This window comes from Emydura macquarii, unplaced genomic scaffold, assembly GCF_026122565.2.
Source record: "Emydura macquarii macquarii isolate MOO-44397 ecotype Brisbane River unplaced genomic scaffold, CSIRO-AGI_Emac_v2 contig_1119, whole genome shotgun sequence".
Classification (NCBI taxonomy): Eukaryota; Metazoa; Chordata; order Testudines; family Chelidae; genus Emydura; species Emydura macquarii.
This window is the reverse complement of record NW_027131256.1, coordinates 11,941,872-12,230,229: the sequence shown is the minus strand read 5'-3', so window position 1 is coordinate 12,230,229 and position 288,358 is coordinate 11,941,872. Positions and strand designations below refer to the sequence as shown.

The 288,358-nt window shown below is 40.8% G+C and overlaps 1 long non-coding RNA gene across 1 annotated transcript; it reads right to left on the bottom strand.

Annotated features, from left to right (window-relative positions):
* Positions 1 to 79,801: 79,801 nt before the first annotated feature.
* On the bottom strand, positions 79,802 to 188,917 carry LOC137151883 (uncharacterized). Its single transcript, XR_010919390.1, has 3 exons — positions 188,828 to 188,917; positions 128,663 to 128,743; positions 79,802 to 79,998 (listed from the first exon to the last, which is right to left on the bottom strand). It is a non-coding gene; the product is annotated as an uncharacterized lncRNA (long non-coding RNA).
* Positions 188,918 to 288,358: the final 99,441 nt, after the last annotated feature.

Below are 288,358 nucleotides of genomic sequence, written 5' to 3'. Positions count from 1 at the left end.
AAGTCCTCTTCTCTTTTATTCTCCCTTTCAATCTTTTGCAACCCATCCTGGATTCTCCTGGGGCTCTTATCTCCATTGGCTCATCCACTCTTGTATAGGACTAGCTGCTTTTCTCCTCTTTCTTGCCCTCCCACTTTCAATTACCATTTGCTGTGCCCCTTCTTCATTTTCCAACACCAAAAACTTTTTCCTGAGCTCTGTTTCTCCTTCACTAGCCCGTATTGTCCTCGGCTTGGTTCTCATAGTCACATACTTCCACGGGCCACTTTCCTCACCCAGCATTCTCCCTTCAGAGTTCTTTAGTTCTGCTTCCATCTGCAAGTCTGGGCTTTTCCCTTCAGCCTCCTCATGCCTTTGCTCCATCATCTGCACGAATCCTCTTCTAAACTCAACCAGAGTTTCCACCTGCAACTCCAAGCCCCAGATCTTCTCTTCCACCAGCTCTATCAGGTGGCACTTCATACAAACAAAGCTCTTTTGTGTCACTCCATCCTAGATCATGTACATCCCGCAGCTCCCACATCCAGTCATCTTCAATGTCTCTTCCACAGCTTGGGTCACTACCACTGCTGCCTCTGTATCTGGTACAGCTTCCTCACCTATATCTTGTGAGTGAGAGAAAAAAAACCAAAACACACACACACACACCCCCAAACCCAATAGTCTCACTCAAACATCTCTCAAACTTTGAGAGAGTGCAGAATGAAATCTGAGCATCTCACAATCTCTGGGCAAAGCTGTCTTCTAGAGGTACAACACACACCAGAACAATGCGTGAGGGCTGTGGGCAAGAGGGAGTGTATATAAAGTGGCTCTGTGCCATCTTTGCATTCTCCTGGTTCCAAGCTGTTTGAGAGCTGGTGTGATCCCTCCATGTAATGTAGATAGCCCTGGTCTTACCTGGTCCTGGTTGCCTAAGGGTAGCAGTGTCCCCCAAAATCCCTGCAATGCGCACTCTGAACGTGCCCCTCCCTCTCATAGCCCCATGTCACCTCTCTGCTGGGACTTGTAGAGCACCCTACTGCAGCAGCGTAATGCAGTGCCCATGCTGAGAGAATTCTCCCCCAGCCAGCCAGATGCCTTTATGCTGACACTGCAGCATACAGAGGCCAGGCTGGGGAGGAGAATCCCTCCTTCCCATTTCATCTGAACTTCTTGGATCTGTAAAAACTGGGCTCAGACTCTCATGAGAACAGGCTTTCCAGTGAGACTTCTGGTCCTTGGTGATATCTGTTGGGCCAAGTATGCAGTGAGAACAGCCTTTTTCAAACATTTTTTGACACTTCTGTTTCCAGTCCTGCCCAGAGCCAGGAGATACAGGGGCAACTGAAAGTAACAAATAACAAGGGGAAAATAATTACCATTGTCAAAGCATCAGATGAGGTGCTGAGCAGGTAGATTCCTATTGTCTGAAAGCTGTTCAGCCATCCCTGCTTCTCAGATGCTGCTGCCAAGCCTTCAGACAAAAAAGGTCCCTGGCTCCTTGGGCCAGGCTGAAATACCAGGGTTCTGTTTACTGCTCCTATCCTACTGCAGCATAGCAAACTGCTTTGTGCTGAACTGAAATATGTCATCTCTATCACTGTCCTGGGAAGGGCATGTCACAAGTTTGCCCTTCCTCTTATTTAATAGAAAATGTTCATCCACTCTTCCCCTGAATCCTTCCACACACCATAGGATTGAGAGCATAAAGACGGCTCCATAGCTAGGAGAGCAGGTCAGTTTGGGGCAGATGAAGTGGAGATGTTGTGTTTTTCACTCCTTACACAGTAAAAACAGTATGACCAAACCACACCGTTATAGTTGCATCCTAAGTAACTGGGGTTCCTATATATCTATATATATTACATAAAACCACTCAAAGCCTAGCCACAAACAAACTACTGGTGGCCTCTAAAAACACAAAACATAGTGATCTCCAGTAGAGGGTTCACAAACAAATTAAATGGGATTCTATCCTATTCCTACAGACCTAAATCTTTGACCTCATATTCAGAGGGTCTCATTGAAAGAACTGGCACAGAGGGCCCACATTAGCTTGCATCAGCTTTGTTCACTGGTAAGATAGGGGGACATGTTGTCTCTCATTAAAATCTTAAACCCTCACAAAAATTTCTGAAAATTCCTGGCTCTGTATCTAGAAATTTACAAAGCCATAGTTAACAGTTTTTTCTCACTCTAGTGGCTGAATTTTAGGTGCATGTTTTGCATTAGATTGCCTCTAAACTTAAAACGTGCACATAGATGATGGATTTTGAATCAATTTTCACCAATTTAAATAGTTTTGAAATAGTATGTCACAAAACACAAGTGGTATTATTTGCTGTAATTTAATCTAACTTCAGAATATGGCCAAGAACACATCATCCAAAGTTTTGACCCATAAACAGAAAATTGGCAGTTCAATAAAAACACTTGCAAAGTATTCAGTTAAACTAATTTATTTTTATGTTTTATTATAGCTTACTCTACAGGAATGTATAACTTGATGACACATGCACACACAGATAAAGTTAAAAATATTTTCATTTTCTATTGTCCATGAAAAATAACTGGTAAAAATATCCTTTTTCAAACTACAAGATTAAAAGAAATGTAGTGCTAAAATCAAGATAAAAGCAAACAAAACTAGGATCTGAACATTACCAAACTTTGGAGAACTTTGGATCCATATCTGAATTTTACAAGTTGGTCCTTTAGTGCAAACCTGATTCAACACTACAATTATGCAAACAAACAAAACCCAAATTGAAAAGAAACTTGATGTGTGGCTTTTGTGAAAAAAATCAGAATCTTGTCCATCATCATAGATTTTGAGAAAATGTAGAATGACTATGATTTAAATTAAAAACCATGAGAAAAGTAGAGGCTGAGCTGAGTTTCACATTGAGTTTCGTAGGTTGCTCGAGTCCAAAATGAACGTGAAACTTGGTGAAGGTAATAAACCCAGGCAAATCAAAAAACAAATAAACAAAGTTTGCATGAAGCCTTTCAGTTTTAGACAAAAAAACCTCAAGAGAGACTCCAGCAATTGTAGTATAGGGAAAAGTGCCTATTTGTTATTCGAGCCAGGTGGGAATTTTCTAAGAAAACATTTTTTCTTTGGAAAAAGCCAATTTGCCAAAACTGAAACTGTCCCTGGGAAAGGGTTGGTTTTAACAAATCTACCAATTTTAAAAGAATTTAAAACTGTTGAAACAGGACATCAAAATATTTTGGAAAGAAAAATGTTTGGGTTTTGGTTCAAAATGACATTTTGTTTAAAAATTAAATTAATTTATGCTAAAAAAAAAAGGTAAACATTTAAAAGGTCAAAATCTAAATGATATATTTTGAAATCATCAATATGAAACATTTGAAACAATATGAAACTGACCTCAGCCCCCTGAATTATCAGTTCATGGACATTTTTGAGATTTGAACTTTTTGTCGCATTTTGTGACAGGAAAGATGATTGATAGCTCAAAAAAAACTCCTGCCCAACTCTACTTCTTGTTCTCCTTCCCTTCACTTCTTTCTTCAAACTGTACGTGCCTTGGAGTGGGAACTTTTCTTCCTGAGTGTTTCAAAAGGATCAAACACATAGTACGTGATGTCATAAATGAATGGTGATAATAAGGGTGGAGAAAGGGAAAAGCAGATATCCCAGAAGCACCCATAAACCATTGTACTGTACATCTGGTGCTCCTTTGAGGCATCATGGGATACACTGAATATGGGATTGAAGAAGGAGAAAAGCCAAGTAATGCAATAGGGGCAGGGCCCTCACCTGCCTGTAATTAAGTGATGGGTGCAGCTGAGGACAGGAGATACAGTGGAGTCATCTGAAGCTCCCCAGTCCTGGGGCCAGTTTTCCACCTCCTCCGCATCATTTAGAGCAGCTTTGGAACTTCACTAAATTGTGTCAGCTTGTAACAATCCCTTGTACACTAGCCAGGGATAGCTACAGCACTCCACACTGTGGCTGTGCCCCTCTGGCTCCCAACCTTGGGAGGAGATTCAGAGAGAGAGAGTGGTGTAGCACCACTATAGCCAGCTCTCAACCAGCTAAGGATACCCCCTCCCCATTCCAGGAGACTCCTCAGCTGCCCAATTAAGGCAGCTTTAAGTGTGTCTTTTGCTGCCAGCACAACATAAAGAGGATTTAGTAGGTGCAAGCACAAGGCCAATTATGTCAAGCCTCCCGAAAGGCCCAATCTGATCTCTTTTGCTCATGCTTTCATATATCCCAGAGCTCTCTACTACAGCTCCTTGGCTGTATTCTACATTCTATACTCTGCCCAGTTCAGATTAAAAATTAGTGACCATATACTGGATTCTAGATGTGGTTTGATTCCTCCATATTGGGACAGACCCAATAAACTCATGGGAAAACATCCTTTTTCACTTATATTGGGGTCCTCAGGGAGCACCAAAGAACATGTAGGGAAAGCACAGAACTGGAGGAAGTCAGATGCTGTCCACAAACCAAGCAATTTCTGCACAGTTATTCTTTGAAAAATAAGACTGAGTGTACAGTCGGTGATTTTCATAGGAGTGTTGACATTAAAATGTGCAAACGCTTGTTTGCTTTAATTGGTGTAATATAAATGAGCATATCCCAGTGCTCAGCAATGTAACATATTGGCACATTTGTCTTTTGTGCATTACAGATTGTCAGAATCTGCACAAGAACTGTGAGTAAATCAATATTCATCTGAGTTTTGTTTTTTTTAAAGCATGTAATCCAAAGGATTGGGTGATTCAGGAGATTGGTAACTTGCATGTCCTGGTCACTTTTCCATCCTGGACAAAAGCTGTTGCCATATGAGCAGTAGATGGTCTCAGCCTAGTTCTTAATGGAATAGCATCCACTCATAGGTTCAGATAGGGTAAGAAGGATGGTCTAGTGGATAAAACACTAGACTGGGACTCAGGAGACCAGGGTCTGACTTTTTGCGAAACCACAAACTTTCTTTGTAGCCTTGTCAAGTCACTTTATCTACCCCTTGCTTCAGTCTCCCATTTGTAAACTGAAGGTAATACTTGACAGGGGTGTTGAGGCACTCAGACTATGCCAAAGAGGGCCGTAGAAAGATAAACACACAGTGATGTTAAATACCAGGAGTGAGAGTGGTTAGCACCATCGGGTATATCTACACTGCAGCTAAGAGTGAGTCTCCCAGCCCAGACAGACAGACTCACACTACTGGAGTTCAAGCTAGCACACTAAAAACACCTGCATGGATGTTGTGTCTCTGGGGGAGACTCAGGCTAGCCAGTTGAGTTCAGAGCCGGGGTTAGGTGGGCTCAGAAGCCCAAGCCGCAATATTCACACTGCTGTTTTTAGTGTGTAGCTCACACCCAGCTAGCATGAGTCTATTGACCTAGGCTGCAGTTTAGACATACCCATCATGTAAAACTGACCGCTATTGCATTGCTACTTGAAATTCCATGTCAGTTACCAAAAAAAAAAAAAGGTGTGGGGGGGAACAGAACATAATAATATAGATGAAAGGACAGTACCAAAAGTACAATCTATTATAAGAAATTACTTATGAATAATTGCAAGAAAGTAAGAGCTAAGAAAAGAATAACCATTAGATAGGAAGCCCAAAGAGGTGTAACGTCTTTTCTCGATTAAGGACAATGAGTGCATCAATTGCCATTTAAAAGGTCCTGTAGTGAAGCATGGGATTTATTTATTACAAAAGAATGAGACAAATCACTGAAGTAAAGGAAGAAAACAGAATTGTCCTCCCATAGTTGTGAGGAGTGTAAGCAGACTGTTTTCTCCTCCTGCACCTCCAAAGAGGACAACAAAGACAACTGTTTATAGAATTAGTGATGTATTTGACGGGAACCAAAATGCCAAGCCCCTCCTGTTTATTAATCTTAATAAACAAATTACTGCCTGTAACAGCTGTGAGGCCCCAACATAAAAATTATCTTCAGTAGGACCTGGTTATCTGCAATTCCTTTGTCAAAAACTCCCTATTATCCATAAGTGGGTTATGCCCCCAGTACACATCTCTGGTATTGAAAAATCACCCATTTATTCAAAAGCCCAATTAGCCTAACAAATTGTCACTGTATTCAGAGAAATGGTATTCTATAGAAATGATACATTAAGACTTCTAAACTAAAGAAGCTGTCACACCTACTGTCACAAATAGGCTATTCACTGTAAGTTAACAATGATACAAAACCAAACCATCACAGTCGGATGCAAATTAGAAATGAGCAAATTAATTTAGACACTCAAGTCAGAACAGACCCAAACTTTTCACCAGACACATAAGACTTTAAGATTTGGTTTATATTTTAAAATTTCCACAACCCTTTGCACTTTTACTTTGCTTGAAATCCTATGTGAAAAAGTAACATTCTTGCTGAATTTCAGCTCAGCCAACTCCACAAAGCACAGGAAATGTCAAAAAAATGTCTGTTCGTGGGAGATTTCTCACATAATATTTTTGGCTGCTATGGAGTAGCTGCCTTGCATTTCAGAGAGTAGCTGTTATGGTTGGTCCCTGAGGTGGCCTTAATTACCAAAAGTCTATTTAAATATCAACAAAGTTAGAAAGAGAAAAAACAAACAAATATACTGCAAGCTTATAAAATAACAATGACCCTTAGACATTCTGTGATAGAGTATACAAACCCCATACTGAAGAGCATGGAGTTAAGGAATAGCTCTGGGCCCAGGTAGCCCATGCCCACACATACCTGTAAAGTCTGCACAATCTGGAGGCAGAGCAGTTGAGAGTAGGGCAGTGTAAGGGATCAGATGGCTTCTCTGAGGGGGAAGCACTGCCCAGGAACTCATTGCCTGGGACCTGACAACACAGACCTGTGCTAACCCACAAAGGAGAGGCAGATGACAGAGTGGAGGTGAGAGACTTGATTGGAGTAGTCTACTCTTGGAAGCTGAAGGAGAACAGGGTAGGAAGTGGTCTGGGGTGGGCAGCATCTTACAACCCCAACATGTTGGGTGTAGCTGCCCACCATTGGGGCCCTGGACCAGAGATCAGCGGAGGAGGCAGGCCCAGGCTCCCCTGCTCACTCCAAGAGGACAATACAACAAGAACCTTCGCCTAGAGTAAGGGGCCAGCTAGAAAAGACTTTGACTGTACAAGGGCTCAGCCCCCAAAACCTCTCTGCTAAAGGGGAGGACTGGAAACCTTTGAGGCAGGAGCGCTGAAGGACAGGGCTGTGCTTCAATGGGAGACGACCTGCCAACAGCTGTCTGACCATTAGGCAGCATTGTTGGCAGTCATGCAACTTGTACACACTCACATAAGGCAAAGCCGAAACAAAAAGGTCTTCCATTTCAATAGCTCATTCAATCAGAAGGAATATTAGCTACTACCGGATGGCTCATACTCCTGATAAAAAAGCAACTGTAATTGAATATATCATGTGCATGCACAATATCGGGTAGGACACCGTTCTTTTTTTCTGATCTTTTGCTCATTCTAGTTTGCCACCAAAGAAGCTATAGTTTGGATTCAGCAAGTTGATGAGCTCTCTGGCCTCAGTCCAGCAAAGTACTTAAGCACATCTTTAATTTTAAGCATGTAAGTAGTCAAATTAGTCAATTGCTGCTGACAGTATCTAGCATACATACCAGCCTACATTGTGTCTTCAAATAGTATAGGAAAAGCCCTATAGGAATAGCACGTACAATTTTCAAAAGTGCCTAAGTCCCATTGAATTTTAATATGACTTACGCACCTAACTCTCTTAGACCAAGAGGGTTGTATAGAAATCACTACATAATTTAATAGTGCATGAGGTCTTTTCCATCGTTTTTTTTAACTGTGCTGTAGAATTCTATAACAGGAATATAATTTTCCATTAAATTATAAAGCATTGTTAAAAATAACGTTGGAAAAGGTTTATTTCTCTGTAAAATCATATAGCATGTTTCCACAGGTGGTTGTAGTGATGGTGATGGGTAAAACAACAGCACCATCACAGCAGAAGATCCTTGGATGAGATCCTGTGCTGTGCCTCTAAGAGGTGCAGTAAAGAACATGCAGTCTAACGGGAGGCAGGGATGGTTTAATGACTAAAGAGACCCTGGGCATAATTTACACAGCCCTGGTGGCCTTTTTATGTTATGGCAGTCTCTCCAGGCTGCCCTGTGGGTTGAAGCTCTGCCCAGAAGCTCTATAGGGTTGCATGCTTTGGCTCCATCCCTGCCTTCCTTTCCAATCCCTAGCCCCACCCCTGGTACATCCCTACAACAGGGCTTGTAAGGGGATCCGAGAAGGACAATCTTACGGCCTTCTACCATACCGCCTGCTCTGGGGAATCCTTCTGTGCCCAGATGGAAGGCTTTTAGTACTCCTTTATGCTGCTCAGAGAGTAAAGTTGGGAGGGGAGGATTTCATCCCTTATGCCAGAGACAAGCACAATTGCTTTGGGAGGTGCAGGGGAATGTTTGCAGGGGAACCCCAGCTACACTCTTCTACAGGGTGTTGAGTATTCTCATAACCATGGTGTACTGGCCATTGCAGGGGAGAGGGAGACCAGACTATGGCTATCTGGGGAGGCTACTGCTGCTGTTAGTAAGAGCCTGAAGCAGTCCTTGAATTTCCTTAGTGCCACGAGTATGACTGTGTCTAGTCACTATGCAGGGGCACAAAGAGGGAAGGAGAGAAAAAGGCTTCTCGTACCCTCTTGTCCATATCCTGACACAGGGCTTGTCTACACTTACAGAACTGCACCAACGCAGTTGTGGTGCTGTAGCACTTACTGAAGACACTACCTACACCAATGGCAGAGCATCTCCCATCAGCCCACAAGGCAGTAGCTATCTCGATGGGAGAAGCCCTCCCACTGACATAGCGCTGTCTACACCAGGGGGTAGGTTGGTATAACGGTGTTGCTCAGGGAGTGTGGATTTTCCACATCCCTGAGCAACGTAGTTATACCAATATAAGTTTCTAATGTAGACCAAACCAGAATCATCCAATCTGGCCCTCTGTGTACCCACTAACTAGACAACGACCATCAGAGGTAGGTTTCACTGGCCTTTCCTGATTGTGTCTGGAATTTACCAAGACTCATACGCCCAATATAACCTAATACATTATGTTATCTGGTTCTGTACCATGGCTTGTCGAAACAGCACCACTAGCACTAACTTTGCTATTTCCACACACGTACGTTTGTGGGAGGGAGCAGTAATGCCTCCAAAGCCACCTAAATGGGCAAGTCATAGGGCTCAAGGAGGTGCCCCGTACTCATTCTCCTCATTAGAGATCTTGAACGAAACCCTGAAGTCACTTGAACTGGCGGGTCAGCAGCATTCTAATGTGCCTGTGTCAGCTGTGCCATAGTCATAACAATGATTACACAACTGCTGTTTCTGTGGTAGCGGCATAGATTTTACAGTAACCAGCTTTGAATGCCTCTGCTGTGGCAATGATTAAATACAGAAGAAACCATCTCTGACCTGATCCAAAGCCACTGAAGTCAATGGAAGTCAGACTGTTAGGGTGCTGTTGCTGCTGATTCAAGTACTCCCATAAAGTGAGAGCCGGAGAGGCTTTGCCTCATTGGAGAGTTAGACAACAGTGTTTGTTCTTGCCAGTACTCTCTTCCATTACTACTTTGTCCAGATCAACCATACACAGTCTCCTGTGCCTTTTTTTGAAAGCTGTCCAGTAAGAAAAGGAAAACCAGGCCAACCCTGCAAGCTTCTCCAGATACAGACAAAATAATATTCCTTTCCCCACCTCTCCACTTGCCCCAAAACAAAAGGAAGCTAAACAACAAATCAATCTTTACTTCAAGCAAAATAACACCCACAAAATAATGCAAACAAAAAATGAATATTATATGCGATTTCTGGTCCTGGAAAATATCACAGCAGGAAGAATTTATCTTTGACCTTCATACCTACTCTCTGCTGAGAAATATACAGTCTTCATCACTGGATAAAAAATGCCTTTCATTTAGGACAAAGAAGAGAGAACATGAATCAGCAAAACATGGATTTTTTTTACTTTTAAAAATTACGGTGGCTATGGATGCTGACTATAACAATTTTATTTTGATTTCTAGGGGGATGATCAATCCCTCTCTTGGTGACAAGAACGGTTATTCAAAACTCTTCATTGAATGAGTCATTAACACATTAGCAAGTGTCGCATGTGCAGTAATCAGATGTTTGAAATATTCATGATGAAATGCAAAACTATTATCACAATTCTGCATTTCGTTCAAGCTTGAAAATGGGCTCATTTCTGTGGGGAAAAAAGTCACTGCATGATGCATGTTTTGAAAAGAACCATGTGGACATGTGTCTTAAACCATAAACATGAGGCATGGATGGGTGGCAGTCAACATTTCATATGTTAATATGGCTGTTGTTACATAAATCAACATTTGGGGTGAGAGTGAAGGAGGGTGAAATTGCATGAAGAGAAACAAAATTTTTTTGCATGAAATCCAATTCGGTAAAATTTTAGACTTTAGCACAGCTGTGCAACCCTCAAAACATTCAGCTTTGGATGCTGTTCAGATATGCATTCACAACTTTTGAAAGGCCATAACAAATCCCAAACCATACAACTCATCTTATGCAGCCCAGCACACTGGAAAGGTCAAAGAAGTGAGTTAAAGTCAGATAAGTAACAGTGAAGTGAATTCAGTTCTAGTTGAACAAAGGAATTGCTTATCACCAAGACCTATAAAGATACACAAAAAGAGCATTGTTTTTACCTTTAGAATGCACCGTTGGCAAAAGATTTCTTGGAGGAGGACACACTCAGACATCCTTCATGCAAGTATCCTTCTCGCATACACTCACCACTCAAGCTAATCATTGAATTACACTATCGAGTATCGCTGGTTGAATATTGCTGGGGAGGAGGGATTTCTGTGGAAAAAATAGATTTTTTATTCAAAAACTGAAAAATTTCAGCCAAAAAACTGTAAGTTTTCTTTCTTTTCTGAAAACCAAGTTTGTACTTTTTGGTTAAAGTTTTGTTTGCTTGTTTTGGGGTTTTTTAAGCAGATCTCTGGTTTATAGGACATAATACAATGTATGTTTATTTGGCTTGGTGGGTTTTCCGCACTGTCCAAAATTCCAAAAATGGCTGTCACACTCAACTGACTACTGCCATTTAAATGAACAACATAAGTCACAAGCTCACTGAGAAAGGGAAAAGAGCTATTCAGTAAGTGATATTTATCACCCTGCTGGAGTAAGACACAGTCCCCACCATGCTCTTTTGGTGGGTGGGATGAGTATATCAAATATTTAACCAATAATAGCACAGTTAATCTGTAACATGCTTGGGCAACGGCATGCTGGGAGAAAAGGCCAAGCACTGACAAACAGGCCAAGAAGGCTGGAAAGGAGACAGAGTATCATCACACAAAAAAAGTCTGAATATATCTTGGATGATTTTTAATCCACCATGTCAACATTTTCAGTCATTTAGTCTTTCAATTTGGCACAATTTGTGCTTTGCAATTATTACTTGGGGACATCACTGGATTAGACTTTTTGCAATCAGAAATCAATTTTAGAGGAAATTATTGTTTTCAAACCAATTACAGTGTGCTTTATTGCTCTGATTTTTTAAAAACTCCATTGTAAAAGACAATGGGCCATTTACTTCCCATTTTTGGTGATTACTGAATTTTTTCATTTACCATGAAAGTTACATTGACGCAGTTCAGTGTGATATCACATACCATTTGGTAGCAATGTGACCTCTCTGGCAGTTTTCTTAAAACTGCAGTTGTGTAATCTATGGCTTTGTGAAAGCCAAGTTGTGAAACTTCACAACTAGATCTTGCTTTGCCCATAAACAAAAGGTCATCTATTTGCATCCCAAATCTTCCTGGGTAACAAGGAGCTGGGGATATTCCTGCTAGGTTGACATTAAAGTTTTTATCTGATGGTCAATTAGGAATAGAATAGAAACTCACATTACTCTGCAAGATAAAGTAGAGATTCTAAATTGTTAAGTGCTGGTTTCAACCTTAAATGTTACCTGACCTATCTTTTCACCCAAGGCAGAGACATCAGTTTGTACAATAATAATCCTTCCTGCTAAAAGAAAGTTGAGTAGCACTTAACAACAATTGGTCATAAATCTGTGCTAAATTGCAATGGAATTTCTTTAGAATTGCAAATTATAGCCATATTAATACCAACTGAGTTCTTGATGAACAATAAATGCCAAAGAATTTTTAAAAAATGATTAGCCATCTTTTGTAAAGTGTTGCCATTTACAGCATGCAAATTTCCTGCCTTGCAGATCAGATATAAATTAGAACACTAGGAAGCTGGCTCATATCAATAGACTCAGACAGTACTAATTATACACCTGGCATTCCATAATCATGCTTAATTTATAAAACTCCTTTAATGCAATATGGCTGAACCTTGTAAAGCAAATTTAGTTGGCAATAAAAGATTTCTTTGCCTTTGTCTTTTCACTTTGATGTGGGGCAGGATGAATCATGAAATATGAATAAAGAAATGATCAAAGCTCTCAGTCACTAACACAAGATGATTTGTTGCTATCATAGTATTGAAATGCTCATGCAGAAACTTGCACAACCTATCTGAAATTAAATATGAGTGAACTGGTTTGGGAAAAAGAGGAACCTGCAGCTAGAACCAAAGTGAAGATGACTCTTTTAAGTCTGAAAAACGTTAGATAAGTGCCTCTTCCCAACTTAGTCTCTCTCTCTCATCTATAACTAGACTCCTCATTATTATCCCAATCCACTTTGGGGTCTTGGTAGGTTTATCAATTTCTGCATGAGTAACTGGTGTCTTTAGATCTCATGAGTTCTGTGGCCTCCCTCCTACAAGGGAAAACCCTACAGGAAAATGGAGTGGAACAGAGCATTTGCGCAAAAGAAAAAGTGCCATGTTGAGATGCCAGTTCCTCAACTAATATAATCAAAAATACTACAGGTCCTACTGGGGATCAGAAAGATGAGTCTGGGGAGCATTGTGTTGATAGGTGTCTCAGGCCCAGCAAGGGAAAATCCTTGGTCACTTTTACGTTATTAAACAGTTAGATGCCCTCTGAGGTTTCACGTCTAGGTATTGCTGGCTTACTCCACTTGTATTTTATTAAAGATACAGACTTGCCCAGTTTTGTCAAGACACCTTTCAGGATCAGGGTGATGCAGGCCAAGTTGTGTCAGGATGGATCTCACAGTGCTAGGACATGATGCAGGTGGCAATCATGATGGGAAAGCTTACTCCTTTCAGCCCATGTGTCCTCACCCACTCTCACTAAGTGCCTCCTAGATGAGATCAATCCAAGAAGAGGCAGCAGCCTCATCTATTAACATTGACCAATCAAAACTCATGTTGATGATTTCAACTATGAACATCCCATTTCTAGAACCACTGAGCTTATTGTTATCCACCTATGACTTTACCAGGAACCTTGAAGACCCCTTTAGCACAGTTCTTTTAACTTAAACAATCCAGTTTGTACCAATCTGTTTGTTTCCAACTTTTTCTGACTTTTATAAACAATTGTATGTAACAGACTGAGTTGGGTTTTTTAAAAAAACCACCCTGGATAACTTTGAGTATTGGCCTCTGTACAACAGGAGCTTTTAGCTAGGGAAGAGGAGATGTCAGTCAGAAGGAAGGAATGTGCTAGAGAAAGGAATACAGGGGCGGCATCTGGCTGGATTGAGAAAAGAGAAGAAGAAGAAGAAAGGGAAAAATATCTCCCAAACTTTGGTTAAGCATCAACACTTTTTGGTGCATAACTGAATTAAATTTGATATTGCAGTGGATGTTTAGACATTCAGTGGTCAGAATTGTTTCACTGTTCTCCTTATCCTCTCTCCCATGTCTTTGTTTTATCCACCTATTCTCTTATCATGTACATTGGCTGTACACTCACTGGGGGCAGCGAGTTGTGTTGTAATAACCGGGCCAACCAATTTACTGTAATTGTGATCTTAACTCTAAAAAAACCCATAAAAATTAAAATGTCACAATAACTTATAACAACAAACGTTGGTGGAAAAAAAGTACAAAAAACCCCTAAATTAGTCCAGCCAAAAAAGCCTATGATACAATTCAAGAACTATGTTAAAATCATGCCTGGTAAGCAGGAAAAGTGCAAAACCAAAAATCAGTGAACCAAAATTTGTGAGTTGAAAACTGGGCCTACTTGGTAGACAAAATAATAAGGGGATGGGCTAGTCCGCCCACTCCTCCTTTTTGGAGTCCTTAAAGAAAGAGTCTTTGGGGAAAAATTGGCTACTAGAGCAAGCTTTGCCATCTTTACCTCCCCACCATCTTCTGGGAGCCAGGGCCTTCATTGTTCTGATCCTGCAAGATGTCCTAACCAGACCACCCCAAAGAGAGAGGGACCTAAATGACATCACCACCTCCAGCAGCTGAAACCCAACCATCACCTGGGATATATGATCAGTCTTCCTCCTCTCCCCACATGTTCTTTTCCTTCCCAACCTTATTTCTTCTCTTTCTCATCCCTCCTCTTTTTTTGCTTCTGTCTAATGACAGGCTGACTGACAGTCCTGCCAGGACTGAATATTTTGCCATACTTCTGTAAGGCTGTGAACAAAGAAGCAATTAAAAGTAATGCCCTAAACAGTGCTGGTATAAGTTTTCCAGGTCTCAAAATGGCTGATCACACCCTATGCTGTGTCCAGCATTAAGTTTGCAAGTGAAAGTAACACAAGACACAAAAGCTGTATTTTCTATTTTTGTTGTTTTTTTCTCTCCCCTTTTGTATATATTTGTCTTCTTTTGTCTTCTAGGAAACAGGATCAGACTTCAACAACAGTACTAACAGTTCCAACACATTTCTCTTTTCCCTGAAAGGACAGTTATGATCATTTTAAATACCATCTCGAAAGAGGCTGTCAAACAAGCAATTTTTTCCTCAAAAAAGTTCTGTGCAGCCAAAGAGGAAAAAAAGTTGTTAAAATAAAAACTTTAATTAATACTTTACATTTCAAATGCTTTGTTTTTCTTCTTTTCTGTATCTTTAATACAAATGTTATTTAAAATAAAATAAAATAAAAAAAAGTGTTTGGCATAGTACTAAACAATCTGAAGTCTCAGTATACCAAACCCCAGACCTTGTTTAAAACTATTTTATGTTAAACAGTAACGAAGGTATGTTAGCACTTTTAACCTATATATTCGATCTAAATTAATACAACAGAGCTGAGAACAACAAGGCCCCGATTCCTCATTGGAGCTTCTAGTCACTACTATAAACAAATCATCAACCATTTCACATTGGAGATTCACCAGCACTGTCCCAGATGTGTTTTTAAAAGAGAGCTTTTTGGGAATAGCAAGTATAGCTTCCAAACTGTTAGACGCCGTATCAAAGCATTGGAATGTGCAATAGACAAACTGTTAACCAACTTCTGCCAATTACTGTGCATGTGTAAGGATCCCACTGAAGTCAATGAGAAAAACAAATGAGCATCAGAAGGCCCCAATTGGCATTATAGCCTTTGGTCAAAGAAGAAATAAAATCATCAGAAAAGGAAGTTCAGCAAGCTAGCTGACAGACAGCTAATCCTTATAACATCAGGATCAAATAATTTGTGTGTCTTCCCCTTCACCTCTATCACTTGCACAAGTTAGTCTGTTTGGGCAGCAGTGGTAGAGGAATGGAGCATTGGGCAGCCAGTGCTGTATTTTAATGAAGTGACTGCACTATAGTCATTAAAAAAAATAGCACTGCAGAATCACTGGTTTTTTGCTACTCAGAGTGACATGTTAAGTGCCATAAATAGAGGGAATAAAAAAGGGCATTTTAAGAGACTCCTTCTATAGTGATGGTGGAAGAACATCAATAGTGGATGTCTTTCTAAGATATTCTCTAGCTGAATCAGCAGACATGGTCTTGATGTAGTGATTACTGGGAGAGATTCTATGGGCTATGTTATGCAGGAAGTCAAACTAGGTGATCATAATAGTCCCTTCTGGTCTTAAAATCTACGAAATAACACAGAAATTAATGTTATTGTTCCATTAAATTTCTGTATAGAAACAATTCTGTTCAAGGCCCAGTTCTGCCAGCCACTGTGCACCCTCCATTGCCAATGATTTCAACATGAGTTGAGGAGACTCTGCAAGATTAGGTCTTGAAGAGTTGCACCCTACTAACAGCAAAACAAAAATAAATACTTTGCTTGCTCTTGCACAGCAGAATCAATAAAGTGATTCACCCAGGCATACATAAACTTGTTTTGTGAATTATGCATTACACATCTCCAAATTAGTTCTTCAGTATCTATTTATCACATTAATGAATTGGCATGACAATGCAACTTTATTTTTACTATCTTGTCTTTTTCTTCTTTATGTCAAAATTAAAATATCATCAATAGTTTTGTATTAAAAGTATAAAATTTATATAAATGAAGATAATTACTTTTTTTTTTTTTTTTATGAAAACAAAGTGAATTTATTAGAAATGGATAATAAAGAAGCTTGGTTGCTAATAGTTAGGCCAAGTATAGCATATCTGATCATCAGTAATGAACTTCTTGCAAGCTTAATTTATTTTGTATAGGGAAAATTGAGAAAGCTAGACAACTGAAGGAAAGTTGTCTTTTTTTCCCCTGATTAATGCTTTAATTGGAAAACTTTATAATATGTGGGCTCAACAACTACAATGATCAAAGGTTTTATAGTCCAAAACCCTGCTTCACGATGAGCAGCACGTTTCTTGTTAGTTGTCGGTTTTGCTCTGCAACAGGAAAACACAGTTTGTTATGCTTTCATCTAAGCTATTTATATGTAGTGAGAGACCTAATGGACTGATTCAGAGCGAACGTATGTGTTCTTCCACCTACTGCTAGGGAAAAGATTGTCCCTCCTATTTATTTTTTAAAAAGCTTTCTAAACATTATTAAAATCTGGAATGTAGAAACAGAAGCTAGAATAAAAGTTGTCAAATTTTCACAAGTAATTTATAATTTACTTAATTTTACTTCAAAGCTAGGCTTACAGGCAGTGTGAGGGGGCAGAAATCTGTCTGGTGTTCTCCCTGCACAATTGTATGGGGAAGTGCTAGAAAAATGTAAATCCATTCATGTGAAAGGGTTGTGCAAACTATGACAGTTAGCAAGTTCCTCATTTCTACCTCCCCTTATTGATGTGGTTCTAGTCCACCACCTGCAGCAGTAGTGATGCTTCAGAGCAGGATTTGTTTTTATCCTCACCCAATACCACTGCTCTTTTAACAAGAGGAGTAGGGAAAGCAGATGTTAAAGCAAGTCAAGCACTCTCTAGTTGCTTTGAAGGGGAACAATGTGTTTGGAGCTGCTACATACTTCTACGGGATGGGGAGAATGTGGGAGCACAGCGACCCTTGGGCTGCTGCTTCCTTAAGAGTAGCGGAGAGGGAGTGAGAAAAAAGATGCCCTAGTAACAGGCGGAGAAGCTGGGAAGCCAGGGGTCTCCTGTGAGTCCTGTAGAATAATGGGGGATGAGCAGGGGTAGCAAAAACAGAGGAGTCCTGAAAAGACATGGAGGAATGTCACAGAAGGATTGGTTTGTGAGGAAAAGAAATGATTGACTAACTGGGGGAGAAATGATTTTGGGAAAGGACTAACTTGTTAATTAGGAAGTAGAATTAATTGTTTGAGTGGGGAGAATAAAATGATTTCTTGGAGTAATAGAACTAACTTGACTGGAGGGGAGAATTAATTGGTTTGAGTTAGTGGTCTAATAATCAGCTTGAAAATGACTACTCATTCTGGAACAATAGGTTTAAATCCCAGCAGGACAGAGTCATTTTTTCACCACTCCAAGGTACATAAATTCAATACAACACAGTTTACTCTGAGGTTGGGGGAATAGGTTCTTAAACAGTTAAATATAATAAAAAATAGTAAAAAAAAGATTAGAGATTGGGTTCAAAGCAAAACCCTCAAAAATGAAAAAAAAAATTCTTTAGGGATTGAGGAAGCAGCATCTAAATGTGATTCAGAATTTGGCAGCTGGGCCCTTGCTGCTATAACATGCTGTGCCAAACTCCCTCCCACCACTCAAAAGCCTGATGTGCCCCAGGTCCAAATTCTGTAGCTCAAGTTAAGCAAAACATTACAAAGCCCTTCAAAGCAGCACCATTGAAAAGGAGGAGGAGGCATCCGGCACAGCATGGGGATGGTGACCATGAGAAAACACAGCTCTGAAAAATGAAGTCTGTAGAAGTTTCTGTAGGTGGCTCACTGAGTTCCTGTGAAATGACTAATGTTGCTGAGATTTCGTTGTGTAACTAATGATGTTAGGGCACCTACAACCTTGGATAGTCATCTTTTTATATTTTTAAATCTAAATAAATAACTGTGCAGATTCCCCTCCCTTCCTCTGCCTCCCCCCAAAAAAAACCCTAGGAGGAAAATGTTAGGATAGATGTTCAGAGACAGAGTGCACCGCACCATAGGGGATACTATAACAAAACCTAAGGCATGATGGTGGAAACCCAGGCTTGGTCTATACTTACCCCAGCGATTTGGCAGTAGTTGATGGAAGTTACGCAAACTATGCAGAAAACTTGCGTAACTCCCATCGACTGCTGTGCTTCTCTTCCGTCTTCACTGCACTGCACCAAGGGGAACCGCGTTCCCATCAACGCAGCACTACGCCAGTTGGGGGGTGGATTAATAGCATCAGTGAAGACCCGCTCAGTCGATCCAGACAAGTCGATGATCTGACGGCGACAACTTTGCTGCCATCAGTGTAGACATAGCCCCAGTCTATGGGTGGTGTAGGTGACAACATACATACAAGGATGAGGGTCCAAGGAGTGGAGGTCTCCAATATATGGACAAATATTGAAGTTCTTATCAACCTGATGAGGGACCTCCACATCTGGACCATTATCCTGTTGTTTCTAGAAGGGCTAGAGTAGGGCACTTTCTTCTGCGAAGATTCCTGTTTTGGCAGAGCCTGGTGGTCCATGACACCTCATGTGTATCTTGTTCTTAGCAGTCTGTCTTTAGTAATCGTAGGCAGCAGACATGTATCTTTGGTTTTGAATTAGTTAACTTTCTTTTTATTTGTTCTGTATACAATGTAAAGTTGAGTGATTTTGTAATTGGAGTCTTGTCCTTTTTTTGTAACATTAATGAATGCACTTTCAGATCTGGAACTGCTAAGAGTGTTTTGAATGAATAAAACAAGTTTCAGAAGAAAAACAGGTAAGCAGCCCTAAGGAAGAAGTGACAAGTAATATTAACACTGCATGCTTTTTTCATCAAGAAATTGCTAAAATTCAACTAAAACTGGAAAAAAAATGTATTCACATATAGTTTAATAAAAAAGTTATTTGACTGCACAGGGAAGAAATAACAAATTAACGTTTAGCTTGGAGATGAGGTAAAATGCAATACCATGAAAAAGCAAATAAAATTCTGTCTTGACGTACAGTTTTATATCTCTCACCTAAAAGTCTATGAGATGAGTGTCGATGGTAATTATGAACTTAATCCTCTAAAGCCAAGAATTTGGGATTTCCTGATGTGACACACCATGCAAGAACCAAGAGATTAACAGTGGAAATGACTGAAATGGTAATAAAAGATTTTTTCTTTTTCTGCTAGTAGGTAATATGACCTGATAATTATGTATAAAAATTCAACGGGGTATTCAATAGCAACATTTCCTTCCTACCTACCAAATATGTGTTCATACCAAACTTGTCAATAGGAAAGGTATTATAGTGACTTTAATGTATTGTAGTCAGAGCACCAAGATATAGTATCAGATATAATACTCTGAAAGAGTTGTCAGACGGTGGGCAGAGAGGGGAGTAGTGAGGGGACAGAAAATGGTTAGGTGGTGGGATGGTTCTATATGGTGAAAAACATGATTAGCTTAATGTAATCAGACACAAACATTCCAGGTTAAGGGAGGATGAGGCCTTAGGACAATATAAATTAATTATTACACATTTCTACTTAGTGCCAAAGATATTCATGGCGTTTACACTGAGAATAAAGACACCAGCTCTGCCCGAAAGAGCCTATTGCCTTCCTACAGCAGAGCAGATATTCTACAACTGCAGTGTGTGGACCAATAGTGGTCCACTGAACTTATCTTGGTTAGCTCACAGCTGGCTCACCTCCTTGTATCCAGCCAGTAGAAACAGAATTATAAGGGGGGGGGAAGATGCAATGAAGAACAAAAGTAGACAGTGTTATTTTCCTTTTTCCCTGAAAAGGAAAAGATATCGTATATTAGATAGCTAAAATACATAAATACTGTTCCAGTATTACTTGTCCATGTAAACAATTGCCACAGTTGTCATAAGAAAGGTGTGGGATTGTGAATGAGGGGAAAGGAAAAGACGTTTTGCAGGATCCTGAAGTGGAGGGTTGTCCATGAGACAACCTCTGTATTAAACTATGGTCCATACTATGAGAAATTATGAGAACAGAGCAGTGTAATGCAGACTTAGCCCTGGTCTACACTTACCTGGAAATTCGGCGGCAGTTGATGGGAGTTACGTAAGCTACGCAGAGTAGCTTGTGTAACTCCCATCGACTGCTGTGCTTCCCTTCTGCGCACCGCCTTCACTGCACTGAGCTGAAGGGAACCTTGAAGGGGTGGATTTACTGTGTTGACTTCCTGATCAATTGAGCAGGTCTACACAGACCGCTCAATCAATCCAGAAAGATCGATCTGACGGCAGCAACTTTGCCACTGTCAGTATAGACATACCCTTAGTGTAGGTGAGAATCAGGCCCTAAATGTCTTACCAAAAAGGTATATTTAAGCTTGGTTCGTGCTAGCAGGAAGCTAGCATTTTTTCTGACAGGAATAAACCATGTTCTACACCTTTTTGCAAAAATGTACTTTATAGACTTTCTATATAATCTCTTAGCCTTCTACTGCTAAGAAACAACCTTAACTATGGTTCTTGCTGACATAGTTTCACCTACTGTGAAAAATAGGTCCCTATGGAATCTTAGGGGTCAGACCATGTTTGAGGGGACAGTTATTGTTAACCCATTTTATTGCTATTCTTCACTTCAGCCTGTGTGGGTGTCTAACAAGGAATTTACTTTGAAGTGCTCCCACTCCATCCAAATATTTGCACTTCAGAAGGAGGATATTAAATACGCTGGGCTGTACAGGAGGTGATGTATCATGCAAATGAAACAATATTTTACTTGCTTAAATAAATACTATTATTAGTTACCACTGGTGTGAAAGCTCAGCGCTATGGTCTGATGAGACTTTTTGTTATCTAGTGCTGATGAAAATAAGAAGGGCTCAGAAGGATTATGATTTTTTTTGTTTTATTGATTTTTCTCTAGAAATAAACAAAAAGGTTTTCAACAATATGGGTCCTTGTAAATAAATGGAGTCCTTGCTAAGGGGAAGTAAAATAACGGGGATTTTTTTCCTTGCTGTTTATTTAAATGCAAAAAAGCTTTTCTTGACCGAAATAGTTTCACCTGCTTTCTCATCTGCACAAATTATGTAGATTTTGCAGCAAAATTTTTTGTACTAAGTAAAAACAAAATTCATGTGTTGTCAAGATCAGAGCAAAAATCTATTTGTCAATTCCATCTTCCAGCTGTGTAGTCACAGACTGAATCCTAGTCACCTGATTGGCTGACCTCATACAACAGGGATGGCTTGGTGAAAAGCATAGACGCATACTGGAATACACCTTATGCTTAGCCAGCTAAAGTAGTACTGGGAGGTGATCTGGGTGTTCTTGTTGTGGGCCTTCAAGCGGAAGGGATGATAATGAGTATTTAACAGTTTATTTTATTTATTTAAACGTTTCCTCCCTCTTCCCCATTTATTTGCATGGCAAAATCACAGTTATAAGATTGGGGAAGAGGCTTTGGGATACTGGTTATGCATTACTGTGATTGTTAAGTTGAATGGTCACCAAATGGAAGAAAAAGCAGGTTCCAGAGAAGAAAAGATATCCCTACCATCCCTTCTAATGGTATCAAAACAGTAAGCCTGGAAAAGAGCCTCATTCAAAGCCCACTGAAGTTCATGGAAGTCTTTCCATGTTTGCATGCCAATGATTTCCAGATCATATTTGTTCAGGTACATGTGAAAATGATAGATTGCTAGAGGTCATCCTGTCAATTTCACTATAGAATCTGGAAGTCAAATTAGGGTCTTACTGGCTTGTGCAATAAAGCTTTTGTAGGCCAAATTCCACTTTCAGTTACCCAATGCAGCTTTATTGTTTTCAAAACCTGCCCTGAACAATACCCAATATTCATCTAACTTATGTCATTATGATGATGATGATGATGATGTAATTCTAATGAACTCAGTAGAATTAGTACTAATTTACACGCCAATGCAGAGTAGTTTTTTCCACTTGTAAATCGAGCACATTTGAAAATCCTTGTCTTGCAAACATGGAATCTCTGGATGTCAAAGTCACTCTTCAGAGCAGAACCCCACTTTGAGAGACCTATCAAAATCAAAATGTTGAGTTGCCAGTGATCAGATAATTGTAAAGTGTATGTTCCTGTAATTAAATATAGATATATTTCTATTGATGGCAGAGGGAATGAAATATCTGGATCCGTAATGTAATTTTGTTATGCAAAGTCGTTTATGTAGTATTCACTTCACTTGAGAAATGCACAAAATAATTTAAAAGAAACCTTATCATCCAAGATATAATATCACAGAATCATAGAAATGTAGGGCTGGAAGGGACCTTGAGAGGTCATCAAAGCCAGCCCCTTGCATCATGGCAGAACCAAGTAAATCTAGATCACCTGACAGATGTTTGTCCAACCTGTTTTTTAAAATCTCCACTACTGAAGACTCAACAACCTCTTTTGGAAGCTGATTCCATAGGTTAACTATCTTGATAGTTAGAAACTTTGTCCTAATATCTTACCTAAATCTTCCTTGCTGAAGATTAAATCCATTACTTCTCGTCCTACCTTCAGTAGCAAATGGAGAACAATTGATCACAACCCTCTTCATATCAGCCCTTCAGACAATGAGACTCAGACTCAGGCCTGTGAGCTGCAAGTTGCTCTTTAATGTGTCTCCTGCCGCTTGTTGCAGCACATGATATTAAAACAGTGTGTGATTTAATTATTAACCAGTTTAAGTTATTAACCAATCAGGATGCTTTTACTATGTTATTAACCAATTGTAGTTGATAAAATAATAAACATTTTGCTGTCAGAATGTATAATGAACTAAATATTTTCTCTGTCATGCTGTTTAACTAGGAATATATACTATTATGTGTATATATATATATATATATATATATATATATATATATATAAATAGTAAATGAAACAATGAATTCATACTATTGTGGCTCATTTAGGGAATGTTGATCACTAATTTGGCTCCTGGACCATTGAGGTCCGAGTATCACGGCCTCAACATATTTGAAGACTATCTCTCCTCAGGCCACCCCTCAATATATTTTTCTCAAAACAAAATATGTTCATTTTTTTATCCTTTCCTCATAGGTTAGGTTTTCAAAACCTTTTATCATTTTAGTTGCTCTCCTCTGGACTCTCTTCAATTTGTCCACATCTTTTCTAAAGTACGACGCCCAGAATTGGATATAATACTCCAGCTGAGGCATCACCAGTGCTGAAAGGAGTGGGACAAATCATCCAAAAGGAATCCTACAAAAAGTGGAAACATGGGCAAATTACTAGAGGAGGAGTACAAAAGAATAGCACAAGCATATAGGAAAAAATCCAAAAGGCTAAGGCACAAAATGAATTACATCTAGCAAGGAACATAAAAGGCAATAAGAGGAGGTTCTTTAAATACCTTAGGTGCAAGAAAAGAAGAAGGAAAGCATAGGTTCTCTACTTATTGGGAAAGGACAAATAATAACTGATGACATCAAGAAAGCTGAGGTGTTTAATGATTATTTTCTTCCTTCAGTCTTCACCAAAAAGGTTAATGGTGACCCGATACTCAACACAATTAATATTAACAACAAGGGAGAAGAATCCCAAGCCAAATTAAAGAAAGAACAGGTTAAAGTATATTTAGATAAGTTAGATGTTTTCAAGTTGGCAGGGCCTAATGAAATTCATCCTAGAGTACTTCAGGAACTAGCTGAAGCAATTTTGGAAATGTTAACTATTACTTTTGGGAACTCCTGGAAGATGAGTGAGGTCCCAGAAGATAGGAGAAGGACAAACATAGTATCTATCTTTAAAAAGGGAACAAAGAGGACCCAGGGAATTATAGACCTCTCAGCCTAACTTCGATACCTGGAAAGATACTGGAACAAATCATTAAACAATACATTTTTAAGCACCTGGAGGATAATAGGGTATATGGAATAGGCAGCAAGGATTTGTCAGGAACAAATCATGCCAGATCAACCTAGTTTCCTTTTTTCTACAGAGTTACTGGCCTAGTCAATAGGGGGGAAGCAGTAGATGTGATATATATTGATTTTTGTAAGACTTTTGACACAGTTCCACATGACATTCTCATGAGCAAACTAGGAAAATGTGGTCTAGATGAAATTACTATAAAGTGGCGACACAATTTATTGAAAAACCATGCTCAAAAAGTAGTTACCAATGGTTCACTGTCAAACTGGGAAGTGTATCTAGTTGGGTCCCTTAGGGGTCAGTCCTGGATCCAGTAATATTTTCATTAATTAAATGTAACTACTTTTCATTAATAGCTTGGACAATGGAATGCAGAGTATACTTATGAAATGTGCAGATGACACCAAGCTGAGAGGGGCTGTAAGTACTTTGGAAGACAGGATTCGAATTCAAAGTGATTTGACAAATTGGAGAATTGGGCTGAATTCAACAAGATGAAATTCAATAAAAACAAATCAAACTGCTATACTTAGGAAGGAAAAATGAAATGCACAGCTACAAAATGGAGAAAAGTGGTGAGGTAGTAGTACTGCTGAAAGGGATCTGAGGTTTTATAGTGGATCACAAATTGAATATGAGTCAACAATGTGATACAACTGCAAAAAAAGCTAATATTCTGATTAACGTTAGAGGAGGAACATTAGAGAAGTATTAACAGGAGAATTGTATGTAAGACACAAGAGGTAATTGTCTAGCTCTACTTAGCACTGGTGAGGCCTCAGCTGGAATAGTCTCTAATTCTGGGCTCCACCCTTTACAAAAGATATGGACAAATTGGAGAGAGTCCAGAGGAGAGCAACTAAAATGATAAAAGGTTTAGAAAACCTGACCTGTGAGGAAAGTTTAAAAAAACTGAGCATGTTTTGTTTTCAGAAAAGACAACTGACAATGCAAACAGATGACAATCTTCATATATGTTAAGTGCTGTTATAAAGAGGACTGTGATCAATTGGTCTCCATTTTCCACTAAAGGTAGGACAAGTAGTAATGAGCATAACTTGCTGAAAGGGAGATTTAGGTAAGATATTAGGGAAACCTTTCTGACTGTAAGAGTAGTTAAATTCTGTAGTAGGCTTCTAAGGGAGGTTGTGGAATCCCTATCATTGGAGGTTTTTAAAAACAGCTTGGACAAACACAGGTCATGGATGGTCTAGGTTTTCTTGGTCCTGCCTCAGCACAGGGGGCTGGCCCTGATGACTTCTCAAGGTCCTTTCCAACCCTACATTTCTATGATTCTATATTTCCCGATAGCGCCCCCTAGTCTGCAAACAGGTCAAGGAAACCACTTAGAACTTAAAATGATAACCTGTAATTTTAACACAGTTTTCAATACACCACACAATGATTCAGGATGCCTGTTTTCGTTCCCAATTTGGGACACTAGAAAGCTTGATTTTCAGAGGATGGGATCCCAGAACCATCTAAAAGTCTGGTGCCTTTAAATTGTCTCAGATTGGACAACCAAAATATTTGAAGCCTCTAAACTCACTAGTCACTTTTGAAAATACTGGCCACAAGTCTATTGATTTTCAATGGGGCTTGTGCTCCTAAATCAGTAAGGTCCTTTTAAAAATCCCACTCCCAATCCCTTTGGTAGTAATACTTAAATGCATAAAACTAAGGATGAGATGTTTAACAGAATCTAAGTTATAGTTGGATGACAACTTCTCTTATCCCTTTTAATAATCTCAGCCATAGTGACTGATTATGCTGATACTAATGAACATTTTTGTTTTATAGGAGCTTTTGGACACCTGGATGAGCCAGCAGACAATTGGTCCTTTAGTTTGGGGGTATTCTAACATTGTCTATAAGTAGGTAATAAGCGTCCAGCATTTTGACTTATTTTCTTCTCACTGCTTTCATTTAATGGAAAGCTGCTAAAACTTTATATATGTCCAATGGGCAATATTTCCCCCAATATGGCCAAACAGTAAAACTTGACTTTGTTACTTTTGTGAAGTCCTCATACATTAGAAGAGATCATTTGTTTGTTCAAAACCTTCATTCAATTCCACATCACCCTCAACCTCCTCCTAAATCTCATTTGTAATAAATGGAACCAACCATTTGAGCAAGCTAAGGACAGAAGACTACCTAGCTAGATTTTATAGTATAACAATGGTGCCATTATATTTATGCATCCCATACTGTACTATGCTCCCAAATGTTCTTGTTTTCTGTGGGATAGCAACACTGTTTATTCACAAATATTTTAGTAATTTTTATAAAGGCAATAGGTAGAAAATTGCCACCAAAGATCTATATGCACAGCTAAAAAGAAAGCAACATTTACGTCCTCAGCAAATTCCTGAAAATGTGTACTTTAGTTCAGTGGAGAGAGTGTAATTTTTTTTTTCAATCACAAAATGCAAAATTTCATGGGAATCAGATTTGCAAATATTCATTTTAAAGGTTTGGTTTTACAGTTCAAACACTTGTGAAGCAGTCATTGGTGAGTTTATAGATTCATTCCAAGGCCAAAAGAGACCATTGTGATCATCTAGACTGACCAGAGAACTTCTCCAAAAAAACTTATAGAGCGGATCTTTTGGAAAAACATCTAATGATGATTTTAAAATTGTCTGTGATGGAGAATCCACCAGGACCATTGGTGAAGTGGTCCAATGATTAATTACCCTTACTGTTAAAAATGGCTGCCTTACTTCCAGTTTGAATTTGTCTAACTTCAACTTCCAGCTTCATGTTATTCCTTTCTCTGCTAGATTGAAAAACCTATTATCAAATATCTGTTCCCCATGAAGGTACTTATAGGCAGTCTATCAAGTCACCCCTTTACCTTCTCTTTGTTAAGTTAAATAGATTAAGCTCCTTGAGTCTATCACTATAAGACATGTTTCTAAGCCTTTAATCATTCTTGTGGCTCTTCTCTGAACCCTCTCCAATTTTTCAACATCCTTCTTGAATTGTGGGCACCTGTACTGGCACACTATTTCAGCCATAGTATCACCAGTGCCAAATACAGATGTAAAATAACCTCTCTGCCCCTATTTGAGATTCCCCTGTTTATGCATCCAAGGATTCCATAAGTTCTTTTGGCCACAGCATCACACTGGAAGCTCATGGTCAGCTGATTATCCACCATGACCCCTGAAATCTTTTCAGAGTCACTGCTGCATAGGAAAGTCCCTCCACTCTGCGAATATGGCTCATATTCTTTGTTCCTAGATGTACACATTTACATTTAGTCATATTAAAATGTATGTTGTTTGCTTGAGTCCAGTTTATCAAGCAATCCAGATTGCTCTCTATCTGTGATATGTCCTCTTTGTTATTTACCACTCCCCCAATTTTTATGTCATCTGCAAACTTTAACAGTGATGATTTTGGTGGTTGTTTTTTTCCCATTCAGGTCATTGGAAAAAATTGTTAAATAGCAGAGGACCAAGAAACAATCCCTGCAGAACACAACTGGAAACTCCCCCACTGGATTATGATTGCCTGTTTACAATTACATTTTGAGATCTATCAGACAGCCAGTTTTTAATCAATTTAATGTGTGCCATGTTAATTTTATATCTTTCTAGTTTTTTAATCAAAATATCATGTGGTACCAAGTCAAACACCACATAGAAGTCTAAGTATATTATGTCAACACTATTACCTTTATCAACCAAATTCATAATCTCATGAAAAAGCATCAAGTTAGTTTGACAGGATCTATCTTCCATAAACCTATACAGAGTTGCATTAATTATGCTACCTTCCTTTAATACCTTATTCTCCCTCTGAAGCAGAAAGTATGACTTTCTTCCTCAGTTGTGGCATTCTAACTTTTGGGCATCTAGGAAAGTGTTCTTAAATGATTCCCAATTATGATTTACATTTTTCTGATTAAATTAATCTTCCTAGATGATTTATCTCAATTGTTTTCAGCTTTGTGAAATTGGCCATATTAAAACACCAAGTGTGTATGTGTGAGATACAGATTACTGGTCTGGACTTTTCTCTGCTTGCACATTATAAGTGTCATCAAGACATGATCACATGTACCTAAGCTACCATTGATTTTTAGTTGCATGGTCAGTATCTCTTTATCTGTCAAGACAAGGTCTAATAAATTCCCCCAGGTTGGTTGCAACACTTTTTGAGTTAGGAAATTGTCGTCTATTATGTTGAGAAATTCCAAGGATGTTTTAGTTCTGGCAGCATGAGACCTCCATCATATGTCACCCAGATTGAATCCCTCATTATCACACCATTTCCCCCCCTGCACATTATAGACAGATGCCTAAGGAGCCAGTCATCCTGTTCCCTAGTGTGATTTGGTGGTCTGTAGCAGACACCAACTAATAGCCCATCTTGTGCTTTATCTGTTAAGACATTGATCCATAACCATTCAGGATCATTTTCTTCCAAATTATCAGTGACTCAGAAACAGGTAATACCATTTTTGACACAGAGTGCCACTCCCTCTCCCCTTTTTCGCACTCAATCCTTCTTAAATATGTTATAACCATTGATTTTAAACATTCAAGTCACAGGAATCTTCCACCAAGCTTCAGGAATACCAACTAGGTCAAATTTATTTCATAAAATGAGCAATTCCAATTCCTCTTTTTTGTTATCCAAGCTCCTATCAGTCATTTATAGGAAATTCAAAAATTTCTTCTCTTCATATCCTGTGGTTCCTTGATTAATTTTGTTCTCAATATCTTGATTTTGTGCTGAGTTCTCACATCTTCCCTAATTTTCCCCTCCCCTTTTGTTACTAGTTGAACGTCCCCAAATATTTTAGCCAGCCTGCCCCTGAGAAGACTGGTCCCCCTTCTTCTGAGGTGGAGACCATCCAAATATACAGCCCCCCTTTTCCCATGAAAGGTGGATTAGTGTTCCAGAAAACCCAAACCCTTTACCCTACACTACTCACCTAGCTAGCGGTTCATTTCCAGAATCTTCTACCTTCTGTCTTCCTTCAACTGTGGGACAGGAAGGACCTCAGAGATTGCTTGGACATTCTTCTTCAGCCTGCTTCTGAATTCCCTGAGGTCATGTGCTATCTGCGAGGTATCCTACCACCCAGTGTCATTAGTGCCTATATGAACCATCACCAATGGAACTTTGTTTGTCAGCTTCCAAACTTATCCAGTCTTAGAGTAATGTCTGGGGCCTTGGCTCCAGGAAGGCAGCCCTCTCTCCTGTTGTCTGTCTATCCCTTGTAGAATGTCCTTGCAGTTCTTCTGAATATTGAGTCTCCAACAATAATTATCTGTCTTCCTTTGGATGGCAGGAGAGCTCTTTGCAGGCAAGATTGATTTTCCTACAGGTTGGGCCTACCTGCCATCCACATGCATGTCCTGTACAACTCTCCCTTCCCTTGGATATGCTGGATCTTAAGAGGTATCTTTCAAAGTTTCCACATTGAGGAGCTGGTATTGACTTGAAACTCCTCTTACTCCTTGTCCTGTTGGCCACAACCTACCTATCCTCCCTATCTTCATCTATCTCCAGCCATTTGGAATGGCGCGATGACCTCCTGCCTATGGTGATTACAAATCGCCAATCCTCCTCTCTGACCTTCCTTTTTCTCTGATTTCTTGGTGGCCAGCTCCATTCTTCCTTGAACCTGGGGTACTGGCATTTCCTGAACTTGGAACTCTAGGAACTCCTCAGCTTCTCTGATTCTCAGTAGCATCTCTACTTGCTTCTCCAAGCCAAGAATGTTTTCCTCCAGCACAGCCACCAACTTACAGTTCATGCACATTAAATTCCTTCTGTCTTCAGGCAAGAAAGAGAACATGGCATATCCCTTGCAGGTTACCACCACCAAATTCCTCTGAAAAATAGCATACTTTTAATCTAATTAGAAGTAAAAGGATGCTAAGAGAAGAAGCAGGAATAGAAATTTAACTAAAAACTCCCTTGGGAGATTCAGAAACAGTCGCTGGGAAATTCTAGCTATTAAAAGTTCTAAATAGAACAATGAATGGGGCCAATTTATTTATTTATTTATTTATTTTGTTCTCTTACCAAATAGGGTATTCAAAGTCAGTCTGTATCAACTCTCAGTGAAAAAGTGCTGGATAGACTCCTTTATTTTAAACGTAGAAGCACTTCAGCTCTTGACAGCGGGACAGAAAATGAGAGAGAGTGTGTTTGTATGTGTGTTTTCAAAAATCACTTTGTTTGCCAGACTCAACAGCCTTAAACAGTTTAAGCAAAACTACAGTCTAACACATGCTGTGCACTTGCAAAAGTTAAATCTACCAACCAGGCATTGTTTTCCCCTTCTTTCCATGAAAACAGAACAGGGGTTGAACGTGAGGAAACAAACTCAGTCTCCACAAAAGTCACAAAACAAAGTTAGCCAAATGAATCTTTCATTCCTTGGCTTGTGAAAGGAACTGTAAAGCTTGTGTTTTCTTGGTTCCACCCTAACTTTGTTATGTGCTGCAGTTCTGCAGTGATGTTTGGGGAAAAGAGGTGCTAATGTATATTATATCAACCAAGTAGAATTCATCAGCAATGGAAAAACAGAATCTCATATTAGAACACTCTCTCTCTCTCTCACACACACACACTTACTTTTACTCCTGATTCACTCTAAAAAAGGAGAAGGAAGAAAAATAGATAAATAAATAAGTCAACCCTGCATCAGACAGCAGTTTTCCACAGGCCCTTCCTTGGCCACACACTATTTTAGGAGAGCTACTTGAAAAACACAGGGAATGGTTACTAGGGAAACCAGAAACTATGGTAACTCCAGAGCAGCCTTTCTTGTCCCAGGGAAGGAAGGGGGGGGGGGGAGAAAGCCATTAATGCAATATCCCTTTATCTCTGCATTCAGCTGGAGGTCCTGTCTTCCTCCCTTCTTCAGAGAACAGCTGCAGCAGTACTTTTGACTCCTGTCCCTTTCTCCTTCTAGAAAATCATAATTCATGAAAGATCCTTCTAAGACAGCGGGTCTCAAACTTTTTAAATAGATCCTCCGCGTGGACTTTTGGCTAACAACCATGCCTCCCCTTTCCCCGAAGCGCCCCCCCCCTTTCAGAAAAAAACCCAGGGCCTACAGCGTGGGAAGTAGGGAAGGCAGCAGTGGCAGCGGGGAGCAGCGAGCACTGGCAGCAACACAGGAAGCAAGGAGTGGGGGCAGCAGCTCAGGGAGCGTGCCTGGCAGCAGCAGGGGGCTGCTGCAGGAGGTGGGCAGCAGTGGCGGCTGCTTCCATCTCCAGGGAATGTGGAGCTGGACCGGCTCTGTCCCCTGCTCCATGCCCCCCCATGATCCATCTCGCACCCCCCCCCCCCCCGCACTTTGAGAACCGCTGTTCTAAGATACAGAAATGGGATTGGAGCATTACAAACAGTAAATAGGGCCCAGAATTGAGTCCACTCTACTGTGTGTGATTTGCAAGTTTCAGATCCACCAAGGTATCGGTAATAAAACACATGATTAAGCATCCTGTGAATGTTGCAGCATCAGTGTGAGACTTGATGCAGGAGGATCATAGCCAGTACTAGCATGAGGATGAGATTCAGTGTTGTATTAGGTTTTTTCCATCCTCTCCTAAGATCCTATTCACACTGAACAAGATTTCCAACTCTTTGGCTACATTAACCCACGAGTGTGCGCACTAATCCATGAGACAATGTGGGGAGAAGCTTCATTTTTCACTCTGGAAAATAGTTGTAGCTTTTGTTTGAAGCTGCTGGCTCTGCCATGCACATATGTATGTGCGTTTGAAATTACTGTGCTTGCATGGTTTAAAGGAGACAAACACTAAATAACATTGCCTTTGAGAAACAGGTGAGACCAGCCATCAGAGCTAAGCTAAATCAAAACAGAGAAAATAACTTTTTATTTCACTGTAATATTAAACAACCACCAGAATCAGTGGTAGAAACTGGAGGAGAATGCCCCCAGGATCTTATTAATAAGTGGCCTCACCAAAAATGCACCTCTCAATTTTCTATGTTTACTGCTTTAGAAAAGAAAACCCAGAGCGTTATATTGTTACTGAAGTTACTCTTGGATGCATCCGTTAAAACAATACTTTCAAAAGTTAGACAAATCTGAAAATTAATATCCTCGAAGGGTACTTTGGTTTCTGTAAGAGTAACAAGCAGCACTGCTAGAAATGTAAGTGCATTTTCTCATGATGGCAATAGCAAAATCTTCCACAGATGTTTCAGATTCATTTGGAATAACTGATGCCTCAGTGCAGTCTCTACTTGTGCAAAAAAGTGATACAATGGGTTTGTACACGTCACCCGTGCAGTGAATGAAATGTATGAAAGGGACCAGCACAAAGATTATGCACCTTTATTCTGAGGACTGAGGTGGGACATCAGTGGTAGATAGGTCTCATACAAGGCCCTCTGCACAGGGATGGATTTTATTCACAGGGGTTCATGCACAGAAAGGACACAATTAAGTGTGTGCAGAGTAAGCTACACCAGCCAAACGAAAGGGGTCACCTTCTGAAAATCAGGCCTGTCATTTTAACAACATAATGGGGGAGGCCCAACGCTACGCTTCTACAAAAGAGGCATATCACTGAGTTTACACATCTAGAGAGACACATGTCAGAGATCTTCAGTGACAGAAAAAAAAATCCCTTTAATGGTTTGTCTCTGAGTGACTCAAAAATAAAACAGCCCCTGGGATGTCTGGACCCAGAGTTTTGGTTGAGCCCATTACAAAGAGGGGACAGATTCTGACCCAACTGCCCTTGATCCCTGCAAAAGAAAGACAGACTAACACAGGAAATAACTCAGCTATGTCCATTGCCTGCACATGCACCGGCTACTCTTCAGATACTCAACTCGTAACTCCTCCAGGCCAGCCTCCTCTTTTCCTTCTTGATGGGTTTTGAGAGTAATGAAGCCCATTTACTCTGGATCATGAGGTTAGTCCACAAATAAGACAACCATCTGCCTTGCCTCAGCCCATCAAAGCTGGTGAGGGAAGCATTCCCGCCTAGGACCCTCCGCTAGACTCTGCGGTCCTCCTTGGAACCCACCAGACACAGCTAGAATCTGGACTGGAACACAAACTTAGTTCCTGGGGAGAAGCAGCTAGCTCCCTAGTCCAGCACTGATGACCCAGTTGGACCATGGTTGTTTTGTCAAGGGGAGAAAGGGAGGTATGCTGCTGCTGACTAGAAGAGGGCTCTCCAACTGACCTCAAAATGCCTTTATACTCCATCACACCATATACAGAAGAAAGCTTATTATGAAATCCCCAACCCTCCTTATTGCACCTCTAAGAAGAAAAGGATAAGAAGTCAGTAAAAAATACTACTTTTCAGTTTTAAAGGGTTCGATGGTCTAATCGACAGTCTTAAAGTCTGCTAAGTCTTCATATTGCTCTTTCTCTGAAAGTGAATCTATAAAAAAGCAAAATTTAGGTCAGATGGACAGAAGAGCTCCTCACAGAGATGAAATAAAGCTGATTTGTTGAATCCATATCTTTGGAAAATCTGTTCCTCTATTAAGTCTTGAGAAAAAAAAAGTGCCCAGTTTTATAAATCCTGTTAGAAGATAAACCTATCTAAAGCTGCTGCTTGTCATCCTTCTCTGCCTCCAGTGCTACAGCAGCATTTTTTCCTAGTGTTTCAGGTAATTTACATCACCTTAATAATTACCTTGTTGACTTCACATAGAAATGCACATGCCATACGTGGCATCGGGAGGGAATTCTTCCCAGGTCAGATTGTAAGTGACCTTGATGGGCAGTGGGCGGATGGTGTTTTGCCTTCCTCTGCAACATGGGGTACAGGTAGCTTGCCAGGATCATTTGGGTATCTCTCATTTAATCCTTTCACTGCCATTGCAGTGGCCTCTGACACCAGTGCACCTCAGTCCCTCCAATTCTCTGCCTGTGGCACATAATAATTTAGTCTCCCAAGAGCCGTAATACTTTGGTCTAATTTCAGTTTTTGGGTTTCGAATGTGGGTGCTGGGAGGTGTTGGTCACCTGAGACATACAGAAGGTCAGATATGATGATCTGGTGGGCCCTTTTGGCCTTAAACTCCATGACTTTATAGGCATGTCTACACAGTCCGTCATCTTGAGTCTCCCAGATCAGGTCAACCAGCTTGGGCTTGTGGGACTCATGCAATCACTCTAAAAATAGCTGTGCAGACAGCTCTTCTGAAATTGTGACCTGGGCTTTAAAGCCCACCCCTGTAGGCTTCAGAGCCCAAGTTGCAACTTCAAAGAGGTGTCTACACAACTACTTTTAGAGTTTTAGGGTGAGCCCAAGTCTGTTGACCTGGTGTGGGAGGTTCACTTCACAGGCTGTGTAGGCATACCCTATATGTTCTGCGACTTACCCATGTGCACTTTAACTGACAGTAAAAATTGTTTGGCTATAGATCCACACACTTTTTCTTGATGCAGAAATGTATGGAAACCAACTTGCTTTTTAGGGGTCATGTGCAACAAATCTTATGCATGACAACCTGGAAATGCAAATGCAGGATTATAAACAAGACCTTGTGTATGCAACAAACTGAACTAAAAACCATGTGCACTCAAGTGCAGAACACCCAAAATTTGATGGTAGCTTAATTTAAATTAAAAAGTATAGGTTCTCAATGAATTAAATATGAAATTGAATAATACAACCACTACAGTGATCTCTGTGCTATTTATTTTGATATTAAGTCCAATTTATTTTATGCTGACTCCACTTTTTTAGTTTTCGATTTGTCAGAGATTTTTGCATTGAAAACGTATAATTTCACTGACATTCTCAAGGGGAAGTTGGAGGTTTGGGCAGCTGGGTAGGGAATAGCTGTGGCATTTGGAACTGGGGAGACATTTGAGACTGTGGGATAAGTACACCTCCTGGATCTTCCTGCTAAAATGATCAGCAGTGAATATGAAATTTACATATTCATTGGTATTAATCCTATGTATTATCATAGCACCTAGGACCCTAGGTTATGAAACAAGCACAGAACAAAAAGATGATACCTGTCCCAAAGAGTTTACAACCTAAGTATAAGACAAGAGAGTACAAATGGATGTAGACAGATGCGGGAATACAACGGAACAGTGTAGCAATACCAGTCATAATAGGCAGTGGTCTCTGCACACCAACAGCAACTGCTGTGGACTTCACGGCAGAGGAGAGTTTTCAGAAGAGATTTAAGGAAAACAGTGAAGTGGTTTGAGGATGTTTTCAGGGTGCTCCTCCCAAGCGTGTGGGGAAGCATGAAAGAAAACATGAAGGGGCTTATTTGAAAATTGAAAAAGTGAGCAATCGTAAGGGCTAGATTTTTTTTTTTTTTTAATGAAAGCTTGGATTCTGGATCACAAGTATGTGATAAATTCCATAGCTATGGAAACACAGAATGCTTGGGGCATTAGTCAGGATCCATGCAAAGTTTATAACATTTAGCCAAGAGACAAATGAAGTCTTATATCCTCTAGCTGCACCTTTGCCCAAAACAACACTGTGTTAAGCAAACCTATCTCTAAAGATAAATAAAATGGTAGTCATGTAAGTCATGTATCCACATAAGTGACTATGGACTTAGAGATAATTCCATGTTCTGGTTTTCTGATGAACACATTGAGTGTGGAGGCAGTGAAACAATGAATCTTTTAAAATAGACATACAAACCAAGGAAACAAAGATCTCTCACCTAATTTGATTCTGATTTAACTTAAGGCCCAATCCTATGAGGTACTGAGCATCTTATGAGAGGTGCCAATGGCTCTCAGTTCCCAATGACTTCAGTGGGAGTTGTGAGTGCTTTGCGTTTGGCATGTCTCAGAGGATACTCAGTCCCTTGCAGAATCAGCCCCTTACAGTGTGAAAAGCCAAAGAATTCCAAGAGATGCTGTTGTGTTGAGGCCTATAGTCTAAAACATTTAAAAATGATGCTACATTTGTAAAAGTTTTAAGGAGCCAAAGTTGGTAGAAGTGATACAAGATCATCTTTGTCTGTAGATAGGTTATATAAAGTTGTTGGTTAAAAAGAAATGCAAGTTGTATTAAAAGGCATTGATTGTATTTACTGAGTTTTAAGCAAAAATGTAATAATAAGATCTCCAGTTGGCTCAGGATGCACAAAAAATTCTCTGAAATGGAAATAACTGCCTAAACTTGGGGATAGAAAACTTTTTTACTAATCAAGTTGAAGGGACCCAGTGACTGTTGTCCAAGTCCATTCTGGACATTTCAGAGAGAGAGAAGCGCTAGGGCAACCTTAGAATTTTATAGGCTATGGGAGTAATGGAGAGCTTCATCCAGAAGACACCACCTGTGAACTATAAGGGGATTCTCTATTATATCTAGGCTAAAAAGATCAATAAGGATGTCAAGGCTGTTACTACTTGATCAGCTAACACTAGCTCCATTGCCGAATCATAAGCAACCTCTGTAAGGTTTATTATTCCTGTTTATTCCCTCCCTCACATGTCACTTCATCCCTGATCTGTATTCTCTCTTCTTCAGCCCAACAGCCTACCATGCTTCCCCAGGTGCCGAAATACTGTGTTTTGCCCTCAGCAACTTCTGTGATGCAGTTACATGTTGACAGTACAAAAATCTTTGGCATATACCAAACTGAAAAAAAGAGAACAGTGCAAAATAAATAGAATTTAACAACAAAATAAAGAACAGAGCCGCAAATGTTAGGGAATTTCAAATTTAATTTTTTAAAACCCAATATGTTTTAATGTCAAGGAAACTGCTACAGAATTCCCAGTCTGCTGCAGAATCCAGGAGCCTAGCTGCAGAATCATGGGTAAGCAAGTTGTGGAGTACACGGAGGCTTGCATACCGTAAAGGCAATATGAAGGGAAACTTCTCCTGCCCCTGCTACTCTTAAATGTGCAGAAATTCTCCATGTGTGTTATTCTCCAGACCCGTTAATCTTGCATCTTCCATATTCTGTTAGGAGCAGGTCTTGATCCTGTGGAAAGTTTCCTGGTAAGAGATCTGGTGTAGTTCCATAATACATGGGGAGTGAATGCAGAACATGGGAGGATGCAGCATGGGTGTGTAACCATCACTGCCGTCTTAGCGTGAACACTGGGGAGTGAACAGGGGCCACCCCCAGAGCTTAAAAACCATAAGATGCCACTGCCTGACCTAAAGAGCCTTCAGATTCATAGCCTCTGCAGATCAGGCACCAAATGGGACCTGTAACAGAGGTTTACATGTGCACAAAGCTCTTTTCTATGGAGGCTCCCATGCAGCAGTGTGAATGAGCTGACAAGTGAATGTCTGAGGATGAGATGGGCCATAAGATTCACTACTTCACCGATCCTCTGCTTCTCTACCCCCCAGAGGAGGTTAACAAGCATTGTGTAGAGATAGTCAAGCCTGACAGACCTAGGTAATAAGGTTTCCCAGCACATCTGCCCAGTTTCCATGACATGAAATTTTTGGCTAAAAAAATTAATAGAAGAAGGGAAATGTTTTGCATTTTGACAATTAAAAAAACAACAACAAAACCCTATACATCTTACTGTATTTCAGATTCAAACTCTTTGAATCAGCATCTCTGAAAAGCCTTGAAGAAGTCAGAATACACCAATATCACCACTTCTAGGCACAAGATGTTCAGCCAGGCAGCGATGTGCTCATTCTGCCTACAAGAGCGGCACTGTGTTTGGCTTTGCTGAACGCTGGGTGCCTGGGTGTGGTGAGGCATTTAGGGGCATTTCGAAGAATGGATGACTCTGCTAAAGCTTTGAATCTTTTAAACACAGCGCAAACAAGGAAGCAACAGTAATATTGATGCAGCTGCCCGAACAATGGACCGGAGTTACCACTGCCAATACAGTTTCCCCTCTGGAGGCAGGTGGAGGAAGAACTGCATTGGAAGTAATTAGTTTTGCAATGGAAAACAAATCAATTGCAAAAGCAAATTTTCAATCTTCTGTCTAAAACAATAACAGGTAGTATAAAATTGATTTTGATTTCAGGTTTTATTAGTCTCTGGCCAGGTGGGATTATTCTTTTTCAGAAGGTGACAATCTTAAATGAGTAAGAAAATTCCTAGTTCCCTGCCCCACATCCTTTAGAGGTACATTTTCAAGGTACTATGCTTGTATTTAACCATCTAACTCCCAGTGACTGTGGCCCCGAAGTCAAGGAAAAATTAAGCAGTATATTGAGTGCATCCCAATTTAGGACAGAATATATTTATTTTTAGATTTAAGTATTAACTGAAAAGATACATATCCAAGCCTCTTGGTGCCTTAGCACACCACTAACAATATAGTTATATCTCAGCAGCATTAAAGGATTAAGTCAGTAGGAGCACCAACAGCCAGCCACCTACAAAAACTCCTTTCTACCCCAACATCATCTAGGAAGCATACACTCCCCCTTCAAAAACCCAGCTGAACGGATGTCTTTGCCCAGAATTCAGATTCAGAATTCAGCTGAAGTGACTGAGAGGGTGGAAGGGTCTGTATAATCAATTACCAGCCTTTAGATCCATCCCATACTTTTCCTCATTTTATTAAATCTTCCAAACTATTATTATAGTTAAACATTAATGTTAAACATTAACTTTAAGCACATGCTTCGGTGGGATTTATGCATGTTTCCAAATGTGGTCCTGAAGAGATGCTTTCCTGGATCAGGACCTTAGTGAGTGCCATGCACCTGCATCTCTGAAAACCAATCCATTAGTAATGGTGCAACAATATTTTGGAACATTTAATAAGATGAGGAAAGAATTGAGTGGATCAAAAGATAGATTACGCAGATCCTTCCACCCCCTACGTCGTGATTCAAATCTCACATAGGATTTTAATGATCTCAGTCCAGTTCTCATGGGATAAGTGTCCATGCAACGCAATTGTATTAACTGGAAGTCTGTTTGGCATTTGAGTTGAGAGGCCCAGGCCTGACTCAGATCAGGACGTGAAGGCAAACTATATTAAAATGTATTTTGTTTACCTTTTAAAATTAAGTAACACAAAGAGGCGAACATCAGAAATACTCTCAAACCCAGAATAATTATGAGTTCAATAAGCCATTCAGTTGTTGTGAGAAAATATTAAAATGACTTTCCAGAATATAAAGTCAGAGTATTATAAGTACTACTGTTCTTCATCAAAGAGTGAATGGGCAAAGCGCATTTGAGGGGGTTAATAATGTTGATTTACAGTTGTTTTAATTGTATTGAGACGTTACCTCCACGGATCAGAAAAGGATAACAGAGCACAAAAGCCTACAAAGAAACATCAGTATTAAAGAAATAATAATAATAAAGATAATAAAATAAAGGAAGAATGAGACAGTAACTATACAGTAGAATGGAAATACTTCATCAAACTCTCCAGTAGGCAAGTACAATATGATGTAGTCTATCATTAAATGCAAATTATGAACTATCCTTAAAGATCCCTTCAAGATAACATTAATACTTATTTACAGGGTAATGCAGGGAAGATTGCTGCCTGTGCATTAATAGTTCCTCAAAGAGGATTTCATCATTCCGGGATGCAAATAGGCAGCACCCTTTCTCTAACATTAAAATTCTCTCTTTCACTCTCACTCTCACACACACACAGCATTAAAAATACTACAGAAGGCAAAAAAAAGAAACTCTCTCAAGTTCTTAGATCCTTTGATGCTAGTACACTGTATGTAAACTGGTGGAGTTCCCACCCAAAGAACAGAGACTACACACTTACTGAAGAGTCAAAAAGTCACCCCGCCTGGCATATGGTTTTACAGAAAAGCAGGCAGTTCCAAAATAATGCCAGTCTAAACCTCTCTCTCAGCCTAAACCTTCTCCCCAGGCTCTGTGGTACATGGCATTCCTTCCTTTGTGATCTGTCCTTCCAGACCTTCTCTTTGCCATGATGCCCATCTCTCTTACATTCCTAGAACCTGCTGAGTCATACCTGCTCCAATAAGTCAACAGCAATTAAGCTGCAACTCCTTGAAAGATTCTTCTAGCTCCAGCTAACAAAGTGAGGTAGCATATCAATCCTGCCTCTTTGTGATAGTATTGCTCAAAGGCACATGGACCTATTTTTAAATGGATTGCCCAGTGGATTGCCTCAGCTCCTTCTGCCCTGTCTGTTTATTTTGATTTATCAGCATCTATTATCATACGCTAGGCATTTCCCAGTTTTAAAAACAGATATTTGGTGCAATACTTGTAAAATATATAGAAAGTATATATATTATATATATAATGCCCCTTACAATAAAACTCACATAAACATAGTATATCCCAACCTATCACTTTGGGTCATTCTCCTCCCAAATAGGTGAGAGAACACATGGACTCGGAAATGTGGATCCAGAAGGTTTATAAATAAGGCTATGGTTGACCTATAGAGAACTTTCAGGGAGAACATACTGCTAACAGCTTGTTCTCTTTTAAACCAAAGCAGTTCTGCTGATTGCCACAGTGGCAGTACAGTAGCAGAGAGGCAATATCTCCTGTAACAAGGACTTGTAACGTAAGACCAGTGCCTTGAATACTACCGTCAAAGAACCACATGTAGTCACCAGGTGATAAAACTCAAGATAAAACATGGTGCAGTGTAAGAACTGGAGTTCAGCTAGGTTCAAAATTTCAGTGCTACAGGAAATTCCAACACATCAAAATTTGATTTTTTCCAAAACTGGAAGAAATTTCAACATTTTTCACATAACAGAAATTCCCAAAATAATTCATTCAGAAATGTCAAAATGGTTCTATTCAGTTTATTAAACTGATCCAACATGCGAGTCAGTAATATACTAAATTGCATTTTCCTCTTAGTGACATATTGCTTCGTGGGAGTTGTAATTCAGGAGCCTGGTGTCCCCACTTTTCCCTGTAGGCAAGATTCTCTAGCTGGGCTACATCTCCCATAATGCTCCCAAGAATTATGAGACTCCCATGATGCACCACACAGCTCAGTCAGAAGGCAAGCCAAATTACATTATGGGAGATGTAGTTGTTCACAGAACCCACCCATAAGAGAGAAGGGAGACCCAAAGTACAACTCCCATAAAGCACTGCACTGAAAGTGAAATGCAATCTAAAGTTTTGATGAATTGATTTGGACCTAAATGTTTTGGACCAGTTCAAAAAACAAAATATTTCAATTTGGTTTGAACTAATCCAAACTGAAATATTGTCTTTCAGTTGTCCCAATGGAAAATTCTGACTCCTTCTGTGCCAATGATAGTAGCCTTGCCTGCTCACTTCTCCCATTGGGGTCTCAACATTTCCTGCAATGTAGCCCCTATGCATGGAATGCTTTCCCTGAAACCATCTTCAAGACCACTACTCTCTCCACTTTCAAATCTCGTCTCAAGACCCATTTCCTTTTGTAATACCTTTAAGAAAGCACAGGATAAGGAGCAGTTGGATATAATTGAGGTACTTTTTATCATTAAAATTATATAAAAATTGCATATATTTTGATTGGATCCCCTCTCATTGATCCTTAGCATGTTACTTACCTTCATGGATTGTGAGCTATTACCATACTTTCCTCAGAACTTGTACAGTGCCTAGTACGTATGGACCCACATGCTATTGTAGTAGAAACAGTAAACAACAACAACTTGGATGACTTTTTTGACTCCTGAGGAACTTTAGACAAAGAAATATTTTCAGAAAATGTAAGTGGGAAAATGGGAACAACATCCAGCTTACACTGGAATTGTTCTTTCAGTCCTTACTATGGAATCATTGTAGCAACTCATTAATAAAACAATTGTTTCTCTTTAAATTTGCCTACAACATGGAAATATGGATCAAGTTTGAAAGGGCTTTTATCAAGCCATTAAAAATTAACTGCTTTTTTATAGATTAGGCAATTTGTAATATGAATATCTTTGCAGTTTATTTTAAAAACCTTATGTGAACGCATTCCTTTTCCACTGGTCAACAGGGAGCTTCAATGAAGTAAGATACAATTTAAATAGGTTATTATTACTTCCTATATCAATATTTTAAAGTAAGATACTTTAATGTCATGCCAATGAATTCAAAAAATGAAGAGGCTTCAGGCCGTCAATTCCAATGAATGTTTTGAAATAAAGCTGAGTTGAGGAAGCACCCTAAATGGAACAAAACAGAGCTCCATATTAGTCAGCATGATTACCCAGACCTGTCCCAGACCCTCCAAATAGCTTTCTGCAAAGACTTTTTCACAAGGCAAAGCAAAAGGCAGGCTATACTCAAACAGAGGCAAATATTCAGTGTTGTTGTAGCAGTGTCAGTCCCAGGGTATTAGAGAGACAAGGTGAGTGAGGTAATATCTTTTATTGGACCAACGTCTGTTTGTTTCTCTCACCAACAGAAGTTGGTCCAATAAAAGATATTACCTCACCCACTTTGTCTCTCTAATGGCAAATATGACAGTTTTGATCCAATGCTATTTCAGTCAGATATTATAATATTTACATCAAATTACATATAATATCTTTGCCCCTTTACCAAGAGGTAGCAGATAGGCTCCCATTAAAGGAGAAGTCAGTGACACAGAGTTTGGTATATTCTTAATGGTACCTACTGCACCAGGCCTGTAACAGAGGTGGTCAAAAATAGCAAGCAGTCAAGTCCCTCTTTCAAGGATCTCAGCCCATTCAACAAAGTCCAGTTCCCAGAGAACAACTCAAGAATTGACTCTAGTTAGAGAGATTAAAGCAGACAGCAAACTCCCTTGTATTTGTGACAACTCCCTCAAAGAAACTGTATTAGAAAAATACCACCATAGAATTTCTCCCAAGACTAAAAACTTTCTCACATGATAAGAAAAAAGTCTTACAAGTTCATGTGTAACAGTGCTTTTTGGTGACCTCTGCCATAAAAATATTATCAGTACCAAATACAGCATCTATGGAACACATTATAGTTCAGAATCAGTCTATGAAATCTTGAATTACCATTATAGTCTTATCCACTTGATCATTTAAAAGACTAATTTTGGAAAACAGGAAGGGGCAACTCCTGCTTGCCTAGGTCCCATGACTGCCAGCAAGAACAGTCATGTGGCTCAGTTATGCAGGATTTGGCAAGAACTCTTTCATTATCCTTCCCCAAATTTGTAGCTGTTTCAAATAATGTAGCTGAAAATTGGGGCATTAAATAGTCGAAGCTTTATAAGCCTTGAAACTGTCATTAAAAGATATAAAACAAAGAGTAGACTGAAGACTAGCTAGAAATTAAATTAACAACAGCCTCAAACTGGAATCTGGGATCTGAATCCTCTGGAAATTTGGGGAACAAGGAACACATGTCTACTTTTAGGATATTAAACAGCTTTCCACCTGAAATCAATGGGACTTTGGTTTCTCAGCCTTGACTCAGGTAGTTTATCAGTTGTCTTTGTACAGGGATTGTCTAAACACTCTTTCCTCAAAGGCAGCAACTCGATTTGCAGTATTGCAAGCGGAGAGCAGATTCATTATAGGGAAATTATAAAGTGCTCCCTGTTCCAATTTTCCTTTGTTGCTATCCTGCACACACATGATTTGCTATGCTACAGCTGGATATTTCTTGCAATCTAGTTTAGTCCACAGTTCTAACAGAATTGAGAAACACCTGGGAATAAGTTGTGTACGTGTATGATCAGCAGATCTTAGCAGAAGAATGGCTCTGATTATTTGTTTTCTTGGCTCAGCGTTGGAGAGCTGGGATGGCTGGCACGGTGCTCATGTCTTCTGAACAGAAAAAGACTGGAGGAGCTATCAGTGGTGGGTATTTTTGCCTTCCCCAAACATTTGTTTGAAAAAAGTGCATCTATTCCTTAACTGAATCACCTAAACCAAGCCTTTATTCTGTATTTCTTTTCAAAATATTTTTAAAATGTAGATTTTCACTGTGGTTTAGCATATTTACCTACACGGAGAGAAGTGTACAAGGAATATAAAACTATGTTTCGAATTTCAGAGGGTAAAAGTGATTTTGCAGCTAGCTGGGTCATTTTGCAGCTTCTGGTTTTATTCATAATTCAGCAGCAGGAGAGAGCACTGGCTTCAAAACATGGGTTACCCTCTACATGACTTTCTGGTTAAGCAGCAACTTCCCTCGTTCCCTTTTTATCTGTGGCCAGATTAACACATCATTGGGCCCTAGGCAAACCTACACTTCTGGGCCCTACCTTGTTGGAGAAGGAAGCAGTTTCTTTACCCAGTGCCCTCCACTCTCCTTGGCTCTGTTGGGAATGGCAAAATAAGTCTCAGCTATGCATGAGGACTATCTCTGCCCATTCTTCCGCTGGTGTGGATCTGTGCACAAACAGAAAGAAGTTCACTTACTTGAGTGGCGTTGCAACCCGTGTGCCTGATCGCAATGCAACTCACTCAAGTGAACATCTTTCAGTTTGCATGTAAATCCACATTGGTAAAGACAAACGCACAAACAAACCCAACAATAGATATTCCCCCGCCCCAAAAATTTGGACTCTAGGCACGTGCTTAGTTTGCCTGTGCATTACTCTGCCCCTGCCTTTATCTACCATATTTGTTCCCGCTTCTCTTCAACCCAAATAGCTGAAACAAGGATTCCATTCTCATAAAGCAACAACAATATGTATAAACTGCATGGATGGCTCTCTGAATACCAATTAGACAGGTGAGAGAGGTCCAATAAAAGTTGTTTGCCTTCTCTTCTCTCCCCTAAACCCACATGAACCATCCACCAGATCCAAACTGGCTTGTTCAGAGACACCGTTGTCAGTCTGCCTCACTGAAAAGATCCTTTGCCTGTGATATTTCATTATCGGTTACAAATCCCCAGCTGTTTCATCATTCAATAGTTCCTGTGCCTCTTTCTTCATTCATTACATGACTATTGGCTGCAATGAACACCACTACATGAAACTGATTTGGCCAACTGTGAGGACAGGATGGAGAGGCATAGGAGAGAACTGACTTTCCTTGTAACTGTTAGATTTTATTCCTTGCCAACTGAAGAAAAGGAGGAAGCTGGGAAGCACAGTGTTAAAATACGTCTTGTTATTTTGGATCAAATAGGAAAAGGTTTTGAGCTGTAAAAGACTGAAAACTAGAAATATAAATACCCCTCAAGGCGGCACAGAATCAATCTAGTATCAGGTTAGGGCAGGAACAGAAGAAAAGAGCCTTGCTGCAATTATTGGCTGGTTCCCCCCCCCCCCATCTCTCCCACACACACACATCATGAAAATGTAACACCTGCCCACAGAAGAGATCCACACTTCCTTTTAGGCAGAAAATACAGTAAAAACTCAAGGAGGAATGACAGAGGCTCTCCAGCAGTCCTAGAAAGGAGAGATTCCTATGGTGGGAGGGCTGATACATTCCCCACCACTGCTTCTTATTCTTATCAGTCATTTATATAACGCCACAAATGCACAAATAGTAGGAAAAGAGTGCCAAGATATCAAGAGTTCCCTGGCAAAAATGGCTTCTGAGCTTATGCCTCTAGTCCACAAAGACTTAAGCAACATGCACAATTTTGCACACGTGAAATTCAATGTGACTAATTCACACGCACAAAGGTACTTCTGTCTTAAAGGATCAGGCCCTACGGCCCAGTGCAGCTCCCAAAATCAGCAGCAAAGTTCTCATTGCCTTCAGTGGAGCAGGAGCAGGTGCTGAAGGCATAAGCAACATGGAACAGGACAGGACGAGATTGGATATGAAAGAATGGGGAGTATCACATCATACTGCATCACATTTTGATTGCTACAGTTGGAGAGTGGGTTTGACATGAGAACATCATGAATGAAAGCACCGTCCATGTACTTTTTAAAAATATTTGCACAAATAAAAATAAAATGGAGTCTCATTATTTAAATATTTAAATTAAAAATACACAAGTGTTTTGTAACCACAAAATCAGAAGCTGTATTTAGTTCATCCGTAAAAATGTGACCTCTTGACCAGTGAAGAGCAAAGCACTTTCTGAGCTAGTAATGGCACCTACGGCAATGGCGGTTTTGCTAAGGGTCCAAGCCAACATGCAACTTACTGCACCATTGCTTTGGAGCTGAACAATGCCCATGTGATCATCTGAGTTCACATCACAATCATTCCCTCTTTTTGATCCTCATGTAGGGTCTGTTTTCCATTAATATATACCTAGCTGATGCAAGCCAAGCTGTAATTAAGTCTTTCTAAGAATGTGCTGCCCTGCGGCAACTAGAAACAGCAATCTATTCCATAGTGTAACAAAACTGAGTGGGGAAGGCAATACACACACTGAGATACTCAGGGAGTTCGGATTAGAACCATGGTCTTTCTACTCCAGAACTACTACCTGCTGGGCTAAAAGAAGACTCTTAGGAGGCTAATAGCACTAGGTCCCTTATCTTTTCTACCAACAAACCACTAGAAGACATCATCATTCAATTATATGTACATCAAAGCCTGTACAGTGTGTAAGAAACACTGCTGACCAGAATAGTAAGCTACAATAACATGCAGTGTATTTTGTTGGGATAATGCTACAGAAATAACTTAGATGACAGTACATAATTATCTTATGGGGGTGATTCTGGCTTGTTTGGAGACCATGGTTTATTCAGTGTCTTCTTGCGCCCTTCAAATACACTGCAATAAATGTGTTGTGGTCCTTAACTCACTTCTCTAAGGCCCAGGTTATTCCTTCCACATCTCTAGCACTGGGGGATCCCATGTGGGATGATCTCACCATGGGGTGCCCCTGGTCATTGTGGAGTTCCCAGGTCTGATGTTCCATATGGTGCAAGGGAAGCAGCACTGGACATTTGTACCTAAATTAGTGCTACTGGCACATCCCTTATGTTTTATTTTCCCCTAGCATTGGGTTCCTAAACTGCAGCTCAGAGGGGCTCAAGGCCCTACTCCAAGAGGTGGGACTGAAGAGATCCCTTCTCCTCAGCTCTCCGAAATTTAGTCTTCTCACATTGCCTCTACCAGGATGAATGTAAGATTGCAAGAAAACTAAGCATGGTTTACCTCACAAAAGTTTTCTCTCTCCTCTTTATATCTTCTATAGGTAATTCCATGAGACTGTACATCAGGAGCCAGAACAGCAATGTCTGAGCCATTTAGATTAAGGAAAATCTAGTTTATCTATTACATCTGTCCTTTCTCCTGCTTCAGTAAATTTCTCTTCCCTGCTCCATTTCATACAGTTATGAACAATATACACCCCCCTTTGCCTCAACCCCTCCAAACTATACTTCTATAATAAATTATGTTTTATGGAGACTTACGCAATTTCAGGGACTTTTATGTACCATCATAATACTGAAATTTTCACGATTGCTGGTTTTCTTTTAAAAAGAACAAAAATGAACAAATTGAAAGTATTTCTTCATAGTGCTGTTTGTTTTCACCTAATTGCTTCCCAAATCATATTGCCTTCCAGGATGATATCTAATCTATTACTCCCTCCTTTATTTCAGTTTTCCATCTGTGATCGTCTAGTTGCTGCAGATTTCAATACAAGTGCAGAAAGAAAATGCTGTTGTGATTAAGTCAGGAGATACATAAGTGAGAAGCCCTCCATGAATAAATGGTTATGATATTTTCCCTGTTAATTTAAAACTTTTCAAGCAGCCTCCACTCCTCACGATATTTGGAATGTAGGGGGGAATAGAGAAGTTGAAAGAGATTAGTTTTGCTTCAGTTTAGTGGCATTTAGGAAGACAACTGAGGATTGCTTCCATTAGTGAAAAGATGACTAATGCCAAAAGCTCAGCCCAAAAAATAAACAAACAAACTAAAAAGACAGCTTCATTACAAAGGACATTTCTGCTCTTCATGGATTGAAGAGGACAAACTATAATCAACATGCATTTGACACCTCTCTTTTTATCTGTTAATAAACACATTGGGCTTTAAAAAATTATTATTACATATTGAATTCAGAAACACTAATCATTAGATTAAAAAATTGGGAGGAAAATAGATAATGAAGTGAATAGACTGGAAAGGGATTCATTTTGGGAATTAATTTACAATGCTGAAAATATAATTACCCACTGATTAATACATTTTTTCCTCTCTCTTATGGACATTTATTTTTAATTTATTAATTTCAATGCTCATTATACCTTGATTACACTCTCTTTTGGGAGGAAATAAGATTTGAAGTGGCTTCTATTCCTCCTCCTCCCCCCCTTCTTTATTGTTTCCCATACAATAATTGGGGATTTGACATATACTTGAATCCATTTGTACTTTCCATCTTTTGAGCTTCTATTTAGAGTTGATTGTATTGGGGGGAGGAGATGTTTAAGAGCACTTGTTTGCAAATCAGTCACTGAAATACAAGAACCTATTTAAAGTGGTACTAGCATCTATCTGCTCTTGGAGGCTTGTAATGTTCTTGGGGATTGCCAATGTACTATATACATCAAGGCAGGAGCAAACTTCGAGCCTAGCCATAAAACTGCTAAAGTTTTAGGTATATTTTTGAAAAAGAAAAGTCATTTTCTTGCTCCAAACAAATGCTGCCTTGGCCTAGTCTAATCTAAATCTCATTTGTCAATCAGTGTTTGTAAAGTACTCCTTGCTGTAGTGTCTAGACACTACACATGGATGAGCAGAACCAAAGTGAGGTCCACCAAAAACAGACAGTCCATTTTCCATTTTAGTCTTTTAGTTTAATTGTCACCATTTAACTTTGAGCAAGTATCCTGGTTTTTTTACACTCCAGTTATTTGGAAATGGTTTCATGCAGTATTGCAACATGACTTGAGAATAATCTTTTTTCTGGGTGTGCCCCTTCCTTCACCTTCCTCAGGCTCTGCTAGCTGCAATGAAGGATGGAGATCTTGCACTTGTATCTGTCCCATTTAGTAGTTTGTAGGAAACAACCGGAACCTTGAAGTTAGCGCAATACTGAATGGGGGCCAGTTGGCAATTATACAACAAAACAGAAAGGAAGTCTTTCCTAATCCCTTGTAATTAGTGATTGACTTGTGCAGTATTAGCATCTCCCCTAACATTCAAAGAGTCATAAGATTGACTAAAAAAAAGTCATGGTTTTTAATATTTTTACCTTCTGTTTTCTGAGCCTTCTGCATGCACTCAGGTTACATTTTCAAGCATTGCAAATATGAAAGCTAGAAACTACTCTTTTCAAAAAATGAAGGCAGAGATTCTCACATAACATGATTCTAGCAGCTGGGACTTTATTTAAAACATCAAATGTTGCAAGAATCACAATAAAATCATGACAGTTGGCGACATGTCTTGTCTCTAGAAACAATTTTTTCTCTCTATTATAATTTATCCTAGCTATTATAACAGGATTATTCTTACTATTTATATAAATACTTAGTTCTTTATTGAATCCTGCTATGTGCTTTGCCTTGCTAATATCTTGCGGCTGTGAGTTTCACAGATTAATTACATGTTGAGTAACAAAGTGCTGTCTTTTAGTTTAATTAGCTGTTCCCTTATTCTTGTATTATGTGAAAAAGTACAAGAGCACCTGACTGACCTTCAATAGTATTCCTGCTGTATTCCACTTAACATAAGAACAGCCATACTGAATCAGACCAATGGTCCATCTAGCCCAATAGCCTGTCTTCTGACAGTGGCCAATGCCAGAAAAGACAATCATTGAGTGATCCACCCTCTGTCATCCACTCCCAGCTTCTGGCAAACAGAGGCTAGGCCACTTAGAGCATGGGGTTGCATCCCTGACCATCTTGGTTAACAACCACTGATGGATCTATTCTCCAAGAAATAGAAGTTACCAGAAGTGAACATGGGTAAATAGTATATCAGAGTATTTACAACTATGTGGAACCAGAAGCAAAGACGTTTTTGCTGCACTCGCCCATGTCTGACATGTATTTTGAAGGGAATGAAAGGCAGGGCAAGAATTTGGACCTTAGTGACTTGCCACAGGCCAAAAGCATCAGAGCCAGTATTAGAAATCATGGGTGAAATCCTGGCCCCATTGAAATCAATGGCCGCATTAATACTGACTATGTTAGCACCAGGATTTCACCCCATTTGTTTCTATGCTCAAATTATCAGATCCTCTCACGTAAGAAATCAATTTTCTATCTCGTGAGAGCATTTTATTCATTTCAGGTAAACTTTTAAAAAATGCTTATGTGACTTAGCATAAGCCCCAATTTTCAAAAATGAAATAGGGACAGATTTTCCAAGGTATTTAGGCACCTTAAAATGTAGATATAAGCCTAGTGAGATTTTCAAAGCATCTAACGCAGGTTAGGCACTTATTTCCCACGGAAATCCATGCGAATTAAGCACCTAACTTGCTTATGTAATTTTGAAAATCCCACTAGGCTTCTATCTATATCTGTGCGCATAAATAGCTTTGAAAATCTGATGTGTAGTAGCTCTTTGACTGTCAGTGAGACTTAGGAGCTGAAGTGCCTATGTCACTTTTTAAAATGAGACAGGCTTCTAAATCACTTATGCATTTTATGAAAATGTTACCTTTCATCTATGAACATCATCATAACAGAAGGCAAATTGCTGCTCTATGCAGAGATGGGCCAGAAACAAAATCCCAAATCAAAATGGCCCCAAATTTGGAAAAAAGTCAGATCTAGATCCAAATTTTGAAATTCAGGTCCATCTCTATTTCTCTGATGACTTACCTACAACTAAAAGGAAGACTGTAATGTAAATTTATCAAGGTGGGAGTGAGGAAGGGAAGAACTCATTTTCTCGGGGAAGTCAACAAAAATCTCTTGAGATACTGAACATGCACCTGTGTAGGCGTGTGAGTGCATCTCTCTAGAAATAATCTTCCCTTTCTTTTCAGTACATTTTCTTCTATGCAGTGGACCCATTTCTACTTCACATTTAAGCCTCTGCATATGACTGGTTTGCCTCCTTCCTCCTCCACCCACTGCAGCTGCCTTGCACAAAGATGTTATTGTGGACGGAAATGTAAGTAGGTGTGTAGGTGAATATTTATTATATAATTATCAGTGTTATTTTTGCTGGGGGGAAAAAGCTGAATTTGGCATTTTGAAATGCTAAATATAAGCTTCAGATGAGGCATGTAGCTCAGAGATTAATCTACCCCTTTTCCAATATTCGTTACCCAATCAGATTGCCTCCTTGGTCTAAATAATTTTAATTAAGCAATTCTACCTTCTGTAGCAGCCATTACCAGCAGATAATTGACTGCATCAGTAATGAAATATTTTGAGGATACTAAACAAACAGCAAGGTTAATTATCTGGCAGTAATGCCTGTTATGGAAGTGCAACACTGGCCATCCAAGTTTCCTGTTCTCCTGCAGTACCCTTTCAGTAAATCACAATAATATCCATGACTACTTATTGTATTATTGCAGTAGCTGTATGCAGCTGAGGGAAACACCAAATGGTCAGGAGTACACAGAAACCAATACACAGAAAACAGGACATATTACTGTTGTTTTATTCAAATGTTTATTCATTTTTTTCTTCCACTTTAACTGGAGAATTAATGTCTAAATTCTGAGTTTGTGTAACAGGTACGTCTGACAGCAAAGATGTATTTCAATTAGAAACAAAGTCCAGAAGGTTTGTATTACCCAATATATAATCCCAGATTGATTCTGATATTTTTATTTTCACTCCACTTCTGTTTTCACTTTCTCTCCTTGGCAATAAATGCACTTGCACTGAATTATCTAATTTTATATATATAATCTCCATACCTGTCCCTGATCAGATTTATTTTTTTTTTAAATGCTGAGTTCATGTATTTAATTCTATCCATATCATTTTATTAAAAAATAAATGATGATTTCTTTCTATTCAGGTAAAATGTTGCTGTTTCAGTTTCATGACAAGTTTTTGTTTTTTAAGACATTATTCTTTATTAAGAATAAATGTACTGAGCCAAGTTTATTTGACCTTTAACTTGGGAAAATGTCAAGAGTCAGTCTTTTATAGTTTTGTATTTTTGCTAAGGCAAGGCAGACTTCTAGCTGTCTAGCATGAAGAGTTTGCAAATGGAATATCTTGATTCCCAAGACCACAAGGTTATTCATGCCTTAATTTTAGCCTTTCTAAATGTAGAGCCTTGTATTTTGTGTCAGGCTTAAAAAAAACCATTCCAAATTTAGCTGCAGTATGGGAACAACCAAATATTGTACACTGACATTTATTTATACATATGAATATCTTCTAACTTTCTTCCACCACTCATTGAAAGTTCATGCAAATCAGATATATTTGTACCCAATGGGTAGCACTGATCATTGTAAGAGAGAAGTTCCTAGGGTTGCATCTGGAACTGGGGGATATTGGCTGGGGTCATTCTGTTTCATGATCTAAAGAGTGGCTTTCTAAGAAGAAATCTTGTTTGTTAATGGTGCGTGCTCTAGAAACTCAATAGCTCTGCTCCAGATTCAGATACCAAGTAGTGATGGAAGAACCTCACAAGGTTCAGCTTTTCTATGGATTCTTCTGAATCCCTTTGGTGGAAATTATGCTAAAAATCTCATGAGAACAGATTTCATTGAGAGATCTCCAGCACTTCCTGTGTTGGGTTAGAAATATCATGACACTAACCTTTCTTGTAATATTTTGCTAATTGCATTTCCCCAGGAAGGACCTGTGTGCAGAAAACTCTGGTTTTGTATTAAAAGAAAAGGCTCTAGAACTTCTCCAAAAGGTTAAAAAAATTGTTCTGGGTTCAAAATTTGGGACAAAGGCTCAGCAAAGGCAGGTTGTTCCCCAGTGATTGTAGTTCTTTGAAGGTATTACCTCAGCATGTGCATACTTGTGGGAGTCCTCCTGAAAACCACAGGTATGACACACTACACTCCCATGTACACCCTTATGGTATAATTGTGTATCATTCATGTTCAGCCTTATAGTGTAATTGTATATTTTTAATGCATGGTATGTCATGTAAGATGTTTTTGGAATGCTCATGGCATACTGAACATTATTGTTATAGTAATATGTTTGTTGCAATGTCATGTGTATGGTTATGAGGCTTCACTATGTAATATTCCCAAATGTGTGTCTCATTGCTTGAGAAAGATCTAGGCAAAACTCTACAGAGCTGAGGAGCCATTTGCACCTCACTGAGGCATACATAAAACAAACCCAGCTCTTCCAGCAATAAAGCACTAGCCTGAGCATCAACAAAGGAACCATGATAAGGGGATGCTAACTGACTCAGGATATGGATGAAGCCATACAAGGACATTGTTTATCACCTGACTCTGAAAGGGGAAGTGAAGCCCAAGAAGCCTTTTAAAAAGGAGGAGAGACATTTTGAAATTTCTCTCTCTCTCTCTTCCACCTCCATCTACAACCATCACCAAGCAACTGAAGTGCTGACCCAGGGGGGAGCCTGGCTGGAAAGAAATCCAGCCAGCCTGTGATCAGAATCATCTGAGTTTGTAAGGTTACTGAAAGTGTTAAGCTTAGTTTAGTATGTGTTTTGTCTTTTTTTTAATCTTGATCAAATCTGACTTGTTTGCCTCTGACTTATAATCACTTAAAATCTTTCTGTACTTAATACATTTGTTTGCTTTATCTAAAACAGTGCATTTGGTTTAAGTTGTGTTACAGATTCCATTTGAAGTGACAAAGCTGGTGCATGTCACTTTCTTTGTTACATTGATGAACTGATTATAAGCTTGCAATGTCCAGTGGGCAGCACTAAACATTGTAAGATGGAAGTTCCTAGGGTTGCATCTGGAACTGAGGGATAGCGACTGGGGTCAGTCTGTTTCATGATTTAAAGAGTGCCTTGCCAAAAGCACTCTCTCACTCAGTTGGGAGCAACTTGCTTGCTGAAGGCTGTGCGTGATCCGCCCAGGAATGGTAGTTCACATAGCAAAGCAGAGTAAGACGGGCTCCAGAAGTGGGGGATTGGGGTGAAACAGCAATTCACCAGTCCAGATTGCAGAGGGGAACGTCACAACAGGTCTTCAAGAAACATTTGGAAAGCAGGGCCTGGGGGGGCTGCAGGAGCACTCTAAGGTAGTGCTAAATATTTGGAGCTAAATATTTGGGGGTAGTATGAATATGTATTAGCAACACTCCTGAAGAAATACAGCTACTGGTGAGTAACCTGTCTTTCTCGGAGGTGGCCTCTGCTATTTCCAGTTGTGCAAGTCTAGTGAGCAAGTACAAGTCCCAGGAATGTAGGCTGAGGAGTTCTAATTAAACAAGGATTGCAGAACTACCATCCCCAAGCCTATGAGGCCTCAGAGCCTGTTATCAGCTTAGATGCTACAGTGATGGATACTGGCACTGGTTTTTCAATGCTGGGGTGGCGTCCCTGACTTGCCTGGCTTTGAAGCCAACAGGAGCTATTCTGTCCTTCTAAAAAGCAGAAGGGTCACTGGTCCAGACCCTGCAGATCCACGGGCTGGGCTTCTAAGGCCTCCTAAGTAAGGAGGAAAAAGAGTTTTCATTGTTCAGCAGATAGTTTGGAAGGCCCCATGCACAGAGCAGCAATCCAGGGAACAGGCATGCAAGCAGCAAGAGGCACAACACATGCTGCTTAAGCCCATCCCCCTTTTCTGGATCCTTGAAAGCGTGATTGGCCATGTCTAAGGACCTGGAGCCCAGATAAAAAATGAACAGCTCAGCAACAGAGGTTACTTCAAAACTATGCTAACTAGCCATTTTACTATATATATAGATTATGAGCTCTTCCAGGCACAGGCCGTCTTTTTATTCTGTGTTTGTACAGCATCTAGTACAATGGGGAGCTGGTCCATGACTGAAGTTCCTAGGTGCTATTGCAAAACAAATAATAAAAAAGTCAAAACTAAGAGGAATTTGGGGATAGAGATCCCCCAAAAGACACTGCAAGCCCATGGAATAGGTCCCTACATCCCTCCTTCTACTTATAAAGGATACCTTATATTTGCCCTTATTCCCACCACCACTCAAACCACAGGGTACTGCTAGCACGATCATTGTTGTTCCCATATTTGTGTCATTTCCTCATTATATTTCAGGGGGGGGAGAGGGGGGGGGGTTAGAGTCCCTTACAATTTCTGTTTCACAGACAGAAAAATCACTTTTTGTGATTTATTGCCTACTGCAATATTTTAAGATGCGTGTTCTTGTTTTCCAACTTCCTGACCCACAACTCCCCCAGTGACTGCAGTGGTCACTTTCAAAATTGCATTTGCAGCCTAACCCCTGAGCCAGTCTCTTTCTGCTGTACTGAGCTTCCGTCATCTCCATGGTGCAGCTGAGCTTTGCTGCCACTGTGAGGGGTAGGAAGTTAAATCCCGAAGGAAGCACCAGCTCTGCAGCAACAACCATACAGCTGCTGAGACCTGCTTTTAACCCTAGAGATGGAGTCTACAGCTCTTCCCTCTCTCTACTGGCCTGGGAGGATCAGAGGGGAGGACAGCTCAGTGACTCCACACCAAAGCTCCTCTGCCCAGCAGACAAATCCTGTAGAAGCTTGAAGAATCCCCAAGGACAATCAGTCAGCTGCAGAATTCTTAGATTCTCTGCGTCTTAGATTCACAGTCTCCTCTGGTCCCATGTTCTCCGAACAGCATTATAGAGGGTTAATATAGGTCCAAGACTGCAGTCACCTATGACTTCTGTGACGTAGAGAGAGACAAGGGTAAGAGCTAGTCACTGATGGAGGGGGGCAGCAGGAAAACTCATTCACATAAATTCTCCTCCTCCCTTCAGCAGCTATGAACTGACTTCATGAGCTCAAAAATCTGCTCTTGTTCTCAGCCTCTTTCTGCATCTTTTTCCATGTCAGATGAATCATCCTCGGGGTCATTCAGGTCTTTCGTGCACAGAAGGAAGGGGCTTACAAGTCCTTGAACTCCCCTGTAAGAAAGGCAAAGAATTTGCCCCTGATCTTTGATCTATTACTTACCCTCCATATCCTGATCTTCATCTGCAGTTGTTTTTTATTTTGCATCCTGCCTGTTAGAGCCTCTCTAGCACCTCAAATGGTTTCCTTTGCAGTGTGTTACATTACTGTACCCTTCAGCATTTGATTGAGAGCAGAATGCATTTGATACAAATGCTTCTCTAAAGACACATCAACTGTCACTTTCACAGAGTTCACTCAGGACGACTGAAACACTTGAGAGAAGAAATAGGGTCTTCTGCTCTGCCTTTAAAATCTGAATGTGAAATTTGCTGGTTCCAATAAAAATTCCATTAGCTTGTCGATGAAGAAAGGGAACCAAGGACAAATGTGACTTCAGCAAGAGAGGGGGTTCCAGTTAATGAATGATCCTCTGAGGTTTGACAGCTCAACTCAGACAGGTGCCCAGTCATATGATTGTTTATTGGAGCCTTCTCCAAGTGGATCTGAATGTCTTGGATCTGCAAAACCGGGTCAGCCTTTTCTGGGACACCCTGACACTTCCACTTCTACACAGAGCTAGAGAACACAAAGAATCAAGGAAAACATGTAAGAGGAATTTGGCCAAACTTTCCTGGATCCTCATATCAGGTTTGGTTTGTATTTAAGGTGAAGGCTGACAGCAGTGTTTAGTTTGCCCTTTCCTTATTTCATTCTAGTACTGCTTCCTAGGGGACATCCTTGGCAACAGAGCCAGGCAAAAGTCTAGATTTCTGAAGCCCAGGTTCTTGAGCTATGAATCAAAAAGAAGAAAGGACCAGGAGCCAATAACCTGCAGGCAATTTCTTCTCCACTGCAATAGTGTAATGGTTACCTGGCAGCCCTCTCATACACACTCTGCTCTGTTCCCTTGGAGAATGTGAGTGTGTACACGAAAAAATCTGGAAAAGCACAGTTTTGCAGCTCTTGTGTATGGGAAAACTGTGTGAGGCCCAAACTATGAGGAATACAAACAAATAAAAGTCTTGACCCTGCAGTCCCACCAAGACACAACATTGTTTGAAAGGATATTATAGATTTTTATATTTTAAACCCAGAAGAGACCATTAGATCATCTAGTCTGACCTCTTGTAAATTACAGGCCATAGAATTTCATCCAGTTATTGAAGAATTGAGCCCAATAACTTGTGTTTGGTTAAAGCATATGGATATTATGCACCATCCTGGTAGTCAGCTGGAGGTTTTAATGAGGCAGGCATAGGGTCAGGGCCCATTTAAAGAGTTTTGTTGGCTTTTTTTAATTTCTTCCAACCTACCTTTTTCAGTGGTACAGGGCAGAAACTTACTTCCCTTTTCCCTAAGTAGAAATGGCTATTTGCAGTTGTGAGAGGCAACAAGCCAGAACGCTTTGCATCCAACAGGTCACTGATGCCACAATGATGGATGTGTTATAAACATCTAAGTAATATCAGCATTTGTTGATTTCAATTTGAATGGGAAAGTGTTTGCACTGTTTTACTTACCACCTGATTCCAACATGGCTGAAAAGATAATTGGGGTGGAAGGGTCTGCCAAGGGGACCGGAGCACAAGAACTGCTGCTGCTTGTTTATACCACCACTTATATCAAACAGCTGTTAACAGTGGAGTGAACAGCTTAAGCTGCCTGGGAATGTGGGGGGGGCAGAAGGGAGGAGGGGAGAATAAACAAAGGACAAATGCTAAAAACAAAAAAACAAAAAAAAAAGGTGCTGGTTCCCATATGCCGCTCCACTGAGCGTAGATAATACAAGATCTGCCACCTTCATGCCATTTCAAAAGCAGTGAGAGAGCTCTCCATTAAAGAAGTGATGGGAGGTTTATGGCAGAACACTCAGATGCAATTCTATTCTTCACAGCAATTTTGAGGTGCTGATACTAACATTGAAAGTGCCATCACTTAAGTTCTTCGTGTATGTTTGTGATGGAGACACGCCCCCTCCACAGTGACAGCAAGCCTAAAGAACATCCCTGCACTCAGGCAGTGCCAATTAGGCACACCTGCACATCATGCTATAAACTGGAGAAGGGGAAGCTTAAAAAGGGGAAGCTAGCCACAGAACAAGAGGAAAGTTTGCTCAAGAGTTTTGCTGCTAGAGAGCCCAGTAGCCATGGGAGCCCAGCCCAAAACAGGTGATCAGCCTTACCTTTCTTTCTCTTTACTTAGGGAAGACAGATACTGCAGCCCTGAGAGAGGGTCTGGATAGCACTCTCCATCAGTGCACTGTAGGTGGATCCAAGGACCAAAGCCAGGGGCTGGAAGTAATTGAACTCAAAAGACCCCAGAAGTGAGTTCAGCTCTGATGGGGATCAGTGAGCTTACCCAGGGGTGGAAGTTCCAGAGGGGAATCAGGGGCAAGAGATGTAAAGAGACAACAGCCAAGCCCAGGCAGAAAGCCAGCCAACTACAGTGTCGAGCAAAGAACATCCAAAGACGACTTATTTTACACCACATGCACGCACCAAGAGAGAAGATGGCCATGGAGAATAGGGTACTAAAAAGACTGACGAACAAGACAAAGGACTCAGGGCTGAAGAGCCTACAATATAAACTAGAATTCAGAATAAGATCTAAAATCCCTCTGGGAAAGACCCTGCAGAAAACCAAAAAGCAAATAATCCCCCCACCCTGCTTTGCTGGGATAGAACATAAAGGATGATGCTAAAGGACGCTACTGCTGAACAACTATAAGCCCCTCTGGCTACTGGAGACATGGATAATCTCTTACTGATTCCTACGACAGACAGACAAACCTCAATGCATTTCACACAAGATCTATAGAGGACAATACATAGGACTTCAGATTGATCCAGATTTCAGTTCTTCTCTGGACAATGTGCAAGTAAGTTTTTCTGTTTTGGAATGAGTCCTTTTCATGTCAACTTCTGAAGATTATTGAGGAAAGAAAGATCACTCAAAACCAACAGAAATGGAACCAACTGGAGAGGATTAAAATAAATTTGATCTTTCCCTTCCCTATATCTCAGTGATTGTTGTGGCCATGAACAATTAGAACTTTTTGTTTCTTTAACGGATAAACTCAATTTTCTCTCCAGAATCTTAAAGCTCACTGTGAGAGAGGAATAGCAACCACCACTTTATTCCATGCCAGTGAGGAGAAATGGGGGGAAAAAAAAGATGTAAGGTCCCTATTCAGCAAGGTATTTAATCATGTGCCTAACTCAAGCATGCACTAGTCCCACTGAAGTTAGTGGGAATGCTCACGTTTAAAGTCAGGTATGTTCTGAAGTACCTTGCTGAATCACGGTCTGAGGGTGCATCTACAAGACAATATCAGTTCCTGTAGATGAACCAGTTAGTTTTAATCTAATTGGTTTGGGTACCAAAAGCTGCAACAGATTAATTACCCAGAGTTCCAGGGGATCTGTACAGCCTGCACTGGACCCAAGCTGCCCTGGCTTTGCTGTTCTGGTACTCAAGATAGCTAGATTAAAGCTAGCGCAAGTATGTCTTCACAATCGCACACTGTGACTACAGTGTAGACATATCCTAAGGTTTGAGATCACCAGTGTTGAACTCGCCTGAACATTAAAACAGCACAAAGAGGGCACCAGCCAGGTCTCCTTGAAGAGAGCCCAATACATTTCCATATCATCCACTGATAGGAAAGAATAGAATAGAACATTCAAGGTTTCTGCAACATATGCTAACACCAAGTAAATGCCAGAACAAATGGCTGGCACTTTGGAGTCCTGGGAAAACCTAAGCATATTTCACAGTAGAATAAGATGAAACAGCACAACAGTAAGACTGAAGTGTCACAGACGGGAGACAGACAAAAGACAAGAAGCTAATGTATTTGCTACTTTTCCTTAGTTTCATCTGAAAACAATGTATTCCAGTCAATTATGAAAATAAAGAGAAGGGAAGAAAGCAGCCCCAGGGCATGAATGTGCATCTTAAAACTGCATATCTCTATGAGTTATCCACAGCTCTAACTGAATGATATGTTGATGTGGCTGTCACAAGACAGCTAGAAAAAAAAAAGCTTCTCTGCTGCTGTCAGGAAGGTTGAGAATAATGCCCCCCGACATGTTTGAAAGAAAATTTTAAAATTGCAGCAGTTTACCTATATGTGGATGAGCTGAGCATTGAACTGGGTTACACAAATGATACTGTGTTCATAAATGAACCTACTGTTGAAGGGTGAGAGAAGAGTGAAAGACAACAGAGAGGGAGAAAAATGTGGCAAGAGTTAAACAGGTGGGTTTGAATCTCAAATGAGTGTGGTGGTGAAGTGATCAGATCTGGCTTCCTTCCCCTCAAAACAGGCTGTAGGCTATCAAGGAATCCTGTCAAGAGCTTATTCTTCATCTTACTAAGCTTCTCTATTTTTGTGGATAAAGACGCTGTATCTCCAGTAACCTCACTTACTAAAACCTAGACAGCTCTAACCTCAAGTTTTGCGGTCTTTCATGGGTACTCCAGAGTAAAGTAGGTCAGAAAATGGGGTTTGATTTCCCCTGCTCCCCTCAATGAAAAGTTTCAAATTCTCCACAAAGAGAAAGAAAAAAAACAAAGCGGTTTTCTCCTGAAAACTGGAAGTTCAGTTATTGGCTGATAATGGAAAGATTTTTGGTTCTTGAACTATTTTTTTTTTTTTAAATTAAAAACCTCAGTTTTCCACAGAAAGGTGATACCTTTCACGAAAAACCATGTCCCATCAAAAACCCAATTTACCATGGAAAACCAGTTTTGATAGCCAATGTGCTGCCAGCCCTACCCCAGGACATGCTATCTTTCCACTCAGAATAGTGTCTGATGCCTAACAGAGGCATCACCACAGCTGCTGACTCTTGCAGCTTTACCCCCCCCCCTCCCAAAAAAAAAAAAAAAAAGGTATAAGATGGCATGGGTGTGCAAGAATATTTTCTTTCCTGAGTCTCAAAGATTCAGATTTTCATTGCATTAAGGACTTGCTGGGCTTTCACTCTAAATAAACCAGTTTGAACAGTTGAGCAACAGTCAATCAATCAGTTTTGTTGGAAAGTAAATACAATATAAACCAACCATTTAATCACAGGTCTATCCCCCTGATCACAGGTCTATCCCCACAGCCTCTCCTCCCAGTGATACACATAACCTTGATGACCCCAAATATGTTTTGGCTATTTGGAGTTGTACTATACCTATTTTTCATCAAGTAGATGTGACTGGCCATACGTGATGGTCTCATTAGAACTGTGTAAAAATCTGATAAACATACGGCATAAACAATAGAAGGAAAGTGCTGTGAATGTTCAAGTACAGTCCGAGTCACGATAATAGACCATTTACATCCATAGAAAAGCATTCTGTTAAAAATGTGGTATTTCAAAGCAAAAAACTCCATAAGCATAACTCATTGGAGTGCAGCTTTTATTAAACTTGGTAGAAGTCATTTAGGTCAAACATAAAAAGAATGTTGTAAATCAACTCTGACAAGACACTGTAATTCAAGTAATTGTTATTCTCTTGCTGCTTATTGTCCATATTTCATTTCCAAACCTAATAAGTTTGAGCCCAATGCAGCTTTGAGAACTTGGTGACAAAGTGAGGATTACATTCTTCCAACTAGATGCCGCAGTTCTGATATTCCCATTATGACAAAGCTCTTCCTCTACCTCGGTGGGTCCAGTGCTTCCTTCTAGCGATAGGTCAGGGAACTGTTTCATCCTTTAGTGTTCTTCCACCTTCTAATGGTGGGGTAGGATAATACAGCTTCTCTAAGATGGCCGCTCCCTGCTGGTTGCCAGTTCTGTCTCTGGTTCTCACAGGCCCTTGGCTCTTCGCTTGGGCTCTTCACCCTCCAGTGAATGGCTGGAGGGTGGGGGGAGGCGGCTGGTCCCACCCTCGACTCCACACTCCAACCCAGGGACCCTACAAGTAGAAGCCTCACACTGTGGCTTCAAGAAAGCTGCTAGCTTCCCTGGGTTACTTTTCCATGCCCCTTGACTTAATGTCCATACCCTGCTCAGACATGGGTCCTTCTTCGCCTCCTTGCCAGGGAAGACTCTTGACTTCTGACAGCTCCACTGGGCATGGTAGTGCCCAAACCAAATGTCCAGTTAAATCTTTCCCTTCTGGCAGGGTCTCTTCCCTTAGGTCTCCAGGCCTGGGAAAGGTTCTTTGCCCTCTTTGAGCAGGGTTTTTCCCTCCCCCAGTCTTTGTATCTTCAGGATTCTCTTCTTCCAGTGTTCTGCCCCTTCTCTTAAACCCTCCTGGTTCTTGACAGTATCTTGCCTGCTCACACACTCTGGTAGCTCTCCTCACTCCCACAACTCCAGCCTTTCTCTGGAGGGGAGGATTTTAACAAATCCTAGTGGGATCTTGATTGGCTCCAAGTGTGTTAATTAACCTGGAGTAACCCCTGCTCAGCTACCAGGAGAAAAGGGACTTGCTGAGCCTGGGGCTGATATATTGATCTTCTAGCACTCTCCAGTAGCCATCTAGTCTGACCCTGTCACACCATGTTCCACATACCCCCTAAACATCACATTACATTATCCAAAACATAGTGATTTACAAACTATCAATCATGCAAATAGGGTTAGTGATGGAGAGAAGGAATGACCACCAGTGATTGACCACCAGGGCATTGGTTTGAATCTAGACCAGCCTGGTAGGCACAGAAATTCATTACCCATCTGATCCCTCTGAGGAATGAGTTGATGGTCTCCATACAGTTTTTATTGGGCAAGTTGGAACATTCACCCTCAGGTATCAAAACTGATTACCAGTTAGAGTGCCAGGTAATTTTAATAGCAAAGTTACCAGCCTTATTAGAAGCTAGTTACCAGGAAACTGCTGAAGTTTGAGTTACCATTAGCCACCAGATCAGCACAGCTTAACTACACTGCCTTCCCAGACTTTTTATTCTGAGCTGCAGATTATCTATTGCCTCTGGAGATTTTAAAACCTCTTCAGAAAGGATCCACTCACACATGATTTTAACAGTTATGACTGACTTTATTGTCAGAAACAAAACATTGTTTATTTCATTCAGCCAAAATAACAGCTTACAATACTAGTTACCGTGAATTCTCCTTATTTCTTAAAAATTTCACAGAATTCATATTTTAGTCAGTCAATAATTTATTATACAGGAAAGACATTTGCAAGTGCTCTTCTGTTAAACACATGGAAAACATCTACTTGTTTTGTTTTTCATAAGATTCATACATTTGATACACAAATTCATATCTTATACTAGTCCTGGGACTAACAATTGACAATTAGGAAATTGTCTCCCACTCACTAGATTTTATTCAATCAGAGCATTTCAGAAAAAAGTAAATGCAATTCTTCATTATTAACATTAATTCTTTCAAATTAATGAGCATGAAATCACTCTGCCTTCCTAATATGTTCGAGTCCTCAGTCATTGTTCTTCAAAAATGATCTGCATTGATTTTAACAGCGCTTTATGTTGGAGTGAAAACTTAACGTGAAGAAGGAATCTTTTCCCCCCTTAAGTTTTAGCAGTAGAGAACTTTTAGTTCTTTCATTCCCCTTTGCAATCCAGGGTTTAAAGGATTTATAATATAGGAGGTTTGATTTACAAGTGAAATCCTTATCAGCCTTTCAAAGTCCTCAAAGGAAGCAGCTCTGAGGTAGACTTCACTTGCCAGCTGATTATTCATGGTTGAGATTGGTGTGTTGTGTGTGCAAAAGAAAGCCCTGATCTAATGCCCATTCAAGTCAATGGAAAGAGGCATTGGATCAGACCCTAGGGTGTGTTTTCTTGGCAGTAAAATGTGCAATTGCATCTAAGGTAGATGTACCTGCACTAGCTTCAATCTAGAAAGTAAAGTTAACAACAGTAAAGACGACAGCTGCACAGGCTATAGCATGGGCTGAATAAGCCCACCTGAAACCCTGAGTAAATACCTGCATTCTTAGCCTACCCTTAGCTACTGCATCTTCACTGCTATTTTTAGCCATGCTAGTTACATTAAAGGAGCTGCAATTACACGCCTTCAATGGCAGTGTAGAGATACCCTAAAAGATTAAGGGTGAAATCCTTGCTCCACTCAGATCAATGGGAATCTTGTCATTGATCTGTATGGAGGCAGGATTTCATCCCAAAACTCCACCATCGCCATTAATACCCTTTGGCATCTCATTCTGAACCTTTGCCTCCTATTGGTCACCAAGGCATTACTGATAATAGCACTCACTGTTCCTCTCAAGAGCCTTTGGCATTTCTCATGTTTTAGCCTCACAAAGACTGGGCTCAGCCATGCCTACACTGTGTTCAAGAACTCTGCCTCCTCTTTATATTTTCCCTCTCATAAATGTTATAAACCCACAGAAGTCACCATTAAAGAGTCTATTTGTGGCAACAATTGCTGCACAGTTCTATCGGCTCTGTCAGTTTTTCCTATATTGAGACTAGGAAATATGGAGGGTAAATTGACGGTATCTGTCTGGAAAAGGTTCCATTTTTAGTGGTGATGGCAGTATAACTATTTTGAGTTGGCTTCTTCCCTCATACCAACATAACCCATTTTCGCTACTAGCAAATGTCAAACATGCACTGCTTTAAAACAATGCTTTGATCAATGCTAGGTATTACTACTGATCCTCCATTGAAATGTATCAGGTTTGGGGAATTTTGGTCCATTTGAATATTAGCTCAGACAAAAAATAAGAGAGCTGGAAGATGAGAAACTACAGCAGAAGTGAAGCACAGATGACTGGTGTTTTACCATTCCTGAGCGTACTGTATAAGAAAAGGTAGCAAGTTTCAGATTTGTGGTTACCACCACCTGACTTGCTCTGGAAAGATTCATGGCACTTTAAAGGATATGAAAAAATCAGCACTCTTATTCTAAAATCTTACAGTCCAAGGGCTTCATTGGATACTCAGTCCATTCAGAAATTCAGAGGAGCCGCTCAGCACTTCAGGTCCCATCTTAGACACTGAACAATAGTCGAGGCACAAAAACATATGAGGACACCAGAAGAATTAGTGAGACCTTTGCACAGGTTCTTGTGCAGACTGTCTAGCTCTCTGATAATACTCAAAAGATGGTGGAAGACGTCTTCCTGTTACAACCCTATGCAGGGGGTCAGGCAGTGGAATAGGCAGGAATTGCCTGCAGTGCTAGCCTCTGCAATGGGTGTGGAGAGCCAAGTTCCGCCTCTCAGCCAGCAGAGTTGGCCCGGTGTACGTGTTGGGGAGTGTGATTAGAAGGACAGAGGAGTCCTGATAGGAAAGCAGATTCCATTTTCAGGCCCCAGTCACATGATCCGGGAGTCTAAGGTCAATACACCTCTCACATGACCGGGCCAGTATTCACTGACTACAGAGGCTTCTGTTACATGTGAGCAGATTCCATGCTGCACCCTGCAGAAAGGATGATAGAAACTAAGTGCTTTGCAACACCTTAAACCAGAGCTATATGTCTTAAAGGCAAAGAGCCAGATCCTCAGCTGGCAAAATCCAATGGAGCCACACTGATTAACAAGATCCTCAGATAGTGTAAATGAAAACAATGGAGTTGTCTTGATTCACACTTACCTGATGATCTGACTCAGAATCTAGCCTTCTGCACTTAACAGCTTCAGGTACATGTGCTACAGTGCTGCCATATAACATTAAACCTGCTTGATCATATTCTCCCTTTGCCAGTCCAACATGGAAGGAGGATGCCTAACAGAAGTAAGAGCTGTGATAATGCAGCACAGCTAGTACTGCAGGGCTGACTACTCTGTAGCACTGCAGTTGCTGCTATTAAAATATTATGCTTGACATTAGTGCATTACACCTTTCAGACTAGTATTCTCTAAATCAAACTGGATTTAGCCAAGGGTATTCTCTCCCCCCCCAAAAAAGAAAAAAATCCTCATAGATAGTGTAACGAACAGCACTTTTTTCCCAGATGTTCTAATACAGAATAAAGTCTATGCAGTAATTAGTATTTGTGAAGTAAATGAGTTCTTGTTATACCTTAAATCACAAGTATATGGGATTTGAACTACAAAAATGCAAAATAAACCAATAGAACAGACATTTATATATATATTGCGACTTTTTGCCAGCTTGTAGTATACGGTTTTAGTAAACTGAAGTTAATTGTGTTTTTCTGCTAGCATTAACATTGATCTATTTTAGCCTCATGAAGCAGAGAGGACTCAATTGCAATACTAGTGTTCTCCTAAAGGTCTTTGTTCAACATAGGATACCGTCCAGTGTCCTTGACTTGCCAGCATTCCTACTCCTCCAGTGCACTGAGACACTCAGAGAAAACATTGTTAACTAGTGATAGTTCTTTTGCATTAATGAAATATTTGCTATAGCCTAGGTCCTAGAAAGAGATAGTTTCAACTGTTATTAAATATGATAGCAACAGTGTTGTTAGAATATGTACTGCACATATCAAAACAGTTAAGAAGAGTAGATAAAAACTCTCATTCCATATGAAATATATAAACAAAATATGAAGGCTAAAATGTTCAAGCTGGTGACTAACATTAAGCACTTACAACTATATTGAGGCACCAGAAGGAAATGATCTGATTTAGCCTCTCTGAAAATCTGGCCATTTATTTAGATTCTTAAATATGGATTTAGCTGCCTAACACAATTTTCAAACCATTGGCCTTAGTATCATGTCACAGTAATAAAAGCAAACAAGCAAATGTAGCAATTTCTCCTCGACCGATTATTAATGTTCTTATTAGCATTTGATATTTCCTCCTCATTGCCAGATGGTGTGCAAAGCACTCTGCATCATGTCATCAATATCACGGTTGAAACGCAGGTGGAATGTCATGTGTGCACCACATTTTGTCCCTCTGTAAATATGCATCTTTGGTTCTTTGATACAGTACAAATAAGGGGGAATAATGTTTTCCCTTTTTTGTCTTTTCAGATGTTGACATAAATCCAGTTACATTTTTAGGCAGGGGGAAGGACACAGCATTCTTTGCTTATAATTGCTCCCTGCCCCTTTCTTCAATAAATCTAGTGCTGGTGAAAAGTGCCAGATTGACTGTCCTAGAGACTGTAGTCCTTTGTTCATCTAGAGTTTGATGCTGCACCAAGGAAGCAGAAAAAGTGCAAGGTCTTATCAATGTACCAGAGATATTAAGTAGTCATAACTATAGGTGAAAGGATAATAAAATCTCCATATCTTACAGTCAGCAGCCACACTTTTAAGGGCTTTTTACATGATGGGGTAATGCGCTCTATGAAGGTGTGATTTCTAAAATGCACCAATGTGTTGTGCATTAAATGATCTGTGTAGACCCTGCTATAGTCCTCACTAAAGGTTCTCTAACACACTTTAACATAGTGCTGTTTCAAACACTAGTGTACCACATGGTCTACACAAACCACTTAATGCACAACATGGGTGTGATTTATAAAGCAGTCATTAAAGAGTGTCGGATATTGGACTGAGACCATCAACTCATTTCACATATGCCAATGAACAACCAACAAATGGTATCAATTCTCCCCATCCCCCACCAGTTCTGTAAATTCAGACCTGATAGTGAGATATCCCTCTACCAAATCGTCTAAATCATCCAATATTCACTTTTCCTTCCCCCCCCCCCCCACTGCCCCCAAAATGCTATGAGCAGGTATTATTTCACCTTGCCTCTCTTCCACCACTGAGTGTCAAGACAGACACAGACTCCCTAACCAAGCCATAGGTAGAGTGACATTTTACATTGGATTAAAAATACATCATCAAACTACAAGCGAATAAGTTAACTCCAGGTTGGAGCTATTAGCTTTTATTCAAAGAGATATAATTGATAGAGAATGCAAATGGAATAATTCACGAACTGTTAACTATGCAATATTACAACATCCTGTTACAAAGCAGAACAGTTTTACATGCTAGTATTTTGAAAGAAATGTACAGGATTTTATGTTGCTTTAACAGATTAATGTGCAGAGGGGCACTAGAGACAGCACAATCCTTCAAAATGATCAAAATGTAACGTTTTGCTTTGATATAAACAAGCCTCTATTTGTTTTTGTTTTCTGTATCAGTGTCAAAGTTCTAATATCTCTTTTCTGAGGTATGGGAACCTATTGCCTTATCAACATTTGGGTTGATTTCTGATACAGAATCACAGACTGATAAAAAGTAATATTGCACCTCTACTGGAGAGCCCTACAAAAAATATAGACCCCTATTCAGGAAAGCATCTCTATTCTTTATATGCAGTGTTGTAGTAGCCATATTGGTCCCAGGATATCAGAGACACAAAGTGGGTGAGGTAATATCTTTTAGATGACTGACTTCTGTTGGTGTGAGAGACAAGCTTTTGGCTTACACAGAGCTCTTCTTCAGGACCTGTTGAAGGAATCAGGCAATTTCTTACAAAGAGCAGAAGATGGTCACAGGAAGGGGAAAGCGCAGTTAATGAGAGGCTCCTGGAGGGAAGATACTGAGAGCTGTGGAATTGCTCCAGTTTGGAAGTGCTGGGGATAGCCTGCTAAGGCAGGAAGGATTCTGACCAGACCAGAGGAGTTTGGGCTGAATTCAGCTGCAGGCCAGAGGGAAGACTTGTGTTTGGTTCTGAATTTTAAGTGAGTGAATCAGACCCTAAGGAGGGCTGTTGTGAGTGAACTAAAAAAAACCTTGTGTAGAGTTTATTTGCTGAGCCAAGAAGGGAAATGGAGGTGAAGAACTGTGTGCAAGTCTGCCCTGAGGCCACCAGGTGGTATCTTCATAGCCTTTCAACTCTATTCTTGAAATCCAACAGGCAGACCAAGAGCGGTGATTGGTTGCTCCTATCCAAAGAAAATGCTACTGGATACTAGTCATAATGCCTTTTAACTAATATTAGATATTATAGGACATTAAACAGAGAAGATGGTTTTCCTTGAAATACTTATAGCTTCTAATTTTCTACCCACTGAGTCATTACTGGCAGAGAGAGCTCTGCAGATCAGAGATTCAAAAACATTGGTCGGGCTTTACCAAAAAAAAGAAAAAGAAAGATCCAGGCTGTTTACTCTACCAGGAACCGCATCACTGACTCAGTATTAATTTTTAATCCTTTCCTGGACTTTGCTGAGGAAAGAGACAAGCAGGACTAATGTACAGTAGCATAATTAATCACAGTTAATTGATTCTTTGTTTATTTATTTTTAAGGCAGCCATATCACTCTCCCTTCAGTGTAATATGTGAAGTAGCAATTTTTTTGGTTTGTTTCTTTGCTTTGTTTTGAGGGTTTCTAACGAGTTATTCCCTTGTGATTTTTTTTCAAGTGTTGAGCTTTAATTGCAGTCCTGTTATATGCAAGTGGAAAAAAAAATCACTGCAGTTGTGTGATAGAGGGAGAGGATGGAAAGAAAATACAGATGGATTCTCTAATGAGATCCTGCTGTACTGTGTTACTCAAGTGGGGTAAGGGGTAGTAAGGTGAAGACAGCTTCCCCACAGAGAATTCCCTGGCGTAGAAGAAATACCTGCTGCATATAACTGACAAACCTTAGTCTGCGCCCCTGGGGTCCATTCCCGGCAAGGGGATACAACTGAGCGAGGAGGGGTGCGTGGCAGAACTCTGCTTTGCTACACCAATCCTCTGCACTGGCATGGGTGTAATTAAGGCCCCTATGAGCTGTGGCAAAACCTACAGCTGTCCTACAGCAATTCTAAGTGGTGCTGGGGCCATCTGGGAGAATCATAACCAGCTCTGATGCCCCTCCCCCACCCAGCAAAGCTCTGGTCAAGTGAGTTTTTCCATCCTATTATTAAAACACCCCTCCAAAACCTTTTACTTCTGGGGTCCACAAGTTTTGACAACCTTTTCCTCATGTTGACTCACCCTTGTACCAGCCCAGCCTTCTCTCTATTTTTTTTTTTTTTTTTTAATTTTAAAGTGGTCTTTTAGGTAAAGATACTTAATTATATTTAAAGCTAACTAACCGAAAAAATGGAAATTCCTAATCAAAGCACCTTGGAATGAATATATTATGGACAGTCATGTAATTCCTATTCATGCATAGTACAGCTTTGACATGGGCACACTGGCCTGTCCCTCCTCCCCCTGTCTGCTTTATCCTAGTGAGCAGACAGTTTGAAATAACCAGGATTCACGTTCCCCTCGAACCTGTTCTCAAGAACACAAATCACTGCCTGATACGGAGGGTCAGCATGCTGGGTAAATAGAAACAAACAAGCAAACAAAGCATCCTAGTGATGCTCAGTGTTATTGTGTGTGGTTGGGTGGCCCAGCAGAGACATTTCAGTTCAGGAGGCAATGAGAAAAGAATGCCATCTACTAAGTAGGTTACATTTTGAGCATGGCCTCCTTGAGAGTGGCCTTGAAAGTGGCGGAATTTTTTTATGAAGTTTATGTAAACAGACAGACACAGGCACTCTCCCTCCTCTTATCCTAAAGGGACTAAACTCTTCTCTGATGAGGCTAAGTCAATGCTGTTGCACAGAAGAAGAATTTCGGTCATTATATTCATTATGGCTAAATTCAAGAGCCCACCGCTGACACAAAATAGAGAGGCCAGGCCAGGTACTGAGGAGGTGCACAGATGGGATGATGTGCCCTTGCCCTCCAAGAAGAAGAGGAAATAGGGGATCTGAAAAGTTGCAAGATCTGCCAGGTTTAAACACCATCCTTTCCTGCACCACTCCCCAAGGCCACATAGAGGGCTAGTGTCACGGATGCATGCAGCCCCTGCACAGATCTGCACATCTAGCCCCTATCTCGCAAAGCAGAACCACCCCAAACCTGATGCACAGGTGACTTCTGTTGCTGTAGAGTAGAATTGATCAGAAAAAAAGAAATTTCCACCCCTTGGGAAATCAACATTTTTTAGGGAAAAGGCATCCAGAATTGGTACAAAGAGTCAAAGTGTTTCACAGAATGGAAATGCCAAAATACTATGATTTGGAAACAGTGAAATGACCTTATCAAAACAAAATGCTTCTTTAAAGTAAAAGCAGAATATCAATGTTAAATATAATTACACAAATTTAAAGTTTAACAGTTAAAAAATTAAGTCAAAACAAGAAAAATTGAGTGTAAATGAAACAAGTCAGCACAAAATATTCCATTTTGAGTCTGAATCATTTTCAAATTTTCCAACAAATGTTTCATCTAAAATTGACATGTTCCCGTCAGAAATTTTCATTTCAAGAAAACAATATTTTGTGACAGAAAACTATTTTGTCAGAAAGTTTGCTCACTGTTGAATACAGGGCTAGATTAGCCCAATGACACTGACAACTCAGGTATGAACCTTTGAGTTTTTGACTTGTCAGCCACGATATACATTGAAAATTAAGTTGATAAGAAAACTGCAGCTTTGGCTTCAAAAATATAAGAACAGAAGAATGGCCATACTGGGTCAGACCAATGGTCCATCTAGCCCTGTATTCTGTCTTCTGACAGTGTCCAATGTCAGGTGCTTCAAAGGGCATGAATAGAACAGATGATCATCAAGTTATCCATCCTGCCGCCCATTCTGAGTTTATGGCAAACAGCAATCCTGTCCCATCTGGCTAATAGCCATTGATGGACCTATCCTTCATGAACTTATCTAGTTTTTTTTTAACCCTGTTATAATCTTGGCCTTCACAACATCCTCTGGCAATAAGTTCCACAGCTTGACTGTGCATTGTGTGAAGAAATATTTCCTTTTGTTCATTGTAAACCTGCTGCCTTTTAATTTCATTTGGTGACCCCTAGTTTTTGTGTTATGAGAGGGAGTAAATAACACTTCCTTATTTACTTTCTCCATACCGGTCATGATTTTATAGACCTCTATCATGTCCCCCCTTAGTCTTCTCTTTTCCGAGATGAAAAGTCCTCGTCTTATTAATCTCTCCTCATATGGAAGCTTTTCCATATCCCTAATCATTTTAGTTGCCCTTTTCTGTACCTTTTCCAATTCCACCATAACTTTTTTGAGATGAGGCAACCAGATCTGCACGCAGTATTCAAGATGTTGGTGAACCATGGATTTGTAAAGAGGCAATACAATATTTTCTGTCTTATTATCTATCACTTTTCTAATGATTCCCAACATTCCATTAGTTTATTTGACTGCTGCTGCACAAAGACCAGATGTTTTCAGAGAATTATCCACAATGACTCCAAGATCTCTTTCTTGAGTGGTAACAGCTAGTGTATACCCCATCATTTTATATGTATAGTTGGGATTATGTTTTCAATGCACATTATTTTGCATTTAGCAACATGAAATTCATCTGCTATTTTGTTGCCCAGTCACCCCGTATTGTGAGATCCCTCTGTAACTCTTCGCAGTCTGCTTTGGACTTAACTATCTTGAGTAGTTTTGTATAATCTGTGAATTTTGCCACTTTACCATGTACCCTTTCTTCCAGATTATTTATGAATATGTTGAACAGTACTGGTCCCAGTACACACCCCTGGGGGACACCACTAGTTATCTCTCTCCATTCTGAAAACTGATCACTTATTCCTATCCTTTGTTTCCTATCTTTTAAACAGATACTGATCCAGGAGAGGACCTTCCCTCTTATCCCATGACTGCTTACTTTCCTTAAGAGCCTTTTGGTGAGGGACCTTGTCAAAGACTTTCTGAAAATCTAGAGTACACTATATCCACTGGATCACCCTTGTCCACATGCTTATTGACCCCCCCTCAAAGAATTCTAATAGATAGGTGAGGCATGTTTCGCTTTACAAAAAGGATGTTGACTCTTTCCCAACAAATCATATTTATCTATGTGTCTGACAATTCTGTTCTTTATTTTGTGTCAACCAATTTGCCTGCTAAAGCTAGGCTTACTGGCCTGTAATTGTCGGGCTCCCCTCTGGAACCTTTTTCAAAAATTGGCATCACATTAGCTATCCTCCATCCAGTCATCCGGTACAGAAGCTGATTTAAATGACAGGTTACATACCACAGTTAGTAGTTCTGCAATTTCACATTTGAGTTCATTCAGAACTCTTGGGTGGATACCATTTGGTCCTGGTGACTTATTACTGTTTAATTTATCACTTTGTTCCCAAACTTCCTCTAAAGACACCTCAATATTGGACAGTTCCTCAGATTTGTCACCTAAAAAGAAGGGCTCAGGTTTGGGAATCTCCCTCACATCCACAGCCACAAAGACTGATGCAAAGAATTCATTTAGTTTCTCCACAATAATCTTATGTTCCTTGAGTGCTCCTTTAGCATCTTGATCATCCAGTGTCCTCACTAGTTGTTTAGCAGGCTTCCTCCTTCTGATGTACTTAAAAAAAAATTTTGCTGTTACTTTTTGAATCTTTGGCTAGCTGTTCTTCAGATTCTTTTTTGGCCTTCCTAATTATATTTTTAAACTTCACTTGCCAGAGTTTTTGCTCCGTTCTATTTTCCTCAATAGGATTTAACTTCCACTTTTTAAAGGATGCCTTTTTGCCTCTAACTGCTTCTTTTACTTTGCTCTTTAGCCATGGTGGCACCTTTTTGGTCCTCTTACTATGCCTTTTAATTTGTTTACATTTAAATTCAGCCTCTATTATGGTGTCTTTGAAAAGTTTCCATGCAACTTGCAGGGATTTCACTTTTGGCACTGTACTTTTTAATTTTTGTTTAACTAACTTCCTCATTTTTTGTAGTTCCCCTTTTTGAAATTAAATGCTACTGGAGTGGGCTGCTTTGGTGCTTTTCTCCCCACAGGGGTGTTAAATTTTTATTATGTTATGGTCACCATTACCAAGCAATTCAGCTATATTCATCTTTTGGACCTGATCCTGTGATCCACTTAGGACTAAATAAAGAATTGCCTCTCCTTTTGTGGATTCCAGGGCTAGCTGCCCCAAGAAGCAGTCATTTAAGGTGTCAAGAAACTTGATCTCTGCATCCTATCCTGAGGTGACATGTACCCACTCAATATGGGGATATAGTTGAAATCCCCCATTATTATTGCGTTTTTTATTTTTATAGCCTCTCTAATCTCCCTGAACATTTCACAGTCACTATCACCTTCCTGGTCAGGTAGTTGGTAGCATATCCCTACTGCTATATTCTTATTTTTCAAGCATGGAATTACTATCTATAGAGATTCTGTGGCACAGTTTGGTTCATTTAAGATTTTTATTTCATTTGACTCTATGCTTTCTTTCATTTATAGTGCTACTCCCCCACCAATACAACTTATTCTGTCCTTCCAATATATTTTATACCCTGGTATTACTGTGTCCCATTGATTATCCTCATTCCACCAAGTTTCTATGATGCTTATTATATCAATATCCTCATTTAATAGGAGACACTCACTTTTAGCCATCTTAGCATTTAGACTTCTAGAATTTGTATATAAGCCCTTAAAAATTGTCACTTTTTAGCTGTCTGCCCGTATGTGATATAATTGAATGGGACTCTTTTTCATTTGACTATTTCTTATCAGATCCTATCCATATTTTATCCTCTTCCATCCTTTCCTCCTTATTAAGATATAGAGAATCTCCATTAATAGATCCTCCCCTTAGTGATGTCTCTGTCTGAACCCTGTGCTCCTCCTCACCTGTCGGCTTTCCCCCAGCCCTTAGTTTAAAAATTGTTTTACAATCTTTTTAATTTTACATGCCAGTAATCTGGTTTAGGTGCAGCCCATCCTTCCTGTATAGGCTCCTCCTTTCCCAAAAGGTTCCCCAGTTCCTAATAAACTAAATCTGTCCTCCAAACACCATCACCTCATCCACACATTGAGCTCTGCAGTTTTGCCTGTCTCATTGGCCCTGCACGTGGAACTGGAAGCATTTCAGAGAATGCTACCATGGAGGTCCAGACTTCAATCTCTTACCTAGTAGCCTAAATTGGGCCTCCAGGACCATTCTCCTATCCTTCCCTATGTCTTGGTTCCTACATGTAGCAGGAACAGCAGCTCTTCCCCAGCCCTACACAAAAGTCTGTCTAGATGTCTTGAGAGACCCACAACCTTTGCACCCGGCAGGCAAGTCACCATGTGATTTTTCCGGTCACCACAAACCCAGATATCTATGTTTCTAATGATTTAGTCCCCCATTACAATTACCTGTCTTTTTCTAATAACTGAAGTTCCCTCCTCTTAAGAGGTATCCTCAGTGTGATTCCATCATCGGGAAGGAGGGCCCCAACTATGGGATCATTTCCCTCCATTCCAGTTTAACGGTCTCCTTCCCTGAGACTTTCATCCGCCTGAACAGTACAGAGGCTGTCAGACCAGGAGTGGAACCGTTCTACTGTGCCCCGGAAAGTCTCATCTATGTACTGCTCTGTGTCCCTTAGCTCCTCCAGTTCAGCCACCCTGGTCTCCAAAGGCTGTATTCTAAGACATTTGTATCATTGCTGCTTAAAAATCAAGCAAGCATTATCTGAAAAGTTAGATAATATAGGCATGGTGATGTAAAGAAAGTAATAATTGTAAACTAGTAATCATGAGGGTTAGACAGATAACTTCACATGACAATAGACAGATGCCGAGTGAAAAAGTCAGACACAAAATTGATCAAACACCACTTAAAGACCTCAAGAGTTCTGCACAAGCAACAGAATTCACGCTGATGCACTCAGTCATATCCATAGACATGACTGTTTCTCATTTGGTATTATTAAAGCCAAGAGAGCATTAGACTGAGATTGATGGCTGTCTGCAGTATAGTTAAGAGGAGAAAGTGAACATGTGCATTTGTCAGCTTCTAGCTGAGATGAATAGACATGTAACAGAAAGGGTATGTAACATCTCTGCATAGTTCACGATTTACTAGAGCAAAGTGAAACTTCTGATTGAAATCTGAAACTAGGAAAATGTTGTCATCCTGATTTTAGGTTTCATTTTAAACTGGGGAATCAAAAGAGATTTGCTGAAATATTCATAAGGTTGGGCTTAATTAACTTTGCATTGGCTGCATGGATTTTGAGGTAAAACAAGGACCAAACTCACATTTTTGGCTAGTGAGTTTGAGTTCACAGGGCATTCCATCCCCTGAATTTTGAGAATGAATACAGAGGAACCAAGGGAAGGGTCTCACAACAGCACAGAGTCTTACGCTGCTCTAAGGTGAAAGCATAGATACTTTTGGCACACCAAGAATTGCCCATCTCACTATGCATGTAGGCTCAGGTTTAGGAAAGCATTCTTATTCAGGACAACACTTAAGCACATGTGTAAGTCCCAGGAAAGTCAACTGGTCGACTAAGCACTGGTTTAAGTGCTGCCCTGAATCAGGGCCATGGCACAACAAAAGGGGAAAAAATTAACATATCTTTAAAAACCAGTTTAATTTAATCTGGGACCACACATACTAAAATGCTTTAATCATAATCATATCATCATCACATGGTTTCACTACAGGGCAAAGTTACGGTTGTTTGGGTTCCTTTTCATGCACTGTGCATGCATGTCCCACTTGTTGGGGTTTCTTTTAAGACTTATCTCTAAACTTGCTGGGTTTAACACTTGCTTCTGGGATAACTGCAATATCCGTGTAATGCATTACTCTAAATTACTGATATGAAAATGCGGGTAGTTAGTATTTCAGGATTGGCCAGGGAAAGACCTGCAAGCCCTCTTCCAGCAGCCTGAACAGAGTACACACTCAAGTCTTTTGGTTGCATGCCACAGCCTAAACATATTATCTCTTATTGGGAGTAAGCCTCATCTAGCATGTTCTCACTCAGGCCCTAATTTCTAACCGACACTGAGCCATCCATTCCACTACACTCTCCAGGTCAGAGGAGATGGAGACATACATCTGGGTATTAACAGGCCATAGACAGCAACTTATCCCATCTCTCCTTACTAACCCCTTGCTTGTCTGCTCCACTTCAAAAGATGGGAGTGTGGATGTCTACATTGGTCTGAAGTCCCTGTCCATAACTGGGCTTGTAACCATATTTAAAATGGTTTTCAAAACACTGCTTTACCTACTTACTTTTGAAACAATTGCCACTCAGTCTTTTCCCAGCCTCTGCGGTGCTGCTATTTTGTATCCTGAGAGGCTTGTTGTTGTTGAGTGAGTATGTAGAAGAATTAGAGCACCACTCCTGCAGAGAGGCATTTCCTGGTGGAGCCTAATTAACTTTAGCAGAGCTCTGCATGAGTCCAGAGTCCAGCCACATAGAGCTCACGGCAGGACCAGGGCCTAAGCCACAGTATATCACAGGCATATGTGACAGCTGCCATCCTAGCCAAAAATGGGTATTGAACTCACAGAACTAAAACCCTCTATAGCCTAGCTAAAGAGACCTGTAATAAATTCACATCATGTGTCTCACACACCACACACTGACCTGTGGGTTACAAGGACATTTCTCAAGAATCTCCAGGCTTCATCACCCAGGCTATTCCATACAAGGGGTTCTCTTCAGCAAAGGTGTTAGCTGCCCAGCCGTGGATCAATTTACTCTTTTGGACATATGGGAGCAGGGGTCGGAGGAAACAATTAGATTAATTCTCAGTTATGATTAAACCACAAATTGAACCCAGGTCTCTTAGGTGACAGACACCTAGCTCAGTCCAATACAGATTTGATCACAAAATGAAGTGTTTCTATTTATATGGAAATGCCGCTCTGAAATATGCCTTGGGAAGACAGGTTTAGCTAGGCTCAAACCAATGTTTATTTTTATTGACTTATATATATAATTTTATTGATTGTTATAGTATTTATTTGTTTCATTTAATTTCATTGTGCTAAATGCAGTCTGCATTAGCCACAACTGATGCAGTGATTGTCAAATACAACTGTTCCTGCTTTTACTCAATACTTGCCTCATTAATTATTGGTTCTATTAATGAATAAATTAAATTTAGTAGAGTCAACATCCATTACTATTTGAATGATGTCTATGAACTCTTGCAAAAGTTGCTATTTCCTTTGGTCACAAAATGTAATGGACTATACACTTGTATTTTACTTCTACGTATTTTGTTTGTTTCTAATGTGCTCCTTACAAAGTAGTGTTCATTACAATCCGTTTCTATTAAACATTCTTTTAGTGCAAGGAATTGCAGAGTAGCACAGAATCCCTTCAACCATCTCCTTGAAAAGAGGAAATTATAGTTTTTCTATTGTAAGAATAAACCATTTCTTTAAAATTCACTGCACTAAATAATACAAGTTTGTGACTAGAATTCCTTCCATGCACACTGTTCTCATTAGATGTTACTGACTTTTACTGGTGATTACATCCATTCACACCACTATGGTGGTATACTTAATTTATGAAAAATCACATCTAGAATGCTATAGCTGCTAGTCAAGAAGTGGGCATGAATCATGTTTCACACAGGTGTGGAATTTCCCATGATTAATAAAAGATTTGCAGTCACACTTTTCCTACTTTCATGGTAATGTGGAAAATGCAAATGAAATAAGAAGGTTTATAGGCAGCGACTTTTTGCCAATAATTTAAGAAAGCACAGATTTTAAGGGAATTAACAGTGGAAAGTACTTTGACATGTATTCTTGTGGAAAACATGAGGGGTGAGGGAGGAATCTGTTCTTTTTGTCTTTGGTTCTGAGCACATTGGGTAAAGTTCATATAGACACCAACTATTTGTATTGCCCTGCATTTCATAGTTAACTTTTTGTCCTTACCTACCATAAAGGTTCATGCTGTAAGGTGGGATTTTTAAAAACACTCAACATTGGTTTAACTGTGTTCCCATTGGAGTCAATGGGTGCAGAATGAGAATAATGCTAAGAGTATTTTTGACAACCATCTGAAATATTTCCCTATCAAGGTACTACAGTGAATAGATACAAATACACATGGGGTTTGATTTTGATTTCATTCACATCAGTGTAAGTCAGCAGTGCCTCCACTGAATTTAATCAAGTTTTACTCTGAATGTGTGACTCTGGTGACTTCAGTGGAACTTTTTCCAACTTGCATTGGCATGAGTGAGTGGAAAATCAGGTCCTTAATATCTAATTCCCAAACTGATGATGGATTATTTCCAGTAGAGCTGACAAGGAAGTTAAGTGGGTGACATTTTCCAACCAAGACTTTCAGAGAAAAAATGTAATTTTGGGAACAGCAAATGTTTTCACAAACTTGTGGCAGTTTTGCTGAGCTTGATTTTATTTACACCAAAACAAGACACCCTAAAAAGTCCACCCCCCAAAAAAATCTAAAAGTTTTTCATTCAAAACGAGGGTGACCAGACAACAAATGTGAAAAATTGGGACGGGGGTGGGGGAGTAATAGACGCCTATATAAGACAAAGCCCTGTATATTGGGACTGTCCTTATAAAATCGGGACATCTGGTCATCCTATTCAAAACTGTTCATATTAAAGTTTCCTTTATTTTTTTTTAAATGTAAACATTAAAAATGCTTAACATAGAAATGAAATGCTGTGCTTTGAACTGAATGAGACAGTTCATTTAACCCCATCTATTTTTTCCAACTTTTCAACTCACCAGAAATTTTAAAAAGAAAAAAATTGTTTTCAGTTCTTCCCAGAAGTATGTTTTTTTTATTGCCAGCAAACTGAATATCCATTATTCAGCAGCTCTACAGATGACTCCTGAAATTTGTGAGGCGATTGTGCCAGTGATGGAACTTGTAAATATATTGCTCATCAGGTTTGCCAATATGGGGAGTGAAAGGAAAAACAATATTAGAATGTACCGTTTAACTCCCTTTAACTGCAGATTTGATACCTGGTTTGAGATCTAGAAGAGGATCCACAAACGAGTCATTTTAATTTACAACATAGCTTGATTCAACATCGTTTAAATAAATCCATTTAATGTTATGACACACTGTTTACATTTTAATCTGCACTTCTTTAAACATTACAAAAAAAAAAGGCTGCCCTGAAGATTATAGTTTTTAAAGTGATCTGATCTGAACAACAACTGATGGGTAAAAACAAATAAATTATGCTTCTAAAATTTTTCAGCAAGTAGTTGCTCAGGTGAATAATTCATTGATCACCCCAATATCAAGTAGGATTTCTGGAGGAAAAAATAAAGTCAAATGTTAAAATCTACAACTCTGTCAATGGCTTGCTAAACACATGAAAGTAAAGGTTGATTAATGGAGGAGGGAAAAAACAGCAGCAAAGATGGAAACATTGCTTGAAATGACTTAGTGATAATGAGCACTGAATGTTGTCAGAGGATGCCAGTCATCTAGCCATCTGCTGAAGACAGACAAAAGAACAAACAAGGTTAAAGGGAAAAGAACACGCAGAAAATTAATGGTTCACTCCACTCTGATTCTGAAGTTCTGTATTGCAGCACACACTTGTTAAGAATGTGCAGAGAGCCTGGGTTCCTAACTTCCTTAACTCTTGAAGGCTACATTCAGGTAACTCCCAAGGAGGGATATAAAATAGTATGCTATTATTTTCAAGCCTTTTTGCCAGATTAATTCAATGAATTGCAGAGTGACTATACTTCAAGCTAAGAAATGTTATGACTAGAACACTCCTTTTGAAGATGCTCGGGAATAACTAACTTCTAAAGACAGTGTTATAATGAGGATAAAAGGCATACAAGGTTATCTAAATAGATTTAATTTGCATCGCCAGAGAACCTTAAAGAGTTTAGTTTTCTTTCATGCTTAATTTTTTATTTTCTTGCAATAAGGTGGTTTTTTTAATCTTTTTTTGAAACCTGACCTCAAGAGGCAAAATAATTGGGTTTTTCTCATAAAGCAGCAAAAAATGGCAAATACTGGAAATATATTTTTGTTATCTTCATTTTTGGTTTGTTTTACATTAAAAATTCAGATCTTATCAACCCCATTATTTTGACAAACTAATAGGATTGCGACATCACAAACACTAAGAAGTGGCACCTGGTCATTAAAGGTGGAAGGAATTTTTTAATGAACAGTTTAAAACTCTGAGTAAAATAGTTGTTAAAAAACAAAACACCCAACAACATTTGGGAGAAATATCTGAGATAAAATTTAAAAAACAGATCTCTTCAGTGAAGAACTTGGAATGCTCCTATTCTAATTCCCTGATCCTTCAATGAGACCAGTAGGAAAGAAAAAAAAATTGATATTCCTGATATTTCCAGGGTAAAGAATTTTTACTACATCATGAAAAGCAAAAAGGGCACCTTCCCTCTCATGTAAGTTTGTAAGTCACTTTTAAGACCTAACTAATATGTTGTGAAGCAAGCCGATAGGTATGATTGGCTGGCAAACTATGATGATGAATGGGTAGGAGTTGTGTCTGGTGTTTTATAAATGTTATATCAGGCAAGGCTCCTGCTGAGAAAAGCCTACTCTCTAAATAGCCATGTGAAACTAGCAACATTTCTACAAGCATTTAGTACCATTTGTCATCACAGTAATGTGGATTGTTACCAGACTTGTAACCTCCCCATAAACTTCTGCTACCTCTTCCCACTTATGACTTTTGAGGTCCTTTTTATGTCATCCAAACACATCTATGTCATATTTGGTGCCTTGCTTCAGCTCTTTACATTGGAAAAGCAAGCAGACAGCTGGCTGATGGATTCAGAGAACCTCCCATGCTAATTAAATATGATTATTCTACTCTGCATTGCACATCATTCTTTTTAATATCAGAATATAACTTTCATAGTGACCTTCCTTTCCATGTGACAAACAAGATTTCAAGAACCCATTACAAAAAAATCCTTTTACTAGAGTACAGTGTGCCTGCTAATATGTCTACAGGCTTCTTGCAACTTACAGAAGAGTAATCATAATTCTTATCAAGTGCCAGTAGTGTCTGAGAGGGCAGGTGGACCTTTAGCTTATGCCATGATTGATTAGTGGTCCTGATTACCTTCTGTTTATGATGTTCACTGTTCTATGTCATTGACTCTCTCTGATGTTATTCACCCTGTTGTATCCACTGTACTTTTTAATCAGGCACATTCTAGTGTCTTCGTGTTAGATGTTCAAAGTAGTCTCCCTTCCTCCTTTTGATTTTCTCCAACAAAAACTGCTTTATTCTGCATTGCTACTAGAGCAGCAACACAGCTGTCTCCTCTAAGCGGAGTCTTGACATGATGTATGGAAATGGGGCCACAACAAATAAATACATAAATGAATATATACGCACAAAAATATTAAAAATATTAAGGTTGCCAAGTGATGCACTCAAGAGAGCTAGGGAATTCCAAAGTTAAGGTTGCCCATGCAGCCCCCTTGTGCTTATACATCATGCTACTGTCTAATTGCATCACCATACACAATTTCTTATCCCACTGGACATGTGTTTTTCAGAAGCCTATAATCTGTCCAAATTTGGGTGGATTTTCATGGCACTTTCCTTTCAAGGCACTTTCCTTGCACCAGGTTGACTCCCCCTGCTAAATTCCAAGTCCCTATTCTGCTAAAGCATGCAGATGCAAGAACATTTTCACAAAATGGCTGTAAGAATATTTTAAACTGGCCAAACAATGCATCTCTCCCCTAATCTTATTCTTTGAAATGCGTGAACCATTTTTGCTGTACTTTACCAACAAGTTCAACCTGAGGCAGACACCCAGCACAATAAATTTCATCCTAAATAGTTAAAGTCTGTCCAAGTTAGAAGCATCTGAAAACAGAATCTTGTCATGCATGGTATTGGGCAACCTGAACCCCAGGCAGCTCTGCCTCTAGTGTTTGGAAAAGTAGCTCTAATCATTATAGTAGAACCTCAGAATTACAAACACCACAGTTACAAACATATCGTTCAACCACACACCTCATTTGGAACTGGAAGTGTGCAATTAGGCAGCAGAGCCAAAAAAAAAAAAAAAGAAAAGAAAAAGCAGTTACAACACAGTACTGTGTTAAATGTAAACTACTAAAAAAAATTAAGGGAAAGTTAAAAAAAAGTTTTGACAAGGTAAGGAAACTTTTCTGTGCTTGTTTCATTTAAATTAAGATGGTTAAAAGCAGCATTTTTCTTGTGCACAGTAAAGATTCAAAGCTGTATTAAGTCAATGTTCAGTTGTAAACTTTTCAAAGAACAACTATAACATTTTGTTCAGAGTTACGAACAACTTTGATTCTCGAGATGTTCAGAATGCTCCGGTTCTACTGTATCATTGCTGGTGTTTTCCATTGTGTTGTCCATCTGCATTGTGTATCTAAGGGCAGGTTTACACCATAGTATTACTTCAGTATAACTACGTCACTCAGGAGTGTGAAAAATCCACACACCTGAGTGATGCAGTTATACCAACCTAAGCACCGGTGTAGACAGTGCTAAGTCACAGAGAGCTTCTCCCCTCAACATAGCCACCACCTCCCATGGACGTGGATTAACTCTCATCAGTGTAGAGTGTCTTCATTAAAGTGCTATAGGAACTCAACTACATTGGCGTAGCTACGCTGGTGCAGCATTTTAAGAGTAGACCTGCCCTGACTCTCATGAGAGAAAGACAGATACATTTGAGGATCTGGACCTAAATTCATTGAGGACAGAGGCCACATTCACAGATACCAAAAGGATGAACATTTCGATTTGTAATCTAATCTAATAGAGATTAGACTAACAGTTAATGAGGCCTGCTCTAAATGTAAAAACTAGGTCGATCTAGTTACGTCACCCAGAGCTGTGAAAAATTTTGCTCCTTGTGTGATATTGTTAGATCAATCTAACCCTCCTTCTCCACCCCATTCTCCCAAGTAGATGCAGCTAGGTCAATGGAATAATGCTCAGAGAGGTGGATTGAACAACATCAACAAAAAAACACTTTCCATCAATGTCGGAAGAGTCTACACTATGTCATTACAGTTGCACAGCTGCAGTAGTGTAGACATACCCCTAATTAGCTTGCTGTAACCTTTCTTCACCTCTGACAACAAAATCTTTGATTTCCAGAATGCCAAACACTGTCATTCTCACAATTCTAATTCACTGGAAGATTAAAATAAATCCATAACAACTAACAGCAGAAACACTGCCCTTGGCTAAAATCAGTAACCTAGTTCACACAGACTAGAGACAAATTGACCTACATTAGGCAAGGTGACAGAGGAGTTAAATTTAAGTTTGCTGTATACAGTTTTTTCCTCTTTTCTATGTAAGAAAACTTTAAATAGCAAAACCACAAATTCTCTGTCAGCAACACTGTTTTCTTATAACAAAACCTGTGTTTCTGTGACTCATCTACTGCTCATATTCAGGAGCATTTGGACTAGTTCTGTTTACTTCTGTATTATAAAATATATTTAATAAGGTTTGAGGGGAGGCTTGTCCACAAACTTGTTTTATTAAGGAGGCTATCTCACTCCAGAAAGAATAGTTGAAAAGGGAGGTTACTCATGGGAGTAACAACATATGTCAGGAAATGAGTACTGCCCAAAAGTGAAACTGCCCCTTCTGTGCCCTAAACAAGCAGACAGGGCCCCCACGTTGGGGGTGGGGGGTGGGGTACACCGGGGCCCAGAGGCCCTGAGGGGCCCAGCCTAGGCTGCAACCCCCATTACCATGAGGGGGAAAAAATCATGGCTCATGAGATTGTATATGAGGGATGGTATGTGTGTGGGAGGGGGCCCGTGTTACAAGTTTGTGCTGGGCCTGAAAAAATTCTGCTTGGGTCCTAGACAAGCAGAGTGCCACGCATTATCTGAAATATACAGCAAATAGGCAAAAATCATGGAGTCATGCCATAGCTGAATCGGAACTAATCTAAATTCTTTGTTCGTGTAAACTGAAGTCAATGGAGCTGCTCTCCCTCCACCCCCCCAATTTGTCCCAGTAAGAACTTGGCCCAATGCATTTTGAGGTGTCCAAAGTTGTATTTCAGTTTCTTCTTGTTTTTTACCTTTCCCCACTTTACAAATGAGAGAACATTGCAATAGGTTTGGTTCATAGACCCAGCACAGTGGCAATTCACGTACCTGATGATTACCTCTGCAAAAATCAAAGTGAAAGATCAATGTGGCACCCTAATAATAGGGAGCTCACACTGCTGTATCACTGTACTGCTTGTTACAGTTAGAAAATGGAGCGCGGGGGAGGAGGGAGAAGAGGAAAGGAGAAACATCTATGTTTAAAGCTACTCCTGCACCAAAAAAACAGAGAGATTTTTGTTGGTTGATTGCCCTTGATATTTCACTGGGAGGTGCTCAGATACTTCAAATAAATGGAGATCACATAAAGTACCTACATAGGGATAGATATATATTTTTATATCCATTTTAAGTTGTCATATTCTTTCCCTACTCCCCCCCATTTTTTGCCCATGTCTCTCATCTTGTATTGCTTCCTCCACCCTACCTCTCAAACTCTTTAGCAAAAGGACCTGTCATTTTTATAATATGTAGGTAAAGTGCATAGCACACTTTTGCAGTCTGTTAAAACAAATATTATTCATAAAAGTTACTTAAGAAATCACACAAAGTAAAGTTAATATGTCGCTGCTTTTAGAAGATAAATAGTTAAGATGTAATCTAACAGCTGGCACACTGTTCTGTAAGAAGTATAATGTGAAACATCCTGATATCCTGTTAGTTCACTTTCAGGGTGAAATCGTCAGTTTAGTCTGTGCTACCCAGTGAATTCAATTGAGATCAATGGAGCCAGAACTGCACCCCTCAGTGTTTCCCTGTTTACAATCTGCAAGTACCTGCCTCAGACAGTTTGCACCTCATGCTGCAGCTTCCTTCCTCCTCTGTTTCCAAAGGCTACAAAAAACAATGAGAGTCCTGTAGCACCTTAAAGACTAAAAAATTTCTGTGGGCATAAGCTCTTGTGGGCTGCAACCCACTTCGTCAGATGCATGAAATGGAAATCACAGATAGGAGTATGTATATACATACAAGGGTAAGAAACATAACAATGGGGAGGGCAAGTGCTAACTAAGTCAATTCAGTAGGTAGATGAGGTCTATTTACAAGCATTGATTAGAAGGGAGAATGTGTGAACAGTAACAATTACTTCTTGTAATGAGGTAACCATTCCAAGTTCCTATTCAGACCCAGTTTGATTGTGTCAAGTTTGCGTATGAGTTCCAGCTCTGCAGTTTCTCGCTGAAGTCTGTTTTTGAAGTTTTTTTGTTGAAGTATGGCAACTTTCAAGTCAGCTACGGAGTGTCCTGGGAGATCGAAGTGCTCTCCGACTGGTTTATGGATGTTACCATTTTTTATGTCTGATTTGTGTCCATTTATTCTTTTGCATAGTGACAGTCTGGTTTGGCCAATGTACATGGCAGAGGGGCATTGCTGGCACATGACGGCATATATTACATTAGTAGATGTGCAGGTGAATGAGCTCCTGATGGTGTGGCTGATGTGGTTAGGACCTGTGATGGTGTCACTAGAGTCAATGTGTAGGCAGAGTTGGCAATGGGGTTTGTTGCAGGGATAGGTTCCTGGGTTAGCGTTTTTGTTGTATGGGGTGTACGGTTGCTGGTGAGTATTTGCTTCAGGTTAGGGGGCTGTCTGTAAGCAAGGATAGGCTTGCCTCCCACGGCTTGAGCGAGTGAGGGATCATCTGCTAGGACAGGTTATAGATCCTTAATGATGTGGAGGAGATATTTTAGCTGGGGGCTGTAGGTGATGGCCAGTGGTGTTCTGTTGTTTTCTTTGTTGGGTCTGTCCTGTAGTAAGCGACTTCTGGGTACCCATCTTGCTCTGTCAATTTGTTTCTTCACCTCCCCTGGTGGGTACTGTAGTTTTAAGAATGTTTTATGGAGATCCTATAGGTGTTTGTCTCTGTCTGAGGTATTGGAGCAAATCCGGTTGTATCTAAGGGCTTGGCTGTAGACAATGGATCATATAATGTGTCCAGGGTGGAAGCTGGAGGCATAAAGGTATGTACTGCGGTCAGTTGGTTTTCGGTATAGGATGGTATTAATGTGACCATCCCTTATTTGTATTGTAGTGTCCAGGAAGTGGATTTCTTGTGTGGACTGGTCCAGGCCTAGGTTGATGGGGGTGGAAATTATTGAAATCCTGGTGGAATTCTTTGAGGAACTCTTGGGTCCAGATGATGAAAATGTCATCAATGTAGCGTAGGTAAAGAAGAGGTGCTTGGGGATGAGTTTCAAGGAAGCAATGTTCTAGGTCAGCCATAAAAATGTTGGCATACTGTGGGGCCATGCTAGTGCCCATAGCTGTGCCACTGACTGGAAGGTATAGATTGTCTCCAAATCTGAAGTAGTTGTGGGTCAGGGCAAAGTCACAAAGTTCAGCTACCAAGTGTGCCATATCATCATCAGGGAAAATGTTCCTGATGGCTTGTAGTCCATCTTTGTATCGAATGTTGGTGTAGAGAGCTTCTACATCCATAGTGGCTAGGATGGTGTTTTCTGGGAGATCACCAATGGATTGTAGTTTTTTCAGGAAATCAGTGGTATCACGAAGATAGCTAGGCGTGCTGATGGCATATGGCCTGAGGAGAGAGTCCACATAGCCTGACAATCCTGCTGTGAGAGTGCCAATGCCTGAGATGATGGGGTGTCCAGGATTCCCGGGTTTGTAGATTTTGGGTAGCAGATAGAATAAACCTGGTCGGGTTCAGAGGGTGTGTCCGTGTAGATTTGTTCCTGTGTTTCTTTAGGGAGTTTCTTAAGTAGATGTAGTTTCTTTTGGTATTCCTCAGTGAGATCGGACGGTAGTGGCTTGTAGAACATGGTGTTGGAGATTTGTATGGCAGCCTCCTGTTCATAATCCGACCTATTCATGATGACTACAGCACCTCCTTTGTCAGCCTCTTTGATTATAATGTCAGAGTTGTTATTGAGGCTGTGGATGGCGTTGCATTCTACATGACTGAGGTTATGGGGCAAGCGAAGTTGCTTATCTACAATCTCAGCTTGTGCACATCGGCGGAAACATTATGTAAAAATCTAGTCTGTTGTTTCGACCGTCAGGAGTAGTCCATGCAGAATTCTTCTTCTTGTAGCATTGGTAGGAAGGTATCTGTGGGTTAGTGTGTTGTTCAGTGGTGTGGTGGAAATATTCCTTGAGTCGGAGACAGCGAAAGTAGGATTCCAGGTCACCGCAGAACTGTATCATCTGTATGGGGGTGGTGGGGCAGAAAGAGAGTTCCCCAGAGAAGACAGACTCTTCTGCTGGGTTAAGTGTATAGCTGGATAGATTTACAATATTGTTGGATGAGTGAAAGGTATCATAGTTGTGGTCCCTTGTGGCATTTAAAAGCTTAGATAGTTTAGAGTCCTTTTTCCTCTGTAGGGAAGCAAAGTGAGTGTTGTAAATGGCCCATCATGTTTTTGTAAAAATCAGTCACTTGGTAGTTTCTGTGGAAGTTTGGCTTTTCATGAGATTTTCCAGCATTGAGAGTTCTTTCTTGATCTTCTCCTGTTTTCTGTACAGAATGCTGATCAGGTGGTTCCGTAGCTTTTTTGAGAGTGTGTGACACAATCTCTCACCATAGTCTGTATAATATGTCGATCGTAATGGATTTTTCACTTTCAGTCCATTAGATATGATGTCCATTTCTTTGCACTTGGAAAGGAAGATGATGTCTGTCTATCTATGCGAGTTTTTTCATGAAGTTGGTAGAAAGGCTAGAAGTTTTCATGAAGTTGGTAGTAGGCTAGAAACAGTGTTTTACAAAGTCATAATTTGTGAACTCGCTTCTATTTATCCAGTTTTCAGCTTTTGCCTCTCAATAAAAATCAAAAGAAAAGGGAAATTTTAGAAGATACAGAGCTTAATTCTTTGCCTAAAGAAAGGGGACTACAACTCAAGAGTAGACTTGCTCTGAAGCAAAGTACTTCCTCATAGATTCATAGACTCTAAGGTCAGAAGGGACCATTATGATCATCTAGTCTGATCTCCTGCACAATGCAGGCCACAGAACTTCACCCACTCACTCCTGTAATAGACCCCTAAGTAAAGATTGAGTTATTGAAGTCTTCAAATAATGGTTTAAAGACTTCAAGGTACAGAGAATCCACCAGAAAGTGACCCATGCTCCATGCTAAAGAAGAAGGCGAAAAAACCCCAGGGCCTATGCCAATCTGCCCTGGGGGAAAATTCCTTCCCGACTCCAAATATGACGATCAGTTAAACCTGAGCATGTGGGCAAGACTCACCAGCCAGACACCCAGAATGAATTCTCTGTAGCAACTCAGAACCCACTTCATCCTTCCCATTCCTTCACAGGCCATTGGGCATATTTACTGCTACTAATCTAAAATAAGTCAATTGCCAAATTAGGCTGTCCCATCATACCATCCCCTCCAAAAATGTATCAAGCTCAGTCTTGAAGCCAGATAGGTTTCTTGCCCCCACTGATCCCCTTGGAAGGCTGTTCCAGAATTTCACTCCTCTGATGGTTAGAAACCTCTATCTAATTTCAAGTCTAAACTTCCTGATGGCCAGTTTATATCCATTTGTTCTTCTGTCCACATTGGTGCTGAACATAAATAACTCCTCACCCTCCCTGGTATTTATCCCTCTGATGTATTTATAGAACGCAATCATATCTCCCCTCAGCCTTCTTTTGGTTAGGCTAAAGAAGCCAAGCTCTTTGAGTCTCCTTTCATAAGGCAGGTTTTCCATTCCTCAGATCATGCTAGTAGCCCTTCTCCACATCTGTTCCAGTTTGAATTCATCTTTCTCAAACATGCGAGACCAGTATTCCAGATGAGGTCTGATCAACGCCTTGTATAATGGTACTAGCACCTCCTTATCTCTACTGTAGATACCTCGCCTGATGCATCCTAGGACCGTGTTAGCTTTTTTCACAGCCACATCACATTGATGGCTCAAAGTCATCCTATAGTGATCATCGTGATCAAGCAATACAACCAAGTCCTTCTTTTCCTCTGTCACTTCCAACTGACCCGTCCCCAGATTATAGCAAAAGTTTGTGTTATTAGTCCCTAAGTGCATGATCTTGCGCTTTCCACTATTACATTTCAACCTATTTCTGTTACTCCAGTTTACAAGGTCAGTTCTTGTACCTGTATTTTAATGTATTTTACTGCGGAAGAGCTTCTGTAATCAGCTCCTGAGATTCCCAAGGTCACAAATGAAATGCTGGTGCAGCACTTGCAATAGCTCTGAGAAGTTACAGTGTGGTGGCAGATTATCCTGACAAGAAAACCGTTTGCAGAGATTACCAAAGAGACCAGAGGATCAGGACCTTAAGCAAACAGACTATAAACCATCAGTTTAAATAGAAGGAGTTGTTATTTTTGTGTTTGCTCCCAGATATTAGGGAAGCCTAGCTACCACCAGGCTGCTTACCTCCTTTTGTTTTTGTCTCGGAGGATAGCTTTGGCAGTAACTGCTGACAGATTTATTCTATGTCACCTAACCTGGATCCAGTGTTCTCTGACTGAAGCTAAGGAAAGAAACTGATACTGAACATATCTACAGGTAAAATCTGCCGAGCACACACATGGGTTCCTACCAGAAGGCCTGCCACCAATAGCTGGAGCAAGAGCTATAAATTGGCTCTTCCTATTCTGGGATCTCCTGAAACTGGCTTGAGACTTCTAGGGATAATATTGGGTCAGATCCTAGGATCTAAAGGGCATGGATTCCAATGTTACTGATGCTATGCCTTCAAAATCATGAGTCAGACCCTCCAAAAATTCACGAGATTTAAAAAAAAAAAAAAATGAATGTGTGGTTCTTTTTATTTTCCTTCTGTTTATTTTAGTCCTTAGAGGGTGCACCTTTACAAACCTGTCTTTAAAATGAAAGATGATATTTCCATCGATCTCTGGAAGGCACTTATATGGCCTCCTTTACTCTAGTATCTAGGCACCTCATAACCTTTAATGTATATATCCTCGCAACATGCCTCTGAGGTAGAGAAGTGCTCTTGCCCCCATTTTACAGATGAGACACTGAGGCCCAGAGAGGCTAAGTGACTTGCTGAAGGACATACAGGAAGTCTGTGGCAGAGTCGGGACTCGAACCCAAGTCATAGACTAGTTCTCACTGTACAATCCTTCCTACCTAACCCCATGAACAAGCTTTGGCTCATTTCCTATAGTGTATCAGGAAGAGGAATTTGACACATTTTTAATAAATTATTTAAGATCATTCTCTTCAGGTGTTCTGGAAACCCAAGAAAACCTCATGATTAGCTCACCCCAATGAGAAGCACAAAGATCTCTGTTCAGCATTTGGGGTTTGATCCCACAAGTTGTGGAGTAATTATACTGGTGCACAGAGCTGAGCATGATTTTTCCTGCAGTTGCAGTTCTGGGCTGCACTGGGTTTGAGTTCAGGTCCCAGAAATGAGAGCAGGGAGACCTGTGCTCTCCATAACCCCCATTTTGGCAGCCAGGCAGCACAGTGGAGGAAGCTGCCTGATTCAAATTCAAATAAATAAAGTCAGACCTCCAGGGGAGAAGTGGGAAATTAGGACTGGGAATTGGGGTGGGAAGGAAGAGAGACAGAGGTTGGATAAGGAGCTGGGGGGGGAAAGGGGAAGAGATCTGACAAAGGACGGGGAGAATTGGTACAAACAGCCCAAGGGGGCATGCATAGATTCAATGAGATGCACAGCAAGGGAAATTGGGACTGGGAGCCAAAAGTGATGGGGGCAACTAGAAGTTAAGGCATGGTGGGGGGGGGGAAGGAAGAAAGAAAGATCAGATCAGATCAGATGAGAAGCAATCAGGGGAGGAACTGGGACTAGCAAGAAGACAGGGGACAAGGAGCTGAGTGATGGGGAGCAAATGGGAATGGTTGGGCACGGAGGCTGGAACTGGGAATGGGGGAGGGGACTAGGATCAAGACAGGAAATCCTGAGGAGTTGCTGAGCAAGAAAACAGACTGGGGTGAGAAGCTTAAGGAATGGAGACTGTTTCTGGCTAGGCAAAGAGAATGGGAATGGGAAACTGAGCCAGAGTTTGGGAAGAAACAGGACAGGGGCAGGATGGAGGGGATGGGACAGAAAGGGTTAAGCTGGGAAACAGGCAGAAGAGTTTGGGCCCACACTCCCCTCCAGGGTCTGGAATGAAATCTTACCATTCCTCTGCGGTCACCAAATATCTGTTAAGCCCACTGGACAAAGCATCCCATTCCCCTCTAGCTCTGGTCCACATAGAGGATGACAACCTACTACTGCTATCAGTTATACCATTAGTTCAAGTAGCAGAGGATATGAAGGTTTCCACTCTGTTGATTACCCATGTGGGTGTCAATATGACTTCACATTGTAGAATTGGTTTTTCAGTTTGCCTTTTTAAATAACTAAGAAATTATACACACATTAAAACAACATTAAGATTGCAATGTTAAGTACTCAAGTTAATGTGTGTGCATTATGATACAGTCTTTAGTTACATGATCACATACTATTTTTCCACAGGACCCTTGCTTCATTTGTTGCAGAAGTTGGAAGACGTGCAGTGAATGAGGCTGGAGATTGCAGAAAAAGAAAGGACAGTCTCATAGTTAAAGTAGCTAAATGCTCTCCTCGAGAATTGGATTCTATCTCTGCCCTGTCTCAGAGTTCCTATGTGATGCCGGGCAAGTCACTTAAACCAAGCTTTTCACAGGAGATGTGTTTCACAATTTCTTGGTGCCTGATTTGGGACCCTGGGGCAAATTTGCAGAAGTACAGAGCACTTACATCTGTAATTGAAGTCAGTGGGAGCTGTGTTTTGAACATATCAAATGCTCTATAATGCTAAGTACACAGAAGAAATCAAGTTCTAGGTGTCTCAAACTGAGCACCCAATGTTAGCAGATACTTGATGTCAGTTCCCTATGTAAAAATGGGGATAATATCAACCCCCTCTGACCCCTCATCTGACAGAGTTGTGAAGATTAATTAAATGTTTGTGAAGCACTTATGCTATAGTGATGAATGCCCCAGGAAAGCTGATGATTAAAGAGATGTGTATTCAGAGCCAGATTTGAATGGTATGCAATAAATAAGCCTGGGGCCACACAAAGAACAATGAGAAGAAAACAAAATAGCAAATCATTGCTCAGTCAGTGAGCGCCTTCTATCCTGGGCACTAGGACCTGTGGAAAAGATAGTATGCGGTCCTGTAACTAAAGACTATCATAATTTACACACACACACACACACACACACACACACACACACACACACACACACACACACACACACACACACACACACACACACACACACACACACACACACACACACACACACACGGGGCTGAATTAAAGTTGCACAGGCAATCTTAACTCTGGCATTTCCTAACTTTTGAGGGCTTGACTTTGCGCCATTAATCATGTTCTTTCAACTGTGTATGTGTAGAATACACATGTAAGCAAGATCTGAGTGTCTGAGTGGCCCTCCCCTTTCAGATGGCAGCTGAAAGGGGGGGGCACTTTATTTGCATGGGCGCTGTATCTGCAGAAGCACACCTCGGTGCTGAGCAGCATGATGGGAAATGGTCAGTTTTGGCTGGTATTGGGTTACAAATCACTGGAGTGTTAACTGCAGGGGTAATGGAATGGTGTCTCCCTATTGTATAAACAAATGGCAGCAGAACTGTGCTTAATCTGTTTTGATGAAAGATTCATTCTCATCTGAACAGAACTCAGCAAAAGAGGCGTTCGGATGCCAGAGACTGTAAAATAAAAGAGGAAGTGGGGGGTCTCTTGCTGAGGCTGTACTAGTCTTGGCAAAGAGCTACCTTCAGGCATGGATTGACTATCTCCTTCCACTGTTAAAAGATAGAATTAAATTATTCCTTTTGGAGTCTTTTGTTTTGTTAAAAAGCAGAGACATTGCTCCTGTGTCAGTAGAAGGTTTTCCCATGAGCTGAAAGCTGAAATTCACTAAGAGCTGAAATCACTAAAGGAAATGGGAAACCTTGACTGACAACCAGCAAAGAGGATCCGGCAGGGACCAGAAGTGGCAGAAGCCAGCAGCGATTGGTGGCTGCAGATGGGGGGAGCCAGCAGCGGGGACTTGGTGAGGCCCGGAGGTTGCGAGAGACAGCAGCGAAGGGGACCCCAGGTGGTGGGAGCCAGCAACATTCGGGGCTCGCAGACAGCAGAAGACAACAGCAGAGCGGTCTGGTCAAGCCACCCAACCAAGAGGTGGACACTGCAACTACGACGGTCAGTAGGACAGGGGAAAGCAAGAAGGGAGAGATAAAGGCCATGCCCACATACTCTGGGGTAGGGTGGGTTCTGCTCATTGTGTTCATGAATTCTGTTCGCACTGTTTTTCCAAAACCAGGTGCCGTATTATTCCTTCCTTTTATTAAAAGGTTTACTTTCTACACTCGCAGACACTCACTTACAGACAGCCCCACAACCTGAAACAAATATTCACCAGCAACCATACAACAAGAATACTAACCCAGGAACATACCCCTGCAAGAAACCCTGTTGCCAGCTCTGCCCACACATCGACTCTAGTGGCACCATCAGAAGTCCTAACCACATCAGTCACACCATGAGGAGCTCATTCACCTGCACATCTACTAATGTAATATATGCCATCATGTGCCAGCAATGCCCTTCTGCCATGTACATTGGCCAAACCAGACTATCACTACACAAAAGAATAAATGAACACAAATCAGACATAAAAAATGGTAACATCCATAAACCAGTCGGAGAGCACTTCAATCTCCCAGGAAACTCTGTAGCTGACTTGAAAGTTGCCATACTTCTACAAAAAAACTTCAAAAACAGACTTCAAAGAGAAACTGCTGAGCTTGAACTGATCTGCAAACTTGACACAATCAAACTGGGTTTAAATAGGGACTTGGAATGGTTATCTTATTACAAGAAATAATTGTCACTGTTCACACATTCTCACCTCCAATGGTTATGAATAGGCCTCAACTACTTCCCCATTGTTGTTCCTTAGTCTTGGATATGTATATATATATACCTGCTATCTGATTTCTATTCCTTACATCTGATGAAGTGGGATGACAAAAGCTTGTGCCTGCAGAAATTACATTTGTTAGTCTTTGAAGTGCTACAGGACTCTCGTTGTTTTTTCTACACTCAAACTCTGTGCTTGCGAGAGGGGAAGTATTGCCTTTTGGGGGTGCTCAGGGGATGGTGTGTGATTTCCCAGGTGACTGGGTGGGTACTCAAGCCAGTTTGGTGTTGTATCATTGACAGGGACCCCTAGATATAAAATCCGGGCCTTTGCTGCTGCCAGCTCTGTCTGGCAGAAGGATTACACATGCACCCCTAACTTATGACACAGAAGACAAGATCTGGACTCGTTCCTCCTATGTAGCCATAAGGAAATGGAAGATGGTCATATTCCTCTGAAACCTGACGGCAACCCCAAAGTTGGGAATCCCTGGTCTAGATATTTATGGTGCTTTCATCCTGATGGTATCCAAAAGTATGTCTATTGTATGTGAACAGTAATCAGACAGACAGATATATAATACTGTGGCATTGGTCAACTACTTTCAGAAAAAGTAAATGGGTTCAGATTGAGAATAGATTTAATACTAAATTACATAAACTGGCCCCTGTTATCATGTAGGGCTAGATGCAAATCCTTTTACTGATTGCTGTGACTGGATTGGGAAGATAGCAGGAAACACAAATCGACCTCTTCTCCTTTACCCTTGTTTTTTCTTTCCCCTTGAAAATTTTTGTGCTCCCTCTTTTCCTCTTCTGCTGTTCTGACTATCTTCTTTTAAGTTTTCTCAAATAATGCCTCGAAGAGATATAATTTATAAACATTCTCTAGGAACTGTGTTTGCTCAGGAGTTGTAAAAGAAGAAGGGAAAGGGCAAAGTATGCTGTGTACACATGGTTGTATTCATCAAAAGATGTGCATAGGCTGAGGTTCCATCACTTGTTCTCTCTAACCTTTGTACAAAATAAAGATTAGAAATAAATCTTTAAAAAAAACATTTCCACTGCATGAGACTCAAAGAGCTTCTAGTCACCAACTAGACTGCCTGCAGATTGGACAAATTGTGTGTGTGGGGGGGGGGGTCACAAGTAAAGGGGTATTTATAAAACTCATAAGAGCTGGAGTATATGCCTGAGAATGTGCTAGGGCAAGGCTGGGGAAGCAGAGTCTAGAAAGCCTGCGTGGAGAAAGGTACTCAAAAGGGAGATTTTAGTCAACATGATGAGGAACCTTTTCTCTCACACCTATCAGGCACTTCTGTCACAACAATCGGGGGCACAGAAAAGTCTGCTGCAGGCCCAAATCCAGACCACTAAGTCCTTCCACATCCATTTACACTGCATTCGTGTTTCCTAAGCATCTTACCAATTAGACATCAGTTCAAATCTGAGTGAAGGAATATTTGTCTGATATTAAGAAATGCAGAGCACCAATCTGAGCTGGGGGAAGTCAATGGCAACTGCAGATACTCAGTTCTTCTGAAAATCAACAAAAACACAGCCATACATTTATTTTTACAAGGAGGAGAGTGCTGGTGTGGTTTTTCCACAGCTCCTCTTCAAATGACATGGGGAATGACAACTTTGACAAAAAGTGGGCTTTTGACTAAGCAGAAATTTTTTTTGAGAGAAACATTCTGTTTCCACAGATAATTTTAAGGTTTTCATTGAAAATCTAGGTTTTGGCAAGTGCAAGAGACAATGAAAGCCTGAATAAAATTCAAAGGAAGTTCAGAGAACAGCATCCAAGCAACTTTGCACAGAGGGGCTAAAAGGTGAATTGTTCTGGAACCTAGACATCTCTGGCTCATCTCAGTCAAAAGGGCATGGAGAGAAGGAAGAGACTTGCAAAACAAAAGCAGGTAAGTCCCAAGGGGAGGAGTGAGACACAAAGAAAAAAAAACCCAGCATACAAAATCCACAAGCCCTCTAATACCACTTCCTCCCTGACAGCCTTAGACAGTTTGGCGGCAGGGAGTTCTGAAGGGGGCTAATGGAGCAGGGTGCTCAAGTCACATTGGCTTTCAGTGGAGTTGAGTGTTAACTGAGGCTTCTTTGAAAATCGCAGCCATAAGCTTTACAGTGCGCACTGAAGGTCAACAAATTTAGGCTATTTCAGATGGGGTGCGGGGGAGGAGCGGGCTCCAAAGCTGAAGACTCTTCACAGAGAAAGCTCTTTCCAGAAGCCTCCGTTCCTTTTTTCTGAGAGAGTGGAAAAAAGATTGCTAGCCAGAGCAGTAAGTTGAAGCCGTAATCCATCAGCCATAAGGCAACCTTGTGAGATGGCAATTAAGTTCATCCCAGTAGTTTATACATCTCATTACAAGTGAAATTTAAACCCTTTCTCTTCCCACGTCCAATCTCTACCTTTGCCTACTCTGTTGTCACTGTTTTGCTTCATTATTCTTCTTGCAATCACAGAAGCTCTTCCACTGCCCCTCTCCCCCGGTCCCTTCTCCCGCCAATTCCTCTGAACTTGTTGAGGATCATAAAGATCTCTGTGAAGCAAACTGACAAATTTGTCCTTTCAGTGATCAGTTCTACTGCCCAGCAAACTGGAGTAATAAATCATTTAAGTGGATGGATTTGTCAGTCGACTCTGTAGCAGCATAGCAGACCTGAACAGCATAAGTAATAAGACTCTGTAACAGCATAAGTGACATAAAGAGGAGCCCTGTATAAGCTTGAAAGCTTGTTTCTCTTTCACCAACAGAACTTGGTCCAATAAAAGTTATTACCTCACCCACCTTGTCTTTACGAGCTTTACAGGTAGTTATTCTACAACGAATGGGAAGAGATTTACAAAAAAATGAAAGTTAGAACAATACAACAGGTATTAGAAAGAATCAAGTCAGTGAAGTAAATATTCAATTATAATCTTCCAAACTGAAATGGCAAAACCTCAACTGACCCACATATTTTGGCTCATTCCTACAAACTACATTTATATCTGAGGCATGTTGAAACAGAAGATGTGCTGTCAGTGTAACATCTGCTCCCTATTTTTACCCCTGGGTGACTGGAGTAATTACCTGCTTCTACCTGCACCAGCTTTGCTTCTGTGAAATGTTGCTCATGTAAAGTCTATCATTCTTCTGTTCACAAGCACCAAGTGATTGGCTGATAGCTTGAATTGCAGCATCTCTGCCTGACATACTGATTAGTAGCTTTTGTTTCATTTCAGGCTTACTTCAATCAAGTAGCCCCCAAGACATTGCTGCCATAGCGCTGTACTACATGACATCAGATACTGCAACAAAACTGACTTGCCATATTAATTAACTTAAAATAATTAAATACTTTTCATGCAGGTAAAATTTCAGAACACAGTGATGCAAGCAGACTTTTTGATTACTTATTTGTAGTCAGATCTGGCAGGAAACAGTTGGTCCCACAAAAATGGAAGATTTCAAAAAGTTTCCTGTTCTGCATCAAGATGAAACCAAGGCCTTTTAAAAATAATTTGTAAAAAATGTAGAGCAAGAAAAACTGCCTCTATATCCCAACAGCCATGCCACACTCCTAGGAAGTGGGAGAACCAAGTCCAAGTCCATCCCCAATGACTCTTTCTTTAGTTATATGAAGTGGAACAACTCCAACATCTCCAAAGATGGAGAGCATGTCATTAATGTCCAGTGGTTAAGGCATTCACCTGGGATGTAGGAAACCCAGTTTCAAGTCCCCTACTCTGCCTGATTCAGGCCAGGGACTTGAAGCTTTGTCTCCCTCATCCAAGATGAGTGCCCTGACTGCTTTAGGGTGGGCTGGCTCACTCTCCCTCCCCTTCCAGAAATCCCTAAACATTTCCTGATGAAAGCATTAATGAAACTGGGACATTCCTGAGGGGAGGAGGGGACGGGAGGGGGGAATTGGTTTTAATAAAAACCAGCATTTTTTCACAAAAGTCTGTTTCAGGTGAGGTATTTCCAGTAGAGATAGGGAAGAATTATTGCCATTGAACAAGACACTGGTATGGTGTCTTCTGGAATACTGTATACAATTCTGGTCATCCATGATCAAGCAAGATGGGTTCAAAGTGGAACAGGTGCAGAGAAGAGTTAATAGGATAATCAGGGGAATGGAGAGTCTATCTTACAAGAGGAAAATAAGAGAACTTGACCATTGTTTTACTAAATTAAATAAACTAAGGAGGGGAAATTATTACTCTGTATAAATACATCAGAAGGGAGAATAGCTAATGGGCAATTTTGGCACAAGAGCGGAGAGGTATGATCTGACTATGAATAAAATTAGGCTAGGAAGTAGAAGGTTTCTAACTATCAGAGGAATGAAGTTGTGGAAGAACCTCCAAATAGAAATATTGGGGGTAAGAAACCCAACTGGTTTTAAGATGGGGCTTGATACATTTATTAAGAGGCAATATATTATAGGGTTTCCTGGTTATCTGGGAACTGGACTCATTGACTCAGGATGTCCCATCCAGACTATGTTCTTAGAAATTTCCAATGAGCTCTCTATGTAAGACTCACCTGCCCCAACTGAAAACAAGGTCCCACAGTGCTAGGCGCTGTACAAACATTATAATGAGAGATTTGCCTCAAAGAGTTTACAATCTAAACCCACAAGACAAAGAAAAAAAAGGCAGGACAGGAAAGTGAGGCACATACAAGTGAAGTGATTTGCTAAGCTCATCAACCAAGCCAGGAAAATAATCCAGGTCTCCTAAATCTCACTGTAGGTCAATATCAATTAGACCAGTGTTTCTCAACAACCGGTCCATGGACCAGCACCGGTCCCTGAGAACTCCCTGACACAGTTTAGGAAAGCAGCGAGCTGGTCCCTTGTATCAAAAAAGTTGAGAAATTCTACACTAGATCATTCTACCTCCAAGTAAAAAATAAATCTATAATGTTATAAAGGGTTAAGCCTCATCAGGAAGTATAGGATTGCTACTCATCCTGCATGATAATTCAGTGCTAGATTTCCTGCTGACTCTGACTTCCTTCAACACAAAGACAAGAACCAGTAGCCAAGACTAAAACAGGGAACACATCCAGGTTGGATTACAGCATCATTAGAGCTATGTTTACTTCATAAATACTTTCTTGTTGTTACATGAGATATCCTAAATCTCCCTCCTAAGTCATCAATGAAATACCACATAAAGAACAAGATGTATACAAGGCAAGTCCTATAATCAAACATTGCCTTCACACACACACACACACACACACACACACACACACACACACACACACACACACACACACACACACACACACACACACACACACACACACACACACACACACACACACACACACACACACACACACACACTTGCAGCAAGTCAAAGGAACATCTATCAGATTAGCTATGGCAGACTTCCAGGCTTTCATGAGGTCTGCAACATGAATTGAAACCTGACAGATCATCGTTGCTTAGAAATGGTTTAGAAACATTATAGGTACATCAAACACCCAACTGAATTGTTTGGGGTATTAATAACTCAGTGAAGGGTGTTGGTTTTAATCTCTCTTATTATGAAAAAACAGACACAAAGAAGTGACAGGACAGTCACACAGCTACAGCTCTATTCTTCCTTCCAATGGATTTCTTCACAATATAGAATAAAACCTGAATCCTCTAAATTTTGCTTTGGGTTTCTGGGTTCAAAAAACTCAGATCTAAGAGAAAAAGTTAGATAAAAAATGGTACGATTTGTACTGGTCTTAGGTAGAATCCACATAAAACAATGCTCTGTTTTTCATTTTATATATACACCATAGAATGATCAATGCCAGTCTTGCTCAGAATTCTAGCTGGATTCAAATCAGAGTTCCCAAGTCTCTGAACTTTTCTGTCCATTTTTACCCAAGTATCTAAAGCTGAAGCCCAGAAAAAAATGTTACACAGCAGAAGCTGTGGCCATCTCTGGGCTGTAGTGAGATAGATCATACAGGGCCCACTCCTATGATTGGCTCAGCATCCAATTCCCACTGACCAGCACCACACGAGTCCAGGCCCTATAAACAGGTGGCATTTCCATCCTGCACCAAAACAGACAACATAGGCTCTGAACAGAGGTTGAAAATAGCTGCCAGTGAGTCACAGCCACCCTACCTGTTCCATATTGCTAAAAAGGACAAGGGTCCCAGTATGGAAAAGGCTGAAAGTTACTGTTCCAAAAAAAGGTCTAAAGCATCTCTTAGCTATTTCTATGAGAAAACAGAAGTCGTGTCTGCCAGATACATGCATGGATTTGTATCTGCAGGTGGGGATGCGTCGTGAGGCATGTGCTCTCAAGTGCCCATTTGCAGGTGCCAGTGCCTGTTTTTTGTTGGCGTGAAATAGTACTGTTTACTAATGCAATCTAGCTACTGCTTAAATGTGGGCCAGATACTGAGAGATATGGTGTATCTGCTGAACACTCAACTTCCACTGAGCACAATGAGTGTCCAAGGTGATCCACACTTCCCTGTATCCGGCCCTTTATCTTCAAGTTATGAATTTATAGTTCTACACCATGAAGGTGAACTTGGATTGTAGTCTCTGTCTGTGTATGTAACTATAGCACCATCAGTGCCAGGCTTACAGAGAGGATACTGGACCTACCACCAGTCCCTGCTAAAGAAAAGCTCTAGCAATTCAAATAGTAGAGGTCTGCTTTTTATTTTAAAACCTGAAGGACAATTTTAGTCCAAGCAGTAACAAAAGGAGAGGTTACAATACTCCTATTTACTATCCCAGTGGAAAATTAGCAAATGATATGGGAGGATTTTACAGAAAGGAAAAGCATTTGTTTTTCTTGAGCACTTTTTCCATGAAAACAAAGTCTACAAAAGTCGTATGAAAACCAAGTATTTGCTATATAAATCGAATCCTGTAGTTCCAGCCTGCCCATGAATTTCAAAAAGCTTTTCTTCTTCCTCTGCTGTGCCAAACTATCACTGCAGCACCTCACAGATTTACAGAAAGAACCACAAATATTAACTGGAATTACCATAGGTTAACCTCCCAGCGTCTGCACTCCTTTTCTATCTGCGAACAGCATGAGGCAACTGTCTAGTCAAAGCACAGCAGAGGTTCCATTTGTGTTGGTTCACGTATTCGTTGCAGCTGGGAGAGTTTCCCCATATGAGCTAGTATTTTGATGAAATCTTTGGCAATGATCTTTGTGCACAATACAGTTAACTGCCAGGATTCAGAGGAAGCACGCTACCTTGGATAGGACATCAGAGTGGGTACCTGGGTTCTGTTCCTAGCTGCGCCATTGATTGCCTTCTGCAAATCACTCAACTTCTGACAGTCAGTTTCCCCATCTGCAAAGTGCTGATAACTGATACTTCCCCAGTTTGTTAAACACTCTAATCTATGGGGAAAAAAGCCCTATATAATTGCTAAATATTACTATTTATTACAATGAAAGCCTTGCTCGCCAATCAACCAGGCATTAAAATTACTTTCTGAATTCAGTAAGTACAGATGAAAAACACAGCTGTAAAAGAAATATGCAAACAGATTTTACAGTATCTGAACTGCTTGGGAAGAGAGCCATAATCAGTGGTTCCTCTCCATCACCAAAATAAACTGAAATAATATCTTTCACGGAGCATCCACAACGTTCAAGAATTGTACTTTAGTGATGTCACTGGCTAGATAGAGGGGTGAGGGGCTACTAGGCTATAAATGAACAATTTCCTAAAATTACTACCACTTGATAGCTTTGAGGTGTTAAAACACTAAATCATTGCCAGCTCACTCTAGAATAACATAATAATCCCCGTATCAAGAGAACAGGCACAATCACTCTGTTTATGATTATGGCAATATAAACAACCTTATGTTTCCAGATAAAATCATCCTTGTAATCAAAAATGTTACTTTTCTCCTCTTTCAGGAAGGTTTAAAACATATGTAAGATACATCTACGCTCCTCGTATTATTCATCAGAGAAATAACACAATGAAAATACATTTTACAGTAGACAGATACAGACATCACATATGTGAGGGTGATATCTATGTGGTACAGTGCAGAATCATGTGCTAAACTGTATTTATCCAGAGCCATCCTCTGGGACTCGTGAAGTCTGGCTTGAAGGAACTGTGTGTAAAAGATAATCACAGATTTCATTTAAAAAATTTTTTTTTTTAGAAAAGTTTCTAGCTCTTTCCCTTTCCTTGCAGAGATAACTTTGAAAATGTAAACTGATATGAAATGATAAACAGATTGCTAGGGCTGAAAGGAATAAGCAGCTGTGCTCAACTTCAGCGGAAGGCTGGGATTGAGGTGGCTAAAGATACACACTTTTTATACCAGTCAGTTATATTTGAAGTCTCTCTCTCTCTCTCTCACACACACACACACACACACACACACACACACACAATACGAAGCTGCACCTGTATTCCCCGTGTGGTCCCGCAAGGTCATGCACTCAAGGCTCCACAGCCATCATGTCTCTTGGGCAGAGACACATGACTCTCCCAACCCTCCCCGTCCCCTGGTGTTAAGGCTGCACAATCCCCCAATTTACACTATGACATTCCCAGCAAGCCAGGCTGCCTAAACAAGCCGTGCTTCCTCTCCAGAGGCTATGAACAGAGTAATGCTCACAGTTATAAGTTACCACATCGCTCTTTATAAGCAGGCATCTTTATTTTTAAGGTGAAAGCATTACAGAGAAAACATTAAAAAACAATAAAAACCTATGCACAGGCTAAAAAGCTCATCAGAGGTCAACCCAATGCCAGCCTCAGGCTCTGGTAGGAGTCAGTCCTTCAAAACCCACATGTGGGTTTTCCCCATGGTTACATGTTGATAACTGTCTCAGATATAGAACCAGAATGCAGGTGGGGCAGTTTAGCTGTTCCTTTATATGGGTCGGGTCTTTGATCTTGTCTCCTTGGTAACCAGCAAATAGCAACTCACCCCTGAGGGCATAGCTTCAAAAGACCGGGTTTTCGAGCGGGGGTATTTGCATTAACCTCACTTTAGGTATTTCCCAGAAAATCCACTTAGCACTTGTTGTCCCAAAAGTCCATTCTTGTCAAGCACATTTGCAATATAGTCCTTTGAATTCTAAGGTCTCACATCATCTCTCTCCCCTGGAGAGGTTACATACCATCCTGGCCCACAATACATCATCTTAATACAATAAAGTCAATAAGGTCTCAAGGATGTTGCAGGAAATTGTCATCTCTCTCTCTCTCACACTCACACTCACACTCACACTAACAAAACTATTTCAAAATTCAAGGGTCAAATTCTCAAGCTGCTTACATGATAGGTAGTTCTTTTGACACTAACTGAGGATTTGGCCCCCCAACAGTGAAGGTAGATATGATCATGATAGACAGCAACCTGTTACAATGGACAGGAAGGGGGGAGGAAACAAATTTTTCACCGGCCTACTCAAAATTGCTAGAGATTGCTCCGTTAATCATGACCCTGTCACCATTCCCTGTGCACTCTTCCTGCTAATCCGCCTGCCCCTTGACTTATTCAAACATTTCAAACCCTGGAACTGTTTAAAAAAGCTGCCATTTTGTTTAAATCAACCTGGCAGAGAAATATTTACTTTTTTCCCTTTATATAAAGGTAAGAGAGAGTGTTCTAGCTATCTTCAAGTACATAGTGATGTTATAAAGAGAACAGGAATCAATTGTTCCCATTAATTAATGAGGACAGAACAGGAAGTAATGAACTTAAGTTGTATCAGGGGAAATTTAGGTCAAACAGTTAATGTGTGAAGTTTCACACAGTAAGAACAGGAGTTAGGCAAATGAACCAATCGTCAAGGGAGGTTATAAAATCATCATCATCATCACTGGGAGACAATCAAGGTTAGAAACATCTCTCAGGGATGTTTCAGGTATAATGAAGTCACTCCTATTCTCTAAGAGGCATGGGCAGGAATACATTCTAATTCCCTTTCAACACTAATGATTCTCCTTTACTCTTTCCTGATTCTTATATATCACTCATGTTCTCCTGGTCTTTTCATGTGATACAAAGTCCCCTTCATTAAGTTAGTTGAAACCTTTTCAGATCCTTGGATATAAGGTATTTGTAAGTATTGTTATTTATTATAACTTCTTCCTCCTTCATGGCAGGTCCTCATTCATTTCTGTATTGCCAGGACTTCTGATGGCAGTGCTGCCCTTCAATAACATGTAGCAACTGCTGATTTCAGAGGTGCCCATCCACAATATCAAGTGGAAAGCAGATTTTAAAGATCTGCAACACCTATTGGAAAACTTCCAAAAAGTTTGTATTGTCTTCTCTTCTTCGTTGCATTTGATATTCTGTTGGAACATTTAAAAGCTGGGGGTTCTCTTTTTTTTCTATGCAAATCTTCAAAAATTTAAGAGATTTTATTTTTGGTTTTGAATTTTTTCATTTCATTTTGGTGGAAAATATCCCACCACTGTCACTTTATTTTCCCTCTTTTATTTCCATTTGGAAAAGGCTGGGGAGGAGAGTTAAAAATTTTAAATGAAAATAGTGCGGAAAAAAAATTAAAAGTTACACTGGCAAATAAGTCAAAGTGTTATTTTCGCTCATTCAAAGGGGAAGTGTTACTCTGTCTCTGAAAATAACTCTTAAAAGTAACAGTTAACATTCACTTTTAACACTTCCACTTTAAGTGTTAGTTAGCGTTTCCCTTTTAAAATTGATACTTTTGCACTTTAATTCCCCTCCCTCACCATTTTAATACTCTTGGGGGGGAAAGAGGGGAGGTAAAATTTGAAAGAAGATTGACATTTTCCCCACAACTGTGAAATGAAAAAAAAATTCAAAAATACAAATAAAAAGTTGTGGCTTATTCAGGAAATTTTACCCAAAAAATTTTTAAAATGTGGAATAAACCCATTTTTGACCATTTTGTTGTTAAAAATGAAACCATCTCCAATTATTATTTATATCACAGTAGCACACAGAGGTCCATGGGAGCTCAGGGCAGCAATACAACAAGAGATAGTCCTTGCCTTCCGAATGGCTCACAATCTAGATAGACAAGACAAAGAATGGGAGAGAAAACCAAAGCACAGACTGGTGAAGTGACTTTTCCAAGGAAACAAAGCAAATCAACAGAAGAGCTAGGACAAGAACCCCAGTCTCTTGACTTCCAGTTCAGCGTCTTACTACTAGATCAGGCTATCCAAGGTTGTAAAGAAACTCACATCCCATGTTCTTGCACTCTCCCAGTACTGAAAGGTCTGCTCCCACATCTTCAATCTGCAGGAGTAGGACTACACACATTCAACTTCATATGAAGCACATCTCCATGTCAGTGTAACTCTACACCTAACTCCTTCTGACCCAGTTCTACAGTCACTCTAAGAGTAAAAACATAGATTGTTTGGGTTGCCAGCTTCACCTCTGGAGGGGCAAGCTAAGGTCAGCAATAAATGAATGCACATTAACAAACAAAAGAGCAACATGGGTTATCATCTGGCCAAATGATGACTAACATTAAATTCAAAGAGTTCCAGAGGGGTAGCCGTGTTAGTCTGTATACAGCAAAAACAACGAGAATTCTGTAGCACTTTAAAGACTAACAAACAATTTCAGCAGGCATAAGCTTTCGTGGGTTGCACCCCACTTCTTCAGATGCAGTTGGTAGAAATAATATAGCAAATACAGGCAACATACATATGGTAGGCAACATATACATATCCAAAGGCATAGACAACAAGGGGGTAGATGGATGAAAGCCGGGTAACTTGAGGCCTAATGACAACCATTGAGTAAGTTCCAGTAAGTCTAGAAAGTTAATGAGAAATAGGCATCAGGACCCCTTAAGTGCATTTCAAAAATCTCAGCCCCAATTTGTAAACATTTATAATCTAATCCATCATTGCATTCATACCAACTACATTATGACTCCCTTTATAGCTGACCTCCAGCTCATCTTGTACTATTGAAATAACGCACAGCATATAAGGTCTTAAAAAAATTTTCAGCTCCATTTCCCTTCACCTGATTTCAATTTTTCTTCAAAGTTGTCAGTTCCCATTACTTATATTTTAAATAAAATAATCCATCTCATATCAAATAATTCCTTGAAATATTCTCCCGAAAGCATATTCTCATAGCTTCAACGCTCATAGGAATTGCCATGTGAAAAATCAGCTCAGCAAATAAACGTGTATAATACACACAAGTTTCTGGCTGTATTTATTTCTCTTACACTAAATAACAATAGCGTTAGCAAGGCATAGCATGATGGTCCCTCACCCAGGGGCACAAAGGTGGAGGGTGCCTTAGCTTCTGACTAGAGCTGGTGGTATAATGGTGGAGCATGACAGAGGGGTAGACAGAACAAATTTGAGCAGCATTGCAACCCCAGGTATCTGCTTCACACCTCTCCCACCCCACACACACACCACCACCTTTGGAGTCCTTCCAGAACACATGGGCAGCTCATGGAGAAGCAGACCAAGGGGCATCAGCAAACCCCAGTTCCCAGGAGGTTGGGAGGATTGGATCCAGGCTTTTGGTGCTTCCTGGTGAAGTGGAGATGCAGAAGGATGTGGTCTGGGGCTCCCAGAATGGCCTGGGAACCATGGGGGTGGGGGTGCTCATCAGCCTGACGACCTCTCTAGGTAAGAGCACAGGACTGGATGCAGTAGGGGAGATCTCAGAGCTGGGTGTAGGGCAGCAGGAGAGGAGTGTGTGGAACTTGGTGCAGGGGAGAGCATGGGTTTGAGTCCCGAAGCAGCACAAGAGAGCATGGGGCTGGATACGAGGGAGCAGCAGAGTCTGGGGTTTGGGTTCAGGGCAGCAGAGGGAGAGCTCTGGGCCCCCTCCTTACAGAAATTCTGGTTGTGCAGCTGCACCCATCAGAAACACAATTCAACACGGTCTAGATTTCTGGGGGTTCGAAGGCCTTGATCCCTCCCCTCCTCAACTCAATGGGAAGTTACTTTCTTTTCTGCTCACAGGTCCTCTCCATAGAATTCAATCAACAGTATTGTCAAGCTGAAGTCTTTAAAACTCATGAGTCAGGCCCCGTAAAACCATGAGATGGGCTTAAGAATGATACATTTTGGATATGCTATTTGCCTGCTGATTTTGGAGTCTTTAGGGCTCGTGTTTTAAAGCTTCTCTCCTCAACTATCAGGGATGGAAACTTGTTCTTTAAAAAAAGTAGCTGAGATTCTCAACTAACCCCATGACTCCAGGAGCAAATAACTGGAGAAAAATGCCAATCATGAGACTTTTGACAGTTGGCAATATTAAACCAAACAAGACGGTTGCACCATGCAAATTTCTCCTCCTCTTCCCCCCACCCCCAGCTTAACTGGATTAGGAACCAGAGCTGATCAGGATTTTTTCAACAACACGTGTTTTTAATCAGGCAGAGCAGGGACGTGAGCCTGGCTCTTCCACACCCCTGCTGAGTGATGTTGTGATAATTGGACCTACAAATTTACTCCTATTGTGATCACAACTCAAAGTACGTGAGTGTTCATGAGATGTCACAATAACCTATAACAAATGCTGATGGGAAAAGATACAGAAAGGAAACAGAAAAATGGAATTAGTGTAAACAGGAAGCCCTACTGATATAATTCAAGGATTGTGTTAAAAATCACTCCTGATAAAAAACAGAAGATGTAGAACCAGAAATTAATTAACCAAATTTGGTTTCTCGGATATTAGGCTTAACTGGTGGACAAAATAATTGGGGGAGGAGGTGGTTGGACTATTCCATACACCACTCCCTTTTCCTGGTCCTGAAAGAAAAATTTTTTATTTTTCTTTGGGCGGAGGGGAGAGAAATAGAGAAGAACAGTCAGGCTACTGGAGCAAACTTCACCATCATGGCTGCCATCCCCACCATTTCCCTAGAATCCTCAGCTTTTGTCACCCTGATCCTGAGAGATGTCCTGACCAGAGCAAGCTAAAGACAGAGACCTGGATAACATCACCACCCCTGCTAGCCCCAGCTCATTCCTAACCACCATCCAAGGTTAAATGTATTCAGACTTTAATAACAGCAGCAACAGCAGCTCCAATATATCTCAACTAACCTCTTCTCTATTACCCAGAAGGACAAATATCATTTTTAATACTAGCTAAGAGACTGTCAGACAAGGGGGTTTCTCCTTCTAAGAACTCTCTCCAGCTAAAGGGAAAGGGAAAGGGAACAAAAAATTGTTAAAATGAAAGTCTTATTTAATAGTTTTCATTTCAAATACTTTAATAGGTTTTCCTTCTTTTCTATATCTTTACTAAAAGATGTAGAGGATTTTAATGGTGTGTTTGCTACAGTGCTTAGCAGACTGAGGTCTCTGTATACCAAACTCCAGACCTTGTTTTAACAACTGTTTAATGTTGGACAGTGACTAGATTATGTTAACACCTTTGGCCCATTTATTCCATCTAAATTAATGCGACAGCGTCCTAACTACGAGGCTGTACTGGGAGCGCTCTGTCTCTCTCTCTCTCTCTCTCTCTCTCTTTTTTAGTGAAAAATTTCAAAAGGTCCTATTTTTATTCCAACAGAATGAAAACAAAGAATCATTTTGAAAGTGTAAAACTTTTACAAGATCTACACTGGCATTAGACAAAAAGTTGTCAAAGGCATTCCAAAGAGGAGTGCGTAGGATCTGGCACAGAATGTGAAAGTGCGTAACGGGATAGTGTATAATGCCTTCAGGATGATAATGAGGACTCTTTGTAAGGTTAGAAAAGTGAAATGAGAATGGAAATTGAAAGAAAAAACATAGGTTGGGGAAAGAGAAAAGGCAGAGAAAAGAGATAGAAGGAGATATTCTGGGAGAGAAAAGGAGAAACACAGAAAATAGAAAAACATGAGTCAGAACAGAGGATAGAGAGGTATAGATGCAGGAAATCCATGTTGACAGCAAGAGATCTGCTTGTCAATCACAAAGGGGAAGCGCTGTCCTTAGAAAAGCCAGTTTAGGCATCAAGAAGTGTCAGAGGTGTCAGGTGGAATCAAATTACCCAGGTCTAACTAGGAAACCCAGAAAAAAAAAGTTGTCCTGCCCCCAAACAAACAACACAAACAACGTAGAATAAAAGGCGACTAAATGAACAGGCTGTCTTTGCCCATTTATCTTGTGTTAAGCTCTGTACTGCCTTAGAGGACATCCAGATTTAATCACTATCCTGGTTATTTCCTCCTTAGTCCAAGAAGGGTAGGTGTGTAAAGGGAGGAAGTATCATCATGGCTCTAGAAAAAAAGATGCAAAGCAATACACTTAGGCAAAACACAAAAGGAAATGAAGACTGCCACCATCATGGGCTTCTGAATGACTACACGAGACCTCAAACCTCCTTTCAGCCATACTATTGGTATCTGAATGGGATCTATAGTATGCCCGACCTTCCATTCACTTGCTCTCTGTCCTAAGTTATCCAAGAAGCAAGGCACAACTGGACCTAATAATGTTTATCTTGGAATATATGGTAAAGATGCCTGAGAAGTAAGATACCTGCTCACCTCTGCCTCCAAATTGATACTGACAATATCTTACCCTGGACCGATATTCTAACAAAGTTTTCTTACACACAGCACCATCACTTTATATTGATTCTTTTAATTCCTTGAAATAAAGAGTCAGGATTTTTGAGCTGCATGCATTAGAACTCCAAAACTGATTACACTGAGGGGTTAAAACAGCACAGTTGGATCGCCATTCTGTGATTTCGCTTTTAGTTCTTTTTTATCTTCTAAGAGAACTTCTGATAGGCCGCCCGATGCTTGGCAACATGGCATTCGTTCTTTTCATCTACAGTAGAAAATGTATTGCCTATCACATTCAGTGGGACAGTTATACGCTATCCATCTGCACCCAAAAGCAAAGGGAGGGAAATTCCAAGCATGTGTGGCATTCTTATGCTGAGCAAAATTGTTCCCCCAGGTTAAAAATTGCTCATTGAAAATTCACAAAATTGTTCTAAAAACGATATAAAATATTTAAAGCTGACTTTATACAATCAAGTCAGAGAAGAGCAGCAAAACACTTCATCGGGCAACCTCACTACCATGACTATGTCTCCCGCTGATTTTAGAGATGCATTTCAAGTTACTATATAGATGGAGAAACTGTGACAGACAGTTGTCATTCTGCCAATGCACATAAAGAGCAAGAAAAGTAAGAGCAATTTAATTTCTGATCAGGATAATAATTTAGCCAGAGGTCTGAGAAACTACAATCAGTGAAACCCCTGAACATTATAAAATATTCCCAGGACTGTGTTCCATAAAGAACGATATATTGCGTGCCAGCTGAAGGTCTCTCACACAGTGGCATCTGGTAGTTTCATCCCATTACATTCCAAATATGTCTCTTATAAGGGAAAAGAGAAGGAAAAAGAGGAATAAAAGAAGTTTAAACCATTCTCCATATCTTCCTGTTGAATAAAGTTTCCAGCACAAATCACTATCACCCTCCCCCGCTTCCTTGACCAAATAAAACCTTTTGAACACTGACACCACTTTGGCTTGATTTCTGCAGGGAAAAAAGAAGTTTGATCCTATAAATAACTCCCCCCTCCCCCCCACACACTGTGTAGAATACATTGATGAAAGGTGCTCTATGAAACTAACATGTATTTGCACTGTATTTATTATAGGCAAATGCTATTATGCATTCATTTTACCATGCACCACTGTCCCTTTAGTGTTGTACAGAGGTGACATACTGTAATAAACAAGCAGATCCTTAAAATGACAAGCCCCTAGTTATTGATATATCGGATGGCGATTTTCCTGTTCTTTTAGAAAAAGAGCTATCGGATTCATAATTCTTTAACTACTAAAGAGGAAGTTTGGCCCAGTGGTTAGGGCAATAGCCTGAGACTGAGGTGTCCCTGGTTCAGTTATCTGATCTGGAACAGGCTTCCTATGTAACCTTAGGAAATCACTTAGTATTTCTGGACCTCACTTCCCCAGTTCCCCATCCCTAAAATAGAGGTATAGTCCCAGGAATCTCTCTCACAGGAATAATGTGAGGATGAATACATTAAGGACTCTGAGGCCAAGTCTATACTATACGGCAAATTCACCGCCGCCAGATTGATCTTTCTGGATCGATTGAGCGGTCGACGCTGGTAAACCAGCCCCTCAAGTAGCGTAGCGCTGTGTCGACTGGAACAGCGCAGTATAGACAGCGCACAGAAGGGAAGCAGAGCAGTCGACGTGAGTTACACACGTATTCTGCGTAGTTTGTGTAACTCCCGTCGACTGCCACCGAATCTCCAGGTAAGTGTAGTCCAGGGCTCAGGTGCTCAGATACTTTGGTGATGGGACCATTTAAGTACCCAGGATAGAATTCCACTTCCACAGTTATCTGAAGTTTAGTTTCATTTTTCCTGCAAAGGACAGTGCCTTGTGTATAGTAATACTACTTTATCATGGCTATGACATATATCCATGCCACTGACACTAACTTTAGTGAGAGAAGCCCGTGCGGCCAAGACTTCTACCAGGTCTTATTGGGAGCATAGGTTAGGTCAGTCTGTTTTCTCTGTTACACTGGCCCATGTAGAATCCGATCCAAAGTCCAATGGCAGGCAGCACATCACAGCATTTTTTCATCTTAGTACTGTTTGACAAACATGCTTCTCTTGCACTTCTAAATAAGAAGGCTTATTCCAATTTCATAGAATTACTGCCACTGCAACTTACATTTATACAGTGCCTTTCTTGGCTGGAAAATACTGCAAGAAGTATTCATGAACATTAATTTGACTAAAAGCATACATTTGCTTTGACAGCATTCACAAGTGTTATTTGCTTTCCATGAATATTCATCTGACTTTTGATTTGCAAGGATGTTTGCAGGAAAGCTATGCATGGCAGATTTGGGCTAGAAGAAGTGTGCACATGATTGTGAAATCTCTGACCATCCTCCTACTTCTAAAAGTTTCGGTCATGTAGCCAGGGGGTGTGGCCTCCCTCCGAGACGGACAGGGAGGGACTATCACTCAACCCCAGGAGGGTGGAGCCAGAGAAGTCACACCCACCACACCAGAAGCAGAGGGGCAGAACACAGACAGGAACCAGAAGTATAAAGGGCAGGACCTACAGCTCAGACAGGACACAGCCGCTGAACAGGAAGGATGTCTCCAGCCCTCTGCTGGAGAGAGGAGTTGGAGAGGAGCCCGGTTACCCTGAGGACTCAACTGACCTACCTGAGACAGTGGACAACCCAGCTAGCGATGGCTTGGTGGGACTATCACCAGCAGTGTATTCTGGGGAAGTGGATGATGACCCTTGGCTGCCAGTATGCAGGTACAGGGGTGGAGGATGTAGCCCAGGGGTAGCTGACTTAAGTCTGGCTGGGCTTGCACTCAAGCCTTTGTCAGTGAGTTTCAGACAGAGCCCCAGTGACAGATTATTCTGCTGTTGGTAGGACCATAGGCTGGGACGCAGTGGAGTTGGGTGGGCCTGCATCCCCTTCCCACACCACCCCTGGGGCAGTCACCTCATCCTGGCCTGTGAAGCCTCAGATGCCCATAGACTATTCACCTTGCCAAAGGCTAGAGACTGCGTATTCACCCCCACCCTGCCTGAATGCCAGGGCTATGGACTGTTGACTTGCCTTACCTGGGCTAGAGATTGCTTGCTTTCGCCTGCCCCCCTCCTGCCAGAGGTTCAGGGCTAGAGACTGCTTGCTCACCCTGACAGGGGTTATACACTGCCTGCTTTGCCTGCCCCGCCTTGCTTGAGGGCTTGGGCTACAGAGGCTGAAGAGCTAATCCCCTATATCAAGTTTATCCCCACAGGTGTGTAAGCGAGGGGGCGTGGCCTCCCTCCGAGACTACCAGGGAGGGACAGGCCACGTCGTCTACAGGTCAGCACAACAGTGAAAACATTTCCATGTAACTTAGATAAATTAAAACTAATGAACAGTCAAAATGAATAGTTTGCAGACAATTTTATAGGTTCAAATATAATAATCTCCTATATAGATAGCACTTACCTGTTTTTCTTGAAGAACTCTACAATGAAGCTCATGTGCTTTTGTCAAACAAGTTATTGGGCTCAATATGGGTAAGCTTGTGAAATTCTATAGCTCTGATACACAGAAAGTCAGACTACATGATTTAATGGTCCTTTCTGACCTTCAAAATCTATTTAAAAAGTGCTATCGTTTTTCCCATTTACAGATGGGGAAACAAAGTCACAGAGATGCGATGACTTGCCCAAGGTCACCAGCAGATCAGTGGCCTATCCACAGGACCATGCTGTCTCAAATAAAATGAGACACCCAAAAGAACGTCCACATGAATTGTTTCCTGAGCTATTCTGAGTAATGGACAACTCAAAGTAAAAGTGTGTATGAATTATCCACAAAAAGAGTACAAAATAGATCAAACTGTTTGCTACTTCGTTCAGCTCTAGCCCACAGACGGCGAGTTATATGGGCCTGTGGTGTCGGTGCTCCACCAACATTGAGGATCGTGGGCCCGGCTCCACCAATATTTTTGTGGCGCTGAGGGGCTGGCCATGGAGGGGCAGAGTGCAGCGGCCCCCAGCACACAGGGCAGCCCGACCATTCTGCCTCCCACCCTCCCCCCCCAACACCCTCAGCGGCTGGCCAGGAGCTGCTCCGATGCTGGCCCGCGCCCCAACCTGGGTGGCACAGTGGCAGCCACCACTCCCCCTCCCAGCCCTGCCCCTCTCCCACATGGACCAGCACCATGGCCAGGAGCGGTTGCCAGCCGCAAGCAGCGCCGTGTGGCAGCCACTCCCCACTCACAGCCCCGCCCTCACCCTCCACTCCTCTTCCACGTGATGTGGGCCCAGAGCCCTGGCTAGGCCACCACCAAAAGTTATACGACCCTGGCACCCATGCTCTAGCCTCAGATTTTACCAATTAGTTTACACAATCCTGCTGCAATTATTCAGACAGTGCAGTCTGGCCTCTAGAAAACAAGCCCAGATTGCTTAAATTGTTCCTTTGGTTCATTCTGTTGAAATTTAATTCTTTCTAAGTTAGACCACTCAGGCCTGCCTACCTACATTCATTTTTTTAGTTTTTCTAGTAGACTTTCAGGTTTGTAAAACTAATTTTTTCCCAGTTAGAATTGCCCTCAGTCAAAAATGTTCTCGTTCTTCATTAGTACTTGTTATGAAAGCAAGGTCTCAAAGGATAAAGATCTTAGGCTCTGTAGATAAATCCATTTCCAATTTCATGTTTAACCTTCTGGTTATTTCTTTCTAAGAAGACTACTTGTACAGCCAGAGTCATGTCATATGAATGAGGTTTGCTTTTTCTTTTCCACAGTTCAAGCACTTATTAATACAAGTTTTCATCTTGTGATTTTTGAATCCAATAAATCCTCAATAATAATTTCTTCAGGATTCATTTCAGTCTTAAAGTTAAGGAGTGATTAATTTATGGCCCTATGTATTTTGTTCCATGTCTTATATTATGTAGTTCAAGCGCCTCTTTATGAGCACATTAGCATTTTGCATTCTTTTACTGAAAAGAAATGAGCTACAGAGTCTTCTCTCTTTCACTTGTAACACCAGTGATGCTGGGTGGGTTGCTGTTGTCAGATATTAAACCTGGACCCTTAGATCTTAATGTATGAGCCTCTACCCAAGAGACGCAGCCTTATTAGGCTGTAGCAGGCTCATCTGCTGTGTGGCCCACTAGAAGGAGGTCGAGTGCAAGAAGCTTATTGCAAGGTCAGGGCTTTCTACTGTAAGTTAATGAAGCTATGCTTTTGTTAGGGTTAATAAGGCAGCCCAAGAAGAGTCAGCATTCCAGGGTTTTAGATATCATCCTCCCAATTCTGTTCCATCATTTTTAATCATATTAATTAGCGCCAAATATTGTTAGCATCAATCCCCCCGCCCCATTTTTTTAAAGTTTTTCCTAAATCAAATAACTGACTAACACAGTTAGAAATAATTGTAATTTCCAAGGTATTTTATCATCAATTTTGAAAGCAGGATTATCCCCTCATTACTCTGTTCCCATGAAATATGGACAAAGGCTAATCCTTTAATCACTCTCATTGCTCTTTTCTGAACCCTCTCCAATTTATCAGCATCTCTTTTGAATTGTGGACACCAGAACTGGACACAGAACTCCAGCAGTGGTCGCACCAGTGCCAAATACAGAGGTAAAATAACCCTTCTACTTCTACTTGAGATTGCTCTGTCTATCCACCCGAGGATTGCATTAGCCCTTTTGGTCACAGCATCAAACTGCGAGCTCATGTTCAGCTGATTATCCACCATGACCCCCAAGTCTTTTTCAGAGTTACTGCTTCCCAGCATACAGTTCTCCATTCTGTAAATATAGTCTTTGTTCCTAGATGAAAATATTTACATTTAACTATATTAAAACATACATTGTTTGTTCACACCCACCTTACCAAGAGATCCAGATTGCTCTGTATCAGCAACCTGTCTTCAGTGTTTACCACTTCCCCGATTTGGGTTACCTACAAACTTGATTAGTGATTATTTTATGTTTTCTTCCAGGTCATTGATCAAAATATCCAATAGTTTAGGGCCAAGAACTGAGCTCTGTGGGACCCCACTAGAAATGTCTTCTTGGTGATGATTCCTTGTGTACATTTACATTGAGACCTGACAGCTTTCAATCCATTTAATAAGTGCCATGTTAATTTTATATCATTCTAGTTTTTCAATCAAAATGTCATAAGGTACCAATTCAAATGCCTTACAGATATAAGTGTATTACATCAATACAGTTCCTGTGTTCCCCCTTCATAAAGAACATTGAAAAATTGGAAAGGGTACAGAAGAGAGCTATGATTTTCCTGGAAACAGATCTGGGAAACGTGCCTTTCAGTGAGATACTAAAGAAGCTCAATCTAGTTTATTGCAGAGATTTAAGAAGCAACTTGATCACAATCTACAAGTACCTAAATGGGGAAGAGAGTTACTAGACAGTTCTTTAATCTAGTAAAAAAAAATGTAAAAAGCCATAAAGAGATCCTGAGGCTGGAACTTGAAGCCAGACAAATTCAGACTAGATATAATGTGAGAATTTTTAACAATGGAGGCACTTAACCATCGGAACTTCTACTAATGAGTTGGATTATCATCCTCACTTAAAGTCTTTAAATCAATAACTTCTTTGAAAAAGTGTGCTGTAACTCAAACAGAAGCTAAGGGCTTGATGCGGAAGTTATTTGGTGAGATTTGTTTATTATGCAGCAGGTCAGAGTAGATGATCGTAATGGATTCTTCGGACCTTTAAAAATCTAAGTTATCTGGAACCCACCTAAATTGTTCACATGCAGATAAATCTAATGGCAGCCATAGTATGTGTGTGGGTCAAAAGAATAAGTTTATTAGCATCCTTTATCTGCCTACCCTCTTAGACCAAAAACATTTAAAAAATAATTTTGATGCGTTAAGAAAAACATAGTATTTGTTTAAGAGACCAGTACTTTGATGATAAAAAACATAAAAATATATGATCACTTTTTTAAAAAGAAAGAAAAAAAAATAAAAAGCGAAATGTACAAATGAACCATTACATTTCATGCAGTGCTCAGAAAGGTATAATTATCTCTGTCTTTAGAGTTATAGACAATGTTACTTTATGCATTTATAGAAGTGTTTGAACCATCAGTTTTTTAACAAGCCATTTCAGTTCAAGTCTCATTAAATAGTCAATAAGCTTTTACCAAATAAAGATATTACAGCAGTCTGTATAACATTCTTTCATAGCCTGCTGTCTCAGAACTGGATTCAGAAAAACATCTCTATTTAAAAACAGCACGTAAGCAGGTGCTTTACTTTAGGAACATACTGAAGTACATGCAGAAAGCTAAGTACATGCTTAAATGCTGTGCTGAATCTGGGTCTCTGTGAAAAAGTAGATCCAGTCATTTGATGGGGTGAAGCTTCCTTCTAGTAGCATTATTTTGCTATTGTTCACACTATACATATTATTTTATTTTTTTTGCTAGAAGAAATATCCACTATGTAATATGTGGGAAGTTGTTCATTACACAAACAGCTAGAATATCCTGGAATTGAGTACATATTATGCTGTTTTTCTTAGAATTGCTGTCCAGTTCTGGACTTCTCTCTATGGTACAAACTCATTAAAAATTGTCCAACTCAGTTTTGCACCTACACCTTGACCCCATGGAACATGACTCTAGCCTCTAAAATTTTGATAGAATTCGGAGTCTGGAGAGTCCCTTAGTTAATTTGGTTTTGCACCTTCCACAGCTCTGTGAGTAATCCTCTATTTATTCATTCAGATGAGTTTCTGTATATGTTTCCCCAATTTTTTGTCCATATAATTGGTAAACTCTTACAAGTATTTTTCTTAGTGTCGAGTAGCTAAACTTAGAATTTCTGTCCTAAAGGAAATGCCAACATTTCTTTTCATCCTCAAATGGGACAAAAGTTGACACATCAAAGTTTTCCATGGAACAGAAAATCTGAAAAAATTGTGTTTGAAAGTGTCAAAATATTTCATTTGGACATTTTCTATCAAAAATGAAATGTTTTGAAACTCCCCAAATCAAAATGTTTCATTTTGGTTTGTTGAAATGACCTGAAATCCTTTGTTTGAAGCCACATCAACATTAAACTGAATTGTCCTTATGGGGTGGCATATTCCCTTACAGGAGTTGTAGTTAGGGAGCCTGATACCCCCATTTCCCTCAATAAGGGCTCCTTGGATGGACTGCATCTTCCATAATCCATCCAGAGTCGTGCATCTCTCATGATGCACCATACAGCCCAGTATGAAAAATCAGTGCATTGCCTTATGGTTAGCCTCCACAGGACCTGACCCATAGAAGAAAATGGGGGTCATACCTACAACTCCCATGAAGCAAAGCCCCATAGTAGGAAGATGCAGTTTCATGTTCTCCTGAACTGATTCAAAACAAAAGGTTTGGGGTCAGTTTAAAAAAAAAAAAAAAACCCAACCCAATATTCAAATTTGTACTGAACTGAAATGAAGTATTTCATTTAGATTTTCCTAAATGAAAAGTTGAAAATGTTGAGGGGTGGAAAAAAATCAAAACCTTCTGCTGTATTTTCCAATATAAAAATCATCCTGATGGAAAATTTCCAACCAGCTGTAGTAGTGAGCGTATATCAACACAACCTTGGCAATACACAGAACTCTGGTCATATACATCTATCTTCACTAGACATCTCACGGGATTTAGCCAGCCATTTGATAATTCTAAAACCATCTGCTCTCCCCACAAATGCAGCACAATCACAGAGATTTGGCAGTAATATCATCATCAGATGCAGAAAAGACCATTCTGTAAAAAATGGAAAAAGGGCCACAGTTATATGCCTCTTAAGATGTTGAGCCAGGGACTAGAAGGAGGAGTCAGCATCTGAGCAGCTGTGCCAAGAGTCATTTTGCCCTTAAGTCTGTAGAAGGGGCATACGCACCAACAGTGCTGCCTAGTGGTCAGGCAGGGGGTGTGCAGGTCATCTTCCCTTTGAAAGAGTCCTGTCCTTCACTGCCTCCACCCCAAGGGTTTCCAGTCCTCCTTTTTCATGCAGGGATTTTGGGGACTGGGGCCTTGAACAGTCAAAGCCTTTTCCAACTGGCTTCTCCCCTAAGTGAAGTATCTTGCTGTTGTATTGTCTCTTGGAGTAGGTAGTGGATCTTAGGCCTTCCCAGTCCACAGGGGTCCGGTCCAGAACCCAGGGGTGGGCAGCTACACCCAACACCGTGGGGCATTCAGTTGCTGACACCCCCAGACCAGACTCCTTTAGCTTCCCAGAATAAACCACTCCACTTAAGTCTCCAACTTGCACATTCAGCCACCTGCCTCTCCTTTGTGGGTTTGCACATGTCAGGTCCCAATCAGCAAGCTCCCGGGCTTCCCAGTGCTGTTTCTTAATGCCTTGCTCTCCTGTGTGGGGTTTGTATATCCCATCACAGAGTCCTAATGGCCGAGATTTACAGAAGTTACTTGTGATTTGGGGTGTCTTGCTTGAGGCACCTTCCAGGGTCTTGATTTTAAGAGTGCTGGTGTCGCACATATCTGAATATCAGGCTCCTTTAAGGTATCTCCAGTTGGGCACTTAACAATTGAAGCAACCCAAATCCACTCGTCACTTATGAAAAGCTTGGCCAATGCCTCCAGAAGGGCTCTGGGGAAAGCTTCATTGTGTACTGATGCATGAGCACTAATGGCAGAGGCAATCTGCGGTATGCTAATGAGGACTAATATCTTAAGTACCAAATCCCAGAGAGACAAAAAGAGAAGGGCTCAGGTACACGGAGAACACTACCCAGGGGGAAAGACTGACATTCAGCCGAGCAAGGTTACTCTGAAAAAGAGAAACTGACTTCCCAGATCCGTATGAACAGCGTGGGAGCTAAGGCACAAGGACTGCCTACACTGCAAGGCTTTTCATTTTGCTTTGACCCACTTTTATTGTTATTTACCGATGACAATATACTTGTTGTATGTAGACTCGCTACATTTATATTCAGCCTAATCTTTCCTTTACATACTTGCTTCATTACCAGTTACATGCCAAATAAGCCCTGCATCCTTTAAGAGAGATAAAAATTGTGGCCTAAAAACTTATTTTGTGTGTGGAGAAGCCCTATTGCGTGCTCTCAAGAAAGAAACTCGATCTCTGACCTGAAAGGAGGCCGAGTCACAAATGAGATGCCTAAGGCCAGTTAAGACAAATCTCTCGATGCTTGGGGATGGGTCTTTCATCACAGGGGCTCTACCCCCACAGGGACATGGTCCACTAATGTTTGGTATTAGGCATGAGTGGTTTAATGCTCCCTAAGAAGTTTGTGATGATAACAACTTCAGCTTCCTAAGAATTAGGATGATTCTCTTAATCTCCTTCATGGAGCACACTGGAGGGAACCTAATCAAGTGGCTTTGTGGTAGCCCCCAGATTTGTTTGGCTTGGCCTGCCAATCAAGATGATAGATCTACAGAGCCCACACCCAAAAGCTGTCGTAAGGAAGTTGGCCTAAACCTGCCATGCCCTAGAAAATGATCTGAGATCATCAAGTGTGATGCCAGCCTCTATTGGGATCGTCATCTCAAAATTAATTTGACACACATTGGGCCGAATCTTCAGCAGGTATAAAATCAGCATAACTCCACTCCAGTGAGTGGCACTATGGTCAATTTACACCAGCTGAAGAACTGGCTTTTTGTTGTTGCTTTCGCAACACATGACATGAGGCCAAACAAGATTTCAGAATATGCTTTTACTACAACTATCAAGAGCGTTGATTGGAATGAGAGCAGGAGCAAACCTTGAGCTGGAGTATGTTTTAACTGGAGTCCACTGTGTCTTACAACACGTTTTCAATCTGTAGAGCTGATCTCCAAACATTCCCATATACTGCTCTCTACTTCAGACTCTTATTCATACTGTAATTCAGGTCAGAACCCCAATATATCTCCATTTGTTCAATTTTGTTTTGGAAGAAGAGGAACGTATTATATTATGCGTGAAGTGCACTTAGTTTTGGCAAGAATATTCAGAAGGGACAGCAGGGCAATGGATTAGGGCACAGATTCCATATGACCTCAGTGTGCTATTTAATTAGCAATCTGAGCAGCAAGTCCTGGCAATGATTTTCTCAACCTAAATTATATAAATCTCAGAGATTAGAGAGGAGGAGGAAAATACATCAGGGGAGCAGTTAATTTATATCATGGATGCTTGTCTTCCTCCATATTATTATAATTACTTAGGGGCCCCAGTTGTATATCCATTGAGCAAGACAATGTACAACCAGATAACAAAAAAAAAAAAAAAAAAGAAACTCCCACAAAGGGAATTGTCGTCTTCTCTTGTTGGGGAAAGGCAGACAACTTTCTAACCTGGTGACCTTAAAACACCCACCTTCAGACTGCCAATGACTACAGTGGGGCCAGGATTTCATCCTATATGTGCATACGTGCTGGTTTGAATGTCAAAATACAGGACTGGGATTGCCTATTGATTTTCAAACATGGGAACCTTAAGACCACAGCGTGTGCTGAATTTCAGATTATCCCAGATTGCGCCATTATCGTGGATAGTTATTAAAATAGAATCCCTTACTCAGTTTAAGATACGATTTCTTGGAAGAACAAGAATAAACCCTTTTCATCTGGAGATCTCAGCGCACTTTACTATCTTTACTATCAATTGCTTTTACATGAAGGATGAAGGGGGAAAAGGTTTCACAAATTCCTCTTTCTCAACCTGTCCCAATCTCACATCTTTTAAGAAACCAGGTGAAGCAATTCTGGTGATGATGCACCAGAAGAAATAAATTCCAGTTGACTCCCTGTTTACTGGCTCTGCAGCCTTAACAGGAGTTTTAAAAAAAAAAAAAAAACATTAAAAACTTGCTTGTATTCACAATCATGCCTGCTTACTTTAGAGCACCACATAGGGAGCAGAATGGTATAATAAGAAGGTACTATTTTTAGAGTAAGCCACACTTCAAGGCTGTTTGTGTTAGTATCACCAATTACACAATGTCTATCAACATCCTAGTAAAATTCCAACCTATGAGTGGACCTAGGGCCAGATTTTCTAATGTATTTACATGCCTATAGTTGTAGATAGGCACCTAGTGGGTTTTTCAAAAACACTATAAGCAGCTTAAATCCCTAGTCCTTATTGATTTCAAAGGGGCTTAAGCACCCAGGTCACTTAGGAACTCTCATAGACTCACCATCCTGGAGTACCTCCTTGTGACAGGATGCAGCATTGCAGCCTCTCTACCTCACCTCATTCCTCCAGATGGTCTGCGTGGTGATGTGGTCCTGTGGCCAGGTCACACGCCGAATCCCAGCCCTCTGAGTAACAATGTCCCAACTCAAAAGCCAAAAGGAACAAAACTCTTTCACCCGGCCTGGGCTGAATCCTCCACAGACTCTCCAAATCTCTCCCAGGTTCTGCGGAGTTCCTTCTCACTCTGTTAAAGAATGCTGCCTCAAAGAGCTTGCTCCATGGCGGTCTGGCTCTTCCCAAGCCACTCACTTTCAAGGACTCTTCTTCCAGGCCTAGTTTACTAGTTTCCTTCTCCCTCAGCTGACATCTCCCTTCAAGTACATTCCCAGGGTCTGAGCACCTTCCATCAGGCCCTTCTATAGTTGCTTTCCCAGAGACAGGACATTTCTAACTACCTCTCTCTCAGGAGTCTCATGTCCCTATTGCTCTGCAGTCTTTTCTTTGTAGGAACCACCTAGTCTGCTTCTCCCCAACTGGGTCTAATCCTTAATTCTCTATCTCCCCTCCAAGTGCCACAGAGGGGCCTAATTGGGCTCCCATTAACCCTGTCATTGCCAGTGTGGGGTATACAACCCATCATAGGTACTTTTGAAAATCTCACTAGGCACCTATCCTCATTTTAGGTACCTAAATACCTTTGAAAATCTTGCCATTAGAGGCTTCTGAAAATTTTAACTAGTATCTAAAACACCCCAAGAAAAACTGTCTCAGATTTCTCCCTGTTCTCTTCCTACCTTGAGCTTTTCCAAATCATTAATAAAATAAAGTAATTACCTCACTGTGAACTGAGGCTCTGTATGAACACAAGGTATTACCAGTCTAAAGTATTTCTTTATAGTCAACCTTTCCACAGTTAATGCCCTTAATGTCACAGCTTTGCATAATGGCTACAGCCGGAGACACCACGTCTGTGTCGATATTAATGTTCAGTTTGCAAAATCTATTATTCTCTTTTCTATGGAAACTTATTTTTTTTAAAAATACTATATAAAATATGTGAAGTACAACAAAACCTGAAACTCTCTCTCTGAACCACCATCATTGCTAATATTTATTGAAATGTTGGCCAACTCCCAAACCCACAACCTCCATTATTTACAAATTTCTCCTTTCTTTCACTAAATGCAAACAACAATTTAATGTTGTATGATGCAAACAAACTTGGAAGTCAAACCTGAAGGAACTTTAATAATTCCTCCAAAGGTTTATTCAACAAAAAATTACACACTGGTAGCAAACTTGAATGAAGAAAACATTCCTAATTTATAGTGATAAGTGCAGGAACTGAAGAAATGAGAATGGGGACTTAATACTGTACATATGTTGTGGAGTTGTCCCTGTGCTGAACTCCTTTTGGGAAAGGGATAATAAGGAGAACATATATGAACTTAGACATTAAAATACCCTAAATAAAGATATATGGCTCACTGGGAATATCAAACTCATACCAAACATTAATAAATTACGAGATTCTTCCAAGAGCCTGTACAATTGCTAAAACATTAATCAGTCAGAAATGGAAATCTGCACATGACCTTTACATTGTGGGATGCAGGCACAGGTTTAAGGCTCTGCTTCTGATCCCATTGAGGTCAATACCAAAACTCTAAGTGTTTTCAGGAGGAGCAGGGATCAGGCCCTAAATTACTTTATCAGTCTAGAGAAAAACTGCATATTAACCAGGGAAGTAATAGGCCCAATTCTCAAACTGGGCGCTTAAAACAAGGCACTTAAATCTGTAATTTGTCACCTAAATATCCATTTTTGGCTCCTAAAGCAGCATTCACATGCCTAAAGTGGATATGTTAGATGCCTACTTTTAGGCACAAAGTTTGCAAACTGGGCTCTTGTTGGATATAGGTAATTAAATAAATAAATGAGGTGATACCATCTAGGTAGCGGATGTAGCAAATCTCCCTTCACGTAGTTCGTGTCCAACATTATGATCACGATATTCCCTCTGCCTTTCTTTGTATCTTAAAATCTAAAAGCTAACATTTTCATACCTGGGAGCTAAAGTTAGGCTCCCAAATCATGCACCTGAATAGAAGTGGCCTGATTTTCAGAAGTACAGACCACCTGCAGTTCTCACGGAGTTAAATGGTGTCTGGAGATGTTCGGCACCACTAAAACTCAGCTCATTTATATTTAGATGCCTAAACATGAATTTAGGATCTTTACTTTAGGCATCTAGGTTTGAAAGTTTTGGACAGAATTGCCACAGGTCCAGGAAGTGTTCTTTGGCTTCTCCTTTGTGTTTGACTTCTTGCAAACAATTAACCACCATGAACGGAGCTATGCAAACTGTCCATAATGAAAGCCAAAGCCTGACATATGTTGTTCATTTTGGGGGTTTTGTTATAGTTTTAAAACTCAGGTCACTAAGAGGTTCAGTGAGGTAACCTGGGTCCAGACTGGAATGAGTGCTGAATGAGTGGCTTCCCAGCATAAACCTGGTAACCTGGGTCCAGACTGGAATGAGTGCTGGAATGAGTGGCTTCCCAGCATAAAAAAAGATAAAGAGATTACAGCTGCAAAACTGAGATGTGAATCCAAATTTCTTAAGGTTCAGTAGTATCTAGATCTATATTTTTGGCTGACATAGGGACCAAAAGCAAACCTTTTATCTGAATTTAGATGTGAATTTTCCTATTATCCAAGGATGGAAGGATCCAGAATACTGTTTTTGGCCCAAACCTAATTGAATGAAAAATAAGTAACATACTATGGAATCAGCCATAATTCAGTGGTTTAATTGAATTTTGGGGCTCATGTCAAAGACAACTCAGTAAGGTGCCAACCCCTCTGAATCAATACTGAAAAAAACAACAAACCAACCTCTATGCACAGAAACAGTAGTTTCCACAGCTGTGTTACACCTGGGACAACTGACAGTATCATGAATCTCATTGTACCCTATTTTGGCAAAAGGAGTCTGCAGTTTTCTCCTTCAGTGCCAACAACATTGCTTTGCAACACCATTGTTTTAGATCACTCACTGTATGGCTGGGCACACCTTCAAGAACATGTCTGCAGGCACTGGATGTGCCACTAGTTTCAGACTATGGCTATGTCTACACTGACAGCAGCAAATCCACCGCCATCAGATCGATCTATCTGGATTGACTGAGCGGAAGTGAAGACCCGCTCAATCGATTCAGAAGTCAATTTATTAAAACCACCTCCACAAAAAGTGTAGTGCTGTGTCGATGGATACGCTTTTCCCGACTGCGCAACAAAGTGGAGATTGCATGCAAAATGGATGTTATTAAGTCAACGGGAGTTACACAAGCTACTCTATAAAGCTTGTGTATCTCCCATCAACTGACACCACATTTTCAGGTAAGCGCAGACCAGGCCTCAATTTGCTCAGCTGTGTTACCAGTCTGTTAATTCCCTGTACTTTAAGGTTGTTTAAATTCATTGTGTCCTTCAAAAGCAAACTTCTGACTACTTGAAACACAATGGATCAGACACTCAGCAGAGATAAATCAGCATAGCTCCACTGAAGTTACGCCAATTGATGCCCGCCAAAGAAAATGTCTACCAGTCTCTTGAGAAATTCACTAGCTCCTCTTCACTTGCACAACAAATCTCACTTACCACCACCACTGTAATTTCTGCCATTCCCTTTCATCTCCAGTGTTACAAGAAGAGTAATATGGTTATATTAATAGGAACAATGGCTAGCAGTGTGTTACTGTTAGCAGTCCATATCCGTGTTCAATGTCAATGTGTTTCCATGGCAAAGCAAGTGTGTCCCAAATAGCTTACATTCAGTAAAAAGCATTAATATGCAGCTATCAACAAGTGTGCTTCTTAATCCTGACAAATAGAAATTGGATTACTAAAACAATTATATTGTCAAACTCCAAAAAGTTACATTTTTATTCTCACAAGGCAGGGCGTTCAAAAGAGAACTCAGAATTCCAATGGCAGATAATATATATACTAAGCTTTTATTTAGACTGCAAAACCCTAAAGGCAGGGACCTTATTCTCTTATGTGCGTTTGCACACTCAAAGCAACCAACCCAGTTTTCATGTTATATAAAAGAATATTAACACCATAATGAACAGTAATACAACCTGTTGCTTTTTTCTTGCTTATTATAATGTACATTTTATTATGTGATTACGATGACGATCATATTTCAGCTATGTCATGTGCCAAGGTCTGAGTGCACCTAATGTCTTGTAAATTAAATTCAAGAGTGAACATGGCATTGAAATTTTTTATTCTTGACCAAATGAAATGCAGAGAGAGGTTTTTCTCTGTGTACCATTTCCTTTCTCCACTTTGAATGATTATTGATGAAATATGCACTCTCTGTTTTGCCAAACACTTTATTCTCCCCCCAATAAAAAATAAAATAAAAATACAGACAGAATTAGCCAAGACATGACGAACAAGTGTCAACTGTCCATTACTAGCAGTCATCTGTACTTTACACCAATGCAATTCTTCCTGCCTCCTACAGTAATATCCAAGTCTACTGCATGCACTACTTAGTAACAAGACACTTGGAAGAATAATTAAATGCATTTGCATTTTTAAAAACAGTATCCATTTCTCCTTTATTTACCTGCCAAGATTTGAACCTAGAGATCTTTGTTTTCTCAGTTTTACTGTGTGTACCTAAGGGACTCAATTATGGATCAGGGTCCCATTGTGCTAGGTGCTGTTCAAACACAGAATTAAAGACAATCCCAGCCCTGAAGATCTCACAAACTAAGGGTTTGTCTACACATTGAATAGCTGGGCAGGTGAGCTGGCAGGAAATCATGCAAGTTTCTATTGGAACTGTGCCTGTGTTCCATCGCAGCTTTGATAAAATTGAACCATCCTTGTGAAACACTTTTAGTTTGATGAATCAGGCATCCTCCAGTAAAAAAAAAAAATGTTCCATAAGGAAATTTCCAATTGTCTATACTATACACATGAGCTAATGTACTGCAGAATGTTGCAAGGAAAAATACCATCCTTGACTTTAGTTCTGGTTATGTATGTGAAGGAGGAAACTGTTTTTTAAAATAGCCTGTTGAACTAATAATATTTGTAATTTTAAGCCTACACATTCTGGATGAACAATCTGAAATCTCCTATAGGTTTTATTTTGGTGGTGGTGGTAGCTATAAGATGCTTCCATTTCTAATTTTTTGAGGCACAGAAAACTAATTAAAATTAAACTCTTCTGTTAACATTGCTCTTCACACCACTGATGGGCACAGCTGTTTTTTCTAAAATGTATTTATGCCAAAAGTCAACAATTCACTGAACACTGCCAACCACTGATGACAGGTAGAACAGGAGATGTTTTAGTTTGCCTTTAGTCTGATTTATTTTCAATGATTCCATCTCTGAATCACTGCTGCGACCCTCAAAAACGTTAAGGGGAAAACAGTATAATCACTATTATATAATACATACCCAGACTGACAACATCAAAAACCGCAGCTTCGCACTTCATTCTTTGGTGCTTTGTTTTCATTTATTCTACCCCCACAGATCTAATCCATTAAACATCACATGCAAAATATGTTTTAAAAAAAAGATATTACCTATTTACAGAGGGAAAGTATGTTGTTGTTAAGTTGTTAAAACGGTTTCTCTTTTTTGGCAATAAAAGTGCACAGTAAATCTAATGTTTTGATATTTTACATGCATACCTTGTACTGTAGACATTGGTATTAACTTCGGCTTTCACTCAGCAAGGTACTTCAGTGGGAGTAGTCCCATTGAAATCAATAAGATTATTTATGTGCTTAAGTACCTTGTTGAATTGGGACCCTATTTAGTTCCAAGATCAGTGGGATGTCAATAGGACTATTCAGGTCAAACACAAGCTTAAGTATTTTGTTAAGTCAGAGTCTAGGAGAACACACTTTGTTTAAACATTATAGCATATATAGTCACATATATTTTATTTCTTGCATGGAACAATATGGGCTTCCTCTGGTGGCAATACAATACTTGAATTTTAATTAAAGTTTGTTTCCAAGGGGATAAAATGTCCATCTTACGTTTTAAAGACATGTTTAATTTTATTGCCTTTGTTCTTATTTAAAATACTTTCACATTTTTCTTTTCACTGGAAAATTTGTCCCTACCTTTCCAACATTTGATCATCTTGAACAATATAAAATATTTTCAACCAATTTTCATACCTTTTTGAGCTTGACATTGCAGTTCTGAGGACTTCCCCTGACTTCAGAGCAACGTCTTTCAGAGCATGGTAGGTTGGGGTCCTTCATAAAGGAAACAAAACATATGTTGACTAGCACTGATCAGAAACTTTCCATTGAGTATGTTTTCTAATGAAAAAGTGGGTTTTTCACAAAACCATTTTTTTTTTTTTTTTTATACAAAATGCTTGATTTTTCATAACAAAATGAAGGCCCTGAAAACCAAGATTCTGAAATGCCCTCACGGTGCCTCATAGGAGTTGAGAATGGTGGCTTGAGGCACTCAAAAGTCTTCTATGGGCTGAACTTCCAGGCTGGACTACATCTCCCATAATGCACTCACACCTGGGGAATCCCATGACATACGGCATCCCCTCTTCAAGAGGAGATACTGTGGTGTCTCATGGGAGATGTAATCATACAGTCATAGAGTTTAAGGCCCGAAGGGACCACCAGATAATCTAGTCTGACCTCCTGTATATCACAGGCCCCAGCATCCGCACACTAAGCCTAACAACCAAAATTAAACCAAAGTATTAGATTCAGGAGACTAGACTATAATGTGCCTCAAACAGAGAATTAGAGGAACTGAGGTGCACCAGTGCCTGAGGTTCCTGAAATGGCAGGGAATTAATTAAGTGAAATATACCCAAATAATGTCAGCACATGACCCACACCAACACACTGCAGAGGAAAGTGAACCTTCACCCTCCGAAGGTCACTGCCAATCTGATTTAGGAGAAAATTCCTTCCCAACCTCACATATCGTAATCAGTTAGACCCTGGGCATGTGAGCAAGAACCAGCCAGCTAAATATGGGAGACCAGGGAGCCCAACCAATAGCAGAGAATGGGAGAAAGAGACACCCAAACTACAACTCTCATGGGGCATGGCAGCAACATTTCCAAATCTATGTATTTTGGTTTTCAGCTGAAATTTTTTGGTTTTCACCTGAAAATATTCAGTTTTTGAATTTCTACCCAAAAGGCAACATTTTCACAGAAAAACAAATCATTTTTTGACCCACTCTCATGTTGATCCTTGGAGTGCCATCATTCTCCAGATCATTAAACAAACAGAAACCTTAGGAGGGCATAGCATGGATCTGATCCTCTGCTGCCTTGCATCTTGTGTAGTCATTTTTACCAGTGTAAAGAGTGAAGAGGGAGTATCAGATAACATGTTGAGCCCTGAATCCTGCAACACTTAAACACATGCTTTACTTTACTCATGAGTAGTGCTTCCAAGGTTCATAAGTGCTTGTTGAGTAAGGCCCTAAAAGGCTGCACAAGGTGTATAGCCACGGAGAATCAAGCCCTGTTTGCAATATCCAGGGGTGTAAATTTTTCTAAGAAATTGTATATAGGAACAACTTGTTTCTGTACATCCATATTGTGCACATTGAACATTCTCTGCATATTTGAACTCTGTAATATATTTAATTCTTTTAAGCAAAATGGAGAGAAACCCATTGCTTTCATGGTGCTAAACTAACTCTGCATGGTGGCTGATTTTACTTTTCCCCCCATTATTTCGGTGCTTTCCTTAAAAGGTAGTTTCCTTAAAATTTCCATTACCATTTCTCATTCAAGTCTTTGGCTTTCTGCGGAGACTACTAACAAGGGAGTCAATTGCAATTCTTTTATGTGGACACCTAACCATAAGAAGTAAGCCTCAGACCTGAATGAAACCCGAATTTCTAGAATTGAATGTTTGTTTTTTTTTCATTCTGAATCAGAAAGAAAATTCAAATCCCATAGAATAGGAATTGCAAAATTTAATTTTGGAAAAATGAAAACATTTCATGTTGACTTATAATTTATAATTATATTTGATCATATACAAATCAAGATGTTTTGATCTGTTATATTTTATTTTATTATATTATAAATTGTAATATAACAGAGACTACAAGTTAAAGCAATAAAGCTGAAACAAAATATTTTGACCTTATTAAAAATATTTTGACTTTATTGAAATGAACTATTTTGATAACTTCGCATCAGAAATTTCAAAGCAATCTACATGTTCTCACCGAACATTTCAATGTTGTCCAATCAGCATTTTCAAATTCCATCAGAAATATTTCAATCAGTCCTAGCTGGCCTGAAAAACTAAAAATGTGGCGCTCTCTCTCACATGGCCAAACTTTTCTTTTCCAAGTTTGATTTGCTAGTACCTTTGAAACCATAAATGTAACTGGCTATTTTCTTTCCCTTGGTAAATATATTGTTTGAGATATTCAAAGTAGTCTAGGGAATTTAGACATGTCTACTATTAATTTTAATGGGATGCATGTGTCTAAATCTCCTACGCAGCTTTGAAAATCGCAACCATTCTCTATACGGAAAAAACAGCATTTAGTTACCAGCTATATCTATTATTTTCATAGGGCTAGCCTTTCCCTCTATATACAGGCATCCTATTTATACAAACACATTCAGCAAAGAGAGAGTTTCTTATGCTAGAAATATTTTCACATGCTGTAACTTGAAAGTCTCAAGCAAACATCTTTTGCTAAAAAACCTGATCTTCAGTGTGCCATCATTTAATTCAACTAATGTTTTCTAACTCATTAGCTGTAATCAGTATTCGTTTTGTTTAAAATGACGCCTGCGTATGTATCGTATATAATAAGAGCAGGACTAGCCAATCTGGATTTAATCATCATACAGTGTGCAATGGATATAAAAATTAATGGTTCAGACAACTACCAACAAAATGTTTGTACTATGCAAAACATCATGCCTCAGAAAGAAGTACCTAGTAGGCTGTGCAAATGATTAGCCTGATGCTTTGCTTTGGCAATGCAATTTCTACAGGCTTTATAGGCTCTGGGAACAAATGCCATACGGTTGACAATGTGTCCATATTTTTAACAGCTGTAATGCGAATTCAGAAGCAAATATTTTAGTTCTGTACAAAGTAGCAGTGATCCTTACATTACTATGCATAAGAAAATATGTTTAACTTCCAAATCGGAAAGGATGGGGAGTGATCCAGGACATTTGTGAGAATCCACTCCCCGAGTCCCCCCACAGTTGATTTTACTGAGTATTTCATTCTGTGATGAACCTGCTAACCAGAGAACTACAACTCCCAACAGCCCCTTCCCACTGCACTTCCCTTTCCCCTGGCCAGATAAGAAGAAGGGCCTTGAACCAGGAAGTAGCAGAGTACTTTTGGGAAGCAAGCAGCAGCAGCAGCAACATAGTTAACTAGGAGCTGCAGAGAAGCCAGATGCAGAGAGAAATGCCCCAGGAACTGTATTCAGAGCTGTGTGTGAAACAGGCAGTGCTGGGTGCAGGTCTGTGGAGGACGGGTGGGGGAGAAGCTGTGGCTGGACAGGGAGCCAGTGCTGAGGGGCACCAATGAGATACACCACTAATTGAGCCTGGAATGGAAACCTGCAAGCTCCTATTTAGTGGAATAGAGACTGGGCAGAAGAGGGCACACCAGGCAGTAGGCCTGAAGCCCTGACTCTTAAATGGACTGCCTCAGGGCCCAAACTAGAACCACTATTGCTCACCTTGAACTGGAATTATTTAAGCCTCTGTACCCAGGATATTTTCAACCTTTCCCTTTCCTGCAGCCTGTGTGTCTGAGTGGTTATTGGGACCCACCAGAGCTAGATCCTACAAGGCCTAGCTGCTGAAGCACCTACAGTGCTTGCGTCTGAGTATTGAATGCACCGGAATGCTATTGGTATCTTATGGTACATCCAGGTTGCCGCTGGGAGGAGTAGTTCCCAGAGCAGGTGGACAGATTTGCAGCAGCTCAGCTCGAACTAGGATGCTAAAAATAGCAGTGTGGAAGTTACTGCCTGGGCTGCGGCTCAGGATAGCCACCCGAGTCCAAGCCCGCCCAACTGCTTGGCTCCAAGCGTGGATGGCTAGCCCAAGCTGCTACCTGGGCAGCTACATCCGCATGGTGATTTTTAGCCAACTAGCTCAAGGTAAATGAACTCAAGGTGAGCCAGTGCAAAGTCTGTCTACCCACTCTGGGAATCACACCTGCCAGCTGCAGTGTAGACGTACCTTTAGGGGTTTGGTGTATTCTGGCTTTGAGTCGCCCCAATAATTACAATACTGTTTGGTGTTTCTATCAGTCTGTCCTTTTTTCCCCGATTTCTACCTCTGTCTGACAGACTAGAAGCAGATCCCAACAAATCTGCACCTGCGTCAATCACCCGGATCCACTCAACAGTTCCCAACTAGAATTGAGCAAATACTGGATTTTTCGGTTTGGGGCCATGCACCACTTGAGGACTGCTGGAGGACAACAGCATTCCAGTCACAGTGCCTTGCCCACCGCAGAAGGCTTCTGACACCATGCTCAGATTGCAAATCCAGCTTCAGGGAATGCTCACACAATAATCCCTACTTTGAGAAAGTGGGACGGGAAGATGGAAGAGGACAGAAAGTGGGATGTGCCTTGACTCTACCGTCTTACTTGGTAACTAAAGTAGCCAGCCTAGCATGCAGGGAGAATAAGCTGCTCCAGGAACAGGGGCAAACTCTTTTCCTTGGTCTGGTGGCAGGGACAGGGGAGGAGAATTGTGACTAAATCACAGTTCATTATCTGTTCTGCTCCCCAGGTGGACGAGCAGATTGTAATGTTGCAATCTACCCCACAGTGAGTAGCCCGCAGGACCTGGCCTTAACTCATTTATTAATAGAATTCCTGGAATAAGTCTCACGCAGTTTTACAGAATTAGAAGCAGAGGTGATCCCGATCCCCAAGACCTGGATTCAGAGACTGATTCCCCAAAGTTCAGGATTGTGCAGAACCAAGGTTTTATTGAAGCTCTTTTTCTAATTAAAACTATGCACATAATAAACCATATAACATCACCGAGTACCAGAATGCAGCCACTGGTGTTTGGGCTGCAGAAAATAGAAGACAAAGCTACAGAAGTACCAACAAATCCACAAAGCAGCTTAAGGAGAATAAATGAAGAATACCATATTGTATGAAAGCAAGTTTATGTAGGCAGAATTCAGTTACCTCTCTTGAAAACTAATCCTGACAGCAGGGGAGGTGCCAGACAGTGCCATGGGACCTGCAATGCTTAGAAGGGGTCAGGAGATATACATCTCATTGGAGTAAACTGCAGTCTGATCCAATGCTGATTGAAAAGATGACACCTCACATAGCCCAGACTAAAACATTGGTAATTAGGATAGTGATTTACTTCTGACAATGGAGAAAAAATTCCACAAATTGAATTTTCAGCACTACCCTTCAGGTTCTTTGTTTTTCCTTGGAGGTCTTCTGCCTGATTAGACCTGACCCTACTGGTCTGTGCAAGCTGAAGAGATCTCTGTCCAAGGTGACAGGACTGTAGACGAGAGCTGGTCAGGAAATGGAATTTCCATTTCACTGGGAATTCTGACATTTCAGAAGTAGTTTTCATTTCAAATCAAAACAAAACACCCAAAACTCAAAATTTTTGTCAAAACAAAAATTCAAAAAAATTTTGGTTTTGGACCATCAAAATATTTCATTCTGATGTTATCCTTTCAATTCATTTTGTTTTGACCATTATATTAAAATGTTAAATACATGTAATGTCTATGTATCATGGTATGGTAATGTGTATATAATATATTATACTTAATATTTTAGTATAATACAAAAGTGGAAACAAAATGAATCAAAAGATTTGGACATTGTTAAAGAGAAAAGTTTAAACTTCTTTTCATCAAATGTAATCAAAATTGACATGTTCCCACATGAAAATCCATTTTTTGACAAAAAGCTTCCGTCAAAAAAGCTTTCAACAGGTTCTAATGTAGACTATTCTGTTTCAGATTCACACTTATAAAGTTTCCTCTGCAAATCCAAACTCCTTCCCAAATGCACATTCAATACCATAGCAATTTAGAAAAGGAAAGTAATTATAATGAGAGGAAAAGAACATATGGTTGATCTCAAAAAGGGATTAGCAACTTCCAATTTGAAAATAGCATTATCAAGAGATCTGGGATGAAGAAAGAAATAGCAAAGTTAATAATTAAGGATGCTATGTATCGCACAATAAAATAATACTAAATCAAATGCATAATAATTATGAATTCATTCATTTGAAATTTACCAAAACATTACAGCCGTGGCCTCACAAAAGCTATCTGACATGCCACAAGAAAAGAGCAAACATAAGGGAATCTTGAGAAAAATAACTTTGAAAATAAAATGTAATAGAAAGTGAGATCAGCACACCACCACCACCACAAAAAAGTTCCAAAAACCTCATACACCAAAACCAGATTGAACTACTTGTATGCCAGAAATATACATAAGGCAGCAGATTCCACTTACACAGATATTTGGGGTCAAATTTTCAAACCCTCTTAAGAGACTTCGGAGCATAAACCCGATTTTCAAAAGTGATTCAGGCAATTAAGACCCAAAAATCATTGACTTTTAATGGGATTTAGGCACCTATGTCTACATTGCAAACTAAGGGGTAACAGAAGTGCAAGGAGGAATACAATCATAGTTTTAGTCTACCTACGACAAGTAAAACAGCAGTAACTTCCAAATATTTTTCTGAGATAAAATAAGCAAAATCTCAGCTGTTATGTAACAAACCATGGTTTATTTTATTCCACAAATGCCTGGTGCTATTTTTATTGAAGGCACTGGGCATCTTTCTGTTGACTTCAGTGGGCATTGGATCAGTCTCCAATTTCTTCCAATGCTGGAGCACTTTCACTAATTAAAACAGATTTGTAGGTATATTTCAAGAATACACTCATATTTCAGAGTCATAATGGGCTGCAACTCCTTGTGTTGCTCTTTGTATAACTCTTTCCCTGTGCAGTGAGATGCCAATTAATACCTCCCAAATATCATTCACCTCACATGAAATCACACACACACACACACTTTTATTCTTTTTTCTCTTAGGTCAGCACGTAGTTAAAGTTGCTTTGAGATTCCTGATTTTTGGTATACTTGATTTTAGAGGTTCACTGTAGATTCAAAGATGTCATTCCATTCCCATGCCAATTTTGGTGGTGTACATGTTCCTGAATTCTTTAGGTTATGTGCAGACAAGAAGACTATTTTACATCAAGCAAAGGATACTAGCATGATGCTAATAATTCTACGTAGAAAGTGTAGTTGTTTAACTGCTTCAAAAAAAAAAAAAAAAAAGTGATTCTTTTGCTTTTAAAATAAGCTTAGAAAATCTGTAGTTAGTTGAAAACGATCAGCAAAAGGCAATTGACAATACAATTTAAGAATGACTTTGCCAGATGAGAAGAATGTGAAGGAGTTCTTTTGTAAGATATAACAAAATGTAGTCCTTTGAATAATTGAACACCCAGTCACAAAGTATAGCTTCCTAAGATGAAATTTAAAGATCATTATAAAGCCAAAGCAACCACAGTGAATTAGAGAGAGGATCAGGAAATATAGAATTTATAAGTGCTAATAGTTAAAACATTTCCCGGATTGATGTGGAAAATTATTTGACTGCAGAATTTATATGAAAAATGATCCTATTGAAGAAATATATTTTGACATAAATGAAACACAAATATATTTGCTTTGAAATTCTTGGGATTCTCAGGGTCAGATCCAAAATCCACAGAAAACTATCTTTTCATTGACTTCAATGGTCTTTAGTTCAGTTCCCAAATAATTTTTTTTCTTACAGATGAAAAATATCCCAACTGTTGAATCCCTTCAAATTATTCAATAGGATTGCAAGTATATACTATGTAGCTACCATAAGATTGAAATTACATACAGAAAATAGTCTATAGATGTGGCATAACTAAAATACATGACTGAGATAGAACATCTATTAAATCTGTGCAAGAGGAAGCATGAATTCAATTAAGGCGTAAACTGCAGAAGTGCCAGACTATCAGCACCAAAGGGTTAATCCAGAGTGTTTGCTTTTCACAATTTTAATGCAGATTTTGAAGCCAAAAATGGTTCAGCTGAAGGAGCCAAAGAAAAGTTCAGAAACGTATAAATGAGATTCATCTTGTGGAACTGAGGTGAGTAGAAAAAAATCGACCAGTAAGAATAGAAACATGATCATGATTCAAAACAGGGATAGATTTGTAAGAGAGCAGAAAGTAACTCTAACCTCATCATGAGAGGCATTTCTTTTGAAGTCCAGGATTCAAAGTGATTTTTCATTTGTCTGTTTTGTTTTGTTCTTTTTCAATGTACAGCGACAGTGAGTTGGGCTTATAATGTAACATAGCATAGTTAAGTAGGAAGACATGGTGGTTTGCGTGTCTGTGTGTGTGGTGAGTTTGTTATACCAGGAAGCCTTTTGATACGTGTAGAATTTACTTTGAAAAAAAGATTCCTCTAGGGATTGAATTTCAATGAAATGCAAGGACAAATCAGGTTGGTTGAAACTATATTTAGTGAATTAGTAAAGGGCTATGGTTCTATAGAAGCTGTACAATGTCTGCAATAATAAAGACACTGAATGGAAAAGCCTAAGCAATATCTTTCAGTTAAGATTAGACTGAATCCTCATCACAAGAGTAGATGATATGATCCGCACAAAAGCAGAGCTTTTCAAGAGACTTATCAATTTCTCTCCCTTTTAAGAATCCAACTAAATTCAATCTGGAAAAGATAATGGAGAGCATTGATGTTAAAGTTGGGATAATGCAATACAAAGAAAAAGCCACAAGGTACAGTATCTCATAGACACAAGACAGAAGGAATTGTCTTGCCCAGGCTAAGGAGATAGTGAAGTGACTTCACATTTTTTTGCAATAGAAATCTAGCATGAAGGAAGAGAATCGATCAATTCACCCTCATATTTAAGGTAAAGAAAAGAAAATGACCTTTTGGCTTTAACTTGTATGGATCCATATTGTGGCTCATCTGAGATAGTGCTAAGCTTCCCATTTTAGAAGTGAAAGAGAGGCAGAATTGATGAGAAACTTTAAAAACAAGAAGCCCACCTCATGCCTACATAAAAGAAAGATTTGTTTAAAGCCCAGTACATAACACATGGTGTAGAGAAGAGCAAGTCATTCCCAAGAAATAATTTATTCAGAAAGTCTAGTGCAGCAGAATGGCATCCCCGTGCATGTCTCCTTGTCGCACAGTGCAGCCCATCAGGGAAGCTTCCTCCGGTTCCCTCTTGGTTCTTAATTGACTCACAGACCCGACTACTGAGAACAAAATCCTGCATTGTAGGATCTTTATTGATTAACTCTTTTACCAAATACAAAACTCTTCTTTATCCACTCAAGTCCAACCTGTGTACTGGGGCCCAGGTGCTAATTCAGGCAGGCTTACTCTCCTTAGAACAGGAGTCCCATAATCCTTCCTTCTGGACCTGGTTATAATTCAGGCCAGCTGCCAGCTTCTCACAGTTGTCCCCTTTCCAATCAGTCCCTTTCACCCCTAAGCTGTGAGAGGTCAGTAGATGGCAGCCCTCTTCCTGCTAGAGTCTTGTTATAAGGGAGAAGGTAGCATATAGGATGCCCTCCTGCTCAGGGTTTGCACCAGTTGATTGGGAGAAAGGGCAGCTTTCCACTTCAAGACCCCTGCTCCCAGGCTTCAAACAAACAGTAGTGCAGATTTTTCCTCAAAACACTAATTATTCCTCTGGGACTGCTTCCTCTCTCCCAGTATCTGCCTCTGCTATTTCTTAGGCCCTTGTGTATTGCAAAATTTCTGAAATCTCGCAGGGCTATGCCATGCCATGCAAAAAGGGTTGGTTGATCTCTAGTCCCTAATACCTTTATTACATTTAGACTTTAAATGTTGTTATCCATGAGCAAACCGAGATGTCATTTCTATTACTTATTCACGTCATTTTAAAAAAAGTCCCTCTGTGATTTGATCACAAGGAGTTCCCTATGCGTATTTGATATTTGCTATTTTAGCTGTGCGCGTTAGTGGTGATTGGCAAGATAAGTCACATAGTATTGTTCTTTTCCCTGACTTGATAAACACATGCACTGGACATTCAAATTCACTTTCCATGATTGTTCAAACCAGTACAATTTGATCTCTGAGGGCCAGATTTGCAAAAAGTAAAGATGTAGATAGGGACTTGTGGGATTTTGAAAAGTGCTAAACTCACTGGAAGTTAACATTGTAAATCTGGCCCTTGACTATTTGCAGAAAGCCAACAAAAAAGGGCCCTGCCTATGACCTTCCCACAAATACGTGCTCAACTTTGCAATTGGGATTCCATGCTGGTTAAACTTGATGGCACAAATATTCACAGGAAGCCAACATAACAGGGACATAAACACAGATGAAGCAAATTCATTTCAAAATTCGAACGAATATTCACGGAAGCTTTCCAGCACCATTCTGCTGGTTCTAAAATGGAGTAATATCAGCTTCCACATGCTGCTGGCCATCATCATTTTGCTGCTTCTGAAAACATCTGACACTGCTCACTAAGAGTCACATTGATTGGAAAGTGATATGATCTTTTATGGTTGATGAACTAACAGCTTGCCAGACTTGTCTGAGTGGATAAGGAGGCGCTGAGTGAAAACTATCATGACATGCTGTGAAAGTCAAGAGGAATGCAAGACAAAACCATTGGCATGCTGGAATGGACCCTCACAGGTTTTTCAAGAGCATCTTAATAAAATTCTGCTACCTAACAGAAGGGAAGGTTGGGTAGATATCTCTGCCTCTGCTGGAAACATCCTTTATCTAGATGTGCCAAATCATCCCTTCCAGATGATTTATTCCTAATTAATCTTAAAAATACTCTGAAGAGAAATGATTTAACCTTTAAAATGAACCAGGTTGCTCCACCACACATTTATCAAGTATTAAAATGTGGGGGATGACACCCTCAGAGTCCATCACAGGTGGCTACCCCCCATTTCAAGTAACACAAACTGAACCCTGGACTATACTTTCAATATGCCCTACTCACCATGGGCTTAATCCTGCTGATTTAAATTGGTGGCAAAATTCCACTGACTTCAAAAGAAGCAGGATCGGGTCTTGTATTATCCAAGAATGAAACAAATGTTTCCAGTGGTGAAGAGTCTTAATGTAAATTTCTTTGCTAAAACCCCTATTCGGCAAAGCACCTGAGCACATGCTGAAGTGCTTTGCGAAATTGACACCAGAAATCTCAATCTGGCAAGGTGCTGAGCACTCTGATGCTGATTGAACAAAGCATTCAAGCATCTGAGTTCTCCCATTGAATTGAGTGGGAGTACTCCCCTGTTTAAAGTTAGCATGTGCTAAAATGCTTTGTTGGGTTGGGACCAGAATGCTCAGCAACTTGGCAGATGGAACCCTTAGAGCCATTTTGCCTCCTGCCTTGATTATAGTTGTGAGAAAATGCTTTTATGTGATAAAGCTAATTACTAGATCCCCCAAGCCCTTGGCCTGTTGTCTGTGAGCACAGACCCTGTGGTTACGTAAATATTTGCACAGACTAGGGGGACACTTTTGGGGGAGCCCCTTGTTAAAATATTGGCAGCACCATCACCAGACAAGAATGCATTCTCTCAGCACAGTGGTATTTGCATTTGCAAACGGTTGAGGTGCAGAAGCGCAGCCTGTTGGTAAAGGCACATTTGTAGGTCTAGAGGTTGCTGGTCAATGGTGCTAAGATAATGAGGTGCAACAAAATATTATGTCTACAAGTAAAATGGAGGGCCTATTTTTTTCCCCTCTTATTTTTCTGTTTATTCATTTATAGTGAGTTTAATGACAGTGCTAGAGAATGGGGACACTGCTGAGCCAGAGAGTGGTGGTAGCAGAGGCTGTCTCGGTGCAAGCTTCCCACATGCTGCCCTGCCCATGTCCCCTGATCTGGAGAGCACACCTCTAAGGATAAGAAGGTTGGCAAGACAGCAGCAACTCATGACCAGTAGGCTTAAAAGTTTCCTGTAGGTAAAATGGTCATTACTAACTCATCCATTCAGTTTGTCTAGCTTGATCGCCCAATTGTGAAGCATGGAGAAGCTATGGATAGCATTGTGTGCATGTCTCCAGGGCTCCTCCTGGGAAGATGAGACTACAGACAACTTAATTCATGGTAGGACCATAAATGCCATGATCTAACCCTGAAATGGGGTACGTATGGAATTTCCAATTATAATGACGAAGAGTGAGTTAGACAGGTAAACACCAATTGTCTGCGTCAGTATCTACTCTCATTGCAGTGATTTTCACAAGTGTTAAAATTCTACCAGCTCTGTGGAATTTCCTGCAGGGTAAATTTCTTCTATTAGTCGATTTTCTTGTTACACTACTCTCTCTTCTGGCCCCTCAGCATATAACGTTTGACAGCTTTGAACGTTCCTTGAGTGTTAATGCAAACTGACAATTTACACAATTTTGCTTGTAAAGGAATCTGTAATTTAAATTGCTATATGCATCAGATGTCCCCTTAAATGTTAGCCTTTCAAGACATAGGCAAATTGGAGAATTAAATCAAATTGCTAGTTTACAGACTTAAGGCATGTAAATTCAGCACTGAATGGGAAAAGGAGTTATCTGCAGTATACGACGACTCACATATGATGTGTTGATGAGAAAAAACATGAGCAAAAATATGAACCTCTGTTGAGTTACACCCAGCAATGAGTTTGGCTCATTTGAATGGGGAATGAGAGACGTTAAAATTAAAATTAAGAGGATGCTGGTTCATTTTTATTTTATTTTCTAATGATTCTTGAATTGCAAACACAATTTCCCAAATCTTTGCATCTTGGAAAGTCACTAGAATAATGGATTGTCATAGATCAGCCAACATGTATCTTTGTGCTTGTTTATTCCACTTTGACTCAAGTTAGGCTGGTGTGGAAATACTTGCATACACACAACACAATTTATTAGAGCACATTAACTCTACATTTATCACAAACTCTGAAGTCGTCTGTCAACGTGTACTAAATTGATGTGAATCGAGTTACTTTGGTCTGTTGTTTGTGTGCACAAAATGCTACTGCAAACCCCTTTGGCAGTCCTCCAACTACTATCCCACACTGCTTTACAGATTTCAATTACTGACCTGTCTGTATATCTGTGTGCCCTCCACTGCTCCGGGTCATGTTGCACCCTTTGGATGTACCCTTCACTTATGCCCTTCCCTGTTTAAAAAGTGGTGAAGGGCCAGAATTTGTCCATTAGCTCCTGAATTTGAATATTTTAGCATTTCTGCAACATTGCTCCAGCAGCCTTACAACATGCCTCAAGCAGCCACTTGAAGACATGCTGAGACCCTGATCTTCTTGCCATCTGTGGAGAAACATCGGCGCAGCAAGCTTTTGGGGACAGCTACCGGAATAAAGAATTATTTGTGGACATCGCTAGTCAGATGTCAGTCACAACTGAGACACCAACCAGTGCCAGATAAAGACCAAACAGCTCAGGAGGACTTATATTAAAACTAAGGGTGTCCGGAAACAATCTGGCAGTAGAAATGTAACGTATTTTTTTAGAAGCTGGACAGAATTTTGACCAGTTACACCATGACGAAACCCAAGAAGGTTGTGAACTCTGCCCATCCTGTGGTCCCTCCACCTTTGAGGACAAGAAGCAAGAGTCGTTGGAGAAGGAACATGAGGAGGGTTGTTAAGAGCTCTCCCTGGAAAGCCATGATCTCTTCAGGACTCAAGACTCTGAGGGCAACCATGTAGGAAGCAAGCCAAATTTCCCAGCTAGAAACCCAGGCCAGGACTGAAGGGACAGATCCTATGGAGGGAAGTTCAGAATATAAGTATCTAATTTTAGAATTGATTATACTATAATTGCTGGGCTAGCTTCTGTTGTGGGTGCTTCACAGCAATAATCATTTTAGGCAGACGTGAGCTAGGATCCTTTTGGCATTTCCAGCCCCTACCTTCCTCCCTCCTTCCTTTAGCTCTTCCTTTGCAGTCTCTTCTGCCCCCTCCCCCACACACACATTTTCAAAATGGCGGCTGCTCTGGCATGCTAAATCCCCAAGTATCGATTGTTTCCATGCCCATGCCATGGAGGGTGCATACCATTACCTATTTTCCTTTCCCTTCCCCAGCAAACTCCTACCCGGTTCACCTGCTCAAAATGGCAGCCAACAGAAGGGTGCAGCCACAACCTCTACCTCAATGTCCCTACCTCCCTTCCCACAGCATATTCAAAAAATGAAAACATTCAGTCATGTAAAATTCAACAGTTTATTGAGACAGTGGTTACAGGAGTAAATTATAGCTTAGTTAGTATTCACAGTTTATATGAGGTAGACGTGGGTATTGTATGCCTATAAAGGTACTAAGACCACAACTTAGTAAGAAATTTACCATACAGACAGGTCTGAATGCTTTTTTAACAGGCTCACATAGAGTTTAAGGCAAGAGGGGACAATTAGGTCATCTTCTGACCTGTATATCAGAGGTGCCCAACACTACCCCGATACTAAAGATTGGGAGCAGCTAAGGCTTTGAATAATCAGTGCAGAACCCTTTTCTTCACGCCTTTCAGCACTTCAGAAGAGAGAAAGCAGAATTTAAGATGGAGAACTTGAGTGCTTTTGGTCTAGATAATATGTGGGATAGCTGCCTGGTCATTGTCCCCAGCATTACTTGCAATTGGCTTCCACTTGTTCAGCATTTCTGGGGGGACCATGCTGATGCATAATTTTACAGCGTATCTCTCTGGTCTGCCCTTTGCCTTTTTGAAGAAAGTCAGGACAGCCTAAAGGGGATGTAGAAGGGATTACTAATCCAGCTCACTCCGACACCCCTCCAACCCTGCTAACCCCTCCAAAACCATATAAGCACCTCCAAGGCACAGCAAAACTGCAAAGCTAAACAGCAAAATCAAACAGTATATACTACACACCCAAAATCTTAATCTAGCCTTCCTGAGGCATACACCATTTACCATCTCTGACGTCCCTTCCAGACTGGGAAGAGTCTCAGCATAGGAGAAATGAGAAATACTTGTTTAAAAAAAATGCTATCATAGCCTCACTGGAATACGAGCAGAGCAATGACTGTTTGTATTTCTTTCCTAGCCACAGCAGCTGCAGCAGCCAGATCGTCAGGGACAAGGTCTTTATCATATCAACAACTGAGCAGCTGGCTAACCTGACAGGGAAGAAACAGAAAACATGGGATGAAAGGTTCACCAGCCTTCTTGCAAACTCCACCCCAAAATTGAAATTGGATGAGAGATGGAGGTTGTATTTGTGGTTGGAGTGGGAAAAAAAAGACAGGGAGCTAGCCAGAGAGAGTGTTGAAGTGGCCAGGGACAGCATTGTCATGGCAAAAGACATTCTGAAGAAAGACGTAGACATGCAGAGGCAGCTCCTGGAGGAAATACAGAAGCAGAACTCTCCGGTGCAGCACATGCTGCTAGAGACCACACCAACAATCCAGTGCCTGCAACCAGGACCCAGCCATGTTTTGCAGCCCTTTGACAATACAGAGTACTGAGAACACCAGCATATATTCCCCACTACCATTCTTCCAAAGGCCATTCCTCTCTCCAGTCCAAGCTCAAGGTAGCAAGAACAATTGCACCTGGGAGCCCAGCTCTTTCAAGCTATCTAATGCCATTTTCCTGATAACTTTGAGTCCTGACATTCAACACTGGGAGGAAGAAGAAGAAAAGGCAGAGACAAGGCGTGAACTTGCCTGTGTATTGGAGGCCTGCTGCCCAGCCCTCCCCGCATTGATTTGTTCTGCCCTCCACTGCATGGTCACACTTTAAAGCTGTGTTTCATTGTTGTTTTAATTACAGGTTTATTTCTGATTGTTATATAATAAATTGCTTGGTAATAAAAAAAAACCACTAAAAAGAATTCATAAGGAGTCGTCAATGCATGGTACAGACAAAACCCATACATTTTTGCGTAAGCCATCAGTTTATATGAAAGTATAAAGGCACAGACACAAGATAAAATAAGGAGTGCCACAAGGTGCCAATTCTAGCCATGCAAGAAATGGCACTGTTCACAATCCATTCCCCATCTCCCCACGCCCTGCAATACCAGCTGGATGTACAGCTGCACATGGTCAGGCCTGAGACTCAACGTAAGAGCAACAAGCAGCTCTGGCATTATTGCCGTGGTGGTTTCCATTTTCTAATGGGCATCTTGCTGGATGCTCAAACAACTGAGCACGTTTCTGCATCTCAATCTCCCACCTACCATTAAGGCTTACTCTTACAATAATTGTGCAAAAAAACTCAATGTGCTGCTAGACTCTTACGCAAGGTTTTTTTTTCCCCTGTCGTTGCCAACCTAGACCATGAATAGTGCCACCTTTCTTGCAGTCAGCCAAATGCACACTCATGTCATTCTGCAACACAAGCACTGAACAATTTCTTCCTTCTGTTCTGGGAACAGCTTTATTAGCCAGGGAAGCAGAGGATAAGCCAGGTGTTTCAGGATAATCAGAGCAATCTTCACGCAATTAATGTCTATAGTGATCCTGGGGCAAGCCGTCTTGCATTCATGAAGGTAAATAGAGCTGAGTTCTGAAAGATCCCATCATGGACCCTTTCAGACCACCCAGCATTTATATCTGTAAATCTGCCATGGTAGTGAACCAGCCCTTGAAGTGCCCTGGAGAAATACCCAGTTCTGTCAATAAATTCTGAGCCCTGGTGTGGGGGCAAATGATAGGAACATGGGGCCCATCAATTGCCCCAATATAGTTTGGGAACCCTAGGTGCGCAAAACCATCAATAATGCTCAAGAAACTATCAAGCTTTATAACCATGTGCAACAGTACCTTTTCCATGGTCCCACACACCTGCACGGCAATGGTCCCAACAATCAATCTCCTTACACCAAATGTATTGCCTGTGTACCAGTAACATTCACAGCTGACCAGTTTGTAGACAGCAATGGTGAACCACTTCTCCATGGGTATGGGGCACCTCATATTGATATGCTGCTGCTGCAGCTCCAGGGCTAGTTCAGCACAGATCTCAAAATAACTCACTTTGGCAATCCTGAAATTCTCTCACCACTGCTATTCACCCCATGCCTGCAGAACGATCCATTCCCACCAATCCATGCTGGTTTTCTGAGTCCAGAAACAGCACAGCATCACTGCAGGAACAGCTACTGTAGTAACAGTTCCTCAGTATTCTCCTTGCCTTCCTTGTTCTTGTCCTCCTTCCTCTTCTGACACTGTAGCCTTTGCATATTTGCAGTGGCAAACATAGTGGTGCAGAGCATTCTGGAGTCCATGCTTGCTGCCAGCAATTCAAGAATAGTGCTAGTCCACCCAGAAAGAGAGGAAGCATGGGACAGAGAGCATAGAATCATGGGAACTTGAACATCTGAACCTAAAGCCCCAAATCCCTCTGGCTTCTGCTATGTATCCCACAATATGCAGTGAGAAAAATGCCAGAATGCACACAGCTCAGCAGAGGACCATGGGATGACCTCCCAGATTGTTATGTAGTAAGCACGTGGCAATCACCTGTCGTGTGTCCACAATGATGTGAATTGAAAAGGCACAGCCAGCCCGCGTACACGTTATTAGTTTGGTTTACATGTTGCAGGTTAACTAATGCATGTCAACTCATTGTGAACTAGACACCCCGCCCCCATAGATAAGGCCTTAGATGTTATCTGTGCATTAGGGACCCAATCTTGCAAAGACCTATGCACAGGTTTCACTTTATGCCCAAGTATTCCCCTTGAAGTTAATGGAACTACTCACGCTCAAGGTTAATCCCATACCTGAGCCTTTGCAGAACTGAGCCTTGCATCAAATACAATTTATTATTATTCGTTTTTAAATTCTTAGTAAGAGGAGAGTGACACACTTTGGTCCCAATTTGTGTGCTTAATTCTACACAAGTATTCTTCTGTTAACTTCAGTGGGGCTAACAACATGTCTAAAGGTGAGCACATACCTAACTTTTGCAGGATTGAGGTCTTTGTGAATTACTTTCAGGTAACCTACCTTGACTCATTTGTATTCAATTTCTACAGAGAGCTGGAGAACCTATACAAACCTTTGAAAATTAATTTCCAAAATGTGTGATGCAAAGCCTCTTCATAAGAGTGTGGTATGTGTTTTATAGAAGATTAATGCTCTTCATGAAATGAAGTGATTTATTTTACAAAAACACATGGTTTAAGTGGAGACCAGGTTGTGGAATGTACCGAGACTGATTTTTATAAAGAAAATTGATCCTACCTAACATTAATGTTAATCAACCTAAAGTTCAACCACTAAACGCACATAGTAGATGACATTTTCAAATTGTTTAAAAACAAAAAACCCTACAAATTTTTCCCCCGCACAAAAGCTATAATTAACTATGCATTTGTAAACATGTATTCACAAGTTCTCTGTGCAGTGAAACCCACAAAGCAGATATGTGATGTAAACTTCATCGCAACTAATACAAAGATGTAAGTTTGTGTTTTATAGCTCTCTATTTTCAAGTAGCATGGTTTCTGCTGCCCCCTATTAGCCCTTTCACACTCAAAATCTTTTCACTACATAAGCAAATTAGGAGATTCAAAACAAGATAAGAAGAAAATAAAACACACCAAAATCCCTCCCTCCAAAAATCAGGAAACCAATTTAGTTTAATCAGACACTTGCCAAATACACTGTAGGAAATTCCAGGTTGCACATGTGTTAATTCTTCTGTTCCGTGCTCTTTTTCCTTCTTATAGCATTTCCTATTCTGACACCTCTTTACTGGTTCTGGCAAGACAGTTCCTGAGCTGCACGGTAATAAAAGTAAAATAAAATTTAGGAAAGATATGTTATTGTATTATATTTAGTCTTGAAAGGTATCCTTTCTTCGCATCCTACAACCCCACAATAAAAACATTCCATAGATTACTCTCCTCAACCTATTTTTCCTCCCCCAGAACGCTGGCAATAATGAAAAGTTCCACTGCCAAAGCTAAATAGATTTATGAATGCAGACACACTCTAAAAGTCAATATTTACTCATGCAGAGGTAAAAGTACTAACATGTCCAATGATAACTATTTGTAACAAACAGGGTAGTCAACCAAAGAAGGGAATAGTCAGAGAAGATTGATTTTGGGTAGGAGATGGGTTGACACAGAGAAGAACATGAAAGTCGGCAGTTTGACAGTTACGTTAGTCCGTTTAGGTGCTGGTCCCACAAAGAGATTGCAGTGTATGTGAATAACAATTCCTGACTGTGAAGGGTGGAAATAAATCAGTAATGGAAACTACACCAGAGATGTAGCAACAAGAACTCTGTTTGACTCAGATTTCAGTCTGCAATGTCCTGTGTCTGAGTAGAGAGTAGGAGCTGCAGAACCACATATTAGTGTGACTGGGAGATCAACCCCCTATATTTAGGTGGTCTAATATTTTCTCTTATAAAAAATTTCTTACAACATTTTTCCGAGAAGCTTTTTCCAAGAAGCTCTTATATCACCATGATTTTCAGCAGGCCTTCAATATTCAACTGGGGAAAACACTCTCAAGGTTGTGGAAGTGACTTTTCTTTGTTCCATGAAATTCCATTAATTTTTTCCATCAATGTTAACAGCTAAAAAAACGCAATTTAGCTTTTCTTGCTTGTGATCCTCAGGAAAATTTTTGCCGTGTGCTAGAACAACAACTAAACACTTGCACTTTTTGAGGCTGGACTCCTACTATTCCCAAAAGTGGCAGCAGGACACGCTGTACTGGGGATGTGTAGGAGCTGCCAGCGCAGCTGTAATAAGTTGGCGGAGGAAGGGAAAAAGAATCAAGCTAGGCTCTTCATCCCCAAAGTCAGCACATGGTCTAAGCTCCCCATTCTGGGGGAACTTCAAAGGAGGAACTAGGGTTTGTAACCTGAATTCTGCCCCTTTCACATATGGGCATGATGATACCATCTTTAATTACATCATCACGTACTATTTATTCCATTATCTGCATGACCCCCCTGCCTCATTCAGTGCACAGGAAGGACACATTTGGAGAGGGGAACAAAAGTTGTAACTGCAGGTATAAATCTGGCATTTCCTAACTTTCAAGTAGTTGTCTTGCAACCTAAATAACATTCTTTTACCATATATTTTTGTACATAATTACTACAATTTTCTCTCGTTGAAAAAAAAAAAACAACAACAACCGAGAAGGAAAATAATGCTCACAGCCACTATAACTATCGTATTGAGAGCTGTTGAAAAATATCAATAGTATTTTTCTGTGGAAGTTTCTTTCCCTTAAAATATTTTATTTCTAACTTTACCAAAAATTTGTTGTTGTTTCTTAACAACAACCAACTGTTTTTTCTTCAGCTTTCCACTTTTTCCCCTCTCCCTTTTTTCTACAGGAAAAAGGGAAAGGAGGGTGAGGCAGGAAGGAAAAGAAAAAGAAATTAGGGTAAACCAGAAATATGAAAACCCAAAACGGTCAGTTTTAATTTTTTTTTTTTTTTTGGTTGAAAAAGCAAAACATTTCAAACTAAATGAAAATTTTCTGTGAAACTTTTTTTTTTTTTTTTTTTAAAAAGGTCATTTTCTGTCAAAAATATTTTGATAGAAAATTTCCAGCTATGATTATGAAATAATCTGCGACACAAGATGGTAGCCATCTGAAATGAATTTCTTTTTCTTTTCTTATAACTTCATGCTGATTGCAAATTGTGGGTGAAGATTGACCAGAATGGTTTCTATGTTTCTATACTTCTCTTGGTTCTTGGTCTTGGTTTTTACTAGTCTGTTTTGACACTTGATCAAGTGATGTTGGTATCGGTCTTTGAATTTGTTCAGCAAGCCGATGAATCACTCATGCTCCACTGGCAATAATGTATGAAGAAAACCCATCCACTGCACAATAATTCCTTGCTTCTATTTTTTCCTCTCCAGTATAATTGTGTCCAGCTAGATGCTTTACTGAGGGACACACTATCAGAAACTTTCTTCTGATGAAAAGCAACCTGAAGTGCTTGTTGAGAAGCGCACACAGTGTTCTGTATTTGGGGTAAACAGGTCCAAACACATCTGCAGGGCATGGCCCAAAAATAACACTGAAGAAATGGAATGAGTTGTCTATGTGCTTGTTTTTCTATATGAAACTCAGACTAAACCCAACCTACATGGACAAGTTAATATTACGTGCACCACGTATCTACTGGTATGGAGCCCCACTGAGGTCAAGAGATCCACCCATGAAAAGTGCTAATTGCAGGATCAAGGTCTTAGGACCAGGACATCAGATCCAAGGACCCAGTTCCGCAAAGGCTGACTCACATGAGCTTCAAGTGGGATGACACACAAGTGAGGGTTACTCACATAAGTGAAGTTCACATGAACAGGCCTCACTCTAGTACAATAATATGACATTCGTTTGCACTAGTGTATAGATTGTACTGCTAATCTAAGTGAAACATGCTTCAAACCACTGCAGACATTCCTTCCATGGTCTTTATTTTACTCTCATTGTGGTCACTGCCATGATTCCATTGACATAAGAATGGCTGTGCACCAACATCAGGATAAATACACTGGCTTTTTAGAAGGGCCTCATTTTATTTATTAAACACAAGCAGAAGCAAGTTTAACATTTTGTATCACAAGCCTTGACTCATTCAGTATTTTCTCTTTCCCATTGATTAAAGCTTCCATGCTGCTGTAAAATTATACTTTTAAAAAAAAACTTCATTTGTTGCCATAAAGTTGTACAAGCGACTGCAGATAAAGTTAAACAACTATTAATTTATCATTGTCCATTTTTGTAATTTAAAAAGCAGATATAAGGAAAACAAAGCTAATTTATTATTATTATTAGAATAATTGTCATGCTTCCTTGGACATAAGTCAGGAAAGACTTCATTTTCAATAATATTTTAATAAGAAAATAACTATTTTAGCCATATCTTGTAACATGGAGTAGCTTCTGGCTCTTAATTTAGGTTATCTAAATCTGAGAAACAGTCTATGTGAATAGGCATTGACATTTTTTAAATGAATTCACTTTGGTGATGCTTTTGGTGATGCCCCATTAAGTCAACATTTTCAACAGCAGTTCCTTGATTTGCAGACTGATAAACCGTGGACCTGGTTTTCAGATAAGCAGAGTACCCACAACTCTAACTGAAATCAATAAGAATTGGCAAAAAGTATGAAAATCATGATCAAGATGTTTGACTTTGATCACCCAAACCCTGCTGCTTCCAAAAATCAGCCATCACATTTAAAAATGTTGCCCTTAGGTGTTCACTCTTCATTAGAGCTGGCCAAAAGGATAGATTTTTCGGTTGGCTTGCAATTAAGAAAAAAATTGGATCAAAGTTTTGTTTCAGGTCAAACTGAAACAGAAATGTTTGCCAGATGGAAAAGTCAAAACATTTCAATTCAGGTTGAAATGAAACATTTCAACATTTCCAAAACATTTTGATTTTTTGGGGATGTCAGTTGAAACTACTTGGTGAACTCGACATAAATTTGCAGGTTGACCTACTTGCATTTTTTGGTGAAAAAACTTTCACCCAGCTCTACCGTCTATTTACATTCAGGTGATTGAATTTTACTTGCATAAATGTTCAGAGAAAGCACAGATGCAAGTTGCATGCATGCGTATTAGCAAAAACTGAATGTTAAAATTCATGTGTGGAAATATTTGAGCCAAAATGCTTGTGCACTTGTAAACCAAGCTAACACAACATGGCTTGATCTCCCTGTAGTCACCACATCACATTTAGAGGGTGATGAGTCTGCTAGCTTATGCAATTGGTTCTCTAGCTAAAGCAGTACATTTTCATGCTTTTAGACACAGAGGTTTCAGGTTCACTTTTCACAGACGATCCAACCTGGGGCATCATGACAAGTACCCCCAATCAAGAAACAGAAACAATACTAGATAACGAATCACAACTAACCAGTGCAGTCACAAAGCAGCAGCCCTTTAGAAAAGGAAGTCTAAAGCAAAAAGGATTTTTAAATTCAAACAAATGTGCATTTGTTCTGGAAGTGCATGTGTACTCGTCCAGCCAGCCAAAGAACAGAAGCAATACCATATGAAGAAGCACAGCTAACCAACCCAGCAGAAGCTAACAGCTGTTTAGAATTTAGATGCAGTTTGTAAACAGTGCTTTGCATCATTTGACCAGTTTTACCCATAACGCTAGTAATTCATGAAGACAAGAACCCTAAATATATTCAGTTCTCTTTTGGGAAGGAAAGGGATATACAGTACAGACCTGACCGATATATTCTCATCCAAAGTCTGTGTGTTTGTGGGCCCATTGGGATGACATATTTTTGATTTAGTTGTCAATGAATTAGACTTTACGTTATGCTCCTGTCTTCCTGCTTTCCTCGCTGGCAGACTCAAGTAAATGAGAGTTATTCTGTCCTTTTTAAAACTGTTTTTTGAATAGAGGTATTTTTCATAAAGCCAGACCTGTTCATTATTCTTAGGGAGCATACTTTTGTAGAGGTTGGTGTTGTGCTTTGGGACCGTTGGCCGAAAGGAAGAAGCTCTGACTCGTTTCTTGCCTCTCTCTCTCCCACAAGACTTGCAAGGTTCCAGTATTAAAGGAAGAGGGGCTTGGTCTGAGCTGGTTCTGGTACTGCCATTAAGAAATCTGTTCAGTTTTAATGTGTGGCTCTACTCACTAAAGTCTTTTATTGCATCCATAGGAAAAATACAACGAAACCCACACACTTGAAATGAAAACAAATGATTTAAAAAAAAAAATAGCCCGCACACATTAGTAAAGCATAGCATCCTGTTCCTGTGAGTGAATCTATTGCTTTTTCAGATCATGTCAACAGTATAAAGTAGGCACAAAGGGAACACCAGTAGAAATACAGCAGCAGTTTTTAGGAAGACCTTTCCCCCACACACACCCCATTTTACTCTGGCTAGGAGATTAAGACTTTTTACATATGTGGACCTTGCTACCATTTCAGAAGCTGTGGTGTCAGAAGAGGTGGGACCAATTCCTGAGGTTCTTAATCTTTTCTCAGGCAAAATTCCTATGGGCTTCACTGACTAGAAAGGGAGTTTTGCCTGGAAAAAAAACTTTGGAAAAGACCTTAGGATGTGGCCCGTGCACTATCTGAGGAATACTGGAATTCTGTGGGATAATATCCTTAAAGGTGGATATCATTCCACTATGTGGGGATACAAAGCTGAAGGAATTACACAATATTAAGTCTTTTTGTTTGTTTTTATCCCAAGTCACTCTCAGTTACTAGTTTCAGGAATAAGGTTTCCCGCCCCATGGGAAACACAAAAAGATGGTAACACTTAAAACTCCTACCTTGAGCCATACATAAGTCATTCAGCCCTCACATTACCTTTCATCCATTTAGCCTCAAATGTCAAGCACCAAAGGTTAGTTTTTCCATTCAGTCTACCTATGTTACCAGTAACATCTTCAATTCCTGGGCAGGCCTTCAAAATGCTTTCACTATTTTTGCTCTTTGCTTTTTTTTTTTTTTTTTTTATTAAAGATTTCACTCAGTTTGCACCTAGCTGTCCCCATTTCCCTTTCCTTTTCAAAGAAACCCTACTTTAAAGTCCAAGCTTCATTGTCCCCTGCTATCATTTTCCTTCTTACCCAAGAATCCCGAGTGAGTGATCAAGCTAGCACAGATCACAGAATTTAACATTCAAGCTGGGTGGACTAAATAAATTGGGAACAAGCCAACTTTTTCTCTCACACAAACATAGGTCAAGATCATCAGCATGTATCTTGCTACCTTTTCAGAGGCAGAGGCCATGAAACCCACATTCACCCAGCATAAATCAAGGGTCACAGAGAAGTGGTGTGGGTGCAAAGACATTTGCACTTTCCTAGCCCTGGATTCATATTAGTAGTTTGTGAGTGATGAACTGTGCAAAGGAACCCCTCCTGTATCTAGTCACCATCTGAGCTTTCTGTAGTAATAGGCCTCAAACCATTCATAAAAGAATTATATTATTTATTTTTATCTTTTTTCCTAGGTGGTCATTCATAGCTTGTATGTTCTGATACAATTGATGGGCTACCCTAATTTGTCTCTCAGAAATATAGTGTAACGGTTTGGAAAGAAATTCCTCTACCTTAATGCAAGGTTGAAATTAATCAGGGGGAACCCCTCCTTGCACCCACCACATCTCAGGAGTACACATCCTTCTCCCCATGAACACCTGATGAGGTGTGAATCCATGCGTGCCCACTATAGATCTCATTGCCATAAGCACCAGTGGCAACCTAAGGTCTCAACCTTTACTGGACCCACGCACCATTTTTTGTAGACAGGTCTTTAGGATTTGGTTCGACCAGTCTATGAGTCCAGAAGATTGTGGATGTCCTGCAATATAGAATAGCTGTTTAATTCCTAGGGCCTGACACATACACTTTGTGATTTCTGCCATGAGTGTGGGCCATGGTCTGAATCAATGGCTTCTGGAATTCCAAACCTAGAAAAGGTCTCATTTAGTAGGATTTTTACTGTGGTGATGGCCATATTGTTTGCTGTGGGGTACGCCTCTCTCCACTTGCTAAAGTGGTCTATTACCACTAGGACGTACCTCTTATTATGTCCAGTTGGAGGTAGAGGACCGATATAGTCTATCTGTACCCTTTTCCATGGCCCAACCACAGGCTGATGTCATAAAGAACCCTTGTTGATTCTAATGTTGGAATTGTTATGTGCACAGTTCAAACATCTATTTATATGTTCCGCTACCTGTTTGCCAATGTTAGGCCACTAGACAACCTTACTGAATCTTTCTAACATCTTGTCCTTTGCAAAATGTCCCTGGTTGTGTGCCAGTTTCACCAATTCTTCTCTGATGCAGGTAGGACCTAATAGCACTGGTATATCATCTTGCAACTCCTTGCTGACTACAAAAACAATTCTTTGTAGATGGTCCAGCCTTTTTCTTCCCCTTTTCCAATAATCCTTGGATCGCTTGGTCTTTCTCCTTCATTTCTCTAATATCCAGAGGTGTATCCATTTTCTCCAACTTGACCATTCATATAGCAGTGTCTGTTTTGATTAAAACAGTCCATTGACTTTCCTGGTCTATGAACTCAGCCTCCTTTGCCAAGGGATCAGCTTTACTGTTTAGGGATGCCTCTTCCGAATCTCTCTTTTGGTGGGCTTCTACCTTATGTAGCTGTATTTTTCCGGTTCTTTCACTGGCCCATGTCCATGCCTGAAGCAGCAGGTTACTGTATTTTATCGCTTTTCCTTCTGCTGTCTTCATCTGTCTCTCTTTCCAAATTAGCAGCCAGTCTATCAAAGTCCTTACAACCCAATCTGAGTTGGAAGTAATCCAAACATCCTGATCAGAGTCAGTTTCCTTAAGAACAGCCAATATGGCCATGAGGTCGCTGCTTGTGCCAAAGGTGGAAATACTCTTCCCTTTACTGTTTTCCCATCTTTGGACTGGAGATCTGCATACCCAGCCTGGAGCTTGGTTAAGTTTTGTTCAATTCAAAAAGCTTCAGGAAAGCCTAAGAACCCAGGACTGATCTACATATAGCAGGAAGCATCACTGCCTGAAGACTCCAACATTTCACCACTGTGACAGAAAACAACAGCACAGGCCACCGGAGAGTGCTCTCTGGGCTCCAACTGATCCACAGAACCCATTTAAAGAAACCCTGGCTGCAGCAGAAACAAGATCTAAACAGGCATGAGAAAAACAAAAAGGACACCACAGTTACATGTAAACTGAAGAGCAACTCCACAGCTGAACAGTGTCTTTGTTTTAAGAGTTCAATATTTAACATCTCAGGGATCTGTGGCAATAACAGTGAGATCATCCCACAAGTTGGGAGACACCCGTGGTTCCACAATCATTGTTGAGTTGCAATTGTTGAGGTTTTAATGGCACCTGCTGTACATACTTTATTTTAAAAAAAGATGCGTTCACAAGGTTCTGGAAATATAAAATCCAGCCCAAACTTTTTTGGGGGGGAGACAAGGGGTGGAGAGGGAAGGGTTATTTCAGTTCAGAAAAATCACTCTTCTCCAACCTCTCTTTCATGAAATCCATCTTTGAGTCCCACATGGTCTCTAACAACACCTGCTGGGTTGGCTGGAGATCTTCTGATCAGGTCAGAGATATGGTGATGCATTATGAAAAGCTCAAGAGTGCAGGAGATTTGTATACAGCACATGGCCAAATCCCAGCAGTGAAAATGCTAGAATCAGACACATTCTTCCTCCCCAAGTAGGTTCACATCAGAGACAGGCTGTATTGAGCATCAAAATTGGGGTTCAGGACACAAGGAACCTGCTGGGGATAAGCAGTTTGATTTGTGAGCCAGGAGAATAGAAAGACTGGGTCAGGTAGAAGAATATGACTGTGTGGAGGCAGACGTGGAAAAGAGATCTTTAAAAAGTTCAGATATAGACCTTTACCTGAACCGCTGCGCACCTATGGGTTTCACTGATGACTCAGTATTGCTATGCTGACATAACTCACAAATTAAACTTTTATTAACTGCATTGAGAACTTTCTATTTTTGCCCATTCCAGGCACTTCAGATTTTCCATAACTGTCATCTAAAGAAGTTTCAGTCCTGAAGAAAAAAATGTGCACTGTCTGTAGATATATAATGCATGAAGGCTGAGCTCTGTTAGGACATTTGTCTTGGAATTCTGATGACATGAACAAACCATCTGAGCTTTTCTCCTGCGGGTTTTTAAGGTCACTATATTCCCCTGGAATAAAGATATAGGCTTCCTAAGGACAGATGAACTGGGTCTGAATTAACTGCCTAAGACGACCTCCTCCTTTTGACCTTGAGTAGGGTATGGACAGCTGACACATTTTGATGGAATATATTGCATCCTAAATACATCACATAAAATGCATGCTTTACAAAATAAAAATGGCTGTTTTGAAGATATAAATAATATGCTGCCATATTACCCAGAAATACAGCCATCACTCAGGTTTTTGGTACAATGCCCAAAGCCCTTTAAGATAGAAATTATTTATATGGGCTGGAGAAGATATTGTGGCTAGGGAGGTCTATTTTGCCCCTGCGGGTCCTGTGCTTTCTTCGGCTATGCCGGTGGTGTGGCTAGGTGGGAGCAGGGAGGGACTCAGTCCCGCCCTCTACCCTGGGCCCCAACCCAGAGACCCTGCGAGGAAGAGCCTCAAACTGCTTAGTCCATGAGACCTACTACCTTCCCTGGGTTGTCTGTCTGTGACCCTGCTGCTTGTGGTCTGCTTCCTGGAACTGGGGAGGACGGTTGTTCCACCTTCCTCGCCTCTCCATCTCTGTGCTCCTCCCCTGTCTGGGGTGAGGTTCCCCCACCTCAACTCCTTCGCTCAGCTGCCTGAGCGACTGGGTCCTCCTTCAGGCCTCTGGGTCTACAACCCTTGGTCCCACCCAGATGGGCTTCTCCTTAGCTCCCGTACCTGGTATTATGGCAGCGGCAGCAGCAGCAATAGCGCTGCACTGCACTCCGCTCAGCTCCTTTTCTCAACTCCCTTCCACTACTCCTGTCTGCCTGAAATGGAGGTTTTTAACTGCTGGGGCAAGCTTCTTAACTGGCCTCAGCTAGCCTAATTGCCCTGGAGTAACTCCAGCTGAATCACCCAGGGAATAAGTATTTATTGAGCCTGGGGCTCACATATATGCTTTCCAGCACCCTTCTATAGCCGTCAGGTCTGGCCCTGTCACAATATGTATATGCAGGTGTAGAAGATGCAAATATCTAGTTAGCAGTACATGCACTCCTGTGCAACCCTACAACATTTCACTAGTTTTTATTAATTAATTAGTAGTAGTAGTAGTAGTAGTAGTTGTAAGGGAGTAATTTCTGAATATCACATACTGGAATATTGAAAGGCTAAAAAGTTGTTTTATATGTTCATTCAGCAGGGCTTCCTAAACCTTTATAGTTTATTCAGACTCCTGAGCACTGACAGAGTATAATGTGCTATTGCCTCAAAGCCTATTTTGTCAAATGTTATAATGCAGGTTTCACAAAGGCTACAGTTAATGTATTTCTTTTGTCAAGCAACATTTCTTTGAAAGTACTTTGATCATTTCCCTACTATAACTTTCCATATTATTGCATTCAGAAACCAAATATTGTTTTCAAGTATGCTGTTTTTAAAAGATGTTGGGAGTTCTCATTGTTGAGATTTTTGAATTTGTATCCGTTTAAAATAGGATTTTCTAAAAAGACACTGATATTTTCCCCTTTATAGTTCATGATTAAACTTTAGTGCTTAGAATTCAGCTTCCATGAATTTTTTTTCAGCTAACACAGATCTATGCAAAGTCAGAAATGAAAGAAAATCAATGTTCAGCATTGTCATAGGAATTGAAATGTGAAAATTATTAGAAATAATAATCACCCTACAATCAAACTCCAGAACCAAGGTAGCTGAGAAAAACTTCGTCTTCATTAGTTTAGGCTTAGAAAGTAGAGCTGGCCAAATAATTCATAACAAATAGTTTATTAATGGAATATCACTTCTCCACAGAACTGCACAAATTTCAAACCACTAAATGTAACAGAGACCAAACATTCAAATATTTTTGCCAGGTAGATTAAAAGAGAAGAGCAATGTGACACAGGGGATATAGAGTTAGGCCCTGACCTTGTTTTGGGATCCACCGCCACAGAACCTGGCATCATGGAGCAGTTCTTTGACTTCAATAGAAAACTGCATAGACACAGGGAGTCCACACTAGCAGATACCAATGCAGTACCTGCTTATTTTGTCAATATTTTTCATATTTGTTTCCTTTTAGCAAGTTCAACAACTGCAGATTCATAAAGAAAAGCTTCCCCATTTGAAAGAGGAAAAAAAAAGTCATTTTAATAAATAAGACCAAGGAAAGGACTTACTTCGGGCTAGCTTCTTTTTATTTCTTGAGCTAGCTAGAAATTTGTTTCTATTCTTCTTCTTCTCCCCCTCCCGCCAGTATCAAAATTTTAACTTTTTCGCCAAAAGCTAGATTTTTGGGGCGGGGATTTGGAAATGGAAAATTTCAGTTGAGGCAAAAAGTTTTCAGTTTTGGGAAAAACTTAAAAAAAAAAAAAAAAAAAAAATCAGACTTTTTAAAATTAAAATGTGTGCTTTGTCAAAACCCAATTTTCCATTTAAAAAAAATTTCAACAGCAAATTTTCAACCAAGAGTGCTTAGGCTGGGTCTACACTAGAAACATTTTTTGGTATAGCAATGTTGGTTACGAGTCTGATTTTTTGTGATTTCTTTTTTATGCCAGCAAAAGCTGCTTCTACTTTTTTTTTTTTTTTTTTAAACTGAGTGAATTTGACATGGATTCATTAATAAAACGAAGGGAATTTACTGCTTGCCAAATGATGCAGATTGACAGCTCTGGGTACCAAAGGACCATGTTTATCCCCTTGAACAGATGTAGCTCAGGCAACAGCAGTTCAAACTTCCTAGCACTGACTCACCACCCTTAAAACTAGGTCTGGAGGGGCTGCTTGTAGCAATGAGAGCACCTCATTGTTTGCACTAGAAATTTGTGCCACGTTATCCATCCCGGTAAAGATAAAGCGGTATGACCCTGTAGTGCAGACACAGTTGTATCGATAGAGTTTATTCCTGTATGGGAAGTGGAATGAGCAATACAAGTTTGGAATAAGCAATACCGGACTGGTCTTCTGTCTGTCTGTGTGTTGCCTCCCTGTTTCCCCCTAGTGGCCGGACACCCTAACTGCTTGGTCAAGCACTCAGACTTCTGCCTCAAACATCCACCCCCAAAGGGGTTCTCTATTTAATGGGTACCCTGCATTTCCCAGACCCCACAAACACAGTAAGACTGTAAAACAAAACAGGAAAGAGTCTCCCCTGCTGTGAAGTCCTGGCCATCTCCTTCTCTCAGGCACTGCAATTCTAATCCTCCTTTCACCCGGAAGTGCATTCCCCAGGTTCTTGTCCAGCCTGAGCTCCTTTTTACCAGGTTTTTCTAGTTTCCTTGCAACTTGTTTCAGTCACCTCCTGCCTGGAACCCTTTCCAAACAGGTTTGGCTCACAAGATCCCCTTTCATTTGTTACTGTTTGGACCTCCCTTCCCAAGCAACCTTCCCCTCTCAACCAAAGTACCCCTAGAACTCCTCCTCCCGTACAACCCTCCTCCTTTTAATCAACACTCCCCATCCACCCCAGCCAGGAGTATTAATGACATAACTACCTGATGGTGTCTCTCACTGGGCTCAATTAACCCCTTGACCTGAGAAGGCTGCTGGTCACAGAAGATTTGGCTCTGGTCTCTCTAAAAGGGACCAAATACTCTGTGCCAAGATATAAGGGGCCTTCCCACCCATATAATTCTGTGTACACTAGGAGTGTTTCAGTGTAACTATGTCAGTAAAACAATCATACCCCTAACCAAAGTATTTACACCACAAAAAACCCTGTGTGTAGACTAGGCCTTCGTCTACAGGGCCATTCAATCCTGGGCCTCTCTTCTGAGACTGCCAATCAGGACTAAGGATATGTCTTTACTGGGGAGGGGGGGGATGTGTTCTTAACTCGAATTAGCTAATAGCTAACCCACATTAGTTATCTTGGGTTGAAATGGCATCTATTGTGCGCATGACCCAACCCCCTCGGTTCCTTCTCTATTCTAGGGTGCCTAATGCAAACTCCGAAGTAGAAGGGCAGGGGGTGGAGAGTGGAGCACCCACAGGGACGTACATCTCGAAGAACCTCAGTTACTGCACCAGGTGAGTAACCTTCTCTTCTTCTTCGAGTGCTGTCCCTGGGGGCGCTCCTCTTCAGGTGATTGTAGAACAGTGCCCACTGTGGAGAGAAGGGGTTTCAGAGTTGTTTGAGTGATCGAAGCCAGCACTGTGAAGCCTAGAAATGTATCTGAACCAGAGCTCTGGGTGATTGCATAATGTCTTGTGAATGTGTGCTCAGAGTCCCAGGTTGCAACTCTACACATGTCCAGGAGAGGTACATTATTCAAAAAGGCAATCGAAGTCGCTAGCGATCTTGTAGAATGAGTTCTGATCCACAATGGGAGTTGTATTTTCTTCAGTTGGTAACAGGTGGATACAACTCGAGATCCACTTGGACAGTCTGTGTGTGGATACATCAGAGCCATAAGAACGTTCCGTTGTGGAAATGAAGAGTGTTGGGGATTTCCGGAAAGACTTAGTTCTGTCCAGGTGGAATGCTAGTGCTTGTCTGATGTCTAGAGCATGCAGAATAGCATCTTGAGTTCTGCCATGTGGTTTGGAGTAGAATGTAAGGAGGTGAATCAGTTGGTTTAAGTGAAACGATTATGCTACTTGGGTACAAATTTTGGGTGAGTGTGTCTTCCCCCTCCTGCAATCTGGACTGGTGTGTATCTGTGTCACCCCAATCCTTCACTCCTGGGCCCCAACTTACTCTGCTTTGCTGTGTGAACCACCCATGCCTGGGTCAGCCCACGTCCAGCCTCCTGCGAGTTATCAGTCGCTTACCTAGTGAAGGAGCACTTTTGGCCAGCTACTCATGGGACTCACCCCCATCAAACACCCCCAGTCCCAGATGCAACCCCAGGAACTGCCATTTTACAGTGTTCAGTGCCGTACACTGCACCCTGCAAGTTCATTCACATTTGTCCATCAATTTATCAAAGAAATTGACATGCACCAGCTCTGTCAGTCTAAGTGAAGTCTCTACACACACTTAATTCACATGCACGGTTTCAGATAAAACAAACATATAAGTTTATTGACTACAGCAAGAGTTTAAGTGATTATAAGTCAGATTAATATGAATCAAGGATTTGAACTTAATTAAACTAAAAGAATAAATTGCATCCTAAACTAAGTTCAATACTTCAGTAGCCTTGCAGTCTTTGATCTTAGCTTACCCACAGGCTGGCTGAGATGGCCCCTGCAGCCAGCCCTTTCCCCCCATTTCTCAGTGTCCTTGATGTTGCATTGCAGATGCATTCCAAGGGAGAGCTCCAGAGACAAAGACGCCTCTCTCTCTTTTAACAAGTTTCCTTGACACCTCGAGGATCAGGTGATCAGCCATGTCCAGCAATGGGCATGATTTCCCTCACTTCAGTCAAATGAGCATCACTTTATCAGGTGGCTCAGGCCAGTCCATTTTTCCTATATGCATGCCTCTACGAGGTGTGAACTCTCAGCTTTGTGTTTGTCTGCATCTATTCAAGCCATGAGAGACACACATTTGGGGATATGACATAGCAGAGTTTCATATCTGTACATATGTATGACACGACGGGGAGTGAGGTTGGGTGGGTGGTACTGAAGTGAAGGGGGATGGAGTAATAGCACAATCATATAATCGCTAGGGTCCATTTTTCCATGGTGATTGATGACCAGGTGTGCTAGAAAGGGTGTAATCGATGGCCAAAAATCAGGTGAGGGAGGTTGTTCATACTCTCAACCAAATATTCAAAATTGTTGTTTGGCATAGATAACTGGGTCTGAGATGCTCTACATCTCTGGGGCCTCTGCCTCTGATGGCCAATGTCTTTGCTGACATGGGAATGAGGTCTACTTGCTGCATTGATATGGCTGGTATCATCTGAATTTGGGTGCAGGTGTGCATATCCCAAGAGTACGGATGGTCATCCGGGAATCTTTCATAGAGTTGAGGACCTTGTCGCTTTTAGCAGAGGGGAGTTTTCCCTGTCAAGGGGAAGATTTTCTACCTATAGCTGGAGGTCCTTCAGGATTCCGGATGATCGTAACCAGGTTGCCCTGTGTATTATAATGGCTGTGGCTGTTGTTCTTGCCGCTGTGTCTGCTATTTCAAAGGACACTTGTAACAGAATTCTGGCAGCAAATACTTGACTTGTTCCTGCCTGTCCGCTGGCAGTGGTGGGAGATGGGGGCACTATAGCCTCGTCTGATGAGGAGTTATGTGTGGGTGGTGTCATCTGCTCTGCATCCTCCTCCCTTTCATCCCCCGTCTCCTCATGGGCTTCAGTGATCTCCGGTATAGGGGATGTGGTGATGATCTTATTTTGCTTCTATGTGGAGGTTGACAATATTATGCTCTGTATGCGGCCCATGGGTCCCAGGGTGGCCACTGTATGGGAAAGGGCAGGGGTGGGCATAGACAGAGCTGACCATAGCGTGGTTGCACCTCTCACCCATATTGGACCCTTGATTTCATGGGTCCCGATGGTGGGATGTGTTTGATGGGTGAAGAGTGGTATGAGGAGAAGGCCCCCCCTCTTCTTCTTTGTCATCCTCATTGCTTGATAATGGTGGGGTAATGGGCGAGTGATTGTTCCGGTATCATATGCTCTGCGGAGGAGTCAGTGTGAAAGAGCGGCGAGTGTGGTACCGAGGATATCATGATGTGTTTGGTGGTGTACTAGTTGGTGTGGCGCCCTCGATTTTGGTGCCGTCAGTACCAATGTCAGTGGTTTAGATGGTACTGTGAACAGTGCCAGTGGTTCGTGACCTAACTTGGTCAGAACAGGTGGTGCCATGTCTGTCGGTGCCGAGGAAGTAGCTAGCACCGGTGGTGATTGCATAGTCACTGGCGAGGGTCTCAGCGCTGTGGTTTTCACCAGCGTTGTTGGTGCCGGAGAGGAAGAGGCAGGTTTGCGAGTGCGCCTTGACTCACCTGCAGAGTGGTTGGCACTGAGGTAAGCGACCTGGCAAGAGACAGCTTCTCTTCAGTAGCTCTCTCCATGGCAAAGTTTTAGCTCTTTTCCTCGATCTTTTTGAGGAATGAGCCTTGCCTTTAGATAAGGACAAAGTCCCCGGGGATTCCCCCACAGAAGGCGTCTGTTGCCCTGGGTCAGAAGCTAGTTGGAGTGATTTCTCCATCAGGATGAGCTTCAGGTGGAGGTCTTGATCCTGTCTATTTCTGGCCTTCAAATTGATGCAGTGAGTGCACTTTTGGGGGATGTGCAACTCACCCAGGCAGCGGACACAGAGGGAATGGCCATCAGAGATGGGCATAGTATCTCAGTCCCAGCTGCATCTTTTAAAACCTGGAGAACCAGCATTACTGAGTGGGGCTGATGTTCCCACTCAGAGGGAAAATAAGGTTTTTTTTAAACTAACTAAGAAAGATGAAGACTAAGCAAAGTACTACAAACTATACTATGAACTTTAACTATTTCTACTGGTTTTTCTATGTAGGTCACATGCTTTGGGACACCGATGTGGAGCTCTGTCTCAGGCTGGGGATTGTTGAGAAGGAACTGAGGAGGTCGGGTCACGCACACAATAGATGAGACAGCAATGACAGCATGAGACAATCACTGTGCAAGCACAACCCAGACAGACACAGCTGCTGAAATTCTCTGATTGACGGCGCAGGGACACACCGACACCTGAAGTGGAGCACCCTCAGGGACATCACTCAAAGAAGAACCTATATTTAAAAGCAGAGTTGCTGTGTCTTCACTGCTATTTTAACCTCAGCTAGCTAATCCGATCTCAGAACACAATTTTTTTTGCAGTGAAAACACTCTTAATGAGGGTAACATACCTGTCCCTCTGGCTTTTAGCCTATGGACTCAGGCTTTATGGGCAGAACAAGAGGTAGAAGTTCTTAGGCTCCAAGGTCAGCCTCCAAAATCCTAAGGCTTTCAGTAGTGACAAGGGCCGATTTACGTAGTATTCTGAACTTTTTGAGCCACTAGTCAGGGTGGCTATTAGGGACTTGTAATCTCTACAATTCCCAAGATGATATAAAAAGTTGAGCACTGTCCAAAAGGCTGTTAAGAAGACAGTTCTTGAGTCAGGGAACCCACCACTGTCTGAATTCACTGTAGGATAAGATTAAAGTCTCCAGCTCTTCTATTTCCCATTAGAGGCAGGTATATCAAGCCGGTGGTGTGGTTTGAAAATCATGTTCAAGAACTGAAATGAGACTCAACTTCTTTCCCAAAAGCCAAACAGCCAATGTGATTCAGTACTCAGTATAACCCGTAAGCCGTCAGCGCCAACTCTTTGTGCACAGTAGATGCTCTCCAGTTCACGGCTGACAAGGGATGGCTTTGGTGAATACACACAATAATCAAGACCATTGATATGAAACCTGTGGCTTTTTTCCCCAATCAACAAAACTGGTAATAGCAATAAAAAAAATATGACATTCCCCCCATACATTGCAGATACATCTCAGGATCTCTTTTCATCTATTTTTCCTCACACAATGGACGATTGAAAGTCAAAGGGCAGCATGGAACCAAGTATACCACTGTATTTTTGGCACCTCCTCTTCAGAGCTCTTTAAAAAAAGGTACGGCAATTCAGCTTTCACAATGCAACAAAGACTTGCAAAATATCCTTTTCTGCAGGTTTCCACCAAAGGAGCTGAGAAGCAATCAAGCCAGACATCTGCTAGAAAGGGAGCAATAAAGAGCCTAGCCAGAGATATTAAAGATCTAGGTAAGCTGGCCCCTTCTCTCAAGTGAAGCCTGAAATGCTTTTTTCATGTAGTGAGCCGTGTAAGACAAACAGAACATATACACTGCTAAAATCAATTCTATATTCAACAGGTGTTTTTAATCACAGCTTCGGTGGTGATGATATACTGTGTTTCTTTCAGAAAAGGTAAAGGGACGTTTTCCCCCCCCCATTTTCCTTTTATCAAGTAGATGCAGTCAGCCTAGCCTCATCCACTGTTCAATATGACATGTGTAATGTTAATGTACCTGCTGAGCAGCTGCAAATATCTGCTGAAAACATTAAGGGCGAGGAGGGGGAGATCCACTAACCACCAAAAAAAAAATTTAAAATTCAATCTTTGTTTGTGCTTTTCAAATTGCTTTGGCACTGATGCCTCAGTGCAGAGCAGAATTTCCAGTGGGAACATGCCCACCATTTGCACAAAGCATTTAAAAGCTTTCTAAATGTTATATCATCAGCTTTGTGAAGCTGGGGATATTTACTGAAGCCACAGCAGTCACAATTTAAAAAAAAAACAAAAAAACTATTTTATCTTTCTCTCTCTCACTCACAGTCCCCGTGTAATGCCAGTGTTTGTATGGCTGTAGTTTCCTGAAGCTCTGATGTTTGCTCGCTTGATGTGAAAATGAATTTTGTTTTGCTGATATGAGATGGTCATCTAGGGTATCTTTCCCTTTATAACCCAATGCTTCATTGCACCTACTGGAGAGTGGGGGAGAGGGGAGAATACCACTATTAATAGGGATCTGCTCCTTACCACAGCTTTCAGCCGTAACCTTCCAACATGCTATGATGAGCTAATAAAATACTGTACAGGAGTAACAGAAAATGCATTTTAAATTGTATGGTAATTATCTGGTAATATCCTCTTTGGCTTTTTCAATCATTGTTTCTTTCCAGCCTGTCACTGTTGTAAGAGTTTGTCAATTAAAATTCAAATTAGGTAACAAAGTGAAAATTGCCATATAAATGTACTTTTTGCACAAACAGTTTTACTACATTGCCATGTTTTACAAGACATTGAATCTCCGTGCAGAATCCCTTGTAAATGTATTTATGGGGTCCCTCTTCATTAATGAGATTGGTGTACATAGTTCTTTGAAATGTGTCCCCCAATGTATCTCTTCATCAACACATTGAACAGGGCAGGGGGGTGGAGGGTGTTTAATTATGAGGCTAAACTTTTTTAAAGCAGCTATGAGCAGTTTTTACATTTCAGAAGCACAAGGAGACTACCATACAACAGAGCTGCCATAAGCCCCACACGTGGGTTTTTCATCGTAGTTTCACTAAGTTGCATAGGAAAATGTGATTTCTCAGGGCTTTGGGCCATGTTGTTTTAAGAGTTCTAGCTGAGAACAGTTCTGAACTGACAGTCTGAGTTTATGGGGATGGCCATACTGCTTCCTCTGCGGCCCCTTTGCCACTTCATCTACAGATAATTATGTATGGATTATTCACAGATCCATCTATTGGCTAGAGGCAAGGAAACATCCTGGCTGATACAAGATGAAGAGAAGATGCTGACAAAAATATAATGGGTAAAACAAAGTAGAAGGATGAAGAAAAGAGACATTGGGCAGCAGCCAACCCCCCCAAGCTTAGTTACTAATGGCATTCTTTATGCTTCCTAAATAAGCATTTCTATTTTTTAATGGGTCACATAGTTAAACTTACAAAATAGCAGAGGCTTGGCTCATTTTCTACTCCTTTTAGGCAGACTAACATGAAAGGAAAGGCCTTGCATAAAATGGCAGGAGAGACATTCTGTTTGTACTCTGAGCCTCCAATAAATACACCGGAAAATGAACATCCAACTCTTTTCTGCACAGACACGGTTCCCCATCATCAGATACGTAAGCCATATCCCACAAGTGTCTCCTTCCACATTTCCCCAGTTATGGTAATTGCATTGTATTTGCCACACCTGTAGTAATCATATTTTAACCTGCTAGGAGAGCAGCCAGATAAGAACAAAATGCTAAATACACTGCTGTAAAGATGCTGGGCTCGATTCTGCTCTCATCCTGGTTTCACACTCTTAATTCCACTGCATTCAATGAAATTACTTCTGATTTAAATTAAAAGAAGAGAAAACTCTTTCCCGTTTTTGTATTTCCAGTAAGGTAACAGGCATCAATAAGTCAGACAAGGATGCACTACACAGTCCCTGTTAGATGCAAATTCTTGATCTAGAGGCACTCAAATACACCCTTTCCCTTTCCTGGTACTGCATCATGGTTGGCTTTTGGTCACAAGATTTGAAAACACGAAGCGGTAGAATAGGTAGTCTTAATACTATGGCAGTTGGGCTCTATCCTGAGGTGTTCTGAGATTACACTTGGTGCAGCTGAAGAAAGGAGGGGGAAGGTGGCTCTAAGTCATCTTTCCACTCCCCCAATTTTAGGTCAGTGAGAGACAAACTGTCCCAGTCATATCTTAGAGCAGCCTCAGGTCTGTGCTAAGTTAAGCTTGCTGTAGTCAGCTGCTGCGCCATCTGACGATCTGGTGAAGAGCCATGTGCTCTGCCCTACCCCTGACATGCCCTATTCCTAGCTCTCTCTGGCCCCAACATGCCCCTATGCAGAGCTGAAGGATGGACAGCACAGAGCTAGTTACCCTGTCTCTGCATCTCCCAAGGATGCTCCTGTGTTTGAAGGAATCCTTGACTGCCCTGTTATGGCAGATTCCTGGCTGCTTTGCATGGCAGCACAAAGCAGCCAAAACAGGAGTTGAGAAGTGTGTCCCTTGTTCCATCCAGGTAGGAAATCCCTCACTTAAAGAATTACAGGCATTATAGACAAATATCAACATCAGGTCATCCAAGTCTATTTCTCTGCTAGGTTCAGGATTTTTCCTTCTGCTGTAGCATTCGAGTCATTTACTCTAATTTTTAAATGTTCAGAACAATAGCACTTTCCCCCTACTTTGGAAGACTAATCCAGCATCTAAGAGAGTGCTAGACTGCCTGATACTGGCATGCTTTACTTCAAGACTGAACATCCATACTTCTTAGAGGCACAGTCCCGCAGCCTCGCAGAAGATAAGCAAAAATAACATTATGCAATACTGTAATTGGAAAACTTGGTCCTAAAGTCCAGCAGACAAGTTCTGCATTGAAGTAAGAGGAATGAAATATGATTTACTTTTTCCAGAGTCAGAGAGAATCCCCTGTCCTTCAACCAGGAATAAATGTTCAGTATACTGTGCCACCAAAAAAAAATGAAATTTTAAATTGCACAATGCATTCATCAGCAAGGAAGCTTTGAGCTTCGCCATCTTATTTCTAAACCTGCAGGTTGACACTTTTTTCCCCATGGTTTGGGGGGGTTGGAGGGGGGGAGAGGGAAGTACTTCTTATGAGAGGTAATAGTTGATAGAGATAGAATAGTTGGGGGAGGACATTCCTTTTAACTACAGCCACAACCTCTAGGAAGAAATGTGAAAGCTGTTTCCATCTGGCAGGGTCCTTATCAATCTGCTTTTAACTTGGTTTATAATTAGCCCTAAACAGATTTCACAAATTAGGCATAGTTTTAACTCCTACCGTCCTTGAGAACTGAAGTAAGATGTGAGAGACATGGGCACCACCTACTGTACAGCTATTTGAACCAGTAAAACTAGAGCTCTAGCAAAGATGAACTACAAATCACAAAAGCCTTCCCAATATCAGTTCAGTGACTGTATCAGCTTGTGAACTAAGGAATGGTCTGAGACTTCAATTGGGTCAGAGACTTGTGTTGTGGGTCACATTTTGGCTGCATGATGCTCAGAGGCACACAACGGAAAAGACACCTGCAGAGAGAGGAAGATGGGGCAGACATTTTACACCCTGATTTTGGCTCCCACAAAATGCACAGCAATTCCACTTAGGGTCTGTTTTACAAAGGCATTTAGGCACCTAACTGCAGACAGACATTTAGTAGGATTTTCAAAAGGGCCTAACTGCCACTGAAGACCTTCCCCTAGAGCAGCAGAGATGAAATTAGAGACTAGATGTAGGCCTCAGGGGCATGGTACATACATTTGCTTCAAAGGAAGGTACAAGAAACACCAAAAAAACAGGCAATTATAGAATAACTGCGAAGAAAACAAAAAAATGCTGCCTAATGCCACCTCAAAGAAAGGCAGAAGACCAGGAAGGGGACAGAGAGGGAGAGAATAAGAGCTATGAGGCGAGGAGGGAGGAAAAATTATTTGCTTCCCCCCAGCTCAGATTTAACTATGGTTGTATTTAAATAGTTTCCCTTGCTTGGATAGTTATGCTCTTCCAGGTTTTAAATGTGTGCTATGAAAAATATTAACTAGCCTGTAACCACAGAAAAGTGTCAAAAGTGCATTATCTGCCCAGACTCTTGATTTCTATGGCACGTAAGGGGGGAACACATTTGAAAAAATAAGTAAAGGAAAAATCCAAGAACATTAATTACTCTGTATTATTGTTAATATCACTATTCCCTGTAAACCACCTCAAGATGTTCATCCAAGAAATTTGCTTGTTGAGGCAAACATTGTAATGCTTTTGTTTTAAACATACAGGCCAGCCCAGAGCCACACAGAAAAGGTCATGGAGTGTCCTATGTGCCTGTAGAATGAGATTGAGGTAGAGGGAGAATTCCCTGCTCGCTCAAGACAAAAACCATTCATCCGCTCCTCATGCTCTTGGTTGCACAAATTTATGTGATCTCATTTCAGGAAGAAAGAGGCATCCCAAGAGTCTTGCTGCAAACTATTGATGCAAAGTGATTTAATCTGTAGGTTCATTTACAATCACCTCTTTAGCCTGGGCCTATACACTCCTTTTATTTTATTTGTGTTTTCATTTATTTACTGATGTCTAGTCTGTAAAATCTCAAAATAGTTTTAACCATGAAAGAGGCGTCATCCTAAGCAACTTGCACGATGGCAAGTGATTCTAACGGCAACTCTTTTATTTTCATGTTTATCTGGCCCATCAAAACTAAGGGCAACTGTCTCCTTAGACCACTTTTCTAACTCCTTCCCTTATTATATAATGGTCTTGATTCATGGCTGCAATTCCCATTGACATCCATGAGTTTGGGTATAGCTAAGCGGCAATACAGAATAGGAACTTAAAGGGCAAATCATTCCACAAACCTTTGAGAATAGAAAGAAAAAGTCTTGCTGAGTTCTGACATGGGGCCTTCCTAGGAACTCCAGGAGCTGCTTGAGAATCATGGTCCACAGTAGTGTGAGTGGGCAGTCTGGATGGCCATTCTCTTGCAGCATTGTGTCCCCTTCCCTTCCTGCTCCTGTTGAGATAACTAGCCTCTGTTAATCCTCTCTGAGGAAGCATTTACACAGAGGCTTCACCAATCCATGCTATGGAATCCCTTTATGTGAGGGTTGGAAGCTGCTGGGAACTATAGGGTGTGCAGGAGCTGACACTTGCAAAACTAAGCTGGGAGCCAATGCAAGGATGGGTCTCTGTGCCTCTTTAGATCCCCACCTCGGGCAACACACTTGTGCCTATCATATCCAGACTAAGAGCCTTAGACCCTAATTCAGCACAGCATTTAAACAGATGCTTAACTTTAAACACCCCTGACTGAGTCTATATTCAGCAAAGAACATAAGCCATATTATTGGCCCCACTAAAGTAATTGGCACGTAAGCGCATGTTTTGATGAATTGGGACCATAACCCCACAGCCCCTGATCTGGAGTGGCCTAAGTCATCACTACTGTCTAACCCATTCCTGATCCCCTATTCAGTTAATGCTTACATTAGGAAAATAAGTTCACTTGTTTTATTTGAACAAAATCAACCTTAGCAGATATTTTGTAGCATTTTAATGTAGTTTGTTGGTGTTTTTTTTAAACACAAAGAGAAGGATGACAGTAGAAGGGTGATAATGATAGACCTAGAAACCACAGACAACTGTGACAGCCAAAGGCATTTTCCCCCAACGACAAAAGTGAATTTCCATCAAACTTCTGAAATTACTGCATTTTGAAGCGAGGCTCAAATCATGTTAAAAGGAACCAGTTATTACTTCATCATTTATATAAAGTCATTTTACGGTGAAAGTTGAGTACAACATAAAACATTTACTGTAACAGAAAACATTTAAACATCGAAATACATTCAAATTCCATGCTATAGATATTGCACTTTAAAATTCCTCATGTGTGTTTTATTCAAGATTAATTTTCTATAATTATGTATATAAATACTGAACAAAAATATATGTACATAAATTGATATATACATATATATATATATAATAGAAAATATGACATTGGTCAAGGATTCAATTTTGCACACCTTAGACCCTGAGCCACAGTCATTTTAGGAAGGTAAATTCTACATTTGTTGGGACAGGGAAGAAACTTCTCTAGCAAGTGTTTTGGAGGATTTGTTTGTTTTAAACAAAGTGACAACTATGTCAAGCTTCTTGAGGCTTTTCCTTTTGTAAGTAATGGGGCCATCAAAACCCATGGGTTCTGAATATACCAAAATACCCCCACATTGCACAATCTTTTATTTCACATATAATTTTGGAATAATGCATTATTGGAGGAAGGATAGTGGAGTGGTGTGTACTTGATGCCCAGAGATCTGCATTCAATTCCAGCTCAGCAACAAACTTCTCTTGTGACCTTGGGCAAGTCACTTAATCTAACCAATAAAATGGAGGTAATACATCCCTAATTCACAAGGGTATTGAGAGGATAAAATCCCTGAATGACTGTGACAGGCTCAGATGCTACAGTAATGAGGACTCTGAGTATCTAGATAGGTAACTAAATTATTGTGTCAACATAATATATTTTATTATTTATATAATGAAATAAAGAACCACTGTATGTTTCATCATTTCTATCATCAGCAATATAACAGCAATATACAGTAGGACAGAAATATGGCTTTGTGATTAAGGTACAATAAGGGGAGTCAGGAGATAAGGGATCTATTCCCATTTCTGCAACAAGCAATGTAACATTGAACAAGCCACTTAATCTCTCTGTGCCCATCTACAAAATGGGGATAACAACACAACTCCTAGCACCCAGGTAGCCCCAGGTTATACACATAGTTAATACAAATAGGATGACTGGTACATCAATTGAACATATATTATTTTATATCCTGCTATTTCAGATGTTTGTGTGTCCCATATTTAATCACTGTCATTTCTTTCATTTTCCAACATCAAATGCAATGAGACATTTTGCACATCATACTCCTTTTGCCAACTCTTTTCATTCATGATTGGACCCCCCAAGCAATCCTCAGAAACGTGTGAGGTCCGCAGGACATCCAGCCATCTAACTGGAAACACAATCCATGCAAGTTGCTGCCATAGCACAGAGTTTTCTGCAGGACCATAATCATGCCACAAAACCCATTGCCAGCCCCCACTACCACCACCTTGCCTGCAAGCTCTGGCAGTGGGGGTGTGGCAGGATTTTCTGTTGCACGATCACAGAGCTGTGGTTGACTGCCTGGTAGCTGCATGAAGAGGCTCTTTGGGGCCAAGATGTGGATGGATCTTTGCTGTATGGCAGATTTCAGAAGGGTTTAGCTCCCACAATCAGGGCCACATCTTCGTAAGTGCTCAGCTCCCATTTAGGCTCCAAAATCAGTGGGCAGATTTTGAAAAAAAAAAAACAAAAAAAACCAAAAAAAACCCTCAGCATGCTGAGTGAAAACGTGGTCTTGAGCTCTTTGGAAATCTGACACTAAGTATACCTGCAGGGCTGGAAGGCAGGAATTAAGGATGCAAAAGCCACCGCACCACATAGACCAGAGTAGAGGCTGTAGAGCAGTTCTGATATCACCCACAGCCTAGGGTGGGGCTTTCCTCTCCTGATATTAGGCACACCCACAGTACACAGCCACACTATTCACAATTCTAAGGCAATCAGTCCCCAATTCTTAGCCAGAATAAGAACAACCTTACTAGGTCAGGCTAATGGTCCATCTAGCCCAGTATCCTGTCTTCCAAAAAGGACTGGTGCCAGGTGCTTCAGACGGAATGAACAGAACAGGGCAATTTATTGAGTGATCCCTCCTGTCGTCCAGTCCCAGCTTCTGGCAGCCAGAGGCTTAGGGACACCTAGCGCATGAGGTTGCATCCCTGATCATCTTGGCTAATAGCCATTGATGGACCTATCCTCCGTGAGCTTACCTCGTTCTTTTCTTAACCTAGTTATACTTTTGGCCTTCACAATATCTCTCGGCAAGGAGTTCCACAGGTTGACTGTGCATTGTGTGAAGTACTTCCTTCTGTTTGTTTGAAATCCACGGCCCATTAATTTCATGGGGTGTCCCATGGTTCTTGTCACATGTGAAAGGGGGTAAATAATTCTTCCTGATTCACTTTCTCCACACCATTCATGATTTTATAGACCTCTATCATATCCCCCCTCCCCCCCCCCACACAGCTGTTTCTTTTCTAAATGGATCAGTTCCAGTCATTTTAATCTCTCCTCATATGGAAGCTATCATCTTACTTAGCACATTATAGCCTTTAAAATGGTACCTGACATGGCATATATCACATATCAAAGTTGCCATAAACTGGAAAGATTCTCTCCCAATCAATGTTAAGAGAAGCCCAGACTTCCAGGTGAGGTCAGACCTTTTCTCTTTTCCAGGATCTTGAGTTGGATTCTGGCTTTTTCCATCTGCCTTCGATGAGCTCTCTCTTTCATTTCATCCATCTTTTGCTTTTCTCACAAGTGAAGTTCTGCCATTTCTTTCTCATGCTGAAGACGCTGGCTCTCTCTCAAGGTTTGCAGCTTGATTGCTTTATCTGATTGTGAACCACTCATCCTGACTAACCCCATCACTTTGTACGTATAGTTAGGGTTATGTTTTTCACTCTACACTACTTTGCATTTATCAATATTGAATTTCATTTGCTCTTTTCTTGCCCAGTCACCCAGTTCAGTGAGATCCCTTTGTAACTTTTCACAGTCAGTTTTGGACTTTACTCAAAATATGGATGCCTGATCAATAATCTTACTGTTCTCTCTATGGGATGGAATCCCAGAAGTTGTCTCTTCCAAGTATTCAGCTCTTTCAAAATAAAATAAAATATTTATGTCCTAACTCTGCAGATCTTGAGGGGGAGAAAAGATAGCATCAGTTAAAGTTCTGATCCTGCCCCATTTAAAGTCAATAACAGCACTAGGAATTGACTTCAAGAAAATCATGATCAATGAGAGGTTACACCAGCTGTATCTTAGTGTTCAGCCAGGGAAGCAAAATTTTAAAATTGACTATAGGAGCGATATACTAAGGCTCATTAGTTTTCTACCAAATCCAACCAACTGATGTTGCAAATACTGAAAAGAAAAATGCTAAACTTGAAAGTTTTGACCCAAAAGTGCTTATTTCAGTATGAATATGGGACTTTCAGCACCAAAGCATAGACCTCTGGGAGCAAAAGGATAAACTCCCTCAGTTGTCATTAGTCCTAGTTAATAATAGGCAGTTATCCTATGTGGACCAGCCAATAGAGGGGAGATGATATGCTTTGCCAACCTGCTGTACAGAGATCTGGATAATTCAGATAAAGTTTTGAGAAGCATCTGGGGTCTAAATCCTGCAAGTTCCCACTGAGTTCAACTGGAGTTGTGGTAAAGCAATGAATACTGAATCAGGCCTCTGAACTTTTGGATGCCTGCCCAAATTTATCTTGAAACTTGAGAAATTTGCCCAATGCTAGTAATATTGTCTGGTTATTTTGAAATACGTTTTTTTCCCCGGTATTACTGAAACAAAGATTTTTTTGCTTTTGAATGCAGATTAGCTTTTCATTCACCCACATCCCAATTCACTTCAGTTTTTTCCTCTTTGTGGCTGAGAGACTGTAGAGAGGGTCCTTCACTGAAGGATGAAATGGTGTTATTTTCATGTTAATGCATATGAGCCTTTTATCTGTAAGAAAATGTATGTTTTCCCATTAGACTCTTGTAAAAAAAATAGACATATTGTGTTCTTGTATACAAAACGATTTGTGTGAAGAACATCTAAAAAACCAATCTCTGGACAGATGTAAAAAGTTTTTCAGTAAAAGCTATCAACATTAAAATACTAGTTCTAATTTACTTTACATCATGCATTTAAATTTATTAACTTCAGGCCATATGTTTTCTGTGGAGCTTGGGCTCTATGTTCATGAATCAATCGACAAAGAACAGTTAAGTTTGCACTAATTCTGAAAGGTGGAGCTGGGGGAGCTTAGCTAATAGAACAAAATGATGCAAGCACAATCCAATTCACCACAATAGAAGAATAAAGAATCCACTGCATTTTTCAAACAATGGCAAAAACCTTATATAGCATCATTGATTATACCACTACAATTAAGAATGATCAAACTTTGTTTTCAAGGATTTGGTACTTGATTTTTAAATCTCAGTCTAGAACGAAATTGATATAGCTCCTTTTTATTCAATATACAACTGAAGATCTAGCTCACAAGATCCAAGCCATTTTTAAGATACAGAATATGCAAGAGTAGAATGTACTGGTTTCAGACCCAAATTCTCTGTAATAATTGCACAGTAGTGTTTTTAGAGCCAGATTTGCCACTGTCTTCCAGCTTGTGTCGTCATTTACATCAGTGCAAAGTAGGTATAATACACTACTGCTCCTTCTGATGTGGAAGTGCAAATGACAACACAACGTGCTGGGCAGTGATGAATTGGATCCTGCAGGTTTTGAAATTTGAGATATTGCTTGACAAATGGACTGGTAAATTTGGGGTTGTCTAAAATATTGGGGGCAATTCTATGGTCTAGTGGCAACATGTTGACTGGACAGACCCAAAGTTGGCTTTTAAGTGTCCCAGAAATGCAGGATCTGGATGCAGTAAAAGACAGCACACTAAGCCCGAGGGGAGGGCTGGCTAATCTTGCCACCTCTTCCTAACTCATGCAGCAAGAAACTTCTAAAGGGATCTGCATGTAGCCCTGTAGAAGCAGTTACTGTTATGTGGGGGAAGCAAAAGGAAGAAAAATTGAAGTGATAATGGAGTGTCACCAAATGCTAAATAATTGTAATACTTTTCTCTGACATAGAGCCTACCATTGGAGATTTCCAAAGAAATGCACAAACATTAAGCTGCACAGGCATTCTAGGGAAATATCATCCTTACAAAGGTGTGAAAACCGAGATCAAGTTCAACAACATTTTCAAATGTGAGAGCCTAAAGTTAGGGTCTCAATCCCACCTTTCAGCACCTTAATTCAAGTGCCTGATTTTTAAGAGGTGCTGGACATAGAACTCTCACTGAAGTCAATGAGAATTGAATGTGGTCAATACCTCTGAAAGTCAGGCCACTTCTACTGCAGTGGCTAGATATGAATTTAGGAGTCTAGTGCATGAATCCAGGCTTGCAAACATCGGCCTTTGTGGCGTGCCCGAGATCACAAAGTGAGCCTATGGCAGAGTCACAGCCAGAAGCCTGTCACGCACTCCTCTGCTCCTTGCACTTGGTCACATACTGTCTCTACTACCATAACACATGCACTGTTAGCTTTTGTAGAGAACGTAAGCCCAGACTGTAAAAGGCAGTTAAGGCACTGATCTGCTCACTGTTGCAAAGCCTACCTGATTTAGGAGTCAAATCTCATTTTCAGAAGCTGTTTAGAAGTAAAATTGGGTGAATAATTGGGTGGTTTTGAAGTTTGGCCAGCAAAACAAAAACAAACCAAAAAATCAGGAAAAATATTTGGCTGGGTTCAGAACATTTTCAGAATTTGCTGACCAATTAGAAAGCTCCATTTTGGGCCAACAAGTTCTGGGATGGGTTGCTCTCTCCTGTTGAAGCTGTTCTACATTGAATAAATATTCATTGTGCAGAGAGAGAGAAAGAGAATGTGACTCTACAGCCTGGGGATTAAAGCACTCAGCTGGAAAGCAGGAGATGCGAATTCAAATCCCTACTCTGAATCACACAGAGAGAAGATTTGAATTGAGATCCCCTACCTTCCAGGCTGAGTGCCTGAATCACCAGCCTGTAGAGTCCTCCTTTCTTTGGCAGAATTAATTTTTAAGTACTTATACAGAATGGAACAGCTTCAGCAGGAGAGATTGACAGCAACCTACCCCAGAATAGCCTATAGGCAGGTGATTAGCACACTCACCGGGTGGGATCTGAGTTCAAGCCCTTGCACCAGCGTGAGGATTCATACCTAGGCCTCCCACATCCCAGGCAAGTGCACTAACCATTGTTACAAAAGAGGATGGATGGGTACACGCACGTTACTGAATAGTTTCAGGGCAACCACAACTGCATTTTTAGGCAAACAAACTATTCATCTGAAAAATTTCACCCTACTGTATTTAAGAGCCTAAATCCCATTGACTTTCTTTAAGACTTAGGCTCCTAAGTCAGATAGGCATTACAAAGCTGAGAAGAGCAATGTCTCAATATCTTTAAAAATCTGAGGCTTAGAGTCCCTTCCCCCAAAACTATGGACTGCATATATCTGAATTATATAAACTATCTGACAGATGGGAAAAGCTCAGAATTAAAACAAAATGGCTATAAAGATCTGCAACTAATACTTGCTATATTTAATACAAATGCACAGTTCTTAAAAAAAAAAAAAAAAACCAAAAAAACAGAAAAAAGCATTAAGGTTCCTAAAGTCCTGTTAACTTAGACATGCAGCACATATGTAGTATTTTTCTATTTGTTTCATTTAATATATTAAGTTTATACCATAAAAGATCCATGATGCATAGAGTTAGGTGGATTAAAAGCAAATATATTTTGCTGCAGGAGCTATATAATTTGTATTACAGTACCACCTAGCGCTCCCAACTGAGATCAGGGGCCTGCAATGCTAGGCATTCCATAAAGTGAGAAACAACCCCTGCCCTGAAAAGCTTAATGTCTAAATAGACATCAGACCAAGAGTGAGAGGGGAAAACAGGCACAGAGAGCTGAAGTGACTTGCCCAGGGGTGGAAGTAAAACCCCAACTCTCCCGACATCCACTCCAGGTGTCCTATGCATCAGGCCAGTGGTTTTCAACCTTTTCTCATTTGTGGACCCCTAAAAAATGTCAAATGGAGGTGCAGACCCCTTTGGAAATCTTAAAGATAGTCTGCAGACCCCCCCAGGGATCCGTGAACCACAAGTTGAAAACCGCTGCAGTAGGCCAGACTGCCTCCTTTTAAAAAATTAAACGTGTGCATCACTAGTATGGTGAGCGTCTGCGTAGCCCTTTTCAGATTCACGGTGGAAGCTGCCCGAGATATATCATCCAATCAGAGCTATGGCCTGGTCATTCCCTCAACATCAGCCTAGGGAGCTGGGGCCAATGCACTGAAAGAAAAAATCTGCTTCATTCTATAGGAACTAGCAGACAGTGCACCCCTTACGGGCACTGGGAGATATTGTGTCTTCGGTGGTATTATTTTTGCTAGTGTCCCCCCTGTGCAGCAATGCAGCCCCACAAAGCCTCCTTTCCAGGGCTATGCACGAAATCCATCCCTTGGCATTTCAAGCCACCTCGTTAAGCTTTGGCGTTCATGTCTCATTGAAGCAAATGCTGCAGGAGAGGCAGGAGTTGGCAGCATGGAAGCTGCTGTTAGTTGGAGACGAAGTTCCACAAGGTTGAGTTAACAGGGAAACAGCAGCACACGTGTTTATATTGGGATGGCTGTACTTGGGCAACAGAGAAATTTAGCTCCTAATCCAGCAAATTCTCATCTATGTGAGTAACTTCACTCAAGTGGGCTGTGCCCCAGAGTGATTTGTTTCAGTAAAAAGCGTTTGCAAGATGAGGAGGAGGGTTCTGGGTTTCTGCAGGCAATTCTTTCCCAGGTGAATCTTGCTCACATGCTCAGCTCTAACTGATCACTATATTTGGGACGTGACGGAATTTTTCCCCAGGTCAGACTGACAGAGGCCCCAAGGGGGTGGGGGCGCAGTCTTCCTCTGCAGCACGGGGCATGGGTCACTTGCTAGTTTAAACTAGTGTAAATGGTGGATTCTCTGTAACTTTAAGTCTTTAAATCAAGATTTGAGGACGTCAAACATAACAGAGTGTGTAGGTGAGGTTCTGGCACTTGCGATGTGCAGGTGGTCAGACTAGATGATAATGATGGTCTCTTTTGGCCTTAAAGTCTAAGAGCCGGCCATTATTTCTTTAAGTAAAAGTTTATATTCCCAGAATAGATGCAGAAAGCAGCAAAAGTTATGAAGAGACCCTAAAACCACAAGACACTATTGTTTTCATACCCAAAATTCACTTCTGTTAAAGTGTTGTCAACGCTCATTATTTTATCATAACTCATGCAATATTTGGTGCTTTGTTTTAAAACCCCAGTCCTTGGAGTCTAGTTATTATTGGAAAATGATAGGTTTTGTTAAAAAATAAACAAGGACTTGTTTATATGAACAATTAGACTGCCTCAAGCTGAACTTTAAATCCACCTCACACTAGTCCATTGTAGTCTAATTGTTTGTGTACACCCAGCTGACAGGTGTTAACAGTTCATTAGGTGCTTTGAGCTAGCCCCTTTCAAAGAGGACTAGATCAAAGCACTCTAACCAGCTGTCAACACAGGTCAGGATGCAGCTGGACAATTAGATGGTGGCAGCCTAGTGCAAGATAGATTCAAGTCCCCTCTTGCAGCAGGCTGTTTGTGTAGACCAGCCCTAAGTTTGTAGTCCTTGTGGTTGGGAGAAATGCATGAAAGCATGCACCATAAAGACTCAAAAACCAGAAGATAAATACCAACGTTTTATTATTATTTTCAGCGTCATCATTTTTAAACCAACCTCATGGACTTTGGGCAGCTTGATTCATAATTTCTGAATAGTTGGGCTTGGCAACAATTTAAAAAATGAGAGTAAAACCACTTTACATTAAGAAAAGCAAGAGTTCACAGCTTTGATGATGCTCTCAGCTGGAGACAACCTTCCTTCTGCAAGGCTGAGCTAAAATAGAAGCAGCAGCAAAAGTGTTTCTCTCACAATGGCTGTATTTGGAATAAAAGCCATTAATCTAAGGCGAACTTTGACCTCCATTAGTTTTGCTGCTACTAGTTTTAGCAGCACACATTTGTGCTGCACTACTGAGTTCTCCCTTGGCTTCAGGTGACATATCCAGGCACAACTATGTAAGATTAAAAATGTGCATTCTAATGCTTTTGTAGACTTAATGTATAGTTAACTTCATGGCATTTTTTTTTTTTTAAACATAGATTTGTTTCTTTTCTAGATTTTAATTTTTTTACTGAATTTAGTATCATAAAAGATAGTGGACCCACTTTCCTGGAGGTTATAGGCTTCTATTTATCCCCAGATTAGATACAATTGTGGTAGCAAAGGCTTCTCTGCACTACCTTGTTCATGTGCATCATCCCTGTTTGAGGGACTGAAAGGCTAGTTCAGCTTCAACACCAGTTCAGACCTTCGGCGTCTCTTCTGAGTCTGCCGATAGAAAGGAACTAGTCCGCACTCCTTGGGGTGAGGCCATGCTTTCCTCTGCATGTTATGCATTGTTGAACATCCCACAGCGGTTAAATAATAAACCAGAACAATTTTGATGATAGTTTTCACTACCTGAATTCTATTAAAAACTGGACATAAGCCAGCAATTCATTTCACACATCATCTAAAGAAGATGACTTCCAGTTACTTCTAACCTGGGTTCTGTATGAACCAATTAGCTAGACAGAAGAATGGATGGCTAGAAAGCCCAACGCCTTATAATATTGTTCTATCTCAACCAGAAATTATGGATGTGATGTGGGAATTACCGGGTGAAATTCTGTGGCTTGCGTTACATGCAGGAAGTCAAACTAGAATATCATAATGGTCCTTCTAGCCTTTTGAATCTATTAAGAACTTTAAGAATTATACACACTTGTATGCCTTCAGAAAGAATATTAAAACAATCATTTTTTCCTTTCATTACCATACCAAAGAAATAATCTCAAAGTAAAACTGCATTAATAGAAAACATTAATGTCCAAACATCTGTTTAAAAATATAATACCATAATATCAAAATTATTCTGCTAAAAATGGTAGCAAATTACAGTGCAGTTACAATTAGGAAAGGGAAAACCAATTTACGTAAAGTAAGAACTGACCCACAGGTTTGTCCAAAATCTGATATCTTTTTGAATCTACATAATTTTTCATTTTCATGAAGTTCTACACTTCAAGGTTCCAGATTGGATCAACAACAGAAGTAGATCAGATGGGAATAGAAGTACGACAAGAAAGGCTGTTTCCTCAGCATTTATCAGAAGCAGGAAATACTGGAACTCACAAAAGAGACAGTTCTTTCAAGATTTCCAGATCGATTTTGCAAATTAAGTTGTTTGAATAAGCTTCAGATAGATTTACCAGGGACAGTTCTGCCCTGATTTACACCCCTCACAAACAGATTTATAAATTATGGCAGAATGAGAGACAGGAGCTTTAGGTGCTATTGCTCACAAACTCAAACTTGCTGTCAATTAAGATTTGACAATTTCTAGTTAACGCAATGGAAATGTTAACAGAATAATCTTAGATCTGGCTTTTAATTTGCTTCTGTGGTCTCTTTGACCTTTTCTATTTATAGTTTCCTAGTCATCCTGTTGGTTAGGGCTAATGTTATAATGATTCTCTGCTGCCTATTACATTGTCTATTTTTCATCTTTATGGGCAGCCTGCTATTAAACGTTAGTACCACTTAAATAACCTCTTAACCAGTGGTTTTATATTGGTTAGGGGACAGAAGAACATATAAAACTTTAACAATTTTTTTCTACTAAGATCTTAAGAAAATGTTTCACAAATTACAGTCAAATTCATTTAAAAATTAGGTTGGTATTTTATTTCCAAAGTTCTTGTATGTAATAATCCCTGGGAAACTGCAGAGTGCTAGTGTATTTTTCACATTGTGTGCATGTAAACAGTACTCTTTGAATATGTAAAAATATGCAAATACAACCTTTATTATAAGTAGTTGAACATTACGGTGCAGGGATTATGGGAGTAAAGTAGATGAGGAGCAATGAATTGAGAGGACATGGAAGGTGGGTGCAAGGCACCAGGTGAGGCATGTAAGTGCTTGTGACCAAAGAAGAAAGGGAAAGGCAGAGTGCTCAAAATTTTCCCATATGGATCAAAGCTTCCCCATTTCCTTTTCCATTCATCTCCATTGTCCATGGCCACCATTATCTCCACATACCCTCACATATCGCCTATGGATTTGCTAACATCTACAGGAGGGGAACCCTGCTTTGGTGGGCCTCATAAGATCTATTAGAGCAGGACTCTTTCAAATGTGGACCAGTTTTAAAAATCCAAATGACTGGAAATGAACAGTTCAAGGATCTAGCCCACTCTCACTGCTGCTATATAACCTGTCACCATTCCCTGTCGCCCCATCTGACACGCAGTATCCTCCTAAATCTAACCTTGCCTTCTACTAAAATGTGCATGGGGTGATTTTAAGTCAGAAAGGAATATTTGGAAAGAAAAGAGTGACTGCAAACTGTAGCTGTTCATTTCCTGACTTTCATTCTTTTAAGTTTTCATTAAGTACAAGACATGTTCTATGGAAAATTATCCATTTTCTGAGTGTTAGGAAACAGTTAAGGATGAAGGTATAACAAGGGAGGTTACCTAACCACAGTTTTGTTTACTAATTCTACAGCAAGGAGCCAAAACACTACAGCTGACAAAATCGTGATACTGTAGCGTTGGGAGTGATAATTTTAGTACTGGTTTATAAGAGATTTTATAAGTGGTCACATTATCCTCCAACAGATTCACCAGACGTGCTAATATTAGGAAAATGCAGGATTCTCAGGAACAGTTTCTGTGTTTCTTACATTTGAGGTCATTAGACAGAGTGTTCCAATGTGTAGAGTGCTGCCAGTCTCACGTCTTGCCTCATAACAACCAATTCAGTAATTGTAAGAGTGTGGGGAGGAAGGGGGGACAAAAGAGAGAGGTAGAGTAACCCGAGAATATGGTGCTGGATGCATGAGAAATAATTGGATGAATGGATGATAGGTTTGATAGGAGTTTTCGATGAGCAAGCAAGTAGAGAGGTATTAAAGGTGAAAATGAGGACTCCTGTAACACTGTGCAAGATTCAATTACATACTGCACAGAAGGGCTGCTCCATGTGAAAAGATGTTACCAGCATGTAACAACCACAGCAACTGATAGAAAAAAATTAAAAACAGGTTGAAGCATAGAAAAACCAGCAATAAGGTAGCTACATGGCTATAAGAGCTATAGAAAACAAAGACACAAACACTCATGGACAGAGACTAAACAGATCCGCATTTCCTCTGCTTCAACTGCATGTAGGGTTCTCCCAACTGTTTCTTCAAAATTGACATACATTAAAATCAAGGCCTGAGAACACGACAATAAAAATGTGTTGTGTTTCACAGTCAAATACAGACAGGGATGGGAAACCAAACAACCACTGCTCCAAAAAATGTGCTTCTTTAGTCTGTGCTAAATCCTATAGCCCAGGTATGCATGTGCTATAGGGAGGGGTTGTGGACAAAGGAATATATTCATGTTCCCCATTTAAATAAAAATGCTTCCTCCTAACTATAACCAACAAGGTTATGTCCATTTTTGTTTGCAAGAGCAGTCACAGATGGGAAATATGTCAGAAATACTTGACAGTTCTTTTGTCGGTTTGGAAGTCATGCAATCAAGGAGCAAAAACACTACTACATGACCAAGGTGGGCAATCACACAGCACAAACAGCAAGTTGGGAATATCAGATACTCAAAGAAACAGTCACAGGGATTAGCTCATGCCCAATTCACAATAAACCACTCAGAATAATTTTCAAGTAACAAATACACTCATATAAACAAAAGCCTTTTCACGAATAACTCATGAACAGAATAAAGAACTAAATTTACTGAGTAAATTGTTTGCTTCAAATATCTTCCCCAGTTCTAGTTCAGACATACAATACCACCTACACTGTACAAATACAGCACAGCAAAATGCTATAAGCAAAGGTTTGACTTGCTTGTATTGTTGCTATGATATAAAAACTGCCTAAGTAGCTCAATGGCAGGGAACCTTCTGGGAAATAATAATTAGTTAACCTAAAGGGAGATACAAATGCTGTTCAGTTTAATTGACTTGGGTATTTCTGAAGAAGAGTGTTAAATCACACAGCACCATTGTTCCATGGGAGGGAATCCTCAAAAGACTGCTTTGCACCTAGTTGAATACAGTGGAAATTGAAAATCTAAAAGAGTGTGATTATTTAAGAAGCAATAAAAGCCAATATGAATATTTTGAATAATAAGCTAAGACTGTTTAGATCTTAAGTTACTATTCAGGCCTTCTGTATTTTCAGAATAACAGTTTTATTTTTCCAGAGTTCAAGCTTCGCAGTCATGTTTCCCCTTCGGATAACATAGCTACTAACCTAGCATCTTATACTTTCACCTGTCCTATAGGAAGAGAATGTCTTTTTACAGGAACTTAGTGAAACTCACTAATACTCCAACACTGCATCCCACCAGCAGCAGCATATCCAGGAATATTATAGCATTACATTTCCTCACATGGAGCACTTTCCCATCTTTGGCAACTTTCAAGATGTTTTTTCCCTATGTTTTTCTAAAATATTTTGAACTAAGCCATTAGACAAAAACAAAACAAAACAATATGTTCAGGTGGGCGATCATTAGACAAAATAATCTCAATGTTCGCCCACCCGTCCCCGCCCCACCCTCATCTTCATTGGGATGGTAAATGCTTCTTTGTAATCCCCATTTTATCAGCTCAGCACTACAATATCAATTCAGTAACTGCCACACCCACACATACACACACACACACACACACACACAAATGGGTAGAAAATAGCTATTGAATAAAAGGAGATCTTAAAAACTGCAAATCACTCTAGTATATGTCAAGGGTAATCGTTAAAAACTCATCAAACACTGCAAGCAGTTTTATAAAACAAAGAATTTGATGATGTTGAAGGCTCTGAGTGTTACAGTCAAATTTCTCTGAAAGACATCCTTTAAACATTCTCTGAGCTGGCCCAAGGGCCTAGACTGGCACATATTCCTTAATATCTAGCTCATAATTAGTCCTTTTTTCAACATAAAGGCAAGATGTTGATTTCTCAGTTATATTCAGAATCCTATTTCTTGTTTCACAGAAAACCAGGCTTCGATTATAATGTATTATGCCCTTGCTCTTTTAGATCCTCTTTTTCTGTACAGTTGTATGCATTCCAGACAAATGGCATGCCCCTCAGACATTGATATATAACTATTCTGAAAGCCTCCAAAGACACCAGGAAAATGAGAAAGCTAGGTTCAGCAGTGATGCTGGAAAGACACAAGGGAGCAGCAATGAATGCAAGGGGAGAATCACAGAGGACCTAGAAGGAAGGGATTTCATAACACAGTCAAATTCATGCACAATGTTGAGCAAGCCCCAGTTCCAGTCTGAGCTTGCTTTATAACATAGGATGCTTATTCAGTTTCTGTAGCATACTTATAATAGGACAATCCTAAAGGTTGTTTGCAATATCATTACACACCCAAAATATTAATATGAAATACATGATATTTATGATTACAGGTGTTGGACCAATGGGCCACCCGATCTAGTATCCTCTCTCCAACTGTGGACAGTGTCTTTATCAGAAAGTGAAAGAAACCCTTATAAAGGTCTCATCCTAGCCTTTACTAGTTGGAGATTGGCCTGAAGCATAAGGTTTAATACCCCTTCAAAAAAAATTGTTAGCCTTACAATTATAATGTACACATCATAATTACAATGATAATTCTGGATGTGCTTGTTATCCCCATTAATGTCCAATCCTTCTTTGAACCTTGTTAAGTTCTAGGCTTCAGTGACATCCTGTGGCAATAGATTCCCACTGGCCTTAATGAAGGAGCTAACGTTCACTTTGGAAGTACAAAGCCTCTATTTTAGGCAAAAATTAAGGGTTATCAAAAAAGATTTCTCCACACTCCTAGACACTTACACCGTTTGAGGAGTGAGACATTTGAGAATGTCCACCAATGATCTTAGGATTTAGAATTTATCATGGAGGATGGAGTACAGCACTATGAAAATATCCTATAGGGTAATCCAACCTGCTGTAGGAATTTTTAATTGTTAGGAGTAAAAACTTAGCAATGTATATTTAACCCATGTATTTGCTTCTATAACTGGTCAAGTGTTATTAGTCTAATATGTTATTTAATTATTTGGGGGGTATTAACAAAATATTCATCAATACCTATTTCATATTCAGCCAGCTCTTTTTATTTTCTGCATTATCACCATTTATATGAGAATGACTTGGCAAATTCCATAAAGATCTAGTCAAGTTCCACATCTCCTCTCCCTGAAGAACCAACCCTGGTACAGGTATAGCAGATATCTGACACGGATAGCGGTACCTACAGCTTACAGCCAAACTAGTGTAATGAATATGTTCCAAACAGAGTACCAATGAAGGATACTTAACAGCTTAGTTGAAGGCTCTCCTGAAAAATGTTCACCATGTTCTATATTTTATATATATTCTATATATATAAAATTTTATACACACACGAAACAGCAAGGCAAAAACTAGGAGTACAATATAAAGTACAGAGCTTGCTAGTATGAAAAGGGCTTTTGTGTGCTGTAAACCACTACAACAGTCTGCAAATCAACTAAGAGAGAAAAATGCCCAGCACAAGATGTGGTTAATGCAGTTTCATGAGAGAGAGAGAGCTCAAAAATCTGAGGGCAAAAATGGACATATACTGTAAATGGAAAAGATAGAAAGAAGCAAACTATAATACATATAGTTTGTTCATGGTTGCAGGTAGAAGATAAGAACAATATAGCAGGGGAATAGAAAGGGCTTTTATGAATATATCAGACCTGATAAATAAACAGAGGAAGACAACGATTATTAAATGGCTGAGCTACTGAACTGGTTATTTAATCTGCCCTTAACAAGCTCTATGAAGGTGGGAGTGGAAGGTGGTACTAAGAATGAAAAACTAAATCCCAGAGTTGACTAAATAAGGACCATTTGTCAAATCCTGCTCCCACTGAAATAAATGGGAGTTTTGCCATTGACATCAATGGAGCCAAGCTTCAGCCCTATAACACCAACCTGGCAATAGTTCTCCCAATACACGTTCAGCAACTGAGAAAGAAAAGTCACAAGGCATATCTAAAGGCTCTCCCTTTCTCAGTTGAATCCAGCAGCCTCTCCTGAGATTGCCTTTTCCATACTCCTGTGGCCACTGGCCAGTTGTGGTGCATAAGGGAAGTAGTATCTAATCCCTCCCTGGTGGAAGCACTTCTGAATTCTTGAGTTCTTCAGTACAACCTCACCACAGAGCACAGAGACCCCCTGGAAAGGGAGTATTATAAATAAATATAATATTATAGTGATGCTATCTCTTGTACTGTTCAGATATTACCTTCATGTGGAATGGTAAGAGTCCAAGGTGAAGACAAGAGCATTACCTATCACTAAGCATTGTACATGACAAAAGACTAGGATTTTGGGCCTTATATGGTACTTTAACTAATGAAGATACAATGTTGTCAATATAGTAATTGATAAGAAAATTATCTACAAGAAACATTATAGGTGAGGTTTGTAACACAAAGGGACCAAATTACAGCTGAAGAGACAAACTTAATTTGGACATTTCATAATGTAAGTGCTTGACTTAGCAACCTTACCATACTTTAACATCTTTTTTTTAGATACAATATAGTGTGGAAAGATAATTTTAGGTCTTCAGAGAATTAGCTAATGAACCATAAAGGATCTAATTGGGAAACTGGAGCATCTCTGGCATTCTTTTCAATGTGGTCCCTCAGAGAATTAGCAGCATGTTAAACTACTCTATATGCAAGTATTAAATGAGATACAATAGGAGCAAGGTGGAGAGCCCTTCCCTGCAATATTGACAGTAATCACATGGCCTTTCTGTTTCCCTTCTTTTCCCTTGATGGCCTGACACTGTAAAGCATCTTGCATGAATCCCTGCAGGAGCTGTAAACATGGACATACTCACTGTTGCCAGCAGTATTGGAATCATACCAAGGCAGAGCCACACACGTCATTAAACGAAGGAGCCCTTGTAATTCTAGGAAGCCAGGCTAAATGAAAGTGAATCCTCTGCCTCTATTTCTGGCAGCTGATTTACAACACTGGGTTGAAGCATTAGCGGCATAGTACAATGACCTTAATTGATTTTTGCATTTTTCAGGTTCTTTCTGGTACTGAGTTACCCAGAACTGAACATTGTGCATTTTCATGAGGCCTATAGACAGGAACAACTAGTGGGAAACAGCTGGTATGTGGGCTTAGATAAGGGAGCCAGATTTAAGTGGGGTAGGTCTGGCTTAGTAACGGGATGTCAAAGTTTCTATTCTTCTTTGTGAGGCTGTGGTTTTTAAGAGAACTCCTGTCAGCCCTGGTGATCCTGGTTGTTTACACCAATGATTCTTATCTATGTGATAAGAAAGGCTAGTCATCCAGTCTGTGACCCTGGAGTGGCCAAGACTAGGGCAAAATAGTAGTAAAGGGAATGCTAAAAGGTAAATACTACTGTCTACCCTTCTACCCTGTAACATAACATTTCAGCTTGTATTCTGAGAATAGGAAGGAGGGGTATGTGGATGAGTTGGGGTGGATGAGAAATGGGAGTTGGCACCCACCACATAGTTGCCCAACCTATTTCATGCATACCTGCTGCCTGACCCTCACACCAGAACAGAAGATGTCTAGATCAGCAAACTAAAAAGTCTGGTCACCATAAATACAAAGTCCCACAGGAAAGATAGAGAAAGAAACAATTGAAAGTGCACACTGCATTGTGAGTGTCTTCCATTCTCCTACCTGCTATTTTGCAAACCCAGATTCAACTAGAAGAATAGTTCCTTTTTGTTTTGGATTTCCTCAGGATCCAGGAAAAGCCTGGAAGTGTTTGCTGGAGGATGATGCCATCTTGGAATCATATGACTGGGCCTGGGAATGCTGCTCATTTATAACCTTAGGCAGCACCACATGGTGGCAGAAATGCAGACTTACAGGCTCCCATAGAAGTGGAAATGGCAAAATACCAGTTCATGTTTGCTCTAGTTTTTCTTTTTAACTCATTTATCTTTTAATGGGTGATGGTTATAGCTAGCCCCTTCCATGTAGGAGTCAGAAGTGGAGCTGTACAGAACTCAGGAATTTTGGTTTGGGGGGACTCACGTTCCTGAGTTTCATGTTTGAATGAACCCCAAATAAACTCAGCTAAAAACATCACATTTTACCTGGTTCAGATCTAAACATTCCATAAACTGAATCCACAAATTAATCCAAGATGTCTTGAAACTCCACACAAGTTGGGAGCAAACTTGGCAGAGAAGAGATGAAATGTTTATACATTTCACCCAACATGACCACAAGATCTGGGTTTGTAACATTTTGAGAGTTTTACCTGTAGCTTCTGTTATGAAACTTTTGCAAAACTCAGATAGCTATAAGAACGAGAGTCCTGTAGCACCTTAAAGACTAACCAATTTCTGCGGGCACAAGCTTTCGTGGGCTGCAACCCACTCTGGAACTTTTCAGATAGCTGTGTTTCACCAATCAGGTTGCTTCCCCTTTAAAGCTAATTTCATATTAAGTAATTGTTATACCCCATCTACTGAACATATCATAGAGCTACCACATAAAAATATATTTCACTGTGATTCAGGAAAAAACAAAGAACAGGCAGGAGGCAGAGTAGTAAAAAAGAAGTTGCAGGGTAATTGGACTCAGAGATGGTGATTTTAGAGAAGGACTCTGACAGTGAGGAGTAATTCCTCAGATCTGATATGCCCAAAGGTATAACCCATGGTAAAAGAATTAACCTGTAGTTACAAATAAAAGGAATGCAATTTACATTAATTTGTTGGATCAATTTAATCTGAGCAGACACTGGTAAAATTATACCATGGCTTGCACACCCTGTAAATCAGGGGCCCAAGAATGTAGAGAACAGAAAGAAAGAAAGTGTAGGGGGAAATAGAAATTTCCCATGTTTACATATAAAACTTGATGATTGTTTAAACTCCTACCTCAATGCCATTACATATACAGGCATCTTTGGTCTAGAATGTTATATTTAAATTCAACATACCTAGGAAAATAGCAGCATTTTTTTCATGATATATCAGCACAAGTGTTTGTTTTCTTTTTCTTCTTCATCATATCTGGGATAAACATTGTGAGAAAAACCTTGATGGAAAAGTCATTGACTTCAAATGCTGTTTCTTTGGGGTCACACCAGTATATCCACAAGCAGAATTAGGTCAGTAAGTGTGATGGGGCCACGTCTAGAAATGTTGCAAGTACAGGCATGACTACTATTTCAGTAGATGACTATTAGTCATTATCCCCTATCTCCTATGATGGTATTTCCCTTGTTCACATTAAATGGTCACCTCCAGAGTTCCATACCATTCAAAAAGGGCAATGTTTCTGATGGTTATATGCCAAATTTCTATAAGCACAGGGTCCTGTTCTCCTCTCAGTGATGCTGGCTTATATGGCATTATATAACTGATTAACTGATTAACTGATAGAGTGGTGCTCATAATCTCCATTCCAAGTAATGTTTCACTACTTTTGGAAATGCCTTAGAAAAGGAAAATGAGTTTGTGACATCCCCAAAAGTACAATCTGGACTGTTGAACTTGTGTGTCCCTTTAGCTTTCCAGCCCAGGATGCCTTTTGCTGTTTTACCATGCCCGGCTCATTCACGCACAGCCTTCAGCATGCAAAATCACTCCCCTCTTGCTTATATGAATGCTCTGATCAGCCATTCATGAACTACACCCAGGGTGACCCAGCCATTCTCTAGTCCCAGACTTGCACCCCAGAAATGTGTGTTTTACACTCTTCAAGCTCCCTTCCCCAAGCCGTGTAAGTTCATTAAAAGTTCATCCTTCCATCCAAGGAATATGCAACAGCCTTTGTTAACCTGAGACACTTCCTCAGACACTTCAACCAAAAGCACACTGGTTTAGACAACCAATGAAACAGGTTTATTAACTAGTGAAAGATAGATTTTAAGAGATAAATGTTTAAGGTATAAAAGTCAGAACTGGTTACCAAAGAAATACAAGACAATCTAATTCCTAAACTTTACCAAGGTAAATAAGATTTGAAATCAAAAGGTATCTGTAATCCAAAAACTTTCAGCAGTCAATGATAACTGGAAAGCCTTCTAGTAAGGACCAATCCTCAAAGTTAAATGATGTTTCTTTGTCTTTCAAACAATCTTCCTCCCATGTGTAGAGGTGAGGGAGGAGAAGTAATGTGAAAGCTATTGTCTCTTATTTTATACCCTCCTCTTCTCTTTGAGGAAAACACCTCTGCTGTGGTGCAGACAAGTTTGTGGCATACATGAAGATTTAAAACGTCTCTCAGGTGAATTGTAAATTTCTTGCTCACACCTTCTATGTATGTGACATTTGAGATCTCAGGAGCTAGTCAGTGGGCATTCCCCAGAATCACATGTTTCATAACAACCAAAGCAAAATCTCATAACTCCATATACAAAGTTAATACATGCATTTTAACAGGACAGTGATGTACAGCAGAATATGACTTTTCAAAAGATACCTCACAAGGCATACTTTGTACAACATATCATGGCCAGGTAAAAGTGGTGAATATGGGGTTACAGGGTGTAACATGGGGTATAGTGTGTTACCGGGGAACAGGGAGTACATATGAGGGAATGAAAGCAGCATCTGTTTAATTATCCACATGCTTCCTATAAAGGTGTACAAAATCAAGAGAAGCATTTTCTAGGAAATGCCAGTGTCCACCATACAAACACCCTCTTCATTAGGTCTGCTGTGTGTGCCTCCATCTGTCATGCAGGAGACCAGGATTCTGTTTTCAGCATCTAGATTATGGTGGCTAGTGCTGTATAAATACTACAGATAATTTAGATTAGATAAAAGGTAATAAATTGTGAGAAATAAAGTCTTGCTATTTAATACTCAGAAAGAAAATGGAGACATATAATTGTAAAATGATCCAAGAATAAATAATGTTGGGATAACCCGTTACTCTGTAGGATGAAAGGACAAAAAGAAGTTCATTAAGGAAATGTACTATGTATCATATATATAGTGGGTGCAAAAACCTCTGAATGAATTTAATATGGATATATTGGAAGGTATTCAGAAAAGTTGAATTTACCACGCCCCACACATTTTAGCAGTCATGGAGGAGACAATTTCGCTATCATGCTCCAAGATGTGTTCTACTTCCCTGTTGCAACAGAGCTTCTATTAAGAGCCTGGTAAAATTCCATCACTAAGTAGCACAAAGCTTGAAAGCCAGATCCCCGTCATCTATAGTATATGATCCATCACATTTGGTCACACACTTTATATTAAGGTTCCACTTACATATATCATTTATTAAAGATTAATACATGATTAATATTTCTTAATAAATAGCTAATCAATTATTATGGAGTCCAGTAGATGGATAGGTTGCTTATAGAGTTGGCTGGGAAGTTACTGATGAAATGGTTTCCCCCTCAGATAACAATTTGTTGAAACAGAGACAGCACACAATTCTCACCCCAGAATAGCTAGTAGCCTTGTGATTAAAGGTCCTCAGGTGGGTTGTAGAAGATGCAGGTCCAACATGGTGCTTTGCCTTTTTTACCACTCTCTCAGTCTCTCCTGTTAGAGCTGTTCCACTTTGCATAACTAATTAAATATACAGCAGACCAGAGAAAGACTGACTCGTTAGCCATGCAGAACAATACCAAAACCTAAAATTTTTTCCACATGTCAGAATTCTTGTTTTCTGGCCATGTGTAGTCACTTATTACCATGGTTAATAACCATTTGTAACTCTGATGCACTTATAACTAACATATTACTCATATCTCTAACTTGATTATAACATCTGTTCATTTATTAACCTTTTATGAACCATTTATAACTTGAATCTTTATATACAGGGTGACCAAGCGTTCCTTGGACTCAGGACAACATGAGCCTACAGGCAGCAGTATAGGATAAAAGCTCTCTGCAGTTGATTGATACCAACTGGGAAGTCACAGAGAATAGATCACTTAAAAATACTTTTAAGGCTAAATGTATTAGCAAAAAATATGTGCTTCATCCACCAGGTGGGCAGACATCCACTACACACGGTGGGGGGAAAGAATCCGAGGCCAGGTCTACACTTACCTGGAAATTTGACGGCAGGTGAACGAGAGTTATGCAAGCTACGCAGAGTAGCTTGTGTAATTCCTGTTGACTTTGTAACTCCTTTTCTATGTGGTGTCTTTACTGCGTTGCACTGATGGGAAATACGTTTCTATTGACCCCAGCGCTATGCCACTCGAGGGGGTGGTTTTATTGCATCGACTTCCGGATCGATTGAGCGGGTCTTCACTGACAACGGCAAATTCACCACCCTCAGATCGATCTATCTGGATCGATTGAGTGGTCAGTGAAGACATTCCCTGACTGTTGTACTAAAAAGGTCCCAAGGTGTAACAGCAGCTCAAAGCTAAACTCTGTTAAATCTGAAAATAAATATATCTGTTCAACTGCTAATTGTATCATGCCTTTAATCAATAATTACAGTTGGAGATGACCCAAAAAGGCAGTGTTCACAGCAGCAACCTGATTAGATTTAAACTACAATTTGAAGTTTAGGTTCAGTAGCACCAAATTCTCCCAAACTGGTCTCCAAAGATTTCAGCCCCAAATCACCTAATCTTGAAATATTTCTGCTGCTTTGGATCACAATTGAAACTAATTGAGAAATTTTCTCTACCAGTTCGGGATCCAGCAAAAATCCAAAGCCAGAATGGTTTGGACCTGGGGAGTAGTCTATGAATGCTCCTGGAATTTAATTGGAAGAGGAGTGATTAAAATTTGAGGTCTCACCCTCTACTAAACAAAATAACCATGCCTTACATTCTAGGGCTTCATTTTTTAGCCCTTTTATATCAAGCCAAAAGCTGCACTGGGCTGGAAATAATAATTTAAATAACATTTGCACCTGCCAGTCTTCTACAGATCAAATACCTATGCACTTTGAGAAATACTGATTGATTTCTTTCTGAATTATTAGCCCAAATGTCGAATCCACATGGCAGGAAAAAATATGTCTATTTTATAATACATAATCTACTGCAATATCTCTGCTGTAACTTTATATCAATAAGTTACCCCCCAAAAAAGCTTTAATAAATGTAATTGTATTGCTCCCATTTACCAGACACTTTAGAATAATTTAAAGCTCGACTCCTGATGCAATGAAATTATTCTAAACTGTGTGTGCTAACAAACAAAAACCTTTTTACTCTCCATTTGCAAAATGACATCTGCTCTGTTTCCCTCTTTGTTTTCAGATGCATGATTACTTTAGTATTTTATTTCTTATCCTGTCAAACAGCAGTGTCAAAAAAGAGAGAAAATGTGTTCTCTTCCAAACACCCACAGAGTCAAAATTACAAAACCTACACATAACATCGTACTCTGCTTACCCATAAAAGAAAAAGAAATCATAAACCTTTCTTAGAAATTTTCCCTCCACTAAAAAGTCTGCAAACATTTGTACCTACAAGAAGGGAGGATGCCTGACAAGTTTATTACAGAGGCAGAAACCACTGCATAGTTAAGGTTGAAACCAGCTTTCTGTTATTAGCTGAACGGCCAATCAGCTCCATCTTTCTGGAAGTACAGAGTTCTAGTCTACTCTCACCCATATTGGTGAGTATTATAAAAATTAATCCAATTTTCCTAAAATATCATTATAGGACATAAAATTTTGGAAAATGATCACTTCTGAGAAACAGCTTGCTCCCCACTTCCATGTAGTCCTTTATTACTCATTCCTGCTCCATCTACTCTACTCTACCCACACAACCTTCACTTTGTTACATTAAAACTCCAGTTCCACAAAGATGTATGCACATGCTTAACTTGAAATCCAAGAGACTACTCACTTACTTAAAATCAAACATGTGCATAAATCTTTTCAAGATTAAAGCCTGAGTTTGTTAAAATATAAACACAGGTTAAAATTATAAAATGAATAGGAGAACAAAAGGTCCCTTTTCTTTTTGAGATAACAGCTGGTTGGAAAAATGAGAACATTTTTCCTCCAAAACAAAGTTAATCTTCCTTCCTGCCTTTTTTCTTCCCCCCCTTCCCCTCAACAAAAATATTTTGAAACTTGGTGGGGGGTTTAAACCATCCCTCCCCCTACTCAAAAAAAATTGAATGGATTTTTTTTTTTTTTTGTAAAATCTTTTGCAACAAATGTGTCCCTTTTCCGTTACGGAAAAACATCAGCCAGTTCTAGAAGGGATCTATTGCCAATCACCTCCTAGTTATCTATTATTTTGATTTTTGGGCAGAGTTTTGCAAACCTGAAGGGGACAAACTGAAAGTTGTGTCAGTTGGCTGGGGTGTGAGTGAATGCTGAAGGAGTGCATGGCAGAAGGGATCAAGCTAGAACTCTGAACTGTTCAATTCCAGGCATTCTGAGCCATGTTAGCTTGTGGGAGAGGGATAAGTCTGCACTAGAGCTGGAAGGTGCAATTTCCAGCTCCAGTGGACATAGCATACCACCTCATTCATAACTAGCAAGGGTAAAAACAGAAGTGTAGCCTCAGCAGCGTGGGCATCGGGATGGACTCTACAACACAGATCTCAGAAAAGATTTGTTTGATGACTAGCGAAAAGAGAGTCCTTTAATCTATACAATCCCCTTCATGATTATATGGATGCAACTACCGCACAGTTACTTTAACTTTTTCCAGGAAGAGTTCCATCCTGAATCCTTATACATCAATGACTCATAACATGCATGGCAGTAGCACCTGTTGTCATAGTTATATGTTGTTATTGGCAGGGCTGGTCGCATCATTTATTAAGATTGCCTCATGTGTCCAGTTGCGAGACCTTGTTTTCAGTTGTTTATAAATCTGTCAAAATTTAACTTTTGGGGCCGAAGCTTTCCATGGTGGGCGTCTGCATCAGCCAACTGAATTATTTTTGAGAAAAGTTTCATGAAAATGACTGAGGTGTTTCTGAAAATGAGATAAGGGAAAATACATCGTTTTGCCTCATGTTAAATAATTCTGGCGACCTCTAAGGATCCCTAGAATCTATTCTGAGGGGCTTTGTCAAGTCTAGTAGAAATGTCCCAAGAAAAGACTTTTGTGCCTTCCCTTGAGAAAACCAGTCTCCCCTCTAATAGATCACAGAAGAGAAGGCTGAAAGGGGCTTGATTATCTGTGTGCCAAACACACACACAGCCTGCCAAATCCTCCCCTGTCCCCCACGACTACCACACTGGGGAAAGAGACAACTGAGATGCTGTTATTGAAACATAAAGCCACTTCTCTGTTCTCTGAACAGGAGCAGGTTCCTTCTTCCAATGAGCGCTGATGGCTTTAACACTTGATTTCTCCTTGCCACTCACCTTCCTGTTTTCAAACACCACACTATTCCTTCCAACAGCCAGTAGATTTGAAAATAGACCGTTAGCAACAATACAGACAAAGGGCTCAGAAGATAATAGGCAGAAGATCAGAAAGCCAGTGAAGGGCACAGCATTTCATGTTGAGATGCAGAAACACGACGAGACCTGAAATAGAGAGAAAAATGGTAACAGCATGAAGAACTGGGCTATCATGGGAAAGCATTAGATCCGGTAGTTAGGAGGAGAGGGACTGGGAGTCAGGACACCTGGGTGCTACTCCTAGCTTTGCCAGCAACTTATTGGGTGGCCTTAGGAACAAGTAACATCTACTTGCTGTATCACAGTATCTCCTCTGTAAGATCTACCCTGGGAAGAAGGACATAAGCACTCACCACCACCACCACAACCCCCCAGCTGCAGGTTTCTGCCCCTTAAGTCCTAAAACAATTGGACTAGCTACCCCATAACCTAACCCACCCAGTTTTTCCTCCCCAGGCCATCTTCCTAAATGCTCAGCCAGGCTTCTTCCTGGCTTTGCTTCTAGACTCCTGTTCTACCACTCACACTCTCTCAAGCTTCTCTTGTTATTGATCTTGGCTGCCCTTATAGCTCCCAGTAACTCTGAGCCTTTGTCATGTGATTCTCTATGCTCATTCCCTTCACCTGGGGGGGAAGGGGGGAGACGGCGAGGGAGGACAGCAAAACCTGGTACAGGTGCAACTGAGCCCCAATTCCCTCTTTAAAAGACTCTGTGACCATCTGAAATTGGAAACCTTTGGTCTAACATTCCTTGTTTGTTATCAAAAGTGCTGAAGACACAGTTGAATAAATCCCTGTTACTATATTTAAATAATGCCAACTGAAAGTGAATGATAAAACAGATGCCCAGATTTCTTTCAATAGCAAAAGAAAATTTCCTCAATGCCTAGATATTAAGGGCAGAAGGGACCACTCTGAGCTCCTGCCTCACACAGTCTGTAGAATTTCACAAGTGCTTCCCCCATCAAGCCTGTAACCTCTGACTGAGCTAAAGCACATCTTTTAGACACACATCCACACACATTAGAGCCAGCTGGATATGGGGGGAAACTTCTAGTTGGGCTGTGACTGAGATTAGAACAGAGAGGCAAGGAGTGCAAGAGATAGGATGCAGAACAGGGAATCAGAAGACCTGCATTTTTCTCTTCCTGGCTGTACCACTGAGTGACAGCGAGCAAGCCACTTAACTTCTCTGTAGCTCGGTTTCCTCCATCTATATAATGGAGATCACTAAAGCTGGGTTTATGATCCACCTTTTGCAGGGTGGGAAACAGATGCTGAGATTTGGGGGCTGTCTACATTACAAATCTAGAGTAAGTTTGGAAGCAGGTGACACCACACATGGTTTATAATTATAACCCCCTGGCTGACACAATTCCTAAGCATGTGTGTCCTGTATTTTGACCGCATGTCAGAGCAAGGCTGGGAGCCCTTTCCCTGCCATGTTGGGGGCTGAACAAACTCTCAACAGCTCACTGTTTTTCAACTTTTGGATCAATGATGTAGAATTAAATATTGAATCGCTGCTGATCACATTTGTGGAGGACAGAAAGATGGGTGGAGTGGCAAATCATGAGTCACAGAGTGATCTAGATCATTTGAAGGGGCCTAAGATTACCAAACAAAATGCATTTTAATACAGCCAAATGCAAGGTGCTAAATCTAGGAACAAAGAATGCAGGTCAGACCTACAGAACAGGGACTATACCCTGGAAAGCAGTGACTCAGAGAAGGATTTCAGGGTCAGAGTGGACGAGCAACTCGACAAGAGCTCCTAGTGTGCTACTGTGGAAAAGGTGGCTAATGTCGTCCTTGAATATATAGAGGGGAGTAGCGAGTAGGTGATTTTACATTTTTATATGGCACTGTGGAATATTGCGTCCATTTCTGCTTTCCCCATTCTAAAAAGAATACTGAAAAACGGGAGTGAAGAAAAGAGCCATAAAAATGAATTGAGGGCTGAAGAAAATGTCTTGAAGTGAGAAATTTAAAGAGCTCAATATGTTTATCTTATAAAAAAGCAAATTGAGAGGTGACTTGATTATGATGTATAAGTACCTTCACGGCGAGAAAATACCAGGTAATAAAGGGCTCAGTAATCAAGCAGAGAAAGGCTTAGCAAAAATGAATGGATGGAGTTTGAAGCCAGACAAATTCAAATGAGAAATAAGGCACAATTTTTTGTTAACAGTGATGTTGATTAGCAACTGGAACAAACTCTCAAGGCAAGTGGTGGATTCTCTATTTCTTGATATCGTCAAATCAAGACTGGATGCCTTTCTGGAAGATGTGATTCAGTCAAACAAAAGTTATTGTGCTTAACACAAGCATAACTGGCTGAAATGTAATGGTTGTGATATACAGGAGGTTAGATAAGATGATCTAATAGTCCTTTCTGGCCATGAGTTGTAGATTCCAAGCAGTGAGACAAGACAAGCAGGCTCTGACTGATCTCCAAATCAACCATGTGTGAGTGGGGTGATACAGAGGAAACAACTCATACTTACACAGGGGGCTGGCCAGGGACTGGACATCAGCCCTGCAGGGGATGTATGGGGTGTGGCAGTGACTTCACAGGGGCCTTTGGTAGGACCTCAGCTTATTGGGCAAAGGCAGTGGCGAGACGGTGACCTCACAAAGACCCTGACATCAACATTCAGGACAGGGATGCAGGGCAGGGGGCAACCTCAGAGACCTCCTCATGGTCTCTCCTTGAGGACTGAGAGAAGCTTCACATTTAGGCACCAGATTGATAGCGAGAAGTGTCATTGGAGTTTTTTCCTCTCCTGTGATTGACTTTGTTAGGAAACAGACTTGCTCTGTGTAGAAAGTAAGAGCCTCATTGAGATTTGGAATCTGGTCAGTCTAATCCATCTGTTACTAGCCACGCCCTTGGCCTGGAAAACACTAGGTTAAGAAGGCAGGAAAAAAAAAAACCCCACCCTTGCCCTTTGCCCCTTAGAGTCATGATTTGTAATTTTATGCTTCCCCTTCACTCCCGCCATATCTTTCCTTCTCTTCTTCTGGCTCCTTTTCCCCCCCTTTCTCTTTGCTTCCCTCCCTCCACAAGGAGGGTTGGCACTGCTCTTCAGCTCTTGCTCTGGAAGGATCTCCACAACAAAGGGGAGGGATTGGAATTGTGCTCTGATAATAATCCCCTCCAATGACAAGAGCTGTCCTTACCTCTGGGAGGGGAATAGTCAGCCTCAGGTCCCTGAAATTCTCCACTCTGATTGGCCAAGAATGGGGGTATTATTAAGCTAATGGTGGGGAGACTCTGGTACTTGTTCTCTTTTAAGTCCAAGCAACTAATTCATAACAAATCATTGATCTGATCAATTTTACTGCCGTCTCTCCATTCATTGTGAGCAGTTTATGATTCTCTTGACAGGATTAGTTCTTCCAAAACACTTCCTCAATAATTTATAGAAATAATTCTTGGTCTGTAGTAGAGCTGAGCACATAATTGAAGTAAAAAATCTGGGGTAGTGGGGGAGAAATCAGTTTCTTTGGAACCAAAATTGAATTTTTAGTTTTTTCTTGCCCAAATGAAAAATCAAAAACAATTAGTCTGGGTAGAAAATAAATGTTTCAAGTGTTGATTCAATTCTATGTTTTGTTTAGAAAATGCTGGTTTGATATGATTTTACATTGAGAAACTATCAATTCAAAACTAAATGTCCAAATGGTTTTTTTCTTTTTCAAAAGTAATCATTTTGACATTTTCAAAATTTGTTTTCAAGTTTTTTCAGCCAAAACTGCCAAATTTGCCCCCAGTTTGTGAAAAGATTCGGTGTCCTGAAACATGCAGGTTTTGCAAATATCCTATTCACCGAAAAATATAAGTGAAAGAGCAAAGCGGAGACATCTGTTGAGCTGACGCATTCATGTGACCAAAGCCAGGAGAGAGAAAAAAGGAAACACTCTACTGTGGCTGGCGGCAGCACTGAAAAAATGCAGTTTGGGAACTCAGAGACTAGAAATAAACATGAAATTAACAGCAAGGGCTTTTTCCTGTGCAATGGAGGGTTTAAAACATCATTATCAAATGAAACTTTAAAATATCCTTGTATAATTTCAGGAAGGGCCTATAAACATAATAGGTACCATTAAGGACTTGATGTCTCAGATTCCGTCCCTAAGTACATGCTTTTACTACTTGAGATCAACCAACTTCCTTTGGTAGCAGTAGTAAGCTCTTATCCTCTTTGCGGTCCACTGGCCTTGGGGCTGGAAGGTGTGATTTCCAGCCTGAGTAGACATAGCCATGTTGGCTCTGATTGAGCTAGCATGATAAAACTAGACGTGTAGCCTTTGTGGAATGAGCCAAAGAAGGGGCTAGCTGGCCAAGTACCTGCCTATTAACTCCTATAGGAATGCACATGGACAGGTATCCCCTTCCACTTCTTAAGCCATGGCAGTGACACTGCTATCTTTACTGAAACCTGGTGGGATACCCTGCAGGATTGGAATGTTAAAAATCACTGGTTACAGCCCATTTAGGAAAGGCAGAGTGGGTAAAAGAGATGGGGAGAGTGGCATCTACCTTACAGACACCAATGCCTGTTTTAGAGTTGTCAATAATTCAGAACTACAGACTCTTAAATGCATGTGGCTCAATGCACTAGCTAACAAAGCCCACGAGGGGAACTGGTGGTGGTCTATTACTGATCACTTAACCAGACAGCAGGTTGAGTTGCTCCTTAAGCACTTGTCTGTAATACACAGAAAGAAAGTTTTGTCATCCTAGTTGACTTCAGTTTGGGAGACATGGGGAAGGTCTCCCCAAGTTTCTAAAAATCACAGATGATTTTCTAACATAAAAAGGTATTGCTCCCAACGCTAAGCATCTCTGGTTTTGACCTCAAGTATCCCAATGCTTTGGAGCAGGGACATGAAATTAGTTAGGGGCAGGGCTTTTGCAAGGGATGTTACTTTGGTCTCTCCCATGAAAACTGATCTAAATATGGCCTATCCCTCCCCTCCAATAAGAAGAGGCTCATGGCCTCAGGAGTCTGGCTTCCTGGCAGCCTTCCCACACCAGAGATCTCCCAGGAGTCAAAGGTGGAGACAGACACCAAAATCTCTCTGCCCCAACTGTCAGGTCCCATTGTGGCCAATCCCCACCTCTGTCCCTTAACACCAGCCACTTTTACTGTCCCCTTCCTATTTATTCCAGCCCCATGTGGGTTCCTTCCCCACCTGTCCCTCATGGCAGCCCCTCAGCATGTATTCCTTCAAACCAATCCCTAAAACCAGCCCAGCTCTGTGGTTCCTTCCCAACTCCCTACTGCCAGTGTCTGTGTCTCCTTCTCTGCCCCACCTCCTAAAGCCAGCCCTGAAGTGTGCCTTCTCTCCTTCCCCTGCACTAACCACAATCCCTATGGTGTCTCTTCTTCCAGGGATTTAACACCAGCCCTCCCAGGTTCCCAGCACGTGGAGGTGCAGGAACATCAGCCCCTCTGCAAGTCTCCTCTCCTGCCACCTGCCTCCCCCACCCCCATACCATTTCTTCTTCCCTGCTGCTGCTGCAGTCACCAGGCTACTCAAGACAGGGACCCAAGCACCACCCCAGGAGATCGTCATTGCTAAGGGACTACAGGGATCAGATGAGATGGATACACTGCTGCTGTTTTGCTGTTGCTGCTATGGAGATTTTGAGGCCTGGCTCCATCCCTGACTTTAACATCAATGCCAGGCAGCTGTATAGCTGTGCAGAGAAAACAATCTCTAAAGCTTCTCCAGAGACCCTGCTGTCTGGCTCCATCCCCCAAATTAACATCAGGGCAGTTCTCAATAGCAGCCTGGCAGTGAGGGGTGTTCTGCTGATACTATGAAGGCCCTGAGGCCTGGCGCCAGCCCCCAAATAATATCTATGCAAAAGTTGCTATACAGGCCTGCAGCCAGGGACACGCTGCTGCTGCTGCTGCTGCTAGGGAGAATCTCAGACCTGGTTTCAGCCCTAACCTGGACATTGCTGATGAGCTCTATATAGCCCTGGAGGCACACCGCATGCTGCTGGTATGGAGAACCTGATCCAGGCTATAACCCGCCTACTGCTATACATGCTGACAGAGGGATGCTCTGCCGCTAGGGTGAGTCTGAGATTCCTCCCCTGGAATCCACTCCTTGCCATGCAGCAATATAGCCCTGCTGCTATGAAGAGCCCGAGGCCGGCTTCCAATCCCAATACTTCACTCCTGTACATCCCTGGAAAGAAGGATGTTCACCTGCTGTTGAGATTTTCAGGTGTGACCCTACACAAGGAATTGACCTAATTGCTGGGCTCGTATATAGCTGGTATATAACACTGTCTACTGCTTGGGAGACACTAGGGCCAGTCTCTGTTGACATTGCTGCCAGGCTCCCATATAGACTTGAATGGAGGGATGAACTGCTGTCGCTGGAGGAGAACAGGAGGCCTGGCTCCATCCTTGCTGGTGTTCTATAGCCAGGCAGTGCGTCTGGCATCCACATCCAGAAATTAGTCATTCCATGACGCAGTATAGCCCTGCAGGGAAGGACGCTCTGCAGTAGTGCTACCAGCTCTGTCACAGAGACCCCAAGGCCCGGTTCCACCCCAGTATTAACATTATAGCCTGACTCTATTCTATAGCCCTGCATGGAGGCATATTCTTCTGCTGTGGACTTCTAGAGGTCTGGTTCCACCTGTGGAATAGATCTAATTGCCAGGCTCCTACACAGTCCTGCTGGGAGGGATGCTGTCTGCTGCTGCCAATCCTACCCGGGAGACCCTGAGCCTCGTTCCTTCCCTGGAAGCGATCTATGTGAACTCCTAGTTGGCCACATCATTGCTGCTAATTACCTAATTTCCTGCCTTAAAACACTGACCAGTTGCTGCTGGAACTGCTCACTTGTCCCTGCTACTTGCTGAGCTTTGAGGTAGAAGAAGAGAATGACCAAAAAAAAACCCAAAACATTCTGCGGCCACAGGGAAAGCTGTATTTGGGGCCCATTCGCTGGCCCACCAACAAGCTGCTTGCTTGTTATTGCTCTAGAAATCTTTGCCTTTGATAGCAGTGAAATGTTACTGCCTTTTCTCTTATACGATCTGTGAAGTAAGTAGGGTTGGGACATGGTCTTGAATGTATAGTCTATGTTTGCAATAGAAACACTACATTACAATGGAGTGAGGGTCAAGAAAACAGAGCAGCATTTCTGGAAGAAAAGAAACATTACAGAGATGTTATCATTCTCTTCAAAATAAGCATTAACTCTGTCCTGGCAAGGTGTGTAAACAAAAAAAATGCAACCATGTTAACATCTGGAAATGCCAATTAGTGCTTCCAGAGAAGCCCTGCAGTGAGTTATACTATAGGAAAAACTATGAAAGAAAAAATCAGTTTAATCGAATCCGGTATCACAAACACAGCTATACACAGATCTTAATTGTATGGTTGGTGCATGGCCTTGCTATAGAGTTAATGTTCTTTGGGGACTTGACATGAACCAAATCCCTCAAAAATTAGTTCACACCCTCTCACTGTAAACCACCACCATGCAGTTTCAGATTTTCACATGCTCCATTGCTGCCTTAGGTTCTGATCAGAGTAATTGTAGTAGCTGTAGTTTCTCAGGTTCTCCTGCACCTCCATGAGCTGGAACATCAACCCATCTACAAGTCTTCTCCTGCCATGTACTTCCAACCATCTCCTCTTCCCCACTGATGCTGCTAACACCAGCCCACTCAAACAGGGCCTGTGTGCCACCCCGAGATGCCATCATTTCCTAGGGCTACAGGGACCAGATGACAGAGAGACACTGCTGCTCTTTTTGTTACCACTCCAGCATTGATCCTGAGACCTGGCTCCTTCCACCAGATTATCAATGCCAGTCTGCTATCCAGATCTGTGGTAAGCAATGTGCTGTTGATGCTATTAAGACCCCGAGGCCTGTCTCTATTCCCCAAATTATCAATGTCAGTCTGGTATATAACCCTGCAGAGAGATAAAATCACTGGTGTTGCAGAAACCCTGATTCCTGGCTCCATCCCCCCAATCTCCATCCTACCCAGTCCCAGTCTCTGCTGCTCAGGCTTCTCATTCCAGTGCCAATTTTCTTGCAGAGGCAGTCCTGGTTCTCCCCACTCATCTCCCATAGTGGCTCCCAGTCCTCCTCCAGAGGGTCCTTATCCAAACTGAGTCTTTCTTACTACTCCTTTGTCCACATCTTTTTTGCCCAGCCAGTCCCAATTCTGCCCCCCATGCCACCTCCTTCTCAGATCTGTCTCCCCCCCCCCCCCCCCAGCTCCTACTTTCAGTCTGCTTCTCCATCCAGTCCCAACTTCCTCCTTTCCCCCAGGTCCTTGTCCAATATCAGTGTTTTTCTCCTCCCAGCCAACTTCCTCCCATCCCCTGCCCCACCACCTCTCAGTCCCAACATCCCCTCTCCCCAGCTCCAAGTCCTAGTCTCCTTGCCCAGACATGGTTTCTCTCCCCACACCATTTTCCAGTCTCCTCAATCTACTCTTTTCCCTGCCCCAGTTCCACTTTTCCTCCCCTCTGCATTCAAATTAGATGTTTTCTCATCGACTCAGACTTTAAAGCCAGAAGGGCCCATCATGATCATCTGGTCTGATTTCCAGCACATTGCAGGCCACAGAACCTCGCCCACCCACTCCTCTAATAGTCCCACATCCTCTGGCCGAGTTACTGAGGTTTTCAAATCATGATTTAGAAACATCACGTTACAGAGAATCCACCATTTACACTACTTGAAACCTAGTGACCTGTGACCCCCATGTCCCCTACTGCAGAGGAAGGGGAAAACCCACCAGGGTCTCTGCCAATCTGATCTTGGGGAAAATTCCTTCCCAACCCCACATATGGCGGTGTTAGACTCTGAGCTTGTGGGCAGGACCCACCTGCCAGACACCAGGGAAAGAATTCTATGTAGTAACTCAGAGCCCTCCCCATTTAGTGTCCCATTACTGGCTGTTGGAGATATTTGCTGCTAGCAGTTGCAGATTGGCTACATGCCTCCACATTGCCAGGCTGCTAGAAGGGGATGTCATTGAGAGCACAGGAGAGACAGACAGGTTCCCTACTCTCAATTCCAGTGCCCAGCCCTGGGCAGCAGTTACAGGGAAACTCCAGTCTCATCCCTATAGCCCTGGGCTGGGACATGTTCAGTCACTCTGTGGGGTGAGTGCAAATGCAGTCTTATCATCATTAGGATTTATAATGGAATGAAGCATGCTCCGTGTGGATGGAATCTTTGGAGATTTTAATCTTTAATTAAACTCTCAGAAATCTCTACTGAGCATGTGTGAACTGCGATTTTTCAAAAGCTCCTAACTTGGCCAAACCAGGGTGACTTTTAACACGGACAGCAAAAGGCACATCCCTGGTATAAAGGCAACTCCTGACAAATTTCAAGTTCCTGCTCCAAAGCAGTTTAAAAATTCTTGACTTTTTTTTTTTTTTTTTAAACATGGGCAACACTTATTCTTCCATAACCTCCTTCTTGGCAACAGCCTGAAACAACCAGCTGGCATGGAAAGGTTTACCCAAGCAGTTAAAGCTTTGCAAAGTTATCAACACATTAAAAACAGGGTCTTATAATGGCAAATAATGAGCAACCTTTACATGGGGTGCTGCCTGCACCGCCTATAATATATACACATCCATTCATTTACACACAATGTAAGTAAGGGTGTGTGTATGTAACATAAATAGGAAAGGCACATAGTACTATGAAAATGGTGACATTTTTGTTTTTTCTTTCAGACATGTTTTCTCCTTTCCTTCCGTCCGCATTGCTTATTGCCTTTCATCTGAATGCATCGTAGGTCTCAACATCAAAATGAACAAATGACAGTCTTTTTACTAGGGCTGTTTTTAAGAATGTTCGTTCCAGAAGCAAAAATTTCTGAAGACATATGGTGAGCTAAATATGCCAGAGATTTTCCCAGATGGCTTCCTCCATGCAGGAACATGCCCCTCAGGTAGAAGCATTCAGAATCCCCAAAACTCAACTACAGCCAGAAAAAAAGCCTGAGGTGAAAGATTGCATATATTCCAGAACTACACAAGGATAAAACTTCTGCTACTTTTTGGTCCAATATCAAGGCTCTGATTCTGATCTCACACTGGTTTTACTGTGGTATGTAATGCCATTAAATTTGAGTTACTTCTGATTTACACTTGGGTAAGTGTGATCATCATTCACTAAGATTTTAAAGATACGAAACTCCTTGATAGTAACCAAACATGCAAAGACAGAGAGACTTCCTATTATAACAACCACTGTGTATCACAAAGAGGCAAGCACCAAGTTACCTAAATTTACTGTCTACCAGATCAGGATTCCATGGGAGAGTTTTGAACTTCAATGCGGGATGTGCCTAAAACTAGTCAACATGAACAGTGATGTCAGTCCCACCTCTTTACACAGATTTCCTCACTATAACAAAGCATTATTTCTCATGACGGACAACCTCTGCCACTAATCCATCATGGGGAAATGAGTTTAAATTGAGAGGAGAATTTTAGTCCTTTTGTGATGGAATTCATATTTCATTATTTTTGTATAGGATGCCTAAACATAACAGTGATGGACACATTTATGTATAAATAGATAGGATCAGGGCCTAAACCACCAACTCCAGTATTTGATCCTACCATTTGATGTACATGCTTAATTTTAAGCATGTGATTAGTCCCACTGAATGGGACTATAAGTCAATAAAAATACTTGCTTAAAGTTAAGCATGTGCCGGTGTGCCTGCAGGATCATCAGGCCTTAGATTTGTAAGGAGTATAGTATTTGGAAAGAGCTTGAAGTTCTAGACAGAAAGTGAAAGTGGTTCATTTTGCCTTTCTGCTGTGTTGGCAAGGAGAGAAGGAAAAAAAAACCCAACCCCAAAACAACAAGCATCCATTTTCACTATGTTTTATTTCAGCCCTCAGAATGAGGCAAGTTTTGACAGTAACAGCACTGAGCAATGAGTGAAAAATGAAACTACATTACAGCAGCGTGTGGATGCAGTAAAGTCAAAGGGTAAAATTAATTCTGCAGGCAGCAGCCTGTTTGTGCACACTGAAACATTAACCATGTGAATCTGAATGACGCTGTTTACAACAGGAAAGGCTAAAAAAAAAAAGGGAGAACTCAAGCAAGTGATGGAGAAAATGTCAGGTGTGTACATAGTTCAAATTCCACTCTGCCTTCAATCCTTGTTCACAGACCATCCCTTCATAACTTCACCAAAGTAAGCACTTTTCTAATCTGATGTAATCTACTAGATAGGAGCCTCTGGTGGATGCTCAGCGAGGTGGTTAATCCCCTCTTATCTCAGTGACGATGGTCAAGTCTGGTCAGATGTCTCATTTTTTGTTTGATTCCTTCCTGGTTTTGTTCAGTCACATTGGGCCCAATCCTCAACTACACTAAGGCTCCTTTATCCCATTCTGGCAAGGTAAGAGGACCTACTGGGGGTGGAAATGGGCCCCTGAGAAAAATTCCTGTGGTGCTATTAAAGAATTGATGTAAGGATCTTACACCAGCCTTGTTTCCAGTCTCAGGCATAAGAAGTTTGTTGCAGGGCATCCAAGGATAAAAAAGGCAATATGTTGGGAGTACACTGCACAGTAGCTAGCCTCTGCTCCTCAGGGCCCATAGGGGCCACAGGAAGATGACTTGTAATTTAGAACAGCCCTAAAGCTGCTCTGTCTCATACCAGGATCCAGGCAAGCCCCTGGATTCCCCAGAATACAAAAGGTGGACTGAAGCGGTCTCCTTTGTTTCCTGTCCCAACTGTAGGGAAGGATCAAATGAGAACCAGGGTCATTGCCTCATGAACCAACAGACACTCCCCTGTTTTAATGTGATTTATAATCCATAGGGGTCAGGGAAGCCTTCCTTCTCATTGTGAAGTTATGCAACCGTTCTCTACCTAAAATTACTCAGGTTTAACTGCCTGACACTTGAGAGAAACCCTTGCATTTTTTCCGTTCACGTTGGTATCTCTGGCCTACCACACCTTACTCTCTCACTGAAGCTTATATCATTACAGGTAGAAGCAGTTAACTTTCCTTTAGTTCGTAGGGTCTCTCTCTGTGCTTGACTTTCAGACTTTTAAAATAAAAGATGCCAAAGATGTTATCGAAGTCTATCTCAAGGCAAAACCTCCAAGATGAATGTTGATGCTGCGGCTGCCAAACGTTGCATCATGTGTAGGGCTCCTTTCCCACACTGACTGTTTAACATTAGGAAGGAGAATGTTGGGAATTTAAAAAAAAGAAGCTCTTGTTCTCCTATGGGAGAGTGATGAATAGCGTTGCCCTCAGCGGTTAGCCAGTATTTGGAGCCCTGCAGGACTGTTTTCGTTAGGACAAATCAGTAACATCAGTCTAGCACATTCTTGGCGTAAACTTGTTTGTATATAAAGAATGTGCACAAAGGCCTGTTTCCCTGAACACAGTAGTAAAGCAAACAGTAACAAGCAGTTTCCTTGCTCAAAAATCCCCAGGTCCTTCATTCCAGCAAGCTCCGTGCTCCAGAAGCTGTCCCTCCCTTTCCTCTCACAGTAACACTCATTACTCTTTCACCTGGCTTTCTCTCACTCCACACAGCCTGCCAGCTGTAATCATAGAATCATAAGACTAGAAGGAACCTCGCAAGTTCATCTAGTACAGTCCCCTACACTTTTGGCAGGATCAAGCATTATCTAGACTATCCCTGAAAGGTGTTCATCTAACCTGCTCTTAAAAATCTCCAGTGATGAAAAATCCACAACCTCCTTAAGCAATTTATTCCAGTGCTTAACTACCCTGACAGTTAGGGAGTTTTTCCTAATGTCCAACCTAAGCCACCCTTGCTGCAATTTAAGCCCATTGCTTCTTGTCCTATCCTCAGAGGTTAAGGAGAACAATTTTTCTCCCTCCTCTTTGTAACAACCTTTTATGTACTTGAAAACTGTTATGTCCCCTGCCTATTCTTCTCTTCTCCAGACAAAACAAACTTTTTTTAATCTTCCCCCATAGGTTATGTTTACTAGATCTTTAATCATGTTTTGTTGCTCTTCTCTGGACTTCCTCCAATTTGTCCACATCTTTCCTGAAATGTGGTGCCCAGAACTGGACACAATACTCCAGTTGAGGCCTAATCAGCGCAGAGTAGAATTGAAGAATTACTTCTTGTGTCTTCCTTACATCACTCCTGCTACTACATCCCCGAATGATGTTTACTTTTTTTTGCAATAGTGTTACACAGTTGACTAATATTTAGCTTGTGATCCACTATGACCCCCAGATCCATTTCCACAGTACTCCTTCCTAGGCAGTCATTTCCCATTTTGTATGTGTGAAACTGATTGTTCTTTCCTAAGTGGAGTACTTTGCATTTGTCCTTATTGAATTTCATCCTGTTTACTTCAGACCATGTCTCCAGTTTGTCCAGATCATTTTGAAATTTAATGCTATCCTCCAAAGCACTTGCAACCCCTCCCAGCTTGGTATCATCTGCAACCTTTATACATATACTCTCTATGCCATTATCTAAATCACTGATGAAGATATTGAACAGAAGTGGAACCAGAACTGATCCCTGAGGGACCCCATGCAATATGCCCTTCCAACTTGGCTGTAAACCACTGATAACTACTCTCTGGGAATGATTTTCCAACCAGTTATGCATCCACCTTATAACAGCTCCAACTAGGTTGTAGTTCCCTGGTTTCCTTATGAGAAGGTCATGTGAGATAGTATCAAAAGCCTTACTAAAGTCAAGATATACCACACCTACCACTTCCCTCCCCTCGATCCACAAGGCTTGTTACCCTGTCAAAGAAACCTATCAGGTTGGTTTGACATGATTTGTTCTTCAGAAATCTATGCTGACTTTTACTTATCACCTTATTATCGTCTAGATGTTTGCAAATTGCTTGCTTGATTATTTGCTCCATTATATCTCCAGGTACTGAAGTTAAACTGACTGGTCGGTAATTCCATGGGTTGTCCTTATTCCCCTTTTTATAGATTGGCACTATATTTGTCCTCTTCCAGTCCTCTGGAATCGCTCCCATCTTCCATGACTTTTCAAAGATAATTGCTAATGGCTCAGATATCCCCTCAGGCAGCTCCTTGAGTATTCTAGGAAGAATTTCATCAGGCCCTGGTGACTCGAAGACATCTAACTCATCTAAGTAATTTTTAACTTGTTCTTTCCCTATTTTAGCCTCTGACCCTCCCTCATTTTTACTTGCATTCACTATTGTCTGCAGTTGTTTTTACTAGGTAAACAGTCTTGATTGATCCTTCTGTTGAGCCTGAAAGAGGCTTTAGTAAGAGACCCTTCTGGCTGGCAGCCATTAGCACTCTTCAGCATAACAGTATATTGTTTGCATTACCATTGCAATTCAGGTGAAGCAACAAATACAAAAAAATATTGTAAACAAGGAAGCTATGGCCTTGCCTTTCATGCCACGAAATAAGATTAGTAGTATTCATCTTCCTTCTGGAAAAGCACTTTCAAAACCATTCAGAAACTAATTTTATATTAATAAATGTAACTTCTTCACTTGATCCTGCAACAAATCCATTCGAAAGGAGAGCTAAGTACAAGCTGGGAGAACAACTTCACTGCTTAGGTGGAAAAATGGTCGAGGACCCAGGTTTCACAAGCCTATCTACCTTGGTACTTATTAGGCCCTTAACATCAGAGTATCTGAGCACTGCCCATTACGTGAACAATGGCAATGGTTTTTTTTTTTAATTCCTCCCCTGTTGTCCTTCCTGTCTTCCCCACCCCCACTTTAAATCAGACTTTTTTAAGGGAATTATTCTGGGAGAATAAGAGTTCTATCATGGGATAAGCCTAGGTAAACAGGTGGATCTGACACTTTGCTCTGAATGTGGTTGTTCTTATTTCTTCTGCTTGTGAATTCCATATTCTTGGTCCAGCTCCTGTGATGGGTCTGCCTTCCACAGCCACGAGCATATACCCTAATGAACAACAGTCACACCACTCCAATGGAGAAGAGCTATCCTGGTGAGTAATGACTATGGAGGGAGAGACTGTCTCTCAAATAGCCAGGATTAATTCCATGTAGTGCTGTGAAATTCAAGACACTCTCTCATGAAGACCTTAGTTATACCGGCAAATTCTTTCTAGTATAGACATCAGCAAGCTTTCATAAAGTAGATGCAACAAAGAGTGTTTTTGCCAGTATAGTTTATACCAGTTCCCCCAATGAAATAAGTTACCCTGGAAAGAAGACTTTTTTTGCTGGTATAACTACTGGGATGCTGGTAGGTCAGATGCCAGCTCTTCCTCAGGTGGCAGGCAATAGCTAAGAACTGACAAACTCATAGCTGGAGACCAGACCAGTTCCCCTGTATGTTAGTTTTGCTCAAAATAGGTAATAGTCTTAGAAGAATGTATTTAGACTATGAAATGCTCGTAAATTCCTGCATGCATCAATCTCACTTGTAATGTCAGTATTCATAGAATCATAGAATCATAGAATATTAGAGTTGGAAGGGACCTCAGGAGGTCATCTAGTCCAACCCCCTGCTCAAAGCAGGACTAACCTCAGCTATATCATCCCAACCAGGGCTTTGTCAAGCCTCACCTTAAAAACCTCTAAGGATGGAGATTCCACCACCTCCCTAGGTAACCCATTCCAGTGCTTCACCACCCTCCTAGTAAAAAACTTTTTCCTAATGTCCAACTTAGACCTCCCGCCCTGCAACTTGAGACCGTTGCTCCTTGTTCGGTCATCTGCCACCACCGAGAACAGCCTAGCCCCATCCTCCCTGGAACCCCCTTTCAGGTAGTTAAAGGCCGCTATCAAATCCCCCCTCACTCTTCTCTTTTGCAGACTAAACAAGCCCAGTTCCCTCAGCCTCTCCTCATAAGTCCTATGCTCCAGCCCCCTAATCATTTTGGTTGCCCTCCGCTGCACTCTCTCCAACTTGTCCACATCCTTTTTGTAGTGGGGGGCCCAAAACTGGACACAATATTCTAAATGCGGCCTCACCAATGCCGAATAGAGGGGAATCATCACTTCCCGTGACCTGCTGGCAATGCCCCTCCTAATGCAGCCCAATATGCCATTAGCCTTCTTGACAACCAGGGCACACTGCTGACTCATATCCAGCTTTTTATCCACCGTAACCCCCAGGTCCTTTTCTGCAGAGCTGCTGCCCAGCTCGTCAGTCCCCAGTCTATAGCTGTGCATGGGATTCTTCCTTCCTAAGTGGAGGACTCTGCATTTGTCATTGTTGAACCTCATTAGATTTCTTTTGGCCCAATCCTCCAGTTTGTTTAGGTCACTCTGTATCCTATCCCTACCCTCCAGGGTATCTACCACTCCCCCCAGCTTAGTGTCGTCCGCAAACTTGCTGAGGGTGCAATCTACCCCATCCTCCAGATCATTAATAAAGATGTTGAACAAAACCGGCCCCAGGACCGACCCCTGGGGCACTCCGCTTGTGACCGGTTGCCAGCTAGACATGGAGCCATTGATCACTACTCGTTGAGCCCTATGCTCTAGCCAGTTCTCTATCCATTTTATAGTCCATTCATCCAACCCATACTTCTTTAACTTGCTGATAAGAATACTGTGTGAGACAGTATCAAAAGCTTTGCTAAAGTCAAGGTATATCACATCCACCGCCTTCCCTACATCCACAGAGCCAGTCACCTCATCATAGAAAGCAATCAGGTTGGTCAGGCATGACTTTCCCTTAGTGAATCCATGTTGACTGTTCCTGATCACCTTCCTCTCCTCCAAGTGCCTTAAAATGGATTCCTTAAGGACCTGCTCCATGATTTTTCCAAGCTATTCTAAGCTATAAGAACATATGTAAGTTTTGCTTTATAACTTTGAGAATGTTCGCTCTGAACTTGTGAACCCAGGCACGGGAATCACCCCCCCCACACACACACACCTATCCAGAAGGGCTATCAAAATCAGATGGGCCATCAAGGAATATCACAGTGCAAAGGATTCATTAATGCCTCCATCATACTTTGAAAATGCGTGCAAAGCAGCTTGTTCTGTGGACTTGGAAGCTGAATGAAGAAAATAAAACAAAGTCACAGGAAAATCTTCCATCTCTTCACTGTTTGAACTCTCACAGGGCCAGAGGCACCAAATTGAAGCCAGAGATCCCCAAGGACTACCTCCTGGGTCTGCCCTGAAGGACATTTTGAGGTGACAGATCACTGCAGCTCTGTCACTCTTAGAATCTAGAGGGTAACTCATTTGTGTGTATAGTTTCTTACTTTAACCTGTAAATAACTCTTTTCTTTTTCCTAGTTATTAAACCTCTAAATAGTTTATTACAGAACTGGCTAGCAGTGTTGTCTTTGGGGTAAGCTCTAGGGTACCACCTGATCTGGGTTAAGTGACTGGCCCCTTGGGACTCGAAGCAACCTGAATAAGTTGTGATTTTTGGTGTAAGTGATCATTTATCACTATGTTCATTTTGTTTGGGTGACAAGATAGACTGGAGCATTTAAGGAGATGGTCTGTCACTCCATGGTCAGACTGTTATAGTGACCAAGGAGTTCACATTTGTTACTGGCTTGGGGAAACCTACTTTAGAACACACCACCGGTTTGGGGTGTCTGCCCTGTTTTTGAAAGTCTGCCCTGGTGTAGGCACTCACAGTTGTGAGCCACTCCAGACAGCGTGCCAACTCCACCTACACTAGAGCTTTTGCTGGCATAGCTATGTCAGTCAGAGGTAAAGGAAAAAAATAATCACATTCCTAATAAACATAATTATGCCAGCAAAGTTTTAAATTTAGACTAGGCCTTACACCAGCACCAGTCTGAAGTAGTTACACTTCAGTCAATTAATTTACTTCAGGTTGACACCAGTATACGTAAGTGCAGAATTTAACTCATTTATTTGAATTTCACTGGAACTGAGCATGAACTAAATCCTAACACTAATATAAAGTTTTGCTCGTATTTGTTTTGTTTTGGCCAGGGATAACGCATGCTTAGAAGAGGCTCACTGCCAAAATTCGCTCTGCTGTCAACATGTCTAGACCCAGTCAGGGCTAGGCCGAATCATAGCTCTAAGCCCTGCTTTTTGGGCAACGCAGAGCAGTGTAACCTCACTCAGAGCCCCAGAACACATAGTAACTCACAGGCACAGTTCCTTTCCTCCAGGAGAAAAGTCGTCTCCTGTTGTGCTGTACTAGCTGACTTCTCCACTCACTCTACTTTGCCAGCCAGGATGTGGTGGGGACCCGACCCAAGACCCTGCCAATACCCCAACACACTTGCTGATGGTGGGGAGCAGCAGCTGTGTGGACCCTGCTTTCACCACGTGCCACGGCTTCCTGTCTAATAAGCCTTGCATAGTTACACAGGGAGGAGTGAATTATTCCCTCTCCTCCCACTGCTTATTCCCATTCATGGTCACATCAGGGTCAGACCGTCACTGAGCCCGAGGGTACATTTACCCTGCAATAAGAGACCTGTAACATGGCTGCAGCTAGCCCAGGTCAGCTGACAGATTCGCAGGGCTCAGGCTGGGGAGTCTGAAATTTGCAGTATAGACTTTCAGACACAGGCTGAAATTGCTCCCAATTCACACTTCGCATGAAGGCAAAGTTTGGCTTATTGTGCTATTGCTTAGACTGCTGCTAAGAGAGAATGGCCCTTAGTCCAGATTCATTAGGATATCTTGCAGGTACAGCATAGGAGGTTAGTGTTAGGGAACAGGATATCTGTGCAACTCAAGCAACCTACCTGATACCAAACAGGAAAAAAAAAAATCATATATCATTGTTTTCCATTTTCTTCCCCCCCGCCCCACCACCACCTTTTTAAATGAGTATTTTTACTAGCTGAGCAAATGTGGCAGATGTTGCCTGTGTCTTTATTGCAGGGATTGACAAAGTGGCTATAAGAATGGCACATACAAGGAGAACACTTCTTTATGACTCAGTAGCAAGAACAGATATGATATACATCCCAATTTCCTTTTGTCTTGCAAAGCAGAGGTTGTTTGTTCATTTAGTATAGATTTACGCTTGTGGAAAAAGAAACCTACTCTCTTTATTTCTTCTTTCTCAGTTTAAAAGCTTTCTCTCTGACATAAACTGTTGTAGGTGCTGTACAAAGTGTATCTGACTAAGACATATGATTTCTTAAAAATAAATAAAGGCTTGCCACTGAGTTCTCTACTCACCACTAGGACGCCTCCTTGTGGCTGCATCTGGGGAATAGCTCCGCCCAGTCAGACGCCCCCTTCTGTCTCTACCTCATGCTGCAGCTCCCTCTCACACTCTAGGGCCTGGTCTACAGTACAAACTTTTGTCGACCAAGGTCAACGTTTTGTGCCAGAAGAGTGGGGGTGTACCCACTGCAAACCTCCCCTTCCTTCCAACCCCCCACCCCCCTTGGTTGACCCAACTCCCCTGAATTTGTGACAAAATAAAATAAGCTTGACAAGGGGCATAGGAGTTTTTTGTGCCAAACTTTTAGCGACAAAGCATCAGCATAGACACCGTGCTTGGTTCTGTCAAGATAAATGGCCTCCAGGAAGTGTCTCACAATGCCTATCCGGACCACTCTGGCCATCAGTTTGAACTCCACTATCCTGCAGCCATTCACGTCTCCCCCTTTAAAGTCCCAGGAATTTTTGAAATTCCACTTCCTGCTTGGTCAGTGCGGAGAGCTCACATCTCATCTTCCCAGCTGACCATGGTGGCTGCATGCACCAAACGCTTTCCTGCTTGGAGCACATCGGAGCTTCTGGATCTGATCAGCGTTTGAGGAGAGGAGGCTCCACTCCAGCCAAAGGAACTTCGATATGTAGGGTCAAATTTCTCATTTAATGGCAGAAAAGGGCTATGAACGGGACACACTGCCGTGCCATGCAAAAATCAAGGAGCTGCGGCAGGGGTACCAAAAGGCTAGGGAGTCAAACCATCACTTTGGTGCAGAGCCAAAGACCTGCCACTTCTATAAGGAGATGGAAGCCATCCTCATTGGCAACCCCACCTACACCATCAAGAGACCAATGGATACCTCCGCAGGCCCGGTGGCAGCGGACACCAGACTCAACCCCAATGAAGAAGTTGTGGACAAGGAAGTTGAGTTGGAGGACAGTGCAGAGCAGAAGACCATGTCGTTTGCTGACATGGGGAGCCAGGACCTCTTCTCGATCCTGGATGGTTTGAGCCAGTTCCAGCCCTCCAACTCTGGTGTGCAGGATACAGGAGAGTGGAGCTCGGGTAAGTGATTTTTTTTAGCTGATCCTGCTCGGTTACATGAGGTACAGCTGTCCTTTGTTCTGTTGCATTATACACCTGATTGAAGGGACAGAAATGCACAAGAGTAGCTGTGTTTGCACGTGTTTCCCATTCCTCTGTGCAGCTAAGTAGTGTGGTGGAAAAGTGTGTAAATGCATACTGAGATGTCATGGAAATCCTCCAGAGAGATCTCTAGGAAACTTTCCTGGAGGTACTCACCAATTCTCTGCTGGAGATTCCTCAGCAAAGCTGCTTTGTTTCTTCCCCCATTGTAGAAAACTTTCCCGCACCAATCAGCAATCACTTGTGCATGGACCAAAGCAGCACACAGACAAGCAGCATAGGGATCCAGTTTGAAGCTGCTCGAAAGGAGAAGATGCACCCTAGCATCCCTGCTTACTCTCCCGAGTGAGATATTGGTTTCTATGGCCCTCACCTGTGGAGAGCAGTGCAGATCTAGGAGTTACAGTGCTTTCTCTTTGAGAGTCATGATGCTCCCTCTTAGTGACTTGGCCCTCCAGCCAGATCATTACGGGTATATCTACACTGCGATGGTTCCAGAGTCCAGCGTCTGCCCAGGCTGCAGTCCAGGCCCAAACAGATACACCACAGTGAAACAGCCATATAGCCTGAGACCCACGAGCCTAAGTCAGCTGACATGGACTAGCCCTGGGTGTTTAATTGTAGTGTAAACCTACTCCAAAAGGAGGAACACATGTAAGGTATCAGTCTTCCCGTATGACCTGCCTCAGGCACTCTTCCAATTCATTACCCAGACGGTGCCACTTCCCCAGTGGCTTGTAGGAGAACCTGGGCCCACACACTTCTCTGGGTTCTAGCCCTGGGACCCTCTAGCTGAGACCTGCACCATCCCAAATCTTGCTGAAGTTTCCCTGAGCCTTTTCCTACTTCACCTCAATCAGGCTTCATTTTCCACCACCTCTCTAGGTACACCCTTCCCTCACAGCCACAATCCCAGCGCTTTGTTTCTCCTCTGCCCTTTGGCTTTCACACCACAGTCTCTTTCTGCCCTCAGTGGTTGGCCTTATACCAGCCATGCCTATTTCTGCTCAGCTGGGCTGCATCCTCAATCAGGAATTGCCTATCACGACTAACTCTCCCTCAGGTGCGGCTTGTCAGGTTATTTATCCCCTTCTGAGCCACATTAATCCTTTCTGGACCTAACTTTTCAAAATCACCAGTGATTTTCACCGCCTCAATTTTTTGGGAGCCCAGTTTGAGATAATGAAGATGCTCGATGTTTACAAAGTACCCAAGTTCTGCCTTCTGAAAATGAGGCCCCTTTAAAGGGGTCTTAAATTTGGCACCTAAAAAATGAAGTCACTAATTACTTTTGGAACTTTAGGCCTGGATATTAAAAACGGGCAATTTCTGTGAGAATTCCACCTTGTCAGGCTTCTCACCCCTGCTCGAAATTCCCATCAGTGAGTTGTAAGAGTACCACAGACTAATTTTGCCAGTACCACTGCTGTTCTATGGCTCTTATTTCAAATTCTGCTACTTGACATTCTTTGTTCCTCTAGAACTACTGCATAAAATTCAGAGCCAACATTATAACATGGCTGCAATTCAGTGGTGTGTTTGCAGTAAAAGCAGACAAATCCTATGGATTTACCTTGTACAAGATTTCCCTTGCAAAAGGGGATTCTCTGGCAGTGTAGAACTGCTGTAGCAATTTCTACACCACATCAGCCACCACAAGAGTCATAATGGGGAAAGAGAGTGTGACCAGGGCTTCTTTGGGTCATAGGCAGATGGTGGCTGTTCCGAGCTGTGCCTGGGGATAGACCAATTGCTCACTGGCTGTAGTACATTTACACAGCCCAGCCACAGACTACATTCCGTTTTCTTCAGACACAGGCTGGATCTGGGCCCATCCAAGACTGTAAAGAATAAAAACAAACCAGGGAACATGCAGGCACTGTGCACACACACACACACATATAAAAACACTGACCATTATGGTATCTTTAATTACATCATTTCAGCAAATTTATTTCCACTTCAGAATCCAACTCTCAAAGCCAGAGGGTGGATGCAAAAGTAAGGAGGGCATGAGGAGTCTAATGGTGTGTGCTGAAATGCAGTAAAAAAAAAGGTGGATGGAGACAGGAGGAAGTAAATTCTCAAGAGTATATTTGGGGAAGAGGGATAAATAGCGCTACTAAGGACACTCCATACACAAAAGCTGCCACAATCTTCGATTGCTCTGAAGTTATAGACATGGAAATATGCTGTTAGATGCTGTCACATCTCCAAAGGCAGCCAATGTTTCCACCAGTCACGAGAAGAAAGATATCCTCGGCTATAAGGAAAGTGACAGCTGGTGTTTACTTTAAAAGTTAGTGATTTTCACTCAGTGATATACATGTCAGTTTTGAGCAGGGATGCCCAAAGCTTTGTCGTCAAAATGTTACTTGAAGAGGAAAGAAAAATTTACATGAAAAAGGGCCACAGGAAGGAAAAGCAGAAGATGACTGGCCAAGAAGCCAGGCATAGAGAAAAGGAATCTGAAGATGTTGTATGGTAATAGGACCATCCCCAACACTGCCTGGACCAAGACAACTCAATTTGTTGACCACTGAATACCCACCAGTGACCACACCGCAATGAGATGTAAATTGGGCCCTTTCAGAATAGTGAATAAAAGGTAAAAACCATGCTCTATAGAAACAAATCCGTGTCTGAACTGCAGCCCTTCCTTCCCAAAAGGTTAACCAAATTTGATGCTGAAGAAGACAGTGCTGCATAACCCTGGCAGAGGACATAGCTTTTTAAGCTGTGCACAGACTCCTGAGTCAGTGAAATGTTTGACAGGGAATAATACGGATTGGCAGCATTGCTGGATGTGTGTTTCAAGGGCAGAATTGAAATCATACTTCCAGACAGTACAGACATAGATCATTGAAGGGTATTCTTATAAACACAGTGCTGCAGGAAGCAGGCCAATTATCCTCCTTCTCCTAGTGGGAGCTTGTGCATCTAGCCAAGTTCCCAGGGTAACATGACGGAGTGGAAAAGTGACTAAATAAACAGTTCAGTGCTTTTCATCGTGTTCTTAATGGAACACTGATAGGAGCAATTTGGGGAAAGCATTTCATGAGCCTTTATGCATCAAACCAGATTGGAAAGGCACTATACACTTAACCTCCCTCTGACTCAGGGGAGCACATTTGCACAATTATCAGTATTGATCAGTCTGTAGGAATACATTTTATTTCATGGGAAAGTATGGAAAACTCTAGCAATTGTGTTTTTGCCTATATAAAGCCTTGGTACTCAGGACGGTCAAGTACAGGTGATGGCACTGTGCAACCAAAGACAGCCTCACTCCCCCCTTTCCCCCAATGAATCTGGAAGATGCTCTAGATCGAGCCATGCATCCATGCCTCCAGGTTACATGCATTAGAGAGCAGTGAGAGAAAAGTTAGATAAAAACAAACAAACAAACTTAATGACCTCTAGTGACCAGATATTAACAGCCTGATTTACAGAAGCATTGACTCTAAATGGAATTTTGGGTGCTCAACAACTCTGAATATCAAGTCATAAAGCTCTTAACAGGACAGAATGAAAATGTTACCAGCTAAAGGCACCTAAGCCTAACAGAATGGTAATGAAGAGCAGCCAACCTTTGCAGAGGGCAGGTATTAAAAGATAAACATCCAAACTGGTATAAGAGAGCTGGATTATTAATTTTAAACAGGCTTTCATCCATTTCAACCATTAGCACTCTCCCAAGTAGTATAAAGGCACAAATTGGTGAGGGGTTAGGAAATAAGAGACAGAAGGTAAAGCTTTTATTCCTATTAATCTCTTCTTGTCCCCAAACTGCCCAACAAATGAAAAAAAGGAACATGTCCCAGTCAATATTAGAATATGGAAATCACATGTGAACTAAGGGCCAGATCCAAGACTTGCTGGAATCAATAGAAAGAGTCTCATTAACTCCAATGGATTTTAGATCAAATACTATGTATATAGTAGGCTCTTTAAAAAAAAATTGGATTCTGGCAAACTCTGTACTACACAGAAAAATCCAGGCTATTTATGATTGTTACTAATTCATTTTGGAAGCATGCCAGTTACTTGCTAGACATTGAACAAGGCAAGGATGTAATCATTTCTAGAGTGACAAGTCCAAAATGATAGAGAACATTGTTGTTATTACAATGATCTATTCCTGTTGCTTTTCTCATTTTTCTCTTTCATCAAAGTGATACAGATAAGACAGGTTACTATTGTAAATCACAACTACAAAAATATGGCTTTCTACAGCCCTTTTAACCTTTTCCTTTCAAAGTCCTATATCAAGACACCATTTCCCAACTTGTTAATTTCACTCCTGCTCTTAGATCTTGTGCAATAAATATGGGTACCAAATGTATAGGCTACAATTTTCAAATTTTGGGTGCCAAAAGTTAGCCACTAAAATCCAGATTTATCCAGCTAAATATATATCTATTGCTTTGGTGTTTACATATGGATTTTAGTGTCTACTCCAAAGCTCATTGAAATCAGTGGGAGTCTATGGACTCCAACGTGCTTTGGATTAGGGATCATTGTATTTAACGTTAGACACCCACTTCATGCAATTACATGAATCAGTTGGCTGGGATTTAATATGCGGGAACAATAAAGATGAAAGTTTCTTTTCAGAGCTGTATCTTGTCACCCCTTCAGTATATCCCAACTCTGTTGCCCAGAGGAAGGGAGATTCTCCTAAATGCATGATGCTGCTACCTCCAGCTAGAGTTATTCAAAACTTTTAATTCTGGAAATTTTGACCAAAAAATTCTAATTTTATTTAAACCCATCTTATAGGGTGGTCAAAACTTTTAGAGGAAAAAATTAATGAAATTTCAAAATAAAAAATTCTCTGCAAATGTTGTTCTATACGTTTTGACTAGGTCATCCACTAGGTAACAGGTTGAACGCACGTGATGTTTTATTACACACAAGTAAAAACTGGTAGTGCATTTCCATACAGTCTTACTATTATTAACAATACTGTTATGCATCTATTATTTAGGGTTTTCATGGAGTATATTGTGTTTGAGAACCGAAATTTTAGCTTCTTGTTTCCAATTTTCCAATAGAGTGGAACCCATTTGCGAAGTGTTTCTGCACTAGGAAATGTTGTAGCCATATTTAGCAATGATGTTGCCAGCAGTGCAAGCTCTAGTGTGGACTAGGTCCGGGAAGTTTTACACCACTGTATCATGTAACTCTGTTTTGAGCTGGATTAGATGCCACAATGCAAACAGTCTTATGCCAGGTCTAAACTAAAGGAAGTCCGAATGGGGATGCTGACCAGCTGCTAAAGAGTAAATCACAATTCTAGGGTTTGAGCCCATGATCACTGAAGTCAATGGCAAAGCTTCCATTGACTTTAATAGTACAAGATCACGGGTTTATGGCATAGGTCAGGTCACATTGAAATCCCTGGTCTACATACAAGTTTTGCACCAATTTAACAATTTCAGTTAGTGGGTATAATTTTGCTCCCAAAATATTTTACATCTTTACAATCTCTAGTGTCAATACATCTATACTGGTATAATGGAGCTTTAAATGAGTATAACTTATTCCCCTTCCCTTACAGCAATAATATACATATTGGTAAAAGCCCCTCTAAACTGATATAACTGCAGCCACACTAGGGAGGTTGTACCATCTTAACTATACCAGTATAGTTAAAGTAGTGCAATGTTTGTGTGTAGACAAGTCCCTAGAGTACAGTCAAAGTCCTGAGTGGCTTCAGAGTCTTTCAACAGACTTTCAACACTCCTTGTAGTGAAGCTTCACTCAACTTTTAGTGAAATTCAGTGTCATAAGTGATATTTGTTTTCAGAGAGATAAATGCTGTAAACCAAAGGCGCCATCACCACCTCCTCCTCTGCTCTGGCTGAACAGAAAAGAGTACGAGAAGGGGGAGGGGAAAAGAAGTTGCCCAGAGGTAAAATTTTCAAAAGCACCTACATTATTTAGGTGCTTTTGAAAATGAGACTTAGGCATTTCTGTAAATGTTCCCCCAATGTGTCATGGAGGGAGGGGCAAAGAGGAATCCTTGGCTCCCAATCTTGCTACAGCTAATTCCATTGGGGAAGGGAAAACAAGCTGATCTTCATACATCCATTTCCCAGTAGGAATGGATATGTGGCCTTTCAGAGACTTTCATCCTTCTCCCCACAGCTGCCAGGAGCAAAGACACTCTAGTACTGCATCTGAGATGTTCTCTTTTGCCAACCAGATCCCCTCTTGTGATAATGAAAATAAAACCCAGTACTGTTAACAAAGACCCACTGGTCTTTTTAATAATCCCACTTCCCTCAGAAATGTCCTCTTGTGTAAACGGATGTCCTTCAAACAGAGAAGGAAGGTAAGGCATTTTTATTAGCCTCTCGCCTTTAATTTCAGCTGTGTCCTCAACAGTTTGTCCTTTTGCCTTCATTCTCCACTGCATTTTTAACTTCTTAAATCACTGTAGTCCCTTTGGATTCACCTTATGAGTCCCTCTTTCTGTGAGCAGGTGGGATTGGGACAGTCACCTTTCACCATCCATAGCATGCAGCTCAACAGGATGAAGTGGACTAAAATGATCCAGAAGAAGCCCATGCTGAACTGATCCCATTAAAACACACTTTCCTTTTCAGACTCACTTCCTGACAGGTTTTCATGGCTTCTTTCCCTTTGTTAACAGAAGGTGTTGTAATCTGGAATGCTGTCGAATTGTGTCTGGATGAAAAAAGAAAAGAGTTAGCATCTCATATTTGAGCGAGCACATCTGCCAGCATTTGGAATGCCACCAGCCTACCAACTGCAAGTTTTCAAAGGGATGCACTATATGGGTATTTGATGAAAAGCTCTGAATGCCAGAATATGAGCTTTTGGTGTAGATGGTGTATGATGAATCATAATGCAGAGTTGCACTGATATTCAGTGAGAGAGAGAAAAGTGACTGAATTTATCATTATTCCCCCCCTCCTCAAACATAGAATCCCCCAAACTTCCATAAATACTCTGCTGCTTGTGAAATTAGAAGGAATGAAATAAGAAAGATTAATTTTGTATATTCACTGTAATAGTCTCTTGCTCTGGAGAAAATACAGTGTTCAAGAACGTTCTCTCTATTTTTTTCTTAAATTCTATATTAAAATATAGAATATAGGTAACATTATCACTTTACATTTAAAGTGTATGGGAACTTCTAAAAGACTTGCTTAGACATAATTTTTTTAAGAAATGTTTTAAATAAAATAATTACATTTCTAGAGTTCAGATTTTCAGTCCAGATGTCAGACAGCAAGGTCTGTGAGCCAGCAATGGACAAAAATATACTGTGGTTTGCAGGTGCCTTAGGAGACAGATAATCGGATACAGAGGTTTTCACTTCTAGGTTCCCTAGATTGAATCTGGACTAGCACAAAATATACTGTAATGGAATTGATCTGTTGCAACACATTTCATGGAGAAGGAAAGAACAACAATTAATCCACATAAAGATCACGTTGGAGTACGAGGAGAGGGTTAAATATTAAATAGTTGGCATGAAGAAGGCACAAAGCTAACATATTGGGTGTAGATTCCTTGAATAGGTCATCACAGCTAAATTACCCCCCATAGTAAAGAGTCCTAGGAGCTGGTGTGAAGAATTCAACAACTGGAGGATCTGAAGTGAGAAGGTGGTGGAACAGAAGAATGAGATCAAAGAGGTAAGATGAAGAGAGTCCATGAAGAGTCTAGAAATCCTAGGAGGACAGACTTGGTTTGGATTCAGAAATGAACAGGAAACCATTGAAAATACTGAAGGATGATGTATAATGAAACACACAAACACACTGTCAGGATTGGGCTGCGGGTAGCCTGGGTGCGCCAGCCAGTTATGAGGTTGCAGTCAGGAGAGTAGTAATAGGATCAAGCTAGGTCAGGATACCAGGAAGTCAGGTATTAGGTTACAGACAGCAGGGAAGTAACAGAGCTGGGCAGGAACCAGCGTCAGAAGCCAGAGCCTAGGGTCCACAGCCAGGCAAGGTCTGAAGCAGGATCAAGCAGTCTGCATCATTGCTCAGACAGCTCCGCAGGCTGGCTTCCTGGTTTATAGAACAGCACCAGCCAATCAGTGGCCTGAGGGGGGCTACCAGTCAGGTCCTGCTGGGCGGTACATCCTGCAGTCTCTAGCTTCACAGCATACTTCAGCAGATGCATGACTTAAGCTTCTGAGGCCTCTGCAGAAGTGTTAGCTGCTCAGAACCCCTATCATCCCAGGTTCTAGTCTGCAGGATCTGACACAAACTTGGCTCAGATGAGCGGACTGCTTGTATATGTGACTCAGCTTTCAAGATGGAGGTTTGTAGGTATTATGGAAGTCAATAGGCCAAAGGCCCAATTTTAGGCAGCTGTGAATATGGAGGAGGCGAGTGATTATAGATGGAAGATTTTGTTTTCCTATCAATAAAATGGGTGCGTAGTGAGAGAAAGTACTTAGTAGGCCTCATTCATGAGTATTCTGTTCCTGTGCTTCAGGCCGAAGCAGGGGAGGGACCCAAGATGACTTGAAGTCTCCTTTGAGAACCTGACATTCTAGGGATGAACTGGCCACTACCCATGCCCCAGTGTAAGTTAGAACAGCCCACAGGCTTCCCTAACTTCAATTTATGCTCTGCTTTTCATGGCCCCCTACAGAACCTGGGAAGCAAAGAATACCCATAGTGCACTGTAGTCTGGTTATGCCCTGACCTTAGGGGGCAGGGAGTAGGGTCAATGTCAACTATAATAGTTGCTCAGAAATTTGACTAAATTTGTTTTATTGTTGGAAAATGCAGATTCATCCAACAAGAAAGCTTGTGGAAAGAGTTGGTTGTGTCAAAATTCCCATTTCAAAAAAAAAAAAAATTTTTAATTGAGACATTTTGGAATTGTCAGAGTATCCTGTTTCATATTTTCTAAATTATTTTTTTCTGGGTTTTGGGTCAATGATTTTTTGTTTTGAAATTTAAATTAATAGTAAAAACATGAACAAAAATTAAAAGGTCAAAATGGAAACTAAATATTTCAGAATTATTGAAACAAAATGTTTTTGTTGGCCCAATCGGATATTCTTATTTTCATGAAAATTTTTGGATATTTCAACTTTTCGTCCCAATTTAGGATGGGAAAAAATGTTGAAATCTGAAATTCTCATGGCATGGGACAAAGCGTCCTGCCCCCAGCCCTCCCCCAAGCTTTACTCTGTGGTAACAAGAGATGGAACCCATTCCAATGACTAAAAAACTATTACTTTTAATTTTTTGTTTATGTTTGAGATCTCAAGGTTTCACGTGCCTTTCTTGCTGGGTTTTTAATTGAGCTGGAAGTGGGCAGCACATGGTAAATGACACTGCTTTTAGGGGAAAGGCAGATTCAGATTAGGCAGCAAGATATTATAAAGATAGGCCCCCCATGTCTACGAATGGAAGCATTATTCTAATGACTGTGTAATGATCATTCTGAACTTGATGTTCCCAAATGCCTGCGCAGACTTAGTCTAAGCTGCGACCTGGTGCAATTAACAACAGTTCTTTGCCATCTCTCCTGCCAACCTGACTCGTTAGTGCTTACTGTCCATTAGAGATTGCTGGGGTGATGCTAATTTTACAGATATTTTAATGTAGTTCAGTAAGAGAGTGCTATAATGCAACCACATGAGTTAGAAATGGCAATTTCCCATTAGGTCATCTGTCCTATCCCCGTCCATTCAGGATTGCTCAATACACATTACATTTTAGGGATCTTTCAATAAAAGCTGCAGAGGTTTTCATGATAAGAATTTGATTTAATCTATGGTTAGATGAGGAATTCTTGGTTGTAACCAGAGTTATATGTTTGGCCAATAAAATGAGCACAGGAACAGCTGAATCTATTTTAGGCTTCTGTGACATATTCTGTTACCCTCCCCTCCACTACCAGTCATTATAATCAAGATTTTTGTTACCAACGTATCACTAGGTGGCAGGCTGTGGCCCAAGTTTCCAATCAGCTTCACTTTTGGTTGTGGTAGAGAGAATCTAAAACATAGCTGCAGTCAGGAAAGAAACTGCTGAATGCAAAAATGGCACATTATCATTTAACAAAGCTGTTCCTTGTGTATCTGTAAGTCACACTGGCTTACTTCACCAACAAATCCATGGTTTTACTGTCATTATCCCTGCAGAGCCAAGAGAGCTATTGGAGAGAAAAATGGATTCTCTTCTGCCTCTGGCCTCAGCAAAATTGTCAGCTGTAGTACACGGTAACTGGAGAATCATTTGTATTGGTGATGTAAGAGGCAGAGAGGACACATCTTCATTTTTTAGGATCCAGGCTTGAATCTGCAGGGCTAGTGGCAATACAAGCCATAATGAGTTGTAAGCCACAGAGAATGAATAAATACAGAACTCAAATAGGTCATTTTTATAGTCACTCTTTCCTGACTGGAAAAAAAATCATCACACTTTAAACTTTAGATCAATTGGCTTGCGTCTAGCTGCTTGTCCCTCAAACTTACCCCAGGAAGAATTATCTGCAAGCCGTCTAAAAAAAGACAAAGAGGAAGACAACAAGGATGGATAGGAGCAATGAGATCTCATTCTTATACTTGTCGCCCAAAAGTGCCAAGTCTCATGCCACCCATTCCTTTCTTAGAAGCCTACATTTTCAGAAGTGCTCTAGAGCCTTCTTTGTCTTAAGAAAGACATCAGAGTTTTCTTTCCTGTCTGTCACTACAGCATCCAGTCCCACATTTCTTTAACTGTTCAAAGAAAAAAAAAACATGCCCTTCACATGGTAGGTGTGTGGTTGCCTCAGACACACCACTTTAGAGAAAAGTAAGGCCTGAGAAGCACACATGTGACCAAAAAAAAAAAAAAATCCAATTTGCTAATTAGAACTCATATCAGGCAGAATTTATTATTTAAAAATCTCTCTCACCATGGGGGACACTCAGCATGTTCTCTGTCTAGCAGTGATAATTTTATCTTTTAAACAAATGCTGATTTCAAGTCATTTTAGACTGAACATGCTTTACCTGCTTTTTGTTGGTGGTGCTTTCATTAGAAATGGGTGCAAATGAGCCCAATGCAGTTCAAGGCGATAGGGATATAATATCTGAAGTCTGGGACAAAACTAAGGCCCCATCCTCAGTTTTTATTAACAGTAGTTACCAGACCTTATATAGAACTTTTTGTTTGTAGGTCTCAAAGTGCTTTACAATGGTGACTGAGTATTATTATCCTTATTGTACACATAGGGAAACTGAGGCACAGAGCAATGACAGCTACACAATGAATCAATGGCAGAACCAGGAATACAATGCAGGTGCCTTAACTCCCAGTCAGGTGTCCCATCCATGCCTTGTAACTTTAGTTAATATGCAAGAAGGGGAAAGAAAAGTAAATATGTTGCATAAACATGTGAATGCAAAGAGAAAATTTTCATTTTCATTCAAAAAACTTTTCATGACACTTTTCATTCTTTTGACCAAAAAAAAAAAAAAAAAATCTTTAACTAAATTTCACTTTGTTTCATGGGGAAAACTTGCACCCCTTTCACTGGAAAATGGGGGAGGTAAGAAATACAGGAGTTAGGGGATTTCCCTAACAACAAAACAAGTTTTGCCCCGTCACAGGATAAGCTCCCCCTGCCCCACTGGTGGGGAGGTTTGGGAGGCAAAAGGAGAGTAGGTCATCCCCACAGGCGCAGTCTACTAGATTGCTCCCCTTATGGCGATAGGTCTCAAGGGTCTGAGTCAATAGTCGCCCTCAGGTTGGGGCTGTGAGGCTTAGCAGCCAGAGTCAATATCACTGCCTGGAGGTGAGGCGGTATGGCCTAACGGCCAAAGTCAATGGATAGCCCTGGTCCTCAGGCATGGTGGGGCTGCAAGCAGTCTGTAGTTATGGCAGGGGTTTGCACACCTCTGCAGTCAGATGCTCAGGTAGGGGGTTGCTGTCACCCCAAGGGAAATGGCCATAGGATAGGGGGACGCAGGCCTGCCCAACTCTGCCATATCCCAGGCCAAGACCCTGTCCATGACAAGGATCCTACAGCAACATGCTGGCCTATCTCAGGCAGGAGATATCACTCACTCCATCTCCCTGAGGTACTTTCTATCATGACTCCAGATGCTGTCATCCAGGTCTCATCGGGGCCTTCGGGTTCCCTGGCATAGGTAACTACCTGGACGTCTGACTCACAGCAGTTGGCCGTGGGCAAAGGGTCTCTGTTCGGGTATCTAGTTCCCTCAGCTGAGGCCTGAAGCGGCTCCCTCCTTGGAGTCTCTACCTCCTCGGTAGTCAGCCTGGAATGAGCTGGGCATCTCCCTTTTATACTGGAGCAGCAGTTGGAGCATGCCCAGCAAACTTGTGGGGTGGGACTTACACGGCCCGTAGCGTAGGTTTAACTCTTTCAGTGTGGGGTAAAAGCCCACCCCGTCACACCCCACGAGAAAAGTTTGTTTCAGAGTTGTTTGTCAAAAATCAAAGAGGTATTTTACAATCTGGGGAAAAAAGTTTCAACAGAAAAATTTTGCCTAGTTTTAGTAACATGTAACATTACTACCATGCAGCTGTGATGTTTCACCCCACAAACTCTCCTTTCTCACGTCTTCCCTTTCCATCTCCAAATAGAGTGTCCTCTTGAGACATCTTTCCTTGGAGTTGCTACTTTTCAGCCTAGACCCTCCCTTGCTCTGGCAAGGGCACAGACAGACTCTGCATAACTTGTATCTGAGATTTCAAACCAAAAGCTGAGATTTCATAAGCTATCTATGAGAACTGTGCATCCAAAGTCATTCTGTGAAGACAATAATCAGCATATGGCCAATAACCTGAAACTTTTTTGGAAGTGATTTAAAATATACATATACACACACACTTTACCAAGCTTGGTTCAATAACTGTTGGGAGTAGAGCTGGTTAAAAATAGTATGTAGTCAAAAAAAAAAGAAAAGCATGAAAACGTTTCAGCTGAAACAAAATGTTTCTGTTGTATGAAAACTTTTGTTGAAAGAGTTCTCAAAATTCTCTGCATTTTTTTTTCATAAGAATGTCAGGGACTTATTTTAACTGTTTTGTTTTTTCTGTTTACCACTTCGTAGCCTTTGATTGGGTACAGGATGTGACGTTGCATTCTCCTCATTCCTTGATTAGATGCACTCAGTTCAGTTTTTACTCACACAACAGGGTCTCTGAGATTTGGAAAGATTTCAGAAGCCATAAAAAATTTTGTAAAATGAAAAATTTCTGTTTTGAACATTCAAAATGGGAAATATTTCTATATTTTCTAATTTTTTTTTTTGGTGAAAAAAAGAAAAATTTAAACCAACTGTACTTACAAATCATTTCCTCTCCAACATGGCTCTGAGAACATCCACCACTGTGACATAAAAAGGACACCTGTCTTTATTTTGAATCCTCATTGATCAGACATTTGAACCCTCTCTGACTATACGCTCAGGTATGAGAGATGAACTTCAAATATTTCAACAGACTTTCCTGAAGCTGAGCCAGCTTTCGGCCCCTGACCAAAATCCAGGGCTCTATCCATTCCTACTTCAGACTATGCTAGTGACCATGTTTTGTATTTTCCTTACATTCAGATCTGCTCCTCAACAATAAAGTCCACATGGCTCAAGAGCATTTTTTTACATTGCTTCAAAGATACAGTGTCAGGACTCTTCGATTTTAAAATTAAGCTACTTTCATAGTTGCCCTATATCTTCAGAACAGCAGTTGCAACAGTACTGTTAAAGGTCAGCTAATCGACAGGGTTTATCTCCATTCACAAGTCAAGGAAGTGGATTTCCTGAGCTTGCAGATGTGCACAGGCAAAATGTGACATCCTATTCTATTCTCATGGGCGTGTTCTACCATATCACCACTTACAAGAATGGAGCATGATAGCAAGGGACTGGGAACCAGGACCATTCAGTTCTATCCCAAATCTGTTCTTGACTCAGTGGTCTAAATCTGGTTTCAAATGAGTGGAACAGCTCCCATTGAAGGCACTAGAATGCCTAGTCAAGAAACTGTCTATTCCAAGACTCAACTTGGCCTTAGCCAGCTTTTCTATAAAATGGGTCTATTAATACCTACATCACAAAGAAGTTGTGAATCTCCATAAGCCGGGCTGAGATGTGCCTGAGAAGCATACCCAAGAGTAAGTGGTTGTGCAGAATTGCCCCATCCAAAGAATAGCACTAGGAGGCATAGACCACAGGGAGACACAATCACTCCTGGACTTCCCAAGTCTTTGAAGGGAGCATGTCCTCTGCTATTAACATAAGAATGGCTACACTGGGTCAGACCAATGGTCCAGCTAGCCCAATATCCTGTCTTACAACATTGGCCAGTGCCAGATGCTTCAGAGGGAATAAACAGAACAGGGCAATTATCGAGTGATCCATCCCGTCATCCAGTCCCAGTTTCTGACAGTTAGAGATTTAGGCACACCTACAGTATGGGGTTGTGTCCCTGACCATCTTGGCTAATAGTCGTTGATGGACCTATCCTCCATGAACTTACTTAATACTTTTTTTTTTAAACAGTTATACTTTTGGCCTTCACAGCGGTCATGCAATGCAGCATGTTCCTCTGGGTGTACAGGTGGAGAGATGGGACTAGGGCTGGACCCTACCTTCTCTCCTTCCCTCTCCATTCCCTTTGAGCTGGCTAGTGACCAAGAGGGAACGGTCCTTGAGCTGAGGGGAGCACAGGAGCTATAGTGATCACTATGTTAGAGAAGGCTTGGCTCTTGTTGTTGCCCTCTCCTTTTGTGCAATCTAGCTCAAACGTCAGTACTCTGCTGAGAACCTCAGATGGCAGGATATAATATATGTGTGCAAAAGGGTAGTAATATTTTTCAGTATAAATAACTATCTATCTTCATCTCAAAAAGAAAAATCTGTGGCCAGACTGACACATTCCATTTTAGGTCTAGAAGAAATACGGCAAAGGTTATGCCTCCTCTGGTTTATTTTCTTGAGGGTAATGTCAAGATTCTGATTAACAGAAGATTTGTAAAATTTCACCCTGCAAGAAAAGAAACCTGATATTAAGTGTGTGCAGCCGACCTTGCTGCTTGCACGCCTACCAAATCTGCCATTTAATTTATTCTTTTTTAAAAAAAATAACAAATACAAAAATAGCCAGATAACAAGGTGAGAACGCGTCTTCATCTGCCATTTGATTCTTTGCAACAGGTTGACATGAGAATTCTGTGACCTCTGTAAATCACACTATGCTATAGACACCGTACTTGGCTACTTTTACAATGAAAAGAAAAGGTTTATTTAAAATTCAGTTAGAAAGATCTAGAGGCGTTCATTTATTAATACAATAGGAAGTACTGGGATATTGGTTAAAAAGTTATTTAATCCTTTTAGCCAGCAGTATCAAGAATCAAGGCTTGTGTTTGATCCCTGGTCAAGCCGTATATCTTCCTGGGTTTTGAAACATCACCCAGACAGAATGTTTGATGCTTCATGCTGCTGCCTGTATTGAGCTCAGGTATGAGTAAAAGTAAATACTTCTCTTTAAGATCAGCAGTAGAGTAAATATTCATTCCTAGAAACGGGGCCCAAATCCTGCTCTCAGTTACATCCACATCAATATAGAGTGAATCTTGTCCCCCTTGATTTCAATCTTACTTCATATTCATATGGATGTACTCTGCAGGCAGAATGTCTGCCATCATAGTCCCTATTCCACAAGGCACCTAAGCATATCTGTAACGAAGCACGTGAGCAGCATTACTGAAAACAAAGGAACCAGTCATGGGCTTTTTTTTTTTTTTGGGGGGGGGGGGCCGAGCAGGGGGAGTACATTCATTTGTAACCAACAAATGTAATCTTTAACACTCAGTCTTTTGCCGTAACAGTGCCTCCTAAATTGAAATTCAGGGGCTATGGCAACTCGATTTATGGTCAGGCCCTCGGATACTAGGGTGATGATCATAGTATAAGAAGCAATAGAGAACAGAATTATGCAACGATGTGGCCAAAGAAGTGAAAGGCATGGAGCTCCTAAAAGTGTCCTTGGAGCAAAGTCAATGCAAGTGTAATAGGACGTTGTGGCTGAATTTGGCCAGGTGAACTCAACACCCACTCCGGAATTAGGTACATCAAATAAAAAAAAAAAAAGAACTGGCAGTCACCTAAGTGCACGAAGTGAAGCGGAGTTATTTTTCTATGCCACAATAAAAATGCACAGTTCCACCTGCTTAGTACCAAAGAGGGAGGTTTGACCTGACTCTGGTTAAGAGAAATTCACTGCCTTGAGCATGAACATGTTCTGCACTGTCACAGATGATAGGGCAGGTATTTTGTATCCCTTTGTGTCTCTGTGTGCAGAACAAAGTATCTGAGCAATGTTTTCATCATCAATGTTCTTCAACACGTTACCAGCCACTGACAAATACTCCAGCTTCACAGTTATGAATGTGCATTCGTTTCAGATTTTCATCAGAGATGGAAAGAAATCCTGAATGTTATCCCAGGAACTTATCCCTCTCAACCAGAGCCAAATTCAAAATGCCGACTCCTCAGCTACCTTCTGAGGACATGCAGTCACATGCATTTCCAGAGCGTGGCTAACTAGCCTGCATACCTCACCAGCATTAATAGTGGTGAAGAAACATAAAATAAAATTATTTGGATGTTATCAATGGGACATGTTATAGGCTTCTATGTTTGTGTGTTAATTGCTATCAGAAGGTGACCCTAGCATTCATCTTCAGCCTAGACATGCCTGTAGAAGTTCAAAGCAATTGCAGAAAGAAATATTTATTTTAAGTGTGGGTGAACAGGTTTGACTGAAGACAGACCCATGTCAGATAAGGACATAAGAATTGCCAGACCAATGGTCCATCTAGCCCAGTATCTTGTCTTTTAACCGTTGCCGGTGCCAGATACTTCAGAGGGAATAAAGAGAACAGAGCAATTATCAAGTGATCCATCCCCTGTTGTCTAGTCCCAGCTTCTGGCAGTCAAAGCATGGGGTTGCATCCCTGATCATCTTGGCTAATAGCCATTGATGGACCTTTCCTCCAGGAACTTATCTAATTCTTTTTTACGTCCCCTGGCAACAAGTTCCACAGGTTGAATGTGTGTTGTGTAAAGAAGCACTTCCTTTTCTTTGTTTTAAATCTGTTGCCCATTAATTTCATTGGGTGACCCTTGCTTCTTGTGGTATGTGAAGGGGTAAATAACACTTCCCTATTCACTTTCTCCACACCATTCATGATTTTATAGACCTCTATCATATCCTCCCCTTAATTGTCTTTTATAAACTGAAGAGTTCCAGTGTTTTTAACCTCTCCTCATCCAGAAACTGTTCCATACCCCTAATCATTTCTGTTGCCCTTCTCTATCCTTTTTCCAATTCTAATATATCTTTTTTGGGATAGGGTGACCAGAACTGCACAGTATTCAAGGTGTGGATGTACCATTGATTTATATAGTGGCATTTTATTATTTTCAGTCTTATTTTCTATTCCTTTCCTAAGGGTTCCTAACATTCTGTTAGCTTTTTTTGACTGCTGCTGCACATTGAGCGGATGTTTTCAGAGAACTATCCACAATGACTCCAAGATCTGTTTCTTGAGTGATAACAGCTAATTTAGACCCCCATCATTTTGCATGTATAGTTAGGCTATTTTCCAACATGCATTTACTTTGCATTTACCAATGTTGAATTTCATCTGCTATTTTGTTACCCAGTTAGCCAATTTTGTGAGATCCCTTTGTGACTCTTTGCAGTCAGCTTTAGTTTTCAAGATCTTGAGTAATTTGTATCATCTGCAAACTTTACCACCTCACTGTTTATTCCTTTTTCCAGATCATTTATGAATATGTTAAACAGTATTGATCCCAATACAGATCCCTAGGGGATGCCATTATTTACCTCTCTCCATTCTGAAAAATGATATTTTGTTCCTACCCTTTGTTTCCTGTCTTTTAACCAGTTACTGATCCAGGAGAGGACCTTCGCTCTTATCCCATGACCACTTACTTTGCTTAAGAGCATTTGGTGAGGATCCTTGTCAAAGGTTTTCTGAAAATCTAAGTATACTATATCCACTAGATCACCCGTGTCCACATGCTTGTTGACCCCCTCAAAGAATTCTAGTAGACTGATGAGGCATGATTTCCCTTTACAAAAGTTGTGTTGATTCTTCCCCAACCTATCACGTTCATCTATGTGTCTGATAATTCTTTTCTTTACTATAGTTTCAACCAATTTGCCTGGTACTAACATTAGGCTTATTGATCTCCAGTTGCCAGGATCACCTCTGGAGCCTTTTTAAAAAATCTGAGTTACACTATCTGCCAGTCATCTGGTATGGAGGCTGATTTAAGAGATAGCATACCACAGTTAGTAATTCTGAAATTTCATATTTTTATTCCTTCAGAACTCTTGGGTGAATACTATCTAGTCCTGGGGACTTAAAAGCTTCTCTATTGACACCTAAATGTGGGACAGTTCCTCAGATCTCTCACCTAAAAAGAATGGCTGGTGTGGGAATCTCCCTCACACCTTCTCCAGTGAAAAACCATTGCAAAAAATTCACCTTGCTTCTCTGCAACAACTTTGTCTTCTTTGAGTGCTTCTTTAGCACCTCGATCATCCAATATCCCACTGATTGCTTGGCAGTCTTCCAGCTTGTGATGTACTTACCAAAAAATTGCTGTTAGTTTTTTGGTCTTTTGTTAGTTGCTCTTCAAATTATTTTTTGGCCTTTTAATTATACTTTTACAGGTGAATTGTCAGAGTTTATCCTCCTTTCTATTTTCCTCAGTAGGATTTGACTTCCAATTTTTAAACAATGTCTTTTTCTCTCTCACCACTTCTTTTACTCCGTTTAGCCATGGTGGCATTTGTTTGGTCTTCTTGCTGTTTTATTTTGATATTTGGGATATACATTTAATTTGAGCCTCCCTAAATCTGTTTTTAAAAAGTTTCCAGGCAGTTTGCATGCATTTCATTCTTATGACTATTCCTTTTAATTTCCATATAACTATCGTCCTCGTTTTTGTGTAATTCCTGTTTTTAAAGTCAAATGCTATTGTGGTGGGATTCCTCTACAGGAATGTTAAATTTAATTACATTATGATCACCATTACTGAGCAGCCTCTTGGATGAGATCCTGTGCTCCATTTAGCACTAAATCAAGAACTGTCTCTCCACTTGGGGGTTCCAGCACTAGCTGCTCCAAGAAACAGTCATTAATGGAATCTAGAAATTTTATCTCTGCATCCCATCCTGAGATGACATGTATCCAGGAGATATGGAGATACCCCGTTATTATTGGGTTTTCTGTTTTTGTAACCTCTCTAATCTCCCTGAGCATTTCACAATCACCATCATTATCCTGATCAGGTGGTCGGTAGTATATTCCTACGATGTTACTCTAAATATTCAAGCATGGAATTTCTATCCTAGAGATTCTATGATACAGTTGGATTCATTTAAGTTTTTTGTTTGTTTGTTTTGTTTTTTACTATATTTAACTCCAATGCTTTTCTTTCACATATAGTGGCACTCCCCCACTAGCATGACCTAATCTGTCATTCCTATATATTTTGTATCCTGGTATTACTGTATCCCATTGATTATTATTGTTCCACCAAGTTTCACTGATGCTTATTATATCAATATCCTCATTTAATACCAGGCACCCAAGTTCACCCATCTTAGTATTTAGACTTCTATCATTTATATTCAAGCACTTATAAAGTTTGTCAATATTTAGTTATTTGTCTTTAAGGATGTACTTGAATGGGATTCCTTTTTGTTTGACTGTTTCTCTTCAGTTCCTACCTGTACTTGATCAATTTCTATCCTGTCCTCTTTACAAGATATAGAGTATGCCCTTTAATAAATCCTCCCCTAAGGTGTGTGTCTGTCCAAACCGTGTACTCTTCCTCACCTGTTGGCTTTTCCCCAGCCTTGATCTTAAAAACTCCTCTACAGCCTTTTTAATTTTAAATGCCAGTAATCTGGGTTCCTTTTTGGTTTAGGTAGAGCCTATCCTTCTTGTATAGGCTCCTCCTTTTCCAAAACGTTCCCCAGTTCCAAATAAACCAGACAGTACCACATGGAAAATGCCAAAATATCATGAGGCATGTTGTTTTCATAAGTATTCCAGACAAGCTGGAAATCCTGTGAGAGAATCCACTCCAACCTAGTTTCAACTTTGACAAAATGAATGTTCTGACACACTCTCCCTACTACCATCATCCTCCCTCTTTCAGATTGTTACATTCATTTGTTGCACCTCTACTACCTAACTGGTTAATCAAGGCCAAGCTTGAGAGACACCCAATGGGTGACACCAAACAACCTACACTGTGTTAATCAATGTGAAAACTATAGGGTCAGTCTGTATCCTAAATAAATGAACATCCTTTATACTCATTTATAACTAACTCTCCTCTCTTCCTAATCACATGGATCACTAAACAACCCAAACTCCACTGCTGGGGGTTGATCTCTCCCCAGTACTTTTCATTTCAGTAAAAGTTGTTCTTTCATTCTCCTTCAGTTTTTGAGGTTATTGAAGAATGGATTCTGGGATTGCTCCTCTGGGAACAATGGTGACTCTCGCAATCTGACAACAGCCTGTTCAGATTAAAGATAGCAAAATATGTCCAAATGATTCTGGTTGCCACAAAGCCAAGCTGAATTTAAGTGACTCAAACCAAATGGAAATATTGGCCCTGAAGTTATTATATCACCTTGGTTTGTAGCAAGGACATTGCTGCACAGCAACATAACTGCAATAGGTTTATGATTTTTAATGAAGAAAACATAAAACATTGTTATTCCTACACATTGTTAAATGTCACAAAGTTGTATCTCCTTCCATTTTGTTTAAAATTAATGTAATCAGATACAGTCAAGTCTAGGCCACCATGATTGGACCCAAAGGGATAGATGGAGATTGTTGGGAGGAGTAACAAGACAGAAGGTCATCAAAACAGCACCACATTACCATCCCTTGATACTTGATGGAATCATGACAGCATCTTATATACTAGATGACATGAATATTCATTCAAATTATTTAAAACCATTTTGTGACATCGGAATGACTCTTCCTGTGTACACTGTTGTACCTCACTAGTGCTGGAGGAAAGAGGGCAATGTCAAAACACCGTCTGAGTTTGAAATGAAATGCACCTGTTTTCTTCTTTCATTTTATAATTATTTATTTTGAATTGAACATTGCAGCTGGAAGCAGAGTTATACAGCAAGCAGAGGGACTTGAGGAGAACAACATAAGCAAATTTGTTAAGGAAATTAACCAAGTACTTCGAAATCAAGACACTTTTCCATGGTACCCGCGGTCTTGCAGATCACTGCTTTGTTAATGAAACTCCTTATTTTTATAAAGAAACATTTACACTGAAGTGTCCTTCCACTGAAGAGGGAGCCTATGGTAGTTCACAGAGAAGATGAAAATAATGTACCCATTTTATGATGCTACCCCAAATTACTTCCAGCCAAAACACACATGAAGCAATTGGGTAATTCAACACAGTCAGCAGTGCTCTGACCAAGCCATTGCTTGCTGGTATATTGTTCTTAAACCAATTCTCTACCCCAATCCAACCTCTTAACCCAGCCACCCAATCACTTATCTGTTACCCAGTCCATCTTCTCCCCCATACCAAGATTCATGAATGATTTTCTTCTTCCCCAGGCTAGTTAGTTCTCACTCTTCTTCTCAGCTCCTGCCGCATCCTCTGCCTCACTCAGATTGTCAAGCCATCCTTAACACCTTCAACCCACCCCTTCACTCCAGGACCCCTCATTTCTTCTTCTGGCCACCAATCCACACTATCCATCAATCTTCTCTCTCCCAAGGCTCCCGAACAAATGGATTCTCAACCCAGCCCTCAAGAGTCCCAATCAAATCCATTCTTACAACTCCATTCAATCCCAATCTCTGCTCCTTCCCACCACAGCCATTCTCTGGAACGCCAACAAATCAATCACACAATCCATTCTCTGCCCTTTAGGCACCCTCAACCAATCATCTGGTCCTCTAACCCAAGAGTCAGTCCTCTGCTCCCAGTTAAATTGGCCTTGCTGCAGGTCCTCACCACAGCTAATTAACCTACTACTCCCCTCAGTTGTCCCAAGACAATCAATCTTCTGCTCCTCCTTTTCCAATTGATCCTTTGTCTTAGCCACTTAATTCCCTACCTCTCTCTGCAGCCTCACTGCTGATCTGCAGGCTTCTTTCTAGGTTCTCTGGCTCCATTTTTCTTCCCTTCCATGGCAAGTCTGGCTGTGAGGGGGAGTCATCCTCTTCTAGGCACTCTCCTGAGTGAAGGCAGAGCCAGTGTGTTCCCTCTGCAGACACCCTGGGGCTTTCAGAGTTGAGCAGGAAGCAAGCAAGAGGGCAGTCAAAACAGCCACAACATCTTCTCCTCAACCATCTCCCTCCCCCCATTCCCATCTCATTCTGAGGCAGTAGACAGCCAGCTAGTTGCTAAAAAAAAAATGTACAACATCACTGGGAGCTTCAAACCAAAATATATCATCTGGAAAATGTCACCCTGTTGGTGGACTAAGCTTCATCTCATAAACATTCAGTAGGAATTAAAAACAAGGCCAAAATATGAAGTGAGAAATGAGTAGAAAGGAAAATCTTCCAAAATGAGCTGTGAACGTGTGTGTGTGTTTTCTGGACACACTCGACTGCAAGGCAGAACATAAGTGGTAGGTATTAGCACAGCAGCCATTCAGCTGTGCATATCTGGCATACGGATCCTTGATCTGATTTTTAGCAAGCAACTGCCAGACATTTTTTGGTGAGTTGTTCTGCAGAGAGATTGAAAAAGCAGCCCATTAATCCTCTTTATTGCTTTGCTGTTCAAGATGTCACCAGAAGCTGTTCAGCATCATTATATAACCTTGTAATTCGCAGCTGTCCATCATTTCTTTTACTTGTAATCAAATCTGGTCCAATTATCTGTGCTAAGATATGATCAGTATATGCCCTTTGTCACTAGTCTTCCCTCCTCCTGCTAAGATGCTAGTCATAATGCTTTTCTCATACTCTTGTTCAAAGCTTAAATCCTCACCTCCCACTTGCCTGTCCTCTTACTAACCTCATCCCACACGTATGCACACTCCACCACTTCACTCGAGTCACAATCAGAAGCCGCATTATACTTACTGTATCTGAGTAACCGATTGTTTTGTCTGCAATTAGATAGTGACTGATAACATAACACTCCAAGAGAACAATTTTTCTAATTGAGCCATAAAAATTAGTTTCTCTCCAATGGGTAGGATCCCTTACTTTAATGCACCCTCAAAGAAAACTAGCATGGCAGATAGACACACATTGGGGCATAACTGAAACACTGCTGATTTTGCAGCTTGTTTTTGCTAAAACCCCAATTCAGGAAAGTGCTTAAGACCTATTGATTTTGATGGGACTTAAGTGAATAACCCTAGCCTTCTTCAGCACATGCTTAAGTGCTTTGTAGAATCAGGGTCTCACCCAGCCTGCATCAGATTTAGGATAACCCCAATAATACTCCTTGTACATAGTTAGAGGATCTACCAGAATCCTTTCACCTTTCCATATTCCCAAACAGAACCTTTCTGCAAACACAAAACTATTATGTACTTCACATGTATTATATTTCACACCACATACAGATATGACAATAGTGTCCAAAACGCATTTGCTTGCAGTGAGCAATTTATTCCACTGAGGTTAGCCCCATTTTTGGTTCGTGACTTGTCTCCCTAAAGATTGTTGATTGCTCAAAAAACAATGCAACTCCCACCGAGTTCACTTTGAGCTGTAGCACTCCACACTTTGGAAACATCAAGACCACTGTGTGCATTGCAATCTGAAATTGTTCATGAAAGTCCAGTATTGGAAGGATATTTTCTAGACCTGGTCAAAAAATGTGTTTACCCCAGGGAAAGTTTTGATTTTTGACAAATCCAAATACCAAAATATTTTGACCAAAACCTGAAAAATGGCAGCCAAACAGAATAGTTTGATTTAGAAATGTTGCTACTTTGCCTTGAGGGAGTTGTTTAGCTCAAGCTCCCATTCTCCTCTATAAACCAGGGTCCCTGATTGGATGAGATCTCCCATGATACATCACTATCTCCCCTCCTGGAGAGGGAAGGCAATTCCCCATGGGAGTACCTGACAAGCTGGACTTAGTGACAATTGGTTGCCAAATACCAAAGATCACAAAATATTCAGGTCGTTTCCAAGAGACCAGTCACTTACCCCAAGTCAATTTGTACCTCAGATCTCACACCAAAGACAATGCTTGTAGCCAATGCTATAGTAAGGATTTACTAACTAGGAAAAAGAAATTAGTTATTTACAAGTTAAAACAGGTAAACGTATACACACACATTAGAGTCTATGGTTCCAAAAGTTGACAGAGTTATAGCCATCTGTCTGTACTGAATTTTAGGGCTAACCCAGGTTGACTCTGGGGAATCTCTGCTTCTGCTTAATAGCTACAGCCCCATGAGAGTCCAAACAGCAAAACACATGAAAAATTTGGTTGTTCATGGTCTTTATTTCCTTCTGCCAAAATTCAAGCTGATGGGACGAACCCTTTTGCACATAGCGTCTTCCTGGGTATGAAGGGGCAATTAACAAAGGCTTTGTATTGCAATTCCCCACAAAGGCCCGTTTAGTTGTGATAGTCTTCTTAATGAGAAGAAGTGATCCCTTCTGACAGGCCAACAGCTTCAGGGCAAACCTTTTCTTACAGTTATAAAGCAAAAATTTATTTACTTCATAGCATGTGATAAAGATATTGTAAGTGAGATTATTGCATGCAGCAGCTTACATGCATTTCATAAAGTCTAAACACTAAGCACATTGTTAGAAGTTCAATACCTGTCTTAACCATACTAACACACCAGTGAAACTGACTGGTTTCTAGCAATGCATTTGTCAGTGCTCAGCTAAGGTCTAAAGCCTTGGCAAGAAATGGCACCTGGTTTGCCAGCATTATAGTCACAATCAAAAGGGACCCAGAAGGGGACGCCAAGCAGACAACTCTAGTTAGTGCCCACTCCTCTGAGATGATGTCCAGGCTGTCAGCAGACTCTGCTGTGAAAGGTGCCAAACTGACAGCTTTGGAAACTGAAATCACACTGAACAGCACGTCTCCCCCCGACACTCCAAAATTAATGTACTTCAACATGATTCTGGAGTGGGAAGGTGATCCACTCTTCATGCCTAGTCAGACCTTAGACACTCTTCTAAAACTGACAGTAAGAGGTCAACTAAAGTGGTGATTTTATTAAGTGGACACTTTTCCACTGGGAACTGGACTAAAACCATCAACTTCTTTTACATAAACCACCAGTCGGTCATCAGCTGTAATGACGGTCAGTCACTCCTCACCATCAGAGCTGCCAATTCTGATTGGCCGAATTCCTGGAGGTTTCATCACATGACATTATCTTTAATTAAAGATTAAATCATTAATTCCTGGAGACTCCAGGGCTATCCTGGAGGCTTGGCAACCCTACCCACCACCCACCTGGTCTGGCTTTGAACAAGCAACTTAGAAGGTCAAAGGCTCGGTTTGCCATTACTACTCTTCTGAGGCATTCAGTTCCTATGACCTGTTTGTTCCTAAACTTTCTAACATTTCAGATATGTCAAGTGGGAAAATATATTAGCTTCCTAAATAAAATGGTACAGGAACTCATGCCATCAGATTGAACACTGTCTAGGGATATATTGATATGTTTGTCATTGAAATCTCATTCGTAAAAATGCTAATGTAAGGTATTAGCATAAATGTCTGTACATCAAACAGAAAACAGAATAAAGACCCCTAAATTTATATTTAATAAAATTGTATTTGCATGATAATAAAATAAATGCTGGGTGATATTAAAATGTGTGTTGAAGTGTAGCATATATATACATTCTACATTTGTAATGTAAATTCTCAGTAAGTATTGTATATTTTGAATATAATGTTCAAAGGAAAAGGACATTGTGGTTCAGCTGTTATCATTGTAGCTGAGTCAGAATTCTGTAGGTCACACCCAGAATTGGACACATTGTAGCCAGTGCAGCCACTGCAGTACTGTCTTAGGAGCTTGCTACACTATCCTACAGACCTGCAATCACCACATGAAGCTGATCCCTCTTGGCAGAAACCCCAAAGAATAGGCAATGTTTCCTTCCCTGATTCTGAACTGTTGGACATAATGAGACTTTTAACACTGTCTTCAATAAGACCGGGAGCAAACTTGTATTACTTCATCTTACATAATATAAAGTTAAAAAAATATATAGACCCAGATCTTCAGGTGGTGTAACTGACTTAGCTCCATTTAAATCAATGGGACTATGTTGATATATACCAGCTGAATATCTGGCCCTTATTTTGCTTTCTTTAAACTTTACCCAGAACAAAATATTTTACTGGATGTCAGGGATGAGTTGCATTGAAACAAGAGCCTTCTACATATTGACATTTACAATGGAGCAAAATCCTTTCTAAAGTGCTGATAATCCTTTGTGGCTGTGGTCTGCATTATGCTATTTAAGATTGTTATTAGAGTCTCTATCATTTCCTTATGGAAAGGCTGTCTTATAATCACACAGATGTCAACTCAATTTCATCTGAAACCTTTGCCATAGGGGGTCATCTTTACGAGACTAAAAACCTGCCATTTTTTCCTCTCTCTCTCTCTTCAATCTGTAGAGTTACCCCACTCCATCGCAACCCCACTAATGACCCAATGGTCATTAATGTTCCATTTCAAAAGAATTATAAAGGAGTATAATTTTTATGTGATTAAATTGGCCCAATTATTTCTTGAAGCCACAAATGTATAATTTCCTATAAGTGCTTAAAGAAAATCAATATACCAGGTTCATAAATTATTTATGACTCCATCAGTCTGCTTTTCTAAATGCAATAGAAGGACTCCTTTCTGGAATTGGGTAAGAATTTCAGCTTTCATTCATAAAGATAAAAAGGATGTACATTCGAACAACTAGAGGCAGCCCAAGTGCAAAGAGAACTGAAGTGTTTCTCTCTTTCCAAATTCATATATATTTTTCAATCCCAGATAAGAAATGTTGGTGTCAGAACAGGATCTATACTGTTAAAAAGTTGCATATGGTTCTTTCTGTAATTGGTATCGCCACATTTGGAGGTGGGGAGGGGAAGGTTTTGAAATATCAGTCGAATTAACTAAAGACATTTTGATTGTCTCACAAAGTCTAAACTCATAATTAGAGTTTATGGAGCATCCAGATTCCTGAATGCTAACAGAGAAACATTTACAAATGGTTTTTAAGCAGGCGTTAAAAAAAGAATTGCCATAATGCTATTGCACATATTTCGCAATAGTTTCCTTAATGTTATGCTATAACTGTGAAAGACTTATGGGGATGCATCATCTATCACCCGTGTTATCCCAGTAATTCAGATGCTAGGTGCTCAAAAATCTATTTGCTATTTTTTTCCCCAAAACCATTGTGAAGCACCTGTAGATTGTTTTTTGTCTTCAGAGTGCTTTAGATCCATTAGCTAACTAACCCTCACCAGAGCCCTTTGAGGTAAATATTTAATCCCCATTTCAGAGGAGAGGCAACTGAGCCACTAAGTGGATAAGTGACTCGTCCTCCATCATACACAGAGCAAGGATTAGAATTCAGTGGTTCCTGGGTCCCAGTCCACACTTACACCTAACTCTCTTTATATTCTTTTCTGTATAGGCAACTCAAAATCTCACTAAGACCTGCTATACTTAGTAGTGAAGTGGACTTAATCTTAGGTTGGGAATACCTAGATTTGATAGCAAGTGAGAGTCAAGTTCTAGCACCGGGCAGCTCCTTTTTCAATCCTTCTGACATATATAAAATTGAATAAAATGCAGTTTACTCTCAGTACATCTTTCTGATGTGACCTTCAAATAAAATGTCCTATCTGTCACAGTGCAGGGTAACTGCACTAATAATCCCCCTTTGTGGTATAGGCAGGGCATCCGGTTTAGCCTCCTGACTCTTCAGCCATCTCCTCTCTTCAGAAGAGATCCGGGACTCTTTTGCTCCTGACTAGGGTTATTTCCTGGCTGCCCAGTTCCCCTGACTACACTGAGTTCCCCAGCAAGTCGCACTTCCTCAGCAGGTCTGCTTTGCTTTTTCCCTTAAAGGATATAAAAAGAACATAATTGCCCACAGTTATAAGTTATCACATAGCCCTTGCTAAAAAAGCACCTTTGTTCTTAATGAAAAAGCATCAGAGAGAAAACATACTGAAATACTAAAAGAACCTACAGGCACGCTAATAAGCTTATCACATCAGAGATCACCCCAACTCCAACAAGGACTCTGACCAGTGATTGTCCTTCAAACCCCACCAAGGGGTTTTTCATAACAGCTATTAGCTCAGAACAAGCACAGTCATGAATCAGAGTCCCACCTTTACACAGTTTGGGCCTTTGATATTGGGACCTTGACAATCGCCCTCTCTTCATAAGGTATAACTGGAGGCAGGGAGAGGAATTTGCTTTCACCTCCCCTTAACTATTTCACAGGAAACCCACTTCACATGTATTGTCCCAAAAGATCATTCTTGTCTGCCACATTGTTCAATGTAGTCCTTTGCATTTAATACAATGAATTCCAAAGATAATTAAACTTAACGCAATAAGATCTCCAAAGATATTGAACTTGCCATATCTGTCTGAGTATGTCTTCCTGATATGACCTTGAAATAAAAGGTCCTGTCTACTCTATGCTGATATTAAATTTCCTATATTGCTTTACAAGTAAGCAGAGATTTGGCCCAATATTCTTTCTTCTCCTTGTGCTTCACTTGTCCACAGGCCTACAATCCATATCCCCAGTATGGCTTCAGGAAATTAGTATGCTTATTATTTGTAAATCACTTTAGTCTTATTTAAAATATATTATTATTCCTTGAAATCTTGGATATCATTATTCCCTTCTAAAACATATATACATATACAAATACACACACCATCATACACACCACATATGTGGTACAGTCATGCGATGAATTGTATATATCATGGGTATCTGACCATGTCACCTGCACTCTGCCCATGAAGCCATCTCTATAGGGCCCATATCTAACATTCCAAACTCATAAGTAGCTTCAAATGGCTGCCACTTTTAAAAAAAAAAAAAGAAAAGAAAAGAAAGAAAGAAAAGAATATATAATAAAATGCAATAAAAATGTTTCCACCTTTTCCCACCAATGTGAAAGTTGCCAATCCCATCACATATCGGTCATTGGACAATATTCAGACCTGAATCAATGACATGTTCAATGACCAATAGATGACCCATCAGAGCTAGAAATAGGAGCTTTATACCATTACCAAACCACAAATACCCTTTCCTCAATGATATAAGGCTATTGTTTCTAGACCCAGTAGATTGTAAGATATTGGACCTTAATATCACAACATTATTCTGTATGGAAAGGAAAGTCTAGGTAATTTTTTTTCTTCTTCGTCTGAAATCCACAGAGTTGGGTTCATGGCAATCCAGACATCCTATTTTCCATGTGGAGAAATAAGAAAAATAGTATTGGTAATTTTTAAAAAGCTCTCATATATGTGCAATACTTTAAAAATAATCATGTGTGTCATATGCAGAATACGATGCGATGCATGTGGTACATCTAGTTAGATGGCACATATTTGGGAAAACCTCAATTACTCATCTGTGGCTTCACCACTTACAGATAAAGCAGCCATATTAGGGCCTGTCTACACTGGGCATCTCCATTGACGGAAAGTACGCAAGATACGTTATGTTAGAGGAGTCTCCCATTGACGTAGCTTACGCTTTTCCTTGCAATGGAGTACCAGCGTCGGTTTGGCAATCGACTGAGTGTGTCTTCACCAGACCCGCTCAGTCGATTGCCACTGCATCGATTGCTGCTGTGCCAGATAAGCCCTTAGATTCATGCTGAATGAAACATTGATACCACATCACACTAACATGGGTAGATAATCATCTTATATAAGAGAGACAAGATGGGTTAGGTAATATCTTTTATTGACCCAATTTCTGTTGGTGAAAGAGACACACTTTTGAGGTCCACAGCTTCAGGTGACCTGAAGAAGAGTTTTGTGTAAGCTCAAAAGCGTGTCTCTTTCACTAACAGAATTTGGTCCAATAAAAGTTATTACCTCACCCACTTTGTCTCGCTCTTATCCTGGGACCAACACAGTTACAGCAACACTGCAAACACCACCATCTATAAGCATTGGCCATTTCTATGGGTTACACATTCGTTGGTTCCTCACAGAGGTTACAATTAGAAACTCGGGATAGGACTTTCAGAAGTGTCTAAGTGACTAATGAATACAAGTCTCATTAACATTCATCAGGACATTATGCTCCTAAGGCAATTAAGCACATTTGAAAATCTGAGCCCAAAATGCAAGTGAAATTAGGCTTAAACTGCTTTCTAGAAAATGTTAGCTTGAACTGTATTTGATCGATTCACTTTCAGTGTTTGCTTTTAATAAATGATTTTCATGCTCAAACTGGAAATCCTTGAGGATTCTGAGGAATTTTGCACACCAAGAAAGCACAAACTGAATTAAAAATGGCTAGAGTCAAAAGAGAAAAACTTTGCAAGGATTTATACACAAAGCTGGGCCATGTAGGTCAGAATCAATTCAAACAGAAGAAAGAAATAAAAGGCTTTTAAGCAATACTTGAAGGAGAGTGACCTTCTGAGACCCCGTTGATTACTTACATGATTTTCTTGCCAACTAATGAGTGCTGCACTGCTCTGAAGCCCTAGTGGCCACAAGTACTGATCCCTGTACACTTGTTCCAAGCTCCAGCATCAGCATCTGTTGGCTGTATAGGGGGACAAAAAGACTCACAGAACATGGGGTGTGTACAGGTATATAGGTAATTTTTATGGGTCAGTTTTGTTTCATTATCCAAACCACAATTTACTGAGATTTCAAATAATAAAATCGAATATACTCCGCTTTTGTTACCAAACACAGCTCCACAGATATGCGTGCACAACTGGTGCCTTTTATCATCTGACATTCCAGACTAAGATCCTGATTCATAAGCACTTCAGCAAGACCTTAATTTGAAGCACATGCCTAAATGTTTTGCTGACTAAGGGATAGATTTAAGAATTTACTTGCTGTTATACACATGCTTAAAAGCTTTACTGTAATCATGGCCTAAAACTGGGCGAAGAATAAGAGCTTTTTCACAGAACAGATTCTATCAGGGCTAGATTAAGATTAAATATGGTCTGCATCAATCACAATTTTGAGTAATCCAAAAAATTTCAGATATTCTCTCCAATCTTCACCCAGAACAGACTCATCCTTCCTGCTAGATGAAATCCAAAGATGGACTCTTGCCTTCTCCCTATTCTTGATTCCATAATTTACCTACTACTAGAGATAGCCATTTCACTCCAGCAAGCAACTGTCAGCTACCTGCTATTCTACCTCTCGCTCGATACTCTGCCAAGGAATTCTTCTCTATCTAAATGCATCAAGACCTCAAGGATCCAAAATCCATTCCTGACTACTGGCAAGATAACTAGATAGGAAGCCATGCAGTAACAGAAGATGTTCTGTAAATAACCATGAGGGTAAATGGAGTTACAAAATGTATATACCAAAAAAATAGATATTTTGCTTAAAACTAGTTTTACAAACCAGCACTGACAATAGTTTAAAATTTTGTGCACATAAATTATTCTAGCTGCAAAATCATTATACATCTGAACTACTCAGCATACAAGGGTAAGGATTAGCACAATTCTTACCTTGTGGATTTAAAAAAAAAGTATATTTAGGCAGACTTTTCTAGCAACTGTCATTCCTATGCCAGTTCCCCATGGATCATTTGCATTAATTACTTGGTTGCTGTAATCCAACTGCTGATTCTGCTTTTGCTCCCACCTTCCCACTTGCCATCAGGTAAAACAGCTGCACCTTGAGTTCTGTAGATTTTCCCTTAATTCTTTAGCATTGTCTATCATTACCAATGAGTTCTCTATGAAGAAAAATCAGCTTGGGAAATGAAATTAAAGAGACAAATTGAAACAGAAGGGGACTGATCTGTACACGCCTACAGGTTTCCATTCCACTACAGATTAACAATCTCCTGATACCACACAGACATTGGCAAAGGAAACTAAAACCCAAACAACAACAAATCAAGCAATAACCAGACAGTTTGCTTAGTTCTTCAGCACAGTTACTTCAAGTTATTTCTTTAACTCTTTAAAAGTTATTTGAAGGCTCAAGATGCCTTAAAAGTTTTTACAACTTATCGAGAGCTGGACAATCTCCCAATTCAATTGAAAGACCAGGCCCAACAAACTTGGTTTTATAGCATTTTTTTTCCTTCCCATATTTTAACAAAACTCCATCTTTAAAACTAGAGTTTAGCGACAACCAAAGTGAATATTTTCATGGACAAAATCCAAGTTCTGCTCACTGGGATTCAGAGGGTTATATTATTTGTTCTTCATGAGTGTTTGTGCTTCCACCAGGTATTCCTGAAAGTGTTCCTGAATCCTAAACAGAGATGGTTATTTTCATTGGAAAATGTCGATTTGTCAAATCCAAAATGTTAAAGTTTGATTATGTTTTTATCAAACCACAGGCAAGGTTCCCATGTAACACTGCCTGCCAGGAATCCTCATCTGGTCGGCTGCTGGAGACACTGGGCTTCCAGGAATCATAGCTCGGGGGTGGGCTTGCCATATGGACTGTCACAGAGACAGTGACTGGGTTCCCAGGGTCCTTGATGCAGTGCTCAGAGACTAGATGCCCCAGCTTGAGAGATAGGGCCCTCCCGGCTTGCTGCTGCTGAGCTGGAATCCTGCAAGACTCCTAAGCCAGCTGGCTCCCCAGGCTGCAGGGGTGAAGTAGTCTGGAAGCCAACTGGCATAGGAGGTTGGAAGCCTTGGGGTCCCTGGCCGTGAGGCAGTCTGTATGGTAGAGCTGCCACAGATCCCAGAATCCCCAGAAGCTGCTGAGTGAAACTGCCGTGCTGGACATTTCAAAATGTCACGTGGATTGGAATTTCCAAGTTTCACCCAGCTCTAATACAAAATTAATATCATTACAAAATTAATTTTAGGACAAAGGATTATTCATCCAAACTGTATCCCCAAAGTATATGATTTGCTGGTCACTATTAGCCCTTTTCTTGGTTTTACATATTTCATTTATCCAGCCAAGGTGCCAAAACAATACCGTTCTACTTAGGTGACCAATCACATGATGCATTTAGGGCTAGACTGCTAATGCTTATATGCAATGGAAAGGACTCCTGCCTTTTATTTCTACGCGACTAGTGAGAGAAAGTGCTCACCAACATTGGTGAGTGTGCGTAGTCTAACCTGTGAACAAATAATGGAAGTCAATACTTTGCAGAGAGCCGATAGGCTGAAAAATATTCATCCAAACACTTCAATGAATGCTTAAAAATAATGAACACACTACAAGAAACCAGGTGCAGTCCAGGAATGAGCTGTGGACCACAATAGGGGTAAATTCTGTCACAGGGCTCCAGGTGCAATTCAGACCAGTAATGGGCTGTGTCACCACTTGCCCTGCAACCTTGGGTGCCTTAAAATGCTTTTGCTGCTGTACCTCACAGTCAGCCTACAAGCCTGAGGGTCACAACCTCAGTGCCTGTATACTAGACAGCCCTGATTCAGCAGCTCTGACCCCAGCAGCCTGCCTATAGCCCCACTCCGGCTTCCACTGTGCTTAATTTACATTGGAAACACGTAGATAGCTGCCTTCTCTCCTGTCTGGGATTGAACTTGTTTCTCCCTGTTTGGCCACAGACTTTAAAGCATAATATCATTAAATATTCTTATTTCCTCATATAGTGTTAATACATACAATGCATAGAGTGATATTAATCACCAGTGTGACATTAGCTTTCAGAAAAGACCTCACCCTATACACTTTCATAATACAGTAATATTGTATGCAATCAGTCGATGCAACTGCTTATTACTTGAGGTTCAGCCCCTCTCCCCCTCCCCGCTCTCCCCCACACACATTTTATAGACTAGTAAACCTTTGCATGGTATTATTTGAAAGTAAAATCCAAATCAAGTTTCTCTCTCCTGCTGGGGCATATAGATGCCACACAGTCTCCTCCCTCACCTGTTAGCTTGGTATCTTTGTTTACCTGATATGTAAATGTACCTTCCTTGTCTATGCCTGGTGGCTGGGCTGCTGGTCAGAAAAGCAAACACATTTCTTTGGCTAGAGCAGACCTGTTTCCCAACTCCCCCGACATGCCTGGTTTAAAAATATTCTAGCATATATCCATTAATCTTAATACACACCACATACATACATCACACAAGAATATTAATGATCAGTGAGTTATTAGTTTTCAAATGATATCTCACAAGGCATATTTTGGACAAAGATTAGTACAACAGTGTGGAAGGTGTGAACTCAGGGATGCTTAAGGTCACAATAACTAATATTATTTGTTACAAATAGATCCACCAGCTCTGCTTTGGACACAATAAATCTACTTGTGCCAGTTCCAACAGGCTGTCACTTACATTCTTCAGGCACCTTACTGAGCTGCTACAGGATAACGGTCTCAACCAAGTACAGCTAATCTGGTTTATTCTCCTGTCTCCCCCACTCCTATCCTGGTACACACACATCTGCAGAGAGAGACACACAGAAGAGCAAGCATAGAAGTAAACATCTGGATGAGAACCAGGTTGGATGGGTCTGTTAGTGCATGGCTGCAGTGGAGTTTGGGAAGCACAGCTGTGCTGGTTTAGGTTGTGTTGGTTCTGAAACCCACATAAACAACCAGAACTTTGAGGCTCTCCCTCCTGAAACACTTTCTTTCTCTCTCCAAATGTCGGCAAGTCTATAGAGAGACACTACAGGTTACATTTACCCACATCCCAGTTGTCTTTTTAGGGACAAGGCCCACTCTAGCCTCTAATTTTCCAACGTGAGATCAGAGACCACTGTTGTCCCTTTCAGCATTTTGCCTGGAGTGTCCTCCCAGTCTCCTAAGGGTTTGTATTCAGCAGGCCAGGGTGCAGTGGGATAACTTTTGATTATGTTTGGGGGTTCCACGGAAGCCCTCCTGGCAGAGGAGGCTGAGCTGAATCAACACCTCCACCAGCTGCCCTGCCCGTAACCCTTTCCAAGCCACTGATAACAAATGTTTGGATGGTGCTGGCCACCAACAGGCCACTCTCCTCTCCACGTGCAGCTAAAGTAGAGGCTACTTTGTGCCACCGCAACCTCTTTCCTGGTGGAGTTTTTCCACAACCAGGAGCCTGTACAAGCCTGTTTACTCCAGCATAAGTTTGTGTGGCTACATTAGTGAACATGGCCCTAAGAATACCCCAATTCATGAGTTTTAAATGGCCGGTGTCCATAATGGCCAGAATTGCACTATTCCATTTTTCCAGTTGTCCAGAGAAACCTATCCACTCGCAGGTCATACTAAACCAGAGGCTTGAAAAGGGATGGCATACTATTAAACCTTCGCACCACACTGTGGCTCTCAGAAGTGTAATTAGGCTTTACCTAACCAGCATACGTATACAAAAGCTTCTTATGAATGACATAAATAGGATTCAAATTAGAATTGGGCCAGAGCTACAATATTTGGAGTCATATTCAGAAGAGACAAAAAGATAGTCCAGTGGTTAGGATGGTAACCTGGGACTTGGGAGACCCAAGGCAGATTTCCTGTGTGACCAGGGACAAGTCACTTAGTCTCTCTGTACCTCAGTTCCCCATCTGTAAAATGAGGGGAGTAGCACTGCCCTAGCTCACAGGCTTGTTATGATGATAAAAATACTGAAAATTGTGAGTGCCCAGTACCTATGGAAACAGAAGTCACATAAGCACCTCAGACAAATTGATTTTTGAACTCCTTAACTCAGAGGGTTCAGATCTGAGTGGGATTTGGAATCAGAGATAGCAGCCAACTGCACAATTCAGATCTGAACCTGGGCTGGGAATTTGAACTGCACCTTCTCCCTGAAGTTTGGCATCTTTCTGCTGCAGAGCTTTGGTTTGAGTGCATCTCTGCTGGGGTCCAATCTGGCATCTCTTTTGGGGCAGCACTTGTCCCCTTAGTTCTGATTTTATTTAAAAAATACTTAAGGCTTTTATCCCTTTAACTGGAAAAAAATAAGGGAACAGAGGTCCAAGTGAAGGCTATTAAAATTGCATTTCACTTTCTCAAGAAGGGGGCAGGTTTTGGAGAGAACTGTTGCCTCAAAGTAGGGCCAGGGGCCAAAAGAAGGGGAGGAGAGAGCACAAGCCATGGACTCTGATGTGAAGTCTGGCAGTGCTGTTGCAGGAAGCTACATATCACAGAAACCAAAGAGAGAGGAAAGAAACAGAGGCAGCCAAATGGCCCAAACTCAGAGAGCTCAAACAGGAGGGAGTTACAACAACAGGAGTTGCTGATAAACCACAAGCTCAATGAAGTGGGAAGCACAAATGATTTCAACAAGAGAAGAGATCTATATCTAAACCAGTGATAGATTGATCCCAGGCATTTTTTGTCTAGTCAATTATTTTCATTACCTTTCAATCGAATTAAAGTGAAAAAATAAGGATGTTGAAGCAAATACTATAATGTGTTTCAGAGACATGCTAATTTTTATGAAGATAAAAGGGACACGAAGTAGAGAAGTGGGCTTGATTTAACTTTACAGGAGACTAGTGGCCTTTCCCTAGCCAACAGCCTCCAATCAGTTTATGAAAGAACTTGTGTTTTTAAAATAATCCTGTGCAGCCATGAAAATAGCAACAGCTGCATACTAGCAACTTGGCATGCGAACTCCTAGCTCTATTCAATCCATGTGTGCACCTGCTGATGAGCTATTTGAGCAGAGAGGATTGTCAAAAACTGCTGCTGAGCCCCACTAAAGATCACTGTGAAAAATAATTAATTATAATCATGCAACTCAGGTATATTTTATGTCAAAGATGCATAGATATTGGCTCTAAAAGGAGCGTTGCTTTAACAAGTTGGAAAAATGGGCTAACATTTTCAGCTGTGCACACCTACAATTAGGCACTTCTGTCCACATTTAGGCATTTAAAAGAGAATGGACTTTATGAGGCGCTGAGCAGACCATATTAGGTGCTGAGCAGAGTGACTTTAAGAGGTGCTGAGCAGACCTTAATTTAGGCACACAAATTTGATACGTAAAGATTTGTGAGAAGTAGAAGTAACATGGGAACACAGTAGTTACCTACTATATTTCACTGAAACAGGTCAAACTTGATATAATGGATCAGATTCTTCAATGGTGCTAGACCAATTCTGGGCCACATTCTCAGCCAGCCTAAGTGAATTTGCTGTGTACTTACTTACCAGCTTGTAAAGGTAGATTTTTGCAAATTGCTATGAACAGCTAATGTGTGGGTAACTGTTTCCAAACAGCTGTCTATCTAGTCCTATGGTTTGTCCAAGCCCAATTGGATTCTGTTTGAAGGCAAAATTCTGGTTGACTTCACTGGGCATTTGGATGGCAACATGCAGTTCTTTGTCTATACATGTGTAATGGAGGATGTAATGTCTATACATGTGTAATACATGTGTAATGTGTAATACATGTGTAATGGAGGATGTAATGTCTATACATGTGTAATGAAGGATTGAGCATCATCATTGGGAGCATATCCTAACTGCATGTGTTCAAAAGGTTTGGTTTGGCTCAGTTTGGATACATACCAAAGGATATGGGGGCTTATTTGAATTAACAAAAAAACGTTTTAGTGGTCCTTACTCGCTCCCCTGTGGCCCATGACCCCTACCAAATGTCTGCCATCTACTACCCGCCTTTCCTCCCATGGCAGGTTCCATTCTTCCCACCCTATCCTTATCCCCTTGAGTCCTTTGGAAGTTCTTTACCCTTAGCTCCCAGAACACTTCGCTCCCAGGGTATGTCTGTACTGCAAGTGCAGAGTATGAATGGCAGCTTGTGTAGCCATCCCTGCACTGGCTGCACTCTAGCTCGCTCGCTAAAAATAAAAGCGATGACACAATGGCATGGGTTTCAGGGGTGGCTGCATAAGCGAGTATGTGCCCGCGGGGTCTGGCTGGCTTATGTAGCTTGTGCTGAAACCTGCGCCACACAGTGTCCTTGCTTTGATTTTTAGTAATATAGCTAGAATACACCTAGCACAGGTGCATCTACACAAGCTGCCATTCACACTCCCGGCTGCAGTGCAGATGTAACTTCAGAGCCTTTCATCTCCCTCTCCCCCTCCCAAAATGCTCCCCGACTTACTGCCATTCTCCCTACCTTTGAATCCCTGTGGAACCCAGGCTCCTCAAGACTTGCCGCTGTCTGCAGTTTCCCAGAAAGCTCCTTCCATCTCCCAGTTCAATTTTTGATGAAAAAAAAAAAAAAGGCTGTGAAGCTGGATGGTTCTGGCGGTGAATTCCTCTCTGCTGAGCTCTTGATCTCTGAATTCATAATTTTCACAAGCTGGGAATTCCCAGCAGAGATCATCCAGAATGTATTTATATCTACTAGTGTGAATGAGATTACCATTCAGAGATGCTGGGACCCTGGAGAGATGCTTCTGAGCCCTGAAAATCAGCATAGAAAATAAATGAGTCCTTTCCAGGAGGGGGCACATCACTCGTCCACTGGTTAAAAAAATAAATCAAGGAGAGTTTGGGGCCAATGCTTTTGTCAGAGCTGGTCTCACATCCTTCATATCTGACATTAGCATTTTAACTGTTCACTGTAAATCCCTTAAAGGCACCTGTGTTTTTCCAGGACTTCCCCATCATTCTAAATGATAATGATTTGAAATAAACATAGTCAGTTTATAAGAGAAATTGATTAGATTTCAGGAAAATAAGTCACATTCCTAACTTCAGTGGTGAAGTGAAAGAAAACAGGCCTCGTCATAAATAAAGTTAAAGCTGTAGCTATCCGTAAGTATGTTTATAGAGATGAATATAGATGGCTGAGCAGTATCAGTCAATTAAGTTACTTGCAATTTGTGTCAATTGGCAAATATATTGACAAATTATTCTTTTTTTAACTCTTCAACCAACTCTAGGCTAAGTTCTGAAGAAGTCCTGATTATGAGAAGCGGGGCACAGACAACGCATTGCAGGAGAGCTGGATGGGAGGCACACAAAGAGAGCGTGCTCAGGCATCAGTGGGAAAAGAATAGATGGAGATGTGTTGAAGGATAGCATATTACGTGGTGTTGAGGGCTGCTAAGCAAACGGCTTGAGACAGAATTCAAACTCACTAAAACTGAGCTGCATTCTGACCTGCCAAACCAAACAGTCTCAGGTCATGCTGCTAGCTTAGAAGACAGGCAAGCCGCAGGTGTTTAAAGGCAGTGTAGACATACCCCGATAGGTCTGACTTCAGCGGTATTATTTACATGCTTAAAGTTAAGCATGTTGTAGGAAGGCGCAGTGGCCTTCCTCTGAGCCTGGGCCCGCGGAAGGGCCGCAGGCACCCAATCAGACTCTAGACTTGCCGGCAGCCCAGTCTGCCCGGCAACCAGACTACTGGGCCCCGATAGGTCCTGCCGGGCAGCCAACCCGACAGCAGGGGGGCAGAGCCTTAGGGAGGGCTGCAGCCATAAAAAGTAGGCCCTGCAGCTCAGAAAGGAGGAGGCTGCTGGCGGAGACAGATGTGCTGCCTCGCCAGCTGCGGCAAGGGACTGAACCATGCCAGACCACTGCCGCAGGGAACCCCCTCCCGGCCTTGCGGCCGCGGCGACCCGCCTCTAAGGCCAGGGTTGGGCCTCCGGGCCCTCTGGACTGGCCGAAGTCTCCAGGCCCGAGGCACCGGGTCCAGCCTCAGGCCCGCAGCGGCTGGGACGAGCCCCCTGAACCGGAGAGCTGGGAGTTCTGCCCAGAAGCCGGTTCGGACTTAGAGGAGCTGCCAGACGCCCAACCCCTGGAGGCAGGACCCGACCTGGAGGAGTTGTCGGAGGCTGAACCGTACCCCCAGCCCTGCGATCTGGAGGAGCTACCCATCGCTGAGGAGCTGCCCAACCTACCCCCCGTCGACACGGAAGGACTGACTGGCCTACCCTGTGCGGTGTACCCCGACGACCCCGAGGAGCCGACGGACAGAGGTACCGGGGAATCCGGGGAGGAAGGATCCCAGGGACAGCCAGAGGCGTGGCTGTACTAGGGGTAACGCCCAGTCGGCGTGTTGCGGCAGGAGCCCCGCCGACTGAGTGGCAACACCCGTGCCACTGCTAGGGCCCTGGGCTGGGACGCAGTGGAGTTGGGTGGGCCTGCGTCCCCCTCCTCTCCCCCCTGATCCTTGCCATTCCCCAAAAGGGAAATAGCCTCTGCCGCCCGCTAAACTCGAGCCGCTGCTCCTTGCTCGCCCGCCCGGCCTGGGGGCCGGGACGAAAGACTCCTTGCTCGCCCGCCCGGCCTGAGGGCTGGGACAAAAGCCTAAAAGAATAACATTCCCCTGTTGTGTAGGAAGGCGCAGTGGCCTTCCTCTGAGCCTGGGCCCGCAGAAGGGCCGCCAGGACTGGACCGGGCAGGAGCCCGCCCTACACATGTGTGTAAGTGCTTTGCTGGATCATACATGTATTACATAGCAGTAAAAATAAATATATAACAGAGATGAGTCCAAGCCACTAACATTCATTGCAATTAATTACACTCGCGCGTATATATGTGAGACTTAGTGGATTGGAAAGACAATTGGGAACAAAATAGAAATGGAGATGTTTATATACACACACATATAAACATCTGATTTTTTTTCTTTTCTTGCTAACCGTCTTGTACTCCATGAAGTCATCTTAGATCTGATTATAGACAGGTGCAACAGTTGCTGTAGAAGGGCCAAAGGATATTCCTAGAACTGGCAACAAGCAGCTGTACAGCACTGCAGCTGCCAGCCCTTCTCTTGAGGGACACAGCCAAATCTTTCTAACAACATATCCAATTTCCAGTAGGATGAGTAACAACAATTATTACTAATTCATTTCTGAAACAAAAATCAGAGCTCATTGTTGCAAGAATGCTACTTGAGGCAGCTGACTAAGAATGCTCCTAATAAGGCTGGACTTTTTATATCATTTACTATTCTAGTCTATTTTGGTTTTTGTATGAAAAATTTGTCATGACATTTCACAAGCTATCAAAAAAAAAAAAAAAAACCTGATGCAAACAAACTTCCTAATGAACACTGAAGAAATGAGGATGGTACAGGTATACATCCAATTTTTAATGTTTTTAAATTAATTGAAGTGGCGGAGATATCTGGATGCACAGCCCTAAAGAAGGAAGCCTTCCATGTATAGAAGAGACGTGGCATAAGTTTAAGAAGCACAAGATGATCTGTACGGATAACTCCTAATACATAATGTAATTCAATTTTTTGCTCCATTTTTCTGTCTGTGAATTGTCCCCATGAACACATCATGACTTTCTGGAATATATCTGGTTCTTCAAAGTTATCTGGTGAATAATTATTTGTCTAGATCTTGTGCTTGAGGAGTTAATTGCAGTTATACGTGATTTAAAATTCCAGCTGATTTGATTGGCATGTAGATTCCATAGTATATTTCTCTTCCTTTTCTTGATAAGAGTAATTCTTTGAATCACTCGGAACACTCACAATTATGAATTTAAAATTTATTTTCTGTAAATTTCTACAATATTCCCTTAATGCCCAGTGTTTCAACTAGCACTTGTGCCGTTATGACACAATGTTGCCTAGGAAGGATTCAGGAGACTTGGTTGTATTTCTGGCTCTGGCAGAGGCCTGCTAGGTGACCTTGGGCAAATCACTTCCCTCTCTGTGCTTCAGTTTCCTCATCTGCAAAAATGTGGATAATGAGGCTGACCGCCTTCGTAAAGTACTTCGAGATCTACTGGTGAAAAGTGCCATACAAGAGCTAGACGTTATTAAACTCATGCACTAGAATAGTCACAAAGGGTAAACAAAAAAGTGAACATAGCTGCATTAATATGAATGTTTCACCTAACTCTGCAGTGCAAGCTTCCTCACTGCCGTGCTTCCTCTTAACAGCTGCAAATTTCATCCATACAATTTCCCAGGCTTTATGTGAATGGAGCAAATTGACCCTAGGTTAATTAATAATCCTTGAGAATTTCTAAGGACTAATAGTGTGATATGCCCTTTGAAGTATATTTCCTCTTTCACTATACTAGATCAGGAAGCGAATCAGTTTGTGCAACAGGAAACTGAAAGGATAGATTATATAAAACCATAGAATTGTAGGACTGGAAAGGACCTCGAGTCCAGTCCCCTGCACTCAAGACAGGACCGAGCATTATCTAGACCATCCCTGACAGGTGTCTGTCCAACCTGCTATTAAAAATCTCCAACAGCAGAGTCCACAACCTCCCTAGGGAATTTATTTCAGTGCTTATCTGCCCAGACAGTTAGGAAGTTTTTCCTAATCTTTCCTAAACCACCCTGACTGCATTTTAACCCCACTGCCTCTTGTCCAATCCTCAGAAGTTAACAAGAACAATTTTTCTCCCTCCTCCTTGTAACAATCTTTTATGTACTTGAAAATTTGTTATGTCGCCCCTCAGTCTTCTCTTCTCCAGACTAAACAAACCCAGTTTTTTTCAATCTTCTCTCAGAGGTCACGTTTTCTAGATTTTTAATAATTTTTGTTGCTCTTCTCTGGACTTTCTCCAATTTGTCCACATCTTTCCTGAAATGTGGTGACCAGAATTGGACACAATACTACAATTGATGCATAATCAGCGCAGAGTACAGAGGAAGAATTATTTCTCCTCTCTTGCTTACAATACTCCTGCTAATACAGACCAGTAATGTTTGCTTTTTTTGCAACAGTGTTACACTGTAGACTGGTACTTGGCTTGTGGTCCACTATGAACCCCAGATCCCTTTCCACAGTACTCCTTCTTACATAGTCATTTCCCATTTTGTATGTGTGCAACTGATTGTTCCTTCTTAAGTGGAATACTTTGCATTTGTCCTTATTGAATGTCATCCTATTTACTTGAGACCATTTCTCCAGTTTGCCCAGATCATTTTGAATTTTAATCCTGTCTTCCAAAGCACTTGGTACTACTCGCAACTGGGTATCATCCACAAATTTTATAAGTGTACTCTCTATGCCATTGTCTAAATCATTGATAAAAATATTGAACAGAACTGGACCCAGAATTGATCCCTGTGGGACCCCACTTGATATGCCCTTCCAGCTTGACTGAACAACTGAGAACTTCTCTGGGAATGGTTTACCAATCACTTATGCACTCACCTTATAGTAGCTCCCTCTAGGCTGTACTTCCCTAGTTTGTTTCTGAGAAGGTCATGTGAGACAGTACTAAAAACCTTACTAAAGTCAAGATATACCACATCTATCACTTCCCCCCACTCACAAGGCTTGTTACCCTGTCAAAGAAAGCTATTAGGTTTATTCTGACATTATTTATTCTCGATAAATCCATGATGACTGTTAATTTATCACTTTATTATCTTCTAGGTGTTTGCAAATTGATTTTTTAATGATTTGCTCCATTATCTTCCTCGGTACTGAAGTTAAGATGACTTGGTTTGTAATTCCCAGGTTGTCCTTATTCCCTTCTTTATAGATTGGCACTATATTTGTCCTTTTCCAGTCCTGTGGAATCTCTCCCATCTTCCATGACTTTTTGAAGATAATCCCTAATAGCTCAGCTATCTCCTCAGTCAGCTCCTTGAGTATTCTAGTATGCATTTCATCAGGCCCTGGTGACTTGAAGACATCTAACTTGTCTAAGTAATTATTGTTGTCACTGTTTCTTTCCTGTCTTGTTTGTCATTGGTTCTGTTGAGCTGAGGTGTAGCTGGTTCATGAACTGTGGATGGATTCTTAAAGAGTAACACCATCATGACGGTCTTTAGAAATCAGTCGTTGTTCTCTCTCTCAACTTGAATCCCAACAAATTATATCTAGAGCTGGTCAAAGAATTTTGACAGAACAGTTTTGTCAAGTTTCATCGAAAACTAAACATTTAACAGAAATGTCAGTTTGGCTTAAACTTGACAGGAAAAGTTGAAATGTTTCATTTAGGATGTTTCATTTAGGATCCTGGCTGTGACTAAGGTTCCTTTATTCTATAAATAAAGAATATGTATTATTTTAATACAATACAAATGTCTAACTGAAATATTTCAACACTATTGAAACAAAATGTTTCGATGGTTTGAATCAACATTTTTTAGACTTCTTGTTTTGTAAGAAATTATGGCTTTTCATTCTGATTTGGAATAATTCCCCCACCCCACCGGCCCTTGAAACAAGTGAATTTCTTGTGGGGATGGAAATTCTGGTTCCCAACTAGCTCTACTTATATTTGTTATAAGGGACACTTTACAATAGAAATGGTCAAAAATGCTATATATATTGTCCTCCTCTGCTCTCGGGGGAAGGGGGGGTAGAGAAAAAAATCTCTACAATGACAGGTAAACCAAGGATGAAGTGCATGGAATCTGATATTCAAAACCAGATAATATGATCATATTTGCATTACACGTTCCAGATCCCATACAAACAATAGGCCACCACAAACAATTTGAGCAAGCTTGAATATCATCCTATTTGATCCTTATTACAATGCAATGACTGTTCAGAGGCCTATGTGAAATAGGTTAGTGATCATGTCCAGCTCCTAGAGGACAAGTGTCCACAGCAGAAATAGGACCTTTGTTGGCACGCTCAGTAATGTAGAGGATTAAGCTAACATGGAAACTGAACAACCCTTTCAGTGCTAGAGTCCCTGAAGAGCAGAGCTAAAATATATTAATGGAGTGATACGGAATAAATATATCTTAAAGATGAAGTGCACTACTGCCAAAGCAATTCACAGATGCTCAGGCAAAACAATCACATTATTCTTAGACAGCATTAGATTTCTATGCAGTGATAGGTAACATACCCGTTTATTCTTACTGAGCAATGTCTTACTGAAGGCAATGAGCAAAAATGCCTTCTTCATTGCAATGGACATTATGGATTATGTAGAATAGAAGTAAACACTTACATAGTGTGTTTCATCCACAGACACCAAAGCACTTTACAGAGGAAGGCATTTCATAGAATCATAGAGTTGGAAGGGACCTCAGGAGGTCATCTAGTCCAACCCCCTGCTCAGAGCAGGACTAACCTCAGCTAAATAATCCCAGCGAGGGTTTTGTCAAGCCGCAGTTTAAAAATCTCTAAAGATGGAGATTCCATCACCTCCCTAGGTAACCCATTCCAGTGCTTCACCACCCTCCTAGTGAAACTTTTTCCTAATGTCCAGCCTAGACCTCCCGCCCTGCAACTTGAGACCATTGCTCCTTGTTCTGTCATCTGTCACCACTGAGAACAGCCTAGCTCCATCCTCCCTGGAACCCCCTTTCAGGTAGTTAAAGGCTGCTATCAAATCCCCCCTCATTCTTCTCTTCTGTAGACTGAACAAGCCTAGTTCCTTCAGCCTCTCCTCATAAGTCTTGTGCTCCAGCCCCCTAATAATTTTTGTTGCCCTCCGCTGGACTCTCTCTAACTTCTCCACATCCTTGTTGTAGTGGGGGGCCCAAAACTGGACACAATACTCCAAATGTGGCCTCACCAATGCCGAATAGAGGGGAATGATCACTTCCCGTGATCTGCTGGCAATGCTCCTACTAATGCAGCCCAATATGCTATTAGCCTTCTTGGCAACCATATGCCTTATTATCCCAGTTTTTACATAAAAGGAGACCAAGTGAGAATGGTTAAGTGACAATTTACACATGATCACACAGGGTCTGTTTTTACACTGCAGTAAAAGACCTGTGGCACAGCTACAGGTGGCCTGGGTCAGTTAGCTCAGGCTGCAGGACTATAGAACTGCAGCATAGACATTCTGGCTTGGACTGGAGCCTGTGCTCAGACATGCTGCAACTCAAGGAGGGTGGGTCTCAGAGGCCGGGGACCAGTCCAAGTCTGAACATCTCCATTGCTATTTTTAGCCCTGCTGCCTGAGCCTGAGTCAGTTTACCTGGGCTCAGAGACTCAGTGCCATGTTTTTTTATTGCAGTCTAGACATACTCACAGTGGTCAAATTGGGAGTAGAACCCTGGTCTTTTGGTTGCCATTACCACAGCCTATTCCCTAGCCCACACTGCCTCTCAGGGTATGTCTATACTGACGGTGGCAAAGTCGCCGCCACCAGATCGATCTTTCTGGATTGATTGAGTGGTCAGTGTAGACCCGCTTAATCGATCAGAAAGTTGACTGAGTAAATCCACCCCCTCAAGTAGCGTAGCGCTGCGTCAAAGGGAACGCAGTTCCCGTCGGCGCAGTGCAGTGAAGACACCGCGCAGAAGGGAAGCACAGCAGTTGACGGGAGTAATGCAAGCCACGGGAGTTACGCAAGCTACGCAACTTGCAAGTAGCTTGCGTAACTCTCGTCGACTGCCGCTGAATCGCCGGGTAAGTGTAGACCAGGGCTCAGCAATGACTACGTGTGGTAACCATACAATTGAACACGGCCCCTAGGCGGATGTTTGACTCACATAAAATGCACCCCAAAGAAGAGTTTTACATAATTTCAAACAATAATATTCTGCAATGTTCTTATTAAAGAAAAATCGTACTGAAATGAGTGATGCCAATATCTCATCTTTTCGCAAGGTCTTTGCTACCTATTTAGAATATTTGAAAAATGTAAAAATTGCCTATACACTTTATTACACAATAAAAAAGTGTTTTAATGCAGCAATGAAAACTCTAGTATGCCTTAAGTTATTTTAAAAACTGTTCTAAAGCTGATAGGTACTAAGTTTTAGATAGATGTGATTTGAAAAAGACTGGACATCACACCATGTAAAATAAAAGTAAAATATTCTGTGCATCAAGACTTACTAAATAAATCGAGATTTTTATGACACTAATGAAAGAGTATTTGAGGATTTTGTGACTGCTCACTAACTCGTATTTAAGATGCAAAAAATGGAACTAGCACGTCTCTTAGATCTAAACCCTTGCTGTGTGTGCTTGTTTGTGCAGTGCCTGGCACAATAGGGCCCTGATTGTGGCATTTGGCATTATGGTAATTCAAATAAATATTTATAATACTGAACCAGGACAGAAGCCAGCTCAAACCAGTAAGGAATTAGAAGCAACATTTAGTTTGTTGTCAAGGCACCACAGAAGTAAAAAACAAAAAAACCCAACCTCCCCCAAAAAAACCTAGTACCACCATTAACAAGTTTGGTTGCTCTTGTAATTATATTTATATTTTCCTAAATATTAACCGTTATTGTACACTTCTGAGGCAGGCAACTAAGTATTACCCACATTATAAAGATGGGGACTCTGAAGCTAAAAGGTTATTCATTGTCCCAGATTCAGTTTAGTATTCCCTCATGCTCTCTCTCCAGACTGCTGTGAGGGTCCTAGATACCCAGGTGGTTTAAGCCTCCCTAGATCTCAGCGGCCTACAGGACCATTTCCTCCCTTGGCCCCTCTGGGAAGTTTCCTGGAAACCATTTCCAAGGAGGGGTAGCAAACTGAGAGTCGGACCACCTCAGCCACCTTATGCCCCCATGACCAGCACTGACCCATACGATATCCCAGTTGCTTAAAACACACCCTGTCACAGAATCTCACTAAAAGACGCAAGCCCTCTGGTTCACTGTTTACCTCTCTGGAGGCTTGTGATAATTGTGAAGCAGTTAACACACTCACACACTTTGCCAAGAGCATAAACGCAATTGCTCTTTTACTTAGTCATATGAAGCACAAGAGAGTACAGACCATACAGAACACAACAAATACCCTAAATGAAATACCTCACCCTTCCTTTGGGAGACCATCTAGGTTCAGGAAGGCAGGCAGGACCCGCCTCTCTCAGGCAGGCTTCTACATGTTGGGTTGCTTCTCGCTCCTTTTGAGCTAGAGACAAAACAGATAGAGATGCCAAATTGATCAGCTCATCCCTTTTTATAACCTTTCCATCTCTTCTGTCAGTTGACTTCCTGGCCAGCTTTGCAGGGGATCAGGTGCCTGTGTTGCCAAGGCCACTTCTTCCCAGCTAAACCAGTTTTCCTGGGTAGGAGCCAGTCTCGAGCCGTTAAGTTAATGACCCTCTACTGTTGGACCTTTGTCCATACACCTGTTGGAATTTCCTTCCACAGCATAGAAGGCAACTAGCCCCACCTTCAAAATGGAACTTGTAGTCTGACACAGATACATTCGAAGAGCTGTTCATGATATAGCAGTTTTCATAGTGACACTTCAGAATATCAACCAGAATTCATGCACTTGTACAGATAAATTCCCAAGTTGTCACACACGAGTTGCTCAAGGACAGAGAATCAGGATCTTCCCTGGTGAGTCCAGAGAACTGTAGTTATGAAGCACAAATGAGAGGCTCTCAGCCACATCCAAAAAGTCTTGCAAAGAGGCTTTGGCAGACATACGACCCTCAGTGAGGAGAGCTTGAAACTGGTCCTTCTGGGTTTTGCAGCAATCAGTAAAATGAGGGACCTTATTGTAATTTGTGTAGTCATGCTTTGCCATTAGGGCATGGTAATTAGCTACTCTAAATTGTACTGCAAACAAAGAATAAGCTTTTGTGGCCGAGACAGTCCAGTTTCTTGAGGAGGTCATGAGGAGTCAGTCAGGACCATGTTGTCTTTCTGTCATTTAGGTCATCGACCACCAGGAAATTTAGGTTGGGATGGGAGAACAGGTAATCCAAACCTTTGGTGGGTACATAAAGAGTCATTTATTGGTAAGACTATCTTGCCTAGGGGATGCACTAGGGCATACTGTGGTTCTTCCACCTCTTCAGAGGGTATTTGTTAGGATACAGCTATTCTCTTTATGAGTTCTCAGGAGACTTTGAAATAAACTACATAGGATGGGATAGGGGGCATAACTGCCTTGTCTGGGGAGGAAGGGGACTGATTAGATAGCACTGTCTCTTCCTCCACTCTTGTTCTTCTAGAAGGTCTATGTGAGGATGGGGTCTTGGGCACCTGTCTTGGTGGATCCTCTTTAGTGAGGGTATCCTATAGAATTGATCTACATACAGGACCCAAGCATATCAGGAGACCCTATGTGGTGGGGTATAAGAAAAGGAGAAGGCACCCCAAGATGCTCTTACCCTGGAGGTTGTCAGGTCAGTCATCAACTGGTTCCTCAGGATACATCTCAGGGGAGAAAGGTTAGAAGAAGAAAGGCATTGAAATAATGAAGTGAGATCTCCGAGTCTGAGGAGGTATCATTCCCTGTTTTTAGGGGTGGGGGAACAGGACCAGACGTGTCAGTATCAGTGGTCACGTCAGTATCGGTAGTCAAGTTGGTACCAGCAGCCAGGCCTTCATCTGGAGGTTGCAGTGGAATTGGAGGGTATGTCAGTATAGGCAGAAAATCTCTCTCAGCAGAGATGATTCAGGTTATTCTGACACTCCAAATCCCCCTGAAAGAGTAATCTAATTGGTATCAGTGAAGCAGGGCACTAAGCATCTAATTGTGATGCAGCTGATGATACTGGGATCTGTACGGCTGGATGATCTGTATGGTCCTTATGTCCATGACCTATGGAAGTGGATGCCAGAGTCTGGGTCTCAAGGAATCCCTGTGTCCTGGGGTGATGTTTTCTTGCTCTTAGGTTCCCTATCAGGGGATCTAGTTCTTTTCTTAGAGGGCTTCAAAGTGCCTGAAGCTGCCCTCAGCTCATTGGAGCCAGAGGCATGGAAGTCACTGGGATGCTCTGGTTGACTAAGGCCAATCCACAATGTGGAAATCAGTGGAAGTGGATTTCAAGGAATTCTCCGTAAGGAGCAACTTGAGCCTGTCTTTCCTCAGCTTCTTGGATCTGCTCTTAAAGCCAGTGCAGACCTTCCACTTAGATGGAATGTGGGACTCATCAAGACAGCTGGAATGTCCATCACAGAGGGAAAAAGACCTTTTACAGGTCTGGCAGTGTTTGAAAACATGGTGTTTAGGACATATCCAGAAAACAGAAGGTCACAGGAAAAAAAAAAAGCCAAGATCAGACACTGGGAGGTTCCGGCTGCAGAAATAAAAATGGGAAGAGGGGTCAGGGAACCCCCAAAACCTCATAGTGTATGCAGAGAAACAATAAAACAAATAAATAAAAAGGGTAATATTTAAACAAGTGACCTAGCTAAACTTGAAGCTCACGGACACCGCAATGCTCCTCTCTAGCCACAAGTGGTTGCGAAGGAACTGTATCTTTGGGCCAGTCTGTTCTCCTCTCAATGCCCTTGTATCAGAACACAAGAGCATATAGGCTACAGGTGTAGATCCCACAGACACGGCTACCAAAAATCACCAATCAAAAGTGCACAGGTTTACGCACACTTAAAGTGGAGTAGCCAAAGGGACAACTACTCAAAGGAGAACTGAAACTTCACATGGCAACATGTTGGTTTCAGCTAATTTTTCATTTAGAAAAAAATTTCAATGTCAAAGCAGGAGGTTCCGATATTTCAGAATAAAAATTTTCAATTTTTCAGTTTGAAATGACTTCATTTAGAAATTTGTTAATTTTTTAAAAGTTTTTTAAAATATAAATTAAGTAAAAAATCAAAATTTTGAATTTATCAAAACAAAATGTTACAAACGGACCCAAAATGAAACTCTCTTCATACACTCATTTTCTGACAAATTTTAGAAGATTTTGGCCATCCCAATTCAGGGTGGGAAAAAATGTTGAAATCTCAACATTTCCACAGGATGGGAAATCTGTTTCCCAATCAGCTCTACAAACCACATTTAATGTAGCTAACACCTCAAACTTGCATAGGCAAAAATCCACACAGATCATGCTGAAAAAAAGCTATATATCCTTGCAATCCAGCTCGTAAGCCTGTGACAGGAGTTGAGTACCCAACAATTGTGGCTTTGATCCTGCTCTCAGTGAAGTCAACGGCAAAGCTCTCATTAACTTCAGAGATGCAAGATCATGGTATATGAACTTAGCACTTATTTTGATGGGCCCCATACATCTACAATGGATATTGGTACACACACACACACCCAGTCAAGTGTGTGTGTGTGAGAGAGAGAGAGAGAAATCACAACAAACAAGGTTACTTCTAACTTATTCCTGATAAGTGCTTGTTAAAGTTCCTTTTCCCTCCCCCATTATAAGCGCAATTCAGCACATTTTTAAAATGACAGCTCATAGTAATGTGTTTGCACTGTCTGGAGTGCTTACAACTGAGTGCCTACCTCCGAGCAGACTGTCAGAAAACAGGGCAGGGTTCGTAAAGGTGTTTAGTGAAATTGTGACCCCCATAACAGACCTTACAAAAAAGGAGAATGCGGGCATTCCTTACAAGAGGATGACATTGACAGAGGCCTGTGAGAAAGGCCTCCAGAAAATAAAAGAGGCTTTGTCTAAAGAGCCTGTTTTGGTTAGTCCTGATTTCAGCTACCCATTTGTGCTGTGTACTCATGCTTTTAACATTGGGATAGGCACAGTACTGATGCAAGATGGAGTGGGGGGTTAGAGGCATCCTATTGCCTACTTAAGCAAAAAACTGACACTCACTGAACAAAACTATGCTGTAATCGAGAAAGCCCAGACAATGGCATAGCACTCTATTAAGCAACTTAAACCTTATTTGAGTAATACAAAAAATTACTGTTTTAAGCAATCATGCCCTTTGACATGGCTGCACAAAGCTAAGGGAACCAATTCTAGATTGCTTCACTGGTGTCTAGCCCTCCAGGAATTTGAGATGGAAATAATTCATAACAAGGAAAAGGAGAATGTAGTGGCTGATGCCTTATCAAGAATGGGAGAATCCTGAGGTGTATTCAGTAGCATCAGTAACACCCTTTCATACACCACTTTTGCACTGGGATGTGAAACTGGCAGACCAGGTGCCAGCTCACGCCAAAACCCCAGGCCAATTCACTTGTGTTTTAGCATAAATCAGAGTGACTGTTAAATGTATAGGAGTGTATTTGGCATTTAAACTTCATGAAAACTAGAGGGATGTTACTTGCATTGTTTTCACTTCTTTATCCTTTAATAATATAGTAGCAGACATTTACTTGTGTATATATCCCTGTAACCAAATAACACATCAAAGGAGAAAGAAGCCTTGTAGAATGCAAATGAAGAACTCTAACAGAAAAGATCCAATTTCAAAGCAAGAGGTCCATTGTGTGTGATGATCGGAGGTCAAATACTGTAAATGCATTCCTCACTCTATGGCATCAAAGGAAAAGCCCACATGGGTAATGACCCGGTCAGTTTGTTTTCTATGCAAAGAAGCTATCAGTATGGATTCAGGGAAAGCTCCTTCATCTCTGGACTGTTTAACTCTTACAGGGATGTGTGCCAGATACAAAACGGAGAACCCTAGAGACAATCTGGGAACCCTGAAAAGACTTTTGGGAAACTGGCAGTTTATTACATCACTGCCATCATTTGGAATTACAAACTGTGACTCACCTGTACATATATTTTGCCTGCTTTAACCTCTCAATTTCCTTTTCTTAGCTAATAAATCTTTAGTTAATTTACCGTAGACTTGGCTACCAGCATTCTCTTTGGTGTAAGATCTAGGATATCAATTGATCTGAGGTAAGTGACTGATCTCTTGGGACTGGGAGCAACCTGATGTGGTGTGATTTTTGGTTAAAGTGACCTTTTATCAAAAATTCCAGTTTGTCTGGGTGTCAAGATAGACTGGAGAGTCTAAGGGGGCTGTGTGTGACTCCATGGTAAGACTGGTCTAGTGATCCAGGAGCTCACATTTGTTACTGACTTCATGAAATCTAATTACAGAACATAACACCTGTCTGGGGTAGCTGCCCTGTTTCCTGATAGTCTGGCCTGAAGTAGGCACTCGGTTGTGAGCCACTCCAGACAGCGAGACAAACATAACACAGCGTTTTAAATCAGGTTTGTGCTATAGTCAGTCTTCTGCTGTGCCATTTATTTGGTAATGGACTTGTTGATCCCAATTTCAAATTGTTTTTAAAAAAATAGTTCCAAAGAGGTTTTGTACTGTCCGTTACAGAACCCACTAGCTTCTCTGTGTTAGTTTTGACCCATATAAGTCTTTTAAATGGCTTCCTGACTGTCCTGTATATCTTTTGGAGAAGTTAACCAGGAAAGGCCACCTACCCTGGGAAAGTTCATGAATAGAGCTGGTCAAAAAATGAAAAAAAATATATTTCATTTTGAAATTGTTTTGTTCCATGGGTTCTAAATAGGCCCATTTTTTGTTTTTCAGGCACATACGCAAAAATGAATTTTTAAATTGAAATTATCAAAATCTTTTATTTACTGACTATTTTTATTGGTAACTGGAAAATGTCATTAATGATCTTAATGATTTTGATTTAAAAAGTTAAGGAAAAAAGTTAAGTTTCAATACTGTTGGAAATGTTGGAAATATTTTCATTTGGGAAAAGGGGCCATTTTTTACCAAAAGATATTTCATTTGAAAAATGTCAACCTGTTTTACTGACAAGATTTCCCTGACTCATCTTGCTCATTCCACGGTCAGTGAAAAGCTGTGTTTCATTAGATCACCCTTCCAAATACTCAAAGTCATCCACTCTGTGTTAGACTCTGGGCTACTGAGGAATGGGACAGAAAGGGAGGGAAAAAAGAAGTCATCATTTACTGCATAGAAATCACAATAGCTTCCATGACTGCAAAACCAAGGAGGCTTGGAGCCATAAAGGCTGTGTATTCTAATATGTAGAGCTTGTGGAGTAAGAACAGCATTAGTATTTCTTTCATTCACATTCTTGCCAAATAACCTTGATCCACACTTGATTATTACAATAATTAAACAAAAGTAATTCACTGTGACTGCTTTGCAAGATGGAGAAAATATGGTTTTCCAATGTATTTCATTTGCATAACGTACATCATTGAGCACTTTATTACTGTACTTACATTCAACTTATCACAGTGTGAAAGTACTTAAAGGGCGCTCATCCATCCTTAGATCTTAAAGGGCAGTACCTTAAAGTCTCTCTAATGTTCTGGAACACAACACTGGCATGCTTGCATTCTCATTCACTTTACAAAATGTTAGTATTCTCCCTATACTGCGTTTATTTAGTGCACTTAGAGGTAATTGGACTGATTTTCCGAGAAGGAATCAGCATTACAGAAAGATCAAGTTTTAAAACACACACACATAGTATCCCAAAAGCACATCAGTAATTGGCAGAACCAGGAACAGAACCCAGGAGTACTGACTCCCACTCCTCCAATGTAATCACTTGCCAGCCCTCCTCTTGTTAGTTAAATAAGGTTGTGTGAATTGATTCAGAAGAAATATGAACCTTCCTATACCTTTGTACAAAGTATTGAGTCATCTGGAGGATCATAAAAATAATTTCTTTCACATACACACACATCTTTTCACTTGTTTCTGCACTTCTTGGCTTTAATGAGAAATGCCATGAAAATGAAACCTGTTCTCACAGTATGTGCAAGTGAATGAGAAACTCTTCCTTTAAGCTAGCCCCCAGCACAAGATCTGTTACTCCAGGAGTGTGCTAGGCCCTAGACTTGCCTTTTATTCAGAAATGTAAAAGAGAGTGAGGGCACCAATCTCATGAGAAGACTGGTTCCTTGGAGATGCCTGGCCCAGTTTTGCAGATGTAAGGGGCTGGGATAGTTCAGATCAGCTTTGGATACATATCCAAACTTTGGAGTGCTTCTCTGAAGCAAACACCCAGAAGCACTGTAACCCAATTAATGCCTCCCTTAACATTACTTTGTTTTCAGAGAGTATGAATTGCATTTTGGAGTGATCTCAGCTGAAGACAAAGGATCAAACTAAATGGTTGAATGGTCACTATTTGTTGAGTAAAATTAAGAAAGTTCTCTGAAAACATCTGCTCAACGTGCAGCAGCAATCACAAAAGCTAACAAAGTTAGGAACCATTAGCAAAGGAATAGATAAGACAGAAAATATCATAATGCCATATATAAATCCATCGTATGCCCACAATTTGAATACTCTCTGCACTTATGATCACCCCATGTCGAAAAAGATATTAGAATTGGAAAAAATACAGAAAAGGGCAACAAAAATTATTAGGAGCAAGAAACAGCTTCCATATGAGATGAGATTAAAAAGACTGGGACTGTTCATTTTAGAAAAGAGTCAGTTAAGGGGAGATATGTCAAAGGTCCATATAATAATGAATGGTGTGGAGAAAGTAAGTGATATTTTCCCCCTTCACACACCACAAGAATGAAATTCACCTAATGAAATTAATAGGCAGCAGGTTCAAGCAAACATAAAGAAGAACACTTCTTCACACAAACAGTCAATCTGTGGAACTCCTGGCGAGGGGATGTTGTGAAGGCCAAGAGTATAAGAGGATTCGAAAAAAAATTAGATGGACCTATCCCCCAGGAATATATCTATCAATGGCTATTAGCCAAGAAGGTCAGGAAGCAACCCCATGCTCTGGATGTCCCTAAACCTCTGACTGTCAAAACTGGAACTGGATAAAAGGGGATTGATCACTCAATAATTGCTCTGTTCTGTTCGTTCCCACTGAACCCTCTGGCCTGGCCACTGTTTTAAGACAGAATACTGGGCTCGATGGACCATTGGTCTGACCCAGCATGACCATTCTTATGCTCTTAGTGAATGTACCATCACGTAACAGAACCAAACTAGATGTAGACTGAGGAGGGGAAAAAAAAAATAAAACCCTAATCCCAACCTTTGGGGAGTGGAGGGGGGGGGGGGAAGCATGTCTTCCTTTTTTTAGAACAATTCATAATCAGGCTTCATTTTAAGTTCTTCATGACAGCATGATATAAGGGAATGCAGAATCCTACATATTCTTTAGAAAGCCGAGGATGGTGAGGATTAAACAGGGAGGATCCCAAAGCGTGTTGTGCAAAGGGTTCATTTCAAACCCCAAAGCCATATACAACTTAGCTAGTTTGGAGGGCCAAAGTATCAGTGCAGTTTTGTCAAAATCCCTTTCAAATCCCAGAATGTAGCATAAATACTTGAAGTGATTTATTTTTTTACTGTCTCAGCATAGGCCAAATTTTCCAGAGGTGTCCACCGTTTTTAAGGTTGCCTCAATTTTTTCATTGCCCAGCTTGAGATACCTGCGACCCAATTCAGCAAGATATATAATCACATGCCTAACTTTAATTGGACTACTTATGTGCTTAAAGTTAGGCATGGCTGTAAGCACCCTGCTGTACTGGGCCTTAGGCTTTTAGATGTTAAAATGCCTTTAAAATTGCTCTAGACAGGCAATCAAAAACAGAGGCCTCCAAAGTTACAAGCCACTACTGAAAATTTGAGCCTAAGGGTATGTCTACATGGGAGATGCAGGTATAATTTTCAGCTCAGATAGACATATCCACACTAGTTTTGATCAAGTTAGCATGCAAAAAAACAGCCATGTAGCCACAGTTGCCCAGGTAGAAGTATGGGCTAGCCACCCTGAGGACACACCTATTTGCCTAGGATGGGATTGTACTCAGCTAATCTTGCCACCCATGCCATTGTGGCATCACTGCTATTTTTAGCATGCTAGTTCAATCAGAGCTAGCTCACATATATCTACCTAAACTGGGGATTACACCTCCAGCTGCTCCATAGATGTATCGTAAGTGACCTGCTGACAGTCATACCAGACCATAGCGGAGACCGGGAAATAATCCAGACCTCCTTAACCCACAATTTGGTATTTTAACCCCAAATCTACTGAAGTTTATTATTATTATTTTAACCAAATGGGAAATGTTTCAGATCAGATATTTTATTGCTTTAAAAACAGTAAGAATTAATCTCTTGTAATGGCACAGATGGGGAAAAATACATAAAATACAAGTTATAATTAAAGAATCAATCTAGACAGCTTTTGAACTCATTGTTTCTACAACATAAGGCTTACATTCCCCACCATCACTCCCAACAGGCTACATAGTCTTTATTTGCTCATCATCCATGGGAATTTACAGGTGTTAAATTAGCCACAGTAAATTTCCCTTTTGTTCCCTGAATGCCGTAGAAACATATTGAGAATTACAATAGAAACATATTGAGAATTAGAGAAAAGTTAATTTAAAAATTGAATATAAGGACTAAAGAGTTCAAACAAAAGATTTCCCCCTAGTTCATACCAAGATCTGGTTGCATTCATAATTTCATGCAAATCAGATTAATTTATTGTGCTTCTCTCCTTCAATAAAAAAAAAAAAAAAAAAAAGCTTTCACCCATACCCCTCCTGCAATTTAATTATACATTTAGGCACAAACAGAGCACCTATTACAGTGAATATTTTTGGATGTGATGTTAGAGTGATAAGGTCTGTGAAAAGAACAAATGTAGTCCCAATAAGGACTGTCGGGGGCACTATGGCAGGTTCTCCATCCACATCTCTCCTATAAATAATGAACAGCACTATTCTGAAGCAAAGAGTTCCACAAGTATTCACTCTGTCTGCTTTCCACAAATATACTGAATGATTGAGTTTCACTCACAAAATGATATCAGAAAGCAAATTTTAAGCTCGTATGCTCAAACCAAAATAGCTGGTTTTGCATAAAAGGAGATTACTTGACACCGTAGAGAGACAGTGTTCCCTTTTCCAAATCCCTTGCCACAGCCCTCGCACCTTAGCAAGACAAGAGATCTGACTGCACCCTTTGCTGCTAGGTCTGCACATGCATACACAATTATATGAAAGTGATTAGATTATTTTTAAATTCTGTATCTACCCAGTGAATCTCACAGTCGCATTATTATTCTATAAATGATAATGCAGCTAAATCCTCTGTGGCCCAGAAAGAAAAATGAGTGTAAGTTACTGGCATACACACAGTTTTTCAAGTTTTTTTTTTTTTTCTTATCTTGAGAGTAAGGTTTTAGTTTTGGAAGAAATGCTGTGGTGATGGTGGTGGTGCTTTTGTGATGCAGAATCTTGGGGTTATGTGGCAAACAGCAAAGGAGCTGGTCTGCTGCCTTCACCTCTGTAACTCGGATTTAATTCCTCAGGAAAGCTTGCTCCCTGGGAACTGGGTATAGGCGTCATATACCTGAACTCCACGTCAGTTATTTCTCCTTCAATAGACAGCCATGTGACAGCTTCTACTGCTCAGAAGAGAGGTGACTATATGTTTTCCTGCACAGAAAGAGGGAGGGGGGGGGGGGAATCTAAAATTTTCCTTCTTTTCTGCACTTAAAAAAAAGCGAAAGTAAAATCTCCATGAGTAAGGACAGTGTGTGTGCTCACACACATGCACAGGACACCTCTGCATCGGGCTGTAGCAACAAAATGGCTGTGCTCTCAGCAGAAATTTAAAAGATTTAATTGGCATACCCACAAGCACAGTCATTTCAAGCAACATACATAACAGTAGAAAATGTTCTAAAAATCCCCTAGTCCTGTTTATCTGCGATCAGTCTCTGCTTGATTAAAAGCCCCCTCCTGATAAGAATAATCAATAAGGGCATGCAGCTCGAAAATTCTGCATGTCAAACAAGCTGTTCACAATCAATCCACAGACCTTAAAAAGAAATGGGAAAGAATTGTTGCGTGAATTTTGCACAAGTAAATTCAATGAAATTGCAGTCTGCTTCTGCACTTTAGGAGCGGAAAACAAGGCTAAACTCAGTAAATTGTTCATTGTGAATGATACGCTCAGTTCTAATCATACAGGACAATAAGAGTGCCTATTTTCTAAATCATTTGGAGTTCCTCCTGTAACTCCTGTCTTGAAGACCAGAATATAGTGGCAGCGTGCAAACCTATCTGCACGTAGGAGCACATCCTATTCCTTCTCCAAGGGCATAAAAGACTGGATTGAAAAGAGGTCTAAGCAACCTGGAGATAAAACGGGTGTGCACCCTACACATCAGAGCCCAGCTCAACAACAGCTTGTCCCATGCCCTGGTAAGAGCTGCACATGAAGCATTTTGTTGTACACATCAACAAGAAGCTTTATGGGCCCTACAAAACTCTAGAGCTGCATATTCTTGAGTGCCATCTACGGGCACCTTATTTATGAATTAATGATCTTAAACACAGACATCTCTCTCTTTTATAGATCATTCTTGTAACCACCAGTGTTGAAGAGGGCAGGGTTAACAAAAAGGAAGGATTCACAGCTATACAGATCCATTGACCCCCCTTTCAACAAAACAAGATTGAAGACACCATATTTTTCTTGTAGAGGCTGGAGGGTGGCACCACTCTAGAGCTTCACACAGCCTGACGGTGGATATCTTCCCCACCACCCACTACAGAACTCATCGTGGAGCGGGGTTGATTGGACTTTGAGGTATGTCTTCACTGCCACAGCAGCAGGGATCGATGCAGCGGGATTGACTGAATGGATCATGGAGAGCCGCTCAGTCGATGCGGAAAGTGCTCTCTGGTCGACGTGACTAAACCACCTCCCTGAAAGGCGTAAGGCTGCGTTGACCGGAAGGCATCTCCAGTCGACCCAGCGCAGTGAAGACACCGCAGTGTGGCACATGAGTAAGTTGATGGGAGATACGCGAGCTACTTTACGTAGCTCGTTTATCTCCCATCGACCACCGGTGGCAGTATAGACCAGGCCTGAGTTGGGGACAGCCATTGAAAAACCATATAGTATATTAATGGTCCAAACCAAGAGAATTACTACAGTACAATAACATCACACAGGTGTGTGGAGAGGAGCTGGAATTACTGCATATATATTTTTACAAAGGAGTATTTGCCCTTTTATTTAGAAGTGTTTAATATACTGGTATGTGGACATTTGCACATAGAAAAGTGGAAAAGGAATATTCAGGGTGAAATTCATGGGGGCAGAGGCATATGTACTACCTAAATCCTATTTCAGGAGCTTAAGTAGCACGTAGAGCTTATGCTGGCCTTCTGCTCAGGAGTGAATTTCACCCTCACTGAATTACAATAGGCCACGGGGTATACATCACATTTAAAAGAATTCTTCAAGTACACTTGAATGCTGTCAATGCAAATGATTTATAAAACACTTCTATATACTTTTTATAAATATACATGCAGTAATAATTGGTTCTAAAAGTATAATCCTTATAGTAAAGGCTATTAAGTTCAGCACTTTTACCTTTGGTTGCATTAGAAATGTCATTGACTGGACCTCCTGTTAATGGATTTTGAATGGAATATTTTTTTCTGTGTCTCTCATTTCAGAAGATGCTTATCTTACTTCAATATACTTCTCATGCCTCACAGGTTATCTGGAAGATTCTCTCTCATTTATTCATAAAAACTCAGACTTTAAGGTCAGAAGGGACCATTATGATCATCAAGTCTGACCGCCTGCACAACCCACAGAACCTCACCCACACACTGCTGTAATAGACCCCTAACCAAAGACTGAGTTATTCAAGTCCTCAAATAATGGTTTAAAGACTTCAAGGTACATAGAATCCACCAGCAAGTGACCCGTGCCCCGTTGCCCCATGCTGCAGAGGAAAGCAAAAAAAACTCCAGGGCCTCTGCCAATCTTCCCTGGGGGAAAATTCCTTCCCAGCCTGAAATATGGTGATCAGCTAAACCCTGAGCATGTGGGCAAGACTCACCAGCCAGACACCCAGAAAGAATTCTCTGTAATAACTCAGAACCCACCCCATCTAACATCCCATCACAGGCCTTTGGGCATATTTACCGGTAGTAGTCAAAGATCAGTTAATTGCCAAACTAGACTGTCCCATCATATCATCCCCTCCATAAATTTATCAAGCTCAATCTTGAAACCAGCTAGGGTTTCTGCCCCCACTGATCCCCTTGAACCAGAACTTCACTCCTCTGATGGTTAGTAACCTTTGTCTAATTTCAAATCGAAACTTCCTGATGGCCAGTTTATATCCATTTGTTCTTGTGTCCACATTGGCGCCAAACTTAAATAATTCTGCTCCCTCCCTGGTTTTTATCCCTCTGATGTATTTATGGAGAGCAATCATATCTCCCCTCAGCTTTCTTTTGGTTAGGCTAAACATGCCAAGCTCTTTGAGTCTCCACTCTTAAGGCAGGTTTTCCATTCCTCAGCTCATCCTAGTAGCCCTTCTCTGCACCTGTTCCAGTTTGAATTCATCTTTCTTAAACATGGTTTACTCATGATCACCTGGGGAATTATCTTAATCTTACAAGGTTGGGTTCCCTCCCCCGAAAAAAAGACATTTGTAATATTACATTTTAAAAGTCAGTTCCACACAGTATAAAATATCCCCACTCATTTTGATTGCTTAATGTTGCTTCTGTGGTAGGCTTGGTGCTTTGAAGAACACCCACTGTTGGTTCCTAGGATGCTATGAGTTAGCACCCGTTCAAGTGATCCATACCCTCACCTTTCTACAACAGACAGGTGGAGTTGTTAGTTCAGAAGTTCAACAACTGCAGAGCCACTTCTGATGTCCTTCATAACTCCTGCTAACGGCTAGCAGCTAAGTGAAAAGGCCACGAGGGTGTCCAGCTGTTCTCCCTGAAGGGCATGATCTGAAAGGAAAACAAAGCTCTGTTTCTCAGATCTCAGCTTGGGCTCTGGCCTGGAGAAGCTTAGAGGGAGAAGCAGAATGAACAACATTCATTCTAGAAAGTGAGGAAGAGGCAGCTAGGAATGAAGAATGGGTGCAAATTACAAAAAAAAGAAGAAAAGAACATAAATATCAGAAAAAGCAGGCAGAAAAGGGAACAAAGTGTAGGGTGGAAAACCAGAATATTGTAATTGTTATATTGCCAAATAAGGAAGTAAAGAGAGGAGTCATTAATTCCTTGAAAATAGCTGAATAGATTAGGAAGAATATTGGGGCTTTATCAAGAGCTAGAAGATCACAGGGCAGAGATAGGTTGGAATGTATCAGTAAAGAAAAGGCTGAAAACCTGCCTACCACTAAAACGCCAGGAAAAATAAAAGTAGATGGTCAGCCAAACAAATTTATGACAGAAACAAGAGGGGGTAATATATGGGGTCCCACTGGAAATGGCTGAGAATAAATGTCATAAGGTAAAGGTGGGGACCAGGAGCTATTCATTAAGTTATTAATTAGTAGGAGAGAGGGAGAGAATAAACCATCTAGAGGATAGGAAAATAACATTTAAAGGATGGGCCTTACCTGGTAAGGTAAAGCTAGGATATCACATGTTTTGGAGTAAACCATACAGGCTGCCCCCTTTAAGATGTTATAAGTGTCACAGGTTTGGATATGTGGAAAATGTGTGTAAAGCAAAAACAAGGTGTGGCAAAGTAGAGGGGAGCACTTGTATGAAATCTGAAGGAGCAGTACCAAAATATGGCAACTGTTATGGAGGACGTGTGGTAGCTAAACAGGCCAGGGAGATACGAAAAATTATCTACAAGGTATCTTATACAGAAAATCCTAAAAAAGCATTCAAAGTGACCTGTGGGGAAGGAGGAGAAAACCAATAAGAGGAAGGCACCGTTGCTATAAATATAGTTTTACAAAAGGATATGGCATGTTATAAGAGAAATAGGGCAAGATGTATTATTTGTAGAGAAAGATAAATTTGTGGCATTTAGGGTAGAAGTAATAAACTGCAGTTCAAACAGGAAAGAAAACAAAGAATAAAGATTATAATAAAAGCAGTGGAAAAAGTATTTGCATGTTAGTAATTTGGCAATAGAATGCAGTCATGCAATTTTGAGTGAAGATAATATTGCAATTTAACTAATATGGTGCTAAAAATGTGTTGGAATACACAAGCCTAACAGCCTCTGGTCAAGAACTAAAGGAGACTATATTTGAAATGAAGGTCAAATTTGATGCTATCTGTATACAGGAGATGTGGTTACTAGAAAAGCTGTCGTTTAAAGTCCCAAGATAAAGTATAGTCAGACATGACAGAGAACACAAAAGGGGGGAAGGGGGGAGGAGCTATACATTTATAAAGGGAAATCTAAGTTATGTTGAAATGAATGCAAAGAAGCTGAGTTTGGATATACTGCTATTGAGATTCCAATGCAGAATAAAAATACCTCTTTAAGGATATATAATGTTTATAACCCCTGTAAAGATTTTGAGAGCTCAGAATTAAAAAGAGCTAATTAGAGATGTAAAAAGGACCCATATAGTATATGTGGATATCTGAGTAGCCATAATGAGCTATAGGGAAGTGGGATATCTGATAGTAATGGCAAACGTTTGAAACAGTTTATTGATGAGCACACTCTGGTAATACTAAATAATGGGATACCAACTAGGTTTAACTCAGTTGCTGGTTCCTTTTCCTGTTTGGATCTGGGAATTGAAACAAGTAATATGGCTAGTAAAAGTAGCTGGGAAATTTACAAGGAAGAGGGAATGAGAAGTGATAATTTTCCTAAACTCATTATGTACCAATGAAAGAGTGATACTGAAGACAGTGAAGGAACTCCTCCTTGGAATTTTAAAAGGGCTGATTGGGAGCTCTTCAAGAGTAAAGGTGATGAGTGCTTGATCAAAAAGTTATATTATAGAGAAATTTAATGATAATGTAATAAAGCGAATTATGGTAGCAGTCAAAGTAGCTATTCATAAGATATCTAAACTGCCCTAAAATCAGAAACCTGGTTCCATCGTGGAACGAAGAATGGGAGATTGCAATTAAAAAAAAGAAATAAAGCGTATAGAAAAGCTAAAACCACAATGAAAAGTGAGGAGTTGATGAAATATAAAAGAACTAAGGCAGTGGCACAAAGTTATTAAGAAGACTAAAAGAGCTGAAGTAAATTGTGCGTAAATAAAGATACCAAGGTTTCAGGGATTTATAAGCAAGTTAGGCGACTGAATGGAGCAATGGAGCAATACATTTTTTTCCTGTTCTTATTGGAGAGGATAAACTTAACAGTTTGAACAAAGGAAAAGCAGAAATCCTAGCAAAAGTGTTCCAGAAAGTTAGTAATAATGAGAATCAAAGTACAGATTTCGGGAGGTGGGCTGGAAGGAAATTAGTTGAAGAAAATTGTGGGAGCCTAAATGGTAGGAAAATTATGATAATGTACTGAATGAAAACTTCAGTATGCAGGAAATGAAAAAAAGCTATAGATAATAGCAAAATCACAGGCCCAGGTAAAGACAGTGTGTGTGTGTGTAAACATATATATATGTTGCTTAAATACTTACCTGAAGAGAGTTTAAGGGTTTTATTAAAATAGTATATGGGGGAAAGGAATGATACCAGTGGAATGAAGGCATGTCATGACAGTTCCAATAGTCACTTATGAGAATGGATGCATATAGACCAATTGCCCTCACATTTTGTGTGGGTAAAATTATGGAAAGAAGATAAGTGAGAGGCTTACTTGCATACTTGGGAAAAAAACTGAAATCCTAAATAATGTGCAAAGAGGATATAGGAGGGGCAGATGCACAATAGGTCATATTGTAAGATTAGAAACAGAAAGACAGAAAAGTATGAGGAACAAAGAGTGTACGGTAACTGGATTTATGGATACTGAAAAACTATAAGATGTGTTATGGAAGGAAGGGTTGTTATAAAAGTTGTCCATGAGAGAGAAAAGGAAGAATCTTCCGGTAGATAGATTTTTGAGTAAGACAACTATATAAGTTAGAATAGGGGAAGTCTTATCAGGTATCTATAATATAACCAATGGCACCCCACAGGGGAGTGTTATCAGCCCTACCTTGTTTAACATTGTGATAAATGGTCAGCCAAAAGTGTAAGGGCAGGAGTAGGTATTACCTGATTTGAAGATGATTGCTTTATATGGGTTAAGCACAGGAGAATTAAAGTGGCTGGAGAGAGAATAAATGAAGTCTTCAGGGAGGGCTCAGACTGGGGAGATGCCTAGGGATTTAAATTTTCAATAGCTAAAACAAAAAGGAATGATCTACACTAGAAGATTAAAGCTGAGTATAATTTAGATCTTTGGGGAGAACAGGTGCATGTAGTTAAGCTTTAAATTTCTGGGTGGTGTTTGATCATAAACTTCCATTTGAACGGTCATACAAAGTATTACAAACAAACATAAAAATAGAATTAATCTACTTAAAGTATTGCTGAGATTAATTGGGGAGCAGATAAGAAAGTGCTGATGATGCTGAAGAGAGTGTTAATAAGATCTGTAATAGATTATGGATGTCAAGCCTTTAGTTCTGCATCCAGATTGGATCTTAAAAAGGTAGTCAATTCAATCTTAAGTGCTATATATTGCATGTGCTGCATTTCTTACGACCTCACTGTGTGTAATGCAGGTAGCAACTAGAGAAGGGTCTATCAATTTAAGATCTGACATTGTGGGCTAATGTCAAGGGAAATAGCACTGATAAGAATACTGGACAAATATGTGAGAAATGTGGGGAATTAAGCAGATGAAATCACCGGTGCTGGAACTAGGTGTGGGGGGTGCAGCAGTACCCCCTGGCTTGAAGTGGTTTCCTTCATATACAAACTTTACAGTTTGATTCAATGGCTCTCAGCACCCCCACTATACAAATTGTTCCAGCATGCCAACACTCCCTTATGCTTGTAGGGTTCAAATGGGGGTAAAAGAGTTAAGTGAAAAGGAAAGACTAGAATAGATTAAAATTCATAGTTATGGGGCAGTAAATTATACCTGAAAAAATCATCTCTCCAGATATGGTTTTAGAATTATATAATAAAATAAAGAAAGCATCATCCTATATGCCCGATAAAGGATGAGTTTATATATGGTAAATGGAGTCAGCATAGCTGAATATATACTGACAGATCAAAATATTAAAAAACAGGTGGATTGGAAGCAGCCTTTTGCATCCCTGAGACTGGAGTTAAGAAATCTAAAATAATATTCAATTTTATATCCATTATGAGTTGAACTGGTAAGAATAATGGTAGCACTAACAACTGGATAAGGGACATACAGCCTACCACAAATGCTATCTTTTGGGATTCATTATCAGGTATGCTGGCAATTAAAAGGGGAACCTCAGACAGCAGGAGTGATCTAATAAATGAAATATTATTTTTGACCAAGTTAGTATGCATAGGTGTGAACATAGTACTAGCATGGATTCCAGCACATGCTGGGATACTTGGCAATGAAATGGTGGATAAAGCAGCAAAAAATGCTTTATAATATGGAGAAATTGATATAAAGATTCCTTTGAGTAAGCAGGAATTTAAAAGTTTGGTTAAAAAAAGGAATGGCAAAAACTGTGGACCAAGGAGAAAAGAGGAAAAAGATTCCATGAAGTATGCCCGAAAATAGAGTGCTACTCCAAAGTTATGACAGGATCAGTGAAGTGCTCATATTTAGACTGTTAACTGGGCACTGAGGTTTGAATAATAATTTATATTTATTGACTAGACATAAAAATGGGCAATGTAACAAGTATAATGTTAAAGAAAGAGTTGATCACCTGATATAGGAATGCAGGAAAGAAAAAGGCTCTTTATGCAGAATTTAGACACTAAGGTGACAGAACATACGAGGGGAGGAGGTGCGGTTTAGTGACAGTATTGGAAAAATGGGGCAACATAAAAAAAAATCTCTTCTACACATTTTTAGAATACAGAGCAGGGTAAGAGAATATAGTGGCATGAATGTGCAAGGTATATAGTAGGTGGCAATTATAGCCTCAGGGGATGAGTCTGCTTCACAAAAAAGAGGATCTCAGCTCTGGCATTTGGGGGTAGTGAGTGAGCTATCTACTCAGCTATGCTGCTGTTGGTTGAGACTCTGCCAGCTAACCAATAAAATACCTTCCATGCTGTTTAAAGGCCCTAGAAGGATCTCTCCATGCAGCACAGAGCAGCAGTAAGTTACGATGCCTATTAAATGGTAGTTTAAAGTGAAATGAGTGGGAACCTGCGGAGTTCAGTTGCTATTCCTCAACTTCTTATTCCTCTTGTTCTCTCCCCCATCCCCAGCCCAGCTCATACATTACACATGGGATGAAGGTGTCTACATGGATGAAGTATGTCATCATGTAGCCACCTTTCCCCTTTGTGTACCCTACCATTTTTCTTTCCATGGGGATTCCATGATTTTGGTCCCCTCCAGGAGACCATTTGGACACCAAGACCAGTTCCGAATGCGGCTACCCACTGACACAGAAATCACATCACACCATGCTTTACAGCCTCCATCGGCTGCAAATAAGTTTCTGGGGGAAATTCAAGGCATTGGTCTTCATCTACAAAGCCCTGGTTACTATAGAGACCACTTCTATCCTTGTTTCATAATCAGAGAAGCAATTCAAGCTGGATCTCTCTTGGTTCAAGCCCTGATCCAAAGCCCACTGAAGCAGTGGTGTACCGTGGGGCCATACTTACATTGCCGCTCCCCCGTCAGCAGCAGCGCACCGCAGGGAGTGTGTGTGGGGAGGGTCTATGGCCGTTTTCCACTCTCCCTCACTCCTCCCTCTTGGTGGCAGCAGCACCCTGCAGGGGGGCCTGCGGGACTGTTTCCCACTCTCCCCCCACTGTGGGGATGGCAAGTGCTGCCCGGTGGCGGGGGAGGAGGGGTGCATGATGGGCTCTGGTCCTCATGGCTCCTTCCTTGTGCCCTGTGCAGGGGCCAGGAGTATGCCTTGGCTCCCTGCGACAGCTCCTCCAAGGAAGACCCGGTCAGTGGCCCACCAGGCTGGCACCCGGGGGCATGGTGCACCCCCACCCCACCTCAGTATGCCACGGCACTGACGTTAATGAGAATCTGTCTTAGGTATTTACGTGGCGCCCATTGCCATTGTATCTGAGTGCCTCAATCTTTATCCTCATAGCATGCCTGTGAGGTAGAGAAGTATAACTGACCCCATTTTACTGATGGGAAACCGAGGCACAGAGAGACTAAATTACTTGCCCAAAGTCCACAGGGAATTTTACCTGCTCTACCAAATCGCAGCCTAGCACCTAAACCATTTGCCCAACCTATTTAATTTCATTTTTTTTCCATTGACTTCGAATGGGCTCTGAATCAGGCCCTGAAACATGAGGACCTAGTGTCTGAGTGTTCCCCAGGAGAAGTGCCCAACTTTGGAATTTGCTTTGCTCTTGTTCTAGCAGAATCTGGATTTTGTAAGCTTTTGGCCAGACGGTAAAGGCTATTTTTTGTGGCGAACAGTAAGGAAGGGGGCAGGCTGCTGGCATGGCAATTGGATATAGGGGGCTACCTGGCAATGTGGTGAATTGTTTGATTTGTTTGTTCTGAGTATTGCCATTAGTAAACCTTTGTAAAGCACCAGGAATATGAAATTGGCTACAGAAAACAGAAATAAATTAAATATGCCCTTCAGCGAACAGGCACTCCTAGAAGCTCACTTTTTCCTTCAGCACATGCTGAGATATTTTTTCCTCTAGTTTAAAAAAAAAAAAAAGATTTTTTTCCATTAAAACATTGAGATGACATGGTTAACACAAGTCTTTTTTGAAATAAACATCCTTGGAGCCTTAGTGTACCTTAATGCATATGAGTCGTGCACTAGCATTCTGCATACTGGGCCTTCCAAGTCATCTCTGTAAATCCACATATAATTTAGATTTGATTGTTTTTGGTTTGTAATCCTCTTCAGATTGAGTATGTCCCCTTCGGATTTCTCCCCTTGAATCATAATTGATCTTAGGACTGAAGGGCCTTCACTCTGCCTTCTCTGTAATGATTGCTTTTTAGGGAAATTAAAACAGTGCAGACAGTGGCATGCTGGTAAATCTTGCCACTGCCTGTAGCTTGCATGTATGAAGTATTCAAAGTGTGAGAGTTTGGTTTTGGAGAATAGGAATCAGGAGTTATGCATTATTAAATCTTATCTACAGAATACGATGTGCTGATTGTTCTGTTCCACTACACAGAGGAGAATTGCTAATAATTCAGTATATCAATGAAATTTTGTCTTAGACTGGCAAGTGTGTGCTTCTACTATATTGTTTATTAATAGGGACAGAATTGGGTTCTTTATTTCCTCCCACTAATCTTTCAGAGGCAGGGGAAAATGGGATGAGTGGGGCTTAATTTATACACCCTACAGTAGGGAGGTGATTTGTTGAGGACACTGTCAGGGCGGTTTCAAAGGATAAAGATTGATCACCCTGAGCTGTATCATCCACTGTCCATCTTGATTCTAAAAAAGCAACTGTAAAAACAGTCTATCAGGCTCCATGCTGCCATCTCTGAGTGACTCCAGATCAAACTTGCCCAGTTTACCTTGTAAAATGGTGAACTTACAGGGCTAACAGTTAGGAAACACAATGTTGGGTCTGAAAGTCAGGCTGGATTCTTTCATTCTTGTGCATCACCACCAGTAATAGATGTACTGCAGGCCTATTGGCCAGTTTCCACTCTCAGGGCAAAATCCTGGCCTCATTGAAGCCAGTGGTAAAATTCCCATAGACTTCAATGGTGTGAGGATTTCACCCTTAGTGTTCAGTAGGGTTTGCACAAGTATAACTAAGAGCAAAACTTGGGCTCACAATCAGAATTTAGCCAGTAATTCTATTATTAATGGACCAGCCAGAACTGAATCTATCTTTTTCTCCTGTAGTTTAGTTTTCTCTGTATTCCTAATGAGAGGAAAAGGCTGGAAAAATGTATTAAAAAGAAAAAAAGAGTTAATAAGTCCTGATCAACCCTTTTAAGTTCTTTGTTGTTCTTCCCTGGTGACTTGACTTATGTAAAAATCATGTTGGACTCAGGAGCCTCCTAAAGTCGGAGAACTTTTTTTTAAAAATAGCTCACTTACTCAGCAGGCAGACTTTTAGCCCCCAACGTCTGTATTATATCACAAAACACGCTATATTCAGATAATGCTAAGGTTTTGACCTTGGACCATAATAGCGAAGAAATTCTGAGTTAAGTTTGAACCTTTGTCTGTATCTATCATCATACTGTGCCTACAGCATATATTGTGGGCTTCTGGTACCTACTGTAGCTATGAAAGATCTCCTATTGTTTTGGTGACCCTTTCAAAACATAGGCACAATAGATCAAGAATATGGCTTAAAGCAGGACCTGAACAGTCGATGGTTTTTTGGGGGTTTTTTTTTTTTTTTAGTTTATTTTTTATATATATATATTAATGTACAGAGATGTTTCAGTTCAAAATTTCTTCTTGTGCTACCAGGACTCACGATAATGTTCTAAAAATTGCAGGGTAGATGGTGCTTTGATGCCCACCACCCCAAGCTTCATATCCCACACTCCAACCCAAGCTCTGACATCTACACAGCTCTTTTTAGAACACTACCCAAGCCCCACTAGCTCAAGTCTGTGGACTCGGGCTAGGTGGCTTACTCCCAAATACACTGTAGACACCCTTAAAAGTAAAGTATAGATATATAGTATACCGATATACAGCACGCTGTGTTTGTAAACGTAGAAATTCTGTTTCTTTATATCAAATTTTAAACACGCTGGAAAAAAAAAAAACCAAACTCCTCTTACTGAAGATTCCACATGAGAAATTCCCAGGCAAAAGGAGGGGGTTTTCTTACATCAAATAAAAGGGAATCCAAGAGTAGGGCTTAATATGAAATTGTGGTTGTAACATGACCTCCAGTACCACGGACATTGTTCTATAATCACCTCAATGGTGAAACCAGCAATCAGGGAAGATTTGAATCCTGGGGGGTTTTTTTTATTCCCATTATTTACATCTCCTTTGTAAAAGACTAATGGATGATAATTCTCCCAAGGCACCATCATTACATGGAAAGTTTTATCCCAGAATGAATTGTTACTTCCATAATCCCTTTTGTAAAATTATAGATATGCAAAAATTAATTTTCTTCAATTTAAAAAACATATCCATTACCTAAAACAACAGGGAATATATACGACATTTAGGGTAGCAAGGAATTCTTAAGTAAAAGACGTCTCATGTAAACACAAATATTCCCAAAGCACAATCTCCACATTACTGATCAGCACTATTGCCTTATGTCATCAACTTGCACTTCCACTCAACCAACAAAGTCAGCCCTTATTGCATGTTTATCTAATTCTCCATGCTTTCTCCCAGTCGCCAATAAGAACCTTCATGCTTTGTCTCTTGCTGCCCCTCATGTGTGGAACTAGCTTCCCCTCTACCCTGGCCCCAAATCTGTACAGTCCCTACAGTCCCATCCTTCTTAAACGCCTCCTTAAGGGCTTAATCCAAAACCTACTGAAGTCAATGGGAGTCTGACTCAATTCTGCTATGCTTTCAGCTGATAACAAGGTAAGATAGCAATATGCTTACTGTTACTATATCCTCCTATCGCCACCAGTTTGTTTGATCAACTTGTTGTGTCTTGTCATTAATCTTTTGGAGAAAGGAATTGTCTTTTCTTTACATGTTGGTACAGCACAATGAGGACCCTGCTCTCTGAGTGGGGCCTCTAGGTATTGCTGTAATATAAATAACATCTCCTGTGCCCTCCCTTAGGTAAAAGCATGGGAGATGGGATGGATTTTGTATAATGACCTAAATCTCAACAAACCCATGCCTGATTCTGATACCCTTACTCAATTGAGTAGTACCATACTCCATAATACACAAAAGTGGGATTACTTGTGGAGCAAGGTAGTAGTACTCTCTGTGACTGAAGGAAATTGTTGTTTTCTCTTGCCCAACACATG